General features: G+C 38.9%; 3 protein-coding genes and 1 long non-coding RNA gene across 14 annotated transcripts; 2 read left to right on the top strand and 2 right to left on the bottom strand.

Moving 5' to 3' along the window:
• Positions 1 to 15,437: 15,437 nt before the first annotated feature.
• On the bottom strand, positions 15,438 to 88,444 carry PRKCI (protein kinase C iota). Of its 4 annotated transcripts, none has more exons than XM_025425558.3 (18): positions 88,113 to 88,307; positions 69,866 to 69,987; positions 53,886 to 53,975; positions 50,961 to 51,011; positions 47,241 to 47,326; positions 45,231 to 45,371; positions 42,121 to 42,175; positions 41,020 to 41,078; positions 34,133 to 34,309; positions 33,612 to 33,709; positions 32,518 to 32,604; positions 30,361 to 30,496; positions 26,507 to 26,594; positions 25,172 to 25,297; positions 24,546 to 24,625; positions 22,377 to 22,466; positions 21,891 to 22,006; positions 15,438 to 18,030 (listed from the first exon to the last, which is right to left on the bottom strand). In XM_025425558.3, exons 1-18 carry the CDS (start codon positions 88,211 to 88,213, stop codon positions 17,943 to 17,945), a joined length of 1,791 nt encoding a protein of 596 aa, XP_025281343.1. In that variant the 5' UTR covers positions 88,214 to 88,307; the 3' UTR covers positions 15,438 to 17,942. The 4 variants fall into 4 exon arrangements, with proteins under 4 accessions (XP_025281343.1, XP_025281345.1, XP_048961667.1 ...); XM_025425560.3 differs by lacking the exon at positions 88,113 to 88,307 and adding an exon at positions 83,840 to 84,110; XM_049105710.1 differs by lacking the exon at positions 50,961 to 51,011 and having other exon boundaries at positions 88,113 to 88,444.
• Positions 88,445 to 88,820: 376 nt separating this feature from the next.
• LOC112645947 (uncharacterized) lies at positions 88,821 to 114,804 on the top strand. The gene is made up of 4 exons (XR_003127366.3): positions 88,821 to 89,887; positions 95,260 to 95,418; positions 113,255 to 113,354; positions 114,514 to 114,804. It is a non-coding gene; the product is annotated as an uncharacterized LOC112645947 (long non-coding RNA).
• A 921-nt stretch (positions 114,805 to 115,725) lies between these two features.
• PHC3 (polyhomeotic homolog 3) lies at positions 115,726 to 202,876 on the top strand. 8 transcript variants are annotated; one of them, XR_007408314.1, is made up of 19 exons: positions 115,726 to 115,812; positions 118,845 to 119,010; positions 124,441 to 124,596; positions 125,882 to 125,959; positions 138,883 to 139,041; positions 141,038 to 141,136; positions 147,992 to 148,238; positions 155,097 to 155,968; positions 156,259 to 156,306; positions 160,652 to 160,802; positions 165,407 to 165,657; positions 169,184 to 169,343; positions 177,242 to 177,356; positions 180,645 to 180,777; positions 180,869 to 181,100; positions 186,409 to 186,621; positions 196,482 to 196,556; positions 201,606 to 201,758; positions 201,861 to 202,876. XR_007408314.1 is itself a non-coding variant. In XM_049105837.1 (16 exons), the coding sequence occupies exons 1-16, from the start codon at positions 115,799 to 115,801 to the stop codon at positions 186,561 to 186,563; spliced, it is 3,036 nt and encodes a 1,011-aa protein (XP_048961794.1). In that variant the 5' UTR covers positions 115,726 to 115,798; the 3' UTR covers positions 186,564 to 195,340. The 8 variants fall into 8 exon arrangements, 4 of the variants coding, with proteins under 4 accessions (XP_048961794.1, XP_048961796.1, XP_048961795.1 ...); XR_007408313.1 differs by having other exon boundaries at positions 196,482 to 201,758; XR_007408315.1 differs by lacking the exons at positions 196,482 to 196,556; positions 201,606 to 201,758; positions 201,861 to 202,876 and adding an exon at positions 181,277 to 181,405 and having other exon boundaries at positions 186,409 to 186,547.
• Positions 196,080 to 197,475, bottom strand: GPR160 (G protein-coupled receptor 160). Its single transcript, XM_035710369.2, has one exon. It carries the CDS (start codon positions 197,473 to 197,475, stop codon positions 196,459 to 196,461), a length of 1,017 nt encoding a protein of 338 aa, XP_035566262.1. The 3' UTR covers positions 196,080 to 196,458.
• Positions 202,877 to 248,299: the final 45,423 nt, after the last annotated feature.

The raw sequence follows: 248,299 nt of genomic DNA, 5'->3' as shown, positions 1-248,299 counted from the left end.
CTCTGCCCCTCCCCCATGCTCTCTCTCTCTCAAATACATAAATCGAATCTTAAAATACAGACACACACACACACACACACACACACACACACTTGGGGCACCTGGGTGGCTCAGTCGATTAAGTATCTGCCTTCAGCTCAGGTCATGATCCCGAGGTCCTGGGATGGAGCCCTGGTGCCGGCTCCCTGCTCCAGGGGCAACCTGCTTCTCCCTCTCTCTGCCCCTCCCCATGCTCATGGTCTCTCTTTCTCAATCACACTCTCTCTCTCTCAAATAAATAATAATAATAATGAAAAGAAGAAAGAGAAAGAAAGAAAGAGAGAGAGAGAGAGGAAGGAAGGAAGGAAGGAAGGAAGGAAGGAAGGAAGGAAGGAAGGAAGGAAGGAAGGAAGGAAAGAAGGAAGGAAGAAAGGAAGGAAGGAAGGGAAAGGAAAAGAAAGAAAAGAAAAGAAGAAAAGAAAAGAAAAGAAAAGAAAAAAGAAAAGAAAAGAAAAGAAAAAGAAAGGAAAGGAAAGCAGGCCCCCCACAAGGAGCCCCATGTGGGACTCAGGCCCTGAGCCAAAGGGAGCAGTTCAACGGCTGAGCCACCCAGGCGTCCCAGAACCTGTTTTCTCTCACCTGTAAGGGGGAGGGTGAGCTGGTGGGGAGAGGAGCTACCAAGCAGCATCTAGGGTCTCTCCCTCTACTTTCTCCCCCGTAATCTTTGATTCCAACAAATGACAATTTTGCAATCCTATGCCAAGTTCTATGCACAGATAGCTTTGGGGGCTAGGTCTCCCTGCCTCTCACTTGGCCCCTCTTCCACTTGCTCACCTCCCAAAAAAATTCTGCAGCTACAACTGCCAGCCTTCTTTTTTTTTTTTTTTACTCAAGGTGTAACATTTGTAATATTTTACTTTGGTTGTTATTTATGTAATCTGTGTATTGTTTCCATTTTTATTGTAATTCTGTTTCTCTCGGGTTAAAAGCACCCAGTTCTCCTTCTCTCCAAAGGAGTGTGATAAATATAGGTCCTCTGCCTCATCGGAGCCAGTTCTTTTTTTTTCTTTTTTCTTTTCTTTTTTTTTTTAAGATTTTATGTATTTATTAGAGAGAGAGAGAGAGAGTGTGTGTGTGTGCACGAGAGAGAACATGAGGCCAGGGAGGGGCAAAGGGAAAGGGAGAAGCAGACTCCCCAGTGAGCAGGGAGCCCAATACTGGGCTCCATCCCAAGAACATGAGCTCATGTCCTGAGCCAAAGGCAGGTGCTTAACCAACTGAGCCACTCAGACGCCCTCAAGAGCCAGGTCTAAGGTAGCAATTTACAAAGAGACGTGTGCACATCTCAGGGGTACACATGGTGATCTTCGGGGTGTGGGAAGAAGATACTGGGGCTTCTATTCATACACTTGCTTGTGATTTTTGTATGTTTTCTAATGTAGGTAAAGTAAACTTCAAACAAAAAAATTTACATTTTGGGGGGGAGTGCATCCTCAAACTATTTAACATTGATGAACTGCGTGATCTAAGATATTTGAGAATTATGTTCTAGGGCAACACTGTCCAGTAGAAATGTGAACCACACATGTGAGCTCCGTGTGTAACTTTAGGCATTCCATAGTCACTTATTTTATTTATTTTATTTTATTTTATTTTATTTTATTTTATTTTATTTTATTTATTTTTAAAAGATTTTATTTATTTATTCATGAGAGACAGAGAGAGAGAGGCAGAGACACAGGCAGAGGGAGAAGCAGGCTCCATACATGGAGCCCGACGTGGGACTCAATCCTGGGACTCCAGGACTATACCCTGGGCCAAAGGCAGATGCTTAACTGCTGAGCCATCCAGGGATCCCCAATAGCCACAATTTTAAAAAGCAAAAGTGTTTTACTTTTTAAATAAAAATATATTTATGTAAAATGTATGCATGTAAAACATGTATAAATATATTTTATTTAACATATTATGTCCAAAATATTCTCATTTCAACAGATGACAGATATGAACATTCTTAATACAAATTGTTACTTTTTTTTTTCTTACGGTGTCTTGGAAATCTGGCATGTAGTCTATACTGACAGCTCATCTGAATTTGAACTGGCCTAATGCTCAGTAGTACATGTGGCTCCGGGCCAGCGCATTAGACGGCTCAACTCAAGGGCATCTGACGGGACTCTGAGACCTGCTTCTAAGCGGGGACCTCCTGCGGGTGGGGCAGGAGTGCACCTGCTTCAGCTCTGCAGCACCTCCAAGGCTGGAAGGAAAAGAACTAGTTTATGGAGGAACTACTCTGCACGTCAGCCTGGTTCCTTCCATCTCATTCCATATTCCATATTTGAGACAGAGATGGTTACACCATATGAGGTGAAGAAACAGGGACTTGGATCATGGAACTCGTAATCCTTCATCCAAAACACCCAGTGTTCCTTCATCCAAAGCCCTGGACTGCACATTCTTCTGAATGGCACCCCATTCCTTCCCCTGAAGCTACCGGACTGATTGCACCCACCGTCGGGTAAGGCGCTTACCTCCTGAGAGCGCCTTCATAGAGCCAGTGAGCAGAATCGACAGCAGGACCCCAGGGCAGTCAGGATGCCCCCCGTCACCCCTTAAGGATCAAAACATGAACATTATACCACAGGCCATTCTCCTGCCCTCTTAGACTCTCCAACTGTTCACTGTCAGATTTCCTAGCGCAGTACTTCCCGGGTTGGGCCTCCCTTATGCGAAGTCAATCTGCAGTAGATTAATTAAACACTGTATTGATTTTCTATTCTCTGGGGTATTTCTAAAAGGGTTATACTCTTGAAACCCCTTCTCCCAGTTAGTAGAACATTTCCCTTTCGGAAATGAGATCCTTGGAACTGTATCACCGTCCGGCCACCCACCCCTGCCGGGACATCACCCCCGCCTCCCCATCTCTTGGCATAAAAGCTAACTTCTTGCCTTTCCCAAAAGACCGTTTGTGGCAAGAAAAGGGGGAGGGAGACCTGCTGGTTTTCAGGTCATGTTGATTTAACACTTCATGATTTATGCATCCTGTCTGTCTTGCTTGTAGATTTTCATTTTTGCATCTTGCTAAATACCTTGCAGGGGTGTTGTTCCTCTTAATTAGTTAATGTTTGTAAGGCACGTTACAGATGAAAGTGCTGTGTCAGTGCTAAATATGAACACTCGGTATCCTCAAGCTGTCCTTTGTCTGCACAGGGGTTTTGGGAATCAGACAAATCATGAGAGATTTGCATTGGAAAAAGGCTCGGGTGTTCTGTCCTGAACTGTAGATTCTTCAACCATACATACTGGGGAACCAAGAGTGGCAATAAACACAGGCCTACTTGCGTTCACACTGTTGTCTGACCCCAATATAACAGCGCTTTCCCCACTTAGTCAAAGTGCTATGATGGTGGGGAGTGAGTGAGAAAAGAACCTGCCTCGTGAATTGTGCTGCCTTAGAGGCAGACCCTCCACCTTCTTGGTACATACCAAGCAATAAGTCATTTTTTGGTTCAGTGAGTGGGTGACTGAAACAATTTAGCTGCATCTCCAATGTGTCTGAGATGGAAAGAAGATTCACTTAAAATTACAGCATATTAAATTAAGTGTTGAGTAACGTTTCACCAAGAAAGAAATTTTTAAATACCAGTTTCATTGGCGTTTGCGAACACAGTCACTAAAACTGACGTTATCACATTTCTAAACGTGTAAAGAATCCTGTTCGGCGTCCTCATTAAGGTATTGATTTCAGTGGCCCATCTTTGAACACAAATTTAAAAATGTGTTCTTTAAGAAGGCCCAGCAGCCTTCCATTCTTTATTGCTTTCTAATCCTCACCCTTTAAGCCAGATTTGTATTTTAGAATAAGAGAACTGCTGGAGATGGAACCGAGAAAGTTGCAAGCTTGTATTTTAACAGCAAGGGTTTATGAAAAATGTGCTTGGGGGGGGTAATCAATCATTTTCTATAAACAAAAAATAAAATGTAAACTCACAGCCTAAAACACACTTTAGATTCCCCCTCACATCCACAAAATAGCTGTTACCTGCAAATAATTTACAGTCATGTTAATAAATATTATTTTTGCTGATCCAGATTTCATGCTAGGACTATATAGCAAATTACCCTTCAGTTCAATTGCTTTTCAATGTAAGAAAATCTTAGATTTATTTTTAATAACCCAAATTCCTAAATGCTCCAACAGGATCCTCCGTCAATGTAAATTTACATAATTCATCTTCTTCCACTCAACTTGTTTTTCTATAATTAGTGCAGCTGTCACCAGGGAGCCACATTCTTGTGGGCAGGTAGCTATGGGTACAGCAGGCAGGCTTCAGTCAAAGATTTCCTTTTAAACCATCCATCAGTTTTTTCCTTCATTTCAAATAAATCTGGTTCTTTAGAAAAGAATTCATTTCTTACCTAGCAGATTGCCCTGTTCAAATTTTGACTATTATTGCGTAACTTACAATTCCTTCTCCGGGTTCACTTAGCCCAGAAGATATAAACAAATGTCTGAAGAATTTCTTGATCAGGTCAACCGCTAGCCTGCATAGATGATTTTTCTCTTTATAGCTGCCATATTTTTATCAAGACAGATCCTCACTTCATAATGTAGTTATGATGCTGTGAAAAGCACAGCCACGCCACATTAAAAGTACAATGGTAAAAAAATAAACAAATAAATAAAATTTTAAAAAGTACAATGGTAAAGCAAGCTTCAGAATAGTACAATAAATATCTACCTTTCTATCTTTCTCGTATATATAGTCTTTAAACTGCTTTTCTCTTTAGTTTTAGGGCTATATATTTAGCCTTTGCTATTGTCTGTTCTTTCATTGCTTCATTTGTAATACTTTTTTTTTAAAGATTTTATTTATTTATTTATGAGAGAGAGAGAGGCAGAGACACAGGCAGAGGGAGAAGCAGGCTCCCTGCAGGGAGCCCGACGTGGGACTCGATCTCAGGTCTCCAGGATCACACCCTGGGCTGAAGGCAGCACCAAACCGCTGAGCCACCTGAGCTGCCCTGTAATACTTATTTTAAGGACTGAGTAGCCAATGCTTAAGTTCTCTAAATCTTCACTATAAAAAGAATTTCCCAGGGCCTCTGGGTGGCTCAGTTGGTTAAGCATCCAACCCTTGATTTTGGCTCAGGTCCTGATCTCAGGTTTTTTTAATTTATTTATTTTTATTTTTTTATTTTTTCTGATCTCAGGGTTGTGAGATGGAGCCAGTGTCCGGCCCCGTGCTGAGCATGGAGTCTGCTTAGGATTCTCTCTCTCTCCTTCTCCCTCTGCTTCTCCCTACCCTCACTCTCGCTCCCTCTCTCTCTTAAAAAAAAAAAAAAAAAGTTACTGTGATGTTATAAGAAAAAAATAATAATTTCCCTTAAAATAAAAAGTGGATGAGTAAAAAGCTAGTATGGATAACATTTAGTGAGTGCTTAGTGTATACTAGGTGCCGTGGAGTAAATGAAGAAGTATATATGTGCCACAATGCTTAGGTTGTAATAAGATACTCATTAAATATAGATCATGGGTTTCCAACTTAGATGGGGAGGGGGAAGCAGATCACCTACGTTAAAAAAAAAAAATCCTGGGGGGGGCAGCCTGGGTGGCTCAGCGGTTTAGTGCTGCCTTCAGCCCAGGGTATGATCCTGGAGACCCAGGATCGAGTCCCACGTTGGGCTCCCTGCAGGGAGCCTGCTTCTCCCTCTGCCTGTGTCTCTGCCTCTCTCTCTCTCTCCTCTCTGTGTTTCTCACGAATGAGTAAATAAAATCTTTTTAAAAAAAATCCTGGGGTACTGGGGGGCTCAGTAGGTTAAGCATCTGCCTTCGGCCCAGGTCATGACCCCAGGATCCTGGGGTCGAGCCCCACATTGGGCTCCCTGCTCAGTGGGGAGCCTGCTTCCCCCTCTCCTGCCTCTCCCCCTGATTGTGCTCTCTCCCTCTCTGTCAAATAAATAAATAAAATCTTAAAAGACAAATCCCACCATTACAAGACTGTTGACGTGGGTCAAAGTGACAGTAAAGATTCCGCCGGAGAGTACCTTATGTGTCTGTGTCTGTGTCTTCTGAACCGCTTAGGCCGCAGATTTCCAGTTAGGGAGCTCCTCGCAGGAAGGAGGCGCTAGGCCCTCGGCGCAGGGGCAGCCCCGGAGCGAAAGGCCGAGTGTGTCTGAGTGTGCAAGGGACGACGTGGAGAAGGCCAAGGCAGCAGTGGGCCCGGAGGGAGACGCACGAGGGGGAGAGCAAAGCGCCAGAGCCAAGGGGAGGCCGCGACGGGGCAGCGGCCCGGCCCTACTGCGTTAGGAGGACACCGGCCGGGCCAGAAGCCCGGGAGCCCGGGAGCCCGGGAGCCGGGCCGGGGCCGGGACGCGCAGGCGGCAGATCCCGGGTAGCGCGGAGAGGCGGGAGCCTGAGGCCTCAAGGGGGCACGGAGGAGAGCGAAAGAAGGAGCTGGAAGTCCAGCTGCGGGACAGAGCAGCTGCAGCCGCCGACCCTCTGCTCGTCAGGTCACGGCGTCCCACCTGGGCTGTCGCAGTCTGCAACATATGCTGCCGTCCCTCCCAGGGCCAGTCCAGGGCCTCCCGTGTGATGTGACTCAATCTCAAAGCACTCCTGGAGGCCGCTGGCGGGCCACCAGCTGATCTATCGGCCTCCTCCGTAGGCGCCCAGCGGCCTGGCCTTGCCCAGCCTCCCCTGCTTCAGGCCAGAGGACGGAGTTCGAGCCCACGTGAGGGGAGCCCAAGCGAGGCAAGCGACCGCAGGCCCTGGGCATCACGCCTCCCACGAATACACCTCCCAGCCTTCCCCCTTCCTGGGGCGGGCCGATGCAGAGCCACCACCAGCCGGGGGCCCTGAGCGTCAGTGGGACACACAGAACCCCATCCTTCCAGCTCCAGACCCGGAGCACCTGCCCTGGCCTAGTCAGAGAGGGAGGAAGACCCTTCCCTTACCTCACGAGTCTAACTGTTAGAGCTGCGTAGCCCGCCTTTAAGTGATGATACTCAGGGAGGCCACGGATTCGCCAAGGCCCCCCAAGGACTGTCACAGAGAGAATGGCCCAGAGCGTCGCCCTCATGTGTGCTGTGTGTATGACCACCCATGCATACACACAGAGGCTGTTTCCACGGTAACACGAGGTCTACTAGTCTGCTTGTCTGTCCTTATTTGGAACATAGAAGATCTTTCCCCACGTAGATGGTGTCAGAAATGGCAGTTGGGTCCTCACACCTACACTTGTTTGACCTACGATACCAAAAGCAATAATTCAATACGGTCCACCATCATTTATAACATCTCTGTCTGCTGTCAGAGGGTGAAGAAAACAGGAAATTGAGAAGGGGAAATCAGACGTGGTTTCTGTTAAACTCACATTAATAGAAAAGGACTTGGTAATGTTACTCCAGGTTTTAAAAGGAGACAGATGCTCCTTAAGTCCCAAAGGTCCAAGAAGCACGCTAGCAGGGAGAGTAGGACTCTTAATTGTAGACCTGGACACGTAGCCACGGGATATTTAATCCTCACGGATGCAGGATGTCTGATTTTTTTTAGAAAAAAGAATTTAGAAGTGACCTGAAACAACACAAACCAAAACCAAAGACACAGCAAACAAAGGCAAGGCCATTGCAATTCTTTTCTACCCTCCTCCAGCCCCGAAAATGCCTGTTTCCCCCACCGTCTCAGCAGCCGAGGTGGGATGTGGGGTACGAATGACGTTATGCATGTGGTAAGGGTGGAGGGTGAGGAGAGAAAAGGGGGTTCCTGCTATCATAGAGAGCAACCATGTGAGAACACCCCCGGGCCTGTGGCTGAGACCCCGCAATGTGAAGCTTCTAGGGCCAGGATTCCAAACTGGAGGTGCAAGGCCTCTCTTCTCATGCCCACATCCCAACTCTCTGAAATCCTGTTTTGAGCGGCCGGGAGTACAGCACTAATTAAATATTCTTCTGGGTTCTGCAAATATAGGCTTAGAAGAGCTTTGGAAGTGCACCCTCTCCACCCTCTGGCTCACAGCGAGCACCTAAGGTACTTCCAGTGGGCTCAGGGTGAAGACAAAGGACACAGCTTTGGGGAATCATTGTGCTGGACAGAAAAAAAAAAAAATGTGTTCTCTAGGTCATCATTTCTTCTCCCCTGAGAAGAACTCAAGTCTTCCTCCGTGGGCCAACGAGAAGAAACAGCCTGTCCTATTTACCTCGAAGTCCTACCTCGAAGTCCTTCCAGCTGAGATCTTCCATCAGGCGGGAGGAAGGAGGGGAAATTTGGGTCCAGATTTCCAGAAAAATATTTCCCAGATTTGCCACCCACGTTAGACTTGACTCCCAATAGCTTTTGAGTATTTCTGAGAATCAAACCCAACTGCAAAGCATGAAAGGTGCTGCTGCTGAGGATTTTCACTAGGATCCACCCGGTTAGGGCAATCGAGGCAATCTATAAACTAAAATCGTCCTCCCCTACATTCTTCCTATGAAAACAGAAAACCAGTAATCAACCGAATCAGTCTATGCTTTGCAGTCTCCTCAGTATTTCAGGAGGCCCCTTTGCCCAGATTTCCACTTATTACCTGAGAAATTTAGGGCCTTCTCTAAAAGCTTCCGTTTACATCAGTGCTGGGGAATCCCACAAAACCCCAGAATGATTCACCTTCCCAACTGCAGCAACTCGTTTCTTTAGCCTAGGTCAGCATTCGGCGTGTGGGTGAAGGCCTTTTCCCAGCTCGGCTGCCCCGTCTTTATTAAAGCATAAAAACCATCTGCGTGGTCTCTTCGAAAGTCCCGGTTCCTTAGCCCTGACGCTGCAGGAGTGACGAGAGCCACCCTGCCACTCTGTCGTAGGGAAACCACGAGCCACCGGGAGCTTCCTCTTTCCCAAGTACAGAGCTAATGTTTGCTCACTCGCCCCCTTATTCATTCCCTTAAGGAAGATTTCTGGAGGGTCCGAGGGCCCAGCGCTGTTCCAGGTGCTAGGACTCCCGTGGTCCCTGGGGTTGGCGGGGCCCCTGTCCTCATGGAGCCCCCAGATTGGTGGAAGTGACAGGCCAGCAAGTACCTACTTGCAGGTCTTGAGTGATGCTGTGAAGGGAACAAACCAGGGTAGGGACAGAGAATAGTGGACGGGCGGCCAGACGGGGTGGCCCGAGCTTGTCCTCTCCGTAGAAGTGACACATGTGCCTCAAGGACGTAAGGTGCCCATCCTGGGGGGTGGGTATCTTGGGGACAGCGTGCATTAAGGTCCCTGGGTGGCAGCAGGCCTGGGAGGAAGAAGACTGGTAAAAAAGAAGGGATGAGGGCGCCCAGGGGGGCTCAGCGGTTGAGCATCTGCCTTCGGCTCAGGGCGTGACCCCGGGGTCCCCGGATCGAGTCCCCCATCGGGATCCCAGCAGGGGGCCTGCTTCTCCCTCTGCCTGTGTCTCTGCCTCTCTCTCTGTGTGTCTCATGAATAATACATAAAATCTTGAAGGAAGGGAGGGAGGGAGGGAGGGAGGGAGGGAGGGAGGGAGGAAGGAAGGAAGGAAGGAAGGAAGGAAGGAAGGAAGGAAGGAAGGAAGGGGGGGAGGGAGTTGGCGTTTGGCTGGATGTCGGATCCCGAACCTGCCGAGACACTGAAGGCCCCGCGGCCACAGGCCTTAGGGTAGAGAGGGCAGCACGCCAGGTGCCAAGTCGCCCCTGGATGGAATGGAATAGGCAGGAGCCCCGAAGAAGTGGGACTTTCCTACTGGGCTGGGGGAGTAATAGGACGCAGTGGACTGAAGGAGCCAGAAGGCCGCCCCCCGCACCCCCCCCTCCCCCCCCCCAGCCTGGACCATCAGGAGAACAGCATGAGACGGTGGCGGGGCGGAGGGGGGGGGGGGAGTCAGAGGGGAAGGGACATGTGAGGAATCGGCTGGGACCATGGATGCTGGGGACCCAGGAGGGAGGGTCCCCGAGACACAGGACACAGAGCAGGAGGGAAGGGAGGCCTAGGCAGAGTCTGGCAGGGCTGAGAGCAAAGACGGGGAGTGGGCATGGAGCAGGCCTCCTTCCTGGAGCCACACGGTGGTTCTCAGCACCGATCACCGGCATGGGGGGGACAAGAAGCCCCCAGATACGGGAAAGAAGCAGCCGCCGCGGCCACCTGGTGCATTAGAGGCCGGTGTGTTCCCGGGAATCAGCAGCACCCTGCACGGCCTGATCGAGGGTGTCCCGGCTGGGTGACGGAGGCTTGGGAGGAAGGGGTCCTGGGCGCTCTGTGAAGGGGGGACCTAAGCTGTGGAAGGATGGAGCATCCCCCCAGGGGCTGGTGGCCTGGAGCTGACCCGGATGCAGAGAGCGGATCGAGGCATTCAACAGACCCCCGAGACGGCCCTCGACTTGGCAGGACAGAATTTGGAGACCAGTGGATTCGTCGTGTGGAATTTCTCAGGAGACTGATACTTTACAGTTAACTTCATATAAATTCTTTCTGAGAAGAGGTCCCGAAGCCATAAGGACCTTGAGCAGGTTATTTCCTAAATCTCTCCTTTTTTTTTTTTTTTTTCATCTGTGGAATGGGTGATAATAGTGCCTATTAATACAGGTAGTGGTTCTCAAAATTTAAACTGAGACCAGTCTGAGATGCTGGTCTGAAGTCCCACCTCCAGGATCTCAGGTTAGTAGCTCTAGGGGGGAAGCACGGCCAGAGGAGCCTTCGGATCCAATGCAAAATGGTTAGCATATGCCTGGCCCAGGCCACCCGTTAAAATCCATAATTTCCTTTCCGGGATGGACCCAACATCCAGGAAATTTAACTTCCTCTGGCATCACTGAAAATCAAACAGAAGGCCTCATAAGGTACGAGCTTTCCCCTCTATTTGACAAAACAAAAAGGAATCCTTTTAAGAATACTTTGCAAGTGGGTGGATATGGTACTTCCTAGTTACTCTTACTACCACGTTACATTGTGCAGATCATAAAGCGGCGTCAACAACACAACCAGTCTAAAAAAGTTGATGAAAAACCTGTGAAGGAGAAGGTGTGAGGTTGTTTGATGCAACTGACGGCGCATCGTACAGTTATTTTGGGCAATGAAGTAAATACCTGCCTGGAAGGGAGGCATGGTGGAAATTAATTTTCAACAGGACTAACAAGAAAATGCCTTTTCTTGGCAGATCGGTGCTCTCAACTGTTTACCTCCAGTACAAAAGTGTTTAGTGTTTTCAAAATATAGCAAGGGTCAAAAATTCTCCTGAAGTCATGTTTTTAGTGGACAATCTGAGCGTCCACAAACATTCACGGGTCAGAGGCACGATGCCAGGAGGTATTTGATACAGAAAGGTCCACAACTAAAGAATGTGGACAATGTCTTGGATTTGGTTTTCACTGAATTTCTCAGTATTTAAATGACTAAAGACCAGCCCTCGTTTTACTTTCAGCTAAAGATACCCTCCAGAGGGCGCCTGGGTGGCTCATTGGTTAAGTGGCTGCCTTGGGGTCAGGTGGTGATCCCAGAGTCCTGGGATCGAGCCCCACGTTGGGCTCCCCGCTCATGGGGGGTCCTGCTCCTCCTCTCCCTGGTCCCTGCTCGTGCTCTCTCTCACTATCTCTCTCAAATAAATAAATAAGGTCTTTAAAAAAAAAAAAAAAAGATACCCTCCAGGTGGGGGGTGGGAGGGGGGATGCCCGGATAGCACGAAATATGCTATGACTAAGTTCTTGCTTGCTAGATCCCCATGCCTGGCCCATAGTGGGTGCCCACTTGTGTTGGATAAATATCCAAGTTCTAACCCCCAGAGGCAAAGCATTTTTATGAAAATTTGCCAGACTCCCAGATAACGTATTTGTGGTTTCCTCCAGAAGAGCAATTCAAATGTTGATTTCCCCATAGTTCTATAAAATCAAAATGCACAGGTGTAGCACCAGCGAAATTCTGGAACCTCTTGTTAACTGGCCTGTAGTGAATACACTTGCCTCTCCCAGAGGGCTGAGGTGTTGCTGACAGTGACCTCGATTACAGCAGCAGACTGGCCCCTGGTGGTGGTAAAGTGGATAGAGTCATCATCCGGAGACGTGGCTACACCGCGGTCTCCCAATGCCACATGTTTCAGACCTCACGACCTGGGGGACACCGATCATTTTTAATCGTCGGATCTATCCCCTACCTAAAGGGACAACACGCACACGGACTTTTCTTTTGAACCTAGGCCAACTTTTCCGAATGAAATTTATTCTTCGTATCACAAAAAATTCCTCGTAATAAAAAACAATTTAAAAATTAAAAAATAAAAAATAATTCCTCATAATGAGATCTTTCTAAATCCTGCAGGAGTGGCATAGTGCTAGACACGTCGTAACACCTCCAAAAATATCATTTAAAAATTTAAACTTAACGAATAATTCAGCAAAATATCGGGCCTTTGCCACAGTGATTTAGATTTCCTCATTAAATCATGGTTTCAAACTGGGTAAACTTCCGAACTGTTCACAAATGCACATCCTTTCGTGATCCTTAAATGTAAAAACCTGACTTTTCAGTAAAAACCTAGAGTGCCTAGAAGAAAATCTTGCTTAGGAAGAAAATGTTCTGTAAAAGGCCATGAAATGTGAATTTGAATAGGTTCCTGTACTGAACTGCCTTTACCTGATTTTCCCCTAAATATGTTATGAATAATGTAAAAAGTCACCCAGTATAACCACCCACATTGCAGACAGTTTATATCATGTAAGTTTTAAATCTCGTTACGTGGCACTACCTCTAGACACCCAGTACTTACCTTTTATGGGAAGTTTAAAAACCAGCATCCAGTTTTTCAAGGATTTCATGAGAGCTTTTCAACTGGCTCTTTCTTTTTCCTTTTCTAACAGGTTTTCCTACATAATTAGAATTTGCTTCTGATCAGCTAAACTGTCAACGAAAAGCTAAAGATTCCTCAAATCTCAAATCCATCTGGGATGGGTTTTAACTTTCAGACATCCTGTAAAAGATCACACCAAGCAATCACTTAACCCTTAGAAAAATTTTCATCTCATTTTCTTCAATAAAAACATTAAGAATAGTAGAGTAAAAATAGTGTTAATGCCAGTAAGGCACACATTGCTACATGAAGGTGAACTGGCTGCTGGAAATCACTCTCAGATTCTGAGCTGGATTCATTTTAATCATAAATTTCAGAGATGGGGGTGCCTGGGTGGCTCAGTCAGTTGAATTCGGTCATGAACCTCCGGAGTCATGGGATCAGCCCTGCCTTGGGCTCCCTGCTCAGTGGGGAGTCTGCTTCTCCCTCTTTCTCTGCCTGCTGCTTGCTCCCCTCCTCCCTGGCTTGTGCTCTTTCTGTCAAATAAATAAAATCTTAAAAAAAAAAAAAAATTTCAGGGGCCCCTGGGTGGCTCAGTCCATTAAAGCATCTGCCTCCGGCTCAGGTCAGGATCCCAGGGTCCTGGAATTGAGCCCTGCATCAGGCTCCTTGCTCAGTGGAGAGCCTGCTTCTCCCTCCCACTCTGCTGCCCCCACTCCTTGTGCTAACATAAAATATGTTAAATATTTTTCTGTCAAATAAATAAAATCTTCAAAAAATAAATTTCAGAGATGAATTGTACAAAAAATCTAATCTAAGCAGAAGCATCTAACAAGTTCCTCTCCCATTCATATTTCTGGGCACAAAAGCCAAAACAAATATAAATATACCAAAATACATATGTATATATGAATTCTTATTGTATATAAATGAATTCCTAGTGTGTATGTATGAATACCGAAAGCTTCGTGGAGTCTACCATAAATCTGAAAAATGTCTAGCATAAATTACATGCAAATGTCAAGTAAAACTCATACACATTTCATTGGTGAGGCTGATAAACTAGCAGGACTACGTACTATTTTATTGCATTTATTTGGCTCCTGCCATTGGACTACCTGTTGTAGCCATGAACAGTTATGTCCATTCCTCAGCTTGAATGTCAAGGCCAGAGATGGTTTTTTAGCACCATTCATAGTAAATTACAGTATATTCTGGAACAATAAACTATGGATACAAACTCCTCAGCCTATCTGGGCCTTAACCGGTTCCTTAAATGCTAGGGCAGAGGAAGGTAAATCTAGGAAGGGAAATACACCATCAATATACCAAACGACTCACCTTTGGGTGTTGTCTAGAAATTAAGATGAATTTTATTTTATTTTTTTAAGATTTATCCATTCATGAGACATAGCGAGAGGCAGAGACATAGGCAGAGAGAGAAGCAGGCTCCATGCAGGGAGCCCGATGTGGGACTCGATCCCAGGACCCCGGGATCATGACCTGAGCCAAAGTCAGATGCTCAACTGCTGAGCCACCCAGGTGCCCCTAAGCTGCTGTATTTTAAAGATTGGAGGTTGGCTTCACCTTTCAGGGAGAAACAGGTTGCCCTACTGACAACTATACAATTTCCTTAAAGCTTCAAACACCTCTTTGGATTGTTTTGGGATTTTACTGTCTCAAGGAAAACAATCAGATTTGTGATTTGATACAGGGGCTAGCCTTCGGCAATACTGCCTATAACTCCATTTTAAGCAAGAATTGAAATTAGGATAAAATAATAAGACGTAGGTGGTGCCGGGGTGGCTTAGTTGGTAGGGCATATGACTCTTGACCTCGGGGTTGTAAGTCTGATCTCCATGTTGGGTGTAGAGATTACTTTTAAAATAAAATCTTAAAATAAGATACAGAAGATTAGTCTTTGGTGGTTTTAACATACAAGCCCTAGCACTCTAGCAAGTCCACTGAGAAAAAAAGAAAAGGCACTTCAGCTCTCATTCTCCTTGAGAAAGGAAGGAGGTTTGTAAGTGTGGGGTGCCAGGCTCACAGCTGTTATATAAAGACACCAGCTACATCTGAGAAAGGAGAAGTTCTGGAACTTTAGATCACTGTACAATCTAATTTAGGAATAACCTGTTGTGAATGTTTAAATTTGCTTGTTTTAAAACTAGTTAAAATGCTCTATGTTCAGCTTTTTACTCATTTGTTTTCCAACAGAAGAAAGGAACACATTGAAGGGCAAGTTTAAAAATACACTGAACAATATTTTCTAAGATTTTATTTATTTGGTGGAGAGAGAGAGAGAGAGAGCAAGGATGAAGAGTGGCAGAGGGAGAGGAAGAAGCAGACTCCCCACTGAGCAGGGAACCCGATGTGGGGCTCGATCCCAGGACCCGGGGACCATGACCTGAGGGAAGGCAGACGGTTAATGGACTGAGCCACCCGATGCTCCTGTGATACAGCATTTGTACTACCAGAATGCTGCTTTAAGTATAGCAAGATTCCATACTCAAAAATGTTACTGTCTTTCTTGAACAAATTTTGATGCACTCTGTTCTTACACAAATTTCTGAAATGCTACAGATTGATAAACATGTTCCAGAGGTGCCTGCTTTTCCCTCTGTGTGTGTGCATGCTCTCTCTCAAATCAATCTTAATAAAAACAATAAACTAAATCTTAAAAAAAAAAGTTCCAAAGTTCCAGTCTTGATGAGTATTAAACATTTTATTTAAAGATTTTAAAGTAAAAAAAGAAAGGGTACACAAATACAGATTACATAATGATGACCAAGGCAGTATTCTACAAGACAAAAATCAAAACAAAATTTTAAAAGTAAATGTACAGGTACTAAACAAGCATCATACCTGATATGCAATTCAGGCTGCATACACATAAAATGATCTGACCACGTACATGCTTAAACAAAATAAATTTTTTCTTAGAACACCAAAATTCCATTCTGTCAACTGCCTTATTCCCGTTGAGTAGTTTGAGGGAACTTCTTTATAATATAAAAGGAATTGGCATGGCACTTAAAAACTACAAAAAACAGAATGTAATTAAAAACATATTTGTAATGCAATTTTGTATAAAATATACATGGTAATCTTATTAGTTAAAAAAAAATATTTTAAAAACAAGACAACCCTGAATAATGGTTAAAACCTCATCACAGAAAAATGCTCATTATTTGTAACATTATTGATAGAAAACAGATGGGATGGGGGGGGAGAGATCTTTAACTTGGAAGTCATTCAAAATTTATTTAAAATTGTAGATAAGATGTAGTAACTCATCGCCTACCCCCTTCTCAAAACTTATCATAATATTCTAATATATAACTATAGGACAAAATCAAAGAATAGCTCAAAGAAAGTGTTTCTTAAAATAAGGTTCAAAGACCCAACAGAATTCTAAGGTGGGCACAGCAATGTGCATTTTAAATAAAATGTCCCAGGTGATTGTTCCCCGTTTCTGAAATTTGAGAACTAATGCCCTAGGAAAACAGTACCAATTAAAGCAAGATCATAAATATATTTCTGATATGTCAGAATTTTCTATGAGTTTATGGTTTGAAGTGAATATTGCTTCTTGAAACAAGTTTCAGGTATTAAGAAAAACATATATACTTGTTACATAAGCATGGGAAGGTATATAAACTTTTGAGGTTTTCATTGCTTTCAGGTTTCGTTATTTCAAGGAAAAAAAATGAGTATTTGGCCAGAAACTTTAGAAAAATTACATTTCTAATAAAATGTAGCATCCAAAAAAATTTATTAAATGCCTATAAAATTTAAATCATTCTAAATTTAAGACTAGATAGCTTTCCTCCAAATTCAATTTTACTAAGATTGGACAAGTGTTAAGTAAACTTAGATGATTATGGTTACTTTTTACATCCCTTTTCATTAAAAAAATTATTCAAAATAAACAGATGCTATCACTGGCATCCCTTTAAATAATTGCTAAACACTAATATTAATAAAAAATAATCTGAAGAACTCTGCCCCTGAAATGTATTCCCCTCTGATTACATGTGTTATCTACTTAACAAAATCTTACTTAAGGAGCTAGAACATATACATATGTGTGTGTTCTTGATATTTATTCATGTTCACTTTATTTTTTAAAATTTCACTGAAGACTCCATAAACAAGAGTCCAAAAGTATGCATAATCTGGTTTTGGTGAAGAAAGGTTAAGACACTATTTGGAAGATAAATACTTTTTCTATATACTAAATTATAAGGGAAAAAAATAGAATACATTCTGTCTCCACTGGAAAATGGAATGTTTTTGCAAGTCTGATAACGAGCACTTCTTTATTATCTAAATCAAACCACAAAAATAACTGTGGGATTTCCTAATAAGAAATCTCGCCATTGCACTTTTCTGTATCTATTTTATATTTGTTTTTTTTTCCTTTCTATATACTGAGAAATGCCCCCATTCGACTGCATCCTGGGCTCTCTGATTACATTTATTAACATTCCAGTTAAAGTTCTGGCTAAAGGGTTATTAGCTCAGAAGCCAGAGCCCCTATATACTAAGAAATCAATCTCATTGGTTTTTCAAAAACAGCTAATGATTTGGAATCTAATGCTTAATAAAATGTGCCTGGTTTCTTCCCTCAAGGAGAATTTGTATTCTCTAATTCTAAGCAAGCAACATCTTTTATTACCAATTTAATGACTGTTGCCTTAAAAAAATCAATAATTTAATTATCCAAGGCAATACAATTTACAGCTGAATCTTTACACACAACTCAGAAAGTAATAGGGTAATATAATAAATTGCTGTATTTTTGAATTATTCTTTTATACCAAAATTAAACACTTCAAGGTGAAGTGAATGAAGAATGACAAAACTCACGGGAGGCTTATGACGTAATCCCACCAGGTGCCTTAATGCAACGGATACTCTGTTTAAAGCAGTGGTATTTCCTCTAAACAAAAAGGACAACTTCATTACTCATCAGCAGGCTGCTGGGTTACCAGTATAGCTAAGTGTTGACACGACTGTCTGGAAACTAGTTTCATTTTCTTTTTCATAGTTAGATGTAATAATTGACTCTAATAGCCAACAACAGAAGATATTGAGTGCTTTTTGTAGGTGAAAAATATAAAATGGTTCATTGTATCCAGGCTGGTAACAAGTTTATTCATGCATTAAATGGCAACACAAGCAAAATGCATAGTTGGAAAATGAAGATCAAACACATTCTTCTGCAGACATCAAAAGAGGATTGATGTACTCAAAACCTTCAAATTCAGACTGATCAATCTTCCTCACAATGTCGCTGTTGAGAGAAAAATAAATTACTTTTCATAATCTAGATTTCAACTTTTTAAAATAAGATTTTACCATTTAATTTACATAAATCATGGAGAAAAAAATCTCTAAGTATTTAGATTAATTCTAAAACATTTTCTAGAAAAATCAAGAGTACTGAAAATAAGACTAACGATCCCTCAAGCAAGTTTAGAACTTTAGTTCTAAGTGCTCCAAAATTGAAGGCTAGGAATAAAAAAGTCATAAATTGTCACAATTCTAGTTAATCTTAACTTTTGACCTGAACAACATTCATACTTATAGGTGAATATATCCAAGTCTGAAGTAGCATTCAATACTAATTAGGAGTCACCTCCATAGGAAGATGGTGATGACAAGGCCCAGAAGGAGTTAACCAAAAGAAAAAGGCCATAGGGACAAGTACAGAGAAAGACCTGAAATAAGGAGAGGACCCCGCAGGGAGGTAATGGGTCACAGGGTGTAGAGATGTTAGCATTCCATTAGAATGGGCTCCTAATTTAATAGGCAGGAAATCTTAATACTTAAATGCACACACCAGACTGCAGAGCAGTTACACAAGATCCCAGTCCCCTCCTTCAAGGAGGAAGGTACCTCATACAAAGAAAAGCTCTCAGAGAAAGCACTACCTGCATACAGGGCAGCTAAGTCCTTATCTAACAACAGTTCTTAAAAAAATAAAATGGGGGACTTTTGGTTGGGAGAAATCCAGAATGCTAGCACTCATTGCATAAACACATACCGAACGAAATATGAAGGATGATGTTTGGTCTGAGAAAATGCGAGTAATTTATTTGAGGCCAAAGCATGGGAACAGAAGCATGTCAAATGGCAGATGATCTGGAAGCAAATGGCTAGCTCAAAGAAGCCAATGCTGTTTACACTAAGGAGCTTCACCTTGATTCATCAAAGGTCTGGCTGCATCTGAGGCAGCTCAGAAAGATGGAGAAGATTCCAACATGTAAAAATGATGGAGGCACACGGAGGAACGGCAGGACCAAAGGTAAGAGCAGCACACCACCGGGACATGGAGAGTCATGGAGACGGGTCAGAACACAGCATCTGTGTTAGAGCACGCTGAGAGAGGGCCCGGGAGTCAGGCAGGAGGAGGGGGTGGGAGGCCGCAATTGCTGGCCAAAGGGACAGATTTTATCTGCCAGGCGAGCAGGAGGTTCCTAGAAGCTTCCGACAAGGGGGGTTGCAGAACTGGGAGTGCTCCTTCATGAGATGTGCAGAATGGGTTGCCAAGCAAAGATGCCCAGTGAGGAGGATGGTGTACTATTCTGGGTATGATCTGCAAGAGAGGTGAACTGGGCTCATGGCAATGGGAACAGAATTGAAGGATCTGCTGCACGTAATGAAGTAAAGGAAGAACAGACAAGGACTTGGCAGCTGCACATATGTTATAGTTTGTTAAGGAACAGGAAGAGCCAATAGTCACGGACATTCTGAATCTGAACGGATATGTGATGGCATAATGAGCAGAAAAGGGTAAACAGAAATAAGGAACTGATTGAGAACGACAGAAAAAGAGACCATAAAAAGTAACGACTTTTCTTTTTTGGGGGGCTCGAAATCATGACCCTGAGGTCAAGGGTCACATGCTCCACTGACTGACCCAGCCAGGACCCGAAGAAGAGTCATTACTAAAAGTATTTTAGAATTTTGTATGTTTGAGGTACTTATCTGATGAGCTAGGGGAGATGTTTAAGCAAGCAGATAGAAATGCAGCTCGAGAGATACTGGGTGGAGGCTAGGGGCTTGAGAACCATGGTTCATTTATTCTCCGCAGCAGCCGTGTGACGTAGGCGGTAAGAGAACAAAGAGGCTCAGAGAAGTTATGAAATTCAAACCCAGGTTATCCAGTTGGTTAAGAGGTGGTATCAGGATTCAAATTCCTGTCTTCTGATTGAATCCAGTGTTCTTTCTAATACATGATGCTGTCAAAAGTAATGATTTTGGTACATATCTCTCTCCTTTGGTAGACAGGAAACTTTCTGTGAGATTGACCCACATCTTAATCTTCTTTGAATGTCTAATACTTAGCACAGTGCCTTTTGCTCAACAACTGTTTGCCAATTTAGCTGGGAGTCATTTAAAAAGCTGGTATCAATATTGTGGGCCTGGCTGAAAGTTCCCAAGCCCCAACTGCAGGTAGTGAAGAGAAGGCTGTCATGGACTGTGGAACATCCCAGTCTCAAGGGGACAGGGAAAGAAGGATGACAAGTGGTCACAGAGATGAAGCGGAACCAGGATGGCCAGAGCCAACCAAAGCAAGGCCGCGAGCGCCAAGTGCTGTACAGACATCAGGGGACATGAGGACTGATCAAAGTGCGCTTTAAAAATCAGAAATTAACAAGTCAGTTCAACCTTCAGACACTGAAGGAACAGGTTAAATTAAATTGTAAGGAGTTCAAGTGCTGGTAGTGAGAAAGTCCATGGCAATTAGTGTTGACCAATCTGAAGGAGTTTGACAGAGATGCTGTGTATTTATTCTTCTTTTACCATGAGCATCTATTAATTATTTTGAAAAGAAGATGAAGGGAAGAAAATGTGATGGTTCAAAGATGTGCTAGGATTTAGGGGGAAAAAAAAATCAGGATTTCTGAGCATGTTGATAAGTAGAAGAAAAGCAGCAGGGAAGGAGAAATTAAAGTAGGTAGAGGAATGGGCAGAAAGCCTGGCAGAAACGAAGGAGGCAGATGTAGGCAAATGGGGCACCCCCTGCAAACGAGATATCCGAGACTAGGGAAGAAGAAAAGGCGGTAAGAGAGCAACTGTGAGATGCAAGGTGGTCTGATGAGAGCAGAAAAGGGAGCCAGCGCAGGCCGGGGAGGCTCCAACCCTTGCAGTTGAGGTACGGCAAGGCTGATCCTCTAACGGTGGTGGATGCGGGCTCAGGGCTGAAGGCTTGACACGTTTGCAACAGCTGCACGAGCAACGTGATAGAAACTGACAACACAGAAGCAAAAACACTACGGAGGAGGTAGGGCCTCCTTGAGATCAGAGAGCGAATCTGTAATGACAGGTAAACGATCAAATATCTCCAAATTATTCTAAATCATATTTTTAAACGATGCAGCATCAACATAAAAAAAAAAAATAGGTCAGAGTACTGCTGGCTGGACCTGGTAGGGTAATATCATCTTTTTAAAAAAGCAATCTGGCAATAAATATCAAGAGCTTTAAGCATTTCATCTCCTGGGACCTGATTTCCTTTCTAGGCATCTATCTTAATGTAACGCGCAGGGACTCAGACAAAGACGGCCATCCGCACGACGGGGCAGGGCAGTGCCGTGGCAAGAGCGCGGGCCTCGGGCACGCTTGGCTTTGCACCCTGACTCTGCTGCCTGGCAGCTGTGAAACTTTGCTTGACCTCTCTGAGCCCCAGTTTCCTCGTCTGTAAGACGAAGAGGACAGTAAGCAGATTTACAAGGTTGTCGTGAGGATTCAAGATAAGGCATGGAAAGGAAAGGAGAAGAGGACAGTTGCTATAATTTATGTAAAAGTGTCGTAGATTCGAACATCCCATAACTGAATGGCTAAATAAGTTAAACTACCATTAGCAGTGAAGCACTGTGCAGCCACTAACATCGAAACTTTCAAAGAACTTTAGGAATATTTCAGTCTAGCGGCGCCTGGGCGGTTCAGCTGGTTAAGCGCTGCCTCCTACTCAGGTCATGATCTCGGGGTCCTAGGATCAAGCTCAGCATCGGGCTCCCTGCTCAGTGTGGAACCTGCCTCTGCCCCCCTGCTTGTGCTCCATTGCTCGCTCACTCTCTCTCTCAAATAAATAAATAAAATCTTAAAAAAAAAAAAAGAAATATTTCAGTCTATGGAATTACTTACTCGTCATCTGGAGTGAGCTGGACAGGTTCATTAGTAAACTGAGAATCAAAGTTGTCCAAACCAAATTCCCCAGAAATATTTGGTTTAAAGGGAGGTACCACCTGCTTTTGCTCCATCTAGAAAAGACGTATTAGATGACAGCTCAAGCCTACATTCTTAGAAAAAAATTCCACCTCTACATTTCTCCTCTGCCCTCAGATGCCTCCTCGTCCCATCCCAGTGGGTTCTTAGCAATGGTTCTACAGTATTCAGTGTTGGAAATCATTTACAGAACTGAACACAGACGCAGGCCTTACTGATGCTATAACCTGCTCCATTAAATTAATATCCTAAGCTTTTATCTTAAAGGCTTTTTAAAAAGCACTTTAGAGAGTGCTTTTCAGTTACTGAAGCCATGATATATTTTTCAACATTCTTTTAAGATAATTAAATTTGGCCCAAGATAATAATGAAACCTAATAGAGAAAACAATGAAATTTTACAGACCATATCCCAATCGACATTTCGAAAGAATGGGTGTCCCTGAATATCAGCAAATCCTGTTTGAGGATGACAACCCAGCCGTTCCTTTGGGTCCTGTGGTGGGAAGAAAGGTTTCAAGAAATGGGTGGATGTCAACCTTTAAGGATAAATCATCTTTGTGACCTGGGTTTTGTGTCTATTATGTCTGAAATCAGAATGGTCTGCCTTTCATTTCTACACAGTACAACACTAGACTCAGATGAGTATCTGAAGCTTGTGACAAGTAAGATTTCCTCACGGCTCTTTCTCCAGCTATCATGTGATTATAGCTGATACAGGTCACTACTCCTTACTAAAGAAAAATGGGAGGAAAAAGCAGCAGAATCGTTTGAGCAGCACCCTGATGTTTCTCTGGCCTAGGTTAGAGTGCTGGTCAAATCCCAAACTTCACAAGTTTGTTCTTAGCTCATTTTAAAATCCCTATGCTCAATTACAGCAACAAACCATAATCTGTGTATACTACTTACTACTACTACCATTATGTGAACCACTAGACAGAAAGGGGCTGCAACTTATAAAAAGTCATGGCTTACTCATTATTGTGAATGAGAACATGTTACCATTTTCCTTTCCAACGAAAGGCATTTTATTTTGAATATTAAAACCTCTCATCTTCAATTTTCAGTGTGTTAATACTTAGGTTTCCACTTTAAATCTTTCCTCATATAAAGTACTCAAAAGCTTCAATTTCTTATTTTATTAAAATTCATCTTATTTATATATTTCCCTTAGAAGGTAAATGCACATCAACCTTTCTAACCTACAACTTATTTAAAATAAGATTTATGATTCCCAAGATCTCTGTGATATGTAAGAAGCAGATCTGGTGTCTGTCCCAGGTTCTCAACAAAGAGCTTCTGAAACCCTTACAATTTGAAGAGTCGTAGAAGGGTCTTTCATTATTCATAACAAGTCCCTTTCAATTATACCTTAGTTTATACTAATGAGGGGACTCTTAGTGGGCCTGTAATAGCTTCAGGATGGGATCTGGTTGCTGGAGGAACCAACCATGTGTTTAGAGTTTAACTTTCAGCCTCATTTTCAGAGGGGCTGGAAATTGAGTTCAATCACCGATGGCCAGGGATTTAATCAACCATGCCAATGTAATGAAACCTCCATAAAAGCCTCTGAACCCTGGGGTTCGGAGCACTTCTGGGTTAGTGAACACATCCACGTGATGTGAGGGTGGTGCACCCCAACTCCATAGGAACAGAAGCTCCTATGCTCAGGAACCTTCTGGATCTCACCCTGTGTACCTTTTCATCTGGTTGTCCATTTGTATCCTTTAAAGCAAACCAGTGATAGTAGATAAACCATTTTCCGGAATTCTGTGAGCCATTCCAGCAAATTATTGAACCTGAAATGGGAGGGCTGTGGGAACCCCCAACTTTGTAGCCAAGTCAGACGAAGTATGGATATTCAGCACCTGTGACTGGCATCTGAAGTGATCACAGTCTTGTGGGACAGAGAGCCCTTAAACCCCTGGAATCTGATGCTAACTCTGGGTAGTTAGTGTCAGAAATAAATTGAATTGTAGGACACCCAGTATGTCTGGAGAGTCGGAGAATTGGTTGTTGGTGTGGAAAAAACCTCCATGTTTAGTGTTAGAAGTGTTAGGAGTAAAAACTGTTCAGAATCAATCTTGGATCTTAAAACTCTTCTACCAACCACAACAAATAATTGAATGATTTGTTAAGACCAAGGACAGCATTTCATTTCTTCCGAATTTTATCTAGGGCTTTTGACATGATAATCTGTAGGGAACACTACTGCCAAGTGCTCAGTAAGTAATGAGTTTCTATGAATAATGATCCAAAGAAAACTGAATATCAGTGTGGTTGAGGCTATCCCCAAAGAAGTCATTTTTCCCTAATTGTGTACATGGTATGTATCATTTACATTAAAAACATCATATGTAATATATAGCTGGGGGTGAATTACATTCCCAAAATGGAAAGGACAGCTCATCTCAGGATCTAAGGCTGTCAAATTACTCTTTGGTTAAGAGACAAATTCCAGATCTAACTAAAAAAATTATATACACTGATGTTTTGGAACTCTATACTGCCTGAATATTTACAGTTTCATTTATAAACAGATAAACTGCTAAAGATTTTTATATGCAACTTATACCTTGTTGAGAAAACTCTTCAGAACACTTGCAGCTTTTACAGACAGAGAACGTGGTATGCGTATTTGTTTTTCCAAAATAACTAGAAAGATAAAATTATGGCATTATTTAACTTTTACATGGTTTCAATCTTTGCATTTTTATTATACAAAGGCATTCTAGCAGAAAAACAGACATTATGTATATTACTTTAGCTTATGCCTGTTTTTCTTCAGTTTGATTCTTTGTATTTCCAATCATGGGCCCTTTTTTTCCATCTTTTGATTCTCTTACACTCTTGGTACCTACTTTTTTTCCATATTGTTCTTGGACTTATGCACTCACCCCTGGGGTCCATGTAAAGAGACTGTCCTCTCTAGACACAGGATTCCTTCCTCCAACCTCTGTGATACACAATCTGAAGGAACCTCTTTGTATATTTTTGAGTTTGAGAAGGTAGTTGGCAAATGGACTGAAGGTATGGAGGTAGGAAGATATATTTTTTAAAAAACTGAAGACTCATGTATTAAGAAGTATACTGTCCAGATTATTTTCCCCTTTCTTACTCAAATTAAAAATGTGAGGCATCCTCATTCATGCTCTAGAGTAGGTTATTCACAGAGAATCTCTGTAAAATATTGTAAATTACCTTGGAAGAGATAATCCTCTGTGTTTTGATCCGGGTTATCAGAGCTTCCAACAATATCAAATGGAGATCTCCCTGCCATCATCTCAAACATTAGTACTCCAAGGGCCCACCAGTCAACACTGAAACCTTCAGTAAAAAAAAAATTTTTGAAGCAACAAATAATCTGTTCTGCACTCTTGAAAGTCAGTAACTTGAAAGTCATTATATAATTTAAAAACAAACATTATTAAAAAAACTAAACTCTAAACGTATTAGAACTATCGTGGTAGGCACTGAAGATTACAGGAACAATTTACTTAACAATGGGGAGGTACCCAAAAGATAACTTTAAAAATAAAATATTGGAGGGGTGCCTGGGTGGTTTAGTCAGTTAAGCACTCAGCTCTTAGCTTCAGCTCAGGTTGTGATCTCAGGGGTCATGAGTTTGAGCCCTGCATTGGTTCACGGTCAGTGCAGTCGGCTTGGGATTCTTTCCCTCTTCTTCTCCCTCCCCTTCTGTACCTCCCTCTATCTGCACAGGCTCCTGCTTTCTCTCTCCCTAAAATAAATAAAATCTTTAAAAATAAATGAAATACTGGAAATTAAACATGTTTCTTTTCCCAAATATGCCTGCAATTTCAGATTCCTGACCTATATCTAATATGTTGTTTTTGAGGATATAATTAAATTGTATTTGAGGACAACTTTCCTAGGTCTGAAATCTGATCTTTTGCTAGCCGATTAAAGATCTTTGAAGGACCTTGGAATCAGATTATGAACAGCTGTTGGAAGTACCCATCCTCCTATACATCTGCTGAAATCAGAGGGCCAGACCCAAAAAGTCAAATGTATTCTTAAGATAAATATATCCTCTGGTTCCTGACAAGCAGTCAATCTTTCCCTCATTTTTCAGATTCCTGAAGGAAACATCCCAGGAAATGTGGACAATCAGTCAGGACTCTGGAGTTACATGGCTAAAATGTAAATCCCTACTCTGCCACTTTCTAGCTGTATGACCTCAGGCAAGTTATTTAAACTTCCTGTAAAATGGGAATTAGTGCTTACTTCCTAGGATTATTGAGAGGCCTAATTAATATGTGTAAACTGCTTATAATAGCGCCTTATACTTTTAGTGTTGCCATTAATAAAAAATATTATCCGTATCTGTACTCCTAAATACTGCTAAGGCCCCTATTGTCTCCGATTTCATAGTTTACATAAGCTTTCATGCAGATTTTAAGGGGATAAAGTGTATAAGATTAACATTTAAATACTATAGTGTACTATAATGCAATCAATACCACATTTTTAACCACCCATCTAGCATGCACATAGCTAAAAATATTTATTTATTACCATAATCTTCTCCTCTTAAAATTTCAGGAGCAATGTAATTGGGAGTTCCACAGAAAGTGCTGGTTGTATCTCCTGGCCGTAACCCTTCCTTTTATAAAAAAGAAAAGAAAAAAAGATGTAGTAAGATAGAAAATTATCTTCTAAATTCATTTCTTTTATTTCACCTATTATATAAGCTCAGCATTTACAGGTAATATATTCAGCTTAAATAAAATATCACTAGCACGGTTGTCCATATTAAAATCACAAGTAACCACTAAATAGCTTATAGAAAATCTGTCCTTATTAGATGTTGGTAGAGTTCAATTAAGACAAAAATTACTCTTGATATAATTTATATTCAAGTAAAAATGTAATACAAAAATTTAAATTGTATGAGTAAAAGGAATCATATTTTATGAAGAAAAGCACTGTGTATCCCATCTCCTAACACAAGCACTCCAGCATTATGATGTTTCCTTCTGGTTGTTTTCCTAAAACACAAATTTTTTGATTTTGTATTTCAATAGATATCGGGTGGAAAAAATTAAGACAAAACATCCTGATGTGTATAAACAGAGAAACTACACAATAACAATGGAACAATCACCAAAAAGTTATAACAAACTTGTATGTGCCAAACAACACAGTCTCAAAATACAAAGAGTAAAAATAGACAAATTAGAAAATTGGAATGAACATTTTTATGCCCCCAAAGTTCATATGCTGAAGACCTAATATGATAGCACTGGGAGATGGGGGCCTTTGGGAGGTAATCCTTTTTTTTTTTTTTTTTAAAGATTTTATATATTTATTCATGATAGACACAGAGAGAGGCAGAGACACGGGCAGAGGGAGAAGCAGGCTCCATGCAGGGAGCTCGACGTGGGACTCGATCCCAGGTCTCCAGGATCACGCCCTGGGCCAAAGGCGGCGCTAAACTGCTGAGCTACCGGGGCTACCCCTTTGGGAGGTAATCCTGATGGGATCAGTGTCTTTATAAGAAAAAGAGAGTTCTCTCTTTCTCCTTCTGCCATGTGAGGATACAACAAAAAGACACATCTGCAAACCATGAAGAGTGCCCTTCACCAGACCCTGGTTCTTCTAGTACCTTGATCTTGGACTTCCCAGCCTCCAGAACCATGAGAAATAAATGTTTATTATTTAAACCACCTAGTCTATACTGTATTAATATAGCACCCTGAACTGGTAATACAATCCCCAATCATGACAGGTGATTTTAACACATCTATATCAGAAAATGATATACAGATCAAAAAAATTAGTAAGTGGAAAAAGCTAGAGCTAAATATATATATAATATATATACTTACAGAATATGTATAATCTATGTACATGTGAGAAGAGGAGGAAGAAAAGAAGAGTGTGAAGGAGAGAGACTCCTTGCGTGAAAACAAGAGATTACATATTCTTTTTTAAGTACATGTAGGATACTGATCAAATACTAAGTCACAAAGGAACTCTGAATATATTTTCAAAGAACCTGTATCATTCAAACCATTTTCTGGCCACAAGGCAATTAAATAAGAAATTAACATCTAAAAATAAGCTAAGTAATATTAAATATACAATCAAGCAACCAAGAGAAAGACAATTCAGTTTTGCGAGTTTCACTGTTTAAGTAATGCATGCCCATTATGTGATGCTATAAAATAGAGCAACACATATATAATTGAACAATGCTATATTTTAGAACTTTATTTAATGTTATATTATAAACATTGTACTTTGTTATGAACTCTTGGTAAACATCTTCTTAATGACTTCATAATCCTATGTTCTGTGGTCATACCATAATTTCCCTAATCATTCTCCCTAAAAATGGCCATTTAGATTATTTATAATATTTATCACAAACTACAAAAAAAAATTTTGGTCATAAAGCCTTCCTCACAGACCAAAATATTTACTCAAAACATCCCAGAGGCAGAAGTATTAGATAAGAGTGTGGCTGTACATCTTGAAGAATCCTGATACAACCAACTGCTTTCCAAAAGATTGTAACACTGCATATATTCATCAATGATACAAAAGAATACTCATTTCTTTAAACCTGATAATCAGACTATTATAATTTAAAAAAATAGTATTTGGCATGCAAAAATGAAGTCTTATTATTAAAATGTGTACACTTTGTAACAAGGTTAGTATTCTTCATGGGTTTTTTTTTTTTTTGCTATTGTTATTCAGCTTTTCTTTTGACAAATTATAGACTTTCATGTTATTGTCATTTTTCTTCTGAAATAAGAAAAAAATCCACTGGGAAAAAAGTGACAGGGGTGCCTGGGTGACTCAGTTGATAAAGTGTCTGCCTTCAGCTCATGTCATGATCCCAGAGTCCCGGGGTCAGGCTGTGTTGGGCTACCTACTCAGCAGGAAGTCTGCTTCTTCTTCTCTGTCTGCCCCTCTCCCCCTCTCTCCTCTGGTGCTTGCTCGCTCTCTCAATCAACAAAATCTTTAAAAAAAAATTACGGATAAAAAAGGTATTACGAATTTCAGTGATGGGTACGTAGGGATTTGCCTATTGAATCTCTGTTTATGAATAAAGATTTGCATATTAGAAAACTGTAAGGAAACAGAAATTTAATATAAAAAAAGATGAGGGCAGCCCGGGTGGCTCAGCAGTTTAACACTGCCTTCAGCCCAGGGCCTGATCCTAGAGACCCAGGATTGAGTCCCACGTCAGGCTCTCTGCATGGGGCCTGTTTCTCCCTCTGCCTGTGTCTCTGCCTCTCTCTCTGTCTCTCTGTGTCTCTCATGAATAAATAAATAAAATATTTTTTAATAATAAAATAAAATAAAATAAGATGAATGTCTGAGTTATGTACCTAAAAGTTATGTACCTAAAAGCAAAAATACTTTAGGTAAAGATTTTCTTTTCTAATGTTGAACAGATAATAAGGTTAAATCTTCAATACTTAGAATGTCTTACTTATGTTAGCATTTAAATAATCTCCAAGCTCTGGAGGCACTTCCCTCAGGTGAATGGGAGTGTAACTCACACATTTACATGCTTGTTGCCATATAATTGTCCCCCCCGCCTTGCCATATAATTGTATGAGGATAATTATATCTCACTTTTTTTTAAAAGATCTTCTTTATTTATTTGAGAGAGAGAAAGAGGGCACACAAGCAGGGGGGTGGGGTGGGAGAGGAAGAAGCCAACTCCCAGCTGAGCAGAGAGGCCAACGCAGGGTTCAATCCCAGGACCCTGGGATGATGACCTGTTCTGAAGACAGATGCTTAACCAGCTGAGCCACCCAGGTGCCCCTGTCTCAGCTATTTGTAACAAGGAGAGCAGCTCCCTACACATTTCGTGGAAAAACACTGGACCCTTAAATGAAACACTGTTAGAAAAAGAATAAAGTACTAAAAAATAAAAGACATGTCCTGAGAGTTAACAGAAATTCTCATTTTGTTCTACTGTACTTTATGTCAAATGTTTAAACTTTACATATAAAAAATGATAGATTTCCTAGGAAAATCTTGAATGCATTATCAAGAATTACAATTAAATGGCAAAAACTGGTAGGTGACATGCAAGTAGTTGCGCTGAAGTCATGGGATTGCAAACAATTTTCATTTCCAAATTTTCTTCAATAGTATCACAACATTCAAGATAAAAAGTTACAGACATAAAAAGAAATAAACTCTTATTATAGTACATATAACACTCACAGAAAATATGGAATTTTATAAATGGTTAGAAAATACATACATCTGTCTTTGTGCTAAAATTCCAAAAAGTATCCCAAACAAAGCAGCAATCACTTCACCTTTAATAATACTGTTATTTTACCAAAACAATTTTATGAGCTGCTAAGAGCTTCTGATTAACTAGAAATTTCCCTCACCTTACACATGCCGTAGTCAGTGAGCTTAATGTGTCCTTCTGAGTCCAACAATACATTGTCCAATTTCAAATCTCTATAAATTATCCCTCGTTCATGAAGATAATTTAATGCTAGGCTGATTTCTGCAGAGTAAAATCTAAAAATGAAAAATAATTCATTTGATTCAAATCTTTAAATTGTGATAAATTTCTAGAAGTTCAACCCCCATCTGTAAATGATAACACCAAAATCATGTCAAAAGATTTTTTATCTCCCAGTGTTTTTAGAAACAACACCAAAACACAAATTGAAGTACCACTTTAAAGTATCTGAGCCCAAAACACAATTATAAAAGTTCTAGTTTACATTAAACTCATACTTTTCATAAAATTATTTATTTGCAAGTCTCTATAGAAGTTCTTTTTTTTTTTTTTTTTTTTTTTTTTTATTTATGATAGTCACACAGAGAATGAGAGAGAGAGAGAGGCAGAGACACAGGCAGAGGGAGAAGCAGGCTCCATGCACCGGGAGCCTGACGTGGGATTCGATCCCAGGTCTCCAGGATCGCGCCCTGGGCCAAAGGCAGGTGCCAAACCGCTGCACCACCCAGGGATCCCCTCTATAGAAGTTCTTAATCTAAGTCCTTGGATAGACTTCAGGCAGTCCATACTGCTACAACCAGAGGCACAGTTGTGCATACATGTGTACATGTATATCTTCTATAAGGGTTTCCATAGCTTTCAGCACTTCTCTAAGAGACAAATGATCTCCCCAAATGCTAAGAATCACTAGAATAGAGAAAATACTAAAAGTTCTACTCAAACTATAAAATCCATACCAAAATTTTAGGGAGGGAATTAAAATTATTATACAATCATACTATTTGATATTAAAAAGCTTTTTAGAACTGCCACTAACTCATTGGTGATAACCAGAACTTTTGACCTGAATGATGAAAATGAAACACCCAAGTTGGTTCATTGCTACTTTGATGAATGTTATCAAGATCATGTATGGAGGTGCATATAACACATACCTTCTCAGCTACTTAATTCTATGAATAAAGAACTTGAGTCTTTATTTTGTACTTTGGTTCCCAGAAAAGCAAAGATGAAATAAAACCAGAACTGACACTTGAATACCATAAAAACTACTTTCCACCAGGTCCAACTGAACAAACGAGAACAAATACAGGCTATGGTCACAATTAGAAATATCATTTGTGGCTCTGCCATGAAGGGTGATCATTTACTAAAGACTAAATACAGGAAATGAACATACAGGAAACTAAAAAAACAAGAAACAAAATCACAATGTGGCCTGAGATTGGATTAGTACTATTTCTACCTTCTGATAAAATTGAAGGATACTATCTCTTTTGACAAGAAATAATCAATGTACCAGCAAGATCTCCATTAAATATCTATAAAAATAAAAATTTTAACCTTTATTACATGCATATACAAACTCATATGCTTCATTTTGGCATTACTTTTGTGGAACACAAAAGGGTAAGAATTATTGCTAATTATGAGTATGAATTGAACTTATCCAAGATGATCCTTCCCCACCTAATTCCTCCAACATATAAGCAATTTACAATCTTACATAATAACATCAAATTAAAGACATAATATTTAATGATATATTTCTCTTAAATATCAACAGGTATGAGATCAGAGTTAAAAAAAAAAAAAAAGCCAAAGGTAGAACAATTCAAAAAGTATCATCACAAGAATAGTCAGAATTACATAATAGTTTAAGAAGAATTGCTTTATTACTCTCAAGCTTTTACAAATAGTATTGAAAAACTGTTAGAGATCACTGTAAGCCTTAGATAAATGTTTGTAAAGTCATCAATTATTTCAATTATGGATGCTGAATAGACAAAATATTTGTAAATAATTGGGTTCTTCCTTTAACACTGTTTATACTTTTCAACTGCCTATATTTATATATATGTTACATGTTATACATTATAATGTAAACTAGCTTTTGGCTTAGCTCCTACAGGACTTAAAAAAAAAAATAGCATCGAAATAAGTGATTTATCTACTCTTTTCAACCACTGACACATAAAAAGTCCCACAGCATTGTCAATTTCCCTCGGCCTCCTCTCTGCACCCCCACACCAGCCTCACCTCCAGCAAAAATCCAACACAAACAGTACACATTTACCTGGCATGTTCTTCAGGAAGTTTTCTTTGTCGCTGCATATGAAACATTAGATCTCCTCCATTTACATACTCTATGACAAAGAACAATCTAAAACAGGAGAGATAAGAAACAAAACAAATGAACATGGGGGGTGGCAAACCAAGAAACACTCTTAACAAACTGATGGTTACTAGAAGGGAAGTGGGTGGGGGGGATGTGAAATAGGTGATGGGGATTAAGGACAGCACTTGTGAGGAGCAGCAGGTGTTGTGTGGAAGGGTTGATACACCATATTGTACACCTGAAACTAATATTACACTTTATGTTAACTAACTGGAATTTGAATAAAAACTTTAAAGGAAAAAAAAGTATTTTGTAACTAAAAAAAAAAAAAAAAAAAAAATCAGCAGGACTTAAATCCAGGAACTTGACATGTCAGCAGGCTTAAAAAAATAAACACAGGAGAGAGCACATGAAACCAAGATCCAAAATTAGGCAGTGTAACTTGGCATTTTAAACATGACAGAGTGCTCGCTTTGGCAGCACATATACTGAACACTACAGAGACCAGTTGTAGAAGACATTCTATAGATTTAACCTTAACAAATATTCCAGGAATTTGGTGGAAACAAAGGGTAGCTGAAGGAGAAAGCTGTTAATCACAGAAGATACAAGAAAATAAATCAGCATAATTGTGTAAACAGTTTCTTCTATTTGAAAGTAGTACCACTAGAATTCAGAGCCTCATTCTTACCCCAATTTTAGCATTTACAGGATAAGTCATTTGCAACTGTTAACTTAAGGTAAAGAGGTTAGGATTTCCCCCTCTAGTTAAACTCTAGGAAACTAAGTACTAAAACTAGACTCTTAGAGATATGTATGACCTAGTTTTGTTTTGTTTTGTTTTTGCCTAATAAAGCCAGTAATTTCTTAATGATGATCCAATGTTAAAATATCACTGACTGGGGCATGAGTAGTAGGAAATTTTAAGCATAGTACTGTTGTGTCCATCTCCATGTCTTCCACTTCCGGCTTATAGTAGAAAGCAGTTCTCATTGTGTGATATACCAAAATGTGTAAAGCCCAGTAATCATCCCATTATCTTTCAATCTTACCTGCTTTCTGTCTGAAAGCAAGAATGCAGCCCAACAAGAAAAGGATGATTGGATGCCTGCTCGAAAACATGTTTCTCTGTCTGGACCCAATCAATATCCTATTTCAAAATATGAAAGAAATCGATGTCAAACTGAATTATCAAACTGTGGTTAATTTGTTCTTAGTACTTCAATTACCATAAACACAATTAGTAATAGGCTAGATATCAAAAGCATTGATAATCATGAACAAGAGCTTATGTACAAAGAGAAAAATACCACCAATAAATCTTTCAGTATTATGAAACGGTCTAGAAAACTTTTACGAAGCTCACGTACTTTCCCTTAATAATATGGTTTTTTATTTTTTAAAAATCTAGTAATCATCATATTACATGAAATATATCTTATGTAATCTGTTTGAAGCATATATTTAGAAAAGTAGACTGAAATTACAAGACACAAACATTGAGGTTTCCTCTGAAATAGTATACTCAAGCCAATTTAACGGTTCAGAAATCATAAAACATTATTGGGCTTACCTCATCATCATTGACCAGCTCTTTTTTCACAACTTTCATTGCATAAATACGATCTGTTTTTTTTAATCGCACCAACAGAACTTTGGCATAACTTCCTCTGCCTATTACCCGAAGCAAATCAAAATCCTGAAGACCTAAACTGGATGAAGCTTTGCCACTTTCCCTGGTATTCATTGCCTGTCGAGAACAATTATATCAAAGTTATACCTGGAGGAATTTTGCATAATCCATTATATTTCTAACACCTGGTTATACCTAATGTGATTTTAAAATATCTTCTAAGTTCTTCATTATTCTTTTCTTAACTCATTCCAAACAATAAAATCAAATTACTCAAGAGGTAGGATAGATTCATGAATTGAGGTCAGAGGGATAGTGATAGGAAGTTGAAATCTGAGAAGTGTTAAAGGGTATCGTAAGATCTGATAAATTTGGGGTATGGAGGCAATGAAGATACATGAATTTAAAAAATGACACTAACTTTGATGACTGGGAGACTGAAGGTATACTGACAAAATAACAAAGTATGCACACCAAATAAGATCGACAGATCTGGTGAGATAATAGACTTGGTTTTTCATACTGAAGACATAAGCTACAATGGGATATCAGGAATAAAGAGTCTACTGGAAGTTTGATACATGAAATCTGAACTAATGGGAGGACACGCTCAGAAACATTTTTAGAAGCTATAGACAGAAAATAAGCATGAGGCAGCTTAACTAATAGAAAACATTCTTTTCTACACAATGTCAAGGCTCCTTTGGAATGACAAAATCACCCTTATAATTCACTTACAACTAGAAACTTAGGCTTCTGGTGATTTATAGAGAAGACTGAAGATAGTTTTGTTTTGTTTTGTTTTTAAGATTATATTTATTCATGAGAGGTACCCAGGTACCCCGAAGATAATCTTTTTTTAACATATCTGCAAAATCCCCTGCATACAATCAACAGATGTACTCATAAGAATTAAATATGAATTTTTTCAAGTGAAGAGTATCAAGACACCAAAGAACAGATTTTGAGAAAAACTGTAAGCACAAAAGTATTAAGGAAACTGAAGGAGAATGATGTTTCAAGAAAAGGGTCACTTACAAAAATCTAGAAATAATAATCTGATGTGGTAACAAGGATAAATAAAGAGGAGTAAAAGAAATTGGATTAGAGCAGATTAAGAAAGCATAGAATGGTAAGAAGATAAGGCAATATACAGACTTCAAATGTGTTTGGAAACTATAAAAGAGAATTACATGGAACAAAAGCACAATACCTTCACAAAATCAGTAACAAGGCAGCAGTGAGAAATCAGTGGAATGTCACCCTCAAAGGATCTAAAAAATAACCCTGCTGATCTATAAAAATAGCCTTCAAAATGAAAGTGCAATAAAAACATTTTTCAGGGCAGCTCTGGTGGCGCAGCGGTTTGGCGCCTGCCTTTGGCCCAGGGCGCGATCCTGGAGACCCGGGATCGAATCCCACATCAGGCTCCCGGTGCATGGAGCCTGCTTCTCCCTCTGCCTGTGTCTCTGCCTCTCTCTCTCTCTGTGACTATCATAAATAAATAAAAATTTAAAAAAAAAAAAAAAAAAAAGGACAGACATACAAGAAGGAATGCAGAGCAAAAATATAGTGTGGATAAACCTAAATAATGACTGTTTAAAAACACTAGTACGGGCACCTGAGTGGCTCAGTTGGTTAGACATCTGCCTTCAGCTCAGGTCATGATCCCGGGGATATGGGATTGGACCCTGAGTTGGTATCCCTGTTCAGCCAAGAGTCTGCTTCTCCTTTTTTCTCTGCTCCCTTACCCACTCATGCTCTCTAATAAATAATTTTTTTAAAAAAAGCACTAGTACATATAAACAAAGCATACATAGAATTTTAAAATATGTAAGAAAAAATTTGAATACGAAAGAAGTAACACCAAAGACGAGGGAGAGTGAGTAAATTTAAAGCATTCCTATGGTCCTTGCATATCCAGGGAAGTGGTAAAAGTATCATTAATAATTTGCATTGAATTTAAGTAAGCTAAAGATGTAAGATACAATCTCTAGAACATCCAGTAATTGAGTAGGAAAGAATGTCAAACAAGCTAAAAGAGATGAAAAGGTAATAATAAATAACCCAAAAGAAGGCAAAAATAAGTAGCAAAGAGTGGGGACATAGAAAACATAGTAAAATGGAGAATGTTTTTAAAAGATTTATTTGAGAGAGAGAGAGCAGGAGTGGGAGGGGGAAAGGAGAGGGAGAGAGAATCCAAAACTGGCTCCATGCTGAGCTGAAGAGCCCGATGCAGGGCTCCATCTCACAATCTTTTGAGATCACGACCTGAGCCAAAACCAACAGTTGGACGCTCAACCAACTGCACCACTCAAGTGCCCCATAAATGGAGGATTTAAACACAAATCAGTAATTCATTTAAATATAAATACATTAAATGTAAAATATACACAAATAGTAAAATACATTAAATACTATAGCTAAGGACTGTCAAACTAAAGAGGGGGGGAAGCTCAACAATATGATGTTAACAAGGCATACCTAGAGTATATGGGTACAGAAAGATTAAAACAATTTAAACATGTATATATATAACATGTAATCACTAACCAAGACCGCTGTAGCTAACATGTAATATATATAACCAAGACTGCTGTAGCTAAACCAATAAGACAAAGTAGTTGTAGCCTACTATGGTAGGCTGACTCTAAGATGTCTCCCAGTACTCCCCACCATCTAGTATTCATGCCTTTGTGTTATCCCTTCCCCTTGAGTATGGGCTAAATGTAGCGACTTGCTTCTAATTAAAGAAATATGGCAAAAGTGATAGGATGTCACTTCTGAAATTAGGTTACAAAAGACTGAGTTCTATTTTGCTAGCCTTCACGCTCTCTGGATCTTACTGCTTAGCTCTGATGAAATAAATCAAGTTACTTTGTTATGAGTTGCCATACAGTGAGGTCCATGTGGTAAGAAATAGAATCCTGCCAACAATTAGGGAAGTATATAAGCAGCTTCTTTCCCAGTCAAGCTTTGAGGGAACAGCGGTCCTTGCCAGCACCTTGACTGTAGCCTGTATGGGATTCTGAGGCAAAGGACACAGATAAGTCATGCTTGGATTCCTGACCCATGGAAACTATGACATTATAAATCTTGTTTAAAGTCACTACATTTTGAGGTTATTTGTGACATAGCAATTACCTAACATAAGGACTTTAAGGCAAAAAGCATTACTATAAACAGAAAGGGGTATTTCATGATGAAAAGGGGTTAATCCAATTATAGATATTATGATTCTAAATTTGTATGTACTTAATAACATGGCCTCAAAATATATAAGGCAAAAGCTAGCAAAACAAAAAAGGAACAGATATATCCACAATGTAACCTTGTGGTAGGCAAAGAACAAACAGCCAGTGAGGTAACAGAGATGGAATAACATCATTAATAATCTTGACCTAACTGACCTGTACAGAACGCCACACCCAACAACCATAAAACATACTGTATTTGAAAATACATATGGAACATACACTAATGCCTATGTGCTTGGCCTTCAGGCAAGTTTCAAAAAAAAAATTCAAAGGGCAGAGATCACACACAACGCATTTTCTAATTTGTAGTGGAATTAAGTTAGAAGTTAAAAATTTTCCCAAATATGTAAAAAGAAGTATACTTTAAAATAATGCTCTGATCAAAGAAGAAATCACAATAGAGATTAAGATTTATTTTACTAAAAAAAAAAAAAAAAAAAAAAAGGTTTATTTTACAGTGGATGACAAAAAAGCCTAAGGAGATAGTCAGAGGAGAAATCAATGCATTAAAAGAGCAAATAAGGATTCAATAGAGAAGAGCTAATTCTCCAAAAAGATTAATAAATTAATAACCCCCCAGGAAAACTGATGAAGAAAAAGAGAATACACAACTATATAAAAAGAGATCCACAACTATATAAAAAAATCATATATCATGACACATGGAGTTTATTCCAGAAATGAAAAATAGGCTTAACATTTGAAAATTAATAAAGTTTACATATGACCAACTCCAACTCCACAAATGTCACAAAATGTTTCTGATAAAATTCAATATCTTGTCATGATAAAGACAAAAATCTTAGCAAACTAGAAATAAACTCCCTCTATAAAATGAAAAGCTGTAGCAAACATCAATATTAGATTTCCCACTGAGATGTAAAACAAGACAATGATATCTGATCACTATTTTTTTTTTTGATCACTACTTTTTTTCAACGTCATTTTGGTCATCTGTAGAGGTCTTTTCTAATTCAATAAGGAAACTATAAATCTTTAAGATTTGAAAATGAAGGAATGACACTTATTCATAGATAAGATGATCATACAGAAAATCTAAAAGGATTTGTGGATAAGCTATCAGAATTAATAGGCAAATTTAGCAAAGTGTCAGGATACAAAGTAATTTAGGAAAAACCTTATTCTATATAAGAGTATTAAATAGACGATCATATTTTAAAATAATACCATTTACATCAAATACCTATAGTTCAAGGACTCTGAAAAATACACTGACATAATTTAAAGAAATCCTAAATAAATGAAGGATTATATCATGCTCGTGGTTTGAAGATTTCATATTGTAAAGATGTCTTTTTCTGAAATGTACCAGTAGGTTTGGTTTATCTCTTGATTTTGTGGAAACCAGCAAGCTGATTCTAAAATTTACATGAAATTTAAAAAGCCAGAAAGAGTAGCCAAGATAATCCCCAGAAGAGCAAAGAATTAATTTTACAAAGACTTATTATTATAAAACTATAATAATCATGAAGCATGATATCCGATAATAATAAAATAACAAAAGAGAATCCAGAGTGAGATCATGTAATGAGCATATTAATTGATGAAGAGATAGCTTTTCAGAGTAATGAGGGAAGGTACAGCCTTTTCAATATCTTCAATAGGCTTGGGAAAGACAGAGGTTTCTTAAGGCCCAAAACCACTACCCAAAAAGGAAAAGATAAATGTATTTCACTACATTAAAAATCAGAACTTCTATTCATCAAAAGAAACCATTAACAGTGAAAATACATAGAATGGGAGTTATATATTTGCAATATGTAACTAATAAAAGGCTAATAATGTTGAGAAATACAAAGAACTTCCATAAATCAACACAACAAAGCCAGACCCCCTCGTTTAAAAAAAACAGACACCTAACTAAAGATGATACTCAAATGGCCAATAAATACATGAAAAGTTGAGTAGCAAGGAAATGAGCATTAAAAAATTATGAGATACCACTACACATTCAAAAGATTCACTAAAATTAAAAGACTATACAAAGTGCTGACAAAGATTTGTGGAGCCAAACTTACACATTATTGGTGAAAGTATAAACTAATACAAGTACTTTGGAAAACTGTTTGGTAATTATCTACTAAAGTTCAGTTACACATGACTCAGGAATTCCCACTAATTATATACCTAACAGAAATGTTTATAAATGTTCATAACAACATATCATAAAAATCCCAATCAGGGGGAAAAAAATCAACAGACTAGATAAATTGAAACGACAGTGAAAATAAATGAAATACTACTTCATGAAACATGACTGAATCTCACAAACACAATATTGAGCAAAAGAAGCCAGAAACAAAAAAATACATACTAAATGAATCCACTCATATGAAGTTTGGGGGAAAAAACAAAACTAACCTCTGGTGTTAGACAATGATTACTTACAGGGAGAAGAGGGTGTTAGTGACTGGGAGATGGCACAAGATGGGCTTCTGAGATATTAGTAGATCCTATTTCCTGATCTGGGTGGTCATTACACAGTATCCACTCTGAAAATTCACCTAGCTATATGCTCGTGATTTGTGTACTTCACTGTATGTTATTCTTCAATTTTAAAATATATTAAAAATCTTGATGATACAAGCAATGAGCCTTTGGTAAACAACCAAACCAATAAATAATAATAATAAAGGCAATGAGAAACTCCAAAAAAGGAACAAAAAGCCATAAAGGAGCATCAAGAATTGAAAAGAAAGAAGTATTAGCAATTCGTGATGTTAGAAGAATAGAGAATTCATTTCTCATTATTAGGAATTTCTTCTTTTGAATGATTCACTCAACTTATGAACAAAATATGGAAGATGTAGTTACAGATGCAAGAAAGATTATAAATGTTAACAACCTTGGCAATGTAAAAATAAATATGTACATAAAAGAGGAAAGTTAGAAGAGAAGGATGGGTAAAGGAAAGTCAAGGTACTGACTTAAATAGAACAAAAAAACTAAGATATGAGATTAAGTTGTAATCAACAGATGTGCTTCCAGATAATACAGGAATGCAGGCAGCGGGTAGACAAAACAACACTAGCCTATACTGATAGCTGTTTTATCTGGGTAATAGAAACAGGGGCTTTGTTATACTACTGCTTACTTTTAATTATTTTTGAAATTTTCCATAATAAAAAGTTGGGGTTTTCCTAAAGGTATCCAAGAGTAAAACATAATGCATCTTTCAAACTTGGAAAGAGAAGCGAAAAGGGGGAGGTATTGTGAATTAAATCTTTATGGCCTGAAATATATAAAGCTGGAAAATTGAAAAACAGAGTTATAAACATTATAGGCACAAACAGAAATTATTAAAAAGAGTTGTCTCTCAGAAGTCAAAGTGGGTGTGGAAAGTGTGAGGCAAGATAAATCTTTTATACTATGAGCTTATTTCAAAAATTATCATTTTAATTATATATTTTAATTAAAAGCCTATTGTTGTAAAAGCTAAAAAATCTAAGCAACTGCCATATTTTTAAACTCTCAAGTCTTATTAAAAAGCTGATGAGGAAAAAATAAAAAAGCTGATGACGTAATATACAATAAAGCTAATTATCTTACCTCCTTTTCTTCACCAACTTGGTCCAAACTCTCATGACTTGAAGGATTATATGGAATTACTGAAAATCCAATCCCAAACATGAAAAAAAAAAAAAAAAGAGAGAGAAACATAATACCCGTTAACGGAGTTTGACTTAAAATTGAGTACCTGTCCTACTAGTAATAAACTGCATGTATTTATGAGTTAAAACCTAATCTTAAATGAGAATGAGGAGCAAGAACCAATTAGCAGCCTAGTACTGATTTTAACAGATATTTTTGGTATTTTAAAAATATTTCACCTCTTCACCAATTAATCAATTCCTTCTATAAGGGTAACTCTATAAATCTTATTCAATTATTTTAGTATGACTAAGGCATAGAGAGAGGGAACTTTTGGGTTTTACTCCTCACTTCCTTCATACTCAAAACGTTCCTAACTACCATACCACATAGGTCAAGTATAGAATTGAAAAGACTGAACTCTAGGTTTCTATTCCTTAAAGCTATTTGGGGCACACACAAAAAAGCCCATGTTTCATATAACCGGCTTCTTGCATGAACAAGAGACTACATTCTGTCCTTCTAGGAAAACTCCCTCACTTTCCCTTTCTTGATTCATCCAAGATCACAATGCTCCACTCAGTTAATCACTTTCCAAGTTGAGCAGATACATATTTAAGGTTTTGTGTTTATTTGATGTTTGAATTCACATGATCTTTTTTAAATTTTCTATATTGCATCTCTGTATCTCTTACATAATTTTTATTTCTGATAATAAAACTTCTAATCAAAACAGATCACCCAAAGAGCTAACATGGCCCACAAAATCTGTGTTTTCATTATTGAAAAAATGAGGTTTGCTGAATTTTTAAAAAGTCTCAGAAGAAATTTATCTGAATTAGAGGAAAGAATCATTTGTTATAGTTTACGTAGCTGTCTTCTTAAAATGCCAAAGGTATATATTAAGTATTGTAACTGATAGTACCACTGCAAAATAGTGTTAACTAACTTTTATTTGGGAAGAACATAAATGGTTTTAAACTTAAGTTAAAGAGTCACCTAAAGAAGTATTTAAAGATACTTGTTGATGAACAATGGTCCTGCTAGTGTCATTCTTACCTGTCTGTACATGATCTGAAGGCATGGGTGACTGGTCCATAGGCATCATTGGTTCCTATAAACATTTCCAAAGACACAGTAACTCAGTAGGTTCTTTTTAAATCCCAATACCACTATAAATGCAGAAACAACTTTGTTTCGATGAGACATAGCATATTAAAATTTAAACTTGAAAGAAACTTAGTAAGTGAAAACTGTATTACTTTATTTTAATTATATAAAACCATGCAATATTCCTGTGAATGAGCTAAACATTAGTCATGTTTTACGGATAACAAAAATCACGTTTTACAGATAACAAAAGAAACAGAAAACTAATTTCAGACTACCCATTAGAAATCAAATAAAAAAAAAGAAATCAAATGAAACTTCTATATACTTTGATTCATTTCTCTTCTACACTATGTATTCTTCCTTTCAGCTCCATACACTCTCTTCAATCTTTGGCAAAAGGAGTCTCTAGTACATAAGTTCCTTAGCTGAGTTTAGAAATGAACTTCAAAAATGGTCTAGAAACCTAAAATTTGTGGGTTTCCCACCTTTCTAAAGATTCTCAAAGGTGCCAGTGACTCAAACAAGGAGAAGAAATACCTTCTAGAAACTGACTTACCCAACTAACTGCCAATAACTTCAGGAAAAATGTTAATTCAAACCAAAATATTACTAATTCATTAATCTTGGACCCAGGGTTTAATGAATACCAGCAAGAAACGGTAAAGTTGAGAAAGAGCAGTAGTTAACACAGTTATAATTTCTTTGTTTAAAAGACTTTATATTTAAGTAATCTCAACATCCAGTGTGGGGCTCAAACTCAAAACTCCGAGATCAAGAGTCACACAAACTCTACCAGCTGCACCAGCCAGGTGTCCCTACATAGTTATAATTTTAAGGGTGCCTTACAGATAGGCTCCTGGATTTTACAATACATTTAGTGATTATTAACATAATCACTGTACATGGTCTGAAGTCATTCTATCACCTAAGAATATTCAGGAATATCAACAGTAACCTAAATAAATTATGTTCAGAATTTTTGGCCTTGATCATTTCCTTAAGATGGGATTTTCACCTCCCTAACAACAAACCCATTCCTGAGCTTATATGAACTAGTTAAATAATTCTAATACCAACAAGTCACCAATAATAACCTATATTCACAATGTGCAAAGAAGATACTATGAATAAACATGGTATACTCATTCTAGAAGACAATTTAGAAAGATGCATTTAGCTTATTTATTTATTTATTTATTTATTTATTTATTTATTTATTTATTTATTTTTTAGAGGGAATGGGGCAGAGGGAAAGGGAGAGAAAGAGTCCTACGCAGGCTCCACACCCAGAGCCCAGCACAGGGCTCGATCTCACGACCCTGAGATCATGACCTGAGGACGCTGAGATCATGACCTGAGCTGAAATCAAGAGTCGGATGCTTAATCAACTGAGCCCACCCAAGGGCCTTTGCATCCAGATCTTTTTAAAAATGCATATCCTTTAAGCCAGTAATTCTACTTCTAGTTTCTTAAGGAAATAATATTTACTTATCAGAAAGTTCATGATTTTCTTTATAGGAAAATGTAGAAAACAACTCAAATGTATAATCATGGGGAACAGTTAAGTAAATCATGACCTAGGTATATAACAAAATACCATGCTAACATTGATGAGGATATAGACAGATATAGAAAGGTGACTAAAATATATAGTTAAGTGAAAAAATAGGTTAGAAAACAGTATATATACATCTATGATCTCATTTTTGTTAAAAAGTATGTAAAAGAATAAGACCCAGTCAAACACTATGTGCATTCTGATGGATAAACGCTCCACCTTCTATGAAGCAGTCTCAAAAACAACCTAGAAGAACCAAAAACCAGAATCTAAATTAAACTTCTACATCCAGCTATAATATAACACAGAAGATAATGAGGACAGGGGAACATTTTAAACAAAACCATGAAAGCAAAGAGAAGAGTATTCCAATGCTTTAAATGACAACATAATTTCTTCTACATTGAAATTTTAAAGGGGAAAAAAGCGAGTGACAGAGATAGAAGAATCAGTAAATTAAAAAATATCTAGGCCACATATCAGTCAACTGCAAATATGGACTTCATTTGGATCCTGATTCACAATGAACACTAAAAACAAAATTGTCTCATTTATGAGGCAACTGAAATTTGAACACTGCCTAGATGAATATTTGATATAAAGAATTGCTTTTTAGTTTTTGACGAGTCCTTATCTTTTAGATTTGTTTCAAAATACAGGATGAGAGCAGGTTACATGGGTGGGGGTGTAGCTGAAATAAGACTGGTCATGAGTTGTTACCTACTGAAGCTGGGTGATTGGCTTATGGCAGTTCATTATACTGTTATATCTACTCTTAAATAGATTTAAAATTTTTCCAAATAGAAAATGAAATTTTTATTGTTTTAATATTTATATAAAATTATTTAAAATTGAATTATATAACTTATATTTTAGTTATATAATTAACTTTAATTTATATGAATAATTATATAAAATTTAATAAATTTTCTATATTTATACATATAAATTTGCAAAAGAAAAAGTTCTAGAAAGATATATACTAGAAGACAATTACCTTTAGACAGTAGATTTCATGGGGTATTTTTATTTAATTTTTCTTTATTTATCAGTATGCTCTATAATGAACATGTTATAATTGTATATTTGAAAGAGAAAGTAAAAAAATTTTAAGTTAAAAGACTCCCCAGTAATTTCACACTTTAAATAGCAACTATGAAACCTCTGACTCTTCTTACCTGATCTGTTTAGTGTGGTTGCTAATACAACAGGAGCTACAAATTAGTTGATCTAAAGAGAAAAAGGTCTCTTAAATAGTTCTCCCTACCTCTTCCTCATTTAGACCAGATGATTTTTGTAGCAGATTACATCAAGAAGTTAACTACATAATATAAACAAATTTATAATAACAATTCAAAACTCACAATATGTCAACTGGACTGTAAAGTTACATTCTATAACACTGTTGACCTGTGATTCCTTAGTACCTGTATTTCAGCCCTCTGCTCTAGTAGTGTTACTGAAAATGTTCTATTAAAAAAAGACAATTGTGTCTTACCGGTGGCATAGAATGCCGCCCACATTCGATTGTGACGAGTTTGTGGCACTTCTTATGAACCAGGAGTTTGCAGTTGATGCATTTATATCCCTGACGTCCAAGTCCCCATATTCGGTCGGTACAGATGGCACAGTGGGCACGCTGGAAAGAGTAATTCAACAGTATTTTCTTAGCAGAAAAAAAGATCATAATCTTTTGCCAACAGTTTAATGATAAAATAGTGAAAATAAGGGGTGCCTGTGCCTAACTCTGGATTTCAGCTCAGGTCACAATCTCAGGGTTATGGGATCAAGACCTAACTCCAGCTACACACTGGGTATGGGGTCTGCTTGGGATTCTCTCTTCCTCTCCTTCCGCCCTCCCACCCCAACTCGCTTACACGCTCTCTCTCTCAAAAAAAAAAATTTTTTTAAGTGAAAATATGTAGCTTTCTTCTCTAACTCAATTCCTTTTTCTTTATATAAAACTTTTCCAAAACTATCATAGTTATGGAAAAAATAAACAGAAAAAGTGTTTTGTTTGCAAGAGTGAAATTTGCAACCATATTGTTTTGTTACATATTCAAGAATTTCTATTCTTCACATAAATTCAGAGTACTGAAAAGAGTAAAAGTGAATTAAACTTGAAAAACATACAGCAGAAAAAGCTATGCAAGGACTCCCAAGCAAACATAAACCTTCCAGACTGTTCAGAGGTCAAACCAAAGCCCTGCTCTCTAAAAGAGCAATATCAAAGTGACCATTCATTTCAAAGCTTTTTAAATATCAGTGCTACTGAATAAAAGGATTTTGGGAGGGATCCCTGGGTGGCGCAGCGGTTTGGCGCCTGCCTTTGGCCCAGGGCGCGATCCTGGAGACCCGGGATCGAATCCCACATCGGGCTCCCGGTGCATGGAGCCTGCTTCTCCCTCTGCCTGTCTCTGCGCCTCTCTCTCTCTCTCTGTGACTATCATAAATAAATAAAATTAAAAAAAAAAAAAAAAGGATTTTGGGAACCTCAGGTAGTAGCTTTTATTTACTTTAATGAATTCAGAACATGCTACTAGCTTTACAATGGAAATTGAGTCCATATATTTGTAGTTATCGAGAGTAGTTAAGAACATGGACTTCTGGGGATCCCTGGGTGGCAGGAGCCTGCTTCTCCCTCTGCCCCTCTCTCTCTTTCTTTCTCTCTCTCTCTCTCTTTCTCTGTGTCTCTCATGAATGAATGAATGAATGAATGAATAAATAAATAAATAAATCTTTAAAAACAAACAAAAAAACAACACGGACTTCTGGAAATACACTTCTTTCAAGCCTTATTAGTTCTGCCACTTACTAGCTATGTCATCTTGGGCAACTTACCTAAGCGCCCCACACCTCAGCCCTTTCATCTGTGAAACAGAAATATATAGTACCCATCTCACAAGGCTGTTGTAAAGATTAAATGGGTCAATATGTGTCAAACATTTGGAAAAGCACCTGGTACGTAGTAAAAGCTAGGTAAGTGTTTTGCAATTATTATTTTTGAAATAGTGAAAGTTAAAATTACATTAAATGGTTTGCAAAATAAACTTTGCTTATTTTCTGGTTGTCTGGAATTATATTTCAAAAACCAACATTCAGGACGCTTGGGTGGCTCAAAGTTGAGCATTTGCCTTAGGCTCAGGGCGTGGTCCTATAGTCCCAGGATCAAACCCTGCATTGGGCTCCTTGCAGGGAGCCTGTATCTCCTTCTGTCTGTGTCTCTGCCGCTCTCTGTCTCTCGTGAATAAATAAAATCTTTAAAAAAAAAAAAAAGCCAACTTTCTTTCAGCTAAGGTAACCATACAATTCAATAGGGGGTATTTTTAAGAGTGAAAGGAGATGTTATTAAAAATTACCTCAAGATAACTGGGATACTGTCCCAGGCAAACTGGAAAAGGTGTCACCTTACTTATTTCTTTAAAAGGGAAAATAAGACTACCTTTCTTTTACAGTAGTAGAGTAAAAAAAGACTCATATTATTAGTATTTAACAAATTAAGGCTTACCCTGTTGAAACGCTTGGCTTGAAAAGTGTGGCCATTTGCACAATAAAGCTTTCTCCATCGGCGTGCGCCTCTGCGGTAGATGGATTCTAAGAAGAGATAAAAAAAAAAAAAAGAGTAAGTCCAAATAAAAGTCTTTATAATTAAATCTGTGGGTTTTTTCATGATTTTCACTTTGAGAAAAAAACGATTCTGATAAAAACCTGAAAGTGAAAAAATAAAATGAATTCCTCAAGGGACTAAATGAAAACAAAGCCCACGGAGCAAAATGTATTAAAAATTACTATTTGGGCTTTTCGTTTTTTTTCCCCCCTCAACTTTTAATTTTGAAAAATGTTAAGCCCATAGAAAAGTTGACAGAATAGAATAAACAGCTGCATCCTTCCCGGAGACTTACCAATTACCAACATTATGCCACGTTTGCTTTCCTCTCTATACACTTGCCTTTTTTCCCCCTGAATCATTTAAGAGTTAAGTTGCAGACATAACACTTCACCCTTAAATACCTAAGGATTCACTCACCGCCTTAGAATAAGGGTGTTTCCCCTAATTCTACTTAACGGCAATACCATTACCATGTCTTAGAAAATCAACATTGATTCAATATCACCTAACAGAAGCTCATATGCAAATTCCCCTATTTACCCTCAAAGTATCTTTCATAGCTTTCTTTTTCTCTCCAAGATCTAATCAAGATTCAAGCACTGAATCTTTGGTTGCTAGACCTTTTTTCTCTCTAATGTATGCTGAAACATTCCCACTGCCGTATTTGTTTATTCCTTGTGATGTTGATTTTTTTTCTTTTTTTTTTTGTGAAACAGTCCAGGCAGCTGTCTTATATTATGTCCTACATTCTAGATTTGTCTGCTTCCTTACTAGAATCAATATCAAATACTCTTGGCAAAAATAATATATAGGTGATATGTATTGCTTACTGTATTATATCAAGAGATACACAAATGTCAGATTGCTGACTCCCACTACTAGCATTCAAGAACTCTGTTAAAGGCAGTGATTGCTTGTTCTCTTCGTTGTAAAGGTACATTTTACTTTTTATAGATGCCCTAAAAGGGACATTCTGTAGCCATAAGAATATTATCTTCTCCATTAATCTTTTCTTTTTTAGAGGGGGAAGAGGAACAGAGGGAGAGAATCTTAAGCAGGCTCCACACCCAGCCCTGAGCCCAAGGTGGGGCTGATCTCACAACCCTGAGATCATGACCTAATCAAGAGTCAGACAGTAACCAACAGAGACTCCCAGATGCTCCTCTCCATTAATCTTTAATCAAATGGTTTTTATATTAATACTTTTTCTAAACAAACTAAGAGGTTCCATGAGACCAAATCTAGTTGACCTGAGTAATTTTAGTTAACTCAATCACTATTATACATATGGTCTATTAGTCATTAATATTAATATTCCATAGTGATAGTTAATACTGTAAAAGGATTCCATTAGGTTTCTAAACTCCTATTTTAAAGCAGATGTAGCACTGGGTTTACTATTTAAAATTACCATAGAAAAGACTAGTTGAAATGCTCTGAATCAGAAATCTTAACATAATATCACAATACAGAACCTTAAATACAGATGCTTTTTTTTTTTTTAATTTATTTATGATAGTCACAGAGAGAGAGAGAGAGAGAGAGAGAGAGAGAGAGAGAGAAAGGCAGAGACACAGGCAGAGAGAAGCAGGCTCCATGCACCGGGAGCCTGACATGGGATTCGATCCCGGGTCTCCAGGACCGCACCCTGGGCCAAAGGCAGGCGCCAAACCGCTGCGCCACCCAGGGATCCCCTGATGCTTTTTTTTTTTTTTTTAATTTATTTATTCTGTTAGGAATAACCAAAGCAGAAAATTTCTGTTAATAATATTTTAACCTAGGGTGCCTAGGTGGCTCAGTCGATTGAGCATTCAACTCTTGATTTTGGACCAGGTCATGAGTTCAGGGTTGTGGGATCAAGTCCCAGATTCAGCACTCAGTGGAGAGTCGGCCTGAGATTCTCTCTCTCTCTCTCTCTCCCTTCCCTCTGCCTCATCTTATTTAAAAGATTTATTTATTTATTTGACAGAGAATGAGAGAGAGTACAAGCAGGGGGAGCAGCAGACACAGAGCCACTGACTAAGCCACCCAGGTGTCCCTCAAATAAGTAAATAAATCTTTAAAAAAATAGTAATAATATCTTAACCTAAAAAAATTTCCTATTTTAGAAGCTTTCATGAACTACAACTTGATATACCTTAAATTCAAACATATTAATGCTGCCTAGGAATTAAAAGAGCCAAGAGACTATATTAGTGGTCATCAATTTTCCTCCATGCTCTATTTTAATAATACTTATTATACTGGGGAAGCAGTGGTATCAAATTTCTACCAGCAAATTTTACACAGGGAAAGTGAGCATGAAATATAGTGAAAAGTTAGGAAATGATTATTTTATCTGGAAAGTGTACTATAGATCCATAATTCATTTGTAGATAGGACTCTGAAACCAGGACCTGCTATAATGGCAAGTCTTTCAAAACTCTGGCCTGGACAAAGAATTTACATAGTTGCTTCTCCAACAGACCTATAAAGGCAGCCTACACTGGCTTGGATCCATCCATCATCACAACTCTGGTAAAACATTCTTAGCTGAATCCAGACCTAAATTTTTCATTATTGTTTCAGGGTTCTACCTACTTCCTTAAATTTCCCCATCTTCCTATATAGTACATGGCCCCCATTCAACTCTATACATAAAGACTCAGAGCTCTTTAATTTTTTATTTTCATCAAGTTGCATAAAGAGTCAAGGAACTGGGGCGCCTGGGTGGCTCAGTCAGTTAAGCATCTGCCTTCAGCTCAGGTCATGATCCCCGGGTCCTGGGATGGAGCCCCACATCCGGGTCCCTGCTCAGCGAGAAGTTGGTTTCTCCCTCTCCCTGCCTGTGCTCTCTCTCTCTGTCAAATAAATAAAATTTTCATCAATCAATCAATAAAGCATGTTTCTTATGTATATACATGTCTATGTGTGAACACATACAGACGCAGAGATAAAGCAAACACAGAGAATGTTAATAATGGGTGAATAAAGGAACATGGTATCTTCAAAATTAAGTGACAAGACACATGTCAGTAACTTGCAACTATGAACTACCTGATTTTTTTTTTACAATTTTATTTATTTATTCATGAGAGACACATAGAGGGGCAGAGACATAGGCAGAGGGAGAAGCAGGCTCCCTAACGGGAGCATGATGTGGGACTTGATCCTAGGACTCTGGGATCACACCTGAGCTGAAGGCAGATGCTCAACCACTGAGCCATCCAGGCATCCCAAACCATCTGATTTTCATCTGGCAAAGGAAAAGAGTTTAGGCAGATGCTAATATAGTCTAAATTAGACTGAAGAATAGAAAAGAAATCAGATGGACTAAAAATTCTATTTCTTTTTTTTTTTTTTTTTAGATTTTATTTATTTATCTGAGGGGGGTAGAGAAAGAGCGACAACATGAGTGGAGGGGAGGAGCAGAGGGAGAGGGAGTAGCAGACTTCTCGCTGAGCAGGGAGTGTGACGTGGGGCTCCATCCCAGGACTCCGGGATCATGACCTGAGCGAAGGCAGATGCTTAACCAACTGAGCCACTGAAGTAGCCCTAAAAGTTCTGATTTCCTTTCACTTGTGCAATTGTGCCATAAATAACCCTATACTCAAAGATATGAAGTATATACACACTCACTGTCTTCTCCTGGACAGGGCATTCCAGGACGTTCTGGTACACAAGGGAAGACTGAAAGAAAATAAACTAAAATCAATACAGGAAATTTAAAACACATAAATTATAGAGAATTTCAAATTCTAAAATAAAAAAACTGACCCAAATTTTAACCCTCTCTTGACACAAGATACTTAGCGTATACTCAGTAATATTTTTTCAAGGGATTCATTTACCAAGACTATATGAAAGAGGTTTTCATGAAAGTGAACAACCAAAATCAAATGCATTAGAAGCTCAAATTATTCATTCTAGTCCCTGTTATATTACTAATTGTTTTTTTTTATTCTAAGAGAAGTCATTAACTACTATTTTCCTTAAATTTTTGTTGTAGTGTCAAGTCGGCTACTATGAAGAATTAAAACTGAACTACAAAAATGTATACAAGTATGAACGTAAACCATTATAGTTTTTTTTACTTATTTTTTAAATTAGTTTATTCTTTTTTTTTTTAAGATTTCATTTATCTATTCATGAGAGACACAGAGAGAAGCATCTGTTAAGTGTTGATGATATTTGATCTAAGCATTGCATTTTATAATAATTCTCTGATACAGGGCAGCCCGGGTGGCTCAGCGGTTTAGCACCGCCTTCAGCCCAGGGCGTGATCCTGGAGTCCAGGGATCGAGTCCCATGTCAGGCTCCCTGCATGGAGCCTGCTTTTCCCTCTGCCTGTGTCCCTGCCTTCTTTCTTTCTCTCTCTCTCTTTCTCTCTCTTATGAATAAATAAATAAAATCTTTAAAAATAATAATTCTCTGATACTATATCACTCATCTTAAAAGCTAGAATGTGGTATATATGATCAAATATGCTAAGTATTACTGTTAACTGAAACTATTATAAGACTGTGTTTTGCAATGGGAGCTAATAAATGTCCTATTTGAATAAACATTCTCAGCTATTTAAAAAAAAGGGCGGGGGGCAGCCCGGGAGGCTCAGCAGTTTAGCACCTAGCCTTCAGCCCTGGGTGTGATCTTGGGGACCCAGGATCAAGTCCCACATCAGGCTCCCTGCTTGGGGCCTGCTTCTCCCTCTGCCTGTGTCTCTGCCTCTCTCTCTCTGGGTCTCTCATAAATAAATAAATAAAATCTTAAAAAAATAAATAAATATTGGGATCCCTGGGTGGCGCAGTGGTTTAGCGCCTGCCTTTGGCCCGGGGCGCGATCCTGGAGAACCAGGATCGAATCCCACGTCGGGCTCCCAGTGAATGAATGGAGCCTGCTTCTCCCTCTGCCTGTGTCTCTGCCTCTCTCTCTCTCTCTCTCTCTCTCTCTGTGACTATCATTAAAATAAATAAATAAATAAATAAATAAATAAATAAATAAATAAATATTGCTTATATGCTTTAAAAAAAAAAGAGAGAGAGAGAGAGAGACAAAAGCAGAGGGAGAAGCAGGCTCCCTGTGGGGACCCCAATGCCAGACTTGATCCCAGGACCCCAGGGTCACACCCTGAGCCAAAGGCAGACGCTCAAACACTGAGCCACCCAGGTGTCCCCCATTATAGTTTTTAAAAGATGTATACTAACTTTAGGAAAAAATTTATACCACTAAGAGTATCCAAATCCAAAAAACTGTAAGTTTTATCTTAGGAACTATAAATTTATAAACATGCTAATCCAGGCCATTTTTATAAACAGAATATAAAACTAGTAGTCTATGACGTACAAAAGGACATGGCTTAAAAAGAACACAAAGTATGAGATGCACAGTTCCTAATATATTCCTAAAAGTTGAAATATAAGGTAGTTTCTGAAAAATAGTTCTGTAATATGATACAAAAATAATGAATTGATCAATCACTTCTTTAAACATTCATTGTAGTTTTATTCCAGAAAGAGATGGTTCCAGATATGGATGACTTCTGAAGTTCTGTAAGGACCTCAACAAATTAGATTATGGATCCCTTACGAGTCACTCACTATGTCAAACTCTGAAGGCAGGGAAATATTAAACTACTGATTTTTTAAAAACACACTGTGAACAAAAGTACAAGGGAATAATAACAAAGTGTTGACTCATTATACTTATGGGAGATTTATATTTGTTCAAGTTTTAAAGAGTCCTCTAGGTCTGATCTCCTCAAAATGTTACATGAAATACTGCCAATGAATTTCAATTAAATGCGATATGTATCTGTTTTAAGATTTTATTTGAGAGAGAGAGAATGAGAGAGAGAGAGCATGAGCAAGGAAGAGGTAGAGGGAGAAGCAGACTCCTTGTTGAGCAGGGAGCCTGATGTGGAACTCGATCATGACCTGAGCCAAAGGCAGGCGCTTAACCAATGGAGCCACCCAAGAGCCTTTAAATGTGATATATTAAGTGGGTTTTACATAACGTAAAAAATTTGAGGGGTAGCACAGTAGAATGAAAAGAACACAGACATGGAACCAGAATACCTAGTTTCTATACCCCGGTCTACAATGCACCAGTTACATGACAGCTGACTTTGGGCTCTTCTACTCTACCACTATCCTGCTTATGGGCCTACAGATGTTTGACACACTAATCTAATTATGTAAATAGTTTCACTGTTAGCCCTCATATAAAAGAAAGGACATTTCGGATATCTTCTCTTTGGAGATCATTATTTGCATACATTACAGAACTGTAGGGTGATGACTTAGGAGAATACTACTAAACACGAGAGATAATCAGTTTAATATCCATGAAGGCATTCCCAAATAACAAATTTCCCAAGATTTTAAGATGATTGATTTTATTTTCTCTAGCATTTGAGAAACTACTGAATATGAACAATTACAAAGCAATGACGGATAGAGATTTTAAAAAATGACATCAGGATTATGTTTTAAAATGATCAAGAATATAGGGTTATTTGAAAGAAAATTATAGCTCTAGAAGAGTAAGAAATGATTACTCCTTTACCATGAATTAAGAGTTCAGAATCCTTATTCAGCTCATAAAGCCTAAAGGCTTCTTCTAACTCCAACTGAGATGATACTGTACACGGGTCTCCTAAAAAAAATATAAAAAGTAAAGTAAAGCTCACTTTTTAAATCTTCTAAAATGTAATGTTTAATAAACAATTTTCATTACATAAAATCTTGAGAAAAGACCATTTCTACTATATAAAATCTTGAGAAAAACTATTATATATGCACATAGAGAAGTATTTGAGAAGGACAAATATATTTCTTTAGACAATTCTATTTTCTAAAGTTGGTAACATAACTTTCTTTACGGTTTCTACAAAATATTACATGAGGTTCATTTAAACCAAGTTTGGTACATATAAAAACAATTTAATTCTCAGTAACATATATATTCAAAGTATAACAAACAGAATCTACTCTGACTACACTTGGATTCTTACTACAATATGACTAATGGCCAGGGACAAGCTTTCTGTTACCTACCTCTTTAAAGGAGGAAGTGAAAGTGGTTTCACTGCCACAATATGGTTGGTTATTGTGGCAGTGTAATGTCCACGTAATCATTTTGTCAAAATTTTCCTTTACCTGAGTACCTTTCCTCACCCAAGAGGCTCACAGAAAGGAAGCACAGCCACTAAAGTATTCTGGACTGAAGAGTAGCTCTACTTGAGCTGTTTCCAAATGTGAATAGATAGTTTTAGTAAACCTACTCATAGAAAGGCTAAGGGAAAAATACCTCCCTAGTCAACCAGCCAAAGAACTGAGTCATCCCTGGCAAACAATGAGATGGCACATCTCCCCCTAAGATGGCATTCCTCAATGAAAAAGTCATCTTGATCATAGTTGGGGCCTGAGCTGGGTCCTCCACACTGCAATGCTTTTGCTCATTCCTGTGGTCCACCAAATGTTACCACACACAAGATGCCACCAACCTGATCCAAACCTCAATCACTCTCAGCAGAGAACTATGTCTGTTATTCAAGAGAGAAAAACGAAGCCATCTCCTTTCCTCCACTCTCAAAGAAATGAATGCCTCTATACCTTTCTCCAACTTGGGGAATCCCTTAATGAATCTCTTCCTTTTCTCTTCTCTGGGCCTTATCCCATATCCCCCCTCAGTTCCATTTCCATTTTTTCCTTCCTTCCACTAGCTCTTCTCAGGCAAAGGCATGTGTGAGTTTCCTTCTCAATAATCTCCCTCACATTCAGGTTGCCATTCCATTCATTCAGTAGCCACACATCTCAAGAGCAAACTAGACTGAAAGTGGAGGGGGTGGGTGAGAAGAAGGGCAAGAAAAAAGGGGAGGGCCTTTGATCTTTGACACCATACTTTAGTACTTTTTAAATCATAGGTTTATAATCTTTTAGATTTATTAGAAATAACTTCTTAATATCAAGAGTGACCTCCCTCTCCCCCATTTTCTCCATGTTCCTATCCTCCAGAAGTATCTCAAAATTCTGCTAACCAGTTTGAGTCCACATACTTTACTAAAACTGCTATATCCAAGGTCATGGAAAGAGCTGGTAAAATCAAAAGCTCCTTTTCTATCTTTATTCTAATTGACCTCTCTATAGCATCTAATAGAAACTCTGCATCTAGGTTTCTTTTTTGTTAACTTATTTTATTTAAATTCAATTAGTTAACATATAGTTAACATATAGTTAACATATCATTAGTTTCAGATGTAGAGGTCAAGTAATTCCTCAGTTGCATATAACACCCAATGCTCATTATATCAACATGCCCTCCTTAATGCCCATCACCCAGTTACCCCATCCCTCCACCAACATGCATCTAGGTTTCTAAATACCATTCTCCTGGTTTGCTACCTTTTAACTTTTCATTTTGGAAATTTCCTTTTTCTTTTTTTTTTTTTTAAAGTAGGCTCCACTCCCAACATGGAGCCCAACATAGGACTTGAACTCATGACCCTGACATCAAGACCTCAGCTGATATCAAGAGTCACTTAATCAACTAAGCCACCCAAGTGCCCCTCATTTTGGAAATTTTCAAACATATTGCCAAATCTGGCTTCCCCCTACACTTATTCCCTTCTACTGTATCATTCTGAACAAATCCCTGTAACTCTCGATTAAAATTCCTTAATATAATCACAATACCATTATAAACCTACAAAAACTAACAAAAATTCACTATAAAATATCCAAACATAACCATACGCATAAGAATAAAGTTGAATTTTAATCTTACACAGTAAACAAAAATTAACTCAAAATGGATCAAAGACTTAATATAAGAGTTATAAAACCGTTGGAAGAAAACATTAGGGAGAAAGCTTCATGACACTGGATTTGGCAATGATTTATTGGATCTGAGACCACAGGCACAGGCAAGAAAAAAAATTAACAGTTCTCAAAAGATATACAAATGGTCAATAAGCATAGGAAAAGCTGCTCAACATCACTAATCATTAAGAAAATGAAAATCAATGAGATACCACTTCCTTGTGATGAGACTATATAAAGAGGCAGAGAAAACCGACTATACCAGCATCCCAGGTGAGCCTCCACACGGACTCCAGGCCCAGTTGCCCTCTGATTGCCACTGCATGAGGTTTCTCATGAGACCAGCAGAGCTAGTCAACTTATAGATGTGTGAGAGATTATAAAGTGGTGGGTTTTTTTTAAAGCTATTGTGCTTTGAGATGATTTGTTATGGAACAAGCATCTTACTATTATTTTTCAAGTTGAATCTTGAAATTCTCTGAATCTTTACAAGACCCAGGACAAATGCCACCTCTTTGGAACAGCCTTACCTAAGGAGCTAATATTTCACATTTTATTAAAAGCCTAAAGATAACCTAATTTTTAATAATAGCTTTATTGAGGTATAATTCACATAGCATTCAATTTACCCATTTGAAGTATACAATGGTTGTCAGTATGTTCAGAGTTGTCAATTATCAATAAAATCAATTTTAGAACATTTTGATGATCTCCTCCTCAAAAAAGCCCCTTGCCCATAATGATCACTCCCCATTTCCCCCCAACCTCTCCTCCTACTGCCAGACCTAGGCAACCACTAATCTATTTTCAGTATCTACAGATTTGCCTTTTCTGTACATTTCATATAAATGGAATCATACAATATGTAGTTTTCATGTTTGTCTTTTTTCCCTGAGCATGTTTTCAAGTTGTTTTCAATCCATGCTGTAGTATGTATCAGTACTTCAGTCTTTTTTATTAGAGAATAATATAGCAAATATTTCTGAACTGAAGTGTTTGTATGTTTGAATAACTTCTGATAATTTCCTAAAAGTGCGATGGATTAAAGGTGCCCATTTGGGGCGCCTGGGTGGCTCAGCTGGTTAAGTGTCCCACTCTTGGTTTCAGCTCAAGTCATGATCTCAGGGCTGTGAAATCCAGCCATGCGTTGGGCTCCACATTCAGCATAGAGTCTGAAATTCTCTATTCTTCTCCCTCTCACTCTTCCCCTCTCCCTGTTTCTGCTCCTTCTCTCTTTATATATATAATAATCTTTAAAAATAAAATAAAGTGTCCTCATTAAAAATTTTGAGTTATTCCAAATTTTAGAATGACAGGAACTCCAAAAGGTTATTATATACACAACCAACCGTGTATCTTTCCTAATTCTCTGTAATTATTAATTTTATTTTTTTTTAAAGATTTTATTCATTCATTCATGAGAGACACACAGAGAGAGAGAGAGAGGCAGAGACACAGGCAGAGGGAGAAGCAGGGTCCATGCAAGGAGCCTGATGTGGGACTTGATCCAAGGACCCCAGGATTATGACCTGAGCCAAAGGCAGACACTCAACCATTGAGCCACCCAGGGATCCCAGTAATTATTAAATTCTAAATATCTCCTAATCTGATAGGTGAAAATGTCTTATTTTTAAATCTTTGGTTTTTTAATTATTAGTAATTTTTGAGGGTTTTTTTTTTCCATTTAGGAATTAGCTATCTACACTTCTTTAAGTAGATTTTTCATCAATTTCTTTTTGACCTAATTATATTAGAAATAGCAATCCTAGATTTTTTAAAAAATTGTGTGTTGTTATTATGGATGAAATCTTTTCTTCCAATATACTTTCAGACTGAGTATAATCTACATAAAAAAAGACTGGCTCTCTCATATACCCACTTTATAACTCAGTACTACTGGTATCTTAAAAGATGTTCGATGAAAAATACTGAGGTCAAATGTTTCAACCAGCTTACAGAGATAAACAGCTTTTGGATCAACACTCAATACACTGATGTTAAGTAACAAGTATCGGTGAGGATGTAGAGAAACTGGAATCAATCCCCATATACGTTTGTAAAATGGTGCCTCCACTTTAGCAGTCTAGTAGTTCCTCAAAAGATTAAACATAGTTACCATATGACCCAGCAATTCTACTCCCAAGTATATATCCAAGAGAAATGAAAACATATGGTTGCACAGAAAGTTGTAACCAAATGTTCATAGCAGTACTACTCTTAACAGCCAAAAAGTGGAAATAACCCAAATGTCCGTCAATTGAACAAATATTGCAATGACACATCTAGATTAAGCAAATCTATAGAAACATGAAGTAGACTAGTGGTTACCTAGGCCTAAGAGCTTTACCTAGGCGTAAGAGCTGTGGGGGATAAAGAGCTTACGAGGAATTAGGTAGTGAATTTTAATAAGCATGGGATTTATTTTTGGGGTGATGAAAGGTTTTTAAAATTGCGGTGATGGGTTGTACAACTCTGTGAATATCCTAAAAACCACTTTAAATAATAAACTGTATCTCAATGAAGCTGTTTTAGAAAAACTGTTTACTGCAGCACTTTTATAAAAGTGACTCTGATAACAAAGTAACATTCTAGTCCAAAAGCAAGGCCTGTCTTAGTTTGCCTCAAAGAAATAAATTCACTCATTCATAGACTCACTTTCTCAGTTACTCAAATTTCTCCCATTTTGCCACATTTATGAAAGTGAAAGCCAATATAATTATATATCATTTTTGACATAGGTTAAAAAAACGTTTGTTTCTACAGATTTAAGTATAAAAATAAAAAAGCAACAAAAATAATGAAAATTTCACACATCAGTAAGTGTAAATTATTCTTTCAGTTAGACAAACAAGCCAGTTGACTAAATTAATTCTAAATAATGAAATATTCAAAGAATTCTAGAAGTAGGGGATCCCTGCGTGGCGCAGCGGTTTGGCGCCTGCCTTTGGCCCAGGACGCGATCCTGGAGACCTGGGATCGAATCCCACGTCGGGCTCCCGGTGCATGGAGCCTGCTTCTCCCTCTACCTGTGTCTCTGCCTCTGTGTGTGTGTGTGTGTGTGTGTGTGTGTGTGTGACTATCATAAAAAAAAAAAAAGAATTCTAGAAGTAGATTGAGTCTGAAAATTAACACTTCAATACCAATTTTCTAGGTGAGGAAACTGAATCCACGCTGGCAAATACATTTAAACTAACCTCAGGTTGTTTTTAAACAATGAGAAACATATGTGTCATTCATATGTATATATATTATATGTGTATATATAAATATTTATCTCTCTCTGCAGAGGGCTGTTACCTATATTGTAAGGATGATGGGAAAACTAAAGATCATATATTTAAAGTGACTCATAATATGCTTGGTCCATTATACATGTGGCTTTTATTATTGTGCTTTGACTAAATGCCCTGAATGGAATTAACTATTGTTAAAGGTACATTATAACCGTCTTTTTTTTTTTTTTAAATAATCAATCTTTCCCTTCTGCTAGACATTGTCTTTTTGCCAGACTAGTACACTGGATAATGTACCTGCATTTAGTATTAAACTAGAGACTCTTTTGAATAATCACAAGGAAGTGTGAAAATAGTTAATTACTGACATTGTGGATATTCAAATCTATTTTGTTTTTATTGGACTGAATATCTGTGGTTCAAGTATTACCTTTTTGGGCCAACTGTTTAATGCCTGATAAAGCAGGCTACATGACTCAGAAGTAAAAAATTCCATGAAGAGTCATCACGAAACAAAGATAGGAGGAGGAAAAGCTATTTCTCAAAGCCCACTGTATTACTAAAGTCCAAATTCACATCCTGAAACAGGCATACAGCCAGAGTGAGATCTGCTCAGATCAATGAATTTCACAGTAATAAAATGTATATATTATAACCAGCAGATCAAGTCTTTTTTTCAATGCATGTACATTTTCTTTCACCTATAAAAAGAATGAACCAAATTAGGGCATTAGACCTCAAGTGTTTGATAAATATGCAAGATTCAGTTATTTATGAGATAATCTGACAAGGTACAGAACTTAAAACACATATATAACACTAGTTATATTAGGTATTTCAGCATATGACTCAATTCAGTGCCGCACACTTGAAAGAATCAACACAGCATAAAACCAAAGATGGCAACCTTTAACATTTGCCTGAGATAGCATCACCACACTCCTCTCCCTGATGCTGGAGTCTGCTGTAGATTTACAGACTCACTCTGTTCCCACCAGACCTTCCTACTGCCAGCCCATCACTGGATACTGGATTCAGAACACTACACAGCATCTGTGAAAGTTCCTACACTCCCTACTCTGAAGAGGAATTGCATTGCTTAAAATACAGATTTGCAAAAATCTTCCAAGAATGCTATCTTTATTAAGTGGTCATCCTTTCAATATTAGGCCCAATCACAATAGTAATGGATTTCTGGCTTTTTGCTTCCTATTTTCTAGGACGGAAGAATCAGTGGTTACAGAAGTATATGCTATCCTATCAAGCTGCCCATCCTCAACTTCCTCTTCTGGAGATGATGAGGTAATAGGAATTGTTAACCTAAAACACAAAAAAAAAACCTACACTAAACAAGTGAAAAAAAAAAAAAGATTCAAAATACTGGAAATAAATAACAAAGGGTCAACTGTTTTTTGTTTTTTTTAAAAAAAGATTTTATTTATTTATTCATGAGAGGCACACAGAGAGAAAGAGGCAGAGACACAGGCAGAGGGAGAAGCAGGCTCCATGCAGGGAGCCTGATGCAGGACTCGATCCTGGGACTCCAGGGTCAAACCCCAGGCTGAAGGCGGCGCTAAACTACTGAGCCACCGGGGCTGCTCGGGTCAGCTGTTTTTAAGTAATTTAAATGCATTCCTGAATAAAACCCAGAAATATTTATAAAAATACAAATAAAATATATCCAACACCCAATAACACCAATGTCACAATGTCCAGGATTCAATAAAATATACCCAGGCATAAAGAGCAGGAAAATATGACCCACACCAGGAGAAACATCAATCAATTGAAATTCACGCTGAATTGAAAGATGAAAGAATTTGTAGAAACAGATATTAAAGGTTATTATAATTATATCCAATGTGCTCAAGAAGCTGAAAGAATTGGGCATGTCCAGTATACATGGAAGATACTTTAAAAGGCCCAAATTGAACTATACTAGATAGATTAATGCCAGAAGAAAGACTAGTGAATTTAAATAGATAGCAATAAAACTACCCAAAATGAAATACAGATTAAAAGACTGGAAAAAAATGAACAGAGCATTAGTGAGCTTTATGACATCTCAAGAGGCCTAATATACATGTAATTGGAATCCCTAGAGGAGGGGTCTGGTGACAGAAAAAACATTTCTGAAGTGATTATGGCCAAAATTTTTCCAACAATAAAGAGAAAAATCTTAAAAGCAGCCAAAGAGACACATTAAATAGAGAACAAAGGTCACTGACTGCCGATTTGCATCAGACACAACAAAAGCTAGAAGACAGTGTATAGAATGCAAAAAAGACCCTGCCAACCTAGAATTATTTGCCCAGCAAAATTATCTTTCAAAATCAAAAGTGACCTAGAGAGCAAGAAGCCAGAAAATCCATTTCATTGAGAAATTCATAGGGACAAAAAGATTCATAGAGACAGAAAGTATGAGAGAGTCATGTGAAGAGGAGGAGCTGGAGAAAGGGAAAGGGGGAACTATTTTTTTATTTAAATTTAATTAGGGGGGCAGCCCCGGTGGCGCAGCGGTTTGGCACCGCCTGCAGCTTGGGGTGTGATCCTGGACACCTGGGATTGAGTCCCACATCGGGCTCCCTGCGTGGAGCCTGCTTCTCCCTCTGCCTCTCTCTCTGTGTGTCTATGAATAAATAAATAAAATCCTTAAAAATAAATAAATAAATTCAATTAGGGGAGTTATTATTTAATAAGCATAGAGTTTGGGATGATAAGAAAAGATTCTGGAAAAAAAAAAAAAAAGAAAAGATTCTGGAATAGGGTAGGGGGGATATTTGCATAAAATCATGACTATGCTTAATGTCCCTAAATTATACACTTAAAAAAGATTAAAATTTTATGTCAGATATATATTTTTCCACAATAAAAAAAGAATTTAAAAAAGTACACTAGTTCTCTATGCACATAAATAGACCTCAATAATGTCCAGTGAAAAAAGGGAAGTTTCAGAATATGTGCTAATACCACTTATATGAATTTAAAAGCACATAATACTATATTTTGTTATTTATATATATAGAATAATGACAGAAAACAGAGCAGTGGTTCCCTGGGGATGGAGGAATGTGAATGAGAAAGAGTTTGGCTTCTAAACTTATCCCATGATAGTAGTTGCCCCTTAGCAAGGGAAGGAAGACAATGTAATTGGAGGTGGGGATGCCAACAGGGACAGAGCAGTGCACAAGGTGGGAGTTTGGGATCCCCGGTGCCAAATAAGGCTCTTACAGCCTCTCTTGTCTCACCTCTCAACTCATCTCCACCCCACCACCCCAAGGATTTCTCCCAGTGGGCCTCAGTCTGATCCCTCTGCCTTTCAGGCATCTCCATGGCCTATTGTATAAATGGCAGCAGCCCAGGGTTTACTCAACAGAATGCCTGGAGCACAGAGTCGGGGCAGAGGCCAGAACTAAAAGAAGTGCTTGAGGACTTCTCTAAGTCAGCTAGTTGTCTTCTACATGGGGTGCTCTACCCCTGGGAGACTTACAGTTTTTAAAAGGTATCAAATTCCATATCCTTAACTTCCATATAAATTCCTTTCTAAAACTCATCAGCCCAAGAATGTACCTAGGGTGCAGTACCCCACCTTATCTCCTTTTCAAATATTTCTTTTCCTATTTTATTTTTAAAAAAGGATATATACCTGCCATATGATCTAACCATTCTACTTCTAGGTATTTGCCCATGAGAAAATATATATCTATACAAAGACTTATACATCATTGCCATAGAGCTTTTATTTGTGATAGCTCCAAACTGTAAACAACCTCCATTTCCATCACCAGAGAAATAGATAAACAAATTGTGGTACATCCACATAAAGGAATACCACTCAGCAATAAAAAGAAATGAACACAACACATGTTATCAATGATTTTGCTGAGTGAAAGAAGCCAGACCAGTTCCCTCCCCACAGAGTACATACTGTATGATTCCACACCTATAAAACTCTAGAAAATGCAAACTAATCTATAATGACAGAAAACAAATTAGTAGTTGTTTAGCATGGAGGGGTAGGAATGAGGAAATGCAAAGCACACTGAAACACTTGGGCGTAATGGATATGGTCTCTATCTTACTTGTGATGATGGTTTCCTGGGTGTCCAAACTCAACAAATTGCACACTTTTAATATGTACAATATATTGTGTGTCAATTAATTTCAATAAAGCTTTTTAAATTTATTTTCCTTTTTCTTTTTTTTTTAAAGGAGGCTCCAACACCCAGCATGGAGCCAACACAGGAGCTTAAACTCATGACCCTGAGATCAGGACCTGAGCTGTTATCAAGAGTCAGATGCTTAATAAACTGAGCCACCCAGGCGCCCCATAAAGCTGTTTTGTTTTTTGTTTTTTTTAAAGGTGAAATAAAGATATGAAAACGAGGGAAGAAGTGATCAAACACAAACCTCTACTACAGGAAATGTTTAAAAGTTCTCAAAGTAAAAGGAAAATGTCAGTTCAAAATAAGATCCGCTCCAGGAGTAGAATTTTTATTGATGTTGATTTTCATTTTTCTAATTTTTAGGTTTAGATCCATAATACTGCTATCTAAATAAGTGACATGACACTTAATTCAGTCAAAAAATTTTCTCCTCACAGTTTCTTCTGACATGATTACCAGTGTCAATATACAGTGTTACGTGAGGGAGAAAAAGTATAAAGAGTAATTTGCTATTTCAGTTCCTAATATACCAGCTAAAAGTACATCAGATTAAAGATGTTTGGAAAGCTTCACATACGATAAGTATGTTTCTTACCATCCTAAATGTGGTTTTGTTACATCTTGACACTTAATTTTCCCGTGAATGCATCAGATTTGATAATGCAAAGAGGAAGAATTTTAACCTTGTAGAATTCAGAAACACTCCAACATACTCTTTATGTCAAAAAATGGTTACATGCGTTTCAAATTTCCATGAATTTCACCTACTGAAGCCAACAGGATATGAATTAAAGAATCACATCCAAAAATCCTCTCCTACTCTCTGCAAATCACTTACTTTCTCCCCACACATAACCTTGTATAAGGCGTAAATAAAATAATAATTTATATATGTCATTGGTAAAAAGTATAACAAAAGGTACAATATTTTTGGAGGTCAATTTGGTACCACCTATTATTATCAAGGACACATCCCATTTCAGGGAATTTACTCTATAAATAACAATACAGGTGCCCCAAAAATATACAAAAAGATACACAAAAATATTCTCTGTCCTAATATTTTTATACACTACAAATAATCTAAATATCTATCAAAGGAGAATTGGTTAAATAAATTATTATGGTACCACCATGGTATATATACATTACATAAACCACATTATATAAATCTACATACATTGCTATGGAAAGATAATCCACAAGATGTTAAGTTAAAAGGCAGGTTAAATAACAGCTTGTACAATGTTCAGCTATTTGTAAGAAAGAAAAAAAGTTACCCTATCCCTTCTAGTTGTATATTCACAGAAAAAGACATCACCAATTTGTTTATAGGAGCTATTTGGGTGAAATCTGAGGATCCTCAGAGATATTTTTTCCTTCAAACAAATCAATATTTTTGTTAAAAAGCATGCACTAGGGATCCCTAGGTGGCTCAGACATTTGGTGCCTGCCTTCAGTCCAGGGTGTGATCCTGGAGTCCCGGGGTCGGGTCCCGCATCAGGTTCCCTGCATGGAGCCTGCTTCTCCCTCTGCCTATGTCTCTGTCTCTGTCTCTCTCTCTCTCTCTCTGTATCTCTCATGAATAAATAAAATATTAAAAAAAAAAAAGCATGCACTACTCTTAATAAAATAACTTAATTAAGAAATAAAATATCCAAAGGCTAGTTTCTAATAAAAGAGACATGACAAAATAGAAACAGTTAAATCAGATTTGGAATAAATTAAAAACTAATAAAATTAGAAATTTAGAAAATACTTAATATTAGATTGTAAATATTTAAAAAAGCATATCCTTATGGAAAAACAGTCACAATTAAAATATGATGAACTAAAAAGTCATTTATCATTCTCTGTCCCATACTCTTTCCTCACTTGAGAAGGGAGGTATAATTGTTACAAAATTACTATTCATCCTAAAATGTTTAATTAAATTAAGCAAACCAGTTTCTCCACAGACACATCAAAACAAATCAGTAAAACTGGTTTTGAACACAAGGAAAAAGAACAGCCGTCATACATCTACTTAAAGAAATGAAGTAAGCTTATGATCATTATTTGCTCTAATATTTTAAAAATCCCATAATTGAAAGCTTAGCTTCTAGACAGTGTTGCTCATAAACCAGAGAAATCATAATCCTGTGTTCCATAAATTCTAGAGAGAATTTTTTCTCTAGATAAGCATGCCCCAATGCCTACATGGCTAAAAATAAAGGTAACAAAATTACAACTGAAAAATAATTGCAAGGAACTTAAAAATAATTACTATTGGCTCTGTATGCCTAAAATTAAGAAGAGACTCGTATCAAAATTAACGAGGGTAAGAAGGATCACAGGGGAATCAATAGACTTTAATAGAAAGTTTAACCTTTTAGTTGAATGAGGCTATAGTCTCACAATTTTCCCCAGAAAATTAGGACACTTAATAGCTATTTAGAGACAACTTTGAATTGCATTATAAAAGGATAAGACTGTTTCACCAGAGAATTAATTTAATTTACTACATGACTCTGTTAATTAAAATATGCTATAATGTTAAGAAAAAATAGAATAAATCACAACTCCCAACGCTTAAATCTCCAATAATGAACATAAAACTATACTGTGAAAAGGCCTATCAGCTTTTTCTAGAATTTGTAAATGTTTTCTGAGCATACTATTATTGAGTACTGCTCAAAACACTGCACTGGAGCTCCAGAGCAAAGACAAGATCTCCATTCTCATGGAGCTTACATCCAACCATATAAACAAGATACAAAGGGAATAGGAGTGAAAGGCTTCTTGGAGGACAGGACATCTGAGTACCTGAATGACGGGAAAGAGCCATGTAACAATCTGGGAACAGAACTCCCCAGGTAAAGACAATACAAGGTATAGGGTACTATAAAATTAACTAATTATTTTATTTATTTATCTTATTATTTTTTTGAGAGAGGGAGGGAGGGAGGGACGGGGGAGAGAAAGAGAGAGAGATGAGGGAGGAGAGGGAGAAAGAACCTTTTATTTTTTTAATTTAAATTCAATTAATTAACATATAATGTATTATTGGTTTCAGAGGTAGAGGTCAGTGATTCATCAGTCTTCTACAACCCAGTGATTACTTCACATGCCCTCCTTAATGCCCATCACCCAGTTACCCGATCCCCCTGCCCCCTCCCCTCCAGTGACCCTCAGGTTTGTTTCCTATGATTAAAAGTCTCCTATGGTTTGTCTCCCTCTCTGATTTTGTCTTGTTTTATTTTTTCCCCTCTTCCCCTATAATCCTGTTTTGATTCTTAAATTCCACATGCCAGTGAGATCATATGATGATTGTCTTTCTTTAATTGACTTATTTTGCTGAGCATAATACCTTAAAAGCAGGCTCTGTGCCCAACCCAGGGCTTGATCTCACAGCACTGAGATCATGACCTGAGCTGAAATCAAGAGTCGGACACTAAGTGACTGAGCCACCCAGGCACCCCGAGTACTAGAACATTTTTTAATGGCTCATCTCTAAATAAATTTCTCTTAATAAAATGTGTTATCTATGATTCCCTATGTGCACTAGTTAGAAAACCATTGATTGAAGAAAATCCTAAATGGCATGAAATGATCAGGACAGGATTAAAATGAGAATAACACTGGGGCGCCTGGCGGGCTCATTTGGTAGAGCATGAGACTCTTGATCTTGTGGTCATGAGCTCAAGTCCCACATGAGGAACAGAGCTTACTTTTAAAAAATGAGAATAACATTAGTTCATGATAAGAATCAACTTACTGATGCTAATTATATTGTATATACTGTGCTAAATTATATAGTCTCATTTTCAGGCAGAAGATATACTGTGAGATAACCGCATCATTTAGAATTAATATTATTTAAACTACCTTTGTGATCAAAAGTGGATGAAGAGAAAGATAGTCTTATCCTTAAATAATACAGAATTTAAAATACCAAGCTAGTATTTCCATTACTGGACTTCAAAAAATGTTAAGGCTCATAATATCTCAGGTGAGGGGAAGAACAAATGGATGCTCTCATTCAATGTAGTTGTGCCATAAACTGGTTTAAACTTTTTTGATAGCACATGGTCACTAGCTTTATGGCAACAAATTGTCATCAAACTTTATGATGTGAATATTCTATGACCTTGCTACAGAGTCCCATACAATAGCACAAAATCACATATTAAGATATTCGTTATGTATTGCTTATAGTAGCAAAAAACAAAAAACAAAACAAAACAAAAAAAACCCTGGTAATAGTCCAAACATCCATCAATAAGGGATTAAATAAATCATGAAGTACTTACAATGTGGGATATTATACAGCGTCTAAAAAGGTAATGCTATAGGGGTGCCTGGCTGGCTCAGTAGGTGAGCATGTGACTCGATCTTGGGGTTGTGAGTTCAAGCCCCACGTTGGGTATAGAGATTACTTTAAAAAAACAAATCTTAAAAAATATATATAATGATATAATTTCATGCACACCGAAATGAAAAAAATTTAAAATGTCCAATTCACAATGTAAAAGGAAAATATCACTTAACGGTTTGTATGATTTAATTCTTTTTGTATAAAAAAGTGTGCTTATAAATAATGTACAGAAACAAAAATGTTTGTGTATCCAGAGAAAATACCTCAAAGTTGTTACCAGTGATTTTCTCTCTTACACCTGGGATTGGTGAGGAAGGAAAGAAGAGAAAGGGCAAACAGAAGACTGCCTTTAAATTTCAAAACAGGGATCCCTGGGTGGCGCAGCGGTTTGGCGCCTGCCTTTGGCCCAGGGCGCAATCCTGGAGTCCTAGGATCAAGTCCCACGTCGGGCTCCCTGCATAGAGCCTGCTTCTCCTTCTGCCTGTCTCTCTGCCTCTCTCTCTCTCTATGTCTATCATGAATAAATAATAAATAAAATCTTTAAAAAATAAAAAATAAAAATAAAAAATAAATTTCAAAACATTTGTACTACTTTTTTTCCCAAACAATGAACATGGATTACTTTAGAGAAACTTCTTAAAAATGTCTTTAAAGGGGCACGTGGCTGGCTCAGTTGGAGGAGCACGGGACTCCTGATCTCGGGGTCATGAGTTTGAGCCCCACAGTGGGTAGAGAGATTGCACAAATAAAACTTTTTTTTTAATGTCTTTAAAAAGTAAAATGAGTGTTGAGTTTACATACAGCTTGGATCTAGGATATCTTCCCAGGGCTCTTCATATCAGGAAACAAAGAAATGGCCCCAAATACTGAGCTACATATTATAATGACATTCCTTAAAACGAAATTCCATTCCCATTACAATCAGTAGAAGCCCATAATACAAAACTAGTATATTTAGGGTATCTTTAAGCTATACTTCAATGACGTTCCATCGTGTAAAATAAAGTCTCATGTCTTTCGCAAAGCCTTCCAGGATTGAGTCCAAAACTTGTCAAAGTTTAATATTCATGCAACTCACCTAGAGCTCCTGTTAAAATGTAGATTCAGATCCAGGAGTCTGTGATGGGGCCTTTTCTAAAAGTTCTGCAGACCACACTCTGAGGAGCAAGGGTCTAACCTCGGTTCATACCGCACCACTCCCCACACTTCAATTTAGTAAATTACTGCTCTTTCACAAACACCATGTTCTTCATACCTCTGCCCTTTTTCTATCTTATTCTTCGTCAAAAAATGGCTTTCCCCTCACCTCTTCCACTTCAAAAACTTCTACTCTTTGTTACTATTTTAGTCCAAATGTCACAAATACTTCAGGCACATGTAGATGATGCTTCTTTTGCATTCCAAGATCCCTATGCATTTATGTTCAACTTATCATATTTGTTATTTACATGTCCATCTCCCTATGAGACAATGAATTTGGGGATAGAAAATATCTATCTTCAGCACACAGATATTCAATAAATGTTTTCTGAGTCCAAGTCATTAAGATATTGAGTTTCTGCCACCACCTTTGAAATCATGGTTGTCACAATTACTTTTATTCTGTAATATTTTCTCTGAAGTAATATTCAGCAAAAAATACTGCCAAATTATTGAGGGTAATCTCTAAAATATAAAACAACATTCAAATTCAAAATTGAAGTAAAATATAACACTATTTGATGAGATGTTTATGTTAATGGTGAAAGAAAGTCACATTAATTTTACTCTATTTTGGGGTATAAAGGACAAAACAAAGATTGTATTCTTTGGTATTATTTCAAGTACCTGAAGCAAAATAAAAATAGCATCAAATTTCTAATATACCTAATAGTCTTAATTAATTAGGACTTTAACTATATTTTAAAAAACAAATGACAAAGTAGTATCTTAAATCAAATGCTTACATAGCCCTCTCTTTATCACTCACCTTCCTCATCTATCCATTTCATGGTGAAAAGCTGTTCGTTGTCAAAAGAACACATATCTCGAACTTCATTGCAAAGGCCCTCAAAGGAGATTGAAGGTTCAAAATGTGTTATCATGATATCCCTGAAAAAGAAAAAGAGTTTTAAGTTTGACGATCACTGAAACTAATAATCCTCCACAAACTACCAAATGCCTGACAATCTGATTAACATCAGTTATTTTGGGGATCTCTGGGTGGCTCAGCAGTTTGGTGCCTGCCTCTGGCCCAGGGCAAGATCCTGGAGTCCCGGGATCGAGTCCCGCGTCGGGCTCCCGGCATGGAGCCTGCTTATTCCTCTGCCTGTGTCTCTGCCTCTCTCTCTCTGTCTATCATAAATGGATAAATAATAAATCTTTAAAAAAAAAAAAAACATCATTTTGTGAGTGCATCAACACGCATTGCTTCCAGTAAACTATCTCTGTAAAGATTTTTAAAAATCCGTATTAATAATGTTTAAAAATAAAAATAGTGGAATGTTAACTAAATTGAATTTAAATTAAAAAATTAATATAGTGGATTTGTGAGAAACTTTAATTCAATCTCCCTCCTCATTCAGGAAGCCCACCCTAACTGCTCTGATGGTTGTCCCACTTTTGCTTTAATATCAGTTTTCAGAAGCACACACTTTTGTGAAGCACCGCACCCCACAGATGAATAGCTCAGTTATTGATAAGCTTCTACATTACATTTAACTGAAATCTGTTCCAATCACTGGTCCAGATCTCCCCTCCCTAAGAAGTCTACCTTTCATCAAAGAGATGGCTCTTCAATTATTTGACAAACATGTGTCATGTCCTCTTCCTCAGCTCTCACATAGATTAACCACCCATGACACTGCCATCCATTCTTTGTATGGTATGATTTTTAGACCTCACACCTTCATTTTTCCCGAAGAATTCCCATTTGCCAAAATTGGTTTTATTTTTTTTTTAATTTTTATTTATTTATGATAGGCACACAGTGAGAGAGAGAGAGGCAGAGACACAGGCAGAGGGAGAAGCAGGTTCCATGCACCGGGAGCCCGACGCGGGATTCGATCCCGGATCTCCAGGATCGCGCCCTGGGCCAAAGGCAGGCGCTAAACCGCTGCGCCACCCAGGGATCCCCAAAATTGGTTTTAATATATGACTAATTATTTTAGATACTCAAAAAACATAGGAATAGACATAAATATGTATTTATGTTTGTCTTAAGTGTTAGATAAGCGACAGTATTCAAATAAAACTACCTAGCAGCTACTTATTATATAACTTAAAATTGCAACAAATGTTTTAGAGCAGATGCCTGGAGTTTCCTCCAAGAAGCCAGGAGAAAGTTTCCTACGATCGAATCTCTGCCCAGTAACCAGCCACAGTACCCTTTCAAATATAAGTCAGATAGACTGAATGACTCTGATTTAACAAACTTATAGAGCGATCACTTAGTGTCAGCCTGTTCAACAGTTTTACAAAGTTAATGTAGTTCATGTACTTCCTGTTTTAAACTCTTCAAATGCCTTTCTCATGCAGAATAAAATCCAAAATCCCTAGCAGGGTCTATAAGAGCCAGGCTATCTCTCTGGGCAACTTCTACTACTACTTGAAAAGGTAAACCAATGTTTAGAGTTTACAACCTACCCCAGCTAGAATGTAAGTTTGGTGAAAAAGTAGGGATTTTGTTTTGTCCATTATATTCCCAGTGGCCAACACAGTGCCTAGCACAGAATGGATATTTGAAAAATGTTCACTAAAGGAAAAAAGGAACTGGGAACACACATGGGTAGCTAGAACACAGAACACAGAGTGGGGGGATCCCTGGGTGGTGCAGCGGTTTGGCGCCTGCCTTTGGCCCAGGGCGCGATCCTGGAGACCCGGGATCGAATCCCACATCGGGCTCCCAGTGCATGGAGCCTGCTTCTCCCTCTGCCTGTGTCTCTGCCTCTCTCTCTCTGTGACTATCATAAATAAATAAAAAAAAAATTTTTTTTAAAATAAAAAAATAAAAATAATAAAAAATAATAAAAAATAAAAAAAAAAAGAACACAGAGTGGGATATAAGGAATTTAGAATTTTAGTCATCTGTATAAAAAAAAAAAGTTTAAAAAAACTATAGTCTTTAGGAGCTGTCAAAGGTAAGGAGAGAAAAAAAAAAAAAAAAACAAAGGTAAGGAGAGAGCAGAGCATCAATTTTGATTGGCCTTTTCTTGATAATCATTCTAACCATCTCATCACTTTCTGCCCCTGCCTCTGAGAACCATCTTGCCTTGGCTTTCACAATAGTATGCTTCCCTGGCTCTCTGCTTTTCTCAACTCATGTCTCCTTCAGTCTTCAATCACAAGATACTCTTTACACTTTCTCTCTTGGTTATTGTCTGTCACTCTTCCTTTCTCTTTAAAACCTAGTTCACATTCAATGTTTTAACTACTATCTCCATGGAGGGGTCTCTTAAATCTGTCATTCCAGCTCTCTTTGTAGTAATTAAGTCTGTTGATGATCTGATTCTATTCTCAACTTGAACCCACCTTTGCCAACAAAAACATTCTACTACAGACATCTGGTTTACTCATAACTCAACACAGAAGACCCTAATAATCCAAGTTTTAATTCTGACCTTTCTGCAACTCAAGGCCCAGTTTACATAGGGAGGTGGGGATCAATTCTTTAACAGGTGCTTCAAGATAAACTTCCATTAAACCTTTTTCAACCACACAAGCCCAATGGTCTATACTTCTAAACCTGTCCAACATGTATCCTATGTTCCATTTTCTGCTGACTCAAATACTGATACAGTCTCAACTAAATTGTACTCAGGAAGACAAAAATTCTCGGACTTTTCCATAGCTTCATATAACTATTAACATAATTAAGGACTCAAACATTTTCTAACTGAATGTTGAAGAAATACTCTCAAGGAGAAACTCATCTTCCAGAAAATGCACTTTTGACAAGGAAATATCACTGTTTATGTTTCTTTTACCTATAAACACTTATAGAATACTGAGTGTGCCCTGGGTGTTTAAATAAACTTTACCTTATGTAAGCTTTACAGTAACTGTCAAACTAGACATACTAATCTATTTTACAAATTTAAAAAGCAAAGTACAAAGAATATTTGCCAGTCTCTCAGTTAAAAAATAGAATATGAATTCAAATCCAAATCTATTAACACCTGTGTCCCCATCTAACCTTCTAAAAGCACGCAGAAGCAACAGATGCTTCTGGTTTAATATGGCAGAGGGAACACATATCTATATCCATTCATTTTAAGGGCCCACTGAAACAACAGAAATCTGAAATAGCAAATTATTTAAGTCTTAGAAAAAAAAAAAAAAGGCACCAGAAGCAGACCAGAAAGTGTAAGAAAATCCCAGTTGACTGAAAACAGATGGGATAAAAGTGAGCGAGAAAACATATCAGCCCCAAACAACAAAGTTAAGTGGAACCTTTAAAAGAGAAAAATTGGGCAGCCCTGGTGGCTCAGCAGTTTAGCGCTGCCTTCAGCCCGGGGTGTGATCCTGGAGACCCGGGATCGAGTCCCACGTTGGGCTCCCTGCATGTGGAGTCTGCTGCTCCCTCTGCCTGTGTCTCTGCCTCTCTCTCTCTCTCTCTGTGTGTGCCGCTCATGAATTAAAAAAAAAAAAAAAAAAAAAAAAAACCTTAAATAAAATCTTTAAAAAATAAAAAATAAATAAATAATAAAAAATAAATAAAAGTTTTATTTACATGAGATTACTTTTCCTTCTTTACGCATCTAATCATACTACTTGGCTCTTCTAAGTGCTTGACACCTACATAAGCATTCACTATAAATGCTTTTTTTTTTAAGATTTTTTAAAATTATTTATTTATTTATTTGAGAAAGCAAAAGAGAGCAAGTACGGGGGTGGGTGAGAAGCAAAGGGATAGGTACAAGCAGACCCCCTGCTGACTGTGACAGAATCCAATGCATGGCTCAAACCCAGACCCCAGAGATCACAACCTGAGCTGAAGTTAGATGCTTAACCAACTGGTCCACCTTGTTGCCCCAGATTTATAATTTAAGTAATCTCTATACCCAATGTGGGGCTCGAACTCACAACCCCGAGATCAAGAGTTGGATGCTCCACCAACTGAGTAGTCAGGTGCCCCTATAAATGTTTTAAATTGGGGACGCCTGGGTGGCTCAGTGGTTGAGCATCTGCCTTGGGCTCCGGGCATGATCCTGGTTTCCAGGGAGCCTCCTTCTCCCTCTGCCTACGTCTCTGCCCTACTCTCTGTGTCTCTCATGAATAAATAAATAAAAAGCTTAAAAAAAAAAAAAAGTAAATCTTTTAAAAAATATATTTAAAATTGCTTTAAACAAAACTTTATAAGTTAAAGAATAGGATGATGTTACAAATTTTTAGAATGTAAAAATTACCTAGAAAATCAAGATGGAGAGAAAGTAGAAGGTGGTATAAATTTAAAATGTTTCTTTCCGAGGTATCTGGGTCCTGAGATTGAGGCCCGCATCACATTGGGTTCCTTGCTCAGTGGGGAGTCTGCTTCTCCCTCTCCCTCTGCTCCTCTCCTCTGCTTGTGCTTTTTCAAATAATAAATAAATAAAATTGTTTTAAATAAATAAATAAAACGTTTCTTCCTATTGGAAAGTCAATACTCTATTTAAAACTAATAATTTAGGGCAGCCCCAGCAGCAGTTTGGCGCCGCCTGCAGCCTGGAGTGTGATCCTGGAGACCCGGATCGAGTCCCACATCGGGCTTCCTGCATGGAGCCTGCTTCTCCCTCTGTCTGTGTCTCTGCCTCTCTTTGTCTGTGTCTATGAATAAATATAAATAAAATATTTTTAAAAAAATAAAAGAAAATAAAACTAATAATTTAAAAATAAAAACAGGGAACAAGAAAAACCCAAATAACTCAAATAAAAGACAAGCAAAGGACTTGGACCAACATTTCTCAGATATACAAAGGGCCAAGGAGCTTATGAAAGGATGCTCAACATCATTAATAATAGGGAGATAGAAATCAAAACCATAATGAAATATCACCTCACACCTATTAGGATAACTATTATCAAAAAAACCCAAAACAGAATAACAAGTGTTGACAAGGATGAGGAGAAACAGAAGCCTTGTACACTGCTGGTGGGTGTGTAAAATGGTGCAGTAGCTATAGAAAACAGTATGGAGGTTCCTCAAAAAAATTAAAAATAGAATTTCCATATGATCCAGTAATTCCACTTCTGAGTAGAGGTCCAAACGAACTGGAAGTAGGGACTCAAACAGATATTTGTATGTCAATGTTCACAGTAGCATTATGTACAATAGCCAAGGATGGAAGCCAACCAAGTATCCATTGACAGAGGAATGGATAAACTGTGATATATGAAAACAAAGGAATATTATTCAGCCTTTAAAAGTAAGGAAATTATGGGGCACCTGGCCAGCTCAGAGAAGCACATGACCCTTGATCTCAGGGTCAAGAGTTCAAGCCCCACACTAGGTGAAGAGATTACTTAAATAAACAAATAAACTTAAATAAATAAATAAATAGAAGTAAAGACATTCTGACACATGGTGAACCTTGAAGACATTATGTTAAGTGAAATGGCCCAGTCATGAAAAGACAGATATGATTCCACTTAATTGGAACAGGGGCTTCCAGAGGTTGGGGGAGAGAAGGAAATGGAGAGTTGTTCAATAGATATACACTTAGTTTTACAAAATAAAAAAGTTCTAGAGGTTGGTTGTAAAACAATGTGAATATGGTTAACACTACTGAACTGTACACTTAAAAATGGTTAAGATGTAGGCACCTGGATGGCTCAGTGGTTGAACTTCTGCCTTCAGCTCAGGGTGTGATCCCGGAGTCCTGGGATCAAGTCCCACAGGGAGCCTGATTCTGCCTCTATGTCTCTGCCTCTCTGTGTCTTTCTTAAATAAATAAAATCTTTAAAAAAAAAAAAAAAAAAGGTTAAGATGTAGGCACCTGTGTGGCTCAGTCAGTTAAGCACACGGTATTAGGCCCCCTGCTCAGCAAGGAATCTGCTTCTCCCTCTGCCTGTCCCCAGCCCTTCATGTGCTCTCCCGCACACAGATGTGCACTCTTTCAAATAAATAAAATCTTTTTTGAAAAAGATTTTTTTTAAATGGTTAAGATATAAGTTTAATTTTTTTTAAGGGATCCCTGGGTGGCGCAGCGGTTTGGCGCCTGCCTTTGGCCCAGGGCGCGATCCTGGAGACCCGGGATCGAATCCCACATCGGGCTCCCGGTGCATGGAGCCTCTTCTCCCTCTGCCTGTGTCTCTGCCTCTCTCTCTCTCTCTGTGACTATCATAAATAAATAAAAATTAAAAAAAAAAACTAAATTTATTTTGGGGATCCCTGGGTGGCGCAGCGGTTTGGCGCCTGCCTTTGGCCCAGGGCGCGATCCTGGAGACCCGGGATCGAATCCCACATCGGGCTCCCTGCACAGAGCCTGCTTCTCCCTCTGCCTGTGTCTCTGCCTCTCTCTCTCTCTCTCTCTGTGTGTGTGACTATCATAAATAAATAATAAAGAAAAAAAAAAGAATTTTTTTTAACAATTAAAAAGAAAAACAGAAGAAGGTACACTATTTAAGTTACAAACAATCATTAGAGGGATGCCTGGGTGGCTCAGCAGTTTGGTGCCTGCCTTCAGCCCAGGGTGTGATCCTAGAGACCCAGGATCGAGTCCCTCGTTGGGCTCCCTGCATGGAGCCTGCTTCTCCTTCTGCCTGTGTCTCTGCCTCTCTGTGTCTCTCATGAATAAATAAAACCTTAAAAAATAATAATCAGGGACGCCTCGGTGGCTCAGCGGTTGAGCGTCTGCCTTTCAGCTCAGGGCGTGATCCTGGAGTCCCGGGATCGAGTCCCACATCGGGCTCCCTGTATGGAGCCTGCTTCTCTCTTTGTTTTTGCCTCTCTATGTCTCTCATGAATAAATAAATAAATAAAATCTTTAAAAAAAAATAATCATCATCATTAGAACTAAAAATAGGAGAGGCAGTGATGAAGAAGTACTAAATTCCTCATCTTTCATATTGATCAATGGATATAATAAAACAAAGCAAAATTTTAAAGTTTGTTTTCTTTTTGTGAGAGAGCAAGCATGGGAGGGGGGAAGGGGCAGAGGGAGAGAATGTTAAGCAGGTTCCATGCCCAGCATGGGACCTGACACTGGCTTCCTCTCAGGACCCTGAGATCATGACCTAAGCTGAAATCAAGAGTCTGACACTTAATCAACTGATTCACACAGGTGCCCCAAAACAAAACAAAATTTTAAAAGTAATTAACTCTGCGTGGTGGAACTGGGGGTTGAGGAGAGGCTGGAGATGGAAAGATGTACTTTGTACTTAGACCCTTCCAAATGGTATAGATGATCATTAATTTCTCTACCATAGAAAAGTATGATTTTATTATAAAATTTACCTTCTAGTTAAAAAATAAAAAATGTTAAATGACTTCTATAAATAAAATTGTTTTGAATATTTTAAATATTAAAAATAAATAAAAACAGAAAATAGCTCCTTCTTCTAACAACATTGGAAGAGAACATGCTTACGTTAAAGCAATTTGGGGGGTATTTATTCCATTTTTTTCTTCTTCCAAGTTTTTATTTAAAACTCACAATAGTTAACATATAATGTAGTTTGGTTTCAGGAGTAAAATTCAGTGATTCATCACTTAAACAGAACAGTCAGTGCTCATCACAGCAATCACTCTCCTTAATACCCATCACCCATTTGGCCAACCCCCACCTACCTTCCCAGAAATTTTTCTTTCAAAATACCCTCAAGGTTATTAGTATGAGGGAGTAAGGGCTGAGAGAATGTTTTTTTAGAATTAGAGCGTTTTTGGTTTTTTTTTTAAGATTTATTTATTTATTCATGAGAGACACACAGAGAAAGGCAGAGGGAAAACCAGGCTCCATCCAAGGATCCTGATGTGGGACTCGATCAGGGACCCTGGGATCACGCCATGAGCTGAAGGCAGACGCTCACCCACTGAGCCACCCACGTGTCCTTGTATTTTAGAATTAAGTAAGAGAAGGAAAAGCTGTCATACAATTTCTCGGGCAAAAAACAAGTATGGCATTATGTTTTTTGAAGGCAGGGGAAAAAAATGAATATCAGACACCATCAAAATATGACTTCCTTATTAAGGTCCACATGAAGTTAAAATTAGCACATATGTAAGCACGTCTGTAAACAATAGGGATTTTTAGGAAATCTCATTTTTCAAGAGCTAAAACATATTTATCAGAACACACAAATATTTTTAAAATAATCCTTAAAAAACATAGTGCAAACATTCTAACGAGACTCAATGAAGGAGTCATGCTTTATCAACTGCCACTCCTTAAGTTCCAGGAACTAAAACATTTAAGGGAGTTTTATATAAACACTTCTCTAAGTAATTGAGAGAGCACCATGTTCATACCCTCTACAAACATCAGATCCTTACTTATTATAGCACTAAAGCTAAAAATGAGCTGCAAAATAAAAATATTACATTCTAAAAGGTATAAAACAAACTGTGCCTGAAATATTTTTTTCTGGTTTAATTTCAGTGTTAGCATAAATTATCTTACCACTGGTCTTCGACAGAATGTAGCCTGCCTCACCACAAAGATTCCCAAAACGGCAAATTTAGATATAGTTTCAGCTGAATTTTTAAAAAAGAAAAAAAAAAGGTAGTTTTAATTTTGCTACTGGGCTTCAGAAGACAAACTGCTTTAAGCATTCATTATGTTCCTATGTTCTAAAATACAGAATCTGAAGTTTTTCTGTAGGACTAATTGCTTTTAAAAATAAACCTGAAGTAAGAACCACCAGTTCAATCCTTCTGCTATCTCAAAATAACCTTTTCTCCAAAATTAAATGTAGTATAAAGAGAAAAAAGCCTTATTTGTAATCACTCATATAATAGATTTAGGCAGAATTATCCAGGGACAATGGTAAAATCACTGGGTTAAAGGTTCTGAGGAAAGAGAATATTCACGCAATCTCATAGTATCACTCCTCAAATTGATTGTTATTCGTAAAAATGTCATAAAGCAACTTCCATTTTTTAGTGATCAAGAAGATAGATAGATGGGGCCCCTGGGTGATGCAGTTGGTTGAGTGTCAGACTCTTGGTTTCAGCTCAGGTCATGATCTCAGGGTCATGAGATCGAGCCCCCGTATCAGGCTACAAGCTCAGTTGAGGAGTCTGCTGGAATTTCTCTCTCCCTCTCTCTGCCCCTCCCTGCATTCACTCACTCTCTCATTTTCTCTTTCACTCTCAAGTGAATTAAAGATCTAAAAAAAAAAAAAGAAGAAGAAGAAGAAGAAGAGAAGAAAATTGGCTCAAAAAGAACTGTGAAATATGAATTTGACAGGAAAGCAAAAAAGTGATTTCAAAAAACCCTATCAGGGCAGCCCCGGTGGCTCAGCAGTTTGGCGCTGCCTTCAGCTCAGGGTATGATCCTGGAGACCCAGGATGGAGTCCCACATCAGGTTCCCTGCATGGAGCCTGCTTCTCCCTCTGCCTATGTCTCTGCCTCTCTCTCTCTCTGTCTCTCTCATGAATAAATAAATAAAATCTTAAAAAAAAAAAAAAACCTATCAATATAGTAAAAGGAGAAAATTATTTCTCTGAAGGGTGAGACTCAGCTTTGTACTGTGGCTTACTAAGCCTCAAGGCTACCATCCATACAATGCAGATAATGATATCTGCCTCTGAATATTGTCGTGAAAATTAAATAAAAATAAAGGCAAAACACTTATCATAGTTCTTAGAACCGGGTACATAAAAGATTAGTTTCTATGCTCTTTAGTTTAGTTTCTATGCATACCTTAAAGGGGGAAAAGGAGACTGGGTATCTTTGAAGATAATTTGTGAAAGTTTTCTAACTACTGATAATATTTCATTAAAATAAAAGATCACTGCTGAGGAGCCTGGAGTGGCTTAGTCCGTTAAGCGTCCAACTTTTGATTTCCACTCAGATCATGATCTCAGGGTCTTGAGACACAAGCCCGAAGAGGGCTGGGGGCATGGATCCTCTTAAGATTCATTCTCACTCACTCTCTCTCTCTCTTTCTTTCTCTTTCTCTCCCTTTGCCCCTCCCTGCTCCTCCTCTCCCTCTCTTGAAAAAAAAAAAAAAGGGCAGCCCCGGTGGCCCAGCGGTTTGGCACTGCCTGCAGCCCGGGGCGTGATCCTGGAGACCCTGGATCGAGTCCCACGTCGGGCTCTCTGCATGGAGCCTGCTTCTCTCTCTGCCTGTGTCTCTGCCTCTCTCTCTCTCTCTCTCTGCATCTCTATGAATGGATAAATAAAATCTTCAAAAAAAAAAAAAAAAGATAAAAAATCACTGCTAAAGTTCAACTGGTTGGAAAACTTAGCCAAATAGTTAAGAAAAGTGAGATATATAGTAAAGAAGAGGCAAAATTGTTATTTGCAAATGACATTATCTAGCTATAAATTCTAAGACAATTAAGATTTATTAGAATAAGGTGACCAGTTAAACTTAAATATTCAAAAATAGATGGTATATAAAAGGCCTATGAAAACAAAAGATCCAGACGCCTTGGTGGCTCAGTGGATGAGGGTCTGCTTCCGCTCAGATCGTGATCGTGGGATCCTGGAATCAAGTCCCACATCAGGCTGCCCGCAGGGAGCCTGCTTCTCCCTCTGCCTGTGTCTCTGGCTCTCTCTGCATCTCTCATAAATGAATAAATAAAATCTTTTTAAAAAATGAAAAAAGAAAGAAAACAGAAGATCCCATTCACAAAAGCAACAAAACTATAAAACAGCTAAGAATAAATATTATAAAACTATCAGTTCTCACATTAATCTATAAATTCAAAGCAATTCCAAATCAGAATACCAATAAGATTTTTTTTTCCCCTGGGGACATCTAGGTGGCTTAGTCAGTTAAGCACCTGACTCTTGGTTTCGGCTCAGGTCATGATCTCAGGGTCCTGTGATCGAGCCCCGAGTCAGGCTCCACATGGCAACATGGAGTCAGCTTGTCCCTGCTCCTCCCTCTGCTCTATCTCTGGAATAAATAAGTTTTTTAAAATATATAAAAAAATAAAGTAAATTTAAAAAAAATAAAAGATTTTTCTTTCTGAAACCTAGAAAAACCTTCAAAAATTGATCTGGAAGAGAAAATAAATATACAAAAATAGCCAAGAAAATTTGGAAATAGAAAATTAATTAAATGGCTGTTCCATAGCATATATCAAAACTAACTACAATAATGAAAACAATGGTAGTATATATAAAAAAATATTGCTCCGAAAATCAATGAAACAGAATAGAAAGTACTTACATTCATCTGAAAAATTTACTATAGAACAAAGTTGTCCTTCAAATCAGCGGAGAAAGAACCTATTCAGTAACAGTCTTAGAATACATTTTTAAAAAATTAAGTTGTATCAGTACACTACAAATAACTAAACCCCCAAATATCAGATTTATTGAAAAGATAATCACTTGAAAAGCTGCATGGTTATTAGATGAAATATAAAATATGTTTAGATGAGAAATACACATACCTAAGGGAACCCAGAAGCCATATAAAAAAAAAAAAAAGGATGGATTTGATTAAATAAAAGTGAAAAACTTCAGGCAAGCAACAGGTTAGGGAAATGCTACAATTTTTTCAAGAGACAAAATGTCAATGTCCCTTAGAACAAATTAATTAAAAAAAGAGATAGAATCCAAGAGAAAAACTGGGCAAAAGACATGAATAAACAAGCCACAAAGGAAATACAAATCATCAGTAATGTATAAAAAGATAGCTATAAAAAAAGTTAGTACTTGTTGGCTATTCTATTGTGAAAACTTTTAAAGACCCTTAATGTGCAAAGGGAACACAAGGAAAACACTTTATTTGTACACCATTGTTTGGAATGTAAATTGGTAAGTGTTTGGAGGACAATATCAAGTTTTACAATGGGCAAATTTTGGACCATGTTTGTAAGAATATATATTAAATATAAAGATGTTCCTTCAGCATAATTTGAAACAGTGATTTAATGAAAGCAATTTTTTATGCTCCTCAATCAGGAAAAAGATTAAATTATGGTATAGCAAGACAATAGAACACTATATATCACTGATAAAGTAAGCAGATTGCTCTCTATACATGTATATCTATTTATCCCTGACCATCTTAACATGGAAAGATGATCACGAATGAAAAATATCAAGTTGCAGAAACGTGTAGAGATATGAATCTGTTTACTTGAAAAATAAAAGGGTGTGTACACAACATCTATTCTTATAGATACATCAATGTAATGGAGTAAATACTCCAAACTATTAACAACGGCTACCATTAGGAAGTGGGAGAGGCTACAAGGGGTACTTTCCACTTTATGTTGTTTGTATTTTTAAATTTTAGTTTTAGTGCCCTGTCTTTGTCATCTACATTTGGTCACTGGTGACATTTTTGTTTCTATCATCCTTCTCAGCCACATTCCTATATAGGTCAGCTGTCGTGTACAGGGCTTGGGAAACACAGCAGGCACACAATAAATGACTGTTAATTCTGAGTATTTCCACCTGGATGCCCCCAAAGCATGATGAACTCAAAATTAGGTTACTTGTTCCACGTAATGAATTACCTCCTCTCGCTAATCTCTTCCTCCTATATTCCCTAGTCTCTCTCAAATAAGAAACCTATTGTTGTCAAACTCCCTTTCTCTTCCCCACAGGCAACCAATCTGTAATTCATACTGATTCTACCTCCTAAAATTGCCCTTCAATCCATATCCTCTTCTCCTCCTCTGATTCTCTCACCTGGACTACTTCAAAAGCCTCCAAATTAGTCCTCACCTACTGCTAATTCATTGCCCATCCTGGTTCCAAGAATAATCTTTTTTTTTTTTTAAGATTTTATTTATGTATTCATGAGAAACAGAGAGGTAGAGACACTGGCAGAGGGAGAAGCAGGCTCCGTGCAGGGAGCCCGACATGGGACTCGATCCTGGGTCTCCAGGATCAGGCCCTGGGCTGAAGGTGGTGCTAAATCGCTGAGCCACCAGAGCTGCCCTATTTTATGTTTGTTTTTTTTTTTAAGATTTTATTTATTTATTCATGAGAGACACACACACACACACACAGAGAGGCAGAGACACAGGCACAGGAGAAGCAGGCTCCATGCAGGGAGCCCAACGTGGGACTCGATCCTGGGTCTCCAGGATCACGCCCTGGGCTGAAGACGGTGCTAAACCGCTGAGCCACCTGGGCGGTCCAAGAGTGATCCTTCTAAGATGAAAATCTAAGCAGGTATCTCTTACTTAAAACCCTCACCAATGAGAAAAAGTCCGCAGCCCCAAGTAGGTTATTCGAGAATCTTCATGAGTAGTGCCTATGAGCTTTCATCTTAGCCTCACTTCTTATCAGTGTCCACTTCACACTTCATGTCCTAATAAGGAATGACTATGGGAGTAACAACTAAACTGATCCGAATTCCCCAAACATACCATGCAGTTGTGCAATGCCTGGAATGATCCCCCCCACCCAACAACTTCATCAACCAGGCAAACCTATTTATCCTTCAAAAGCCTCAAACATTTCATCCTCTGGGAAGGTTTCCTCCGCCCCAAACACCCCCCCAATATCCATGTCTGCAAGTACCTTACGCATCAACACATACACATTCCTTTATTAACTCTTCTATATCTTTCCTCCTGTAAGTTTCTCAGTCCCTTGAGGGCAGAGCCTTAGTTTATCCACCTCTACATGCTCTGTCCACCCTAGTGTCATACGGTACCTAGTACCTTACAGCAGGCAGTAGGTATTTAACAATATTAAAGTGAGTTTAAACACACGTTAGGTAATATGTGAAATCCTAACCAAGACTGGAATTTTAAAAATTCAGGTTTTAATTACACTCATTTCAACTATTTAAAACACACACACACACACACACACACACACACACACACACGCGACACTCAACTTACCTTAACAAGAGGGTTGGGAGTCATATTAGAAAGCTATCACGGACCTCCAGGAAGAATTTTTTCTGCAGAGAGCTGCTTCCTTCTCCTCTGCTTTCTCAAACCTCACGTTTCCACACGGTTGGTCTTGGCCTCACTAGACTCTCCCTTAACTCTTTAGCTCCAGTCTCCACTGCTAACAAGCAATTTATCTCTATATTATCTGATTCAAATTTCTCAAAGAGCTGTTTTGGTTTTTGGCACCAGGCCACCAAATCCTTTCTCTTTCTCTTGGATCAGTTGTCCTGTGGTTAGCTACCATGCCAGAAGCTCCAGGACCAATCACTAACATTCCCCCAACTTCCAACTCAATATACTATTTGTATTTCCTTAGAACATTATAGAGATATACTTTATATTGCTAAAATTATTTTGCAATACTTTTAAAAACAAGTCTTGCCAAGACTTGTTCACAGAAAAATCCTGCATACTTCTTCACTTAACCAGCTCTACATTCCAAATATACAAGGAGTTAATCTCTTCCGATTTATAGATGCGCACAAAAGAACCCTCTAGATTGTTGTAACTGTTCAATGGCAGTGGTTTAAAAAGCATGTTTACAACCTTTTTTTTTTTAAGATTTTATTTATTAATGAGATACACAGAGAGAGAGACAGAGACAGAGACACAGGCAGAGAGAGAAGCAGGCTTCCCGTAGGGAGCCCTACGTGGGACCCGATCCTAGAACTCCAGGATCATGCCCCGGGCCAAAGACAGGCTCCAAACTGCTGAGCCATCCAGGGATCCCCCGTTTACAACCTTTTTGCAAAATTTCCCATACATTTATAATGTAAAATGAAATGCGTAGTCTGGACATTTCCTTGTTAAACTCTTATCCCATAATATCAAGTAACTTTAATATAAGGATAAGCACCTACAATAGCAATTTATCACTAACCAACAAAACCTGTTTCTCTTCCTCCTAACACTACTAGGTAATGATTGAAGAGGGAAGGCCACTCACTGACAAGCTCCCATGTTAAGGAAAGAAGGGTATATAGGACATGACACAGGCACTCTTAGGTGGTCTCCAATACAGTCAGATTCTTTTTTTTTTTTTTTTTTTTTTTTTAAGATTTCTTTTAGAGAAAGAAAGCTCATGTGTGTACTGGGGGAGGGGCAGAGGGACAGGGAGAAAAAAACTCAAGCAGACTCCCCTCTGAGCATGGAGCCCCAGGCTAGGCCCAATCTCACCATCCCAAGATCATGACCTGAGCCAAAATCAAGAGTCTGACAACTAATCAACTGAACCACCCAAGCACCCCCAATACAGTCGGATTCTCGATGCTATTAATCTCCTGCTTAAAAACTAGAAAAAATCTAATTAAATGTCTGTTATATCTAGAGAGACAACACATTTGCCCTAAGAACAAATTTAACTGAATGAGAGAACACCATACACAACTTTAAAGAGGGAACGCAATTTATTTGCTAAAAAATTCTGGTTATTCCAAGATTCAACGTTCACTGGAAAGAAATACTGTTAGAAGGGAGTAAGAAGGCTTTCTGATAACAGCCTTTCATAAGATCTGAAAGAAAAACTTTTTTCAAATGCAGATTGACCCTACATTTCTTGATATAAAGGATTTTTCTATTTAAAAATGAGGTAGGTGTTCTAGTTAGCCAACCTGTTTATTAGCTATCCTCATTGGTGACTCATTTTAGTTTCATCTGTAGTAATGAGCAGCTGACTATGTAATATCAAAACCACCAGTTTAGACTATTGTTAATAAACATATAATCTTAACATCTAATTTCAGGGGACAGAAATTGGAACAATTTAGAGAGTGCTGATGTTGTCTTTAAATGAGGCTTGAAATGAAGGCACTATTAGAAAGCTTTCAACGAATAAAAAGCAATAAAGGTCAAGGGCTAGATTCTTTCATTCCTTAGCAAAAATTCACAGATGTTAAAAAACAAAATGTTAACTTGAGAATGTCTTAGAAAAATTTTAGTCAGGCACTAAAAGTATATGCCCTCTTTTATTTTCTTTTATAACAATAATTATAGTAATAAGCCAAGAAAATTTGACACCTAACATTCCTTAAATATATTTTTATTTCTTTCTAAAGAAGTTTATAATGATTTTAATTTACTAACTAGGCCTTTTTAGATTTGTCAAACGAATAAAAACAGGAGAAAGAAACCTAATTCCTTCCTCTTCATATTTAAAGTCATCGGAAACTATTTAAATTTAATAAGCCAAGAATTTGCATTGTTTAAAGTCATAAATGTAGACCAGAGAACTGAAAATAATAGCTTAAGAATCAAAAATTGAAAAGTACCAACCAGGAGAAGGACAAGCAAAAGGTAGCATTCACCCAATTTCTCATCCTTCAGTGGAAGGAATCAATAGGTACCACCTAAAGTTGAATCATGAAAGAGAATAAGGTAATAAAGAATAAAGGCAAACCTCCAGAAGAACAGAAATAAACTGTTAACAGTCTACCTCTGGAAGTGGGGAGGATGAGATGGAAGACACTTTTTTTTTTTTTTTTTTTTTTAAGATTTTATTTGTCAATTCATGAGAGACACAGAGAGAGGCTGAGATACAGGCAGAGGGAGAAGCAGGCTCCCTTCGGGGAGTCTAATGCAGGACTCCATCCCAGGACCCCAGGGTCACGTCCTGAGCAAAAGGCAGAAGCTCAACCACTGAGCCACCCAGGTGCCACGAGAGACACTCACCTTATACCTCTGTACAATTTGCACATTCCTACCATGTGAGTATATTCATTTTTAATCCCGTTTTTTTTAACTGTCAATAATGAAATACTTAAAAAAAACACATACTATATATTTCATTCTCTTTGCCTAACAGCTCATGGACTGTCAATTTTATAAAATGGCAACTGAATTAATCTCTTAATTAAAGGTAAGGTAAAGGAAGCAAAGCTTTTTTCCCCCACAGTGCAAAGTTCATTGACCATATTCATGTCAAAACTGCGCTTGTGACCACTACAAACTTAAAAAAAAAAAAAACATACACACACTTCTTAGTATTGTTTTTAAAATGAAGACCTCCTTGATCAATTTAAGCAAAAACGCGGATACTGTCCAAAATAATTCTTGTAAACTATGCTGAATAGGCTAACAAACAAGAGGTCAGCGGCTACACAGCAGCGAGTGATTAAGTGGTTACATCAAATCAATAAGACGTTTGACGGCTCCTATTTCCTTTAAAATCAAAACAAGAGAGGTGTTTTGAAAGTTTGCTATCTTCACTGATCCTCTCAGGAATGTACAAGTATGCACTGCAGTCTCAACCTCCTAGTGCTTGAGGGTTTTTTTTTTTTTCTTTTTTTCTTTTTTCTTTTTTCTTTTTTTTTTTTGAGCAATTTACTTCTGCTTGGACAAACAGTAAGACAGGCCAAAGCCATTGGCTTTGCTGTTAACCCTTTGCCTCAAATCTTGGCCTTCACACGACCATTTCACCTTTCTAATGCTACTAAAGGTAATCATCTCAAATTTCAAAACGCAACTGAAAACAAGGGAAGGGGGATACTCCAGGTCACTGATGACAGGGTATGATCTGATACAACAGTATTAGCACTAGGTCCCTCCTGGTAAGCACAGGAGCTCTAAGTTGGGGAATCTGAGTACATAGCACAGATTTTAAAACCACGCCTCGGTTCGACCCCCTCTCTCCTTGCAGCGTCTCCCCCTGTCCAGTAAGTGGTCCCTGAGCCAACACTGACAAAGGAGCGTTCACAAATTTTTAATTCGCACCTATACGACCTGCTCTTGGCGAGACCTGAGTGCCTAATGCACGGCCCTAAAAAGGCAGCAACTTTACCCGTGAGCAGTAACTCCGCGTCTCCGAGGGAGGCAGGCAGGCAGCCGGGCGGGCTCAGAGCAGCGCGCCGACTCCTCTGCGCCGCGAAGGTGGGGCGGCCCCGGAGCAGCCGAGGCTTCGGGCCTTGGGCTGCTGGCGGAGCCGGCGGACTACGGGAGTCCTGGCTTTTCAGCCCGCGGCCACCTTAGCTCGCCCAGGCGCCCCTCGGAACCAGCCCTGAACCCCACACGCACTCGGGCTCAAGGGCGCAAAGCCCCCGCGCGCCTCTTGGCAGGCGGCGGGTCTCGAAGCCACCAGGTGGACCCTCTCCATGCCCAGGCTCCGCCCTGGGACCCTCGCCGGACCCGGGCCGGACCCGGCTGCACCCGGGCGCCCCAGCGCCACCCCGCGACCGCTCGGCGCCCCCCGCCCCGCGCTGCCCTCCCCGCCTCCCGGGACACTCACCCGCGGTAGTAGGCTTTCACCCGGACCTGGTGGGAATGGTCCCCGCTGCCACCGCCCGCGATCGCGTGAGACATGGCACTGCTGTCCCTCTGGGTCGGCATCTCCCTGCTCCCCCGCCCCAGCGCGGAGGCCGAGGCTGCGGGGGGCGCGCCGGGCGCCGGGGGCGGCGGGGGCGGGGGCGGGGGCGGGCGCGCTCCGCTGCAGAGTCTCCCGCTCGGCCTCCCGCTCGGCCTCCCGCACGGCCTCCCGCTCGGCCACCTGCGCGGTCCGCCCGACCCGAGGGGCGCCTGGCCGGGGCAGCCGGAACCGCGCGGCTCCTCCCGCCGGGCCCAGCACGCCTCCCCTCCGGGCCCTCCCACCTCGCCCGCTCCAAAGGCGCACATTCCGGGGGAGGGCGGGCGCGACCATCCGAGCATCTCCAGGAGCCTCGACGCCGGGCCGAACCATCCTCACGGGGGCCGCGGAGAGGGGGGCGGGAGGATGGCGGCGCCGGGTGGCACATCGGTGGGCCGGGGAGGGGCCTCCGCGGCCCCCGCGACTGAGGGAAGGCCAGAGCTGTCCGCGAAGGGCGCCCTCCCCACGGGGGACACGGGCGGGGGCCCGGGCTGCGGCATCTCACCCCGCGGCCTGACTTGGTCCCGCCCGCCGCCGGCCCGAGCGGGGCTGGGCCGGGTTTCTGGGATTTGCAGTCCCGGTGGGAGGCCGGGCCTGGAGGCTCTCGGCGTCGGAACCCGGCCTCCCCCGCGCAGCCGCCCGAGTCCGAGCCCCGCGTGCGCGCCCCCCGCAGCCTCGGCCAGGGGCTCGCCCGCCTGGAACCCCGGCTGCAGCGTGGGCACCTGAGGTCGCGGCGAGCGGTTGGGCTTCGTCCCCATCTCTACAGTGGGTTCCCCGATGCAGTCCCCCTTCCAGCTGCATGCACCAGCTCCAGTGCACGGTGCCTTTTTTGGAGGACGAGACGCTGGTCAACCGGCTGGGCACACGCTCTTTTATGGAAAGACTTTAATAACATATGTAACAAATGTAGTAAAGGAGGAAACTCAGCTAGAAGGTGTGGAAGACCGGCATTGCCTCCTGTGCAGCCCCCCCCCCCCCCCCCCCCCCCCCCGCACCTTGGCCCTGGTATATCGCCATCGCCTGGCACAGGTGCACAGTTGTTATCCGAGCCATCCATCAGCACTATTTTTTTTTTTCTATTCTTTTCTATCACTGGCTAGCCAAAGATGACAGTATAAAGGATCCGTCTTTGTAGCTTAGTCTCTGATCTTCCATTGATCTTGGCTCTGGCACATAGTGCAACTACAAGGAGCAATGAATCCAGCTCCGGCTTTGGTCCTGGCACCAGCACATGCTAAAAAAGGTTGGAATAATCAAGACTATAACCTGCTTTACTGTGATAAAATAGGGCTGGAGGATTGACTCATCAGAGTTATGTCTGACACTTCGTCTGCGGTGATGTCCTTTAACTGCTACAAACGTGGATTATAGACTCCTAATAAAAACTGTTGAAAGACCTTGGTATCAGAGTTTTGAGAACTCGGGACTTGCATCCACATGTTAAATATGAATCAATTAGCTGTGGAATATAAACTATTTCTGAAGTGAGATTGTGAAGTTTTAATTGGATTCATAGAAAATGTAGTATGCTTGTGACAAATTTGAAAGATTATATAATGCTATTGGAAAGGAAATTTGCATTATATGGGAAATGAGAATTTAGAACGGTAAGGCGAAGCGGCCGAGATAGCTCAGTTGGGAGAGCGTTAGACTGAAGAAAGGTAAGGTGTGAACACCTGTTTCTTCTGGGTCCTTATTTCTTAGCGGTTTGAAAAATCCTTCATTGGCCTCATTTTCACAGGAGGCTTATTGCCTATATTAAATTTGTCATCAGTAAGAATCTATAAATAGTAAATATGTGTTTCCATGTCTTGGCTATTGTAAATGATGCTTCATGGGGGTGCAGATATCTTTTCAAGGTAGTGTTTTTGTTTTCTTTGGCTAAATAATCAGAACTGAGATTGCTGCATGTTATCATAGTTCTTTTTCTAATTTTGTTGGGAACTTCCATTCTGTTTTCCATAGTGGCTGTGTTAATTTACATTCCCATCCTAATTTCAGTTTTTTTTTTTAAAGATTTATTTATTTATTCATTCAGAGAGAGCGCGAAGAGAGAGGCAGAGACACAGGCAGAGGGAGAAGCAGACTCCCTGCAGGAAGCCCGATATGGGACTCGATCCCAGGTCTCCAGGATCACACCCCGGACTGCAAGCGGGGCTAAACCGCTGCGCAACCGGGGCCGCCCCTAATTTCAGTTTTTGATTATTCATTGGTGGTGTAGAGAAAATTAATTTTGCATATACCTTGTATCCTACAGGCTTGCTGAACTCATTTATTAGTTCTAATGGTGTTTTGATGGATCCCTTAGAATTTCCTATATACCAGATTATGCCATTTTAGAATACAAATTGAGAGGCGCCTAGGTGGCTCAGTTGGGTGAGCATCTGCCTTTGGCTCGGGTCATGCCCAGGACCACGTCCCAGGCTTGAGCCCCACATTGGGCTCCCTGCTCAGCCTGCAGGAGCCTACTTCTCCCTCTGCACACACCAACCACCACTCCCCACCCCCACTCATTCTTGTACTCTTGCTCTCACATACTCAAATACTCAAATAAATAAAATCTTAAAATAAAAAATAAGATGTATATATAGAATACAAATTGATTTACCTCTTTCCAATCTGAATACCTTTTATGGGATCCCTGGGTGGCGCAGCAGTTTAGTGCCTGCCTTTGGCCCAGGGCGCGATCCTGGAGACCAGGGATCGAATCCCACATCGGGCTCCCGGTGCATGGAGCCTGCTTCTCCCTCTCCCTCTGCCTCTCTCTCTCTCTCTCTCTCTCTCTGTGTGACTATCATAAATTAAAAAAAAAAAAAATGAATACCTTTTATTTCTTTTTCTTGCCTAACTGCATTAGCTAGGACTTCTAGTACTATGTTGAATAAAGAGGAGAGTGTGAATATTTTTGTCTTATTCTCAATCTTATGTGGCTACTTTTCAGTCTTACACCATCAAATGTGATAATTACTCTAGATTTTTTTTTTCCAGATGCCCTTTATTAGGTTAAGGAACTTCTATTCCTAGTTTGTTGACTTTCTTTGTTTTTAAAGTAAACTCTATGCTCGACATGGGGCTTGAACTCAAGACACGGAGATCAAAAGTCACATGCTCTACCAACTGAGCCAGCCAGGCGCCAAACTATTTTTATTTTGAAAGAATGTTGGGGTTTGGTTAGCGCCTTTTCTCTATCATGATAATCATGTAGTTTTACTCTTTATTCTATTGATATGGTGTTACTTGATTTTTGGGTGTAGGCCAACTTTGCATTCCTAGGACAAATCCCAACTAGCCATAACATATAATCCTTTTTGTGTGTTGCTCCATTCAGTTTGCTAGTATTTTGTTGAGGAATTTTGGATCCATACTCATAAGCATTATTTCCTTTAGCTCTTTGAACATAATTGTGAGAACTGTTTTGAAGTCTTTGTCTACTAAGCCCAACATCTGTGTCCTCTCAAGGCAGTGTCTGTGTGCATGCATCTCAATTACCTGTTTGTATGTCTCACTATTTTTTTGTTGCAAACTGTACATTTCCATTGTAGCAACTCTGGAGACTGTTCCGGAGTGGCTCCAAGGCTTGTTGTCATTGTTGTTCACTTCTTTATTTGTTTAATGACTTGGCCAGACTAGTTCAATAGAGTTTATTTCCCCCACAGTGTACAGGGTCTGATGTCTCCTCAGTGCTTTGGCATGCACACTGTCACCTTGACTCCTTCTCCCTCTCCTGGGGCATGACAATGGTTTCAGTCAGGTTCTTTCTTTCCCTCATCTCCTATCAAGCCTTTGGCTGGGTTGCCTTTATTGATATCACTCCTAGCTGTTAGCTTCCACTAATTGGCAAATGATTGCTCCTGACTGTCCTAGGGCACAAATGACTCAATGGTTATTTTTTATTAAAAATTTTCACAGTTATGGTTGTTTCACTGGGGAGAATATATAGGGAGCTCCTCATGTTTCCATTCTGGAAGTGCTCTGACATTAGTCTTTAAAATCAATGTGATGCAATTTAAACAGATAAAAGGCACAAAGAGTTATGCCTACAGGAGGATCAGGTTACAGAAATGATGTTATTTTTCAGTAACAAAAAAAAGAAAAACCTTGAAAACTATTGAGTCATCTCTTTAATTCAAAGAAAACAGGACTCTGCAAAAAGATCTAAAAGGAAGGAACCTGGCATCACATTAAATCATATCTTTAGGAAAATTTCACTTCCTTTCTCTAGATTGAGCTGCTCTAACAGAAATAATCAGAAGAGGTTGACCTTTATGTTAAGTCTTAATTAGCCTCACCAGGGTGGCTTGCAGTAAAGATCAAGTATGAAAATTTGTTTGCCGTGTTCTTTATGTTAACTAATAAATCCTGCTACTGTACTTCTGATGCCTCTTCCTCAGTTGAGAATCAAATGGTACAAAATGTAAAAATCAACGTAGACGCTGTGACCAAGTCTCCCACAGCCCATGTTCTTCCTGTAATATTTAAAATGGTGCTTACTAATACCCTCAGCTTCGGGTAAATCTGCTGCTCCTAACCTAGCATTCTTCAGTGATTACACTGAGCATGGGATAATGTCATTAAAAGGAGAAAAAAAGTGTTTAAACTGCAAGTCCTGATCATTTGGGAGAGTGGAGAGGGGACTTTGTGACCTGAAGAGATAAGCAGTGAGCACTGGGCTGAATTACCCTGCCTTTAGCTCACTGACATAACTTTAATAGGAAAAATTAATTAATGCTCAAATCCACGGGCTTAAGAGATTTAAAATATTTTGGCCAACATTTTCTCATTTCTTGATTATAAGAGTACTTGTCCCAACGGGAAGCAAAAATAACCTGCTGGGAAAAGGGTGAATGAGATAATAAATAATAGACATGGGTCCTGTGTGATCATGTCTTAATATCACATTATTGTGCTTAACTTTCTTTTTTTTTTAAATTTTTATTTATTTATGATAGTTACAGAGAGAGAGAGGCAGAGACACAAGCAGGCTCCATGCACCGGGAGCCCAACATGGGATTTGATCCAGGGTCTCCAGGACCACGCCCCGGGCCAAAGGCAGGCACCAAACCGCTGTACCACCCAGGGATCCCTGTGCTTAACTTTCAAGAGAAGCCTAGACCAAAACCCTTGACTGGAGTCCTGACAGCTGAAGTTAGTGAGAGAGTTTAGTTTTTATTGTGTTAATTTATTTTCCTTTTTAATATTTACTTATTCATGAAAGACACAGAGAGAGAGAGAGGCAGAGACATAGCCAGAGGGAGAAGCAGGGTCCATGTGGGGAGCCTGTTATAGGACTCATCCCAGGACCCCAGGATCATGACCTGAGCCAAAGGCAGATGCTCAACCACTGAGCTACTCAGGCGTCCCTTATTGTGCTAATTAACCTTGCTGATTTAGAAGGGAGAACAGACAGTGCCCCAAGACTTTTCCTTCTCCCTTCTTCTTTGCCCTCTCACTGCCCCGTTGACATGGCCTACTTTATCTCTGAGTCATCTGGGTACTCCCTTCACTCTTGCCTGGCAAACTTATCCCCATTATGTTCCCCAATCTCACTCCCACACTATAGATAATGACATATAGCAGTTTTAGCCTTAACTTATTTAAAATATCCTCACTGGGGGTACCTGGCTGGGGCTCAGGATGTGAGTTCAAGCCCCATGTTGGGTATAGAGATTACTTAAAAGATAAGACCTTTACAAAATAAAATGTCTTCATTTTGAACTTAAAATAATTTTAAGATTCATGCCATGTTCCTTGACATTCACAGAAAAGGAAGGCCATTTATTTATATTGATGACAGCATGTCCCTGTCTTTGCATATATACAGAATGAAATCCCCTCCCAAACTCATTCCCCACCAGTCCTGGCCGACTGCTGCTCTCTTTCTCTAGGAACCATTTACAAACTCACTTCTGCTCCATAGTCCATTCTCTTCATTTTTCCTCTTTCTTGTTCTGCATTCTGTTTATATAACAAATATAGCATGCATTGCATAGTATCATAGTTTATTTTCTTGCCAGCATGTTTGTAAGGCTGGAACTAATTGGTTTATCACTGTGTCCCCTATGCCTAGCCCATATCAGTTTCTCAATAATGTCTAGTGATGCCGAACAATACCACTTTGCTTCATTTTTCTCATCTGTAAGACAAAGATAAGTCTTTGTTTTATTTGATGAGGATGTCCTGAGGCTGGACTAATTATTTAATTCTTAAAATATAAAGTAGCACTCTGTAAATAGAAAAACACACGAAAGAAGAGGTTTGTTTTAATGAGCCATCGATGGAAAATCCCACTGAGCAAAAGAGTCTGTAATGCAAGATATTATAAAACATTTACTTAATGAAAGTTGCTGAATACTCAGAGGCCTATGAAATCTCAACATAATTAACTCCTGTAAGGTTAATTGGAGGCAGGCACTGTTGTCTCCTTTTCAAGAAAGGTATAATCCAAATAGAATGTCAGGACCTATACCAATAAAGAGGGGGAAAAATGCAAAATAGCAAGCTGTGTGCCAATAAGTTGATAAAGAAGAATCATTGCAACAGCTCATGAATACTACCTTGTCTTCTTTGAGAACCAGAAGAACCCACTTGTGTCTGGCTAGATTGAAAGGCACAAGGTTGACTAGTGAAACAACATGTTGAAAGAGCTTCCATCAACACACAGAAACTTTGTTTAGAAGTATCATTGTCTAATGATGTTTGCCTACCCAGGATGCTGTTGCTAATAGCAGTCAACCATTAAATGTAAGCCACCCTCCAATTTGAAAAAGCAAACCTGCTCTTGAGGCTGGCACATTCAGTAGAAAATGTAAACTTTATCTAGTAAATTCTCAGTGCTCCAGTCTCTCACTCACCCCAGCACTGGCCTTTTCAGTGACCCAGTTCTTTTTCACAGTCTCTGGAGTCAACCCCTCTCCCCAACAAGATTGCCAGCCTCTCTCCCCTGCCATGGACGATTGGCTCATTTTCTCTATAGCCTCTGCCTACTTCCTATTCCATTTCTGCTGACCTTGAATTAAACTGTATTCTATTTCAGGCCCAGAGAAATCAGAGGAAAAAGCAGGACTCATAGTCTATAATGATTTCCAGCTACTTAATCACATATACAATGTCAATGGGAGCAAGACTCCAGAGATAAAACTGCCTGTTAGTTCATCTGCACACTGTGCTTATCATCCTGCAACTTGAACGTGAGGTATTTCACTGAATCAGTATGGTTTCTTCTTCCAGATATTAACAAATTACAAATCAGTCTATAATTAAGTCAGCAAAGGGCTCCAGAAACTGAGACTTTTAAAGCAAAGCTACTATCTTTATTAGGTACCTCGAGAGCAGAAATCTTACCTTTTAAATTCTTCTAGTGTTTAGAAAATTCTAGGTGTTCAACATCCACCAAATCATTTAGTTTGATATTTAAATAATTTTACATTGGTTTATGTCCACATAAATACTAAAATTGATCTTAGTGAAAGAGGAAGGAAGCTGGCAACACCAAACCAGCAGAGCAAGTCTTCATTTTCTGTTTGCCTTAGAGCTGTTAAAGCTGTGACCTGAAAAGTTAGTTCAGCTTGCTGAGCAATCTATTTGCTCAAGTCAAACACAGCTTGTAAGGAAGTCACTCTCATTTTACCTAACTTGGAACCTTTCAACTTGAATCACAGGTTGATAGAGTTTACTAGCTAGAAGTTCCTTTATATAATCTCATTCAGTCTTCTCAAATTTGAATATGCATATGAATTAAGTGGAGAGTTTATTAAAGCTCCAATTCTGAATTAAAAGGTGTAGAATGGGACTGAGATTCTGCATTTCAAACCAGCTTTTGAGGGATCCTTATGCTGCTGGTCTACTGATGAGCTTGAGGAGCAAAACAAGGTCTGGGCCTTGTTTTACAAATGAAGTCCGGAGAAGTGAAATAATAATGAAATGATAATGATTTTATCATTGCTCCAAAGCTTTTCATTTATTAGCATAATTTTTAAATATCATGAATTTGAAACAGGGAATGAGTGATTTCTGGAAGATGAAAAAAAAAATTAACTTCTCAACATTCATCATTTTGTTTTTTGTTTTTCATTTGTTTGTTTTCCATGATCTAACCACATATGAAAACGCTGTCTGGATTTGTTGTAATTAGAGAATCACTTTAACCCACACATAATTTTTTCTCATCACAATCAATTAATAGGCTCACTGTATTCCCATAGATGTATGACAGTATACTGAGTTTCAAGTCCTGACATATTCATTCTTTCTCGTTTCGCAACCTCTTATTCAGTCTTAATTTAAATTTTTAAATCAGAGTGTCTGGCTGGCTCAGTCAGTAGAGCACACGATCTTCTATCTCAGGGTTATATATGAACCCTGCGTTGGATGTAGAGGTTACTTAAAAAAACAAACTCTTAAAAAAAAAAAAAAAACTCTTTAGAATAAAATAAAATAAAATTTCAACTCAAACAGTCCCAAGATTTTGGTTATGTCTTGCAAGGCACTATGAGGCTAGATATGAGGCTAGATAATTCCATCTTCTTTCTCCATCTCATAACTAGAAAGCAAGCTTGAGATAAGAGAAACGGTGTCTTTCTCTACTTTCCGATTCAGTAATCTAAAACTACTGTTCAGAGTTCCCTTGAGAATTAGTTTAATTTACTCAGTTCTTGGGAAGATTCTACCAATCTTTTTTACTCTTTTAACAGAATTTTAAAACTGTAATAGTAATATTAAGAACTATCTAAATATATATATATGCACAAATTATTGGGTCTCTAGTCTCTCCATTCCTTGAGGAAAGCAAGTGGAGAGGCACTAAAATATTTCCAAATGAGAGGTGTTTTTCCTTAGAGCCTCTCACCCTGAGCAACTGAGTAAGCTGCCTTATTATATGTGGAAGGGGAGAAAACAGAATGACACTGAAGCCAACTAGCTTCTTATTTTAAACATGAATTATTTAAATACACAAATAATATCGAGAAACATGTACTGCATGTTCCCTAGATACAAGGCTCTATATTTCATACAATAACATGTAATATCCAATTTTTTGCCCCTAAGTCTAGTTGGAGCAGTCTACTTAGGAGGGTCACACATAAATCTGTGATAAATAACAATTCAAGATTATGTAACAATCTAAAGCAATAGGGCAGTACAGAAGAAATTGCTAATCTTGTGGAAGAGCAAGTATGATCCACAGAAATTCAGAGAAAAGAGTAATTATGTACAGCGAGGGTGGAGGAATTTTGTTTTCCATCTCTGATAGCAGTTATCTCAGAAGATAAGTGTGGTATAAAACAGAAGCAGTTGTCTTTCATCTGGAACGGACTTTATCAAGGACTAACTGAAAAAAATGCTTTATCAAGGACTCGCTGAAAAAATCCTTTGTTAACTTGTAATAGAATGTAATTTCAAAGAGACCTGGGTTCCTCAGCAAATTTACATGAGATAGGCCACCAACTGCTATGTAGCCATTCAAGGTCTGATTTTTCTTGCTGGAAAATGGGGGGGGGAGGGGTGGATCTGTGATCTCCAAGACCCATTCCAGTCTAGAATCATAGGATTCTGGGATCCATTTGATCCTTTTTGGTTTGAAAAATTCACTGGACTGTGAAGTTTCTTTAGGTATAAAATCTCTCCAGCAAAGTCTATGGCACTTGGTATTTGTTGGTTGACACTAGGAATCTCCAATCAGCTTCTCATTCATTGAACACGTTTATTGAGGGTTTACTATGTCATGGTTCCATGCCTGACATGGAGGTAGGAATACAAATAAACTTGCCCCCAAGAAGTTCACAATAGTAGATATGTGTCAACATTTATTTAAAAACATGTGGTAAGAGGGGGTTCCTGGGTGGTTCAGCTGGTTAAGTGTCTACCTTCTGCTCAAGTCATGATCTCAGGTCAATCTCTGCTCAAGTCCTGGGATCAAGCCCCAAGTGAGGCTCCTTGTTCAGTGGGGAGTCTGCTTCTCCCTCTCCATCTGCCCTTCCCCTCTCACTCATGCTCTCTCTCTCTGTTCTCTCAAATAAATAAATAAAATCTTAAAAAAAAAAAAAAAAAAACATGGGGTAAGGGCCAAGCCATTTAAACGGGGGAAATAATTGTTGTTTTAGTTTTTAACAAGTGATATTGGAACAGTTGGGTATCCATATACAAAAAAATGAAGTTGGACCTGTACCCTAACCATTTACAAAAATTAACTCAAAATGGATTAAAGAGCTAAATGTAAGAGCTAAAATTATAAAACTCTTAAAGGAAAACATTGTAAATCTTTGGGGTTTTTTTGTTTGTTTGTTTAGTTTTTTGTTTTTGGGGGGTTTTTTTCATTGTAAATCTTTGTAAACTAATATTAGGCAAGGCAATGATTTCTTGGATTGACACCAGAAACACAAATAACAAAAGGAAAAAATAAATTGAACTTCATCAGAATTAAAAACACTAATATATTTTTTTTCTTTTTTTTTTTTTTTTTTTGGAGAGAGAGAGGGGGCATGCAAAGGTGGGGTTGGGAGAGGAGGTGCAAAGAGAGAAGGAGAGAATTTTAAGCAGACTCCATGCTTAGCTTGGAACCTGATGCAACGTTCAATCTCACAATCCTGGGATCATGACCTGAGTCGAAATCAAGAGTCCGATGCTTAACTAACTGAGCCACCCAGGTGCCCCCCAAAATACTGCTATTTCAAGGACACCATCAAAAAAGTGAAAAATCATCTCATAGAATTTGAGAATATATTTGCAAATCATATATCTGATAAGATGCTAGTTTTCAGATATCTAAGTAACTCAAAACTAATCTATAAGAAGATACATAAACTCACTTTCTTTGTGGGCAAAGAATTTGAAATAATATTTCCCTGAAGAAGACATATGATGGCCAATAAAAATATGAAAAAAATGATCAGTCATTAGGGAAATGTAGCTCAAAATCACAATGAGATACACTTCACACCTACTAGATTAACTATAATCAAATGGTGGGTAATAACAAGTGTTGGCAAAGATGAGCAGAAGTTGGAACCCTCATAAATGACTAGTGGAAATCTAAAGTGCTGCAGCTGCTTTAGAAAAAGTTTGACAGTTCCTTAAGATGTGACACAGAGAGTATGACCCAGTAATTACACTCCCAGTTATATAACTGAGAGAATTAAATACATATGTCTGCACAGAAACTAGTACATAGAAGTGTTATTCGTAATACCTAAAAAGTGAAACCAAAACAAATGTCTATTAATTGAAGAATGGATAAACAAAATGTGGTATATCCACAAAATGAATTATATTTATTTATAAAAGGAATGAAGTCCTGAAAGATATTACAATTTGAGTGAACCTTGAAAACATTAAGTTAAAAAAAAAAAAAAAAAGAAAACATTAAGCTAAGTAAAAAGAAGCCAGACACAAAGGGCCACACACTATACAATTCAATTTATTTTATTTTGGTTTTTAGTTTTTAAGGTTTTTTTTTTAAATATTTTATTTATTTATTCATGAGAGACACAGAAAGAGAAACAGAGACACAGGCAGAGGGAGAAGCAGGCCCCAAGCAGGGAGCCCAATGTGGGTCTCAATCCCGGGGCTCCAAAATCACACCCTGAGACAAAAGCAGGCGCCTAACCGCTGAGCCACCCAGCCATCCCAGTTTTTAGTTTTTCTTTTTTAAGATTAAATTTATTTATGTGAGAGAGAGCATGAGTGGGCAGAGGGGCAGAGGGAGAAGCAAACTCCCTGCTAAGCAGGGAGTGCAACTCAGGGCTTAATTCCAGAACCCTGGGATCACAACTTGAGCCAAAGGCAGACACTCAACTCAAGGAGCCACCCAGGTATCCCTTATTTTGTTTTTTAAGATTTATTTACTTAGGCAGGGGAGGGAGGGAAGCATGCAAGGGGGAGGGGCGGACAGAGGGAGAGAATCCTCAGGCCTACTCCACACTGAGCAGGGAGCCTGATGTGAGGCTCAAGCCCAAGACCTTGAGATCATGACCTGAGCCAAAATCAAGAGTTGGCCCCTTAACTGACTGAGCTACTCAGGCACCCCTGTATGATTCCATTTATACTAAATGTCCAGAATAGGCAACCTAAAGAAAGAAAAAGCAGATTAGTGGTTGCCAGGGGTTGCAGAGAAGATATAAAGAAGAATGATTGCTTAATGATTACAAAATTTCTTTTTAGAGTGATGAAGATATTCTGAAATTAGATAGCAATGATGGCCATACAACATTTTGAATATACACTGAGTTGTACACTTTATTTTTTTTAAATGTTTTATTTATTTATTCCTGAGAGACACAGAGACAGGCAGAGACACAGGCCCAGGGAGAAGCAGGCTCCATGCAGAGGAGTCCTGGGGTCCTACCTCGAGCCAAAGGCAGATGCTCAACCACTGAGCCACCCAGGTGTCCCTGAGTTCTACACTTTATTATAATATTTTAATTTTTTTAAGTAAACTCACCCCTCAACATGGGGCTTGAACTCATGACCCTAAGATCAAGAGTCACATGTTCTGCTGACAGAGCCTGCCCGGGGCCCCATGAGTTGTATACTTTAAGCAGATGGATTTTTGTTTTTGAAGGTTTTATTTATTTATTCATGAGAGACACATAGAGAGAGGCAAAGACATAGGCAGAGGAAGAAGCAGGCTCCCTGCAGGGAGCCCAAATGGGATTTGATCCCAGAACCCCAGGATCACATCCTGAGCCAAAGGCAGATATTCAACCACTGACCCACTCAGGCATCCCAAGCAGATGGATTTTATATTATGTAAATTATATCTCAATTAAAAATATACTCGTTGAGTAGTATAAACAGAGTACCGTTTGGCTAACTACATCTGAGAGAGGCTGTGTAGGCCAAAGGAAGAAAATGTTGAATGGAATCTGAAGGATAATGCCAGGTGATAACAGTGGAAGAAGAGAGTCACCCATACTGAAAAGGCCAGAATGTGGATCTTGGAGTTGGACTTTGGCTCCAAAGCTAATCCCGCTCTACACTTGCTGTATGACCCTGAAGGAGGTTACCTAATCCCACTAAAATGAATATTCTCATTAGCAAAATGGAGGCACCGACTTCATGGGTTTTCTGTGCAAATTAGATAGGATACTGTATGCAGAGCACTCAGTAAGTATTCAACAAGCATAGTCTTCTCTTTCTTCCCTCAATCTCTTATTACTATTGTAGGTGGAATTCACGTTCAGTGTAAAGGCAGAGCAGGGAAAAGGCATAGCTTGTGTCTGAATGGCCAGAAGTTCAATGAGGTTTAAGCATAAAGGTAGTTGGAAGCAGAGGAAGGTGTTTTAGAGTCAGAAAATAGAGACTCTGCAAGCCAAAGAAGGAGCTTTGAATTTGGTCCTATGATTTCATTCTAAATCTGAAGTTTTAGAGAAGAGTGTGAAGATATCAGTTCTTTAGATGAAAGGAGAGAGAAGAGTGGTCCAGAGTAGACAAGAATGGTCACTCTGGGACCTCAGGAGAGGATGTAGGGTTTTTTTTGTTTTTGTTTTTTGTTTTTAAAGATTTTATTTATTCATGAGAGACACACACAGAGAGAGGCAGATATACAGGCAGAGGGAGAAGCAGGTTTCATGCAGGGAGCCTGATGTGGGATTTGATCGCAGGACTCCAGGATCACACCCTGGGCCAAAGGCAGGCTCCAAACCACTGAGCCACCCGGGGATCCCAGGATGTAGGGTTTTAACTTCATTAAGTGTAAACCAAATGCCTGAATATTAGAGGCACTTGATGTGTCCTATTTGCTGATGAGTTAATTATTTGATGTCAGATTTTTCTTTTTTTTTTTTTTTTTTCTTAAGACATTTATTTAGAGATAGATGCCTGGGTGGCTCAGCAGTTGGGCATCTGCCTTCGTCTCAGGACGTGATCCTGATGTCCTGGGATCGGGCTCCCTGCATGGGGCCTGTTTCTCCCTCTGCCTGTGTCCCTGCCTCTCTCTCTCTCTCTGTCTCTCATGAATGAATAAATAAAATCTAAAAAAAAAAAAAAAAAAAAAAGAGTGTACCTTAAAAAAAAAAAAGACTTATTTACTTATTTCAGAGAGAGAGACAGTGTGAGTGGGGGTGAGCATGGGGTGTGGTGGGGACAGGCAGGTTAGAGGGAAAAGGCAAAGACTCCCCACTGAGCACCAGGTCTGATGTGGGCTCCAGAAACCGATTTTCCTGACTGGGAGATTATGACCTGACCTGAAACCAAGGGTCTGAGGGCTCAACCAACTGAACTATCCAGGTACCCCCTGACAATAACAGTTTTTCTATATTTTAATTGCTTGCTCCAGTTAAGTATTTTGATAAAACCAAATCTTAGATGATTCCAGCAGAAAAGGTGCCTATTGTACGAAGCTACAATCTCCAGTCTGAACACTCCATGGCAAAATTGAAAGACTTGGCTCTATTTTTGACTCAAGCAGGTTATGTAACTTGCTGTGAATTTGTTTCCCTTTCAGAGAATAGATGATGACAACTTTAGCCTGACTGACTTCAAAATATTATGAAAATAAATAAACACTTCAAAGCTCTTTGAAGTCCATTGATGGAAAGTACCCTTCAAATCTGAAATTTCACTATATAAATAGACAGTGAATTATTACTCTTTTCCTGAATCAATTTTTAGTGTTCCCTCCTCCAATGTTGCCCTTGAACATTTCTACAATTACAACAACAACAAAAAACCTTCAGAGTTCTTACTCTGAAAAAGTCCCTGCAGTATCTTGCTGTAAGAATAAATTCTAAACACATGTACATAGTGCACTGCTGTTACTGAACACTTTTTTTTTTTTTTACTGAACACTTTTATAAAGACCATCACCTTTACAGTAATTGATTTCTCCCTGCAAGTTCATCTGGTAAAGATTACTGTTATCTCTGCTTTAGTGTTGATGAACTTGGTATGCAGAAAGGTTAAATGAATTGCCTAAGAGCACCTGGCTAGAAATGAGTAGGCCCAATGCTTAAACTCAGGTCCTTAACTCTAGATTCCAAGCTCTGCCTGTCTTCCTGCATTCCTAGACAAAGATTCTTTCAGACAGACACACAGATATTTAATTTCCCTACAAAATGTTCCATACCACTTACAAAGAATAGACTGCTTCTGGGCTCTTAAATACTATATTGAGTCAGAGGTAGTTTAGTTATGGATTAAATAGTATCTTATTGGCGAAAAGAAATTTATCAGCTTTTAAATGTTTTATTTCCATAAAAATACTTCAAATAAGTAACCCAAGCATTTATTAAAGTAATATGGCAATATTACACAAATTATTTGACTAAACTATATGGATTAAATCATCATAGCAGAAATCATTCTAAAATCAGTGTATATTATACTACGCTTTGGATAAACATATAGTGTATTTAAAATGCCACGTGGTAAGAATGGTTTATAGTTCATCTGAAGACTTCAATCAGGGAATGAATTTCATAATACCTAATTTGGAAATGCATTAATCGTGCTTTCTATTTTGTGTATTTTGTGAGGCTTTGCCATCATGATGGCCTTAGTGACAGAGGAGCCCCTCCCAGGGCTAGCTTGTTCCTAGAGACAGCAAATGACTCCTGTGTGACTGTGACTTTCATATGCAAACCAACCCACCCAAAGTCTATATCCCCAACCACTTCCTTTATCTCACTAAAAGCCACTAAACTCCAGGGCAGGCATTGGACAACTAGAGACCACCACTACAGACAAGAGCCTGCCAAAATTATTCTAAATATCCAATCCTAAATTTGCTCAAACTTACTTATACTGTCTATCTATTCCTTCCTGCAGAAACCACAATAAATGCTCTGTGCCTTCCTTTTTCTTTCACTCTTTCTGTCTCCTAACTGACCCTGGTATTTCCCCACATGGCTCTGCATAGTGTGGCATGCCCCTTCCCTGTGAAGGCTGTAATAATAAACTCTTCTTTCAAAAGCAATTGTCTCTGTGTCTCTCACCTTACCATACCAAAATAAAACAAATCTCAGGTACAAATCAAGACAACTATGGTATTGTTCCTTGACTAAGAGTATATGAGAACTGTGGAAAAAAAATGAAACTGATGCTCTATCCATTATGTACAGGAAATGAAAAATCAAATACACTTTTTTTGGTGCACTATTTATACGTTGTTTTTATTCTTCTAACATTTATTTATTGAGCTTATTATGTACATGGCACTATGTTAGGCACTGAGTATCCAGTAAGAAATAAAAACAGATTTAGTTCATGTCCTTGTGAGATTCACAGTTTATGTTTTTTTTTTTTTTTTTTTTTTTTTTTTTTTTTTTTTATTTATTATAGTCACAGAGAGAGAGAGAGAGGCAGAGACACAGGGAGAGGGAGAAGCAGGCTCCATGCACCGGGAGCCCGACGTGGGATTCGATCCCGGGTCTCCAGGATCGCGCCCTGGGCCAAAGGCAGGCGCCAAACCGCTGCGCCACCCAGGGATCCAGATTCACAGTTTAGAGAGGAAAAAATAGGCAAGAAAACAAAATGAGCAAACACATAATTACAAACTGTGGTACGTGCTCCAAGCAAAATAAATATTGTGCAGTTATAGAGAATAATGGGAGAACTCTATAAATTCATCAGAAAAAATCTGTGCACATAAATAACATTTATACAGCAAATTAAAGGGAAGCCAGGAACTAGATTTGAAAAATGTGGGAAAAAACATTCTAGGATTGTATGGAAGGCCCTGAGGTAAGCCCAGATTGGCATGTTTGAGGAACTGGAAGGAAACTAGGCACTCTGATGTGGAAACATACTGTTAGGCGGGAAAAGTTGCAGAGGAGTATGTATAATCCAATGCCATTTCTTTTTCTTTTTTTAATGATTTTATTTATTAATTTGACATAGAGAGAGAGCACAAGCCGGGGGAACGACAGGCAGAGGGAGAAGGAGAAGCAGGCTCCCTTCAAAGCAGAGAACCTGAAAAAAAAAAAAAAAAAAAAAAAAAAAAAACAAAGCAGAGAACCTCCACTCAGGGATCATTCGTAGGTCCCAGGATCATGACCTGAGCCGAAAGTAGATGCTTAACAGGCTGAGCCACCCAGGTGCCCCCCAATACCAATTCTGACAAAAGAGATATACACATTTACACGTATGTCAGTACATAGAAAATCAATAAGAATATATAATAGGCTGTTAATAATGATTATTTGGGGACATAGAAAGTATGGATTTATAATGGACTTTCTACTTCATATGTATTTCTGCATTATTTAAATCTTTACGCAATTTTGTATTTCAGATTTACTGAGGATGAATATTAAAATTAAATTTTTTGGGACGCCTGGGTGGCACTCAGCAGTTGGGCGTCTGCCTTTGGCTCAGGTTGTGATCCCAGGATCAGGGATCGAGTCCTACATTGGGGTCCTGCGAAGAGCTTGCTTCTCCCTCTGCCTATGTCTCTGCCCCTCTCTCTGTGTCTCTCATGAATAAATAAATAAATCCTTAAAAAAAATTAAATTAAATTAAATTTTGTTTCATTGGATGCTTCTGTCACATAACTTTCCCCCAACTTTTCATCCCTGTTCACAAGTTTTGCTTGTTCCCCATTATGTATTTTGGTCTGCCTCCTGTTGGCATTTCATGTCATTATGGAAGCCTTATCTATCATAAATAGGGCATCACAATTAAGATTTGACATAAAACCAATATGACACTGTTTAATACATTAGGAACATACAGGCAAAAATCTATTCTCAGATAACACTAAATATTTTGGATAGAGCTTATACAAGTTTTAAAAATGTATAATGCTAACTTTCAAAAGTAAGGATGACCTCATAATTTTTAAAAATGCATGTCCTTTAGAAATAGGATAGGAAGATTATTTCTCTTTAAGCATAATAATAGCATGTGGTGGAATAACAAAGCAAGTGACCAACCATAACAGCTACGCTTAGTGAGTGTTTGTTGTGCTCTACCGTTTATATACATTTTTTCATTTTAAAGAAAGATTTTACTTATTTGAGAGATAGAACATGAGCAGGGAGAGGGGGAGAGACGGAGGGAGAAGCAGACCCCCAGCTGAGCAGGGAGCTCGATGCTTGCAGACACTTAACAGACTGAGCCGCTCATTATTTCATTCATTCATTCATTCATTCATTCATTCATTTTTATGGGCATATTCTTAAAAGATTTTATTTATTTATTCATGAGAGAGAGAGAGAGAGAGAGACACAGGCAGAGGGAGAAGCAGGCCTCATGCAGGGAGCCCAATGTGGGACTCAATTCCAGGACTCCAGGATCATGCCCTGAGCCAAAGGCAGATGCTCAACTGCTGAGCCACCCAGGCGTCCCCCATTTTTATTTAACTTCTTTTTCTTTTTAAGATTTTATTTTCAAGTAATCTCTACACCCAATGTGGGGCTGAACTCACAAATCCCAGATTAAGAGTTACATGCTCCGCCAACTGAGCCACCCAGAAGTTACCCTCATTTTTATTTAACTTTCTACAACAACTTTATGGTAAATATGCCCATTTTTCAGATTAGGAAATCCCTAATTAGAGAGAGTAAATAATTTCATATTTATTGAGCACATAATGGTTTAAGAACTAGGAATGCAGCAGGAAACAAAACAATGAAACATGGAGCTTATGAACTACAAGTTGATGGGTGTCAAAGCAAACACATATGTCCACCACATAATGTCTGATGCATTGAAGTGTTATGAAGAAAAGAAAAGTAGGATAAAGGAAAGAAAATGATGGGAAGGCATTCCTAGCCAGAGAAGCAGGAGGTGTAAAGGAGGAAAACAAAGCAAGGAGGCCAGTGTAGCTGGAGCAGAAGAGCAAGAGAAAACTCTGGGCTCTTTTTCTTTCTTTCTTTCTTTTTTTTTTTTTTTTTTAAGATTTATTTATTTATTTTAGAGAGAGAAAGCATGCAGGGGAGGGAGCATAGGGAGAGGGAGAGAGAGAGTCTTAACCACACTCCATGCTGAGTGCAGAGACTGACATGGGGTTTGATCTCACGATCCTGAGATCAGGACCCTGAACCAAAACCAAGGGTTGGATGCTTAACCAACTGTACCACCCAGGTAGCCCCTCTGAGCTCTTTTTCTAAATGTAATGGGAAGCCACAGGAGGAATTGAGCAGGACAGTGATGTGATCAGATTTAAACTTTTTCTTTTTCAAGATTTTATTTATTTATTCATGAGAGAAACACACAGAGAGAGGCAGAGACATAGGCAGAGGGCAAAGTAGGCTCTCTGTGGGGAGCCTGATGCAGGACTTGATCCCAGGACCCAGAGATCACAACCTGAGCCAAAGGCAGATGTTCAACCATTGAGCCACCCAGGTGCCCCTCTTATTTTTGTTTTGTAAAGATTTATTTATTTATTTGACAGAAAGAAAGAGAATGAGAGAGAGTACAAGCAGGGGGAGCTGCAGGCTCCCTGCAGAGCAGATGCAGGGGCTTGATCTCAGGACCCAGAGATCAAGACCTGAAGTGAAGGCAGACGTTTAACTGACTGAGCCACCCAGGTGCCCCTGATTTAAAGTTTTAAAAGCTTACTTACTGGGTGGAAAAGATACCAGAGAGGAGCAAGACTAGAAGCTGTGTGACCCCTCAGGAGCCTATTGCAGCAGTCAGAGGAATGATGGTGTCTGGGCCCAGGCAGGTAAGAGCAGAGGTGGTAAGAAACGTCAGATTTGGTTTAGTATCTTGATGATCTCCTGCATGCTCACCGTGGTGCAGCCACGACTGAGGTTTTATTTTGAAGATGGAGCTGACAGGATCGAAAGAGGTCACATAGCTCAGGAGTCGCAGAGCCATTGTTCAAATCTAAGTTTGTCTGATTCCACAGCCATGCTTCTAATGACAATTCTAGGTACCGCAGGGCTAAAGAGCAAAAGCATATTTTTTGGATGGAAAGTACATGGTATCTTTAAGTGTTTATTGAGCACCTGTATGCTTGAAGTAAGGCTTTATGGCACAAGGCAAAAAAACTCTGGACTCGATGTCCCATGCAGATAGGAGCTTGAGGTTCAAACTGCTTTTGCCTTGGCTTCTTCAGCAGCATGGTCACAGGATATCTAATGGCCCTTCCAGCTTTAATGCTCGGTGTTTCTACTATTCAACACCTGAGGAGATACAGCAGGCCGTGTATGGTGCCGCCCACAGGTGTACAAGGGAAGATAACACGGATTAGCATATGATTAGCATACTGATTACTGTGAGAGCAGAGGAGAGGCCGCAGGACCAGAGACTGTCTTTTCAGTTTCAACACTATTTGGTTTAGAAAAAGCATTTGGCTTTAGTAGACTACTTTCAAAGAAAAGAGAAAGCAGATCTATACATTGTTGTCATTCTAATTTTCAGGACGCACTAGAATTTTACGCCTCACTCATCCAAATATTCAAGCATTTGTTCCTTCAACAAGCATTTAAAACCTGTTGAGTATTAGGCATACTCAATAACACTTACTGAGCAAACCTAGGTGAAGGGCCACCACGATATAAAGGTAAAACATAAACAGGAGGACGTTTTTAGACTTTACATTTGGCCTTTTAAGACTTTACAATAATCTTATAAGCTGTTATTGCCCCTTCTTCCCCGAATTATAAAACTCAAACTGGAAACATTTTAATTACTGGCCCAGGGTGGCTCACTTTGTGAGGTAGCGAGACCAGTATTCAGATCTGGGTCTAGGACGCCTGGGTGGCTCAGCTGTTGAGTGTCTGCCTTAGTCTTAGGGTGTGATCCCGGGATCCTGGAATCGAGTCCCACATCGGGCTCCCTGCTTGGGGCCTGCTTCTCCCTCTGCCTGTGTCTCTGCCTCTCTCTCTCTCTCTCTGTGTCTCTCATGATAAATAAATAAAATCTTAAAAAAAAGATCTAGGATTTTTTGTCTTACCACATGGGATCCTATGAGAGTGATCACAGTCTAGTTGAGGTATAGGACAGTGTGTGTGCCATATTAACTATCCTGAAAGGGTCCAGAACAAGGGGTGGGGCGTGGTGGTAGCTGTGGTGGTCAGTGATCTAGAACAGAGGCCAGCAAACTTTCCCTGTAAAGGGCCACATAGTGACTAGATCTTTGTATTGTCTGTTGCAGCCACTCAGGCCTGCCCTTGCAGCACAAAAGCAGCTATAGATGACAAAACATAAATGAATGGGCATGGCTGTTTCCAATAGGACTCTACTTAATAGATAACGAAATTTAAATTTCACTTAATTTTCACTTGTCACCAAAAACCATCCTTCTTTTGATCCCCTTTCCCCCCACAATCATTAGAAATGTAAAAACAATTTTCTGTTTGAGAGCTGTACAAAAACAAGTAGCAGGCTGGATTTGGCCCATGGGCTTGTGTTGGTGAGTTTGGGCTGCTATAACGAACACCACAGCCTGGGTGGCTCAAGGGACAAACAATTATTTCTCACAGTTCTAGAGGCTATGAAGTCTAAGATCAAGATGCTGGCAGATGTGGTGTGTGGTGAGAGCCTTATTCCTGGTTTGCAGATGGCCACCTTATTGCTGTATCCTCACATGACAATGAGAGATCATCTCTCTCTCTCCTGTTTCTTCTTATTGGGGCACTAATTCCACTAATGAAGGTTCCACTCTGATCTAAATACCTCCCAACAGCTCTAAATAGCATCCCATTGGGGATTAAAGCTTCAATAAATGAAGTTTGGGGAGACACATTCACTCATAGCAATTTATGAAGGGAGCCTTGGCATCCTGAAGAGTTCTGTGATCACTTTTCTCTGCAGGCCAGACCATTACAGTGGGAACTGCAGCCACTGACTTGGAAAACTAATGAAAGAGGAGTAATTGGATCTTAAGGTGGCAGAGGCCAAGTGGCAGCACTTAACTGCTCAAGATTAAGTGGGCATGGTTACCATGATGGACAGCAGAGTCAAAGTGACAATCAGAATAGTCTGACTTATACAGACCTATGTCACTGGCTAGTTCCTCATGGTGTTCCTAGAGGTGAAATAGGAAGCTTACTAAATTCTTACTTGAGCTGGATTAGTAGAAAAGTTCTTGGTTAAGTCAACAAAAGTTTAGCCTGAATCATGAAAAGAGAGTCATAGGCCCTCAATCAGTTCTCAGACTCCAGCCAGTTTACAGACCCTAGAAACCCTTAAAGGAAGGGGAGGCCACCTCCCCTAGTGGAAAAGGATGCTGGGACATTACCAAAAATTCATAGTTAATCTTCCTCTAGCCTTTACCAAAGGGACCTTCCAACCTTTCATTAGGGTAACTGTGCACCAGGGAAAAGGAAATAAACAGACCCTTTGGGGACTACTGGACAATGGCTCTGAATTAACAGTGATTCTAGGAGACCCAAATGCCACTGTGGCCCACTAGTCACAGGAGGGGCTTACAGAGGTCAGATGATTGGTGGAGTTTGATCTCAGGTCTGTTTCACAGTGGGCCTACTTGGTCTCCAACTCCATCCTGTGGCTATTTCTTCAGTTCTGGGATACACACTTGGAACAGATATACTTAGCAGCCAGCAGAATCCCCACATTGGTTCTCTGACTTGTGGAGTGAGGGCTCTTATGGTGGAAGGGGGCAAGTGGGAGGCCCTGGAACTGCTTCTACCTGGAAAAATAGTAAGCCAAAAATCTATAGCCCATTCCTGGAGGGATTGCAGAGATTACTGCTACCACACTTCTATTCGACTTCCCTATTTGGCCTGTACAGAAGACAGATGGATTCTGGAAACTGACAGTGAACTATCATAAGCTTAATCAGGTGGTGACTCCAGCTGCAGCTGTTGTACCAGATTTCGTTTCCTTGCTTGAGCAAATTAGCACACACCCTGGTACCTGCTGCATAGCTATTGATCTGGCAAATGCTTTTTTTCGTGACACCTGTTAGTCAAGACCACTAGAAACAGCTTGCTTTCATCCGGCAAGGCCATCAATACACATTCACTGTCCTACATTGGGGGTATATCAGTTCTCCAGCCCTATGTCATCATTTAGCTCACAGGGATCTTGATCACTCATCCCTTTCACAAGGTATTACACGGGTTCATTACAATGATGACATTGTGCTGATTGGACTTAGTAAGCGAGGAGTAGCGACTATTCTAGACTTATTAGTAAGGCATTTGCATGTCACAAGACAGGAAATAAACCCGAAAAGATCTTGGGGCTTCTACTTCAGTGAAATTTCTAGGGGTCCAGTGGTATTATTATATGTCAAGATATCCCTTCTAACGTGAAGGATGAATTAATTATTGCATCTGGCCTCCTACAAACAAAAATGAGGGACAATGCCTAGTGGGTCTCTTGGATTTTGGGGCAACATATTCCTCATTTTGGTGTTTCACTCCGTCCCATTTATTGATGCTAGTTTTATATGGGCCCTAGAACAAGAGAGGGCTCTGTGACAGGGCCAGTCTGCTGTGCTAACTACATTGCCAGTTAGGCCATATGATCCAGCAGATCCGATGGTGCTCGAAGTATATTTTGCTGATGGGGGTGCTGTTTGGAGCCTTTGATTAGGGCTCTATGGTGAATTATTGTGCAGGCCCATAGAATTTTGGGAAAAAAACCCTACCGTCTTCTGCAGGTAACTACTTTTCTTTTGAGAACCAGCTCTTGGCCTGCTACTGGGACTCAGTAGAGACTGAATGGGTCACCCAGTCACCATGAGACCTGAGCTATCTATCATAAATTGAGGGTTATCTGACTTACCAAGCCATAAAGTTGGGTGTGGATAGCAGCGTTCCATAATCAAATGGAAAGGGCCCAGCAGGCCCTGAAGGCACAAGTGGGTTACATGAAGAAGTGGCCCAAATGCCTATGGTCCCCACACCTGCTACATTGTGAGATACAGCAAGGAGGCAGCTGTCTGCAAACTAGGAAGAGGGTTCTCACTAGACACTGAATCTGCTGGCACCTTGATTTTGGACTTCCCAGCATCCAGAACTGTGAGAAATAAATGTTTGCTGTTTAAGCCACCCAGTCAGTGGTATTTGTTCTAAGTGGCCCCAACTGTGTAGGGCAGAAATAGTAGTTTGCCAACCCCTGATCTAGAGTCCAGACTGACACTGTTGAATAGAATTTTCTGTAATGATGGAAACGTTCTATATCTGCACCGTGCAATATAGTTGCCACTAGCCACATGTGGCTATTGAGCACTTGATGTATGACTAATGCAACTAAGGAACTAAAATTTTATTTATTATATTTTTAAAATATTTATTTATTCATGAGAGACACACACAGAGGCAGAGACATAGGCAGACAGAGAACAGGCTTCCCTAGGGACTCAATCCCAAGACCTCAGGATCAGGCCCTGAGCCAAAGGCAGATGCTCAACCACTGAGCCATGCAGGCATCCCTTATTTTAATATTTTTAAGAGATATTATTTATTTGATGGAGAGAGAGAGAGAGAGCACAAGCAGGGGGAGGGGAAGAGAGAGAAGCAGGCTGAGCAGGGAACCCAATGAGGGGCTGATTCCAGGACCCTGGGATCCTGGTTCAAGTGAAAGGCAGATGCTTAACCAACTGAGCCACCCAGGCACCCTAGGAACTAAAATTTTTTTTTTTAATTTTTTTTTTTTTTTTTTTATGATAGTCACAGAGAGAGAGAGAGGCAGAGACACAGGCAGAGGGAGAAGCAGGCTCCATGCACTGGGAGCCTGATGTGGGATTCGATCCCGGGTCTCCAGGATCGCGCCCTGGGCCAAAGGCAGGCGCCAAACCGCTGCGCCACCCGGGGATCCCCGGAACTAAAATTTTAACGTAACCCTTTCTTCCACTCCTGCAGCTCTTACCATTTCTCCTAGGATTCATACAGTTTATCAATTAGTTGCCCTGTGCCCACTTTCATTTTCTTCCAATCTATCCTTCATAAACCTAGAGGGGCTTTTCTAAAATCAAATGGGATCCTAGCATTTCTCCAAGGTAATGGTTCCCAGAAACTTTAAAAAGAAGCTCCATCTGCTAGCATGCTGTATATGTCCTTTGCTTAGGAAATCACGAAGAAGTAAAATAGCTTCCTCCCTCTGATCAGGTAAGTGATGATAAATTTCTTAAGAGTAGTCCCTCATACTTTATCTCTTCTAACATTTCACAGTGGCTTGCTGAATTCTGTTGTGAAAAAAAACCTTGGCTTTGGAGATGGAAAACTTAAATCAGAATCCTGCATCTGCTACAGTTGAGCAGAGACACCATGGGTACTTAATCACCTTGAGCTTCACTATGCTTCTGTGCTGAATGGGAATGATGATACTTATACCACAGGGTTGTTGCAAAGAGTAAATGAGTTTGTGAAAATCCTCTGCACTTAGTAAAAGTCTGTGGAAATGGTTGATGTTATAATAACTATTGAGTTTGGAAATGTTTCTAAAAAGCAATACTGATCTGACTTTACCTAACATAGGTCTGGGTTTTAAAGCTGATCCTCACCAGGTGACAGTATAGATATAGGCCTTAGATGTTCAAGCAGAAGAGGGAGGAAAGGAACAATTTTGCCTCACTTATTCCAAACACTCCTTTGAATCACCCATTTTCCATCTTTACGCTTAAGACTATACTTTTTCAAAAAAAAAAAAAAAAAAAAGACTATACTTTTTCCCCTTTGTTTCTCTAATCAAAAATTTAAGCCATACCAATTGGCAGTTGATTCTTGAGGGTCAAATGACAATGACATCAAACAAGCAGGTCAGAAAAGAAAGAAAAGGTGGTAATATCTTATTTTTAAGTATCTACAGGGACTTTTCAAAGGGGACTTTCTCAGGGAGTTCTCCTAGGCGTAGTAGGAAAGGCAGTGTTCTGAGAGAGGAAAATAAAGTAAAAAAACATTTTCAGGAGTCCCTGGCTGGTTTCATCAGTATAGTGTGCAACTCTCAATCTAGGAGTTGGGAGTTCAAATCCTAAGTTGGGTGTGGAGACTACTTAAAGTGTTTAACAAAACAAAACAAAAAGCCCCATGTTCTGGGGGGAGGGCCGGCTGGGAAGAGGTCAACTGACAATTTAGTTTACATTGGAAGGGTTTTTTTCCCTTCCTTAGGGAGAGCCTGAAACACAAGATTTCTAAGATTAAGTATACTTTTCATTAGGCCACATTACACTTTATGATGGATTTATTTTTTTTTTTTTTTTTTTTTTTTTTTTTTTTTTAAAGATTTTATTTATTTATTCATGATAGTCACAGAGAGAGAGAGAGGGGCAGAGACACAGGCAGAGAGAGAAGCGGGCTCCATGCATCGGAAGCCCGACGTGGGATTCGATCCCGGGTCTCCAGAATCGCGCCCTGGGCCAAAGGCAGGCGCCAAACCGCTGCGCCACCCAGGGATCCCTATGATGGATTTATATCAATATTTCATTTCTCAGGTCTTGAAGTTAGTGCAACTCCACCATCTTAAGAAATACCAAGAGAAGACAGTTTGTGATCAGTACACTTTTTTTTTCTGTTAAGGGCAGTAAAGATTGATTATTCTGTGAACTTAAGGTTTCCAAAGCACTTAACGGATCTGTTTCAGAACACTAACACCGCACGGATATTTCTACAGAACTCTCCCCACTCTCCAGATTAAGACTTCTCAGAAGACAGGGACTTTTTATGCTCATCTTTGTCTCATTCTGCCTCGAAGGAGTTGCCATCCATACTGTACAATAAAACCTATTAGCCAATGGGTGGAATGGCCTGCTTGTTCCCTCCTCCGGTATTCAAGTTTGCAGTCCCTACCAAGTCTTGCTCAGTAAATTCATGTCGTAGGCACGAACGATAGAGGGCAAGCAGGGTGATTCCCTAGCTTCACCAGCGTCTAGAACACCATCCCTGAGCCTGAGAGAGGAACCGCCTGGTTTGGACTCACAAACTCCAATGAAACCCCCCCAAACACACACCCAGGGGAACCAGCTCTGCACCCACCACAGCACTTCCTTTCCTACTGACACTTCACCGTGCAACCTGGTTGCATTTTCTTTCATCTGGCTCTCTGCACTTTACATAGGCCTTAGTATATTTTATTTTAAAGATATTTTATTCATTTTTACTTATTTAAAAGAATACAATTCTTTTTAAGATTTATTTATGGAGACACACACACACACACACAGAGGCAGAGACACAGGCAGAGGGAGAAGCAGGCTCCATGCAGGGAGCCCAATGTGGGACTCGACCCCGGGTCTCCAGATCAGGCCCTGGATGGTCTTTACATTTCTAACTTATTTATTTTTTAATTATTTTTTAAGATTTTATTGAGTTATTGATGAGAGAGAGAGGCAGAGACCCAGGCAGAGAGGGAGAAGCAGGCTCCACGCGGGGAGCCTGATGCGGGACTCGATCCCGCGACCCCGGGGTCACGCCCTGGCTGAAGGCGGTGCTAAACCGCTGGGCCCCCCGGGGATCCCCTACATTTCTAATTCGAACTTGTCGCGTGCTGGTTACAGACCCCCACGCCCCCAAGCGTTAGGCCGCAGGCGGGAGGATGCAGGGGCGAGGGCAGCCAGCGCGGGCCTGGCCGCCGAGCCTGCAGGGCCTGCAGGGCCTGCGGGGAGGGGGGGGAGGGGGGCGCACCACGTGACCCCGGGGCCCGGGGCTGAGCCGACCCCGCCCCTCCGCCCGCCGCCGGGGGGCGCATGCGCAGCCCGGGTCAGTGATGGAGGAGAGAAGATGGCGGAAGCGGAGTGAGTGACTCGCTGGTGACTGATGTCGTAACCGGGGGGCGAGTGGGGCAGCGACACGTCCCCTCGGGGGGAAGCGCGGGGCTCCTCGGCGGGCAGTGCGGGGACACGGAGACGCTGGAGCTTCCTTGCCGTGCAGGGTCCCGCTCGGCCCGTGTCGGGGGAGGGGGGGGCGGAGGCCAACGGTGAGGGCGTCTGGCTCCCTCCGGGCGGGAGCGCCCCTGGCGCGGTCGGCTCCCGGGCCGCGGGGCCCCCGATCGCGGGGGGGTTCCGGGGGCCGAGCCCCCGAGGGGTCCCCCGGCGCTGTCATCCCCGCAGGTGGGCCCCGCGGGCAGCCTCGGCTCGGGCCGGGCACTGCCGGGCCTCCTTCCCGCCCCGGCGGACCCTGCCCCTCCCCCTCCCCTGCCCCTCCCCCTCCCCCTCCCTCCGGGGGGGGGGCCGAGACAGGGCAGCTCCCGCCTTCCCGCGGGAGGCGTGCAGGAGGTGCCCCCGCGCGGGCCTCGGGGCGCGGGGCGTGGGGGGCGCTGCCGCGGGGCCGGCGGGGCGGGGAAGGCCCGGGCAGGCCCGCATCCCCCCGGGAGTCCGGCCGCGGCGCGGATGCCCCCCGAGGGCCCGGTCCCTGCGCGGCGCCGTGGCGTGGCGGCATCCCTAGTCCGCCGCGCAAACTTCGAGGTTGCTGGGTAGGCCTCTCGTGCGCCGGGCTCTGCCCGCGGATCCTGCGGCCCGTACCACGCACCGACGGCCGAGTTGGCAGGACCGGGCCCGTGCGCCGGGGCTCCGGGATGCAGTGGGATGGTTTGGCCGGCTCTACCACCGATTGCGGACTCAGCGCCCGCAGCGTGGGTTCCACCTGGGTCTGTCTACCCAACAAACTTATCACAGGGGTTTTGAGTTTCGAGGACACGGTCGCGCAGAAGAGCCCTCTGTTTTTTTTTTTTTTTTTTTTAAAGATTTTATTTATTTATTCATGAGACACACACACACAGAGGCAGAGACACAGGCAGAGGGAGAAGCAGGCTCCATGCAGGGAAGCCCGATGCAGGATTCGATCCCGGGACCCCGGGGTCACGACCTAAGCCCAAGGCAGATGCTCAACGGCTGAGCCACCCAGGGGCCCCCAGAACAGCCCTCTAAAAAGACCGCAATTTTAAACTGGCTTTGTGCCTCTATCACTGCTACATGTTTCACAAGTGTCGTGACAGCCAGCAATTTGGTTAAAAAAAAAAAAAGTTTACCTTCTGTATCACTGAATCTGTATGATGTTGGACGGTTACCGTATGATGCTGTGATTTTGATGGTTGGAAGGCAGTTTGAAAAACTATTTTAAAAAAAAACCCCAGAGAAGCGTAAAGATGTGTGAGTCATTTACTAATCAAAAAAAATGAAGTCAGCCGTTTTCCCCCCCTCCATCGTTTCCCTTTCCCTTTTTCTTTTATTAAATGGAGATTTAAATATTTTTTTTTGATTCCTTGAAGAGCATATCAATACTATCTACATAAATGACGTAAAGAACAAAGAATATTCGTGCATTAAAGGATGCCATATGGGAATAGCATGTGTGTGCATACGCAATTAGTGCCAAATTCCTTGGTCTTTTCATAAAATTGAAAGTGTGGCGGTTACATTTCCTGTCAACGATGCTCATGTGCTGTGCGTTAGATTTTGTATCTCAGGAGAAAAGAAGGGTTAAGAAAGACAGGTAAAACCAGTGTATTATCAGGTGTGCTTTTCACCATCCTGGGGCGTTTCTAACACTATAGAAACTATTGTAGTTCTACTTTCTAACGATATTGAGGCCCTCGGAATTGACCTAAAATACAATGTTGTTTGAATTTATCCAAGTATATAGATTCAGTGTTAAGTGGAGGTTTATACTTCCAAAAGAATGAGGTGAGTTTGCAATACTTGAGGGGAAGGACTCAAAGTCTGGTACAGAAATGTACTTTATGAACTTTACTGTTAATTCATGAGGAAAGTGACATAATTATGCTGTTTTCAAAAGTTGGAGCAAGTCTTTGTGAAAAGAGATTTTTGTAAGGAAGTGGGAAAATTGTTGTCAGCTGTTTCTCTGATTTCCTGGAGTAATCTGCTTATAAGTATAACCAGAGTTATTAGATATAGTAAGGACAGTGTTGTAGACTAATTAGGGGAAAAGCCAGTGTGAATTAATACAAAATTACTATTTTTTTACTTTTTTTTTTTTTTTTTAATGTAAGCTTTACATCCAACGTTGGGCTTGAACTCACGGTGACTCTGAGACCAAGAGTTAATGTGTCCTACCAACTGAGCCAGCCGGGTGCCACTTAGAACCCCATGTTGGGTGTAGAAGTTACTTAAAAAATCTTAAAATTTTTTTAGATTTCCTTATTTAATCATAGAACATTCTTTTTAAAGATTTCATTTATTCATTAGAGAGAGAGAGAGGCGGAGACACAGGCAGAGGGAGAAGCAGGCTCCATGCAGGATCCTGATGTGGGACTCCAGGATCACGCCCTGGGCCAAAGGCAGGCAATAAACCGCTGAGCCACCCAGGAATTCCAATAGAACATATTTTTAAAGCAAAGTGCATATGGTAACCAGAGATAAGCTAATTATAATTAACACAAGTCCTTAGGCATCCTATTTTAATGTATAGATAAGAATTATTTTAACTTTTAATTAGTAGGTCAAAGAATGTAAAGAAATATTTCAAAGTACTCTGATGTTGCTTAAGTATTTTTAAGGTAGTTTAGTATTATTAACCTGTTATTATCTTTCAATAATGGAAAGATAAAAGTTTAGGCCGGGATATATTTAAGTTGCATATCCTGAATCATTTGAACATAAACTTAGTAGGTATTAACTATCCAATATGCTATATCATTGTGAAATACTTTTCCTTTTTAAGTGTTTATGGTGACTGTGTGTGATCTATGCTATTTTGTAAGGGTCTTAAAAATTTAGATTTGCTGATTATTTCTTCGAAATAATTAAATATTCTTTAAAGCCCATAAAATAATGTTTTGCCAATGCAGATCCTTTGTGTTATCTGACAGATTCAAGGACCACAATACAGCTATGGATAGCGAACCAAACCCTGGCACATCTTCTGTGTCGACAACAACCAGTAGCACTACCACCACCACCATCACCACTTCCTCCTCTCGAATGCAGCAACCGCAGATTTCTGTTTACAGTGGCTCAGACCGACATGCTGTACAGGTATTTCAGTTAGATTGAGGGGTAGGCTAAGACTTAGGATGTCATTACCTTTTTTCTCTTAAGCCAAATGAAGCTATTGTTTCATATCCTCAAATGAGTCACGTGATATTCTCTAAATGAATACAATAAGAATAGTAACATTTGAAGCAATCAAAAAGTTATTCCATGTTCTATTGAGAGGGCTTCTGTTTGTCAGCATGTGACTTATAAAACCGTATGTCAGGAAAATTATAATTGGAAGGTCTCTGTGCTGCTACAATGTGGAGACACTCAACCCTACAGCCTTAAGATGCAAAATGACTCTAGCTTCTGGGTTCTTTTGTATTTGAACCCAAAGTATTGACTTTGGAAGATCTATTCAGGTCTGTAGATTTCTTAAGAGGTTCATTTTAAACTCAAGTGGCCTAAGAACCTGAGTAGGAGGATTCATTTAAAGCTCTTAGGGACAAAGTGGGGCAGGGAATATTTAATGAGGAAAACTTTTAGGTCTGCACTTGGTTGAGAAAATTAAGTTTACTTGGTTAATCTTTATAATAGTGGAGGTTGAGATAGTATGGTATTGCATAAAAAGGGTATGGGCATTGCAGTCTGATATGCTCTTTGTTTGAATTCCGTTTTCTTTATCAATAGCTACGCAGTCTTGGCTGAGAGGCATGATCTCTTTGAGCATCAGGAAACTGTAAAATGTGGATGAGACTAACTAGTTCTTTAGTTATTATGAGGACTTTTTCAAAAGATTTTATTTATTTATTGGAGAGAGTGAGAGAGCATGAGCGTGAGCTGAAGCTAGGGGAGGGGTGGTGGAGGAGGGAGAGAGGAAATCCCAAACTGACTCCCTGCTGAGTTTGGAGCCAGTTTGGGAGGGTGGGGGCTCAGTCTCAGGACCCTGAGATCAGAACCTGAGCCAAAACCAAGAGTCAGACGCTTAATCGACTGAGCCACCCAGGTGTACCAGTTATGAGGATTAAAGGAAGTGTTAGAACTCTGTGGGGCACATTATATGTGCTCAGTCAATAATAATAGCTAATGTTTGTTGAACAGTTGCCGTGGGCCAAACATTTGATAATCCATTTACATGGATTATCCCTTTTACTCCTCACCACACCTCTATGAAATAGATACTGTTATTATCTCCATTTTACAGGTGGGAAAACTGATGTTTTAATTTTTTATTTATTTATGATAGTCACAGAGAGGGAGAGAGAGGCAGAGACACAGGCGGAGGGAGAAGCAGGCTCCATGCACCGGGAGCCCGATGTGGGACTCGATCCCGGGTCTCCAGGATCGCGCCCTGGGCCAAAGGCAGGGGCCAAACCGCTGCGCGACCCAGGGATCCCCGAAACCTGATGTTTTAAACAGGGTAAATAGGGACACCTGGGTAGCTCAGTGGTTGAGCATCTGCCTTCAGCTCCGGGCATGATCCTGGGGTCCTGGGATCAAGTCCCACATCGGGCTCCCCATGGGGAGCCTGCTTCTCCCTCTGCCTATGTCTCCATGTGTCTCTCACAAATAAACAAAATCTTAAAAAAAAAATAGATTAAATAACTTTTCCTAAATTCTCATAGCTAGTAGATTATCTGGTTTTAGAGTTGTGCCTTTAGCCACTCTTTTTTCCATTATACCTGCTTACTCTCTCTGCGATCTCCATAACTTCATTCTGCCCTGAAAATAACTTACTTGTTTGCAAAATAGTCCTCTCTCCACTCCATTTTTCTAGATTGGATATCCCAGTATAATGGCTATTGTTAGGATTCTTTTTTTTTTTTTAAGATTTTATTTATTTATTCATGAGAGACACACAGAGACAGGCAGAGGGAGAAGCAGGTTCCATGCTGGGAGCTGGACGTGGGACTCGATCCCAGGACTCCAGGATCATGCCATGGGCTGAAGGCAGGTGCTAAACCGCTGAGCCACCCAGGGATCCCTATTCTTAGGATTCTGAAGTTACCATAGGGTGGAATCAGAATTCTTGGAGACTGAGTCAATTCAGCAGAAGTTCAAACGGGAATGTGGAATGTGTTTTAAAAAATTCTTCACCTTTCTTTGAGGCAAGGGATATAGAAAAGAGTATCTAGATCTTTGAGCATGCAAATGATGTGGTATTTTTATTTTATTTATTTTTTTAAAGATTTTATTTATTTATTCATGAGAGAGAGAGAGAGAGAGAGGCACAGAGACACAGGCAGAGGGAGAAGCAGGCTCCATGCAGGGAGCCCGATGTGGGACTCGATCCTGGGTCTCCAGGATCACGCCTTTGCCTGAAGGTGGTGCTAAACTGCTGAGCCACCAGGGCTGCCCAATGTTCCATTTTTGATCTCTAGTTTTTACCTGAGCTAGATGTGTTAATAAAAAATAAAGTGTTCCTGGAGATGTATAGATATACATGTTTCTCACAAATAGCAATTATACTAGTTCTTATGAAATCATATAATTGCTTCTCCTAAAATGCCATCAAATCAATATTCATTGAATTACCCAAGGAGTTCTTTAATACCTTCCAGCATTCTTGTTCAATCCTGTGAATTCTCTTTGCCCTCTTTGTTTATTTAGAGAAATAATACAAGAACAGTGTGTTGTGCCTTTAACTTGTATGTAAAGAGTCTCTCTCCATGAGTGTATCATTGAAATGTTATGAAAGACCGCACTGACAATAGAAAAATGATTATACTCTGACAAAAATGTGTCAAATAGGGATCCCTGGGTGGCTCAGCGGTTTAGCACCTGCCTTTGGCCCAGGGCGCCATCCTGGAGACCCGGGATCGAATTCCACGTCAGGCCCCCCGTGCATGGAGCCTGCTTCTCCCTTTGCCTGTGTCTCTGTCTCTGTCTCTCTCTGACTATCATAAATTTAAAAAAAAAAAAAAAGTGTCAAATAGATTATTCATTTGTTATTTCAGTTTGATTTTAGTTTTGTTATGGAATTTATTTTTTTTTTAATTTTTTTATTTATTTATGATAGTCACACAGAGAGAGAGAGAGAGAGAGAGAGAGGCAGAGACACAGGCAGAGGGAGAAGCAGGCTCCGTGCACCGGGAGCCCGACGTGGGATTCGATCCCGGGTCTCCAGGATCGCGCCCTGGGCCAAAGGCAGGCGCTAAACCGCTGCGCCACCCAGGGATCCCCTGTTATGGAATTTAAAGAACATATATAGGTTTACCTGACCAAGAAGACATATTGTTATAATTCTGTATCACTTAATGCTGTTTTATAGTCTCCTGTAAGTAGGAGTCAAAAGCCTATTTTGATTTTGTGACAGGAATCTCTAGCAGGTTTAGCAATCTACAGTTGGAGAGATATGAATATACGAAAGTAAACACAAGGAAATATGTTTTCTTGGAATTTGTATAAAGAGATTCATTGCTTTGAGTTCATGGTGTCCTGACTCAGACCTCAAGCTGTAGGATTATGGCTCTATTACCCCCTTTAGCTCTGAAAACTCTGTAGTTTGATGCTGAGATTAGGGTTCTGTGCTGTTTCAGGGTCACTGTGGGCATGATGTGACTTTGGGATGTGGTTGCAGAGGACTGGCTTAGTCTGATTTATGGGTTTGGACAGATAAAGGATTTTTCTCTGTTTTTGGAATACTTGATTTTTTGTTTTAAGGATTTTATTTATTCATTCATGAGAGACAGAGAGAAAGACAGAGACATAGGCAAAGGGAGAAGCAGGCTCCCTGCGGGGACACTGATATGGGACTCGATCCTGGGTCCCGAGATTATGCCCTGAGCTGAAGGCAGACGCTCAACCACTGAGCCACCCACGCATCCCATACTTGACTTTTCTATGTTTATCTATTTATGAAGTTTCGGGCTTATATTTTATATTTTGCCAATAAATATTCACAGTAATTAACACTTTTTCAGGAATTTTTTTAGAATAGTTTTATTCTATGTTGAAAGGAATCTGACATTTAAAAAACATTTTAAGAAGTAATTATTTAATAATTTAAAACATGAAATAATTTGAAACATGAAATAATTATGATTATTAATATTATACTAGTAGATTTTTTTCAGACATTTAAAGAATAGTACAAATGCGAAGGTAAAAAGCTGGGGCATCTGGGTGGCTCATGCAGTTAAGCGGCTGCCTTTAGCTCAGGTCATGATCCCAGGGTCCTGGGATCGAACCCCACTTGGGGAGTCTGCTTCCCCCTCTCCCTCTGCTGATCTCTCTGCTTGTGGTCTCCTGCTCTCTCTCAAATAAATAAAATCTTAAAAAAAAAAAAACGAGAAGGTAAAAAGCACCTCGAATCTAGTTATCTATTGGTAGTCTTTTAATGTTTTTCTGTATTTTCTTTCAAATACGTTTTAATATAAGATGGTATCTTACTTTATACACTTTAGTAATCTGCTTTTTTCACCTAATGATAGATTAGAGAATTTCTGTCATTGTTGATAAATATAGCTATTTCTGTATTCTCCTAGGTGCATGTGGCTATTTATATTAAAATTTAGTAAAATTAAAAACTGATTATCTTAGTTCCATTAGCTGCATTTTACGTTTGTAAGTCCTCAAGAGATAATGTGACTAGTAGCTGTTATATTGGGCAGCATTGATATACATTATTATTTTTTAAATTTTTGAGGGAGTGAGAGAGTTTGGGGGGTGGAGAGAGGGAGAGAGAATCTTAACAGGCTCTGTGCCCAGTGTAGAGCTTGATGTGGAGCTTGATCTCGTGACCCTGAGATCATGACCTGAGTGGAAACCAGGAGCCAGACCCTCAACCAGTTGAGCCACCTGGGTGCTCTACGTTACTATTTGTAATGGCTGTAGGGTTATGCGTATTCCTCTCTACACCCAGGCCCCAAATTCTATTAAGTTTTATCTAAAAAGTTAAACCAATTTACATTCTTACTAACACTGTAGGAGTTTCTGTTTCCCCATTTTGTGGTAATATTCTTCTCAATCTTTATTCATCTGAAAGTTGGAAAATAGAATCTTGTTTTAATTTGTAATTTTTTTTTAAGATTTTATTTATTTATTTGACAGAGAACACAAGCAGGGGGAGGGGAAGAGGTAGAGAGAAGCAGGCTCTCCTCTGTGCAGGGAGCCTGATGTGGGGCTCCATCCTAGGACCCCAAGATCATGACCTGAGCTGAAGGCAGACTCTCAACCCACTGAGACACCCAGGAACCCCTTAATTTGTAAATTTTGACTACTAATGAGATTGAAGATCTTTTCAAGTCTTATTTGGCTCTTTATTTCTTTTGTGAATTGCCTCTTCTGGGTGTTTTTAATTTGTATAGATTAGTGAATCTTAGTGATATGTAACTGGAGAGAACTATAAACGACATTGAATATTAAAGTAGTGAAATTTTATTTATTTTTTAGTGAAATTTTAAATTGACAGTTTTTTTATACTTTATTTTATGGTTAAGGTTAATGTTAAGATCATAGTTTGACCTTGATTCAATCGACTCATCACAGGTAATTCAACAGGCCTTGCATCGCCCCCCGAGCTCAGCTGCTCAGTACCTTCAGCAAATGTATGCAGCTCAGCAGCAACACTTGATGCTGCACACAGCAGCTCTTCAGCAGCAGCACTTAAGCAGCTCCCAGCTTCAGAGCCTTGCTGCTGTTCAGGTGAGACTTAAATAAATTAAGAATTTATGAGGCTAAAGTTGACATAAAATTGACACTTGCAGATAATTACTGAAAATAAATATGTTGGGTGTATTATTTCAGAATTCTCAAATGTCCTGTGATTATTTTTTCTTAAAGAAATTAATAGATGGCCAAATAGAAGCTAATTAAAACAAATGTGGATATATTTTATATGGTACTCTGTTACTAGCTTTTATCTCACTACTTTTTATCTGCATTGCAGAAATACTAGTGTCATGGTTTTAATGTGTAAAATTGTTTTTTTTTTTTTAAGATTTTATTTATTTATTCATGAGAGACACACAGAGAGAGAGGGGCAGAGGGAGAAGCAGACTCCATGAAGGGAGCCTGATGTGGGACTTGATCCCTGGACTCCAGGATCACACCCTGGGCTGAAGGCAGACACTAAACCGCTGAGCCACCCAGGGATCCCATACTGTATAAAATTCTAGGTACAACAGTGAATACTTGGGGTTGCATGAATTGTATTTACATTTCAATGAAAAAAGTTTTTTTTTTAATGTAAGTAATTTGCATTCATTAAAAAGAAGTGAAGGTATTCCTTTTCCTGACTCACTAGTATTTTTCATTCTTCAGAGTTGGCCACTTTAGCAGATGGCCACTGTTTAATATTGTATGCTTTCTAATATCCATGCATACTGTTCCTACTGATAACAGGATAATTTTATGATTATTTATTTAAAAAAGATTTTCATTATTATTATACTGTTTATTTAAATAAAACCATATATGAGATTTAATCTTAAATCTTATTAGAGGAGGATCTCAATTGATTATATCTGAAAAAGAGTTATTTCTGTTAGAAACACATCCCCAGCTGTTGCTTCTTCTTCGTAGTGTAATTTTAAATAACCTTGGGTTCATGATACAAGTTAGGAAACTGAAACCCAGTGGCACTTGATGTAGCTCCAATTTCTTTTTCATAATGTTGGAGTAGTGGTTCCACTTCATAGAAGACAGAGCTGCAGAGTAAAACTGACAATGAATGCAGCTATTAAAATAAGGTTAGCCTTTGGGTCCTCTGTTTTTGTCAGTCATCTTTTTCTTTTCTTCTTAATTTGTTTGGCCAAAGCTTAATCTATATTGACTGTGAAATGAATTGGTTCATAACCTAGATGTTTTTTTTTTTTTTCTCTGTAACCTAGATGTTTTGATTTTTTATTGTGGTTTTGTGGTATCCTGGTACCAGAAAGTTTTTAACTTCAGATTTTTATAGACCTATTATAAGATCTTATTATTTTAGGCAAGTTTGTCCAGTGGAAGACCATCTACATCTCCCACAGGAAGTGTCACACAACAGTCAAGTATGTCCCAGACATCTGTAAGTGCCCTAAATTTTTTCCTGGATCTAAAAATTTTAATAACTATTTTCCAAAAGTAAACTGTTACTATTTGTAAGGTTGCTATTGTGTATTTGTTGATTGCTACATAACTAACAAGTGCCTAGAAATAGGAATGGTAAGTTTTAAGAATTCAGAACTATGTTAAGCTTCTGAAAATCTGAGTCTTAAAAAAAATGTTTTTGTATTATTTCTTATACATGTTTCCCACTGATTTTGTTTAGATCTTCTGTGGTTCAAATTGATTGAAGTTTTTGTGTGTATTGAAAGCCTGAAATATATAATGCAAGGGGTATTAGGCCATTTACAGTGATACATAAAGAAAATCAATCCTTGGTAGACATCTAAATGTTTCTAGTTTTTTCTGGGCACCTCACATTTTAGAAATTAATACTTTTCAGGTTATGCTTGCTTATCTTGATCAAATTTATAAGTATTCATTCAAGATAATGTAATTTATTTTGAGAAAGGAGTAAATCTGATTTGCTATATTACACATATGTACTGGGAAATTTTGCAAAATTTCCCAGTTAAAAGAAATTTATAGGCATGGTAATACTTGCTTAACTTTTAATTTTGATATAATTTCAAATTGCAAGAATAATAAACATTTCTGTATATTCTTTACTCAGATTCACCAGTTGTTAGCATTTGGCTCATTGCTTTATAATTCTTCCTTTCTCTCTACATATACACATATAGACATTTCTTTTTCTGAACCATTTGCAGGTAAGTTGAGACATGTTCCTTTACTTCTAAATACTTTGGTATGTATTTTCTAGGAATAAAGTCCTTCTTTTAGAGCAACATGAAAATGATCAGATTCAGGAAATTTTACATTGATTCAGTATAATCTGTATTCACATTTCATTAGTTCCAGATTTCTGTACCTCATCACTATAGATGTTACAGACTGGATAATTCTTTATTGTGGGGGGAGGCTATCATGTGCATTATAGGATGCTTCTTAGCACCCTAGCATCTATCCACTATATACTACTGGGCTGTGGCCCTCCTCCTTGCCAGTGTGACAACCAAAAATGTCTCTAGATCCTAGCAAATGTTTCCTGGAGGGCAAAACTGCCCCTGGTTGAGAGCCATTAAGTTAACCTAATAATATCCTTACTGGCTATTTTTTCCTGATTCAGTAGGATAATACTTTGATACTTTGTAAAATTGACTTCATTGGAGTTTAGTTTGTAGATTGCTAAGGAAATGAAGATAAACTTTTGCTATATTTCTTTAGTTAGGGATGTCGTCCTTACTGTCTGAGTACATATATTGGAGCATATGGTAATTTTTCTGGCTATTGATCTGACATTTTTTAAAGAGAGAGCTAAAGAAAGGTGAGGGAGGGGCAGAAGGAGAGGGGAAGAGAGACTCTTAAGCAGGCTCCATGCCCAGTGCAGAGCCTGTTGTGGGGCTCTATCTCACAACCCTGAGATCATGATCTGAGCCAAAATCAAGAGTTGGATGCTTAACCAACTGAGCCATGACATTTTTAACTAAAAAATTCTATTCTTTCTTAGCATGGAAGTATCCTGGAACAAGAATAAAATTAGTTGAAAAAAAGAAATTATTTATGACTTTAAAATGTTAGACTGAAGAAGATGAAAAATTTAAGTCTCTCTCTCCCTCTTCTTCTGCCTGTCCCCCATATTTCTCTCTCATTGAATTATAATTAATACTGTAATTATGGTTATTGATGTTATGTATGTCTTTAATACGTTAGTAGCTAAGGAAAGCACTGATAAACATTTGTGGTCTGGTTAAATAACCTATAGACAATTTTTTTATTCTATGAAATATTGGAATAATACTAGGATGTATATGTATAAAGAGATGTTTTTGAATTTTTTCAAATTATTAAAAGGTATCCTTTTAAACTCTTTTTCTCTCATTATGATTTTATGTATGTGACTTTCACAGAAGTTACAATTCCAGTGATTGTGCTTACTTTTTTATAACAGTGTTAGTGCTGCTTGCCATAAACCAGGCAGCCTTGTATGTTCAGGTATGCCAGAACCCATGACTGGTTGGCGGGGGGGAAAGAAGTAAGCAGGGAGAACAGATGTCCAGGAGGAAAAAAAATAAAAATGAGTAATGCGTTGCATTTGTTTCATTTTCTATTCCCAGCTGAATAATAGCTCAAGTGAGTTGACTAATTGTCCAAATTATGGTACTCAAGGTAGCTTTACTAAATACAGGTCATTCTCCAAAAGAGAGGCAGAACATGGTAGTAGGAATCTCTAGATAATTATATTAATGACCCATGTCAGGTTGGCAGGCTGGTGGTTTTCAGAGTTTTGGTTATTTCAAGATAGGGTTCCCGAGTAACAGTGAAAGCCCATAGAGAAGGGCCTAGCCTCCAGTAGATAAAAGGGCTAGAAGGTAGATTGTTAAGTCATCAGTCAGACTTGGATTTAGAGTAGGAGTGGGATAAGGGGACATGGAATATTATTGAACAGTGGAGTCAGAAGTCCCATCATTACAACCTGGGGAAACTGGAGAAGGCTATTGTTAATTGAATATTTGGTGAAGAGTAAGTGTCAGCATCCTCCTCTTTACTCTCATTAAAACAGATCAATTCTAGAAAGCAATCAGTAGTGAGAATGGTGATTTTATGATTGTTTGGCTCTAAAACTAATTGGGACTGAGTGTTTGTGTTGATGTCTTTATATTTTAACAGGACTTAGATTTAGTTATGTTTGATTTATCAAGATGAAATCTAAGCCAATTAGAGAAAAAAGCATCATCAAAGTTAAAAAACACAGAATGGTTGAAAATGTATTGTACCTTGTTAGGTCAGCCAGCTTATATTTGTGAAATAACAAGGGCTCTTTTCTAATGGTGAGATATACAATGAGAATTCACAAAAGACTTGCTTTGGTAATTCTTAAAAGAAAGACTATTTCTGGCTTTTAAAGATATGAAAATGTACTTACCATATTAGTAATGAAGAAATGTATGTAAAATAATAGTGACATCTCTCAAATTAGAAAACTAGGAAAAGCATTAAGCCATTACCCGTTGTTGGTAAGGATGTGAGAAAGTAGATAAACTCATGCACTTATTAGTGGGAATGTATTTGGTACAACTTTTCTGGAGGATTATTTGACAATGTGTATGAAAATATTTAAACTCTGCATTCGCTTTAACTTACCACTGTTATTTTTGGTGATGTCATTTAGTAAAAATGACAGATAATTATGATAGATAATCATGCAAAAATGACATAATTATGTAAATATGCAGTTTATAATAGTGAAAATGGTAAACAATAAAAATAAGTGGCATTAATCAAATATTAAATTATAGTTAATCCATACAGTGAAATACTACAGCTAATAAATGCTGTATGTGTGTATACAGAGAAACTTAGATTTTCATTAGGTATTAGGTCAAAAAAGTAAAAATGTATAGTGTGATCTCATTAGGTTATTAAATTTAGGTTATTCTATTTTTTCAGTTCTAAGGTTTCCATTTGGTTCTTATTTATATCTTCTATTTGCTGAGAGATTTTGCTTTTTCCAGGTGGACTCATGTTGCTTGTTCAAAACATTTTTATGATGACTGCTTTAAAATCTGTCAGAATCATAACATCTTTTTCATTTTGGTGTTGGCATGTACTTATTGATTGTCTTTTTTTTATTCAGCTCATGTCTTTCTGGTTCTTGGTATGAATAACTTTTGATTGAAACCTCAACATTTTGAGTATTATGAGACTGGATCATATTTAAATTGTTTTTTGACTGGCTTCTTAAAGGGAATGTGTACCAACTCCTTAATATCATCTGAGGGTAGAAGTCTGGGTTATCCATTTAGTCTCCATTGACACCTGAGAGGGTGCTTTCGGTGCACCCTCAACCATAGTTGCTAAACGGAGGAGAGAGTTCTGGTTCCTCACTAGACCTCTATATAGATGCCTCCCTGGCTGGAGGTGGTGGGGGAGGGAATAAGAGTGCCATGTTATGGCTCCCCACATGATCTCCACTGATTCTACAGGGATGGGGTGAGTTTGTGGTGGTAGTCTATTCCTGTATGGCTAGGATGAAAGTCCTGGCTCTCTACCTCGCCTTCTCTGATGCTTATCCATTGGAGGGATTAGGGGAACTGGGGGTGTCTCATTACAGCCTGGTGTAGGTAGAAACCTTTGCTCGTGTAGGTGGGGCCACAATGTTCTCTGTGTTTGGCTGGAGTAGAGCAGTTGTCTAAAAGTTTTCTATGTTGCTAGGTAGTCCCTTTCTTGCTCCTTTGGCTAGAAAGAGTAGGCTTCTTTTGGGGCTCTTTTTGTTTGTTTGCACCCATTTGTGTTTCTGGGTTACAGACTTTTTCCGCTGTAAGTTTGGCTTAGCTAAGACAAAAGGAAAACGCAGAGGGCTCACAACCACATGATTCTATGGGTTCTGAGGTCACTAGCCAGTCTCCTTTTCTCTACCTTTCAGGAACTTCCTATGCTTATTTTATATGTAACATCCAGGGATTTTAGTTGTATTTAGGGTAAGGAATAGGGAAAAGTACAAGTGTTCCATCTTTCTGGATACAGAATTCCTGTCATTTAACTTACTTTTTAAGAAATTATATCTATATATCTGCCTGATTATTCAGGAAGAAAATCTGTAATATACAACAAATTGTTAAATGGTGGTTATCTTTGAGGAAGTAAGTTAAAGAGCTTTATTTTGTTAATTTTTATATTGCCTAAATAAAACACAAATATACTCTTGTTGTCTAAGGGACAGGCATTACCAATGTGTAGAGTAAAAAGGACATCTCTTTTTCAGTAATCTCTTTGCCATGAAAAAAGTTTTGTGTGAAGCTTTCCTATTTTATTATTCTGTGTTTCTATACATAAATGTAAGTAGATAGGCCTGTGGCTAATTTTATTTGTTTTAATGCAAGTGAAGTGCCATCATTCTCTAGATACTTTTGCTTCATTCGGCATTTTCAGCTGGAAAGGATTATGTAGCTGAAATTGCAATCATAAGTCTCTAAATGACTCAAGAGCTGTTTGTATCTCATTCCCTTTCTCTTTCTTTGTTATTTTTTGGTTGCAGAATCTACATTAATCCCAGATGTTTTGACTTTAATTCACTGTACTATTTAGTCTAAAAGAGAAAAAATCTTGTTTATGATAGCTTTCTAGTTATGGTACTAGACAAAATGAGCTTTTGAAGCCTGGTTAGTTTCATGATTTTTTTTTTATTCATACATTCACTCATTCATACAACAAATATTTATTGAACATTTAATATGTGCCAAAAGCCTTTAGGTGCTGGGAACACAGCAACACAACAGACAGACTCTCTGTTATAGTGGAGGTAGGGATAGACAGATGGTAAACTGTTATATAATATGTCAGATGGTGAATGCTATACAGAAGAATAAAGCAAGAAAAGAGAATGGGATGAGGGAATTTGCTATTTTAACTAGGATGGTCAGGGAAGACATTGCTAATAAAGGGTAAGGGAGGCAAACATGCTCAAGGAACAGAAAGGAGGGCATTGTGGCTGCAATAGAATGAGAGAATGAGAGTATGTTTAGAGATGACATTAGAGAGGTAATTGTAATCTAATCATGAGATTATAAACTCTTATTTGAGTTGGGAAGCTATTAGAGAGCTATTTCAGTAGGGAAGCCACATGATCTCAGGTTTTAACTTAGATTGTAGAGGGCAAAGATAGAAGCAGAGAGACCAGTTAAATAGTTCTTGTAGTAATACAAGAGAGATTGGTGACTTGCTCCATGATGGTGACAGTAGCTGTGGTGAAAAGTGGTTGGCCAGATTCTAGATACCTTTTTTCACCAGTATTTTATTATAGAAATTTGCATATGTTTTAAAAGTAGAGCTAATAGGATATGCTGATGGATTGAATAAAAGATGTGAGGAAAAGTGAAGAGTCCAGCATAATTGTAGTATTTGGCCTGAACATCTAGAAGGACCTGACAAAACAAGGTGTTAGAGAAGAAAATCAGGAGTTCGGTTTTAGACTTTGAGTTTGTGGTGGATGTTGAATAAACATTGAATACATGAGTTCATGTGGAGGTCTGGTGATTAGTGATGTCTTGTGCATCTCATTGAAAATTCAAGTCACAAAAAAAGAGTACATGATGATTTTACTACCAATTCTGGGTTATAAAAGATTGGTAGCTTGGAAGAGGTGAGGGCCATGGGTTCTAATCTTCATTATCTGACTGGTGGCATAACTTAGGGCAAGTCAGTTAGCCTCCTTAGTCATTTATACCTCAGTTTTCTTCTGTGTAAAATTAAATTGTCTAATTATGTGTTTTTATTACTGTTTTCATCCAGATAACCCTGGGTCAATCTCAAACAGAAGGTTCAGTAAAAGGGTGTTACATACTGAATTGCATCTCCCCAAAGTTTGTGTGTTGAAGCCCTAACCCCCATGTGACTGTATTAGAAATTTTGCTATTGCAAGTAAGCCTGCATTGGATATGCTGTTGTAATTCTTTGTATACATATCTAGTTATTTGTTTTTTAAAAATTTCTTAGTAGTACACTTACTGGGCCAGTGAGATGGTTTTTAGATCAAGAACTCTAAAAATGTTTACTTTTCTCTAAAAATGTCTAAGATCAATCACATATCAAATGAACCCATTTAAAGTTTTTTTTTCTGAGAGAAGAGTACTTGCTTATAACCAGTCATTCTCAGTGATCTATTGCTAATGTCCTCATCCTCTTACCTAGTTTAGGAGGTACTTTAATCAAGCATTTAAAAAAATGTAATTTCAAATGATTAAATTTAGAACTTTATTCCAAAAGTTGGTATTACCTTAAAATAAAACTGGCCTGAGTATCTGTATGGTCATGAGCAGCTTTACTGCATTCTTGTAAAATATTCCGATCGTACAGAAAAATTGAGAAAGTGTTAAGTCCTTGTCAGCCATCTTTCAGTTCTCTTCAGTACGCTGACTCCTCAGTTTGCTGGATATCCCTCCATATCTTTACCTATGCATTATGGACATATATAGCATAGAGAAATGTGTGTTAACAGTCATTTTTTTATATATATACTGGAAACAGTATTCTGCATTTTGGTTTTTTGCACCTGACAGACTTGAGATCTATGTTAGCACACACAGCTCAGTCTCGCTCACTTAAGCTGTTGCATAATGTTGCACAGCATGGATGCACTTTATTTTATGTAACCAGCCCCATTGCTGAACATTTTAAGTTACTTCCAATATTTTAATTGTTTCAGCTTTGCAACTTTTTTAAGACATCCAAGTCTGAAAGCCAGTGGGAGATTATGAGGTTTCTTATTTGTTTCGCTGTTGTGTTTATAGTCTGTATAGCAAATAGTAGAAATAATGGTTTTCTATAATTAATAAGCTTTACATTTTATTTCATATTGTTCTTGAAAGTGTGTAGTCTCTTAAAGGAAATCCTTCATGGGTAGATATTATTATTTGAAATTTTAATATAACATTTTACACTTTTAGATACTTGAATTACGTATAAATCCCCACTGAATGATGAGGCAAGAAAATGCATACAGTGCTTTAAAGTGGTAAAAACAAAACAATGTACTAAACATAAAAAAAAAAAAAAAAAAAAAAGAAGGAAATAGCGGGATGCCTGGGTGGCTCAGCAGTTGAGTGTATGCCTTTGGCTCAGGGCGTGATCCCAGGATCCCGGATAGAGTTCTGCATCCAGCTTCCTGCAGGGAGCCTGCTTTTCCCTCTGCCTATGTCTCTGCTTCTCTTTCTGTGTGTCTCTCACACAGAATAAATAAATAAAATCTTTATTTTATAAAATCTTTATTTTATTTTTAAAAAATATTTTATTTATTTATTCATGAGAGACATAGAGAGAGAGGCATGCAGAGACACAGGTAGAGGGAGAAGCAGGCTCCATGCAGGGAGCCCGACATGGGACTTGATCCTGGGTCTCCAGGATCCCACCCTGGGCCGAACGCAGCGCTAAACCGCTAAGCCACTGGGGCTGCCTAAATAAAATCTTAAAAAAAAAAAAAAAAAGGAAACACATTCCCTCTTGGATTCTTTTTTTTTTTTATTTATTTATTCATGAAAGGCTCAGAGAAAGAGGTAGAGACATAGCAGAGGGAGAAGTGGCTCCACGCGGGGAGCCTCTGTGATTCCTAATACTTACACAGAAGAGACAAAAATAGGAAGGAAGGAAAGGAAGGAAGAAAAGAAAGAAAAAAAGAAAAAGAATGAATACACGTTATCCCAAATTTTACCCCTAGCAGGCATTATTCACCTTTGCATTTTGGTGGCTGTTCTTCCAGAGTGGTGTGTGTGTATGCCTATATATCTATATCAAATTTAATCATATCAGTTGTATAAGTATGCATTATTGTGTGTATATACAATGTATTTGTTTTTCTGTGTTTTTCACATGATACCTACATTTGCATGAACACATTTTTCTGTAATTATGTAAGTGGGATTATACAGTATATGTTATTCTGTAGTTTTTTTTCATTCAGAAATGGGTCATAAAGATATTTCCATGTCATTGAATAATACAGGTATACATTATCCTTTTAATATCTCTATGCTGTGCTTCTGTAGGTATTCCTGATTGATCAGTCAGATGGCAGCAGTGGTTCTCAAATGGGCTTTGGCTTAGGGAGTACTCTGGGCCAGAAACCCTTTGTAACCTCGATTTGGAGGGACACCAAGATGTGGTTGTGAGTTGAATGGCTTTTTTTGGTAGATGTGGTTTTCTCTGGTGACTCTTGAAATTAGTGCTTCCAGTTGGGGAGAAAGCTCCTAGTAATAAGAGTTCCTTTATGGAGTATGGGGCTTGAGGTATGAGGTGGCAAGATTGGCTATGAAGTGAAAAGGAATTAGCAATGTTGGGATGGAATTGATAGAGAATATAATGCAAACAGTTAAGGGCACTGGTTCAGGCAGTACAGTAAAGCAGAAAATAGAATAGAGGAGAGCCTTATCAGTTGTGGAAAGGAAGGGAAGTTTTTTTTTTAGGTAGGCCAGTTGTGGAGATGGACTTCTTGCAGAGATATAAATGCCATCATTCATGGGTTAAGCATTTGTGAGTAGACACTGCCTGAAATGTTACTTCCTATATGGAACTTAAAAATAAACATGGTAATGGTTTTTTGATCTCACAACCTAGACAAAATGGGATGCAGGTGGTTAGGAAGTTACTATTTCTGTTTCTTCCTTTTTTTCTTTTTTAAGAAAAAAGCATTCTGTTTGTACCTTGTGTGCTGCTTCCTTAAAGAGCACTCTCAAAAGAAAAAAAAAAAAAAAAGCCTCTCAGGCATTTTATCTACCAGCTAGTCATTTTTTTAAAAGACTTTTATTGTATTTCTGTTTAAAGACTGTGTGGTCTATCCTTACTAGAGTTCCTTCCTTTTTCCCCTCCCTCCTCCCTTCTCTCTGTCCCTTCCTTTCTTCCTTCCACTGACTAAAAGAAAGTGCTGTGGCACTATTAATTATTGGAGAGTGACCCAAATTCATAAGCTATCAGGATGTAGGAAACCATTCTGAATGCCAAAATACATGAGTCCGAAAACCTGGGTCCAGTTTTATTCTGCTAAGTGATTTAATCTTTGCAGCTAGGCTTTATCTAAAATGTTCGTTTGTAGAGGTGTAAGGCAAATAGTAAGTTTTTGTGGAGGCTTACTAATAATTTATTATATAGCATATCAAAAATAGAGTTGAACTAATGTCACATTGTTTTTACTCTGTTAGGGACTATGCCAAATTTTTTTTTCCTCATAAACACTTTGTGATGAGCTTATATATCACATTAAAACTATGAAGTAGGTCTTAAAATAACACGGCATTCATTAACCTAGTAAACTTATTGAATGAAAGTACTTTTGCAGATACTGGATATTTGAAGATGAGTAGTCCATGATCCCTACTGTTACAGAAATTATTGTTTAGAAGAGTGAGATACGGGACACCAGGGTGGCTCAGTGGTTGGGCGGCTGCAGCTCAGTTCATGATCCTGGGATCTGAGATCAAGTCCTGCATCGGGCTCCTGCGAAGAGCCTGCTTCTCCCTCTGCCTATGTCTCTGCCCCCCTCTCTCTCTCTCTGTCTCTCTCATGAATAAATAAGTCAAAAAAAAAAAGAAGAGGAAGAAGAAGAAAGGTGAGCTAGGGGTATATGAATGATAACAAGCAAAAAAGGAAGGGAAATAGTTCTACTGTGAGACGTAGGGATACCTGAAAAAGCTTATTATGTAGATGATTTTTGAGAGAGGGTTGTTCACTACATAGGTGCAGATGGGATAGAGTGTGGGGGTAGAGGGATGCTCAGACCAGTCCAGAGCATTTGTTACTAGGGCCACAGATGTCTGGGACATTTTGATATTTTGAATAGCTTCATATTACTAATGTGAAGGGTATGTATGAAGGAGTGGGAGGAGATGATGCTAGAGAGGTAGTCAGGGGAGGTCGAACGTTATCCAGATTTTTAAATGGTTAATTAATTAAATCAGGGGAAGATTATCTAACATGTAGGAGGAAACAGGATTTCAGGCCGGGAGATCACTTTGCAGCTGTTAAAGTAATCTAGCTGGAAGTGCCATGGGCCCAGACTCTCAAACTAAGTGTTTAGAAAACACTTAGAAGAAAATAAAGGTGTATAAGTAAGTGTGATTGATTTTGTATGTGTGGTAAAGGAGAAGGAAGAATCAGGATGACTTCCAGATAATTTGTTTTGTAGGATTTTAGGAGATGCCAGTGACCATTCGAGGAGAAGCTGGTTTAAGAAGGAATAATTATGAGTTTGGTGTTTGAACATGTTGAATTTGAGTTGAGATAATTCAGAAAGATGTGTACTGTAGGTGTTTGGATCTGGAGCTCAGGATGAGTTTATAATTAAGGATTCAGAGTCATCAGGTTTGAGTTTTTTGAAACTATGAGTGTGGATGTGATAATCTAGGTGTTCAAGAAGAAAAGTGTTGAAGGTGGGCTAGAAAGAAGAGCTGGTAAAGAAGATTGAAAGGGAATGATCTGAAAAGATCCATTGAATTTGTCAGATGGAAGGCATTGATAATTATTGCTAATGGGTTCAGTGGTGTGCTAGGAGTAAAAACCATATTGCAAAATAATTCTACATATTCATTGCCTTTATGCACTGAATTATAGATTTAAGTACAATGTATTTTATTAAAATTAAAAATACTTAAAAGATACAGAGAAGTTTAAAGAATTAACCAACTTTTGTGGACCTACTATACAGTTTTTAAAAACTTTTAAATTTTTAAATAATTATGGACTCATTAGGAGGTTTGCAAAATCACCACAGAGAGGTCCTCCAAGCACTTGTTCAGTTTAATAAATATCTTGTTTAGTTTAACAAATGTCCTGGACTGGTTTAAATGCTAGTGTTTTGGGATGGGTTATGAAATTGCAGGTAGTTTAAATTTGGATTTTCTATTCCTCACATGGCACAAGCCTGGCATTTTTTTAAAAAATTTTTTTAAAGATTTTATTTATTTATTCATGAGAGACACAGAGAGAGAAAGAGGCAGAGACACAGGCAGAGGGAGAAGCAGGCTCTATGCAGGGAGCCTGATGGGGGACTTGATCCGGGAACTCCAGGATCACACCCTGGGCCAAAGGCAGACGCTCAACCGCTGAGCCACCCAGGTGTCCCAAGCCTGGCATTTTGATTCTCATAGACTTTCTCCTTCCATCAGGGGCAGGGCAGATGACAAGCTTTCTTGCTGGTTCTTAGGAGATATGAGTGGAACTTTTTCTGTTCCCTCCTTACATACTGAGCACCACTTTTGAAGATTTTGGCTCAAAGCAGGGGTTTTACCTCCAGCTCTTGCCTGAAATAGGCTCAAAATCAGGTCTTCTGTCTCTAGAGCATTGTCCCCTGAGACTATTGTGGTGCTTGGTGTCAGCTAAAATTTCTTCCTTTCTGGAACCTGAAAGACACTCAAACACTGAGCCACCCAGGCGCCCAAATCAAAAGTCTAATTAACTATTTTATAACGTCTTATTTCTTAATTTTATTCTTTACTCTGTCCACAAAAAGTATTTGATGTCAGGTTATATTACTCTTGTTAAAATATTTATTTTTAAAATGGGTAACATAAAAATAAAAAAACCCTACAAAACCTAAATCGAGAAATGAAACACAAAAAAAGAAGAAATGAGGACAACATATGCATGTGGTGTGAAATTGGAAAGATAAAAAAAGGGTATATGTGTCTCCCTTTGCCCTCTTCCCTACCTGCCTCAGCCAGTTTGCCTTCACAGATAACAACACCACTTATCAGGTTCTTATGTGTCCTAGAGATAGACTGTGCACTATTTTCTTTTTTTGTAACAGTAGTTTTAACTTTAAAATAGTGCTTATAAATTAACTTTGTAACCAGTATTTAGGATTTTTCCATCTGTTTGACAAGTAGCAATTGTATTTTCTTCTTTGAGAGCTTTTGAGGGAGAACATTATACTAATTATATGTTACATATATGTTTATATATATGTGAATGAATTGTCTGTGTTCTAATTTTTGTTCACTTGGAGAAACCCCCATAATGTGACAGAATCTGACAAAATAGTATAAACTGTTGATTCGGATGTTTTAACATAGTATGTGGAATATTAAAATAATGGAACATTAACCCTAATTTTTGGGAGGTAGTGGAAATGATATTTTAAGATACTGGAGTCTTATCAAATGAAACATCTTGAGGATATCCTTAAACATCATCCTAAGTACTAATCAGTACGTACAATTGTTTGCATATGTGCAAATAATTGCCCAAAGAAGTGAGGGAGGCTCTGTCAAAGATGAAGCCCTCTCTTTAGATTCCTTAGCCATAGTTTGTACCATTGATTGCCTAACTGCAGCTTGGTGAAAATCACTGGCATGGAAGCAAGAAATGGAAGCCTATGACCTAATATGTTTTCTTCCTTAGATCAACCTCTCCACTTCTCCTACACCTGCACAGTTAATAAGCCGTTCCCAGGCTTCCAGTTCTACCAGCGGCAGTATTACCCAACAGACTATGTTACTAGGGAGTACCTCCCCTACCCTAACGGCAAGCCAAGCTCAAATGTATCTCCGAGCTCAAATGGTAAGATATGAGCTACCAAATTTTTTCAGTGTTTAAGGGCTTGAGAGAGATGGAAATGTTTCTTGATTTGATGCAATAAGAGGCATTTTTAATATTTAAGAAATGTTTAACAAATTTTTTTGTATGTGTATGCTTAGCTCTTATACATTTATGTCATGAAAAATTCTACTTTTAATTGGTAGGCCTTCTTGGTGTATCAAATAGCAACATTGGGAAACTAACAGATTCTGTAACATGGAGTGACTATTTTTTATCAAATTTTATTGATTTCAAACCTTCACATCTTAACATCTCTGAAACTGAGATGCATTTATAATTGATGGCATCGTACAGTTATAATTGATACTTGCAGTGATATATAGATATCTTTGACATCTTAAATTTGATGAAGTAGTTAGCAATGTTAAAAATTTGGTGGTTAACTGTAAGTTAGAATTTATACTGTGGGATCTTCTTAAATCTGGATTGGAGTTCTTAGTAATTTACCAGATGATTTTTAGCTTTGGTTATTCCCATCTCAAAATCTGCAAGGTATTTGTGTTCTTATGTTCACTTTGATCTCTTGTTAACATAGGAACGTTAATTCTTAAGGCTGTTATATATTAGAGTATCTACTGATTTCCTAATTTAACTTTAAGCTTCTTTAAGGAATTGGTTGGCATTTACTTTGATGTCTTTACATGTAGCTAGATGTCTTTACATGTAGCTAAGAGCTTTGGCCTAGTATATATTTACTTATATTCTTTTTTGTCCAATGAATATGTATCTGGATCCCTTGTTCTCCACTAAAATTACAAAGAAAGTTTTCCATCGTATTTCTAACAGGAAACAGTGACATGACCCACCTTTTATTTACAGATTATTCAGTAGACATTGCCATATTTCTAGTTTTTTTCCCCAGGAGATCTTATTTAATTAATAATATGCTTTAAAATTAGGCTGAATCATTTGAAATGACCACTTTTGCCTTCTTTATAAAACTCGCAGTCTCATATGTTCAAGCTAAATAGAACAAACATCTTCTCTTTAGATTTAGTGCTTTCAGCTGTTTGTTCTGGCAATTACCTTCTTGTGAAAGTTATACTTTGTTTAATTCAGTTAAATTTAGTACTATAAAGAACTGAAACTTAAAAGATTCATTAATCAGTAATTTTAATTTAAATAGGAACGGTTTGAGGAACTGAATAACTCATAATGCAATTTTGAAATAAGAGTATTTACACATTGTCATAATTTACTTAATTGGATTGGATAATCTCTGAGTGGATTGTGTTGTCTTTTTAAACTAATGGCATTCTGTTTCAATACTGAAAAACAACATTTGAAAAGATGGTGATAAATCGAGTATATCATTTTTTATTTATTTGATGCGAAGCTTTTTTGCAGACTGTTTTGTTGTTGCATTTTGACATGTGGCATTTACATTTGGAATGAATATTTCTTTATGAATAGTTTTAAAATCAAGAGCAACCTAGGTTTGTACTATAGATCCCATGTAGTTGAGTGAAATAGTGTGTAGTATGTGGCATAGTTATATTTTGTGGTAAAGATGAAAAGACTTTTGTGTTTCTTTTCAGGTTTGTCACTGAAATTTGTATTCAAGAGTAGTGAATATGGTTGTCTATCAAAAATAACTTCCAGTTTTGGAATCCTACCATAGTAGTTTCGAGCTGGGAAAAGCTTAAGTATAACAATAGCTTATTTGGGGCAAAATTTGGTATGAGAATTTCATATTACTTAAATACATTTTCTTTTTTGAGCACTGATTTATTTTGCTACTCATCAGAATCATGAGCTGTTTCAAAATGTTTATACTTTTTTTTGAGTTCTCTATTAGAAACTTTTCTTTGTCACGTAAAACCTTTTTGCTTAGGAGACAGTCCTAAATTGCATTGTCTTTCTGTCACAAATTTCAGTCTCTCTTGCCTGCTATACATTGTGTGTGGGACACGTTCTTTTGTCTTAGGGTATTTTTTTGGTTTTTCTGTCTGTACAGCTGATTTTCACACCCGCTACCACTGTGGCTGCTGTACAGTCTGACATTCCTGTTGTCTCGTCGTCATCGTCATCTTCCTGTCAGTCTGCAGCTACTCAGGTGAGCTTGTCTGCTTCATAATGTGGTACTTGAGGTCTGGATCTTCAGTTTAAAGATAAACATACATTGTGTTTAAGTTACTGATGCTTTCAGTGCTCTTTGCCATACGTTTCAGATTGGAATTTAATAAAATACATGAAAACTTTGAGAAGGTTTTTTGGTTATGTAGAAATTATATCACCAATAAGCAAGACATTTAAATTATTTGACATTAGTGAAAGCAATGAGTTTTTACTATAACATTGTGTTTAGTTTTATTATAAAGCAGGCTTATTGTTCTTATTATGTGAGTTGTATTCTTTTGTGTAGATAGATTCCTTTACAAGCAGTTGTGTAATCACTAAGTCAAGATAGATTTTAAGTTTAAAAATGAATTGGGAAAATTTTTAACTTGAAAAATTGAATAGAATATTATTTTGATTGGTATTATGAAAGGAACCTTAATTTTTTCCTCACACCATTCACAAAAATGAGCCACAAGTAGAATATAGACTTAAAGGTAAAAGCCTAAACTATAAAATCTCTAGAAGAAAACTTAAGAAATTAAAAAAAGAAGAAAACTTAAGGATTATTTTTATAGCTCTAGGGTAGGCAAAGCTTTCTTGGGACACAAAAAGCAGTAACCATAAAAGAAAATAATAACAAATCAGAATTTATCAAAATTAAAATCTTCTTCAAAAAACACTGTTACAAAAGTGAAGCATCAAGCCACAGACTGAAGGAAAATATTCAGAACACATATATCTGACAAAAGACTTGTATCCAGAATATACAAAGTAATAGTAAGATCATGAGCAGTTCAGCTAAAAATGGGCTAAGGATTTAACATTTCACAAAGGTAGATGAACAAAGGGCCAATAAGTGTATGAAAAAAAATGTTCAGCATCATTAATCTTTATAGAAATTAAAATCAAAACCACAATGAATATCATGGCACACTCACTAGAATGGCTGAAATGAAGGAGACTCATAATACCACCTGTTGGTGAGAACTTAGAGCAACCATAATTTCGTGATATTGCTGATGAGAGTGTGAAATGGTGCAATGACTTTGGAAAAACAGTTTGTCAGTTCCTTACAAAGTTAAACATATACTTAACATGTGACCTAGCCATTCTGCTTATAGTTATTTACTCTGAGAGGTTTGGAAACCTATATCCATATAAAGACATGTAAATGAATGTTTGTTGCAGTTCTTTTCATAATGGCCCCAAACTGGGAACAACCAATGTCCTTTAATTGGTGAATGGATAAACAAACTGTGGAATATTACTCAAAAATAAAAAAAAAGGACACACTCCTGATGCATCTCAGAAACGTAATAACAAAAGAATGCAGATACCAGAGAGTACCTACCCTGTGATTTTTTTTTTTTACTTTTTAAAGATTTATTTATATACTTGAGAGAGAGCATGAGTGAGAGGGGCAGTGGGAGAGAGAATCCCAAGCTGACTTCACGTTGAGCGTGGAGCCCGAAGCTGGCCTAGATCTCACAACCCTGAGATTATGACCTTTGTGGAAACTGAGTTGGGTGCTCAGCTAACTGCACCACCGAGGCTCCCCTGCTGTAATTCTTTTTATATGAAATTCCAGAACAGGCACAGCTAGTTTTTCTCCCTATAGGGAGAAAAATTGGATTGGTGGTACCTGGGACAGAAGATGGGAGAGACTGACTGGGGACGGGCATGGGTGAACTTATATAGTGATGGAAATGTTTCATAATTTCATTAAGGTGGTGGTAACATCCTGTTTACATATATCAAAACTCATTGAACTGGTCCATTCATCTTATTATATGTAAGTTATACCTCAGTAAAGTTGATTAAAGTGAATTTAATTGAATAAATTTTATTTTTTAAAATTTTATTTTTTTAAGATTTTATTTTCTTAAGTAATCTCTACACCCAGTGTGGGGCTCAAACTCACAATCCTGAGATCAAGAGTCACACATTCTACTGAGTTAGCCAGGCACCCTGAATAAATTTTAAATTAAAACAATTGAGTAGAAGGAGTGCCTGGGTGGTGCAATCAGTTAAGTATCTGCAGGTTGGTTTTGGCTGGGTGGTGATCTCAGGGGTCCTGAGATCGAGCCCTGTGTTGGGCTCTGAGCTCAGTGAGGAGTCTGCTTGAGATTCTCCTGTCTCCCACTGCTCTTCCACCACTCTCTTGCTTTTATGTGTGTGTGCGCGCACATGCATGTGCTCTCTAATAAATGAATACATCTTTTTTTTTTTTTTAAGATTTTAATTATTTATTCATGAGAGACACAGAAAGAGAAAGAGAGAGAGAGGCAGAGACCCAGGCAGAGGGAGAAGCAGGCTCCATGCAAGGAGCCCGATGTGGGACTTGATCCCGGATCCTGGGATCATGCCCTGAGCCAAAGGCAGATGCTCAGTCGCTGAGCCACCCAGGTGTCCCAACATCTTTGAAAAATAATTGAAAAATAGAACAGTATCTGATACTTAGCACTTACTACATGTTAGTTTTTGATATTATTACCTATGACGAGCCTCCATTTTTCTTTTTTTAAAGTAAGCTCTTCCCCCAGTGTGGGGCTTGAACTCATGATCCTGAGATTGAGAGTGTGCATGCTCTACCAACTGAGCCAGCCAGGCACCCCAAGCTTCAGTTTCTTTTTTCTTTTTTAACATTTTTTTAAAGATTTATTTATTTATTTATTCATTCATTCAGAGGAGAGAGAGAGAGGCAGAGACACAGGCAGAGAGAAGTAGGCTCCATGCAGGGAGCCTGACGTGGGACTTGATCCCGGGTTTCCAGGATCACACCCTGGGCTGCAGGTGGCGCTAAACTACTGCGCCACTGGGTCTGCCCCCTTTTTTTCCTTTTAACATTTTAAAGTCTTTATTAAAGTATAATATACATCCAGAACATATTTAAGTGTTCAGTAATCTTACCAGAATATGGGTATATCCCAAGCACCCAGATCAGGAAGGAGAACCTTACTGTGACCCAGAGAAGCCTCCCTGATGCTGTTTTGGTCCTGCCATTACTGTCCCTCAAGGATAACACTATCCTGGTGTGTGTTCGTTTTGCCTGTTTTTAAACTGCATTTAAATGAAATTTTATTGGGTATAATATTGTGTCTGGCTTCTCAAACCTCAGTTTCTTCACCATGAGCTAGAATAGCTCATAGTTGTGATAAGGAATAAATGAGACAATATTCAAAGTAATTAGTGTATTGCCTGGCACATATCCCATGCTGCTAATCACCACGTTTGTTATATATTGTCTAAAGAGGAGTCATGAATTCAGTTTTTAGCTTTCGAGTAGCTAATAGTGATGAGAGAAAGACAGCCATTAAATGATTCACAGTTTCCAAAGTAAAGTAAACCAATTGTTGGAAAAACAACTAATGTGCTCTCCAGTGTGCTCTAGTCTGTCTTGTGGGTTCTCATGGAGAAAACATCTTAGAATGTCTTTATAGTATCTTTAACGTGAGCACAGTCAAAGTAATTAATGAAAGTGGTTCTTTGGGGTCCAGTTTTATATGATACAGGTATGTGGCTCTGTGATATTTGGACTTAATTCAAGGAAAGACTTTGAAACTAAAGGATGAATTGACTTTCAGGAATTTATCTACACATTTTTTTTCTTTGCTGTGCTTTTGAAATGGCAGTGAATGAAGCTGGCAGTGGTAGGGGATGCTAATACTTTGAATATTCTAGTGGTAACTTTCCTCAAATTTGGGACTGTTAGTTTTGCAAAAATCTGTGTTCCACTTAGTTAATTTTTAAACTTCTATTTGAAAAACTTAAAACCATGAATTTGTAGTTGAGAAATGCCAAAATTGACATTTTAATGTTCTTTTACAGAAGCCAGTGTAACAGTTAATTTTTCTGTAGTATTAAAATTCTTTTGTAGCATATTGTCCAACAATAAGAAATTTGGAAATCTTACCCTTATTTACTATTTTAAATGCTTCACCCCTTCTCCCCACCATGACCAGGAAAATAAATATAAGTAAAAAAAAATCTGACTTTCAGAAAGATACAGGACTAAAAGTAACAAATCTTACTTACTAAGGCTACCTAGGGAATGCTTTTAGAATTGCAAAGAAAATAGCACTTTGGATTTAAAAGCTAGAAACTCAGCTCTACTGCTAGCAATGTGACATTAAATCTTAGTTTCCTCTTCTGCAAAGATGGGATGCTACTTAGTAATTCACAGTATTTTTAGAACCAAATTAAATAATCGATGTGAGAGTATTTGAGTAATCCACTATAAAAATATAATGTGTGAAATTAGCAGAAATAAGTCATGTGAAACCTGGACTTTTTCAAAAGTCGGAATGTTTCCATAATTTGATCATAGGAGAAGTTCAGATGAAATAAAAGTTGGACATTAGAGATACTGTTCTGTATCTAGAAGGGGTGGGTTCTTCTCAAAAGGGAAGCTCTTTCAAGGACATCTGAATATGTGATCTTTCTCTTAACAGTAAAATTAACTTTAATATACTTTAGGAATATGTTTGAAATTTATTTTAAATATGTAAGCCAGATGACCACAGCTATTAAAGCCATATTCCAAAATTTATTCATATAAATAGTGTATATAATATATATAATAAGCACATATGTACATTTTCTTTCAGAATTCCAAAGAACAAAATTAGACCAAAAAGTATATTCTATAGAAATGGACTGCTGCAGGTTTAGGGTTTAATCCTCATTTACTGTGAATGTGTTTTTTATTTGAAAGAAAGTTTTCAAGTTTTTCAGATTATAATTTAGCCTTTGGTTATCATTATGATTTGGTTTGCTTTATAGATCATTTATGGCAGTTGTTAAACTTTATGCTGTTTTTCCCTTGCTTCCTGAAAGATTTTAAGGTGCTTCCACTAGATATTTGTTGAGATTTTTTTTTTTTTGGTTCAATATGAGATTTTCATGTTTGCCTTAAAAAAAAAAAAAAAAACAAATAGAACTAAATACTTAGCAAAAAAAAAAGTTAGTATATAATTTATTTATTTATTTATTTATTTAATATATAATTTAAAATCAGCTCTGGGAAAATATCTCAGACTTGTGGAGTTTCTGTTAATGTCTGTAGTACACAACTGTGGGGAATATGAAAATGAATGTCAGTGATGAGAGCCTGCCAGTGTCTCAGCATTTCACAGACACATTAGTACTTCTAAAATAAGCTAGACATTTGTCAGTGCTGTAGGCCATTATGATCCAGATTCTGTGGGAAAGGTATTATAGAGGAGGAGAAATTCTTTCTAAACAGAGACCTTGGAGAGGTTTCTTTGGGAGAGAGTGGGATTTGGGCTTTGACAAACGAATGGGGCTTCAGGAGACAGCCATGAGGAAGAATGGCATTTTAGGCAAGAGAAACTTGAGCAAGGTCTATTTGGGAATACAGAATGGCTAGAATGTGAATATTGTTGATTGAAATAGTGGAAGATGGGGCTTGAAGTGGTTTGGGCCTAGACTTTGGAGGGCTTTGAGTGGCAAGCTGAGAAACCTGGATTTTAGCACATTTTATTTTTGTATTAAATTTCAGCAATACAGCAATTATTAGTCTACTTATATTGCTATGAAATATTTGACAAAAATCCAAGAACACGCTCCATATGGTCTCAGAAAATTCTTTCAGTAGCTTAGAATAGACTAATTCAAATCTCAACTGCTCTGAAGTGAACATTTGTTTAGCACCTGCTGTTGGCTGCACACTGCATTTAGTACTTGGGAAGAGAAGGTTTAGCCTGTGACTGTCACTTAATAATGTAGTAGTAGAGACAGAACACATGAGACCTGAAGAATGTTCATAAAGCAGCAGTATCTCATTTGCTTTGCTACTTTAGAATCTTTTGCTTCAGTTTCCTTCTCAGGGTCAGTGCTAGCATAAATGTATTTAATGCATTCATTCCAGATAGGTAAAAGGTTAGGCAGCTATTGGAGAGGCATTTTTTGCCTTGCCATTTGGAAATGTTTTAAACCTCAAGTGAGAGTCCTTGGGATCATCTTGCCTACCATCCTGACTGGTGGTATGTTTAGAAGAGCCCTAGGTGTAGACAGGAGCCTTGACATGAGCCATTTCGAGGTCATGCACAATCTTTTCAGTTCACGAGGTCTGGTTCTCAAAGTGAGCAAGTGTGTATTCCATAACAACAGTGGGACTTTAAAAAGGAGTTGATGGTAAATGGTTTTTGTAATTATCACAATGGGTAGGTAATTTGATAAATTCGTTTTCTAACTTACAAGATGAGTGTTCTCTTATAATCTCTGTAGAATGGGTAACTTTTTTTTTTTGAGTTCTCTCTTTCTGATCTTTATGAGAATGGCAGTATTGTGTATGCACACTTCTAACTCTAGTAATGTCTGAAGAGTATCAAGCACTTGTAACCTTCAATGTTTCACACTTCTGGACTGGAGAAGTCAGTGAAATTGAAGGAATTGCTCCTTCTTCCCTTACATACCCCGGGCTCTTCTGCCCCTGCAACTTTGCTCAAGTTTTCCCTTTTATCTGGAGTACCCTTCTCTCTCCTTCCTTTTGGCTGTATCTGAGCTGGTAACTTCAAAAGGCAGTATGTTGCAGAGTTATTTCCTCATATTCGTAGTTCATTTGATATATACATATATATATATATAGTTTTCATTTCATTCTTAATGATTCCCTTAATGTCTTTTTAAGAATGTCTTAATATTTAAGGTATGATTACTTAGAAGAATAACTCCCCTTTCCTTTAGGATTAATCAGTCGTTTCAAGTGCTTGGAACTTGATGTAAAAAAAATAATATAAATGTATCATCGTTGTTATACTGGTAACGATTATCACATCTCAATTAATACCATCTGTTTCATCCTTATTTTTTGTTGTGTGGTTCTTAGGTTCAGAATTTAACATTACGCAGCCAGAAGTTGGGTGTATTATCTAGCTCACAGAATGGTCCGCCAAAAAGCACTAGTCAAACTCAGTCATTGACAATTTGTCATAACAAAACAACAGTGACGAGTTCTAAAATCAGCCAACGAGATCCTTCTCCAGAAAGTAATAAGAAAGGAGAAAGTCCAAGTCTGGAATCACGAAGCACAGCTGTCACCCGGACATCAAGTATTCACCAGTTAATAGCACCAGGTGGGATAAACTTGTTGAAAATAGTTGCATTATTCACTTTATTAGTAGGCAGAGCAAAACAAAAAGATATCTATTATTTGAATAAGAACAATAATTTTAAAACATTTTTAAATGTGAATTTCATGATTTTAAAAATAGTATATTATAGCTTGGAAAAACAAATCAAAAGAGCCCAAGAACTAAAACAAATTATAATAAATAAATTTTTTTGGTTAATTGACATTTGATTAACATCTTCACTATGTGTTGGTCTTCCATTATATTGGTAAAACCAATAGCATTTATTTTTTATTTATCTACTTAATTAAAAAAAACTTCCGTATAGTTCATGTACAGTGTTATATTAGTTTCAGGCATACAATACAGTGACTCAACAATTCTATGTATTACTCAGCGCTTATCAAGAAAAGTGTGGGCAGCCCGGGTGGCTCAGCGGTTTAGCGCCACCTTCAGCCCAGGGCGTGATCCTGGAGACCCAGGATCGAGTCCCACGTCGGGCTCCTTGCATGGAGCCTGCTTCTCCCTATGCCTCTGCCCCCCACCCCCGTGTCTCTCATGAATAAATAAATAAAATCTTTAAAAAAAAAAAAAGTGTGCTCTTAATCCCCATCACCCATTTCACCCATCCCCCCCATCTACTACCCTCTGGTAATCTTTTGTTCTGTTGAGTTTGTTTTTTTGGTTGGTCTCTTTCTTTTTCTTTATTCATTTGTTTTGTTTCTTAAATTTCACATGTGAGTGAAATCATATGGTACTTGTCTTTCTCTGACACTTATTTTGCTGAGCATTATACTCTCTAGCTCTGTGTTGTTGAAAATGGCAACATTTCATTCTTTTGTATGGCTGAATAATATTCCATTGTGTGTATGTATCACATCTTTATTCATCTGTTGTTGGACACTTGGGCTGCTTCTGTAATTTGGCCGTTGTAAATAATGCTGCAATAAATAGGGATGCATGTATCCTTTCAAATTAGTGTTTTCATCTTTGGGTAATTACCCAATAGTGTGATTAATGGATTGTGGGATAGTTCTGTTTTTAATTTTGGGGGAACCTCAATGCTATTTTCCACCAGTTTGCATTCCTGTCAGCTGTACAGTAGGGTTCCTTTTTTCCCACATCCTCGTCAACACTTGTTTCTTGTAAAATCTTTTAGCTTTAAAAAAAAAAAAGAAAAAGATTTGCCTGTAGTTTATTTAATATGCTTTAGTGGAACAAAACTAAAAGCTCTTAAGAAAGCACATATATTTTTTGTTTAAAGTGAGTGGAGTTTACCACTTTCCAAAAATAAGGATTTTGTGTAATTATTTTCCTTACCATGTTGCTTTTTTTTCCATCTCTCATTTCATTTCTGAGAGGAAGATGGTCAGGCAATCAACTAAGTTGTTTTCATTCTCATCTACCTTTGAATCCCACTTGTGTTCCCTCTGCTATCCACAAGATAACCTTGCTTTATGGTTCTCATGCAGGAAATGTTGGGGCCATCCAGAGTGAGTTTCCTTATCATCTCTTCTGTTCATCTCAGAATTACTCAGTGTTGAGCGTTCTTCACTTGTATTAAAATAAGGAGTTATACCAAAAAAAAAAAATAAGGAGTTATATTCATTTTCTACTTTAAAGTTAACACTGTTTGCTTATGTCATTGATTGCATCTTTTTTACCAGCTCCTGACCTTCTCTTGTAGTTGTTGTAGCATCTTTTGTCTTCCTCATGCTGGATCCTTTCCTTTGCTTCTCAAGCATACTTGGATCTCTCCTATTTGTAATACATCTGCATATATTTTTATTCCAGTCCAAATATTGTTTATTGAAACTCTGTGTGTGAGCACTGGGCTCGACACCACGTATGTTTCAGTAAAAAAAAAAAAAAAAAAAAAAATCCTCCCTTGATTCGGCTTCAAGTAAGCACCTTCTTTCTGTCTTTTTATAACTTTACTTACTTTTTAAAGATTCATTTTATACTACTGAAGTGTGCTTTTTCCCCACCTAAACCTATTTCTCTTGCTTTTCTCTGTGCTAATATTGCCTGCATTCTCTGTAGCACCCAATCTCAGTGTCTTGGAATTGTTTGATTCTGCTAGTTAGAAATCTCTCGGGGGTGTGCCTAGGTGGCTCAGGCCCTTAAGTGGCTGCTTTCAGCTCAGGTCATGATCCTAGGGGTCTGGGATCAAGCTCCTCATTGCGCTCCCTGCCCAGCAAGGAGTCTGCTTCTACCTCTCCCTTTCTTGCTCACTGTGCTTTTACTCTCTCTATCTCTCAAATAAATAAATAAAATTTTTATAAAAACCTCTCAGCACTTTGAACTTTTATAGCATTTTTATGCCTCTTTGTAGTTCTTTTTCTTTTATAGCTATTTATATACTTATTGATCTTAGCTTTTCTACTATATATATAGTAAGCTCTTTGAGAGTAGGATAATAATAATGAGCACTTATGTGTCAAGTACATTACAGTTATTAACTCCTTTAATCCTTTTTCAGATTCACCTTTCATCCTTTTGTCATGACAGCACTTAAGTTGTCCCTTGTATGTACCTACAGTAGGTGGACAGTGAATATTTGTTGAATTAATAGTTGATTATTCTTTTCCATTTGAATTTTGGAAATTACAGCACAATTCTTTTCATTTGTACTGATTGGGTACCACTGCTTGGAATTCTTAACTAAATCTGAATCTTCAGATAAGTACAGGCTTTGTTATAATGTATAAATTAATCCATTCATAGTAAGCTCTCAAAGAGCTTACTATATATAGTAGAAAAGTTAAGATCAATAAGTATATAAATACCTATAAAAGAAAAAGGACAATGTGAATAAAAGCATTCACATAAAAGCGTGATGTGAATTCTTTTTTATAAACATCTGTGTGCCTAGGTCCTGCTGTCTGTATGGCTTGATAATAGTATTTTTATACTGTACTATCCAGAGTATTTTCAGCCTCAAATCAGTCTCTGGCTAGTTTTGAATAGGAATCATTGTGGAACATTAATGACCCACTACACAGGACATGACTGCCCAGGGAGCAATTTTTAGTGATTCTTACAATTTTGATAGATTATAATGGAGGGTAGGTTATTTTCTTTTCAAAGAGAATGCTACTTTCAGATAAAGCTAGGACTTCTTGCAGGATTAGCTCAAGCAAGGAGATCTACTTTTAGATTTTCAGTTCTCCTGAACTCCTGATACCTGGTTCTAAGTTGACAATTACTCTTCCCCTTTTCTTTCACTAATAGTGTGATAGGATCCCTATAGTTGCCTTCCCCTGACAGCCAATATTTTATGTATATATGGAGGGGACCAGTAAGTTAAAACTGTTAAGACTCTTAGAACAACTCCAGTTCCAAATTTAGATCTTTTTCCCATTGTGGTTTTGATTAGAAACAAAACCAAATGAAACACCCTAAGCTACAAAAACTTTTGCAGCTACTAAACTTACTAATTCATTCAAACCCGAGCAGCTGTGTGCCTCAGCTGGTTAAAGCATTTGCCTTCAGATCCCAGGGTCCTGGGATCAACCCCCCCACCCCCTACCCCATGTCGGGATCTCTGCTCAGTGGGGAGCCTGTTTCTCCCTCTCCCTCTGTCTGCTGCTCCCCCTGCTTGTGTTCTTTCTCCCTCTATCAAATAAATCTTAAAAAAAAATTAAAGAGAAATTTATTCAAGCCTTACACTGCAGTGATTCAAAGCAATTTGTATCTTCTGGCTAGGCAATAGCTGGATGTTTCCACTTTTAGTTTTTCTGCTCTTGTTGGTGGGAAGTTAGTCTAAAGCTAAGTGATTTTGTTTGTTGTTGTGTTTTGTTTTGTTTGAGATTCCTGAATTGTAAATTGTTCTATTCCTCAGTTAGGAAAAGGCTTATTTGTATACGTATCTTTCAAATAGGAAAAAACCTACTGGTGTTCTAATATAGTATAGACTAATTATTATAACAAAATGGTTCTTGTTTCTTTTTTTTTTTTTTTTGGTTCTTGTTTCTTTATATTTATTTCTAGAGTGCTAAAATCATTTTTTTTCATTTCTTCTTGAATGTAGCTCTCATTTGATAGTTAATTTATTTTTAATATATAAAATAAAGGTGAATTTTAACTATATGACTAGAAATTACATGAACTGTATTTGAGTTCAAGTTTTTATAGCGGTTTTTAGAGCTTTTATGAAATTAGTTGGAAAAACTACATACCACTTTTTGTAGACATTAATGTGTAGTGAAGAGCCTATGCTAGTCTGCTCAGGCTGCCATGAAGTATACCATAGACTAGGTGGCTTAAACAAAAGAACTTTATTGTCTCACACTTCTAGAGGTTGGAAAAACCAAGATCAATGCCTGGCAGTGTTTGGTTTTTGGTGAGAGCTCTCTTCGTGGCTTGCAGATGGCTGCCTTTTTGCTTTGTCCTCACATGGCCTTTCATCTGAGTGCCAGTGCGTCTTCTTGTAAGGGCCCCACCCTTCTGATCTCATTAACCTTAATTATTTCCTTAGAGTCCCCATTACCAAATACAGTTACATTAGGGTTATAGTTTCAACATACACATTTTTGAGGACTCGCATTCAGTCTGTAGTAGGAGCCAGATTCAGCTAGGATTATGGGTTCTTTTAGACCCAGGGCTGCCCCTTAATAGCCAGGTGATTTCAGGCAATGGTGCTCGCTTCGGCAGCACATATACTAAAATTGGAACGATTTCAGGCAATGCACTTAACTGCCCAGTTTCTTGACGGGTAATAAATTGGCCTAATATAGTACCCTGTCTACCTCATAGGGTTGATGTAACTATTTAGTAAAATATGTGCTTAATAATTTGCAATAATATATAATTATTTAATAATATATTTAATTGTAAGTAATTATATAAAGAATTCTATCTATATAATGTGAGAGATGATGCCAATCATTAATTCTCCAAATAAAGGCCATCCTGACAATAATAAAGGGTTTATTAAAATCAGAGAAATTAACAACATGGTACCGTCCTCCAGAGCACTAGGACTTTTCTTATATAGAAGTATTATTTCAGATATCCTTGTAATTATTCTGTAATATATATGCTTGTCAGTTGGGCTTAAGGACTATATAAAATTATATAGACTCATTTTGAATTCTCATCAGAGTAAAATTTAACTTAGGTGAAAGTATTAATCTACTGAATTATTGACTCTAGAATATAAAAAAAGTTTGCTTACTTGAGTTGAGAATTTTTATTCACATAAATATGATATCCAGTGTATGTTCAAGAATATGGTACATTTTAATTATACCTTAAAAATTGAATTAAAGTGGGCTTTTGCTGCCATGCTGGCAAAAACTCTATTTCCCTATAGAGGAAAAATAATACTAACCTACTCCAGGCATTTTGTGAATACAAGTGAGAGAAATGTGAAAGCACCTTGAACCCTTTGGAGGAAAGACATTCTAGAATTCTAAGATTTTGTTGAATGCTTTATAAAGTCTTTATAAAGTGCTAGCATAAAATTTTCAGTCTTAGTTTGAAGTGCTAGTCTAGTTATGTGAAAATTACTTTGTTAGGTGAAATTTTAGACCTAATTTCCATTTTTTTAAAAAAATACAATTTGTGGGTATTTTTTTGAACTTCTAAATGCCTCTTTTGAGATGTTAATCAGATGTTAATTTCCTTAAAGGATCTCCAAAATTTTAAATGATAACCAAGTGTAAGAGTCTTAAAAAAAAGTTGTTACAAGTTTTTATAAGGCCTTTTTCACAAATGTGGTTAAGTATAAAAATAGATGCAAGATGTTATAGCCTTTATCTTATTATTCTGAGATTAAGAAAAATATGTGCCATCTCTCTAGACCTATTTTAAATGCATATAGCCTTTGTAAGATATTAAGCAATTTTTTCAACTTACCTTCTAGTGAACCCCATTTCCACTTTTATTTAGGGAGGATTTCACCAGCATTTTCTCTGTGTAAACATAGGCACTAGTATGCAGAAGAGGCATAATGATGGGACAACTATATACTACTTGATTTTGCTAATTCTTCTATATAAAATCTCTGTTGTGTGTGACTCCTTTGTGGAGAAAATGGACATGTATGGATTGCTGTAGGATTTTTTGTTGTTTTTGTTTTTTTTTGGGGGGGGGGTAGGGAGGAGAAGTAAAACAAGATCCTTTATAATCAGCATGGACTTCTGATTGCCTCATTCTCTCTGCAAGCAAAAACTAGTGCTCTCCTGGATTTGGAATGGCCCCTGAAATTTTGTTAGTTATAATGATTATAGAACAGTGCTATAGAATTCACACATGTGTTTTGCTTAGCTAAATTAACTTGTTATACAAGTTAATTTTTCTCTTTCTGGGTCAAATAATACCAACTTTTCATCTTGGCTCAAATTTGGAAACTTACTTGAGAAGGTTTATAAATAATTACATTGACTGTTGGAAGAATATTTAGACATAGATTAGAAAGTATGAGACCTTTATGCATTCTGATACTGCATTTTTATGATTTCGAAGTTATTTTTATAGATATATTTGTTCACTGATACTCCTTCTCCCCAAAGGAGGAATTCTTTGGAAAAACTGTTAAAAGTTAATGCAGATACTCTGGTGACCTCTAAAATTTAGTAAGAATAAATCATGTTTCAGATTCATGAATCAATTGTTTTAGGCAGTTTTTTCTTTTGGAGCTTATCACGGTACATTTTATTTCATGAAATTGTTCTAGTTTTCCAAGGAAAAGTTGTTTGTCATTACATTTTCTAATCACTCTTGTTTGGAAGACTTACAATAGACTTCTGATGGTTATGACCTTCTGATGTGAAAACTTTCCTTCTTTAGATATATTTAGAAGTTTCTATGCTGTTTTTGGAAAAAAATACTAATTGTCATTTTTTTCTCTCGCAGCTTCATATCCTCCAATTCAGCCTCATCCTCTAATAAAACATCAGCAGATTCCTCTTCATTCACCACCTCCCAAGGTTTCCCATCATCAGCTGATATTACAACAGCAGCAACAGCAAATTCAGCCAATCACACTTCAAAATCCAACTCAAGACCCACCCCCATCCCAGCACTGTATGCCACTCCAAAACCATGGCCTTCCTCCAGCTCCTAGTAATGCCCAGTCACAACATTGTTCACCAATTCAGAGCCATCCCCCTCCTTTGACAATGTCTCCTAGCCAGTCCCAGTCAGCACAGCAGTCTGTAGTGGTGTCTCCTCCACCGCCTCATTCACCAAGTCAGTCTCCTACTATAATTATTCATCCACAAGCACTTATTCAGCCACACTCGCTTGTGTCATCAGCTCTCCAGCCAGGGCCAAACCTGCAGCAGTCCACTGCTAATCAGGTGCAGCCTACAGCACAGCTGAATCTTCCATCCCATCTTCCACTTCCAGCTTCCCCTGTTGTACACATTGGCCCAGTTCAGCAGTCCACTTTGGTGTCCCCAGGTCAGCAGATTGTGTCTCCAACATCACACCAGCAATATTCAGCCCTGCAGTCCTCTCCAATTCCAATCGCAACCCCTCCGCAGATGTCGGCATCTCCTCCAGCTCAGATTCCACCACTGCCCTTGCAGTCTATGCAGTCTTTACAAGTGCAGCCTGAAATTCTGTCCCAGGGCCAGGTTTTGGTGCAGAATGCTTTGGTGTCAGAAGAGGAGCTTCCAGCTGCAGAAGCTTTGGTCCAGTTGCCATTTCAGACCCTTCCTCCTCCACAGACTGTTGCGGTAAACCTACAAGTACAACCACCAGCACCTGTTGATCCACCAGTGGTAAGCCCTTGGAAGCTCTTTGACTTTCTTGCTGAACTGAAAGTAAAAACTATTTTCTTCCACATTATGTTGTATTGCTAGATCTAAATGCCTATGAATTTAAAAAGCTTGAAATTTCCATCTGTCAGTGTCTGACAAACATGCTGTATGGGCAAAAAAAAAATGCCATTTGTTGTAGTATGGTTGCATGCTTGATAATTTGTGATGGTTATTAAAGTCCCTCGTTAATTTTATTACTATTTAAACAAATCCATCTGCTATCTTTACAGAGTTGATTTTTTTTCCCCAAGGGAATGCATTTGAACCAGTGTCATCTGCACAAAGTTTTTTCTCTTAAGGTGATTATCCTTCATAGATCCCTTCTGTTGGCTTGTTATGTTCTTAAACGTATGGTTTATCTACCTAACCTTTTTGGTTGTGTGCATTCTGAAGTCCTGGGCCAGTAGGGGCTTTGGTTTCAAGGTGAGGTATGCTTATATGATGTAATTTGGGGGTAAAATTAGATTTTGTAGGAAAAAAATTAAGAATCCAGCTTTGCAAAAAACATTATAGACCATCTTTTAGTATTCTTAAACTTCTGATTTTTAAATTTCTATGAAGAAAAAGTATTACTTTAAATATTTCTCATTTAAAAAGCTAAAAAAACTGAGTGGATAAATTGAATAAAAGAATGAAAAAATCCATTGAGTGGAGTAAAAGTTTTGCATAATTGGGATCATGGTGCAATTTATCAGAATACACCTCTAGCAATGGTACATGTTGCCTGGAAAAGAAAATTAGCTTGAGGAACTTTTTTTTTTTTAATTCTCTAAAAGACTTTTTAAATTTGTAAAATAATTTACAATAAAAATTGAAATAAGATCTCTAAATGTTTAGGCAGAATGATCAAATTAATAATTTGTAACTGAGGAAAACAGTTTTCTCAAAGGAGATTTCATACTAAATTTCACTGAAAAGATTTTATCACTTAAAAATTAATAATCATTAACTCAGAAAGGAGTTTCAAAGTCTTTCCTTAATGAGAAACATTTTGGTTTTCAGGTTGCAAATTTATAGATATTCTTATCATCCTCACTGATGTTATTAATAGGTATAAAGGGATTGAGTTCCACTTTTAACTTACTTTTATTTAAAAGCAGCTCAATAGAAATAACATTGAGCATTTAGAAATAAATTTGTCATTCAATTCCCATGTCTCTATATCTTTTAGATTTTTGAAAAATTTACAGTGGATATTGTAACATAAAAACATAGGCTTCAAAGTGTAATTTCAAAGAAATCAAATTTAAATTTCTATTTCTAGTTCAGTGAATTGGGTTTTAATAAGTAAAAAGTAAAATTTCTTTGTATGCCTTCTAATTTTCTAATTGTTTTCATTAGGAGAAATTTTAAAGATTAAAAATTTAAGGTCTTACGTTGTTACTTCTGTCTTCCCTTAAAAAATTTTTTTAAATTTATGTTATCCAATTTTTGGAAGTTTTTTCCCCCCCATGAAAAATAGTAACTTTTTCTGCTGTCACTGGTGTGGTCATACTTGCTATAGATATTCCTATGTTATCTTTCTTGCCTTTTATCTTTCTTTGAGTACCATAGTCTTAAGTTATTATGTTTTTCTTTTATTACTCTTGATCACATCTTATTATTGTTTTAATCAAATCATGTTCTTTCATGAATTGCACATTTTTTCACAATTACCTGGTTTCAAATATTTAAAGGTAGTATAGTATATATATAGTAATATCTATTTACTTCTTAAGAGATGTGAAATTTTAAAAGATTCCGTATGAATTATCAAAGTAAAAGTCTACTTAAAAATACATTTATAAAAGATGCATTTATAAAACTAAAATTTTTCACTGACATTTGGGTATGATAAGTAAGATATGTGAGAATAGATAATTTAGAACTAATGTTCTACAGTTTGTTTAGGGAAGGGAGACAGATGGGACTAATGTATTTTATTGAGGTAAGTTTGGCAGTCATTGCTAGTTTTAGAGTAGTAGTTATGAGCTAAACAGAAATTGTGTTGTGCAGTTTCCTAATGATCTTGTGAGTAAAATCTCCATTCCTTTGCTTTATGCAGTATTTTAGTTGTTGCACTTAGATTTTTTGTGCTGATGGTGCCAGATGTCTGTGACAGATCAGTTTTTGCCTATTTCTTTTATTAACTTATTTTGCCATTACATAGCAAATTTGAAAGAAAGTATGTGTAGTTAGGCTTACCTATAAAGAAACACAAGAATTTTGTAATATTCTATGATGGATTATTTTAGAATATGCTGTTTATGATACGACTTTTTTATCCTTTAAAACTCTTTCATTAAATTTTTATTTATTTTATTATTTTTTTAAAGATTTTATTTATTAGAGAAGAGAGAAGGGGAGAGCACAAGCAGGGGGGGAGGCGCAGAGGGAAAAGCAGACTCCCGGCTGAGTAGGGAGCCTGACGAGGGACTTGATCCCAGGCCTCTGGGATCATGATCTGAGCCAAAGGCAGATACTTAACCAACTGAGCCACCCAGCTACCCACTTTTATTATTTTTTAAAAGCCAGAGTTCTATGCATAATCAAACTTAGATTCCTTAAGAGATACTGTAATAGGTGTTTGAAAAACTTGTGACAGCATTAATAATTAAAGAGAGAATTTCAACACTTTAAGAAAAGATAATATTGGGCAGCCCGGGTGGCTCAGAGGTTTAGTGTCGCCTTCAGCCCAGGGCTTGATCTTAGAGACTCGGATTGAGTCCACGTCTTAAAAAAAACAAAACAAAAAAAAGAGGTTTCCAGGTGCAGGGTTGGGAGCAAATAACTTTTAAAAATGTAGCCTATGTAGTTGATACAGATCACAGTTCTGGATATTATATTTGGTATAAAAGTATCAGTAACTGGAATATTTTAAAATTTTTTTTAGGATTTTTAAATTTTTAAAAAGACATTCTCTTTTTAAAGATATTAACAGAGGCTTGGAAAGTTAGGTTTTTGTTTATTTTTTATTTTTATTTTTATTTATTTTTTAAAGATTTTATTTATTTATTCATGAGAGACACACACAGAGAGAGAGAGGCAGAGACACAGGCAGAGGGAGAAGCTGGCTCCACACAGGGAGCCCGACGTGGGACTCGATCCTCGGTCTCCAGGATCAGGCCCTGGGCTGCAGGTGGCACTAAACCACTGTGCCACTGGGGCTGCCCTGGTTTTTTTTTTTTTTTAAACTCCCTTCTGCTAGCTAGGTGTCTTTGTAGATGAAACTTGATAGTCATTTTTATAACATGGTTTATTCTGGTTTTAAAAATCTTGATCATTTTTATATTTAGCTTTTATATACTTCAAACTTTTTCAGTAGTTTGATTACAAATAAAATTTTAAATATCACAAAGTTTTTTGTGAATGTTGTTGAAAGGTTTTTTTGTTTTAATATTTATTAGAAATATTAATCAATTTAGGTAAGTAGTCTTAAATAAAACTCAGGACCTTTTGCAAATTTAAGTGATAAGTTTTGTATTATAAGAAAGGAAGGGAATTGCTTTGTGGCTTTGTTTTTAGTAACCTGTCATTTTCCAGAAATAATGGTTAAATAATGATGACAAAATAGTCTAAAAGTGGACTTTGAAAACTCGGTCTTAAGTTTCATAAAAAATTAGTAAGTTATTTTTAATTACATAATACCTTCTCAGATTGAATTCATGTTTTAGTCTTACAGTATGCTCCTTAGCATTAGTTAACAAGGCTGTTAGGTTAAAAACTTAAAAATTTTATAAGTATGGGGATCCCTGGGTGGCGCAGCGGTTTGGCGCCTGCCTTTGGCCCAGGGCATGATCCTGGAGACCCGGGATCGAATCCCACATCGGGCTCCCGGTGCATGGAGCCTGCTTCTCCCTCTGCCTGTGTCTCTGCCTCTCTCTCTCTCTGTGACTATCATGAATAAATAAATAAAATCTTTAAAAAAAAAAAAAAAAAAAAAAAAAAAAAAAATTTTATAAGTATGGAACAATATTAAAGAACTAAAATAATGTGTCAAATGGCTTAGCTGGGGTGTGTTTATGTTTTAAGGACATATATTTTCTGGTTACCTGATGCTAGCTTATAGAAGCTAATTCGATTCTTGAGTAGATCAGAAGATTAAAGAATTAAAGATATAATTGCATACCTTTTTTGTATGTTTCCAGATATTACTTTTCATAATTTAATCTTTAGTTCACATAAGCATAATGAAGAAGGGCCTGGGGTGTCATCCTTTAAGCAGCTCCTGAGATATGTCACTTTGGAGATTTACTTAGTGTGCTTGTGAGAAATACTAGTATTTATTTTGATTTATCACAATTGAATTTAATAGGATCAATAGTAAATTCTCCAAATAGTTATTTGAATTTATAAGATCAAAAAAATTTTTTTAACTCTCAAAATTAAAAATATGTTCTGACTTGATGGTCACCTTTTTGGAAACTTTAGTAATTTGTAGCTTAGATATTGATCCATAACTTGTTTTTAGTAAAATATTGTCAAACATTATGAAAAACTTCATTTGAACTTTTTAAAGTTTTTTTCTCACCTGTCAAATAATCATTTTGCCTTTTTAAAATTTAAAACACTTAGAATTTATGTTTTTTTCAATTAACTTAGGAACACCTTAGTAAATGTATTTTTAGAAACATGTTAATAAGGCAGTGTGGTTTGTCATTGCAGGTTTATCAAGTAGAAGATGTGTGTGAAGAAGAAATGCCGGAAGAGTCAGATGAATGTGTCCGGATGGACAGAACCCCACCGCCCCCCACACTGTCCCCAGCAGCTATAACTGTGGGGAGAGAAGATTTAACTTCTGAGCATCCTTTGTTAGGTGAGGATATACCTAAATTTTGGGGAATTTTCTATTAGGTAAATGTTAGTAATACCGTTTAGTAAAGTTAGTGAAGTTTAATAACTGGAAATGGTATTAAACTGATTTTTTCTGTAATTGCAGCAAAATATTAATAGAACTTGATTTTTTTTAATGAGGAACAATTAAAAGAGTTGTTGAAGAACCACCGAAATAAAAAAACATACTTTAGGGCAGCCCGAGTGGCTCAGTGGTTTAGCGCCGCCTTCAGCCCAGGGCATGATCCTGGACACCCGGGATCGAGTCCCATGTTGGGCTCCCTGCATGGAGCCTGCTTCTCCCTCTGCCTGTGTCTCTGCGTTTCTCTCTGTGTGTTTCTCATGAATAAATAAATAAAATCTTAAAAAAAATAGCTTTGAAAAAAAAATAGCTTTGTAGTTTTTAGTGGTTTGCACAGATACATTTTATATGCTCATTCAGATTCATATGTCAAGCTATTTCTAAGCTTAAAAATTAGAATAAATCAGAGTTCTATTAAAAGATTTTAGTTACACTTACCAGAAATCACAAAGCATGTTGAGTCCTATCTGAGATGCCTCATAATTGCTTGTGATCCAGGCTGAGGATGTTTTTAAAAGTGTTCTTTCTTAGACAGTTCTTAAACTTCACTAATTCTTACTAGAGACATCTTTTTTTTTTCCTTTAAACATGGGGCTCGAACTCATGACCCTGTGATCAAGAGCTGCATGCTCTACCGACTGTTAGATTTTTGAAAAATTTATAAATAATTTATTTAGATTGGGGTTGGCAGACTAGCTCATGCTTTAAATCTTTCCTGCTGTTTTTACATGGCTCATGAGCTGAGGATGGTTTTTAAATTTTTAAATGGTTGAAGAAAATCAAAAGAGTAATATTTCATGCCATGTGAGAAAAATATGCAGAATTCAAATTTCAGTGTCCATAAATAAAATTCTGTATAACACAGCTGCATTCACCTGTTCAAATATTATCTATGTTTACTTCTGTATTGCTGTGGCAAAGAAGAGTAGTTGCAAAGCCCATATGGCCCTTTAGAGAAAGCTTGCTGACCCTGACCATTAGATAATACTAATCTGATTCAGTCTTCCATGTAAGTATTCAGTTCTCTAGAACATCTCATGGCCCTTGTAATTATTTACAGTAAACAAGAACCACTGTCACCTGATGGAAACAAATTGTAATCAGTCACTGACTTTGCTACCAAAGCTACCCTTGCCCTCCCTCTTTTTTCAAGTGTGCCACTGCTCTAACCCTTCCTTTCTCTCTGATTTTATTCCCTATCAGTGTGACTCTCTTGAAAGCACAGAAGGGGAAAAACAGTTTTCTTCCAATATTTTCTCCCTCCTGAAAAATAGAAAATGTCTAGTCAAATAAAATTATATAAAATATTTGACAAGTTTAGTAGTACTGCCTGTGTTTATTTATTATAATCATTACCACAAAAGGTAGATTTAGGAAAATCTGTAGTATTAAATCTTTGTAGTTTCTCTACACTGAAAATGGATTTAATGTTCCCGAAGTTTGATTTAAAGGCAGCAATAAAAGTTTAATTGAATACTAACCTTGCATTGTGACTATGATTTAGTTACCTAAAAAGCATTAGTAATAGTAATGCAAAGAAAATTTGAATGCTTCTGAAATATTGGAACACAAGAACATCTTCACATTTTTTTCCTCAAGAATACAATTCAAGATCCTGTCAATCATATCCCTCTGGCTAAATTGCCTGACTATAGTGTAGACTTCTGAATCTTCCTATAACTTATTTCATACTAATTACTCTTCTGCAGTGTATATGAGGGGGGAAAGCAAGCACAGGTTGATTCTTAGAATATCTCATCAAATCACAAAATAAACTGACCTGCGAACATAAAGGGATTTGTTTCCATCCAGCATTCAGTTTTCATAAATCTCTAAAAATTCCTTAAAAGTAAAAAGCAGCCATAAAAAAAGGTGGAAAAAGCTCATAGATCTTACTCAGAAAATGAGTCTTTGAATAGGCAGAGAGTACCCTGTGGCAAAGTTCTATCAGTTGTGTTTTCTTTCACAGTTATCTTAAATCTAGAGAGTGTAAAATTGTGTTTTTGTTCTACTGTAATACATCAGTGTTTCTCACATGTTTTAACAGCTGATTATACCTTGGCAAGTAATAGCTATTAGCTTCTTCAGAAGTCAATAACTTACAGCTCTAGTTTTTTTTTTTTTTTTTTTTTGGTTTGTTTTTAAAGATTTTATTTATTTATTCCTGAGAGACACAGAGAGAGAGAGAGAGAGAGAGAGAGAGAGAGAGGCAGAGACACAGGCAGAGGGAGAAGCAGGCTCCATGCAAGGAGCCCAGTGTGGGGACTCCATCCCGGGACTCCAAGGTCACGCCCTGGGCGAAAGGCAGGCGCTCAACTGCTGAGCCATCCAGGCGTCCCAACAGCTCTAGTATTAAAAACATTTAGGATGTTAAAAGATGGGTGCATTTGTATGTATGATCTAAAAATTAATTAGAGCATATGCCAAGCCGGTATTTTCTTAACAAACCATATTATACTTAATGCAGCTTTATATAAATATTTTTAGAGCTTTCATTTATTTATTTTAGAGGGAGAGAGAGCTCAAGCAAGGTGGTTGGGAGGGGCAGAGAAAGGAGGAGAAGGAAAGAATCTCAAGTGGACTCCGTGCTGAGCCGGGAGCCCAACATGGGGCTTGATTTCACAACCCCGAGATCATGACCTGAGCTGAAACCAAGAGTCAGAGGCTTAACTGAGCCACCCAGGTTCCCAAGGCAACTTTATATTTCTAAAGTAACAAGTATGTATAAGTCTGTAAGGGACATAAATATTTTATCTTATTTTTCAGTACCTCATAGATTTGTATTTTCCTTTAAGCAGAAAAAATACCTTTCAGTCCCACTTTAGAATTTTATAATTTTTATCCCTCTAGGAGTAGATGTGACGATTTGGTATGTGGGATAGGATTTTCCTGGAGTTCCTCAGTCTGGTAATGCGTGTGTACAATGTTCTGTTTATTCCCTGAAATCAGCAAACGAGCATTTTCTGTTGACTTTCTTACTTAGTTTTTAATAAGGGATTGTGTAATTTTAAACTGGTTTTCCAGTGCAGTTTATCTTGGTGGATTATTTGGTGGAACTAGGTTAATAAATGGCTTATAATAATGCTATGATAAGCAATATTATATTAATCACATTGGTGTTTGTGAGTGTGAATTGTTAGAGCTTTTCCATTTCTGAGATTATACAGATAATAACTACACTATTTTGTTAGCTGAAATTTTTATTCTCTAGGGATTCCTATTCTTCTCTACCTAAGATTTTGAGCATCTTCGGTAGTGGTGTCAACCCTTTTTATACTAGTGGAGAGGAATTACCATAGCAATTTAGAGCCTTGTCTCAAGAACTGACTCTCTAGGTTACTATCACAGCTCCATTACCTAGTTAGGTGTGTGCCCTCCAGCAAGTTACTTTATCTTTTTGTTTCCACACTATGAAATGGAGATAACAGTACTGCCTACTCTTGGGGTAGTTTCGAGTTTTAAATGAGTTACAACATGTGAGGCATTTATACGGTACCTGGCATGTGAAGTGCTCAGTAACTTGTACTATTATCTTTACACATGAGCTCTTTGTTATTTTTCTTAGACATCTGTACTCACATATATTTTTAGCTGCCATCTGGTTTATCTTTCTACTTTAATACAGTCGGTAAAGGTTTGGTGCTATTTTTTTTTTTAAACATTTTATTTACTTATTCATGAGAGACAAAGAGGCAGAGACACAGGCAGAGGATAGAAGCAGCCTCCATGCAGGGAGCTGACATGGGACTCGATCCCTAGACCCCGGGATCACGCCCTGGGCGGAAGGCAGGCGCTAAACCTCTGAGCCACCCAGGCATCCCGGTTTGGTGCTATTATATGGGTAGGTAAAGTTGATTACAGGCTATGGAGTCTTATTGCGGTCTTCAGAGTTTGAAGGGGAGGAATCACAGTGATCCAACCCAATATTTTACAATTGCCTGATACTAAAATGTTCCCCCAAATTGACATACACAGGGCTACTGAAGAGTTGTTAAAGAAAAATTGTGCATAGATTTGGATTAGCCTTACTACTTGAAATAAAGGTGGTGGTGTGTAATCCTTTAAAAATCTGTACTTAGTCTATGGATTTTATGCTCCTTTTTTATTTAAGTGTACTTTCAAAGTACTTTTTCCTCCATGCCATCTGGAATATATAAATAGGAACATAGGGAATTTAATATCTGTAGCTTGAAACTTTTTAAAAAAGCACCAACATTGACAATTATTCTTAAATTGATGTTCTAAAACACTTTCATGTCTTATGGGACAGTTCTTTTTAACCAAGATTGGAATGATCACTTTGGGCAAGGTATCCCCTCCTGTAAAGAGGGGATAATAGTGGCTTCTATCTCCTAAGATTAAATGAAATTAAATATAAAGTTCTTAGAATGATGTTTTAAAGCACCAGGTGTGGACTGTTACTGTTATTAATGTTTTTTTGTGATTCTTTTTTCATATTTGCCTACACAGAATGCTAAAGATAAAAAAATGACTTTTTTTTCCAGAGCAAGTGGAATTACCTGCTGTGGCATCAGTCAGTGCTTCAGTAATTAAATCTCCATCAGATCCTTCACATGTTTCTGTTCCTCCACCTCCACTCTTACTTCCAGCTGCTACCACAAGGAGTAATAGTACATCAGTGCCCAGTAGCATTCCCAATATAGAAAACAAACCTCCACAGGCTATTGTTAAACCACAGATCTTAACCCATGTCATTGAAGGCTTTGTGATTCAGGAGGGATTGGAGCCATTTCCTGTAAGTAGTAAGCAAATTTGTATTTTTAAAATTATTCCATGTAGCATTATCTTTAATTGTAGTGTATTCTTTAATAAAATGCTTACAATTTTTTCAAAAAAGTTGTCAATCCCTTATATAGAATTTCTCTCTGTACTCTTTTATGTATTTCCAAATATATTTCTGGAATTTTTATGCTAGCTATATATAAACAAAGGAAAATGTTTTCAAGATATTAAGGATATCAGTTTTATAATTTTTAAAGAAAGATCACTGTAAGTGTACTCCAGTGAAATAAATTTTTTCTTTTTAAGGGCACTGAAATGCATTATTTTTTGGAAATGGTATTTCTTATATAATGTGATGCTTTGAGAATTTTAACTTGAGTGTGCAAAATAACTTCCCAATGACCTAATACTTCTGAAGTTACCAAGTTGATAGTTTACAATTAGCAGATAGGTTTTTTCATTCTTAAATCTCAGTCCTAAACATTATGTGGTCTCATTCATTTGGGGAATATAAAAAATAGTGAAAGGGAATAAAGGGGAAAGGAGAAAAAATGAGTGGGAAATATCAGAAACGGAGAGAGAACATGAGAGACTCCTAACTATGGGAAACGAGCTAGGGGTGGTGGAAGGGGAGGTGGGTGGGGGGTGGGTATGACTGGGTGACGGGCACTGAGGGGGGGCACTTGATGGGATAAGCACTGGGTGTTATTCTTTATGTTGGCAAATTGAACACCAATAAAAAATAAATTTATTAAAAAGTTCCAAACATGAAAAAAAATCTCAGTCCTCAGTCAGATTTTAAAAATGCCTTAAAATCTTCACTTCAAAATGGAAGTGCTATTTCTATCACTGAAATTCTTGTTAAGTTGAGACTAGCTGTACATAATTTATATGCTAGTATCTAGAGATGAACATTTTTCCTTAGAAAATAAAGGCAAGTGGCCAAAGTCAAAGCCAAAATCTAAGACAATCAAAGAATTCATTTCAGAGGCCTTTGAATCATACCAGGTGTTTTAGATTCATGGCTGGTGAAGATCTTGCATTGTGTTAATGGGTTGCTTCATCATTTGCCTTTGTCTTCAGTTAACTGTGTATTTTATTTTTATTTTTATTTTTATTTTTTTAAGATTTTATTTATTCATGAGACACACACACACACACACATAGAGAGAGGCAGAGACACAGGCAGAGGGAGAAGCAGGCTCCATGCAAGGAGCCCAATGTGGGACTTGATCCTGGATCTCCAGGATCACATTCCAGGCTGCAGGCGGCGCTAAACCGCTGCGCCACCGGGGCTGCCCTAACTGTGTATTTTAAATTTGGATCTCCTATAAGAATTCTGATAGTGGAGCAATAGTCTTTTTCCCCTGCTCCTCAGGGTTTGGATCTTGGCAGTGTTGCATACATAACCTTTGTTAAGTCACTCAACCTTTTTGATCTTCATTTTTGCTCATCTGGCAAGTAGAGATGATACTTTGCTCTTAGGGTTGTTGTGAGGATTATATGTGCACATATTGTTTTGTGCAGTGCCTGGCACTTGATACCCATAGCTGCTATTATTAATAATCACTAGTGACAATTACAACTTTTTTTCTGATTACAAAATTAATAATGTATTATTTTGAATGGAAAATATGGGAAATATACAGAGCAAATAATCCTCAGTAATACCACAATGTATATTTTTTTACATATATATTTCATATGATCAAGATTATCATATATATAGTTCTTCTTTCAGTACATCTAGAGCTTTTGTTTTTTCATATGATTAATAGTACTTTGGAAACATTTTGAAAGGTTACATAATACTCCCACTTTATGGGCAGTCATAATTTACGGAATCTTTGCATTGTTGGACATTTTAGGCTTCCATACTTGATCATTTCTTTAGCACAAATTCTTAGAAGTACATATATTGAATCATATTATATATGTGTTCGTAAGGCTCATGATAATATATTGCCAAATTATTTTCTGGAAGGATTATTTATTTGCTTTATTTTTATTTTTAAAGATTTTATTTTTAAGTAATCTCTACACCCATTGTGGGGCTCAAACTCACAACACCAGGGTCAAGAGTCACATGCCCTTCTTACTGAGCCACCCAGGCGCTCCTGGAAAGATTATTTAAATATATTCACACCAGAAGTGGGAACTCTTAGCAGCACTGAGTGTATTACAGTTTCTTCAGCAATCAATACCTTTTGTAAATTTTACTTGAGGCATATTAAATATACTAACTGAAATGAACAAAATTTAAAAGTTGGGTGATTATTCTCTAAAGTTAAATGGAGAAGTTTATAGTAAGCTATATTGTTCACTATGTATGGCAGATATGGGAGACTTAACCAGCATTCTTAAATAGGAGGTTCTGTTTTAGATTAGCTGACAGTTCACTAGCAAATCAGTAAATATTTTCGGTCTGGATTGTTTGTACTGAAAACATTTTTAAAGTTAGTAGCATTTATGACTTAACCAACTATATTGAACATGTGAATATTTTGTTACTGATTTTCATGTTAATGTTTGAGGATTTATCTATTCATTTTTGTGTTATCATGGATTAGGTTGCTGAACTAGGAGTCAGGAGACTTGAGTTCTAGTCCTGATTCTGCTTTTGTAAAGAAATCACCTAAATACTTAGAACATTAATTCACTTATCTTTAAAATACATACAGTAATGATCTATCCTGAGGAGACATTGCTGCAAATAAAAAGCTTTGTACATGAAAAATAAATCTTAAAAGTTCTTGCAGAAAAAAATAAGGATACTGACTAATCAAAATTTATTACTGGTTTTAATTATTTATTTTTAAAAAGATTCGTTTATTTCAGAGACCGCACAAGTGAGCATGGGGTGGTGGTGTTGGGACAAGTGTGGAAGGGGTTGAGGGAGGGAGAGAGAGAGAGAGAGAGAGAGAGAGTCACAGGCAGACTCTGCAAGGGTTCAGAGCCCAGTGCAGGGCTCAGTCTAATCTCATGGACCCTGAGATCACGACCTGAGCCAAAACAAAGAGTTGGACGCCTGACTGTGCCATCTAGGCATCCCTATTACTGATTTTTAAAGACTTTTTTTTTTTAACTACTTCCCTAAACTAGGACACTAGGTTCCATTTGACAGAGATTTTGAAGCATCCATATTGCTGATGACTTGAAATACAAACTGTTGATAATCCAGATTGCCTAAAATTTTCTTAAGGAATAAAAAACACTTAATGAATCTGATCAGTTGAACAAGTAAATTAGCACAGATACTAGTGATTTCAAGAGTTTTTTTTTTTTTAACAAAGTTATTTCTGAAAAGCCTTTTATGTATGTATGTATTTATTTATTTATAGATTTTATTTATTCATGAGAGGGAGAGAGGCAGAGACACAGGCAGAGGAAGAAGCAGGCTCCATGCAGTGAGCCCGACGCAGGACTCGATCCTGGGTGCCCAGGATCACACTCTGGGCCAAAGGCAGCACTAAACCACTGAGCCACCCGGGCTGCCCTGAAAAGCCTTTTAAAAGATTATTTTATTCTTTGTTTTAAAGGTGAGTCGTTCATCTTTGCTAATAGAACAACCTGTGAAAAAAAGGCCTCTTTTGGATAATCAGGTGATAAATTCTGTATGTGTGCAGCCAGAGCTACAGAATAATGCAAAGCATGCAGATAATTCATCTGACACAGAGATGGAAGACATGATTGCTGAAGGTTTGTGGATTTTACTTACAATACTGTTTAAATTAACTTTGACTTTTACCATTTGAAACAGGATATGGATTTTTATTCTACATATATTTTCACATACTAGGAAGTTATTCACTTTTATTCCTATATAATGCATTATTTAACTGAGGTAAATGGAAAGCTAATCAGGCCTTTAATGGCCAAATAATTCAAATAGCAAGATTGATGTTTTTAATTTGCATAATGTCAACCTGACTTTTGAAGGAGTGTAGGAGGAAAAATATTCCATTAGATATGAAATTAATTTAGAATTTTAGCATTGAAGCAACCAGTTCTCTTTCTCCCTAAGCAGACTTAATTGTCTGCTTTACTGAGTTTGTTTAACTTAAAGCTCCGGGTTGTTTGGTTTTAGACTTTCTATATTCTGATGTTTGATGTCAGGTAGGTATTACAGTTGTATTAAGGATGTACTTGTCAATCAAGAGGTGATTAAACATGTTCAAAGAGGAAAATAACACTAAATCTTTGTAATGTCAGAAATTAGACTAAAGTCTAATAGTAAAATATTCCAGGAAAATCAGTTATATACAGATAGACCATAGGAAAACAAACACAAATGCAGAAGTGATATATTTTATTTTTCTTGATTCTGATCATGGCCCTGTAATTATGATACAGTTTAACTTAATCAGATAGCATTTAGTGTGTTCAGAATTCTAATAGTAGTGATTTAATTAACATCTACATCTAAGTAATTATCCTTAATATCTTAGTATATTTCGTCTAAAATTAATTTTCACATATGTATTGAGCATGTACTATGTGTCTGTACTTTGCTAAAATAAGCAAAATAGCATGCTGGTAAACAAAATAGTCTTTCCCACAGTTTTCCTCATTGTTAAAAGGAAGGCACCTCAGTCATTGTCAGGAAGTTACAAACTGTTGAAATGTATTCATCACTGGTTTACTTTTTATTTGAACAGCAGAATATGATAGTAGTATAAAATTTGGTTTTTACTGCTAACTTCTACTGAGATCAGTTTGATTTTTTTTACTTTAAAAGAATGTTAACAATGAAAAATTTCAAACATACATGAATTAGAATTGTATAATGAATCCTCACTCACCCAGACTCAACATTGTTACCCAATTTCAAACATTATTTTTGCCACACTAGCTTCATCTATCCCTTTTGTTTTCCTCCCTCCATGCCCCCTTTTCTTTCTCTGTTGCTTTTCACTTTCTCTTTTATTCCCTCCTCCTTTCTGTTTTTAAAAAAATTCACAGTCCTCATTTCATTTCACTGGTATATAATTCATTGTGAATTTCTAAAAAAAAATCCATTTTAGTATGTAACTATAATGCTATATCACACAAAACAATATTAATAATAATTCCTTGGGGTCATCTAGTTCTTGGTTCATATTGAGATTTTTTTAATTGTAGAATTGTATAAATTGTATAAATATCCTTTTATAGTTATTTTTCAAATCAGAATCCAGACAGTGTCTACATTTTGCTTTTTGTTGTTAGGACTTTAATTTCATTTAATTCCTGGATACTTTTAGTTGTGCATACAATTTTATCTGAGAAAATGTTTCATTTGAGTTGAAGAGTAGTAAAGATGAATATGCAGGGATTTTTTTTCTCTCTTTTTTTTTTTTTGGAGGGGAGGGGCAGATTGAAAGAGAGAAAATAGCGAGCAGGCTCCATGCTCAATGTGGGGCCTGACTCGGGGCTGGATCTCACAACCCCATGAGTATGACCTGAGCCAAAATCAAGAGTCAGATGCTTAACCGACTGAGCCACCCAGATGCCCCACAGGGATTTTTTTTCTTCTAACTACAAGAAGTGTATAAAGTGTATAAGTGAAAGTTTTAGGCTAAAAAGCATTTTTGATGTGCCCTGTTGTGTGTATACATCGGAGAAAAATGGAAAACTGCTCAGGAAGCTTCACAGCATATGTCATGATACTCATGGTTTTAAATGTAATAGACATACAGCGTATGTTAGACTGTGTCAGAACCTGAGAGGAGCTTTTAATCTAGTAGGAACTAGTGAATTTAAGATAACTAAGGAGTATCCTATGGTAAGTTTTAAATGAATTGTATAGATGGTAAGAACTTCGGAAATTAAAACTGGTTTTAAAGCCAGTTGAAATAAACTACACTTTGGTTTTAAAACCACAATGAGGTATCACCTCACACCAGTCAGAAAGGCTAGTATCAAAAAGACAAGAAACAGCAAGTGTTGGAGAGGATGTGGAGGAAAGGGAACCCTCATACATTGTTGGTGGGAATGTAAATTGGTGGAGCCACTCTGGAGAATAGTATAGAGGTTCCTCAGAAAACTAAAAATGATGTGCCATATGATCCAGTAATTCCACTTCTGGGTATTTACCCCAAGGAAATGAAAACACTAATTTAAAAAGATATATGCATCCCTATGTTTATTGCAACATTATTTACAATAGTCAAGATGTGGAAACAACCTAAGTGTCCATTAATAGGTGAATGAGTAAAGATATGGTATATATATGCAAGGAGTATTTTTCAGCTATAAAAAGGAATGAAATCTTGCCATTTGTGACAACATGGATGGACCTAGAGGGTATTATGATAAATGAAATAAGTCAGATAAAGACAAATACCCTAGGATTTCACTTATTTGTGGAATCTGAAAATAAAACAAGTGAACAAATAACAATAGAAAGAAATAGATATATAAATATGGAGAACAAACTGGTGGTTGCTAAAGGAGGGTTGGGAGGCTGGGTGAAATTGGTGAAGGAGATTAAAAGGTACAAACTCCCAGTTATAAAATAAATAAGTCACAGGATTAATAAGTACAGAAGGAATATAGTGACTAATATTTAATACCTGTGTAGCAAGCATTTTATAATGCATATAATTGTTGAATGCTTCTGTTGTGCACCTGAAACTAATATTACATTTCAATTAAAAAAAAAAAAAAACCTGGTTGATGGAATGTTCTGAGTATATGTCATTCAAAGCCACTGTTTCCTTGTTGATTTCTGTTTGATCTGTCCATGATGGAAGTGGGGTGTTAAAGTCCCCTACTGTTATTATTGTTGATTATATCCTTTCTGTTTCTTATTAACTGTTTTATGTGTTTGGGTGCTCCCACGTTGGATGCATAAATACTTAAAATTGTTATATCTTCTTGTTGAATTATTAGTGTCCTTTGTCGCTTCTTACAGTCTTTGTTTTAAAGTCTGTTTTGTCTGATGTAAGTATTCCTATGCCAGCTTGCTTTTGACATGCATTTGCATGATAAATGTTTCTCCATCCCCACACTTTCAAGAAAGTATGTCTTTCTGTCTGAAATGAGTCTCTTGTGGGCAGCATATAAATGTATCTTGTGTTTTTATCCACTCTGTTACCCTATGTCTTTTTATTGGAGTGGTTAGTCCATTTACATTCAAAATAATTATTAATAGACATGTATTTATTGCTACTTTGTTACATTTTTCTTTTTTTTAACGATTTTATTTATGAGAGACACAGAAAGGCAGAGACATAGGCAGAAGGAGCAGCAGGCTCCCTGAGCCTAATGTGGGACTTGATCCCAAGACCTCAGGATCACGACCTAAGCCAAAGGCAGACGCTCAGCCACTGAGCCACTCAGGTGCCCCTGTTACTTGTTTTATGGTTGTTTCTGTAGAACACTTGAAAAGAATGCAAACCGGTGCACCCACTGTGGAAAACTTATGTGGAGGTTCCTGAGAAAACTAAAAATACAACTACCCTGCAATCCATTAATAGCACTATTAGGTATTTACCCCCAAAATACAAAAACACTGAGGGATATATGCACTCCTATGTTTACTGTAGCATTCTTTACAATAGCCAAACTATGGACGCAGCCTGTGTCCATCAGTAGATCAATAGATAAAGATGTGATATATACATATAATGGAATATTACTTAACCATAAAAAAGAATGAAATCTTGCCATTACAACAACATGGATAGAGCTAGAGAGTATAATGCTAAGTAAAATAATTTAGAGAAAGACAGATACTATATGATCACACTCGTATGTGAGTTTAAGAAACAAACGACAAAGGAAAAAAAGAGACCAAGAAACAGACCATTAACATAGAGAACAAACTGGTTAGCAGAAGGGAAGTGGGTGAAATAGGTGATGGGGATTAAAGAATACACTTATCATAATGGAACAGAACAAAAGCAACAACTAACCTGGCTGAGATTATTGCCAGTTTGATAAGTTTTCTGTAGAGATGAGATTTGATCTGGCTCTTGAATGGGAAGACGTAGATTTACGATAACAAACAGGAAGAACCTTTCAGGTTGGAACCATGAAATGAATGTACAAAGGATATTCACATAACTTTAGGAGGAGAGAGTGAAGAGTAGATTGTGGGGGAAGAGGAAGGAAAGGATTTATCAAGACAAGATAAAGGGTAGTTTAATAGGATAAGTTACCAGAGTAAAGAAGAGGAAGATTTAAAGATGATTAATCTATACATTGAGTAGTAAATAAGCCATAGCAATCTAATGCATAGTCTAATGAGTATAGACAACAGTATTGCTTAGAGACTAAAACTTCAAAGTATCCCAGTTACTAAAAAGAAAGGATAATTATGTAAAGTGATAGAGGATGATGGAGGTGCTAAATATTGCTACAACAATCAGAAATGTATCAAACTAACACTGTACACTTAAATTCGCAGTGTTAAAAGGTAAATATAGTAAAAAAAGATTAATCTGTTTCATAGTGGAGATATATTTACATAGAATATGCCAAATTTGGGGGCACCTGGGTGGTGCAGTCTGGTAAGTGTCTGCCTTCGGTTCAGGTCATGATCTCAGGGTCCTGGGATTGAACCCAGTGTGGGGCTCCCTGCTCAGCGGGGAACCTGCTCCTCTCTCCTCCTCATTTACGCTGTCTTGCTATCTCTGTCGCTGTCTGTCTCTCTGTGTCTCTCTCAAATAAAATCTTAGAATAGGCCAAATTTTAAATATTTGATAATTTAATTTCCCAAGGTAATTTTATAAACTGTTTCTATTACTGTTAATGGGAAGTACTATAGGGTGAAATGATGAAGTCACTTGTTTAGTAGCTTTAGTAGGATATACAGTTTAATTCAGTATTTTAGAAACTTAGTGTAAGGATTATTCTCTTTTTAAAGGATAAACTGTTTCTCTTTGGACTGGTTCTGTAACTAGTATCTCTAACCAGTAGACTGTGATTTACCAGAATATCTTTTCTTTTCCTGGGAAATCACATTGACCATGGTTTCTATCTCATTGCCTCTCTCTTTTGCTTCTTATTGTTACCTGATCTCAAGTCTTAAGAAAAATTAAAAAGTATCTACTCCTCACACACAGAAAATGGGGACATCCCTTAGTAAGGTATATGTTTGGCCACTCCATTAGAAACCCAGAATAATATTTGATTAAATAAGGTAGAAGTTTAATTTTTGCCCAAAGGCTTGCAGGTGTTAAGCACCTAAGCTGCCGGTGTGCTATGGTGCTCTCATCCCTAGAATCTTGCTTTCATTTCCAAGATAGCTAATTTTCATTATTACATTTTAATCTATGAGATGGGAAAAGGACACCATCTGGAATTTTCAAGCATTTCCATTCATGTGTTATGGATGGCCACAACTAGGGCAGAAACTGTAGTTTTTCAGAGCCCCTATACCTAGCTGAAAATTAGGATTTTGTTACTGTGGGAGAACCGTGAAGAATTGGTGTTGGGAGAATTACCAGGTGTCTATGCCACAGACTCCCATCTTTATTAGCTATAGGAACAGTTTTTGAACTCATTTGGCTCTGTAATTTTTTATTCACAAAAGTGAATAAGTGGCCTTGGTAATACCAAATTTGTAAGAATTCTGACAGTCATGAAAACAGGGATTTTTGAATGTTAATGTTCCTCTCTTCATTATGAGAAATAAAACATGTTCATTTTTTGTTAGGTTGTTAGTACTTAGACCATACCTGTTTGGATCTCCCCTCTCACCAGCAAAAACGTTTCCTTCTTTATAGGGAATTCTAACCTATCAATTGCTGTATGTTGCTACATTAATGAATACAAACTTTTTAAAAGATTTTATTTATTTACTTTAGAGATAGATGGAGAGAGAGTGCAAGAGAGAACCAAGCCAGTGGGAGGAGCAGAGGCACAGGGACAAGCAGACTCCACACTGAGCACAGAGCCCCACACGAAGCTCCATCCCAGGAGCCTGTACTCATGACCGGAGCTGAAACCAAGAGTCAGATGCTTAATCGACTGAGCCCCCCAGGCGCCCTGAGTATAAACTTTTTAAAACTTCCAGTGTAGTCTGGAAGTGGAACAACTTCATGACTAGATTCTTTGGGGCCAGACTGGTGGTAGTGGTGTTGGAGTGAGAGGTTTTGTCTCCTGTCAGACCAGTTTACAAGCATGACAAAGTGAAAACAATACTGGAAGTTGTGACATCAGGTCCCAGGAATGTGTTGTTGAGCCACAGCTGTGTAAAAGCCATTTCTAGGTCATTGGAAGGAGCAATTTTAATTTTACTTGTTTCAGACTCTTTCCTTCTCTTTGCTACTCACCAGATGACTTGCTTATGAAAGTAGTCCTGAGATTTTTTTTTTTATAATGAATTCCTGCTAGCTCATGATTTGATCAGTCACGTTGATATATTTGGATGTCCCTTGGAACTTCAGATATTTCGTAGTATGTGTTTTAGTAGTTCTTGCTGTCTTGTACTGATTTAGCACTTTGCCATTTGCTTCTTTGGTTAATAGTAGGATAGCATGACTACTTAAACTTTGAGTACATGTCATCCATACCTACATTTCAGAGTCCCTTTCTTCATCTTAATAAGCCTTTGGTGAAATGAGTAACAGAAAAGCACACGGGAACTCATAGCTAAAAGCTTTAGTTATTAGTAAACTACTTTTTTGTGTATTCTGCATGACTTGGCATAGGAATTATGGTGATAGAGGAACATGGCAAAATAGGGTGGGTTTAAGAATTTAACAGTTTAAAAAAAGAATTAACAGTTTTTATTTCTTAAGTACTTATTACAGGTCTTGGTACTCTTAATTCTTATGTGGAAAATAGAAAATGGAACTGTCACTTTTTTGTGCCTACTATCTATCTACTGGGTATTTAGGTAGTCTTCATTGCAGTTCTTTTGGAAAAGTATATAAACCCCATTTTACAGATGAAAATACTGTGGGTTAGGAAAATAAAATTGTTTGCTCATAGGTGACTACTGCTGGATAGTTGAGGATTTAGGTAGGAAGTGTCCTCGGGTCTAGTAATATGGCTTGAAGAGACTAAAAGGGACTGTTTTATAATTGGATATCTGTATCTATGTTTTCTGTTGTACACTGCAGACTTTGAAAGTGTTAATTATCTTACATCCTCCTTTAAAATTAAGCATAGCAAAATTTTAGCTTCTTTTTGAAGTCATTTTCATTCTCTGGAGTTACAATCAAGTTGTTCTCTGCTGTGTATCTTCCTAACCACAATGCACCAAAATTCATATCCTGCACAGTGCTTTGAAAGTGTTCCTCCTGGAGGTTGTCACTTTGTCTTACTCATCTTCATTTCTTTTACACTGCTCAGGAAAGTCATTTGCACATTTTAGGTATGTTGGAGTCTTAACAAAATGAACCTTTAAAAATGCATTGCTTATTTACACAGAGAAAACTCTATTTGTGGAAATGTTTAAGGAAGAGTAAGAGGGATTTGGTGGATGCAGCTGTTTTTGACGCATTTTCTTTGCCACAGTGGCTATCGATTAAAAAGTTAAAAGACCATTCCTTAAGTTTTCTGGAGGGACTGAACTAGCTGTATCCAACTAAAGTAGATGCTAAAAGAAAATTTGCCACAATTCAATTTTTGGAAGTTTTTTCCTTTGTTTCTTTCTTTTTTAGAGACCTTAGAAGAAATGGACAGTGAGTTGCTCAAATGTGAATTCTGTGGGAAGATGGGATATGCTAATGAATTTCTTCGGTCAAAACGATTCTGCACTATGTCTTGTGCCAAAAGGTATTTCTGTGCTCTTGACTTTCCTAAAGCGTAAGCCAACGACTACTGTAACAAAGCCCCAGAATTTGTAGAATTTACCAGTAACCAAAACTAGACACTATAATATAGAGGAAGAATACCAAATAGGCATTATCTGGAGCTTTGATATTTAGTTACTAAATTTTTCTATGTGAAAGTTACATATTCATAACATTTATAGTAAGTTTTATAGCATATTCTAATATTGAAGTAGCAATCTCCTGATAAGAATATGCTTAGGAGACTCTCTCCTGTGAACAGACCTACTAGTCCTTAAAGTATCAGAACAGTATTTGTTTTATCATGTCATTCTTTGATCAATATGAAAATACTAGGATTTACGTTGTTTTGTTGTAAACTGTATTCATTTGTTTTAATTATATCCTGTTTATTCTAGGTTTTTAAGTGGGACAGCTGTAGCACAAGTTCTCCACATTGTTACATCATCAGAGAGCAAAATAATATTTTCTAAATCTATTTTCAATAGAACTATTATAGGTAAACTATTAATAATAAAAGAAACGTTCAGTATCTTCATTGTTCTTGTCACAGTTTTAGTTTACGTTTAAAAAAAAAACCTTCTGATTCTGAAAATCCAAATATAGATATTTACCACTAGAGGTGAAGTGTACGCACAGGTTATTTTACAATTTGCTCTGTGTTCCAAAAAGTGATTATTCTCTCAAAGAATATAAGATCTTAATTGTTTGCATCTAGGGATTTTCTTGCTTGAACATATGCTTTTGTATGGTGCCACTACAATATACTTAGTAAAACTTAAGTTAAATAAATAATAGTATTTTCCTACAAAAATGTCTTGATTTGGTTTCTCAGTTGTCAGTCTTTTATTCATATATTATCCTGTGTTATTGACAGCCGTAATAACTAAGTTATGTAACTCCCGTTTTACCTCTGGAGTTTTCCAGTTTGCATACACCACAGAAAGGACGAGTGGCTTTCTGATTCTAAGTGATTAACTACTCTAGGGAAAAGGACGGTCTTCAACGATATTTAAATATCTTGACTATTAAATATTTCAGAACATTTAACACTACCATCACTCCTCCCAGACATGATTGCTGAGTTGTCAAGTTATTACACCTTTAGGTGAACCTCTTTAGGAGGTTAGGGATCTTAATATAAGGGAAATGCAGATGAGAGAGCAAGGAGAGGATAAATTAAGGGGAGAATTGCTTTGTGCATGTCTACCTTGGAGATCTAAATATTTAGGGACTAAATAAGTGTAAGGTTAGTCTCTCTTTGTTCTCTAGTCAGTGGGGGAGGAAGTTTTGTAGACTGCTGTGAATGCAAATCAGAAACCTATAGAGCTGAGCCACAGATCTGTATATTGAACACAGCAGGAACTTGTTGAATCATTTGAAGGTAAAATGAAGTGACCATCAGGATACTTTTTTAAAAATTATACTTTTTTTAAGGGAAAAAAAAGCCTATTCCTTTTCAGAGTACTCCTTATTCCACCCTGATATTTTCATAAAACATAGATGAGGAATATTTATTTTGGTACCTGTATATTGGTCCTAGACTAGTTATCTAGCAAATAGTAGGAAAGTTCATTGGGGTTTATTCTCGTCATTTTCTTGAGAAATCTTCGTAGAGCAAAAGAGTTTTAAAAATAAGAAATTACAGTGGCGGTTTTATATGTATATAAAAAAAGAAACTATATATATTTTTCTTAGCCTTTCTTTAGCTTTTCAGAAATTTGTTTCTTTTTTTTTTTAATTTATTTTTTATTGGTGTTCAATTTACTAACATACAGAATAACCCCCAGTGCCCGTCACCCATTCACTCCCACCCCCCGCCCTCCTCCCCTTCTACCACCCCTAGTTCGTTTCCCAGAGTTAGCAGTCTTTACGTTCTGTCTCCCTTTCTGATATTTCCCACACATTTCTTCTCCCTTCCCTTATATTCCCTTTCACTATTATTTATATTCCCCAAATGAATGAGAACATATAATGTTTGTCCTTCTCCGACTGACTTCACTCAGCAGAAATTTGTTTCTTAGATTCTTTTTGCTCTTCTTTCTAGGGAAGGGGTTGGCAAACTGTACCCAGGCCAAGTCTTTCCTTCATTTAGCATATTTTTGGATGGTGCCTGAGTCAGGATGGTTTTTAAATTTTTAGGTGGTTGGGAGAAAAGAATGAAGAAGAATATTTCACGACACATGAAAATTATGTGAAATTCACATTTTAACCTAAATAAAATCTTATCAGAACACAGCCGTGATCATTCATTATTGTTTATGGCTCTTTTCATATTCCAGTCGCAGAGTTGAGTAGTTGTGACAGAGATTTGTATTGTCCAAAAAGCCTAAAATATCTAGGCCCTTTATATAGAAAAGGTTTGCCAGCCCTGTTCTAGGCCTTGAAACCCAGTAAACAGCATAGGACTCTTTTAAACTGTCAGTTGTGTCTTATAAAGGTCTATATTGAAAAATACTAGTCTATTTAAAAATAATCTTTAAGCTAATTTTAAAGAACTATGTGTATTTGACTTTCCTGAACAGTGAGAACTATGAATTCCTTGTAACTCTGAAATCTCAACTTTACATTTCCAGACTTTGATTTCAGTAATATTTGAAAAATCTTTTAGTAGCCTTTGAGATTCCCCCCCTCTATTCTCTTAACCTCTTTTTTTTTTCTTTTTTTAATTTTTATTTATTTATGATAGTCACAGAGAGAGAGAGAGAGAGAGAGAGAAAGAGAGGCAGAGACATAGGGAGAAGCAGGCTCCAGGCACCGGGAGCCCGACGTGGGATTCGATCCCGGGTCTCCAGGATCGCGCCCTGGGCCCAAGGCAGGCACCAAACCACTGCGCCACCCAGGGATCCCTTCTCTTAACCTCTTAATCTCTCTTCAGAAATTATTATTTGGGAAAACATCAGTTTGAACATCTACATAATTAATTCATAACTTCATTTTCTCCTGAACCTTGGATTATTTTGCAAAAAATTATCTGTATTTTGCATTAAGTTTCCCACTATCATGCTGTTATTAGGAGAAAATATCAATATCTTGTTATAGGTGTTCAGTAGTGTATTGAGAGTTATATTATGAAGTACACAGAGGCCATTTTTTGACTGTCAGCATAAGTAAATCCTTTGGACACTATGGTTTACTTTCAGAGGTATTACGGTCCTTAATGAAGTACATGGCACTTACTGATTCACAAGTGCACTTTAAAGTCATAATTAAGTACTAAATGGAGTGTTCCATATATCACTTAATATTTTTTCTTACTTGAATTTCTTAGGTACAATGTTAGCTGTTCTAAAAAATTTGCACTTGGTCGTTGGAATCGTAAGCCTGATAATCAAAGTCTTGGGCATCGTGGCCGTCGTCCAAGTGGCCCTGATGGGGCAGCAAGAGAACATATCCTTAGGCAGGTCTGTAGAAACCTTGCTTCAATGTACAATACCCTTTTCAGAAATGCAAGGAAAGTGCAATGCTGTATTTTACTTGTACTACATTTTCCAGCTTCCAATTACTTATCCATCTGCAGAAGAAGACTTGGCTTCTCATGAAGATTCTGTTTCATCTGCTATGACCACACGCCTGCGCAGGCAGAGTGAGCGGGAAAGAGAACGTGAGCTTCGGGATGTGAGAATTAGGAAAATGCCTGAGAACAATGACTTGCTACCAGTTGCACAAGCAGAGCCATCTATATGGACAGTTGATGATGTTTGGGCCTTCATCCATTCTTTGCCTGGTATGTAATTTTACCACTTTGGCCTTAGGTTTTTCTTGTGCGTTCACACACAGGAATGATGTTAGCTCCATCCACACCTATTGCACAAAAGGGCTAGAGAAGTACTATGTATATGTATTAACTAAATGGCATTTGCTATTGAAATGTGATCTGTTTCCTCTTGCTTATTCCCTCAGCACAACTGGGTATTTTCTCATACCCCCCCAAGTCGATAAAAACTGACTAGTCCTGCTTCTGCTGTGATACCTCAGCCGGTGAAGATATTAAAGGTGCTCTCTTCTCTTCAGTCTGATTTCTCTCGAGAGGTCAGTAGAGAGATTGAGTCAGACACTTCTTCCCTTCTGCTCTTCTATTTTTCTATTCTATTTCCTCTTTATTTCCTAATTTAACCTTTTTAAAATAAAATAAGAGGGACTATATATATATATATATTTTTTGCATTTTTGAAAGCTAATCAAGACCTTTTAGTATATGATAACATTTTGGTTTCTTTTTTAAAAATCAAGCTGGTTCTTTTAAAGGAAGCTGCATTCCTTGATTCTTTTCAATAAGTAGACATCAAGAACACTTCTAAAATTTGATTTTTTAAGTAGACAACTGAAATCCATTTATGATATCCCATTCCAATATTGAGGGTGACTTTCTTTGTTTTTCTGATCTCTCATTTTGGTACTCTTTCCATCAGCTTAATTCTTTATGTTCTTTATCTTTTTTCTTTAATGCAGCAATCTTTCATATCTACTTTCTCCAAGGGGCTGGTTACTAAAGATAACTGCACCACTGCCCATGATGAGACCCACACTGATTATATATGTTAAGACTATATTTTTTAAAATCAGCAAATCTTATTCATTTTGACCTTATGAATGTGAAAAACAAGGAGACTTTTTAAATGTTTGCTCCACTTTGATTTTATTGTGAATCATACTATTTCTCTTGACACAAGCTTTCCAGAAAAATATATCCTCTTTGAACTTGTCTACAGACTTATTAAAATTAATTCAGCTATTTTTGCTGATTAGTCTTTCTGTGAAGGTAACCACTATCTCCGAAGCAAATTTACAGTTAACGTGCTGAGTGAAGAAAGTATATTCAGAACTATTAGTGCTTTAAAAAAAGAAAAAAAAAAAAAGACCGTCTGCCGTTTTACCTTATATACAGCATTCTTATGACATTATTTTTTCAGTAGCTTGTTTCAGAAATGCTAAATAAGTTTTCTTTTTTTTAAACAAGAGATATGGTCACTTTTAAAGGAAGATTGCAGTTATTTGAAGGGAATACGTTTTTCATGGAAGATTTTTAAGCATGCACCTAAGAAAACTTAGATGTGAGTTAAGTCCTGATAGGTTTAGAATCTGCTTCAAAACTGATATGTTAGAAGATGATGAGTCTTCACTGGTTGTGGTTTTAATACTTAATGACATAAATTTTAATTTTTAGACTGGTCTAAGTATCTTGAGAATTAACAGTGGAATCTGTACTGATCCCCTAGGGCTAGACTTTGATATTGTCATCTTCAGAAGTAGTCAGTCTCAGTCTTCCACATGGGACCTGTGAGCTGTTAGCCTGATTTCATTTGGGGAAACTATTTTCTTTCCTTGGAGAGGGTGGGGGTTGGTTCATATCCTGAGGAAAGTATTTAGTCAAATAATGAACAAACAATAGGTATCTGATTCTTCTATCATTTCATATGCTTTTTCTTAGGGCTGATTTTCTAATTTTCCCCAACATCCGTTTGCCATGAGGTTACTCTTGGCTGCTCTGTTGGAACGAAGGCTAAACTCCTGTCTCATTCTTGCTTCATTTCAGTTAAGACAACAAGATGGCTTATATTTGGGATGCTGTGTTAGTTAATCAGGACCCAATTTTGTTGCCAGCTATTTAGAGAACATTACTTATCATTAAAGGGAAACTGCTTTATAATTTAGAACTGCTTGGTGCTATGTAAGAGTCTGCTTTGCTTTTACTGATTAAATGGGAGTATTTCCAAACTTCTTTGCAGGCTAAATAACAGGCTTATTTCTGTGATTAGTTACATCTTCTTTCCCAGTGTTTCTCTCTGAGAATGCCTGTGGCCTAAAGTAAAATCTCGTATCAGAAGATGCTTTTGTCTTCATTTCTCTATGCTCCGCTGGCCTTTGTAAACATCTTTTGATCCTCTTTCAAGCTCATTTGGGGCTGTGTTGTTCCCCCCTCCCAAGTAGTCTACTCCCAAACTTTCCTCATAAAATGAACAAGCTTACAAATTTTGTAATCCCTAGTATTTTGAGATAGGCTTCCCTCTTTTATCAGGGCACCTATATTTACTCCTAGAGTTTTCTCTTCTCTTTGTATAATGTCATCTTGTGAACTATCCTGGTGGGAACGTATTAGAGCCAGTATGCTGTATATCCAGTCTTGGAACTGCTACCACAGTGAAAAATTACTTTCCTTTGGGGGGCCTGAGTAGCTCGGTCATTTGAGTGTCTGACTCTTGGTTGTGGCTCAGGTTGTAATCTCAGGGTCATGAGATGGAGCCCTGAGTCAGGCTCTTTGCTGGGGCCTGGAGCCTGCTTAAGATTCTCTCTCCCCCTCCCGCTCTGTCCCCATCCCCCCATAGCTGTGTGTGCTCGCTTTCTCTTTCTCTAAATTAAAATTCATTTTCTTCTAATTTTTGTGCATTAAAAAGTTTTCTGTAGGAAAACTATAGGATTCCTTCTTATTTTCAATGAACTGTGTTATCTTAACTCTTGATACAGTGCAAAGATCAGTTTATTCTGTATTGATTTGTGAATCTGTAGTAGATTGGGTTTCTCTGTAGGCATATAGAGTAGGAATTACCTAAAAACATATGACTATTGGTTTTCATAATACTAATATTGGGACTTGTTTATTATGTAATACTAAGTGGCAGGTGATACAGTTTCACCAGGCTTACTGAGATCATTTTTGTGCAGAGTGTTTTGTTTTTGGGTTTAGCTGGAAAAGTGACTGGATATTGCAAAGTTCAGTTGGGACTCAGGTCCATTTGCAGAGGTCCACGCCCATCCTGATAAGCTGCTTCTGGTGACATAAAGCCAGCAGTGCTGACTGGTTGCTGCAATTGGGATAGGTTTTGTATGAGTCCCTGGGGCACCAGCTGCTTTAGAGAGGTAGATTCTATCAGAAACTCATTGAACTTTAGCTCAGTATACCTTGAGCATCTAAAAAGTTTTTGAAAATTCATTTTTCTTTAATGAGTTTCTGGAAAAAATTTGCTTTTTTTTTCTCTTTTTTTTTTAAGTAATTTTATTTTTTCATTCCTATACTAATGTTTAGTATAACTGCTCTGTGTAGTGATTGGCTTATGGAAGTTGTGATCTGAAATTCTGAAGATAATGCATTCCTACTCAATCATGCTGTTTCTCAAAACATTTTTTGTTCTTTATTAGTTTGCTAACACATTTACTTACCACAAGAAGACATTTGAAGAGGGATCTCACAATACAGAGGAACAAAACATGCTATATATATCTCCTCATGGAGAACTCCTTGTTTCTATTCCCAAATGTAGCTCTTACAGTCCTCATTACTTCTCATTGCTCCTGTTTCCTGAATCTAAGTAAGTCCTGCCCTGTCTTTCTCTCTCTTCTTTTCTTTCCTGTGTTCTTGTAACTAAGACTGAAGAGAGAAGAACATTAGTTCTTTCATAAAAAGAAGGATGAAGTCACAACTAGATGCAAGATTAGTCAGTTTTGTCTGCCCAGTTTTGAGAGCTACCTCTGGGAAAAGAAAGGGAGCTTTTCTATGGTGAGTAATCCCATTTTAACTGTATCATTTCTTTTATATGGTAAATGGGCAAAACCACAACAATCTGCTCAGGGTACTTTTGAAATGTCAGTTTTAAAGTCTGAGAAATTAAAATGGAGAAATTGAAAAGCTGGCTGCTATATATGAAACAGGAAAGAAACAACTAACAGAGAATATGGGAAAAGAAATAACCAAGAGAAAAGATGGCCATGTAGCTGAATACAGAATAAAGTGTATTACTCTTAAAAATAGCTCCTCTATAGCAGATTCTTTTTTGTTTATTGTTTGTTTATTCACTCATCTAGACCTTCACTTACACAAAAACATATGTATTTAGCACCTAACAACTTTTTGTGCTTGGTGTAGGGGTTATAGGGATGACATCATTATCTTAGGTAAACAAGTGGATCATACGTTTGCAATAGATGGGATAATCATTCCAGCAAAGTTGTGCTAGCCAGTGGTGTAATGTAATCATTTCCATTATTCATTATCTCTGTGTTTTCTCTTAGAATCCTGATTTGGATAAAATAGACTTGAAGCTCTTAGTTTTTACTCTTAAATTCATTTTTATAATTTCACTGTCTCTTCTAAGGAAGCTTCTACATTATTGCATTCTCTCCTTTCTTGGTTTCTTAAACTCATTACCTTCCCTGGTTGTTTCTTTACCCTTAGTGGGGAAGTTTATTGAGTAACCTAGTTGTGCAAAATTTGGTAGATAATAAAAATGTTTGAGGTTTAAGTAGATGTTAGTAAAGCACCTGGTTTATGCTGAGAGAAAATATTTGGCAAGAGACTAGGGGGCAAGTTCATAATGTCAATGGGAATTTATGTTTTCTTATCAGAAGTGGAGACAAGTCCAGTGATACTAAGATTTGAAGTTGAAATTACAAGTTGAGCCGTGAAATACATTTCAACAGCATTGCAATAGATTGATATTACAGTCTTGTTGGTTTAGTTCTTTCCTGAACAAAAAATAAAAATGTTTTACATGTGCTTGGCAATTGAAGGTTGTAAATTAGAGTAAGGTACAAATGATAATGAAAGTGGTACACTGGTAGTTGAGAAAATATTTCTAAATTGTTAACATGACAGAACAGTATATTTTATTTCTCTACACCTGTATGTGAAGCGTATACTAAACAAAGAAGAGTTCATGAGGTATAATAACTAGTTAATCCAAACTTGTTATACGTGTGGCATATTTTGAGGTAATACCATTGTCCTTTTCGTCAAGGTATATTATGTCAGAACTGATGAATCTACATTTTTCCTGACTCTTACTATTTCTATAATAATATTTTTAGAACAAGAATTCCAAGTAAATTGTTTTACCTGGATTTTGAATTAATTCTTATTTTCAGAATGCCAAGAAATACTCTCTTCTTCAGGAGTGAACCCAAGACTACCAAAAATAAATTTCATTTGTTTCTCAGCCTGTCTTTCAGATACTCAGACCCACTGAGTGCATAACTATGATTGTTAGAAGTAACATCTAATTGTTATGTATTAATGCTAACTTCCTCTGATCAAATTCCAGGCTGTCAAGATATCGCAGATGAGTTCAGAGCACAGGAGATTGATGGACAGGCCCTTCTTTTGCTAAAAGAAGACCATCTTATGAGTGCAATGAATATCAAACTAGGCCCGGCCCTAAAGATCTGTGCACGCATCAATTCTCTGAAGGAATCTTAACAGGATCATGAGGCTGTGAGAAAACAGCAGTTTTACTCTTCTTAAACAGACTTGTAAGGTAAAGGCTCAAGTTGGCCTAGAATATTATCATATATTGTGGTGGATAGCCAAGCACATTGGGATCTCCACATCAAAAGCTGACATTTCTTCTACAGATACAATTCATCATACATTTTCATAATTAGCCAACATTGGTAAAATTAATTTTACAGGTTACATGCAACAATGAAAGACTTGATATAGAGGGCCATGATATTTTTCAAAGAAACGTGTTATACTAGATAATTTTTTAAAGGTGATGTTTATCGTTAATATAAAGAATCCTTTTAAAAGTAATTTAATGATTTACATTTCTCCTCTTTTGATTCGGTTTTCTTACACATTTTTCTACCCTGTAAGTTTTCTATAGGTTGCCATGAGAGAGATAATTTAGGAGTAATTTAGGAATAGTTTAGAAGTCCAGTGACTGGAATTGTATGCAATGAGATATCAATGTGCATTTTAAAAAACCTGTCAGACAATTGCTTTGTCTATAAAAAAGGATTGCATTCTAGCATGAGTAATACTGATCTGGAAGTCAGAAGTTTGGTTTCTATTCCAAACTTGCCCAAGAATTTGGTGCGGCTGAGAAAGTTAGTTTTCCTTTCAGTTTTTGTATATTTAGAGCAGTGGTTCTCAATAGAGGTCAGTTTTGCTCCCCAGGGGACATTTGGCAATGTCTAGGGACATTTGGTTGTCATGGCTTGCAGGGGCTGGGTAGGATTGTTGGCATGTAGACCAAGGACAGGGATGTTCCTAAATATCCCACAGTGCACAGGACAGTCCTACAAAACAAAGATAGATCTGGTCCAAAATATCAAGTACTGTCAAGGTTTGGAAACCCTGACATAGGAGTGATAAAGGTTGCTCTTTTTTACCCAAAGGGATATCTTGAAAAGATGGGACATAATAAGGAATACATGATACAGTGGAAATAGTTCAGATAGCATTAATGTTCTGCCGAAGTATTTTTCCCATTTTTATGCATACTAGAGAAAAGAAAACTCCAAACTGACCTGTAAAATAAGGGATAGCATACAAATAATTTTACTCTCAGAAAGTACAGATTCATATTAATTATCTTTCATATCTGCTCCTCTGCACTGATGAAGGCATAATGTGATTATACCTTATGAACCAGTGCATAGCCTTTGCTGGCATGACAGTAGTTTGTGGTGGGTATGTGGTTGGTCTTTGGACTTTATTCTAACATTGAACATGCTGGGTCTAGCTAGAATGCACATTCCTTTTTCCTTGACTAAACCCTCGCATGCTTCCTACGAAGTACCCACCAAATAATATCTCTTGGATTATCAGATTTAATTTTATATGTACATGTTTTAGGGAAAAAAAGTTCAAAGGAAAATTTTTCACTCAACAGTTAGTGTCCTATCAGAATTATGACATTAAAATAAAATTGTTATGGGAGCCCTGAGAGCCTTATAGTCCTGGACATAAAAAATTTGTTTTAACCTTGTTTTTTTATATCTTTGTCACACGATGGAAATGTTTTAAAATAGGATCATATACAGATATTTGGCAGAAGTTCAGTAAGTGGGGAAGAGTCCATGGGTTTTAGTCATTGTCACTGCTCTTTTCAAAAAGATTGTGTTGAGCTAGTAGAGGACTAAAGATGTCATTAAGGACATCACAGATATTTATCTTTTGGCTTTGTGTACATTAGAGAATGTTGATTATTTTTATACAAAAATACAGCGGGTAATTTTTTTAATCTTTAGATGCCTCTTGTTTGAATGTATGCTTTGTGGGATTCTTTCGTGTAGTAATGTTTTAAAAAAAGATGTTTACTGATAGTTATGTGTAGGATTAGAATGTGTAATATAGTGTAAGGCTCATGTTCCAGACCTACAATAGCTTGTAGTCTACGTTACATATTTCTTTCTTCCACGTTTTTAATTATTGGATTAAAGTTTCAAGGAAAGGTAGGTACTCTACAGTCAATGTTCACTTATTAGCAGTTAATCGTTATGACAGAGTTGTCATGTGCTTGACTTTTCCCCCTCATCTTTAAGTTTCAGAACACAAGTATAGGCCAAGTGTTAGTAGGAGATGGCCCACTGTAGGGGGGGCAGGGAGGGCACAAAGGAAAATCTTCCCTGGAATTAAAACTTTATCATAGATAATCCATAAAAAATTGATTATTTGGGGATAGACTCCCCTAGCAATAGTGATTACTTCCCATAACTGTATAAGATAGCCTTTAAGGTATTAAATTTGAGTTTTGTATAGGTTCTCCTTTTATTTTCTTCCTTTTCTAATACCAGTCATTATGTACTATCTGAAAGCCCCTGTGCCTAGCACTGTGTTAAATATCCCAGCAAGCTTCTAAGAAGGGGGGTTTCCACTTGAGAGCACCTTATAATCTTAAATCTTGTAATAATTTCAAGACTAGTCCAGATCTTCTCTTGTCTGCACTCAAAACATACCTAGAAAATATACTTGCTTTTTTCAAGTGAGCTATTTTATTCATTTGCTCAACTGGTAGTTTTCCCTGTTGATGCAGCTCTGCAGGTCTTTCTTTTTAGAGGATTTAACCATCTTAAAACCAGCGCTTCAGTTACATATGATGGATATGGACAATAACACTGGGCGGCCACCTCCCTCCTAAGTTCTGAGCACAGTTCTGGTATGATGTAGGTGGGGAGAGTGTTATTTTCTCTTTCCTTCACACTACTGATTGTTTTTAGGATTTTCATTGAGGAGAGGGAATGACAAAAAAGGGAAATGGGAGGTTCTTCCTACTTTTGCTACCTAAGTTTGCATTTTCTGACTTCTTTAAACTGATGCACTCTTTTCCCATTGAGGGAAACAAAACCTACACTTTTCAAATTTTATTTGCTTTAAGCCATGTGTTCCTAAGAAAATAAACTGAGAGCTGTTTGTAAACGTTTTTACATGACATGGATTTTCATCAAGCCTTGTGTAGGCACGTGTCTGACAAGCTGTGCAGCTTTGATATAATCACTGTCATATGAGGCAGAGTGCTGTTCTCAAACCCATCACTTTTTAAGTGACACATTTAAGTGACACTTTTTAAGTGACGCATACCGTTCTCCAGAACGATACTTTTAATTTGCTGTGGCATCACTAAACAGCCGTTTTTCTTGGTCTCAGCTTAAGGGCTGTCAGGGAGGAGTAGAGAAGGTGGAATGGGGCAGGGAAGACATGTTGATGAAGAAGCTGGAGAATGGGGGAGAGGCAGACAGGAGACCTGCCACTTTGCTTATCCCACTTCAACACTGAGCAAATTTCTGCACTTTTGAAGTTAATATTCATAATTTACCTAGTTTAAAATAGAAACAATTTTTATAGGTAGCCCATTGTTTGTTTTTGTTTCCTAATATGTTGAAACACTTACTTAGAAATGTATGAAGTAGGTATTGTTGTGGCCATGCCTTTGAATAATTTTTGACCTAGCTAATCTTCATATATCTAGTGTGAAATTCTAGTCAGACATTTATTCAAATACCAGTCTGAGACTGTAATCATCTGTCACAGTGTCCCATATCACAGACTTGTTTAATTAAATGTTATAAAGTCCTGTTACTTGCTTTTGCAAGGTTCTGGTACCATCATGGCAGAAGTAGGGCAGGAAGGCAATATATAGGTTGTATAATCTTAGGTTGTGTTTACGTTGTGTGCAAACAGTTTTGGAAAGAATAAACTATTTTAAGTGTATGTGCATGATGCTGTCCTCACAGCCATACTGAGTAGATGAAATCCCTGATTGGATACACTGTTAAAAAGTTTTAAAGACAATTTGAACTAGAACCATCTGATAATATTTTGTGGTTTGAAGATCTCACCCTTTAATGGCAGAACACATGCTGTCTATGTGCAGCTGGCACCGAGCATTAACCTGACAGCTTCAAAGGGCCTCACTTACTGCCTTCCTCCCTAAAGCCTGTTGTAGCCCTTAGAGAACTGTGTGAAAACTTCTCAGACACCTCTGCCTGAAACTTTAGAGAGGATTTTGTACTGGGGTTAATTTTAGGAAGGCAGTTGGGGCAGGACTTTCAAATACTTAAGTCCTATTTCAGTGAAACCTTTGAGCAGCAGAAACTGGCCCGTTTGTGCACAGTGTTCAGTCTGTTTCCTGTGTACCATGTATGTAGCTGGGCCATGAGGGAGATTTTTCAGGGGGAAGGATAGGGAAGTGGAAGAAGAGACAAACAGGAGGAAAAGTATTCCAAACCCAAGAGGATAGTACAGTTAATGGAGTGAGGTTGTGTAGTATTGGTAAGACCTTCAGTAGTTCAGAATGATAAATTGTAATGGTTGGATCCCAGTTAACAGCAATAAGATTCACTTACAGTATGTAATCATACTCATTCTGTCATTCTCTGTCAAGTGATCCTACCCCTAAGAGCATATTAATAGCTCCAATAATACATGTTAGTGATTTTTTTACTTCAAAAAAAGGTGACAGCTATTGTATTTGGAGAATATTTGTCAAAAACTCAAATGTTAATAGTTATAATTGAGTTATTGGAATTCTAGAGGAGAGTATCCATTTTCAGATACTGTAGTTGAACCAACCTTGTAGATTGTTAATAAAGGCATTTTAAGATAGTATTTTATTTGTTAGGTTGAATTGGATGACTAAAGAGCTATACTAGCTTTCTCTTTATTAGTGTGGATTTCAACAGAAGCCTACCTCTATTTCTTTGATGCACAGTAGTGTGGATCATGAAATGAACTGTTTAATTCACATTCATCAATATTGGTATTTTATGAGTCTATTTAAGAGCATTTGACTTTATCTTACAGATTGTGATTCAATTTAGATAAGCACAAATACAGTATTAGAAAAATAAATATGCAATCTTACTAAAGTTTAATTTCAACCTATTATAAGCTGTACATCTTTAAAAAATTCTTTGGGAAGATAATCCTTTTTTGTTAGTTGACAATATGTACCACTATATAGTTTCCTTCATAGCAGCAATTTCTTCAATTAAAAAAAAAAAAAAAAGGTTGAAAATTATATTATCTTCTTTGGAAAAAGTTTCCTAAATTTCTAAGAATTTAAAATTTTACATGTTATTTTTTAGAGCTTATTTAATCTATTTTAAAATAATACTAAAAGAAAGCTTTTTTTGGAAGTTGTAAAGCACTAATACAAATTAGCATTTTTCCAGAGCACAGTGTTTGGCTTTTTCTGAACTTTCACTTGAGCTCACAAGACATTAAGAGGGAGTGGCCACCTCCTCCTCAGATCTGAGGCCCAGCTTCGCTAATGAAAACCCTGTTCTACTCAAACCCATGAACACACACCTCTTAAGTGTCATGTTTATGGGACGTTTTGGGAAAGGTTTTCTATGAATGTTTCATTTTTTTCTTTTTTTATAGCTTGTGAACATTTAATTTTATTTAAAGATGACAATTTTAATCTCAGATGTTAAAGAGGGTACATCAGAGAAGTATTTGTTCCCACTGCTTTTGAAAAGTATAATTGCTCTCAGTGATATTGATGGCTTCAGTATGAATCCATAGAAAGAATCCATAGAACCTGTACAAAGGTTTTAAAATGTATTGTTGAAAAGAAGACTAGTGATGAATTTTAATCAGCAAAAAGAACTTAATATAAATTTAAAATACTGTTATGCTAACATGGCATAGTTTTAAATATAAGCATACTTTAGTAAGTCCTTTTAGACCAACTATTTAAACTGATTCCAGTAATCTTCTTAAGGATTGATAGTAGCCATCATTTATTGGCTTAAAAGTTATGCTGTAGGGAATATTATCAGTGTTAAATCCTAATTAACGGAGGTGAAGAAGTTAGTGTTCATAAGATAGTGTGGGGCTGGTAGTGAAATAAACATCAGTTTGTTTTAGAAAGAAGGAACTTTTTTAGTCTTGCCTCAAGCAAACCAGAAGTGTCCACTGCTTAAAATCTTTGTTTAGAATGTGTTGTTAAAGTCTGAATTCTTTTTGTTTTAGATAGCACTAAATAGTCTACTTTCAGTAGTAAATAGATGAACATAATCATTAAATTAACATGATGAATGAAGATAAAATGCTGGCTGGGGGGCTGGGAGTCTTACTTGCAGTTGGCAACAGCAGCATGTGACACCTTCATCCTCTCCTTAGCCTTTCATCTGTTTTGTCTTCTGAATATACAGTATGGAGCCTCTACTACTCAAAAGGCTGATTTTGGTTTAAATCATCTTTCAGGTACTTCCCAACTCTAAAACTATGATTCTAGGCCACATAATGGGGTATTTTTAAAGTTGCTTCTACTTAATTCTCTTTCCCTTTTTAATGGTTCATTTCATACTGAGAGCTCTTGCCAAAAGAGAATTGTTAAGCATCCATTTCCTGGGTCACCTGTAGGCTTGGTTCTCTTACCGATTTAAGTGAGAAGAAAAATTGTATAGACAAGCAAATGAGGGCATTTTTCTAAATGCCTCCTGGTAGTTAACCACTGAACACATGAACACATCTGAACATTCTCATTAATGCATTCATCCATTCATTTAGCAAACTCTTTGAACACTTATGTGCAACGTGTGGTATACATGACTTAAGGAGCCTAGTAATAAGTAAACAGAACCTTCCCAAGCAAAATTCCAACTGTGGCTTTAAACAAACATGGACATTATTATTATTTACTCTATTGAATGTAAACTTGGAACTGAGAGGGGAATTTTTTATGCACTGGGTAAATAAACTGTTAAGCTAGATGACATCTAAGGGGGGGTCTGAGTGAATCACAGTCCTGTTCCTAAAACACATTTCACATACTAATCATAGTCAAATACCTGATGAGGTTACAAAATCTAGGGTACCTAATAAGGATTTACATTTTGAGACTGTTGTGACAGCCCATATTTCTCAGAATTATTTTGACACTTGAATCTATTCCAAGGTGTTGCTATACAGGGTGTGTGACAGAAGGATATACATACAGAAGCTGGTGCTGACTTACTGTACATTTTTAACTACAAAAGCTTTACACCCAGTATTGACAGTGAAGTAAGTTTCTAAAACTGAAAAGTCTCAATCAAAGGAGATCGCTGAACAGGTTTGTTTTTTAATTCTCTTTTGTTTTTAAAGCCAAAAAATTACACAAAACTTACTGTTACTACAAATAGCAACTTTTTAAGAAAGCACACATGTATTACCACAGTAAAAGGGTTTCCTTTAAAAAATGCAGAACTGGTAAACATAAAACCTTTCCATGCTTGAATTGACAACTGTTTGGGGAATATACATTGAATGGCATTGATTAATGGAGTAAAGTTTCCTTACCACTTGGGGATTCTGTGAAATTATGTTCTATTTCCTGTTGACCCAGCGATACAGATTAACATCACTTGATGCTAACTTCTCCATAAAGGTACAAAATGAAAATATCTTTTTTTCCCTTCACCTCTTCAAATTAAAAATACCTAATATTAAAAATCTTTTATGCACCACAGTTGCAGGTTTTTAGGCAGGAAAATGTCCAAATACATGTTAGAATCTAAAACTGACTGAAAATAGGACACAGACATCCAAGTAACCAGACAGTCTGTGTTTAAAAAAACTTTTAAATTACTTTTAAAATGTTTTGATATACCTAATTTTTCAAATATTTTATGCTGTTAAAATATCTATTGCATACTTTTTATATACGTATTTTTAAATTTTAAAAAGTTAAGGAAGTGTGCTGAGATGGTGTAATTTTAGACGTCCAGTTGCCAGGACATTCAACTAGATTCCCAATCACCTCATTCAAAAGCTTGGTCTTGTTTTTTCCATAGGGGAAAAAAAAAGTCAAAGCGAGTTTTAAAACCATCCTCAGAGTAAAGAGTGAGCTGTGGTGAAGGCTGGAGTTGTAGACACAGGGTGCAGGAGAGGTACTGATGAGAGAGGTGGGCATTTCGAGCCTTTGCTAAATTACTGCTTTTGCTTGTTAAAAAGAAATGTTACTCTGTTGATCTAACAAAGGCAAATTGTAATTTTTTTTTTGATGCTTCAAACACATGTTCACTGATTTTTTTTTTCTGTTAACGGATCTTTAAATTCCTTTTGGTTCCTCCCATTGTCCTAAAATAGAACTTTCATATTACTAAAACCTCAGAAGCTCATCTACCCAGGTTGAACAAAAGCATCACCAAGGGGAAAGGAAACCTTTTTTACTTTTACAGAAAAAAAAAATGTTAAGATTATATATAGATGTATTCTTTCCATTGGATATTGTATTAGAGTCCTCCTTACAGGAAATGAAATAGTTTTAGCACTCTTAGCATTAGCATTCCTAGATTGGTGTCTATAGCTACAGTTTTAAAATGTATAACCTGAAAATGAAGTTAATTTTGCATTTTAAGAGCACACCATGATCTATGTAAAAAGACTGTCCATTTGGTGTATTTTTTTAAAGGAGAAAGCACTTTCATATTAACAAGTAGCATGTGTATGAATTTTAGATTTTCATATTTGTTGTGTCTGTATTCAGTGAAGTAAAATTGAGCATTCAAATGTTTGTTGATGGCAACATTAACTGTTAAATTAAAGCACCTTATACTCTGCTGCTTAAACTTGCTTGTAATTGCACCTTTGTTACCTGCACATTTTCACATAGAATATTGTTAACATTGCCTCATGTGGGTCTGGATGGAAGGTTAGTGGGCCTACAGGATCATTTATTTATATTGTTTATATTACAATAATATATTGTAGACCAGTTGTAAGTTCATTTCTTTACAAATAAAAGCCTCTTCCATTTGGCTGGTCTATTGAATAATTTTTTTTCTTTAAGCTTATGAGGGCTTTGATATAGTTATAAATTTGCCTATTTAAAAACTGCAGAGTGTAAATCTTTACTAATTAAGTACAATATATTTTAAAGTGTCCCAGTCCTATGTATTGGCCAGTTTAGAAAGTGGTACAGTCAGAGAAGTGGCAGGGACCAAGTTTAGAAACTGTGACCTATTAGTATCTGTGTCGTTTGACAAAATGACTTCAGATATTCTGCCATTTAAATGCTTTGCTCCAGCAGTTCTCACCTGAGGGCTGGGTGGCTCTGCCCAGCAGGGGAGGTTTGGCAGTGTCTGGAGATACTCCGGATCTGCGTGTCTTGGGCAGAGGAAAGGCATGCTGCCGACACCCTCCAGGGCACAGGACAGCCTCCCACAACAAAGAATCATCCAATCCAAAATGTGTATAGTGCTGAGGATAAGAAACCCTCCTTTTACAGTGTGTGATACATTGTCAATGTCGTTATGATTTGACATGCAAGTATGTGACATATAAGTTATAAATGAACATGAATCTGGTATGTTGTGGAAAGAGGCCTAGTCACTACTCCCAGTTCTGTAAGGTGAGCAACTAAAACTTTTCTTCCAGGAGTATCTGCATTAAGAACAGAGAGATATTTCTGAAAATTACCTAAATTTAAGTTGAGCTAATCTTCCCTTTATGTTAAACGAATATAATTTTAAGAAAATGATCGTGATTTTCGTGCTCTGAATTTAATAAAAGTGTTTATTTACATTTGTTATATTATTGGCAGAGAATCTCAGATTTACATAACAGTTTTGCATCCAGTCGTTTTTTGGGTTACATGAAATCAGTATGGCCAAATATTAACTTCTTTCACTTTTGTATTAAATTAATATTGGTAACACACAGTGTTCCTGAACAGGTATACAAATTTTTCTTGGAATTTTTTTTTAATACAATAGCTCCCAAAAGACACATTCTGAAATGGTATGAAAGTTGGGGCTGGGGAGGGGAGCTTCAGTCCAGTTCAATCTTTATATGTCCTGAGTCTTCATTCTTTCCCGTTTGTGAAATTATGATTCTTACTGTAGTTGTCATTTTAATTAATTTTAACATGGCAACATTAACAAATTATTATTGATATAGGCTTTTCAGTTTGCTCAAGATTCTGAATTGTAAGTGGAATGAAGCAGCATTTCCAGTTGACGAATGGATCCACAGGTAATGCGAAGTCTCTTAAATTAAGCTTGTGACAATTAAACCAATAAACTGTAGCAATGAGAAAACTATTGACAAAGTACAACCACGGAACATTCATCTCAATATATGCTGGAATCTGGACTTTAAGTAAAAGGATAATTACTTGAAGTAGTACAAATGGTAACCAAGTGCCGAGAAAACAGATAATGAACTTGGGCAAGAGCGTTTTTTTAGAGCTCAGAGTATAACTAGGATGGGATGAAAAGGGAAAATATAGGATAGTCTCATTCATATAGGAGGTCATCCTAACAGCCTGTACCAAGGCAATAACTTCTGCCCGAGAGGTTAGAAACGCCATAAATAAAACTATCACCATGAAGAATGACAGCCAGTAACTCTGAATGCTAATGTAGAAAGGACACTGATAAGAATAAACATTCTGTGCCTTCAGGCTTTGGTAGATAGCTGGATCTCCCAAAACATAAGCAAGGACTGAAACCCAAATTAAAATTACTGTCAAGAAATAAAATAATTTTTGACACTTAAACCCAAGTTTTGTGGTTTTAGAGAAGTTTAGGTAATAATCTATACAAGCTATCAGGAAAACTGGATAATGCAGAAAGCCATAAGTGAAAGAAATAATTTGAGTAAATAGGCAGATGTGGTATTTAGTAAACCTAATGCCTAACAGTACAAAATCCCTGAAATAGGATATAATGGAAATGTTTACTAAAAGTAAAAGATCGATGAATACTAGTGAAATGCAAAAATACTCCATAAAGTTTTGATAGGTGATTTTTCTTCTCATTCCTAGTGTGAGGATATTCAGTAGTATTTTCCCAAGTATAATCAGAAACAGCAAACAGTTACCATCTAGAGGCTGATTTGCTTGATGTAACTGGTACTGAAAAGAGCAGTTCTCTGAAGAAAGAGCAGTCATGGTTTTAGCTGAATTGCAGAAGGTCTGCTGAAATACATAGGCTAAAACACCATTTCACTTTGTTTTCCATCCCTGTAAGGAAAGATGAAAAAGAAAACTTGATGTGACGTCTAATTTAAAACTTTATTCTCAAAGAACTAATTTAATCCAGTCATCTCCCCAAATAATTACAGCTGACCCTTGAACAAGGAAAGGGTTAAGGGTGCTGATCCCCTGTACGGTCAAAAATCTATAACTTTTGACTCCCCCAGAACTTCCCTACTAATAGCCTACTGTTGACCAGACGCCTTACTGATAAGTCAGTTAACACATATTTTGTATATGTGTTATATAACTTATTACTGTCTTACAGTAAAGCAAGCTAGAGAAAATAGGCAAATCATAGGGCAAATACATTTATTATATTTATTGGAAAAATCTGCATATAAGTGGACCATTGCACCTCAAACCTGTGTTGTTCAAGGTTCAGCTATAAACATATAAATAGAAATTTATGTTTTTCATAATACAGAATGTGATCAGAAGGAATTAATGTGTACCCTTCTGTCGTTTTTTTGAGACCCAGATGGTTGGGAACTCTCAGATCTCTAAGTAAAATGTTACATATAAATTACTATAACTTCTATAAAAATACAGGTTTTAATAACTTGTAGAGATAAGAAAAGTACTTCTATCTACCAGAACCAAAACACAGGATTAAAATAGCAGCCTGAGAGTAATGCTCCATAACAATCACTGATGGCTGTTAACTCAGTTTCACTCTGACTCCAGACAATGAACATTACCCCACCCAGCTTTCTGTCAGTGAAATTTAGGAGAGCATTTTGCTGCAGGATCATCATCCTGAAACTCAAAAGAGTTAAAGCAGACAGTAAAGCTGAAGATATTGGGTACATAGGTAAAGGAAAGAAAGATTTCTCTTAGGTACATGATCTTTCAGATCTGGCACCTGGACAGACAAGGGAATCTGGGTAAGGAATAGAGACAGACTATGGATACCAGAGAACATTAAGAAGTGCTAGGTAAAAAAGGAACAGGAGTTGAGGCTGGTAGGAAAAAGAGAAGACGCTGAAAAAGCAAGGCCAAAGGGGTAGGAAAGCAGAAAAGGATGGAAGGAGAGGTGCCTGGCTAGCTCAGTTGCTGGAGCATGTGACTCTTGATCTTAGGGTCGTGAGTTTGAGCCCCATGCTAGAGGTAGAGATTACTTAAGGAAAAAAAAAATTTTTTTTTTTTAAAGGATGGAAGGAAATTCAAGAAATTTATCATTAAACAACAACAGTAACAAATCCCCTCACAAATGTCAACTATTGGAGATGGGCTAAAAATGACACATGGTACATCTTTTTTTTTTCCTTTTCCAAATTTTTATTTAAATTCTAGTTGACATATAGTACATGGTACATCCTTATGATGTACTATTTGCTATTAAAAATGTTTCTCGGGATAGGAGGAAGACTTAGTTTTCACTTTGCCTCTTTTAAACTCGTTAAATGTTAAAGCCTTATGCATCAACATATCTAAGGGTGCACATCAGGTTATTAAGACAGTGTTAGAGGACTCTGAGTTTCTCAAACTTTGAGGAATAAGTAAAGGAATATCACATCTAAAAACTAAAAAAACGGAATTTCCCTAAAACCAGATAGATAATTAAATAATTTCAAGGGAGTAGCTGAGGATATTGTCAGAGGGTAAAGAAAAAGATCCCTGTGAGAGGTGGCTATCAGTTCTCTGGACAGACTGAACCCTAACTTAGTCTTCTTTCCACGTTGAGAAGAAAGTTCAACTGATTTCTTGAGCTTCTGTGTCCATGTTTTCATTGCCCAGCTTTAGCAAGAATCCTGCTAAGTGAGGTTAGCCAAAAGCTGTCACCCTCAGTATCTGGTCAGGTTCCTCATCCTGCACCATCCTCCAATGATGACCTATCACCCTGGCATGCCTTTAGCAAGAATCTCTTATCATCTCTGATGTTTCCTACATAATATTCCACCCAGTAACCACCTTTGCTCATTAGCTGTGAATTCCCACTATTCCTTGTTGTATTCAGAGTTGAGCTCAGTCTTTGTACCCTGCTGCAAAATCCTATTGTAGTGGTCCCTACACCTACCGCAAAGGTCCTGGGTAAAGTCGGCCTTCCCATTCTTTAGCAAGGGTCATGAATGATTTTTTCTTTAACATCCTGTCATGGCTGTAAATCTACCATGTCAAAAGCTGTCTTACTAAGGTATACAAATTTATGTATTCACACACACACAGTGTATATGTGTAAAGACAGTTATAAAAAATCAGTTAACACCTTTTTTCATAACTATTGAGGAACTAATAATTTTTGTATGCTCAAATTTTTTCCCAAATATATATATATATAAATTCTTTATAGTTTAAATATGGGACACCTGGATGGCTTAGCAGTTGAGTGTCTGCCTTTGGCTCAGATCCTGATCCTGAGATCTGGGCTCGAGTCCCGCATCAGGCTCCCTGCATGGAGCCTGCTTCTCCCTCTGCCTGTGTCTCTGCCTCTCTGTCTCTGTCTCATGAATATATAAAATAAAATCTTAAAAAAAGAGAAATTTATAGTTTATATATAGTTTAACTTGACCCAGTGCCAAAAAGTTCCATTCAGATTTGATGTAAAAGACATAGAATCATGGCTACCACCTTGACAAATGCCACTGGCCCTGTAAGTGGTGGTGTTTGGATAAGAAGTCCAGATGGAATGATAATATCTGAAGTTGTTCTTGTGCCAAGGAAAAAAAAGGTCGTGCCAAGGTTAGTTCAGGATTGTAAACAAGGCAAATAGAATAGGTTCATATTTATAAAGACCCATCTAAAAAATATCTTTAGGATAAAAGAAATAGAATTATCTGTATAAAATGATTTTATCCTTTATAACTCATCCAAAAATAAATAAATAAAGCTAAAGAATCCATGTTTTAAGTGGTCAGCATCCAAGGGATATTTCTGGAGCTTCCATAATCTCATTGGCTTTTAGAGAGGGGCCAACCGGAAGGACAAAGACAGGAAGAAAGTAACCGAGAAGGATGGTCACCTACAGCCACCAAGGCACAAGCCATGAACCTCTTTAGAAGAGGAGTGGAAAAATGAAGAGAAGTTTGAAATGGAATGTGTCAGAGAGTAAGAAAGCTGTAAGAAACTGGAGATGAGGGGGAAAAGGCTCTGGGAAGGTACGAAAGGCAATAAAAAGTAATCAAAAGGAAATATATAGGAACACGAGGATTCTAGTCATTTTACAATGGTTCCTGAACATCGTGATCCTGGAAACCAATCAAAATTTTCTCAGGATACCGATTTTGTACCACACTTCCCCATAAACCACTGAAAGTATTCAAAATTCCATTTTGTTCTTTATTTTTTTTTTAAGATTTTATTTATTTATTCATGATAGACCTAGAGAGAGAGGCAGGCAGAGACACAGGCAGAGGGAGAAGCAGGCTCCATGCCGGCAGCCCGACGCGGGAGTCGATCCCGGGTCTCCGGGCCAAAGGCAGGCGCTAAACCGCTGAGCCACCCAGGGATCCCTATTTTGTTCTTTAGACAGCCTCCCAATACAAGACGAAAAACCCTTTGTATAGGCTACCTGAACTGAATTTTGCCTCGAAAAATGTTTACATTACCACCAGAGATCCAGAGATTTGTGAGATACAGCTTGTTTCCTGAATGATTTTTTAAACTACATATAAATCAACTCATATGTTTCATATATAATGTGAATAGTTCAAGTGGAAGTCCTTTTAAGGCATCTTTGGGCTTGCTTTCCGATTCTGGCCAGTTTGGAAGAATTAGCAGAGCCTTAGAGAAACAAACCATGATTTCTTTTCACTGATCCAGTCTCTGGTTTCCTATTTAAAACTCGGTGGGGCACCTGGGTGGCACCTTGGTTAAGCATCCGACTCTTGATTTCGCTCACGTCATGATCTCAGGTTCGTGGAATTGAGCCCTGTTGCCCTGTGTTGGGCTCCGTGCTCAGGATAGTCTGCTTGTCCCTCTCCCTCTACACTTCCCCCAATGTTCACTCTCTTTCTCCCCTCCTCTCCTCTCCTCTCTCTCACTCAACAACAAACCCAATTAATTCTTAACAACATGACACAACATACTTACTCTGCTTTCTCCAGCAGGTCTTTCTTGGCTGATGATCTCCGTTTTACTGCCTTCAATGATCTTACTTTTGATACCTGGCGTTCCAAAATGCCACGTGAATAAGCTCTGTGTGAAAGACAGAAAACATAAAAAACTATCATCAATAGCAGTCATAATGGGAGTTCAGTGTAAGTAACTGGCTCCAACTCTCCTGTTTAGAGAAACTACAACTTTCTGTGGGATTAGAGCCAGTCATTAACTGCTTATATATATATATTTTTTTTTTTCAGGAAAAGGAAGAAAGGGGATACGTTTAGGTGGAAGTCTCCCCAAAGACCCTGAGATGTGGGTATATAGAACATGGCATCTCTCTAAAGAAGTCTTGCTTGCATTGCAGTTTTTACCTCTAGGCTTCAGAGTCTAAACCAATAGTTCTCAAACTATTTGGTTTCAGGACCTTTTGACTTGTTGCATGTTAACATAAGCAAATAATAATAATAATAATAATAATAATAATAATAATAATAAGGAAAAATTACTGTATTTTCCCAAACAGAAAAATTTAGTGAGCAGAATGGCATTTTTTTCACATTTCAGAAACTGCTTTGGTGTTGAGCTCAACAGCAGGTAGCTGAATTCTCATCTGTAGTTGATCAGTTGTGATATCACACATCATGTAGCTTTTTGCAGAGTCCTATGTACACAATGAGAGACTTGAGAATAAAAATACATAATACTATAGTCCAATAGTTGTGTTATACAGTCTCAAAAAAGTCTGACAGAACCATTTGCACTAAAGAGCAGTATGTAGAGAGGAGCAGGGTTAACCCTGTGGTCTACTCTTGTACAGAAAATGGAATGAGCACTGTAGCTAGATTTGCTGATCCCAATGAACGGAGAAAGCCTATAGCAGAAACAACATACTGACCCTCTTCCAGGGGTATATGTACCTTTTACCTAACCCTTACAACAATCACAAAAGGTAGGTATTTCTCCCCCATAAGGAAATAGGCATAAATAAATACATTTCCTGAGGTTGGATGACTAATAAACGTTGGAGCTGAGGTTCAAGCTCAGTTCTGAATTCAAAGCTCATGTTCTTCAGTAAGCTACATTATGGCTCAACTCACAACTGGAATTGTAAAAAAATTTATGTATTTGAAACAACTTTCTGAAAAGGTAACAATCCAAATAAAAGTGACTGTGTTGATTACTGGTACCCAAAGGGCTGTAACTAAACTAGTCTATGTGGATAACGTAATTTTATTCCTTCAAAAGGTAACTATAAATAAACTTTTCAAAATATTGTCCTGGCTCGATGTGTCAAAACTCAGTGAAAGAACAAAATGTCATTCAACTCTGACAACTTTTGAAGAAACATGTTTTTATACATTTCCACAGTATAATTAAATTCAATATAGGAAGTTAAAATACAGGAAACAGGTTTTTACTTGTTTTTAAAAATACATAATATAATTTACATGGCACAAAAGTCAAGTTATAGAAGTGTATGCTGTGAAAATTATTCATCTTTCCCACCCTTTCAACACCCCTCAGCCCCGACTCCTCACGATCCAGTCCAGTTTCCTCCCTAGATAAAACTATGGTTACCAGTTACTTGTGTATTTTTCAGAGATACTCTAAAGCAAGGTTTTAAAAAGAAACTTGATATTTCCATGTTGTTAAGGCACCTAGAAAAGAATTCTTGACATGCCCTTTCCCAAGTCTCATTCATAGACTGATAAAATCACATAAGAGCTGCAAAGGTAGAGAACACAACAGAATACAAACTCAATGATTAGTTAGATCAGAGGAGTACTTCCCACCAATCCCAAACATAAGGCTGGCCATGAGGAAGGTCAGCGAGGCTTGGCAGGAAGACCGGAGTAGGGATTACCTCAGAGTAGGGTGACAGGTGATCTCTTCTTCCTGGAGTATACAATCGCGGTGCTCACTCCTACCTACTTCTCTGTGTCTAGGCCCACGGGGAGATTTCAGTTCCTTGACCCTTACTATTAGGTGGGCCCACGATGTGGCTCTTTCTAGCCAAAGGGCTATGAGGCCAAAGCATTTAATTGCAGAGGAGAGCCCTTCAGTGCTCTCTCCTCCTGCCACAGGGAATAAAGAGGCCACGTGTTCCAGATGGTACGGCCTGAAATGGTGCATCCTCTGTCAACCTGGGTCCTTGAGTGACTGGAGCAAAGCCCCTGATGATTCACAGTGGATGATGTGAACAAGAAATAAAAGTCTGTCGTATCAAGCTGCTTGGATTTTGTGATTATTTCTTATGGCCTATCCTAACTCAGTTTCATGTACTTTGAAATTTTTCAACAGCATGTATTATTAATATTATCAGAATTTTAAAAAGCTATAGTAGAAAACTACTTTGAAAAGTAACAGTGCGGGATGTCTGAGTGGCTCAGTGGTTGGGTGTTTGCCTTTGGCTCAGGTCGTGATCCCAGGATCCTGGGATCGAGTCCCACATCGGGCTCCTGTAGGGAGCCTGCTTCTCCCTCTGCCAATGTCTCTGCCTCTCTTTCTGTGTCTGTCATGAATGAATAAATAAATCTTAAAGAAAAAAAGAAAAAGTAACAGTGCAAATGTCAGAAAATTGGTAAAGTAAAAATTCAGGTTTAATTTCCCTTACATTAACTGCTTTTGCATTGTTTGGTTCTAATTATATTTGTCTGCATTGGAAAAGAAGGTCTCAATTCAGTGACCTAAGTTTCTACCTTAAAAAAAAAAGGCGAATTAAACCCAAAGTAAGCTAAAGGAAGGCTATAAGAGCAGAAAACAATGAAGTTTATAAAACAAAGAGAACAACCAATGAACCAAAAGCTGGTTCTCTGGAAAAACAAAACAACAAATTGATAAAACCTCAGCCAAACTAAGTAAGAACCTGCCAAAATAAGGAAAGGGAGGACCTCACTACACATCCTACAAACATTAAAAGGATAACAAAGGACAATTACGAATAATCTTAATAAATGAGACAACTGTCATGAAACAAATTTCTGGAAGGACAATACCAAATCTCATTCAGAAACATCCCTAACAATCTCTATTAAAGAAACAGATTTTGCACTTTAAAATCTTCCCACAAAGAAAACATAGGGTCAGATGTCTTCATTGCTAAATTATATTAAACATTTAAGGGAAAAATACCAAACTTACACAGATAAAGATAAAAATGCCTCCTAACATCCTTGACCAGAATCTCCGTGATACCAAAAACAAAGACATTTTAGGAAAACTAAATTATAAATCAACATCCCTCAAGAACATTGTCCAAAAAAACCCTTAAAATATTATCAAATTAAACCCATCTATATATAAAAATAATAATATACCCTAATACATCACAGCCAATGCAAGCTTGGTTTAACATTAGAAAATCAATATAATGTAATTCACTGTTACCAGAATAAAGGAGAAAAACTGTTAAGATAATCTGAATTGACACAGAAAAAGTAACAAAACCCAACGTGATTAAAACTTTCACAAATAATAAGAGGGAACTTCCAAGCCAGATAAAAAGCAGCTATAAAGAAACCCTAAAACCTAACCTCATGCTTAGTGATGAAGGAATGGCCTCATTTTCCCACTTAAGATCCACCCTTCACTCCTCAACATTTTTTTGGAAGTTCTATCCAGTACAATAAGGCCTTAAGAGGAAATATAAGGCATGTAGACTGGAAAGAAAGAAAACTATAATCATGGATCATGTTCTTAGAAATCTAAACCTATAATAAAGCTACTAAAAGTAACAAATTTAGCAAGGGCACAGGTTTTTAAAAAATTCTATTTCTAGACACTAGTGATAAACAATTGAAAAATGAAATAACAGTAGCAGTGCTAAAAATTTGAAACATTTATGGTTAAATTTGACAAAGCACATGCAAGCACAGTATTTTGAAAATTTTAAACAACACAAATCAAAGATCTAAATTCACACATATACCATGGGTTGGAAGACTCAGTATTTTTTTTTAAGTTTTCTTTTTTCATTTTTTAAAGATTTTAAAAGATGTATTCATGAGAGAGACAGAGAGAGAGGCAGGCTCCATGCAGGGAGCCCGATGTGGAACTCAATTGGGACTCCGGGGTCATGACCTGGGCCAAAGGCAGACGCTCAACCACTGAACCACCCAGGTGTCCCATGAAAACACAGTATTTTTTTATTTTTTTATTTTTTTATTATTTTTATTTTTATTTTTTAAGACATAGTATTTTTAAAAAATATTTATTTATTCAGGAGAATACACAGAGAGGAGAGAGAGAGGCAGAGACACAGGCAGAGGGAAAAGCAGGCTTCATGCAGGGAGCCCGACATGGGACTCAATCCTGGGTCTCCAGGGTCACACCTGGGCTGCAGGCGGTGCTAAACCGCTGACCCACCAGGGCTGTCCTAAATATTTCTTTTTCAAAGCATTGTTAGGAAAAAGGAAAGCTACAGGCTGGGAGAAAATGTAAAATGTGACCAGTGACTTGAATCCAGAATGTAAAAGGAGTCTCACCACTGAGTAAGACAATTAGCCCATTAGAAAAATGGGCAAAAGCTTTGAACAGACACACTGAAAAGACACAAATGCAAATGAAAACCACAATGAGATACCGCTGCACACCCACTAGAATAGTAAAATTTAGAAGACTGACAATACGTGTGATGGCAAGGAAATAGAACAACTCGACCTCTCAGACCCTGCTCCATCAGTTTGGAGCTTTCTGACAATGTTAAACATTCAATTCCCACTTCATCTAGTAACCGTACTATTAGCTATTTAGCCAAGAGAAATGAAAACATATGTCCACAAAATGTGTACACAAATGTGCGTAGCAGCACATTCATGGGTCCAAACTGGAAATGTTTCATACGTCCATCAATAGGAGAATGAATAAACAAATTGTAGTGTATCCATACAGTGTACTTCTCGGCAATTAAAAGGAATGACTAAAAAGGATATGTGCTACACAGGGATAAATCTCAGAAATGTGCTGAATGAAAAGAACCCAACACAAAAGAGTACTGACTGCATGGTTCCCATCATATGGAATTCCAAAATAGCAAAACAAATCCATAAACCAGACAGACCATGAGGGAAAATCTGAGGCCAGGTGGTGGCAAGAGGGCACCAGGCAACTTTCTGTAGAGACGCAAATGTTCTATATTTGGATTGAGGTGGTGGTTCGACTCTCTTGAGAATACATTTTTCAAAATTCAAACTGTACACTGAAAATGAGCGTACGGTTTATTTATTTTTAAGGATGTTCATCTCACAGTATTGGATATACAAGTGAAAGCCCGGAATTAATTTAAATACCAACAATAAGAAACTAGCTATATAAATTATGATATAACTTCCAATGAAAGATGGCATTTTGAATAAATACAATTACCTCTACTCGTTCTCATACTGCCACTAAACTAAGTTGAATTTGTACCCGATTCTAAAATGAACAAACAAACCTAATTTGTCACAGGTGAGGACACCAGGAAAACAAGTCACTATGTTTTTAAACTGGTAAAAACAGAAAACAAAACACTTCCTTATTTCTTCCCTTTCTTTTCTTTTTTCTTTCTTTCTTTACCACTTGGTGACAAGAACAGTAAGTGAGGGGATATTTACTTTTATAGAAGCACTCTAATTAAAGTGAAAAAGGAATAATAAAAAGTGAAAATCACCATTCTGTAACTCCTGATGTATTAAATGGAAGCAGCCAATGATCATCAGCAGCTACTAACAACCAAAGGAAGAGATGGAAGGATGTACCACTACCTATGAAGTAGACTTGCTGAAAACGGAACCTGACCAGGCCTGCAGATTCAAATATTTAACAAAAAAAGAAAAGAAAAGAAAAAAACATGTTAAATAACCCCAGAAGATTCAATAAGCAAAATCCAGATGGTACTCAACTCTCCACGACAAACAACTTATCTGCTCAATAAATTGTCTCAGTAACAAAAGATTAAATGAGATTTCAGATAATATCAAATAAGTGCAATGTGTAGAACTTATCTGAGTTCAATGAAACAAAAGAATTTCATTTATAAGACAACTGGAAATTAGAACACTGCATAGAAATTTGGGGGTATTAATGAGTTATTAATTTTTTGGCATTATAATGGTATTTTGTGATTGGCTAAACTGTGGCCCCCAAATTCATATGTGGAAGCCCTAATCTCCAGTACCTCAGAACATGACTGTATTTGAATATGAGGCCTTGAAAGAGAAAATTAAAATGAAATGAGGCCACTTGGATGGGACCTAGCCCAATCTGACTGGTATCCTCATAAGGTGAGATTTGCACACACACAAGAGACACATAGGCAGGGCGCACACAGAGGAAAGGCCACACAAGGACATGCTAGAAGGTGGCTATCTGCAAGCCAAGGAGACAGGCCTCTGGAGAAACCAAATTTGTTGAGGCCTTGATCTTGGACTTCTAGCCTCTGAAATTATGAGAAAATAGATATTTAAGCCAGTATGTAATATTTTGTTATGTTAGCCCTACACAACTTCTATGGCAACTTAAAAGATGTAAAAATACATAATGAAATATTTAGATGAGATACGTTCTCTGGAATTTGCTTCAAAACAACACAGTATATAGGTCTGGCCGGGGTGGGGGTTGATGGGAGCATAGATGGGGCAGGACTGGTCACAGGTTAATGGTAATTCTATTTATTTGTATGTATGTTTGAAATTTTTCATGAAATTTTTTAAAGGCAAAAACCTCCAAGGACAAAAGAATTTATAGTAGACAGGAGAAAAAAAAAAAAAAAACAATTAGATCCCAGGTCCCTTCTCTGACTCAGTACAACAGATGACTACCTCTCCATGGAATAAGAATGGAGGTTTTCTCTGGCAAGAGTAAAAGGGATGGTCTCTGGACCCTGAAAAATTTTGAGAATGCTGAAAACAGGGAGACTAAGACAAAATACACATGTTAAATGTTGAGACCTGTGCAGCCGCCTTTTCCACTTTTGGGTTTTAGGAATACCATTATCACAAAAATATCTAACGATATTGAGCTTGAGTCTTCTCTAAGGAAATATACTAGATAGTGCCCTACTGATCAATATGACTAGACATCCAAAGAACCAGACATCCAAAGAAAATCTCAACTATGAAAAGTCAAATCCACAAGGACTGAAAAAGACAACTTGGAGGAAAGAGAATCAATGTTAGAAGAAAACTTTATTTAGAAACTCATTGCTTTCAGGGAGGAAATACTTCATCCATGAAACATGAAGAGAGGCAATTTAAAAATGACAACAGAAAACAAGAAAGCACTCTTGGAAAATAAAAATATGATCATGGCAGAAATGATAAGCTGAACATGAGTTAGAAAATTCAGGAAATTCCCAAAAACAGAATAAGGTAAAGGACAAAATTAGATAACCATTCCAACAGGTACAAAATCTCAATAATGGCTGTCACAGAAAGTGAATGATCTAGAAGGGAAGAAATAAAAGAAAAGGGCTATAACATTTTCTAGAACTAGTTTTTCAAGAGTAAGAGAGTCCATCAGTGCCCACACCTTGATGGAAGAAAACAGACCCACATGGAGGCACATCATTAGGAATTTCAAAACAGTAAAGAGATCACTAGTTTTCCAACAGAAAGATAAAAAGAACAGGTTTCATTCAAAGAAATGAGACCTGGATTAGATATCTTCAAAACAGGTAAATTAAGGGAAAGAAGAAAGCATTTACCTGCCCCATAAAAGAGGGCCGCCTGGATAACCAAGTAGCAGATGAGGGCAAGTATCTCTTTAAAGAGGATTCCGACTTGCAGAATGTAAAATAAATCGTAGACTTAGAATTCCATCGTTTTGCAACTAACTCTTCTTCCCCAACCTCCTACCCAGGAATTAACAGATAGGAACATTAACCAACTATCACTATCATCGTCACAACAGGAGAGAAACCAGACGTTCTCTGTCTCCTACAGACTGACCCTGAGTCTGACACAATCTCCAGATCAGCTGCCAATCTGAAAGAAATACAGAGGACACGAGGTGGGAGCAATTCACATCCCTATCAACAACTGAATGAACAGTGGTGTATCCACACAATGGAATACTGCTCAGCAAGAAAAAGGAAGAAAAGTATCGAAACTTGCAACAATAGGGATGAATCTCAATTCATCTCATAGTTATGTTGAATGAAAGAGGCCCAAGAGGGATGGATCTCAACATAATCTCATAATTATGTTGAATGAAAGAGGCCACGCCCAAAGAAAAAAGAGAAGTGTGCACTGCATGATTCCATTTATATAAAATCTTAGAAAATACACACTTGCTGTGATAAGGGAAGCAGATCCTTAGTTGAGAGGAGATCCAGAGAGGCAATGGGGAGAAACTACAAAGAAGCACAAGGAACTTTTGGGGGTGATAGTTGTATTTACAATCCTGATGCTGGGGATCTTTTCGTGGGTGCAAACATAGGGCAGAAGGTAGCAACTGTACACAGGAAGTATGTGCAGTTTACTGTATGTTAATTATACGTCCATCAAGAAAAGAAATACAGAGGACAGAGGGAAACACTGGGTGGTACCATGAGTGCGTCATCAGCAAAAGTTCCACTGCGGAAAACTCGGAAGGTCCAATGGTTCAGTTCTTCAATAGAAAAACAAGGGGAAAAGGGAATGGAGAAGCAATCAGCAGAGTCAAAAAAAGAGACTGAAGACATGTCAGGGGCACCTGGGTGGCTCAGTCTGTGGAGTGTCTGGCTCTCGATCTCAGTTCAGGTCTTGATCTCAGGTGGTCGTGAGTTCGAGCCTCATGTTGGGCTCCACGCTGGGAGTGGAGCCTTTTTTTTTTTTTTTTTTTTAAAAAGGAAAGATCTCTCAAATAATTTTTTAAAAGAGTAAACTAGAGTCTCCAGGGATACGCATTTGGGTGATAAAACGGTTTTTTAGAAATGCAAGAAAGTGACTGCTCTATGAGCCGTGTTACTCTGGGGAAAGGGAACTGGGTATGGGGAGACGTCACACAGAAGGGCTGTATGGGACAGAGGCCTAGTTCTTTATCTGAGTGGCAGTTACAAGGGTATTTGTCTCATAGTCCATTAAACTATACATTTTTATGTATGGCTCTCTGTGTCTGTACTTCAGTTTTTTAAAAGAAGATCTGTAAAAAATAAAAGGGTGAGAATGGGGTTGGGCTCCTCAGCAACACTGGAAGCCAGAGATACCCTTAACTCTAAGGGGTAAGTAGTTCAACCAAAAATCAAACAAGAAAAACTAAAAAACTTTGCGGGCATAAAAAATATAGGCAAAATCTAAAGGAAACAACAAACTGGGGGTGGGGGATCATTATAAAATGTTAGTCTCCCTAACTATAAAGTACTCTTGGATTAAACAGGAAAAGAAATCAAAGTTCAAGGGGTGCCTGCCTGGCTCATTTAGTAGGGCACATGACTTAATATCAGGGTTGTGAGTTCAAGCCCCACATTGGGCATGGAGCCCACTTAAAAATAAATAAATAAATAAATAAGGGCACCTGGGTGGCTCAGTAAGTTAAACATCTGCTTTTAGCTCAACTCATGATTCCAGGGTCCTGGGATTGAGCCCTGCATCGGGCTCCCTGCTCAGCGGGGAGTCTGCTTCTCCCTCTCCCACTGCCCCTCCTCTCATCTCGTGAGCTCACACTCTCAAATAAATAAAATTTAAAAAAAATAATAAATTAAAAGAATACCAAAGCCCAATAGTGAGATAGTAAAATGAGCAAGGGATTCAAAGAGGCAATTAACACACATAAATAAAATGGGTTGTTAAACATATGGAGAGATGGTCAGCATCACTTACAAAAAAGAAACATAGAAACTTAAACTATACTGTTTGCTTCTTAAAAATGATACTGTTTGCCTCCAAAATTCATCAACAGAATATTTTTCTCTGTGAGGCTGTTGGAGTGTAACTGGTATACCTCCTGTGAAAAGCAATTTGGTTGGGGCTCCTGGGTGGCTCAGTGATTGAATGTCTGCCTTTGGCTCAGGTCATGATCCTGGGTCCTGGGATCGAGTCCCACATCAGGCTCCCCACAGGAAGTCTGCTTCTCCCTCTACCTGTGTCTCTGCCTCTCTTTTTCTGTGTCTCTTATGAATAAATAAATAAATAAAAATCTTAAAAAAAATAAATAAAAGCAACTTGGCAATATCTGTCAAAGTTACAAACACAGTATAAATATTCTTCGTGGGCAGCCTGGCTGGCTCAGTGGTTTAGCGCTGCCTTCAGTCCAGGGCCTGATCCTGGAGACCCAGGATTGAGTCCCACATCGGGTTGCCTGCATGGAGCCTGCTTCTCCCTCTGCCTGTGTCTCTGTCTCTCTCTCTGTATGTCTCATTAATAAATAAAATCTTAAAAATAAATAAGTAAGCAAATAAATAAATAAATACTCTTTGAGCCAAGAATTCCACTCCTCAGGATTTATCTTACAAATTTACTTGTATGAATGAAAAATTGGGAGTTTTTAAGATTTTTCATGGAAGTACTGTTCATGGTAAGAAAGGAATGGAAATAATCTAAATGTCCATCAGTAAGAAAACCGTTAAATAAATTATGACACACATAACCAGTGTAATAGAATGGGGCTGTCTTTCAAAGATGAGCAAACTCTCCACATACTGATGTGGACATGTCTCCAAGATACACTGTTAAGGAAAAAAAAGCAAGACACAGAAGAGTACACAGAATGCATCACCATTCTGTGTAAAAGGGGGGAGAGAAAAAGGATAGTTAAAAACATATTCCTTATATGCATAACGAAACTTAAGGACACTTAACAAGTTAGAAATGGTATATAGGCTCATATAGGTTAGAAACTGCCTATCTGGCAATATATACATTTTCCCTACTACTAAAGTCCTCCTAATCACATGAATGTATCAAGTATTCCAAAAATTAAATACACTGAATAAGGAAAAACTAAGTTATTTACAATTGGTACAACTCTCAACTTACAAATGATTTAAGTACTCAGTTTAAGAAGCTTTGAAGCCTTTAATGTGAAAAAATTTTTTCTTTTTATTTTTTCTTTTTATTTTTTTTACATATATATATTTTTAATTGGAGTTCAATTTGCCAACATATAGCATAACACCCAGTGCTCATCCCATCAGGTGCCCCCCTCAGTGCCTGTCACCCAGTCACCCCCACCTCCCGCCCACCTCCCTTTCCACCACCCCTTGTTTGTTTCCCAGAATGAGAAAAATTTCTGATGCAGAATTCTATACCCAGCTAAATGGTCAAATAAGTACTTTTTTTTTATTTTAATTTTTTTCAAATAAGTACTTCTACAAAACAAAGCCATCTTTAGGCATGTGAGGTCTTAAAAATGTCTGCATCACTTTAAGTTCTCAGGAAGCCAACAGAAGGCATATCCCATCAAAACAAGAGAAGAAACTAAAAACCAAAACAAAACAAAACAAAAACAGAGAGAGAGAGAGAGAAAATCATGGAACCAAGGCAATGGAGAATGCATTAGAAGAGGGGAAGAAGGCTCCTGAGGTGGAAAAGGAGGGCAAAGTGTATTTATACACCAGATGTACAGCACTCCATATAAATCAGAGTAAAGCATACAGCTACAGGAGAAATTTCTAGAAGATGGATATCCCAAGTCCCTTTGAGTGTACCTGAAGAGAGTTACAGAATAGGGAAGAGTTTAAGGCTGAACTAGCGAGAAATATAAAGAAATAAAGAAGAAAAGAAACCAAGGGAAAACAAGCTGTTGAGGAAAGGAAATGTAATGGTAATACACAGGCGACGGTGGCTAGCCGGGGACGGTTTCTGCAGAGTCCTCAAGTCAACACTTGACAGTGCTCTAAACATGATTAGAACATAGTAATCTTGACGGCCCGGGGCCTGGGAAGTGTGCATGGGTATTGCAATGGTTGTGGGGCTGCCCAGCAGGACAGAAGAGGCTTAAATCATCACCTTCCCCTTAGGGAGTAAACAGGTAATGCTTAGAGGGAGAAATGCCGTTTGTGTAGTAAGCATGTTACCAGAGGTAGGAAGGTAAATACCATCAACGAAAGGAACTGAAGTTGCCTGTGAGGAGCCAGCAGAGAAAGGACTTTTTTTTTTTTTTAAGTCCTGAATAAATCTGTGACCCAACTAGACACTCCTTTGAATAAGGCACCTCTGTTACTTGGGTAAAAATCAAAGTTATATTTGAAAATGACAATAAGGAAATTTTACTTTAAGACATGAGTCTGAAAAAAAAAAAAAGACATGAGTCTGTATTCATCTATTTTTAGGGCACACCGTTCCCCAACATTCTTTATCTCAAATCAGGATGCTGATGGCCCCCTGCAATCACTGTCCTCAGTATTAAACATGTTCCACAAAACCACCATCTAGGTCATGCTTCCCGTCATGTCAGTTGGTCTTGTTACTGCTCGTGTGAGGTCAGATCACTTGCCTGAGGTGTCTGCTGGGCACCTTCTCCCTCCTGTGATCAGTAAGTAACCTCCAGGGTAAATCTGGGAGATGGTGACACTACGCTGCTCCCCAACAAAGTTTCACCTCATACATAGTTTATCGTCCTTGCCTGAATCAATGACCATATGGGGAATTGCAAAACAGTGATTTTTCTAATTCTAGGATTCATTCTGCTTTCACAAATGGGCAATTGTTTTTTTCCTGGAACTATATTTTGGATTTGTTTTTACTCAATGTGTTATATAATCCACTGCCATCATTTTTCTTGTGAATGCCCAAAGGTTTTCCAAATTTCTCCCATTAGAGTTCTTTCAAGCTAGCTCCTGTGTCCTCTTGATATGTCTTGGGCTTTAAGTGCTCGTTTGCTTTCTGGCATCTTGACCTTCTGCTGACCCAGAGTCATTTTTTTATTTTCAAGGAACCCTAGTTCTTTTATTGGAAAAAAAAAAAAAAAAGGTATTTAGACAGCAAAATCTGAGCTCAAGGTATGCACCTTGCACTGGGGTGTCACTGTGTCTAGGCCCTTTCAGTAGGTGGAGCTAGAAACTCATTTTTTTAAAAACCAAGAGTTCATACTGATGATAACCTCCAATTCAAAGCCAGCATCACAGGATTCCTCCTCTCACCTTACCTCATTCCAAAATTTTATCTCCCTTCTCCCATAATTAGAATCTGGTTCCCAATTGCATTAGTATTTTGATTTATTTGCTCTGACTACAATACAAACTAGTTTCTGACTTACCACACTGACACCATTGCCAACAACTAACAATAAAATAAAGGGTAACATTTCTTTTCCCTTCTTTTTGTCCTGAGACCATATCCCACTACGGTGTATAGTCACACAGTGACTTTAACACAGTGTTAAAGTTACCAAATTCTTAGTTTTTCACTTTATGTTTACAATCAATCTGTTTTTATTAGTTGCTCTTTGTATATTCAATTATAGGATTTGCTTTGTTTTCATTCTATTTAATTTTATGTAATTGAATATGTAAAATATTTACATGGTTCAAAGTAAAACTATATATGAAAGAATACTCAGGAAAGTCCCATTTCCATCCTTATCCTCCTCCAAGCATATCCACCACCCACTTACTACTTGTTTCTGGTTTATAGCTCCTAAGCATCTTCTGCAAAAGTGATCTGTGGAGGTGTTTCCTCCAGAAAAATTACTAGGAGTGAAACTGCCCAGTCAGAGGGTAAACGCTTATATACTTCTGTTGGTTATCACCAAATTCTCCATAGTGACTGCTGACTTCCTTTTTTTTTTTTTTTTCTTACCACAATAACTGGTCATCATTTGTTACCATACCACATTGTCACAGATTATTGAATATATTCCCCATGCTGCACTTTTCATTTCCATGACTGACCGGCTTTATACTTGGAAGTTTGTCCTCTGAATTTGCTTCACCACTTTTGTCCATCGCACCATCCATCTCCCATCTGGCAACAGCCACTCTGTTCTCTGTAGTTAAGAGTTTGTTTTCTGGGTTAGTAGTCTTGTTTTTTTTTTTTTTAATTTTTATTTATTTATGATAGTCACAGAGAGAGAGAGAGGCAGAGACACAGGCAGAGGGAGAAGCAGGCTCCATGCACCGGGAGCCCAACGTGGGATTCGATCCCGGGTCTCCAGGATCGCGCCCTGGGCCAAAGGCAGGCGCCAAACCGCTGCGCCACCCAGGGATCCCTGGTTAGTAGTCTTGTTTTTAAGACTCCTCATATAAGTGAAATCATGTGGTATTTTTATTTCACTTAGCAGAATGCCCTTTAGCTCCACCCATGTTGTCCAAATGGCAAGATTTCATTCTTTTTTATAGCTGAGTTCTATTCCATTTGTATTTGTGTGTGTGTGTGTGTGTGTGTGTGTGTGTGTACTTGTACCTTCTTTATCCACTCATTTATCTACAGACACTTGGGTTGCTTCCATATCTTGACTGTTGTAAATAATACTGCAATAAATATAGGGGTGCATATATCTTTTTGCACAAATGTTTTCATTTTCTTGGGGTAAATACCCAGTAGTACAATTACTGGATCATAGGATAGTTCTATTTTCAGTTTTTTGAGGAACCTCTACACTGTCTTCCACAGTGGCTGCACTAGTGTTCATTTCTACCAACAGTGCACGAGGGTTCCTTTTTCTCCATATCCTTACCAATAGTTATTTTCTGTGGTTTTGATTTTAGCCATCCTGACAGGTGTGAGGTGATATCTCATGGTGGTTTTGACTTGTATTTCCCTGAGGTGTCTGCTGGGCACCTTCTCCCTCCTGTGATCAGTAAGTAACCTCCAGGGTAAATCTGGGAGATGATGACACTACGCTGCTCCCCAACAAAGTTTCACCTCATACATAGTTTTGGTTTTTTTTTTTTGGTGTTGAGTTGTAAAAATTCTTTATGTGTTTTAGATAAAAACCCCTTATCAAATAATATCATTTGAAAATATTTTTCCCATTCAGTAGGCTGTCCTTTTGTCTTGTCCATGGTTACCTTTGCTGTGTAAAAGCCTTTTATTTTGATGTAGTCCCAATAGTTTATTTTGGTTTTGTTTCCCTTGCCTGAAGGGCATATCCAGAAAAATGTTGCTAAGGGCGATGCCTAAGAGATTACTGTCTATTTTTCTTTTAGGGGTTTTATGGTTTTAGGTCTCACATTTAGTTCTCTAATCCATTTTGACTTTGTGTATGGTGTTAGACAGTGATCCAGTTTCATTCTTTGGCATGTAGCTGTCCAGTTTTCCCAACACCATTTATTGAAGGCGTCTTCTTCCCATTGGATATTCTTGCCCCCTTTGTCACAGATTGACTATATAAGCATGGGTTTATTTATAGGCTTTTTCCTGTTCCATTGATCTATGTGTCTATTTTTTTGTGTCAGTACCATGTCGTTTTGATTACTACAGTTTTGTAGTGTACCTTGAAATCTGGGATTGCAATACCTCTAGTTTTGTTCTTTCTCAAGATTGCTCTGCTCTTACGGGTCTTTTGTGGTTCCATACAAATGTTAGGATTGTTTGCTCTAGTTCTGTGAAAAATGCGACTGGTATTTTGATAGAGATTGCAGACACTGAGTCTGTAGCTTGCTTTGAGTAGTAAAATTCTTCCATTCCATGAGCATGGAATACCTTTCCATTTGTGTTGTCTTCAATTTCTGTCATCAGTGTTTTATAGTTTTCAGAGTACAGGTCTTTCAGCTCCTTGGTTAAATTTACTCCTAGGTATTTTATTCTTTTTGATGCAATATGCAAATGGTATTTTCTTAATTTCTTTCTGCTACTTCATTATAAATATATAGAAATACAAGAGATTTCTGTATATTAATTTTGTATCCTTCAGGCTTACTGAATTCTAATAGTTTTTTGGTGGAATCTTTAGGGATTTCTCTATATAATACCATGTCATTTGCAAATAGTGAAAGATTTACTTCTTCCTTACCAATTTGGATGCCTTTTGTTTCTTTTTCTTGTCTGACTGCCAAGGCTAGGACTTCCAGTACTATGTTAAATAAAAGTGGAGAATATAAATATCCTTGTCTTGTTCCTGATCTTATCGGAAAAGCTCTCCGTTTTTCACCATTGAGTATTATGTGGACATATGTTTCCTCTAAACCCGCTTTGTTGTGGGTTTTTATCATCACTGGATGTTGTACTTTGCCAAATGCTTTCTCTGCATCTATTGAAATGGTCACATGGTTTTTAACCTTCTTTTGTTAATGTAATACATTACACTGATTGAATTGCAAATATCGAGCCACTCTCACATCCCTAGAATAAATCCCACTTGATTATGGTGAATGATATTTTTAATGTATTACAATTAGCTTTGCTAACATTTCATTGAGAATTTTGATATCTATGTTTATCAGGAATATTGGCCTATAGTTTTGTTTCATTTGTAATGTCTTTGTCTAGTTTTGGTATCAGGCTAATCCTGGACTTGTAAAATGAATTTGGGAGTTTTCCTTCCTCTTTTATTTTTTGGAATAGTTTGAGAAAAATAGGTATTAACTCTTGAGGTGTTTGGTGGAATTCTCCCGTGAAAGCACCTCATTCTGGACTTACATTTGTTTTTTGATAACTGATTCAATTTGTTACCAGTCTGTTCAAATTTTGTATTATTCCTGATTCAGTTTTGGAAGAGTGTATGTTTCCAGGGATTCATCCATTTCTTCTAGGTTGTCCAATTTGTTGGCATGTAATTTTTTATAGTATTATAACCCTTTGCATTTGTGTGGTGGTTTTACTTTTCCTTGTTTCTCGTTTTATTTATTTAAGTCCTCCCTTTTTCTTTCTTGGGTGAGTCTGGTTAAAGTTTAACAATTTTGTTTATCTTTTCAAAGAACCACCTCTTAGTTTCACTGATCTTTTCTGTTGTTGTTTTTTAAGTTTCTATTTCAGTGTTTTCCACTCTAATATTTATTATTTTCTTCCTTCTACTAAGTTTGGGTTTTGTTTGTTCTTTTTCTTGTTCCTTTAGGTAAAGTTAGATTATTTGAGATTTTTTTTGTTTCTTGAGATAGGCCTGTATTGCTTTAAACTTCCCTCTCAGAACTGCTTTTGTGTCCTAAAGATTTTTAGATCATTGTGTTTTCATTTATTTGTCTCCATGTATTTTTTATTTTGTTGATTTCTTCGTTGACCCACTGGTTGTTTAGTATATTTTAGCCTTTATTTGTTTGTGGTTTTTCTAGATTTTTTCTTGTGACTTCTAGTTTCATACTATTGTGGTCAGAAAAGATGCTTGACATGATTTGGATCTTCTTAAATTTATTCAGACTTGTTTTGTGACCTAACATGTAATCTGTCCTGGGGACTATTCCATGTGCACTTGAAAAGAATGTGTATTCTGCTGCGTATTTTTGACAGAATGTTCTTTATAGATCTATTAAGTCCACCTTTGACCTCCCCTGGCCTTTCAAAGCCATTGCTTCCTTGTTGATTTTCAGTTTGGATGATCTATTCATTGATGTAAGTGGGGGTGTTAAAGTCTCCTACTATTTATTACTCTCAATTTCTCCCTTTATGCCAATAAATATTTGCTTCATGTATTTGGGTGCCCCTATGTTGGGTGTATAGATCTTTACAATTGTTATGTCCTATTGTTGGATTGATACCTTTATCATTAACTAATGCCCCTGTCTCTTGCTATAGTCTTTGTTTTAAAATCTATTTTCTCTAAATTATGCCTTCAGTTTTCTTTGTTTTGTTTTGCTTTGCTTCCATAGAGAATATCTATTACGATCTCTTCATTTTCAGTCTGTATGTGTATTTAGGTCTGAAATGAGTCTCTTGCAGGCAGTATATAGATGGATGCTGTTTTTTAATCCATTCAGTTACATCTTTTTGTGGGAGCATTTAGTACATTTAAAGTAATTGTTGATAGGTACATACTTATTTCTATCTTGTTCACGGTTTTCTGGTTCTTTTTCTAGTTCTTCTCTGTTCCCTTCTTGTGATTTGGTGGCTTTCTTGAGTGTTATGTTTGGATTCCTTTCTCTTTATTTTTTGTATATCTGTTAGAGGTTTTTGATTGTGATTGCCATTGGGTTATTTTTAGCATCCTGTGTAACAGTCTATATTAAATTAATGGTCATTTAAATTCAAACACATTTTTTAAAAAAGATTTATTCATGAGAGATGCAGAGAGAGAGAGAGAGAGAGAGAGGCAGAGACACAGGCAGAGGAAGCAGGCTCCCCGCAGGGACCCCAATGTGGGACTCAATCCCGGATCCCAGGATCACAACCTGAGCCAAAGGCAGACGCTCAACCGCTGAGCCACCCAGGCATCCTATTCAAACATATTCCAAAAGCATTAAGCTTCCATTCCCTCCTCCACATTTTATGTAGGTCATATTTTACATCTTTTCATTTTGTGTATCCTTTGACTAATTTTGTTAGATACAACTGATTTTACGATTTTTTGTTGTTGTCGTTTTGACCTCCCCTGGCTTTTTATTAGTGGTGAATCTACTACCTTTACTAGACGTTGGCTTTTACCTGTGAAATTTTTTCCTTTCATAATTTTCTTTTCTTATGGCCCTTTCTTCCCACTTAAAGAATTCTGTTTAACATTTCTTGTAAGGCTGGTTTACTGGTGATGAACTCCTTTAACTTTTGTTTGGGAAACTCTCTCCTTCAACTCTGAATGACAACCTTGGTGGAGAGTATTCTATGTTGTAGTTTTTTCCATTCAGCATGTTGAGCATATCATGCCACTCCTTTCTCGCCCACAGTTTCTGCTGAAAACTGAGCTGACAGCCTTACGGTGTTTCCCTGTGTATAACTATTTTCTCTTGTTTTTAAGATGATCTTTATCACTACTTTTTGCCATTTTTTATTATTGTGTGTTTTGGTGTGCCCCTTCTTGGGTTCATCTTGTTAGCGGATTTCTGTCCTTCTTGAACCTGGATATCTTTTTCCTTCCCCAGATTAGAGAGATTTTCAGCTAATATTTTTTCAAATATGTTTTTTGCTCCCTTCTCTCTTCTCCTTCTGGGATCCATAGAAAGTGAATGTTATTATGCGTGATGATGTCACAGAGTTCCCTTAATCTATTCTTGTATTTTATTTTCCTTTTTTTGTTTTGGCCATTCAGCTTGGTTGTTTTCCATTACCCTTCTTCCAGATTTCTGATCCATTCTTCCAAATCCTTTTAATTTCCTGCTGATTACTTCTAGAGTGGTTTTTATTCAGTTATTGTATTCTTCATCTCTGACTGGTTCTTTTTTATATTTTCTATCTCTTTGTTGAAGTTCTCAGAGTTCATTCATCCATTCTTTCCCCCAAGGCCAGTGAGTATCTTCATGACCATTAATTTAAACTCTGCATCAGGTATATTGCTTATTTGTCTCCATTTCATTTAGCTCTCTTTCTGTGATTTTTGTCTTGTTCTTTCATTTGGGACATATTCCTTTATTTCTTCATTTTGTCTAACTCTGTATTTGTTTCTATGTATTAGGTAGGTCAGCTGTCTCCTAGTCTTGAAAGTAGTGGCCTTGTGTAGAAAAGGTTCTGTGGTTCCCTATGGCATAATCCCTGCTGGCCACAATACCAGTTCTCCAGGGGTATTCCCTGTGTGGGTCGCATCAGTCCTCCTGCACTGGCTGGGCATGCTAGTGGATGGCGCTGGCCTTTAGCCCACCTGGCTGCAATGACCTGCTTCACCTACTGTGGATGCACTGAGCAGAGTTTACTGCCTGTGCTGTTGAGAGGCCCAGCTGCAGCTGTGGTGGGCTCATTGGGTGGGCGGGGCTGGCACTCAGCCTAACTATCTGCAATTAACTGCTGCCATAGCTGCAGGCACACTGCAGGGAAGGGCTTGCTCCCCCAGCCGCTACCTAAGAGGTTTGCCTGCAGGAACTCAGGGTATGCAAGTGTGTGGGATTATTTCCTTTGCCTCCCTAGGACACGAATCCCCTTGGAGTGGTACCTGCAGAGGCAGGTGGGCTGGGAGGGATGAGTCTGCAGGGAACTCTGGACCAGAGCACACAGTGTTAGCAAGGTAGATGGAGAATGTTTGAACTGGCTCCTGCAAGTGTCTGGCTGTCTGGGCTAAGGGAGGGTAAGAAAAATGGCATCCCAGCGCTTCCATTGCAGGAGAAATCTGCAGATTCCTGTCCCTGCAGCACCTAAGACTAATCAATAAATCTCCTTCATGTATACCCCAGGGGCTTTTCAAACTGCAGCTTCTATGCTGTGTCTCCAGAAAGTTATTTAGTGTGCTGGCTCTAGAAGGGCAAGGACTTGGGTTTCTGGGCACCCACGGACTCTCCCAAAGTTAAGCCTGGGCTGATTTTCAAAGCCAGATGTTAAAGGGACTTATTTTCCCAGAGTGGGTTTCCAGGCCTAGGGTGCCCAGTGCCCCTTGCTCTTCCATGCTTCCTGTTTGTAGTGAGTCACAGTGGGGAGTTTGGTTCTAGACTGCATTTCTACTTATCCAACTCCTTTCAATGTGGCCTTCTATCTCTGACTAGATTGGTTCTGCCAATCTTCAGGATGTTTTCAGAGTCAGTTGCAGAGATGTAATTGTTGCCTCAGTGTGCCTGTGGGATACTTTGATATCTTTTCCCTAGCTGATCTTCAATCTCGAATGATGGCTTAACTAATATTGAATTCTAAATTGAAATATTAGTCTCTTGTGTTCTAAATTCTATTGCTGATGAGAAATCTGCTGTCAATTTAGCTATAGTTTGGCAGAAATTGCCAGTGGCTCTCAAAATCTATGTCCCCTTCTTTTTCTGAAGCCCAGAGCTGACCTGTATTTCCCAGCTATGGAAACTCCTTTGTAGTTGGGTATGGATGCAAAGGTGATTTCTAGCCAAAGGGATGTAAGCAGATGTACTATTACCCCCTTCAGGGCTGAGCTCACCTTCCTGTGGACAACCAGAACAACTCAAAAAAAAAAAAAAAAACACACACACATGGTGAAGGCAGCAGAGCTACCATCAGCTGGGCCCCTGAATATGCACAGCCACCCAATGACCTGAAATACCCACCTACAACTGTGAGCCACCCAATGACCTGAAATATCCACCTACAACAAAGAAACTTGTACTAGATTTGAGCCGTTGCATTTTTGGCCTATCTGTACAGCATTTTAGCCCACTGTACTTAATACAATATATGTCTAACTGGTTCTTACTCATTATCTTTCCCCTCCTGCTGAATATGTCCCTACTTCTATTACACAATTTTCATTCACTAGAAGCCTTCACTATACCTTTTGCCTGCTGCCAGCCTCATATAAATATTCTGAACCGGAGCACAGACTTATGAAGTGTGGTACTCTGCATATACTCGTATTATAGTTGTTGATGGCTCAACCACCTTGTGATTCATCCTGGCCCAGGGGGTTTTTCTGCCAGGAACAGGGACAAAGCCAATCATTTAGCAATCTGAACTTTCTACTTATAAAATTAATTGACCTTCATTTGACTTTGTCCAGTTTTTAAGCACCCAATTTATCCAGATTATTTTGACTTGTTTCCAGTATTTCTAGCATACAAATAAAGATATACACAGTGCGTCACTAATCATGGATCAAAAACTGATGAAATAAAACTGGGTCCCAGCCTGACCTCTGGAAGGTTAACTGATAAAAGCTATCCACACCAGCATCATACCCTTTATGATGTCTCTGTATGACGGTCCCACCATCTAATCGTGGTATCATCTGAGCTAAACTATGTTTCCCTGGATTGTTGATGATTACATTTCTCATAATTAAATCAACGGTATGAGAAAGTCAAGATATATGTGCACTGCTTCCTCCAGATCCTTCCAATGTTCTTGAAAAAATTAGGTTATACAGATATGATTCAGTTTTCCATACAGCTACCATTAATTTTTACCCAAAGCCCTAAGTTTGCTTAAACAGAAGTTAATATTCTGGTGATGTATATTTTAACATATTCTTCCCTCACAATATGACTGTGTCTTCTTATTTACTGCAATTCTACACATTTATTTACCTCTGCATCACCTTGTTGGGAACTGATAATATAAGTACAATGTTCAGAATTAGGGAAAAAGGAGTTCTATACCTTGTATTAGTTATTATCTTTTTGCTACAAAATTTTAAGATATCAATAAGTAGCAATATGCCTGAAATAATTAACAAACCCGGGAAAGCTATTCAAAACAGCAACAGTCCAAGGGTCATAAGGATTAGAGTTGTTGGAAAGGAGGATATATTCGTTTGGGAACTTGTGTTTGCACCACCACCAGAAACGTCCAAATACAGATAGGATGACTGCTTAGCAAACACACTCATACAAGAGGTTTTGTCATCAAAGCACATTTGAACTACAGACTGCTTCCTGGTTGTCACTGATTATCGTCAACTTTAGCCTTGCTCTTAAGCAAAGGGAAAGTGATCATACAATGACCTAGGAAGTACCAATCAGAAATACATACTCAGTAATTCCTGAGACCTTACTCAGAGGTCCCCCACTACTGAATACAGCTCCTGGGATGACTCAACAACTACAGAGATGATGACACTGCTCAAGTTCAGTTTTCTATGGCTTCTAAAACCATGGCTGTTTGTTATTGCTGAGAAAGTGAACCAAGCCAGTTACCTGAGGGAAGCCTGTCCTCAACATCTCCCAATCTGGGATAGCCTCACCAACCAACCACAGTGGCACCCAAGTCCCGCACCAGCTTACTCTAAGACCATAAACACTTGCCTAATTTGTTTCCACTCCCTCAGGGTTCAGAAAATAGAACATACACATTTCCTTGGATTGATTGTTGTTTTTTTTTAAAGTGTCAACACTAAAGGTGGAAATTTCAGAGATTAAAACAAGTTTTTTTGGGCAGGTGTATCCCTTAAGACAAATAATTCTACCTAAATACATATACGGTGCTTTTTAGTTTATATTTTATGGAGGTTATGAGATGCAAAGTGTCTAAATCATGCTCCTGAACCTACATTCCATGAATGATACTAAGATGTTCAAGCATTAAAATTGAGCAATAGTTTTTTTCCTAATAATTTTTCCTTACTTTGAGGAGAAAGTCCCTATGAAAAAGAAACCTATTTACATTAGCAGAATAAAGGAAAACAAATCATATGATAATATTGAGAGATGCAGAAAAAGCTTTTGACAAAATTCAAAATCCAGTCATGATAAAAAAAAAACAAAAAACAAAAAACACCTCTCAGCCCTCTCAGCAAAGTTAGAGTTGTGGGAAATTTCCTCAACTTGAGAAAGAACATCTATCATCTACTTAACTGTGAAAGACTGACCACTTACTTTCCCCTTAAAACTGGGAACAAGGCAAGGATATCTGCTCTGATCACTTCAATCCACCATTTTAGGATATCCTAGCCAGTTCGGTAAGGCAAGGGGGGAAAAAAAGAGCAGAGATTAGAAAGGGAAAGTAAAACTATTTGTAGGTGATGCATATATACAGTTGACCCTTGAACAATAAGGGGTTCTGCGGTGCAGCCCCATTTACATGTAGATTTTTTCAATAAACTTATGGGAAAATTTTTTGGAGATCTGTGACAGTTTGAAAAAAACTCAGACATGAACTGTGTAGCTTAGAAATATGGAAAAAATTAACAAAAAGGTATGCCACGAGTGCATAAAATATGTGTAGACATACTAGTCTGTTTTAACATTTACTACCATGAAATACACACAAATTTATTATAAAAATGTAAACGTAATCAAAACTTACACAAATACTTACAGGCTGCCCAAGGCACCATTTACAGTCAAGAGAAATGTAAACAGGCGTGAGAGATGCAGTATGAAATCATAACTGCATTAAATTAACTGTTGTATATACTGTACTACTGTAACAATCACCTAGCCACCTCCTATTTGCAGTCGGCTCAGGTGCTAGGAGCATCTACTTAAAATGCCACGTGATGCTGACTTAATCATCTCCGCATAGCACCTTGCCTCTCTGGTAAAATGCATATCGCAGTAAAAAATGATTTCTCCTAGTTCCTGAGTATTTTTCATCATGTTTAGTGCAATACCATAAACCCTGAGTAACACGAAAGGACCCCTATTACAAACCCCGGAACCCCAGTGGTTCAAGCCAAGGCATTAAAGTGACCTGCTTGCCTCCAGACACAATGCCTCCAATTCAGCCTCTACATCAGGGGATCAAGGGACCTCCAGGGCCCGTTACACATGGCACTCTATGGAAAGGATTGCCAATGCTACGGAAGAGAACCCTGGTGGAGAGATCATCAGCAAAGCCTGGAAGTACTGTGCCACTGCAAATGCCATCAAACCTGAAACAAAGTCCTGCTGGAGAAAACGGTGTCCAGATGTAGTGCATGACTTCACAGGACTCACAACGGAGCCAATCAGAGAAATCACGAAAGAGACTGTGAATGCAGCAAAAGTAAATAAGTAAATAAAATGAAGGTGGAGGGAAAGGGTTTCAAGACACGAGTTTTTAAGAAATTCAAGAGCTAATGGACACCACACTAGAGGAATTAACAGGAAATGACTTGAGTACCTCCAAACCTGGGCCAAGATCATAAGAATATGTGGAAGCAGCAGCACCAGAAACCAAACTGCATCTGCCAACCCGCAGGCAATACGGGTTCTGCTTATTTAAGGTTGCTGTTTACTCTTACGATATGGACTCTTTTCTAATACCAGCAGAGAAGCTAAAGCAAATGGTAGGAGGAGGATTGGTACCCTATAGGCACATTTTTTTAGAGAAATGAAAGAGCAAAAATATCAGACAGAAATCATAATGTATATCCGTAAAGTTACGCCAAGTGCGTCTGCCTCCTGACTCTCCTTCCACGTCCTCTACCTTTGCCACCCTCCTCAGGCCTACTCAGCGCAAAGATGAGGAGGATGAAGACCTTTATAATGGTCCCCTTGCACTTAACGAGCAGTAAATAATCATCATGCTGTACAGTTAATAAGCTTATCTGTTTGTGTGTGTGTGTGTGTGTGTGAGCATCTTTGTGCGAAAGTCTAATAACTGTATGGCAAGAACCACAAGACACATTTTTGCGTCATCATCAACATCATCACCTAAGTATTCACCATGTAAACCATCATGCACAAGCTTGAGTGGAAGAAGATGACGTCTCCTACACAGGCACAAGCTGAGTGATATTTAATGTAACGTTAATAATGTGTTAATTCTCTGTTTTAATAACTCTGTTTTCAAAGATTAACACTACCACACAGTATGCTCCCCTCTCTCCTAATTGGAGAAACTATGTATCAGCCTATCATCACAGGTAAGGGGTTTTTTTAAAAAATTTAACAATGTTTCCAACACTGCATTACAAATATGACTGTAATAGTATATGCCATAAAAATTTTGAAGATTTTATTTATTTGAGAGAAAGAGAGAGAGTGTGTGTGATTTGGGGTAGGGGACAGAAAGGGAAGGGGAAGGAATCTCAGGCAGACTCCATGCTGAGCACGGAGCCTGACACAGGGCTTGATCTCATGACCCTGAGATCATGTCCTGAGCCAAAACCAAGAGTCAGACACTTAACCAAATGAGCCACCTAGGTGCCCCTGCCACAAAAATATTATAATGATTCATTCATTAGTGTACAGGCTAAGCTACCAAAAGCAATCATATCGTTGCTTCTTTGTTATCAACGCATGAATCATTATACTGGTAAATAAACATGAATTTCTTTTTCACATTATTTTCCATTTTTAACATCTAGTGTTAGCTATATATGTAACAGCCACAGTATTTATACCATATAAGACAATAACTGATGTAGGTACTGACAGACAAATATTCATCTTGTGAGCAAGCAACATCAACTTATGGTATCAATAAATACAGTACAGCACTGTAAATGTATTTTCTTTTATGATTTTCTTAACATTTTCTTTTCTCTAGCTTACTTTATTGTGAGAATACAGTATATAATACATCTATAAAATATGCAGTAACTTTTTATGTTATTGGTAAGGTTTCTGGTCAACAGTAGTTAAGTTTCAGGGAATCAAAAGTTTACTGTGGATTTTGGACTGTGAGGGGAGGCCAGCACCTCTAACCCTTGTATTATTCAAATATATAGAAAATGCTAAGGCATCAACCAAAAACTTACTTGAATTAATATATTAATTAAGGTTTCAGATCAATTTTAAAAATTACATATATACACACATACATATTCAAAAAGTTTTAAATATAAAAATACCATTTACAAAAAACTCATAAACAGATACATAGAAACATAACTTTTAAAATATGATCAAAACATCAAATTTAAAAACTATAAAATACTGCTGAGAGAAACTGAAGACCTAAATAAATGGCAAAATATACCATGTCCATGAACAGAAAGAGAAGTATTAAGATAGCAATGCTCCCAGATTGACAGATTCAATGTAGTCCTGACAAAATCCAATTATGCTTTTTTGGTAGAAAAATCAACCAAGCTGATTCGAAAATGTATAAGCAAATACAAAGGACTGGAAGAATAAAAAATTTTGAAAAAGGAACAAAGTTGAAAGATTTACAATGCCTGATTTCCAGACCTATTAACTACAGAACCAAAGACAGTGTGGTACTGACTTAAGAACAAACGGAACAAATTAGAGGGCTCCAAAGGCCCATTAGATTTACAAGAAAATACCAAAGGCAATTCAATGGAAGAAAAGAAGTGTTTTCAATAAATGGTGCTGGACCAACTGGATAAATCTGTGAGAAAAACAAAGGGACCTCAATCCCACTTCATACCATACACACAAGTTAATTCAGGATGGATCACAAGTTTAAGCATAAAAGCTAAGACTAAACCCTCTAGAAGGAAAACAAAGGAGAATATCCTTGCAATTCTGGGGTGGGAAAGAATTCTTAAGCAAAATACAAAAGCACCAACCATAAAAGAAAAAAACTGATACTCAATAAAATTAACTCTTCTCATAAGAAAACAAAAAGGCAAGAAACGCGCTGGGGAAAATATTCACAATATGTCTATCTAACAAAGCACTTGTGCTCAGACTACCAGACTACATTATATATATATATATATCATTAATATATATATATATATATATCAAGAATAAAAAGACAAAAAATGTGCAAAATACTTGAAAAGAAAAATGTACAAATGATCAATAGGAAGTGAAAAGGTGCTCAATATCATTAGTCATTGGGAAAAAGCTAATTAGAAACACAATAACATACAATTTCACCTATCAGAATGGCTAGAATTAAAATGACTAATACCAAGTACTGGAAAAAATGCAGGAGTATAAAATGGTGAAATCCCTTGGAAAACAGCGCTGAGCTTAAACATATACCTATCCTATGATTCCGTACTTCCACTCTCAGGTATTTACTCAGGAGAAACTTGTATGTCCGCCAAAGAACTTGTATGACAACATCATGTGCTGGTGAGGATGTGGAGCAACAGAAACGCTGCTAGTGGGAATGCAAAATGGCGCAGCTACTTTGGAAGACAGTTTGGCAGTATTTTACAAAACTAGACATTTTTTTAATTGTATTTTTAAGTCATTAAACCCACTATGGGGCTCAAACTCAACCCAGAGGTCAAGAGTCACATGCTCCACCAACTGAGCCAGCCCAGTGCCCCTAAACAGCTCAGTGTCTGTTCTTACCATACGATCCTGCAAAAGTCGTCCTTGGTATTTACTTACCCATAGGGGTTGAAACTCATGTCCACACCAAAGGCTGCTTACAAGCGTTTAGAACAGCTTTACTTCTAATTGCCAAAATGTGGAAGCAACCAAGATGTCCCTGGATAAACTATTATTCAGTGCTTTAAAAAGAAAAATGCTATTAAGCCGCAAAAAGACAGGGAGGAAACTTAAATGCATATTACTGAGTGAAAGAAGCCAACCTACAAAGGCTACACATTCTATGATTCCAAGTGAATGACATTCTGTAAAAGGCAAAATTAGGGAGATGGTAAAAAGATCAGTGGTTGCCAGGAGATAGAGGGGAGGGAGGAAAGAACAGGGGGTGTACGGAGGATTTTTAGTATCACTTTGTCTAATACTATAACTGTGAATACATGTCTGTGGACTTGTCCAAACCCATAGACTATACACTGCCAAGAGTGAACTGCAATGTATACTGCAGATTTGGGGTAATTATGAATGTATTAATGTAGTTTCAACAACTGCAACAAATATAGCACCCTGGTAGAGATTGCTGATAACAGGGGAGGCTGTGCATGTGTGCAGGTAGGGCGCGTATGGGGAATCTCTTCAGGAAATTGTACCTTCTGCTCGAGTTTGCTGTGAATCTAAAATTGCTCTAAAAGATAAAGTCTACTAAAAAAAAAAAAGCCTGTAGATTAGGAAATATTCCTTACATATTAATTAAAAGCACAAACCATAAAAAAAAAAACCTGGGTAGCTTAGACTTCATCAAAATCTAAAACTTTTTCTTTAAAAGGCACCATTAGAAAAATAAGGTAAGTCATAGACTCAGAGAAAATATCTTCAAATCATATATCTGATAAAAAGACTTTTTAAAATAATTTTTTAAAAATCTGATTATTTTCATTAAATATTTTAAAGATTTTATTTATTTATTCATGAGAGACACAGGGAGAGAGGCAGAGACATAGGCAGAGGGAGAAGCAGGCTCCATGCAGGGAGCCCAATGCCAGACTTGATCCTAGGACCCTGGGATCACGACCTGAGGCAAAGGCAGATACTCAACCACTGAGCCACCCAGGTGCCCCTTTATAATTTAAAGATTTAAAATATTTTGAACCTAAGATAACAGTGAGAACCCAATTTTAAAAACGAGCAGATTTAACTAAACTTTTTGCCAAAGAAGATGTCCACAGAATGGTGCTCAACATCATCAGTCATTAGAGAAATGTAAATTAAAACTGCAGAGAGACATCACCACACATTCACTTGAACAGCTATAACCGAAAGAATATCAAATGTTCGCAAGAACATTGGGAAACCAAAAACCCTCTTATATTGTTGGTCAGACTCTAACATTGTACAGCCACTCCTGGGAAAAGTTCGTCAGGTTCTTAAAAGGTTAAATATAAACTTACTGTATGATCCAGTAATCACACTCCTAAGAATTTCCCCAAGAAAAATAAAAACAAAGGTCCACACAAATACCTGTAAATGATCCAAAAGGGCCAAACAACTAGAAACAATTAAAATGTCCATCAACTGGTAAATGAATAAACAAAATACAGTACCTCTGTAAAATTAAATACTATTCAACAATACAAAGGGACAAGCTGCGGATACAAGTGGCAATGTGGATGAACCTCAAAACTATTATGTTAAGTGAAGGAAGCTAGACACAAAAAACTGTATAGTCTAGGATTCCATTTGTAGGAAATATCCAGAAAAGGCAAAAGACAGCGAGTAGATTAATGGCTGTCTTGGCTGTAAGCTGACATGAGGAAATTTGGGGGGGGGGGGGGAGGACAGAAATTGGAACGTGGTGATGGGTGTAAAAGTCTATAAAAATAAAACTGTACATTTATGATGGATGGATTTTAGGGCATGTAAATTACACCTCAATAAAACTTTTTTTTCAAACTTGTACGAGAATGCTTATAACAGCTTTATTCATCATAATAGCCTCAAACTGGAAACAACCCCAATGGTCTTCCAAAAGAGAAGAGATAAATTGTGGTATATTAAAAAATGGAGTATTAGTTATTAATAAAAAACCGAGCTACTGAAACACATGACACGCATGAATCTCCAAAACATGTTGACAAGAAGCCAGTTTTGTTCTATTGTATACTGCAGTCCATTATAAAAGAACATACTGCATATTACATGTTCATTTATACGAAGTTCAAGAACAGGCAAAGCTCACTTATGGTGCTAGAAATCAGGACAGCAATTGCCTTTGGGGTAGGGAGACTGCGAAGGGGCAAAGAGAGCTTTCTGGAGCATGAAAATGTTCTATATCCTTTTTTTTTTTTTTTTTTTTTTAGAGAAAGAGCACGAGCTGCAGGGCCGTGTAGAGGGAAAGAAAGGGAATCCTCAAGCAGACTCCCTGCTGAGTGCTGGGCTCTACCCCAGGACCCCGAGATCATGACCCGAGCTGAAATCAAGAATTGAATGTTTAACCAACTGAGCGCCCTAAAATGTTCTGTACCTTGACAAGGATGTTGTTTGTCTGGGTGCATACACACGGATCAAAGCTTTACAAAAATTAAGATCCGTGCATTTTACTGTATGCACCTGGATGGATTTTCAAATGATTAAAAATGCCCTCCGAAATTCCATGCAAACCTTATTGCTCGGCAAACTCTCAATCAATCAATCAATCAATCACACTTATTTCCAGAAGGCACGGTACATGTCTATTTGGAAATTGTAACATGTCAAGCGGTTGATGAGTGGCTAATGATTTAATACTCATTTTTAAATGTTTTAACTGTATCATGTCATACATATATATTCAACTTACGTGTGTTACGGAACAGAATCAGACTCTTGTATTCTTTGTACGTTCACTCGCTCCTTCGCTACAAAAATATTTATGGGGGGCTCAAAATATTCTCTAGGCATCTAAGTTCAAACGGCAACTCAATTAAAAATACAATACTGAGGGTTCACTTCCCCTTTAGGTGGGACTCAAGTGCACCTTTCAGAGAATCCTGTTTGCTTCCCGTGAGCCTCCTCGTCTGGTCACGGGAAGAGACGGTGTCCGGCCCCCTCACCGTCCCAGCCTCAGGAAGCAGAGCCAAGGCCGCCGCCAGCCCAGTCAGCAGGTTCAGAACTAGTAGACGGGGCGCCGTCTGGGGCCTCCCGGAGCTACAGGTGCATCCAGCCCCCCCACCCCGGAGATGGCCCCGAAGGGGCTGCCTGGACAGTGGCTCCTCAACTCAGGCCTCGGGCCAGGGGGAAGGGACGCCAGCACCACAGGAAGCCACCCCCCTTCCAGTAGCTTCTCTTCCACTCCCCCGACCCCTCCGAGGAGTCTCTACCTTGGAGTCTGCTCTAAGCCAGGCCTGGAGCCGTGAGGATGAATGAGGCACGACCCCTGCTCCCCAGAGCCTGTCCACGCCGCGTGGGCCGGGGCCCAGGAGGCCGGGGTACGTCCTATGCTCCTGGCACATTTTCAAGGGTGTTTATCATGTTTGGGGCCCTTGATCCCAAACCTGCACTCCAGGAGGTTAGCAGAGCAGCGCCTTTGCTACAGACTCCCAGGGCCCAGGGAACATTCTCCTGCACACACCCCCCCCCCCCCCGCCCCAAAGAATCCAAACAACTGAGATGCCCCACGACAGCGAAGTGGTCAAACGAGTTATGAAGGTCACACCATCCGCTGCCTTGAAAGACAAGCTTTGCAGGAAGAGTGTCGGAAAATGCTGACAGCATAAGGTTAAAGGGCAGCGCAGGGCTTCTCGGGGGGCATCGGCGGACTTCCCCCCGTTTCCCCAAGATCCTGTGACCCCAGAATCACGCTACTGCGGGGAATGAGCTCTCGTCCTCACCTGGAGTGCGACCCCAGGACCGGCTGGGAAGGGAAAATGCGTGTGGCCACAGAGGGCCGGGGTGATCCGCGCCAGGCCCCTGACGAGGAAGGCTGGGGCCTTACAGACCTGAATGTGCGTCTGGTTAAAAAGTGGATTCTGGGGGTGCCTGGTGGCTCAGTGGTTGACTGTCTGCCCTTGGCTCGGGTCATGACCCCAGGGTCCTGGGATCGAGTCCCACGTTGGGCTCCCTGCATGAGGCCTGCTTCTCCCTCTGCCTGTGTCTCTGCCTCTGTGTCTCTCACGAGTAAATAAATAAGATCTTAACTAACTAAATAAAGGATTCTGATTCGATGTCTGGCGTGGCCTGAGATTCTGGATTTCTGGCTCCCAGGTGACACCCAGGCGGCCGGTCCACACAGGCCACACACGGAGAAGCAAAGCTGGGGATGTACACATCCTGCGGGACAGCCAAGCTGCACTAACGGTGACTTTCTGGCTGGTCACAGGATGGGTGCATTTACTTCTTACACCCCCACTATGGTCACCAGATCCTTTGCAACGAAAATGTATTGCTTTTATAATCAGAAAGAAAACTTCCTACTATTCAAAGCCTGGGACTTGGTGATTATTCTTACAGGAGTCCATCCCAAATATAATGTGATGGAATCAAAAGATAAAAACATGGTCTCTGCTCAACAGCACTTCTAACACCGAATGTGAGGTTTTCCACACCAAGCAGTTCTGCCTCTGCCCAGAGTGAGCGCAGACCCCACAGGGGAAGGGCTCAGCCCCACAAGAAGGCTGCTTCCCACTCCAGAGGCCAGCCACAAGTCCAGACTGTCACTTCCATTTCTATCAAGCTGAAAATTGGGGCTTCCCACGATGCCCTCCTCAGGCTTACCAGTTTATCAGAACGCAGGGCAGCACTTTACTATGACTGGTTCATCATAAAGGCTATGATTCAGGAACAACCAAGCAGAGCAGGGGCGGGGGGGTGTGAAGTAGGAGGAGAGGGCGCAGAGCTTCACCCTCCAAGCACCTTGATGTGTTCACGAACCCGGAGCTCTCCAAACCCCATGGCACAGGCAGGACTGATTAAATAATTGGCCATTAATGATTAAGTCAATCTGCAGCCCCTCAGTTGGGGGGAGAGAGGGGCTGAAAGCTCCACCCCACCCCTCTAATCACAGTGTAGGCTCCTCCGGCAAGCAGCCCCCATCCTGCAAGGGTCACCTCATTAGCATAAACTCCTGAATAATCCAAAGAGGCTTATTCTGAATAACAAGACACTCCTCTGGCCAGGAGCTCTGTACCAGAACCAGGGATGACAACCAAGTGTATTTATTTCCTATTATATCACAGAATCAAAGGTTTACATACGTGCAACTTAGAATGATTTACAATAGCAAGAACTAAGCAACCACCTAGTTCTCTACTATTAAAAGAATGGCTTAAAAAAGGGCTGAAATAGCATGTAATTACTACACATATTTGTAATGATAGGAAAAAATGCAATAAATTTTAAAGTTTAATCACAGTATGAGAACTTTGTTAAGATGCTAATGTAAAATGAATTATAAGTTTATAAAATATTAAAATTGTTATTATTTTTTAAAGATTTTATTTACTTGAGAGAGAGTGAGAGAGCAAGCACCAGGCAAGGGAGAAGCAGACTCCTCGCTGAGCAGGGAACCTGCCAAACGCCGGGCTGGGTCCCGGGACTCCAGGATCCTGACCTGAGCCGAAGGCAGACGTTTAAAGGACTGAGCCACCCAGGCGCCTCCAAGTTAAATTTTTTTTTTAATTTTTATTTATTTATGATAGTCACAGAGAGAGAGAGAGAGGCAGAGACACAGGCAGAGGAAGAAGCAGGCTCCATGCACCGGGAGCCCGATGTGGGATTCGATCCCGGGTCTCCAGGATTGCGCCCTGGGCCAAAGGCAGGCGCCAAACCGCTGTGCCACCCAGGGATCCCTAAAATTTTTTTTAAAAAAGCAAAATGCAACAAAACTGGCAAGAAATATGCCAAACTGCTCATGTCTTTGGATCCTTGAAGAGTGGGGGGATTTTCTTTTCCTTTCACCCTTCCGGGATAAAATGGAAAGGAAGGAGCTCAAATGTGATTAGGATAAACAGATGCGGGGCACTTGGGGGGCTCACTGGCTGAGCGTCTGCCTTTGGCTCAGGTTCTGACCCCGGGGTCCCGGGATCGAGTCCTGCATCGGGCTCCCAGTGTGGAGCCTGCTTCTCCCTCTGCCTGTGTCTCTGCGTCTCTCTGTGTGTCTCTCTTTATCAAAAACAAACAAACAAAAAAAACAGATGCAAGGGTACCCGTGGCAGGTGGAGGAGGCAGTGGAGAGGAGCCGTCCCAGGGCTGGTGCCCCGGAGCAGGCTGCGGGGTGCGGCTGTAAGAGAGCCTGCTGGAAACCCTGGCTGGTTGGAGGGGAGAGAAGTGGGAGAAGGAGAAAGACGGCAGGCTTAGAGCGCAGGCTGCACCCCGTACTGAAGCTACGAGGCTGGATTCGGGGGGCTGGGGGCGGCCGACAGCCCACCACCCTCCTCCCTGACCCCCAGCTGACAACAGGGGCCACCTCTGCCTCGGATGGCTCGAGGCGCCCGGCTGCTCCTCCGCTCGGCCTCCCTGGACACAGCAGGTGCTTTCTGCTTCCTGGGGCCACCCTAACCACCAGTGTCTCCCTTTCCCTCCCGGCGTCGGGCTCCTCAAGGGCCTAAGGATACGCGCTCACCTTGACCTTCCCTAATAACGGCGTCGCTGTTATGCTGTATGTTGGCAAATCAGACTCCAATAAAAAATATGAATGAATGAATGAATGAATGAATAAATAAATAAATAAATAAATAAATAAATAAATAAATAACGCCCACTGCTATGTTCCCACTTCTGGGCTCGTTTCTGGCCCGATCCTCGCTTTGCTGTCGTACCTCCCCGATAGGCAACAAGGGGCCGCAGGGACGAATGCGAGGAAAGCTGCACCACGGCCCGTGATCCCACCAGACCACTCGCGGCCGCTGCACGACCGGTGCAGGAGTTGGCAGCAGCTTCGTCGCTTCTCCGGGGTGAAGGGTAAACCCGCCAGCGAACCTGCCCCATGGCTTCGCCGCTGGCACGGGGCAAAGCTGGACACGGGGCTGCACAGTCCTGGTCTGCCACCAGCCCCCCAGAGGCCTCCCGGTCCCCCCATCCCGTGCTGACATCGCCCGTGCTTCCACCGCGGGATGCCGTCCGCATCCACACGCCAGGAGATTCCATCCCTTGCCCCGGGTCAGGGTAGAGTCTAGTCCCCCAACAACGGGGCCAAAGCTCGGGGTTCAGGGCCAGGAGCCCGGGCCTCCCGCTTCACCGATTCCAAAGCTGCAGCTGCACCAAACACCCCGCTACAGCACTTGTCGTGGAGAACGTTTCTCTAAGGCCACGGGGCTGCTCAAGAACAGAGTGGTCAGAGCTGCAAACAGCTCTGGGGGAAAATCTTGCAAATACGGGCAAAGGTGAAAGGGGTAGGGCTCTAGCAACGGCAGCGACAGCCAACACAAGGTGGATCCTTACCCCATAACTCAGGACGGGCCAGGGGACCTGCACGGCCCTACAGGATGGCGAGGATTATTACCTCTGTTTTACACAGGAGAAAACTGAGGCTCAGAGTGGTTAAAAAAAAAAAAAAAAAGGTGAAGGACACACAGGAAGCAGAAGAACCAGAAATAAATCCAGCGACCTGGTGACAGCACACAGGCAGGATGGCTCCGCCTCACCTGTCAGGTGTGGCCCTTAACCAATCAGCCCGCCTTCCCTCGCCACCTGTCCGCTGAACCAGGGACTAAGAAGCGCCTCTGAGGGAGCACGCACCTGTAAGCCGGGATCTGAGTTCTGTTAAGGGATCCAATCAACTGGCTCTTCTAGCATTTCCCAAATACCTGAGTCTCTAAATGCGTGTCTTTCAACTAAACAAGGCGTTCGGCTTGCAGCCCTGCTTTGTTCTCTCCTCCCACCCAGAGGTAGGTACATGCTACACGGACAGTGACAAAGGCCTCATGACCACCCGACGCTTCCTCAAAACTACTCCTCGAGGTTCCACTTGGGGTCTCTTCTCTTCCTCTCTGACACCCCCACCCCCGAGATCTATGAACACTCAGACTTGGGGGGAAGGCCATAAAGATCAACACAGAAGCTTCAACTGTAATAAAACTCCTGATAAACACAGGGGCGAGGACATCTACTCTGTGACCCTTAGCTCAAAGGTTCAAGATGAGGATTAGGCCGTCCTTCAACCTGTATCACAGAAATTTCGAAAGGGCTGGGCCGTGGGCACCTCTCATTCCTCATTCTGCAGAGCGCTCAGACGGGGCGGCACCTAGGCGGTGGGAGCAGCAGCAGACCTTCGCCGGCTGCAGACAGGTGCACACGGACGCAGGGTGGGGAGCACCCCCGCAGGTCCTCAGCACCCTGGGCAGCTACGGCGAGCCAGTGCACCAGCTCAGGGATCCAGGTGCGTCCCAGGCTGTTTAGAGACAGAGGGCTTCTTGGTGCCCCATCCCCATGGGGCCTCCTGGGGACTCCCAAGGTGCACAAGACCCATATTCCCCACTCACAGAGAGTTCATGGTTGGGGTATCGGGGACATTGCTCTTCTCCACCGTGGCTTGCCCACCACGCGGCACCCGGTCGTGTTGTACAGCAGGGGTGGGACACTAGAGCTCTGTGCGACAGGCACAGCAGGCAGAGTGTGGGGAAAGGATGACACACCTGGTGTTCTTCTGACACGGAAACCCTGCAGAGAAAGCAGGACTCTTCATTCCCGCAGGTGAACATGTGCATTTCCCCACTGTGCGTGGGACGAGAGCCTCTCGACCTGTTTTTGTTTATCCCTTTTTGGACAGACGGATACCCAGAAAGACTGCTGACTGCAGGAGAAGACGACAACGCCAGGGTGCTGGGGCCGGACCCCGAGGGTGGCGGCCACTTCAGGGAGGAGCGGACACGGCGGGAACCAGGGAGCACTCCTCTGCTCCAGGAACGCCTGTGGGAATCCCCCGGCACAGACTCGCTGAATCTCCCAGTTTTCAACACTGGTTCAGTGTGAACCCTCGGCTGGCCTGAGGAAACATCTGCTGGGTGAATACGGCCCCTGCCCCCAGTCTGTACCCAAGGCAGATGACAGAGGTCAGAAGACAGCTTGCCCGGACTGACTCACCCGCTCTTGGGTGTGCCCAGCTCAGCATGGAGGCTGGAGAACCGTGGAGTCACCGCGATCCAACAGATTTGAGTCTGATCCCGGCTCACCTCCGACTACCTGCAAGGCCTCAAGTGAACTATTACCCAACCTCCCGTACCTCCACGTCCGTCTGCAAGATGGGCTGATAATACCCAACACTGAGAAATTTGTGAGGCTTCAAAATGTGTGTGTGTGTGTGTGTGTGTGTGTGTGAAGACGACCATGAACTCTTCCTAAATGTCAAATTTCCTTCCCCCATAGCTCTTAAAAAAAATAAATAAACAAAAAACCCCCAAAAAACCAACTTGGCCAACTCTCAGCTTCTTTAGATGTCACGGTTCTCCTCTGTTACAAACAAGAATAACCCTCCAGCCCTGCTGCTCTAAGCGCACTGGATGGGATGAAGTGGTGCAGATGGAAGCAGGTGCTTACAAATTAGAGAAGTATGATCGACCTGAACGCCAACACCCTTTCCTCCCATTTCGAGGCCCAGGATGCACTAATTTGCTTTCCTAAAGTGTTTCTACCCCTTCCATAGCGCGATGCGGGGAGAAGATGGAATCGCGGTTGTGGTGATTCTCAGCAATCAACTCCCCAGGGTCCGACAGTCCCCCCACCCTCACAGAGGCCAGGAAACATTAGGTCACCGCCTGGTCACTTAGAGGCCCAGCAGGTTTGTTTTCTCTCTCCATGCTCTCCTCTTAGAGAACTGAGGTAGAACATAAAGTCACTTACCAGCTGCATCTTTCTCTTACCCACACAAAAAACCTGGAGCCACAGGCCAAACAACTACACTTAAGTATCATCGAGAATTCGCTATGACATTTTCCAACTGAAAAAGGATTTTTGTCAGTTCTCTCATTTCCCCACACCCTGTGACCAAACTGGGACATGCTTTGGCATTTCCTCAACTGACTTAAAGCATCTTTACAACTCCTTTTAGACTAACCATCCCAGCCAGGGCTGGGCTGACGGGCCAACCTAGCACTTTGACTTTCAACAATTACAGTATCATTTACTTAGTTTTTCTCTTAAAAGCAAAGAGGCATCAGGGACGCCTGGGTGGCTCAGTGTTTGAGCATCTGCCTTCGGCTCAGGGCGTGATCCCAGTTTCTGGGATCTTGCATCAGGCTCACCAGGAGGAGTCTGCTTCTCCCTCTGCCTGTGTCTCTGCCTCTCTCTCTATATCTCTCATGATTAAATAAAATCTTTAAGGAAAAAAAAAAAAAGAAAAAAGCAAAGAGGCATTAAAATCAATTCCACTGCAGCTACTAAGAAATGTAGGTTTATCTTATGCCTTCTCCTACCCCAGACTTGAATGGCCCCTTTATGCAATCACATTTCCAAATTACTAATCAAGCATGACAGGATGAGTAGGAATTGTATGATGAATCTACAGTGAAAAAAATGAGCAAGTTGGATAAATATACAGATATTACTTCCCACGTCCCTCTTCTTCAAAGCAAGGTTCTTGGAAAGCAAAAAGAACAGTGCAGAATGTTTTAGGAGTCAATATTTCACTAAATATTTACACGTCTTGATGCCGGAGGCAAACACGGTGAAAAGGGCAATACAAATATAAGATTTCTTTCAGGCAATAAGTACATCTCCATTCACCCCATGATTTGTTTTTATAATATACACTTTTTATTTATGTATACCATGTTTCCAGAAGTATACACAAAACTTAAATGGGTAAGTTGTATGTTTACTACTCTGACCTGCTTTTTTTTTTAAATGTTTTTATTTATTTATTCATGACAGACACAGGCAGGGACAGAGGCAGAGGGAGAAGCAGGCTCCCTGCAGGGAACCCCATGCCAGACTCGATCCCGGGACCCCAGGATCACTACCTGAGCCAAAGGCAGATACTCAACCACTGAGCCACCCAGGCGTCCCTCTAAGTTCTGTTTTTTGATGAGCATAACTTAGAAAGGATTTGGGCAGTTCTAAAAATTTGCTAACACATTTTACACAACCTGTCTGTTGGGACACAACTCAATTCCCAGCTTACTAATACCCTTTGTATAAAAAAAAGCTGACCCAGCATCCACCTGCATCAACTTGATCCCCTCAGCTCAGTCATGCTCAGCAACACCCGGTGCCTTCGTAGCAAAAATAAAAAAAAAAAAAAAAAAAAAGAAAAGGAAAAAAAAAAAAAAAAAAAGCAGCAGCAGCACCGCAGGAGGGAAAAAAGAAAAAAAGACTTTACACCCGATTTACAAAGAGTGAGGGTGTGCACAAGGCCTTGAATCCAGAAACACTAGCAGTGCCTTCCAACTCTACCTTCTGCAAAACAAAACAAAACAAAACAACAACAAAAAAAGTGGTGATGTTACTTTTAAAGGAAAATGCTAAACATACCAAAGCAGAGACACTTGTGTAAGGAATTCCACAGCCCAGCCTTCATCCCGCTTCAACCAATAACAACTCACAGCCCCCGTCCTCGGAGCTCATCGCTCACTTTTGCCCCTGCAGCCCTCTCCCCAAACTGGATTATTTGGAAGCAAATCCTGCCCCTATATTTCAACTTCAGTATGTATTTCCAAAAGATAAAGGTTTTTTAAAACCAACAACAAAACAAAACCGTAACACCGGTACCAAAAATAGCTAAGCAAACCTAATATCCTTCAGACGACCAACTAGCCGGCCCAATCCCCTTTTATCGGCTCAATTTTTCATGGACTTTCCTCCCTTCAAGTCAGGACCTAACCAAGCTGGCGCCCTGCAGCGCCGCATCACCGGGGCTGACACCCGCAGGTCCCCTCCCGGCCGCTGGCGCTCGGCCGCACCTGCCTCCACCTGCGTCCACCGGCCTCGCCCGCCGCCACCTGCCGGGGCCACCCGCCCAGGTGAGAAAGCGGAGCCTCGGCCCACGAGTGGCGGGGCGCAGGCCCAGGGGCGGCCGCCGGGAGGCGGGGACCCCCGAAGCCCGGGCCCGGCGCCAGCGCCCCGGGGTCCCGGTCCCGACGCCGAGGGCCCCCAGCGCGCGTCCCTGTACCGACCCAGCCCCCCCTCCCCGCCCCGGTGCCGGGAGCACGGGCAGGACACACACCATTTCCGAGACATCCCCTATTTTATACTGTTTGGAACCCACGTCCACCGGAAACACGGGGCGCGAGTGTCTGGCCAGCCCGGGGGGGCCCCCCCGCTTCCATCCCCGGACCCCAAACCCCGCACAGACCGCCGCCGCGAAGGCCCCGTGCTAACCCGCAAGCCCGGGCTCAGCGGGGGAGGGGGCTCAGCTCCGGGGAGGGGGGGCTCAGCTGGGGAGAGGGCTCAGCTGGGGGAGCTCAGCTCCGGGGGGGCTCAGCTCGGGGGGCGGCTCAGTTCGGGGGGTTCAGCTGGGGGGAGCTCAGGTCGGGGGAGGGCTCAGCTGGGGGGGCTCAGCTCCGGGGGGGCTCAGCTGGGGGGGCTCAGTTCGGGGGGTTCAGCTTGGGGGAGCTCAGGTCGGGGAAGGGCTCAGCTGGGGGGGCTCAGCTCCGGGGGGGGCTTAGCTCCGGTGGGGGGGCTCAGCTGGGGGGGCTCAGCTCCGGGGGGGCTCAGCTGGGGGCGCTCAGCTCGGGGGTGGCTCAGTTGGGGGAGCTCAGCTGGGGGGCTCAGCTGGGGAGTGCTCAGCTCGGGGGTCGGAGGCTCAGCTGGGGGGCTCAGCTCCGGGGGGAGCTCAGCTGGGGGGCTCAGCTGGGGGGTGCTCAGCTCGGGGGTCGGAGGCTCAGCTGGGGGGGCTCAGCTCCGGGGGGTGTCTCAGCTCTCCGCCAGCGCCCCCCCCGCCCCGCGATCCCGTCGGTGCCGGAGAAACGCCAGCGTCCGAAGCCCTGGAAGAGAAATTCGCCCGCCCTCGCCGACGCGCAGGGGTCCCGCGGGCCAGGGGCGGGCGGCGCGGGGCCGGTGCCGGTGCCCCCCGCCCCGGGCCCGCGCGCAGCGGCGAACCGCCGGCCCCCGCACTCACCCCGCGCGTCGCGGCTCCCGGCTCGCGCTCCGCGTCCCCGGCGCCCGGGCGGCCGCCCCGACACCTGCTGCGCGCGGCCCCAGGTGGCCGCCGGGAGGGGGAGCCCCGCGCGCCCGCCGGCTCCGCCCCGAGCGCTCCCCGGAGGAGGAGCGGCAGCGGCGGGCGCGGCCCCGGGGACCCCGCGGCGACCCCGCGGCGGCCGGGCCGGCTCGGACCAGGAAGTGCGGGCGCCCGAGCCCGGCGGCCGTGGACGCGCACGCCCCGTCGCGACCCCGGCGGGAGGCCTGCTGCACGGCGCCGCCTGCCGGGGGGGCGGGAGCGAGCGAGCGAGCGAGCGAGCGCGCGGTCCGCGGGGGCCGCCCCCGCCCGGGGAGACCCCCGGAGCTGCCGCGGGGCGGGGGTGCGGGGCGGCAGGGCCGCTAGGACGCCGCCTTGGTACCAAAATCTGCAGATAGCCCGGGTGCAGGTAGCGCAGGCCTGTTGCATCGCCTTCCTTTTTTCCAACAACGTGCTACGATGTTGTGTTTGTTCAGAAAGTGTTTGCTTGGGACGCCTGGTGCTCAGCCGCGGAGCGTCTGCCTGCGGCTCAGGGCGGGACCCCGGGGTCCCGGGATCGAGTCCCGCATCGGGCTCCCCGCCTGGAGCCTGCTTCTCCCTCTGCCCGTGTCTCTCTGCCTCTGTCTGTGTGTCTCTCGTGAATAAATAAATAAAATCTAAAAAGAAAAAGAGTGTTCGCTGGACGCCTACAACTCGTGGGCGTTTAAACACGTGGAACGTGGTCCGGGGCCGGGCCTGGGCGCGCTGCCGAGGGCGGGGGGGGGGGGGCGCTGCCAGGAAGGACCCAGGCCCCCGTGGGAGGGCTGCGTGGGGCTGTGCCACCCCAACAACGCGTGTTGTGAGTGACGGTTGGCACGTCAAACGCATCCTCTAGAGAAACAATTAGTGTGATGGTCTTCAGATTTAGAAAACTGAAGTTGACACTGTGGGTTGTTTTTGTGAACAGCCTGGTGTTTGGGACCCTTTTTTCCTCAAACAAGCAAGTCCGTATTAAACCAGGAATTTGGAGGCAAAACCCAACAGGACGTGAACTGTTTCCGCGGAGATGCCGCGGAGCGAGGCGGGCAGCGGGCCGGGGGTGCGGGGCCTCCCAGGGAGCGGGCCGAGCTCACCCCGCGGCCAGCCCCCCTCCGGGGCCCGCTGAAGCCGAGCCTGGGGCCGCGCGGCTCGGAGGCGCCACCCCCTGCCCGTCTTGCAACAACTCCCCAGCGGTGGCACCAGAGCCCCTGGGATCCCCCGGAGCCCCTGGGATCCACTGGAGCCCCTAGGATCCGCTGGAGCCCCTAAGATCCACTGGAGCCCCTAAGATCCGCCGGAACCCGTAGGAGCCACTGAAGCCCCTGGGATCCACTGGAGCCCCTAGGATCTACTGGAGCCCCTGGGATCCACTGGAGCCCCTAGGATCCGCTGGAGCCCCTAAGATCCACTGAGCCCCTAAGATCCGCCGAAGCCCCTAGGATCCACTGAAGCCCCTGGGATCCGCCGGAGCCGCTGGGATCCACTGGAGCCCCTAGGATCCGCCCAAGCCCCTAGGATCCACTGAAGCTCCTGGGATCCACTGGAGGCCCCGGCTCCTCCTCCCCCGAGCCCTTGGCTCCCTGAGCCCTTCTCCGTGGGGCTGCCGCGGCTCGCCGCCTTCCTGGAGCCCGCTCCCCTCGCTTCCCAAGGGAACCCAGGTTTTGCTCAGGGAGGCGGTGTGCGGAGCCAAGGCAGCTCGTGCTCCCAGAGGCCCTTGCGGGGCAGCCGCAAGACTTGACTCTGGCCCTGGAGCCGCAGGAGGAGGTCGGTCGCCCAGCGCGCCCGGAGACTTTGCTCTCCCAGGACGGTTGCCGCCCCAGCCCTCCTGCTTCCTTCCTGCTGGGAGGTGGCTGCAAAGTCGGAGGAGGAGCAGCCGGTCTTTGACCCCAGGGCGACACACCAGAGAGAAGGGGGAGCACCACCCCCCCCCCCAGCTGCCTAGCTCCGGGCTCCGGATGCCAGGGGAAGAACTGCCTTACGCGGGTTAGGCACCCTCGCTCAGGGGGTGTCACGGGCAGTTGCACACAGTCCCAGGGGACACAGATTCTTTCCCAAGAATAAGCCTCAAAAATCAGCCCTGATTAATAGCCTACCTGATGCGGAGTATTAACGGCAGAAGGAGGATGGAGTTTGGGATGAGACAACCCAAGGGTGAGAATGTGAATTTAAGCTCTTCCTTTTTTTTTTTTTTTTTTTTGTTTTTGTTTTTGCTAACGACTTTGGGCAGATTTGTGAAATTAGAATCTGTATGGTATAATTGGAAGTTGTCATAAAAACACAAGGCACAGTGCCTGGCATATGGTGAGTGATTAATAAATGATCATTGAGATAATTCCTGTCTAATAGTTTTTAGCCTCCACCAGATGGATACCTGGCCTAGAGAGATTCAGAATCACATATCTGCTTTCCAGTTTCACCCCGCAGGCTTTTTTTTTTTTTTTTTTTTGCCTATTCAGATCTTAAATACTTTGTAACAGAAAAGTGAATCTTTAAGTAAAAACTGTCGTTTGTCTGGTATCTTGTTTCCTCAATTTCTGGACTATATCTGCTGTCCCAAAAGTTGTTTCTGAAAAAGGAATGGAGAGGTGCCTGGCTGCCTCATCCCATAGAGCCTGCCCCTCTTGATCTCCCGGTCATGAGTTCGAACTGCTCGTTGGGTGTACAGTTGACTTAAAATAAATAAAATATTTTAACAATGAAAGAATAGAAAGAAACACATGCTTTGTCGTGACTAGTCATGAATTATTGGCACCCTAGTTTGACAGATACAGGTGCATATTTCTGTTTGACTCTTTTTTTTTTTAAATAAGAAACTCTAATTTTAATAGGTTTGCATTTTTAATTACCAAACAGAATGTTTTAATGCTCCCAAAACATGTTTTTGTTGAAACTACATCATATTCCTCTTTGCCGAGATTAAATAGCATTAAAAATAAGTATTATTCACTTAGATTTTTTTTATTCACTAAGATTTTTAATTAAAAAATACATTCTTTCAACAATTGCAGTTTTTTAATTTAAATTTTAGGTAATTAACATACAATGCAGTATTAGTTTCTGGAGTAGAATTTAGTGATTCATCACTTACATACAACACCCAGTGCTCATCATAAAAAGTGCCTTCCTTAATTGTTTTCTATTTCTTACTTTTATTTTTATTTGGAGGAGGGGGGCCAAGGGAGAGGGAGAGTCTTAAGCAGGCTCCACACCCGCATACAGCCTGACGCAGGGCTCGATCTCATAACCCTCAGACTGTGACCCAAAGTAAAATCAAGATTTGGATACTTTTGCTTCTCCGTCTGCCTGTGTCTCTGCCTCTCTCTCTGTGTTTCTCATTAATAAATAAATTAAATCTTTTAAAAAGGAGAAAGAGAATCAGATATTTAGCTGACTGATCCACCCCACATGCCCCTGTAGCTTTTAAATAATAAAAATTTACCATAGTTTAACCTGCCTTCTATTACTAGACATTTAGGTTATTTTGGTCTCTCTCCGTTACAAACATTGCCTGGAACACCTTTGTCCCTTACACTTCGGCCCATTCCTGTAAGCTGACCATGTCTCCCCATTCCCCTGCCTCCCCCCCACCCCCAAATCCACGCCACTGTCCATCTGTTGATTGGATTATTTGCCCAGCCTCCTGAATGGCTCCCTGTATCAGCCCTTGCTCTCTTTCTTTCAATCCAACAGCTGGAATAAGCATGTTAAAATGTCAGATCAGATACTACCCCTCTCTGTTCAAAATTTTCCAGTGGCTTCTCTCTCAAATTCAGAGTGAAAACCAAAGTCCCCACAATGGCCTGTAAAGCTCCTCTGTCTGCCCCCAGTACCGTTACCTCTCTGAACCATATTCCACTCTACTGCAGCCACACTAGCTTCCTAGCTCGTCTTTTTTTTTAATGTGCCATGTACGCTTCTGCGTCAGGGCCTTTGCACTTGCCATGTCCTCTTTTCGTAAATCTCTTCTTCCAAATACTGTAACACTCCGTCTTTTACCTCCTTCAAGTCTTTATTCACGTGAGTGTCTCCCTTGACCACAAATTACGAAGTGCCTGATAACCTCCCGGTTCCCTTTCTTGCATTTTCCTTTCCCCTTAGTGCTTTTCACCTCCTATCATACTGGATCTTTGAAGCGTTTGCCTTTCTTTACTGCTTTCCCTCCAGCCTTCCTCCTCAAGATGTGAGCTCCAAGAGGGTTAGGATTTATTATTTTTTTTTGAGAGAGTAGGGATTTGTTTTGTTTATTGCAGTATCCCTAGTATCTAGCAGTTTTCAGTGTAGACGTGTTGAGTGAATGAAAGTGTTTAAATATGTAAGATAAGTTCCTAGAATAGAAGTACAATTTCTGGGTCGTGGGGATTTATGTTTAAAATTTTCATCAACACTTCCAAATTGCCCTTTCAACGGGTTGGAACAACATTGCTACCGGCTGGGCACTGGCCTTCCCTCACTCACCCCATGGACCACGTACCTGTCTTTCTTAAATGTTATTTGACGGGATCATCAGACAGGGTCTCAATGATAAACAACAGAATCCACTCTGGCTAATTTAGGCAAAAAAGAAACTTTTAAAAATGGAAGCTCAGAGAGTCTCGGGGCAGACCAGAGAGCCAAATGCACTTCTGCAGACAGGAACAATGCCAAATTGTGCCTTGATGACCGCGCCCATGAATACCCCACTGCAGGTGCCTCGGGGTCCAGATGCCCAGCTTGCCCTCCTAGACTGCCTGATGATTTACTTTGATGATATCAACCTTGCAATCCATTGTAATAATTCTTTTTTTTTTTTAATGATTTTCTTTCTTTATTCATGAGAAGCACAGAAAGAGAGAAAGCGACATGGGCAGAGGGAGAAACAGGCTCCCCACTGGGAGCCTGGTGTGGGACTCCATCCCAGGACCCCAGGATCACGCCCTGAGCCCAAGGCAGACGCTCAACCACTGAGCCACCCAGGTGCCCCACATTGGCATAATTCTTGCTATTGTTTGATGTTTAAAGGACGAATTGCTCACCAGTGATCCATTAGGGCAGTGTCTTTCCCAATTCTTAAATTCTTTATCTTAGCCTGTCTTTCAATTGTCCAGATCTTGCAGCCAACTTTTCCCAGAAGGGTTGATGAGTGCCCTATTTTGAGTCACCCCTCCTCAGAGCTCTCCTCTCGACTCACTGCCTTCCCTTTGCCTCAGCCTTCTATATGTTCTCAAGCCCATCTTCCAAGTCGTTGATTATTTTTTTCAGACACATCTGTACTTCTGATCACTTCTGTTGTGGTTTTCATTTCCAAAATGGTTTCAACGTCGGATTTCATTTCTTTCCTGGCTGATGCCCTCTTCCTTCATCTTCCTGTCTCATGTCTCATACCTCTTCCTGAAGCTCTCAAATCATAGGTTCAATGAATCATAGGTTCTTTTTAAATTCTCCGAGAGCAGTAGTTTTCTTAAAAAGCCTTCCATACGTGTCTCTCTCTTTCAGTTGTGCTGCTATGACTTAAGTTGCACTTCCTGTGTTTGACTCCCCTCCAGATGTGAACAGCTGTATCTGGGTCTGTCTGTTGTTCAAAAACAATTTGAGGAGGGTCGGCAGAGTGAACCGGCTTGGTGGGCAGCTTCCAAGTGAAGATGCTGCCTCAGGATGCTCTCGCCAAGTTATCTGTGTGGTGCTCGTTCTGGGTGGGACGGCTCCCCTCCCGTGAGCAGGTTGCCCAAGTGGGAGGTAACTGGATGTCCTGGACCATAGCTGGTGATTTGGGGTTTAACTGTGCTTAAAGGGTTCTGGTTGACACCGGCCAAGCCTGCTTTGGTTTCCTCTCTTCATCTTACCTCCAAGCCACTTCATTAGGTTAGAACCCAGGTTTCAGAGAAAATAAAAATGACTTGGGAATTCAGTTTTAGCACCGGCTCCACTTTCCTCTTGGTCTGTCCACTATTCTGTTGCTGTTGGTGAACGTTCACAGAGAAGTAAGCATAGTTATAAATGCTTTACAGGTATTACCTGACTGAATCCTTACAGCCGCTCTTGATGTTACGATCCCCATTTTACAGAGGAAAAACTGAGGCTCATGCTCAAGACACATGATGTAAAGAACAGAACCAGGGTTTGAGTAACCAGAGCCACTGCAC

The sequence above is a fragment of the Canis lupus genome, chromosome 34 (genome assembly GCF_003254725.2).
Source record: "Canis lupus dingo isolate Sandy chromosome 34, ASM325472v2, whole genome shotgun sequence".
Lineage (NCBI taxonomy): Eukaryota > Metazoa > Chordata > Mammalia > Carnivora > Canidae > Canis > Canis lupus.
Note: the sequence above shows the minus strand (reverse complement) of the source record. Positions and strands in the feature narration are given on the sequence as shown.

What these genes read in the sequence shown, in the direction of transcription:
- PRKCI (XM_025425558.3), bottom strand. Translation starts at nt 88,213, where the DNA reads ATGCCGACCCAGAGGGACAGCAGTGCCATGTCTCACGCGATCGCGGGC. An exon ending in TGAAGAGTTTTCTCAACAAG is followed by an intron (nt 22,467 to 24,545) that starts GTATAAGTTGCA and finishes TTCCCACCACAG; the next exon opens with GACCCAAAGGAACGGCTGGG. An exon ending in GAAATGTCGATTGGGATATG is followed by an intron (nt 22,007 to 22,376) that starts GTCTGTAAAATT and finishes CGTCTTTTCTAG; the next exon opens with ATGGAGCAAAAGCAGGTGGT.
- PHC3 (XM_049105837.1), top strand. An exon ending in CACCTGTTGATCCACCAGTG is followed by an intron (nt 155,969 to 156,258) that starts GTAAGCCCTTGG and finishes TTTTTCCCCAAG; the next exon opens with GGAATGCATTTGAACCAGTG. An exon ending in GAGAACATATCCTTAGGCAG is followed by an intron (nt 180,778 to 180,868) that starts GTCTGTAGAAAC and finishes TACATTTTCCAG; the next exon opens with CTTCCAATTACTTATCCATC.
- GPR160 (XM_035710369.2), bottom strand. Translation starts at nt 197,475, where the DNA reads ATGACTGCTCTTTCTTCAGAGAACTGCTCTTTTCAGTACCAGTTACAT.